At 31.5% G+C, this 237,249-nt stretch overlaps 12 protein-coding genes and 3 long non-coding RNA genes across 29 annotated transcripts in view; 7 read left to right on the forward strand and 8 right to left on the reverse strand.

The window, feature by feature from the left end:
* Nucleotides 1-1,090: 1,090 nt before the first annotated feature.
* On the reverse strand, nucleotides 1,091-19,047 carry LOC115887113 (endoribonuclease Dcr-1). Its single transcript, XM_030906438.1, has 11 exons — nucleotides 18,986-19,047; nucleotides 17,885-18,929; nucleotides 17,458-17,829; nucleotides 17,043-17,396; nucleotides 15,924-16,407; nucleotides 12,291-12,505; nucleotides 12,020-12,233; nucleotides 11,195-11,797; nucleotides 7,184-8,631; nucleotides 3,718-4,188; nucleotides 1,091-1,640 (listed from the first exon to the last, which is right to left on the reverse strand). The coding sequence occupies exons 2-11, from the start codon at nucleotides 18,794-18,796 to the stop codon at nucleotides 1,242-1,244; spliced, it is 5,472 nt and encodes a 1,823-aa protein (XP_030762298.1). The 5' UTR covers nucleotides 18,797-18,929; nucleotides 18,986-19,047; the 3' UTR covers nucleotides 1,091-1,241.
* Nucleotides 19,048-19,347: 300 nt separating this feature from the next.
* On the forward strand, nucleotides 19,348-37,607 carry LOC115887104 (furin-like protease 1). 2 transcript variants are annotated; one of them, XM_030906426.1, is made up of 11 exons: nucleotides 19,348-19,529; nucleotides 23,145-23,502; nucleotides 23,563-23,769; nucleotides 23,827-23,955; nucleotides 24,015-24,353; nucleotides 25,439-25,974; nucleotides 26,036-26,328; nucleotides 27,378-27,983; nucleotides 29,526-29,683; nucleotides 29,837-29,918; nucleotides 37,154-37,607. In XM_030906426.1, exons 2-11 carry the CDS (start codon nucleotides 23,338-23,340, stop codon nucleotides 37,579-37,581), a joined length of 2,943 nt encoding a protein of 980 aa, XP_030762286.1. In that variant the 5' UTR covers nucleotides 19,348-19,529; nucleotides 23,145-23,337; the 3' UTR covers nucleotides 37,582-37,607. The 2 variants fall into 2 exon arrangements, with proteins under 2 accessions (XP_030762286.1, XP_030762287.1); XM_030906427.1 differs by lacking the exon at nucleotides 27,378-27,983 and having other exon boundaries at nucleotides 19,367-19,529.
* A 4,384-nt stretch (nucleotides 37,608-41,991) lies between these two features.
* LOC115887129 (major facilitator superfamily domain-containing protein 12-like) lies at nucleotides 41,992-45,688 on the forward strand. Of its 3 annotated transcripts, none has more exons than XM_030906467.1 (3): nucleotides 41,992-42,216; nucleotides 43,470-43,839; nucleotides 44,095-45,688. In XM_030906467.1, the coding sequence occupies exons 2-3, from the start codon at nucleotides 43,690-43,692 to the stop codon at nucleotides 45,349-45,351; spliced, it is 1,407 nt and encodes a 468-aa protein (XP_030762327.1). In that variant the 5' UTR covers nucleotides 41,992-42,216; nucleotides 43,470-43,689; the 3' UTR covers nucleotides 45,352-45,688. The 3 variants fall into 3 exon arrangements, with proteins under 3 accessions (XP_030762327.1, XP_030762329.1, XP_030762328.1); XM_030906469.1 differs by lacking the exon at nucleotides 41,992-42,216 and adding an exon at nucleotides 42,458-42,590; XM_030906468.1 differs by lacking the exon at nucleotides 41,992-42,216 and adding an exon at nucleotides 42,823-42,917.
* Nucleotides 45,689-45,895: 207 nt separating this feature from the next.
* Nucleotides 45,896-59,855, reverse strand: LOC115887116 (rho guanine nucleotide exchange factor 17-like). Its single transcript, XM_030906443.1, has 13 exons — nucleotides 59,618-59,855; nucleotides 57,141-58,662; nucleotides 56,020-56,097; nucleotides 55,396-55,470; nucleotides 55,104-55,208; nucleotides 54,926-55,042; nucleotides 53,565-54,292; nucleotides 52,219-52,310; nucleotides 51,896-52,157; nucleotides 48,308-48,598; nucleotides 48,172-48,239; nucleotides 46,932-47,273; nucleotides 45,896-46,882 (listed from the first exon to the last, which is right to left on the reverse strand). The coding sequence occupies exons 1-13, from the start codon at nucleotides 59,716-59,718 to the stop codon at nucleotides 46,461-46,463; spliced, it is 4,203 nt and encodes a 1,400-aa protein (XP_030762303.1). The 5' UTR covers nucleotides 59,719-59,855; the 3' UTR covers nucleotides 45,896-46,460.
* A 1,133-nt stretch (nucleotides 59,856-60,988) lies between these two features.
* On the reverse strand, nucleotides 60,989-67,042 carry LOC115887121 (protein tipE). Of its 3 annotated transcripts, none has more exons than XR_004051011.1 (4): nucleotides 65,681-67,042; nucleotides 65,442-65,619; nucleotides 65,221-65,391; nucleotides 60,989-63,361 (listed from the first exon to the last, which is right to left on the reverse strand). XR_004051011.1 is itself a non-coding variant. In XM_030906451.1 (3 exons), exons 1-3 carry the CDS (start codon nucleotides 66,438-66,440, stop codon nucleotides 65,328-65,330), a joined length of 1,002 nt encoding a protein of 333 aa, XP_030762311.1. In that variant the 5' UTR covers nucleotides 66,441-67,042; the 3' UTR covers nucleotides 64,221-65,327. The 3 variants fall into 3 exon arrangements, 1 of the variants encoding a protein (XP_030762311.1); XR_004051010.1 differs by having other exon boundaries at nucleotides 60,989-63,417; XM_030906451.1 differs by lacking the exon at nucleotides 60,989-63,361 and having other exon boundaries at nucleotides 64,221-65,391.
* A 122-nt stretch (nucleotides 67,043-67,164) lies between these two features.
* LOC115887120 lies at nucleotides 67,165-68,900 on the forward strand. The gene is made up of 2 exons (XM_030906450.1): nucleotides 67,165-68,589; nucleotides 68,765-68,900. Exon 1 carries the CDS (start codon nucleotides 67,224-67,226, stop codon nucleotides 68,577-68,579), a length of 1,356 nt encoding a protein of 451 aa, XP_030762310.1. The 5' UTR covers nucleotides 67,165-67,223; the 3' UTR covers nucleotides 68,580-68,589; nucleotides 68,765-68,900.
* A 2,423-nt stretch (nucleotides 68,901-71,323) lies between these two features.
* LOC115887177 lies at nucleotides 71,324-73,219 on the forward strand. The gene is made up of 3 exons (XM_030906524.1): nucleotides 71,324-72,260; nucleotides 72,322-72,616; nucleotides 72,674-73,219. The coding sequence occupies exons 1-3, from the start codon at nucleotides 71,428-71,430 to the stop codon at nucleotides 72,959-72,961; spliced, it is 1,416 nt and encodes a 471-aa protein (XP_030762384.1). The 5' UTR covers nucleotides 71,324-71,427; the 3' UTR covers nucleotides 72,962-73,219.
* A 3,342-nt stretch (nucleotides 73,220-76,561) lies between these two features.
* Nucleotides 76,562-154,227, reverse strand: LOC115887111 (fibroblast growth factor 23-like). Of its 2 annotated transcripts, XM_030906437.1 has the most exons (5): nucleotides 153,742-153,854; nucleotides 87,375-87,642; nucleotides 84,541-84,644; nucleotides 81,591-82,199; nucleotides 76,562-77,647 (listed from the first exon to the last, which is right to left on the reverse strand). In XM_030906437.1, exons 2-5 carry the CDS (start codon nucleotides 87,418-87,420, stop codon nucleotides 77,462-77,464), a joined length of 945 nt encoding a protein of 314 aa, XP_030762297.1. In that variant the 5' UTR covers nucleotides 87,421-87,642; nucleotides 153,742-153,854; the 3' UTR covers nucleotides 76,562-77,461. The 2 variants fall into 2 exon arrangements, with proteins under 2 accessions (XP_030762297.1, XP_030762296.1); XM_030906436.1 differs by lacking the exon at nucleotides 87,375-87,642 and having other exon boundaries at nucleotides 153,742-154,227.
* Nucleotides 103,800-142,303, forward strand: LOC115887112. Its single transcript, XR_004051009.1, has 3 exons — nucleotides 103,800-103,920; nucleotides 104,463-104,534; nucleotides 142,251-142,303. It is a non-coding gene; the product is annotated as an uncharacterized LOC115887112 (long non-coding RNA).
* Nucleotides 154,228-174,958: 20,731 nt separating the features above from the next.
* On the forward strand, nucleotides 174,959-177,065 carry LOC115887110 (protein phosphatase 1H). Its single transcript, XM_030906435.1, has 6 exons — nucleotides 174,959-175,346; nucleotides 175,404-175,612; nucleotides 175,680-175,799; nucleotides 175,861-176,083; nucleotides 176,136-176,293; nucleotides 176,348-177,065. The coding sequence occupies exons 1-6, from the start codon at nucleotides 175,124-175,126 to the stop codon at nucleotides 176,834-176,836; spliced, it is 1,422 nt and encodes a 473-aa protein (XP_030762295.1). The 5' UTR covers nucleotides 174,959-175,123; the 3' UTR covers nucleotides 176,837-177,065.
* Nucleotides 177,066-177,543: 478 nt separating this feature from the next.
* LOC115887179 lies at nucleotides 177,544-178,388 on the forward strand. Its single transcript, XR_004051028.1, has 2 exons — nucleotides 177,544-177,676; nucleotides 178,323-178,388. It is a non-coding gene; the product is annotated as an uncharacterized LOC115887179 (long non-coding RNA).
* Nucleotides 178,389-179,764: 1,376 nt separating this feature from the next.
* On the reverse strand, nucleotides 179,765-186,843 carry LOC115887158. Of its 5 annotated transcripts, none has more exons than XR_004051022.1 (8): nucleotides 186,724-186,837; nucleotides 186,327-186,597; nucleotides 185,575-185,873; nucleotides 184,044-184,181; nucleotides 183,835-183,984; nucleotides 180,938-181,041; nucleotides 180,695-180,876; nucleotides 179,765-180,170 (listed from the first exon to the last, which is right to left on the reverse strand). It is a non-coding gene; the product is annotated as an uncharacterized LOC115887158 (long non-coding RNA). The 5 variants fall into 5 exon arrangements; XR_004051020.1 differs by having other exon boundaries at nucleotides 183,835-183,987; nucleotides 186,720-186,837; XR_004051023.1 differs by lacking the exon at nucleotides 186,724-186,837 and adding an exon at nucleotides 186,656-186,687.
* Nucleotides 186,844-187,515: 672 nt separating this feature from the next.
* Nucleotides 187,516-189,953, reverse strand: LOC115887152 (transcriptional adapter 3-B). Its single transcript, XM_030906497.1, has 8 exons — nucleotides 189,636-189,953; nucleotides 189,418-189,584; nucleotides 189,148-189,354; nucleotides 188,919-189,094; nucleotides 188,749-188,861; nucleotides 188,474-188,592; nucleotides 188,256-188,420; nucleotides 187,516-188,200 (listed from the first exon to the last, which is right to left on the reverse strand). The coding sequence occupies exons 1-8, from the start codon at nucleotides 189,814-189,816 to the stop codon at nucleotides 188,009-188,011; spliced, it is 1,320 nt and encodes a 439-aa protein (XP_030762357.1). The 5' UTR covers nucleotides 189,817-189,953; the 3' UTR covers nucleotides 187,516-188,008.
* Nucleotides 189,954-192,469: 2,516 nt separating this feature from the next.
* Nucleotides 192,470-211,669, reverse strand: LOC115887153 (potassium voltage-gated channel protein Shal). Its single transcript, XM_030906498.1, has 4 exons — nucleotides 210,235-211,669; nucleotides 193,652-193,814; nucleotides 193,033-193,245; nucleotides 192,470-192,974 (listed from the first exon to the last, which is right to left on the reverse strand). The coding sequence occupies exons 1-4, from the start codon at nucleotides 211,344-211,346 to the stop codon at nucleotides 192,750-192,752; spliced, it is 1,713 nt and encodes a 570-aa protein (XP_030762358.1). The 5' UTR covers nucleotides 211,347-211,669; the 3' UTR covers nucleotides 192,470-192,749.
* Nucleotides 211,670-213,887: 2,218 nt separating this feature from the next.
* Nucleotides 213,888-237,249, reverse strand: part of LOC115887128 (hepatocyte nuclear factor 6) — a 26,314-nt gene continuing 2,952 nt past the window's right edge. For 2 of the 5 annotated variants that reach the window (XM_030906463.1, XM_030906462.1), the window contains exons 2-5: nucleotides 225,494-227,324; nucleotides 221,108-221,131; nucleotides 219,683-219,813; nucleotides 213,888-217,740 (exon numbers count right to left, since the gene is read on the reverse strand). In XM_030906463.1, the coding sequence (XP_030762323.1) occupies nucleotides 217,495-217,740; nucleotides 219,683-219,813; nucleotides 221,108-221,131; nucleotides 225,494-226,802 (1,710 nt within the window). In that variant the 5' untranslated portion in view covers nucleotides 226,803-227,324 and the 3' untranslated portion in view covers nucleotides 213,888-217,494. The remainder of the gene's footprint in view (nucleotides 217,741-219,682; nucleotides 219,814-221,107; nucleotides 221,132-225,493; nucleotides 227,325-237,249) is intronic. The other 3 variants (XM_030906466.1, XM_030906465.1, XM_030906464.1) reach the window with 3 other exon arrangements.

Genomic DNA, 237,249 nt, shown 5'->3' on the forward strand with positions numbered 1-237,249 from the left:
ACCGTTAGTCCTGACACTGTTCGCAATAGATTAAGAGAGGTCAACTTAAGAAGCAGACGCCCCTGGAGAGCTCAACCCTTAACGAGAGGAAATCGAGAGGTACGATATTTCTGGGCTCAAGATCATGTTCAGTGGTCGAATGAACAATGGGCCAATGTTCTCTTCACGTATGAGTCACGCTTTGGAATTCATCCGGATTCGAGAAGGCTTAGGGTATGGAGAGAACCGGGAAATCTTATTCGGTTGTATCATGTTCAGGAAGTGCACCCTTATCAAGGTGGAACAGTTATGGTCTGCATGGGGAGGAGTCCAGTTAGGCCGAAAAACCGATCTCGTTTTTCTTGAAAGGTTTCTAACAAGAATCACATATCGTGATTTAATTCTTGAGCCTGTCGTGTTACCATATGCCAATGATTTTGGGAGAAACTTCATTCTCATGCATGACAATGCACGGCCTCATACAGCCAGAGTGGTAAGTGAGTTTATCAATGCTCATCAATTAAACATCTTACCCTGGCCGGCACAATCTCCTGACCTGAACCCCATCGAGCACGTATGGGACGCGGTCCAAAGAAGAATTTTGAGAATGGGTATGCCTCGTCAAACTCAGTGTGAATGCAGCGTGGCAGGCTGTACCTCAAGAAGAGATCGACAACCTGATCAGGAGCATGGAGAGACGATGTAGGGCTGTAATGAACAGTAGAGGAGGCCATATCCTTTATTAAGTAAAATGGTTTTATCTTTTTTTTAATTCACAGTTCAGAATAAAAAAAAAATGTGTGTATTTTTTTGAGTTCAATAAAAATCAAGGTAAATTTGAAAAATTCGGTAAATTTCGCATTTTTATTTCCAATACGTCCTGTAAACTATTTGTTTATTTTAATTTGATTATATCAGAAATGCAAATAATAAAATTACTGACGATGGCTGGATAAAATTGTAATATCCCTAGACTTTTCCGGTGTGTGTATTTGAAAAAAATGCCAGAGAAATCTATTTTTGATAAAAGTCGTAAATATTTACTTTTAGAAAGATAATGACAAAAAAAAGGAATTTATAATTAAGAAAATTTTATTAGACTAAAATACAAAAAAACATAACAAAAAAAGGCAATTCTTTTAAATTTCCTTTAACTAAAAACTAAATAAAAAAAAGTTAATTCTTAATGCCTCTTTCAGCATCAAAATTTTGACTAGGCTTGGAAAAGCGGCTCGAGAAAAAATTATCATCTTCTATAAGTTCTATCGGCCCAAAACGTTGTCATGTTCCGACCGTTTGATCAAACCCTTTTTCTTGAGGTGCTTCAAAGCGCATTTAGCTGCCGTACATTTGGCTATTCTATAGTTACGACCGATTCCCTTGAACAGGCCTTTTCCGAAGACCTCGACAGTGACACGAACTCTTCTACCATCGGCCAATTTTTCTGGACGGCCAAATTTCGCCGTTTCAGGCTCCAGTTCCAAAAGCTCGCGAATCGGCGACTTCGGCACTCGGTTCGAGAACTGTTCGATTTCGGTTTGCATCATTTTGTAATAGACTTTCCAGACACAGTCCAGAGACATACCGGAGTCCAAGAAAATCGCTCCTGCTACAGACTCGAAAACGTCTCCTAAAGCTTTGGGAACCTCAATATCCTCCACCTTAAAAAATATTACAAATTATAAAAAATATCTATACCTATGTGACACGGATTCATCTCTCCAAAAAATAGGTAGGTTAATCTAAAACGTTCGAAAAAGACTTGTAAATAGAGATCGAAGAAGTTAAAGAAATAAAGAAAATTCAACTTGATTTCCATCTCATGTCGAATTTTCTAAATACAATGAAATTAAGAAAAAATACTACTGTCTGAAAAAATCTAAATCAGCATAAATAACTTTTGATTGTAATTATAATACCATCTGATCGAAAAAAAATGCGACTAGTTATAATAGGCTTATAAATAACGATCGATAATATTCCCTATATAAGTATACATATAAAGTAACAGCAATCTTCACCTCCACATCACCCCTGACGTCGTTTTTTTATTGTAGGGTATTTACACCTTCAGTAATTTTATTTGTACCACGCCATCGAAAAAAAAATGCGTAAAAGTGACTTGGTCGAACTGCCAGTTCCTGTTATTTTAAGTTGTTTTGTTAAGGTGTATAGGTAAAATTATTTTTATAAACTGTTATTTTTTAGAAATTTAATGCTTATACTGTATTGTCAAATAATATATTTTCAATTATTAAATGATCAGCCAGTAATAATAATTCTTTCTTCAAAATAATTTTTATTCTAAAGACTAAAGATCGATTATAGACCGGTTTGACGAAGACGATTTATTTATATTTCTCTCAAATTTTTATAGTAGACAGAAAGCGCATGAGACAGCTACTGTTTCTTGTTCTTTCTGCTGCTTTGTGCCGTTTAAGGAATATCGTGAGCTGCTGGTCAGCGAAATTCTACGCTGAATGTCAGCGGCTGTGTTCCCTGAACGCGCCCAATCTAATAAAAATAAATGTATTGCTCATGTATCTGTAGATGTTAGTAATGTATGGCAGTCGCTTCTTTGATTTTAAAGAATATAACATAAATAAACCTCACATACGTAAAAATTAAAAATAATCATACAGAAAGTTTGAGATTTTTTTGGTTTTACCTTATTAAGTAATTGTTATCAGGTAGTAATTGTTAATTTTGAAGTTTTTGTCAAAAATAAGCTTTTTACGTCAAGCAGTTTAAACAAAATCGTGGTTAATAAATTACCCAACTTTTTGGAACACCCTGTATGATTTTTAAAAAATTTCAAAATATTTAAAAAAAAAATAAATTATGCGTGTCCAAGCGTTTTCCCGAAAGACTAACCGTTTTTTAAATAACAAATATTGTAATATTTGAGGGGCGTTTTCACCCTTCTGGAATTTGAGATTCGAGAAACCCCTCCTTATCGAACCTCTACACCCCACAGTCAATCGGTTTGCCAAAAATCAGCTTTAAACGTCAAGCAGTAAGTAGAATCGTGATTACTCAATGGTCATATTTTATGAAACACCCTATATAAATTTTTAAAGAATCTTAAAATATGTAAAACAACAAAATAAAATAAACGTGTTTAAGAGTTTTTCCGGAAAACTCACCGGTTTTTAAATAAAAAATATTCTAATATTTGAGGGGTGGTTTCACCCCCTTAGAATTCGAGTTTCGAAAAATCCCTTATTATCGAACCTCTACACCCTAAAGTCAATCCGTTTTCCAAAAATCAGCTTTTTACGTCAAGCGCTTTAAGCAGGATCGTGATTAATCAATGACCAGATTTTTCGAAACACCCTGTATACATTTTTAAAAAATCTTAAAATATGTAAAAAACAAGATAAAATATATGTGTTTAAGCGTTTTTTTCGGAAACTTGACCGTTTTTTAAATAAACAATATTGTAATATTTGAGGGGAGGTTTCACCCTCTTGGAACTGGAATTTCGAAAAATCCCTTCTTATTGAACCTCTACACCCTAGAATCAACCTGTATGCAAAATTGAGCTTCTTACGTTGAGTGGTTTGAGCAGGATCGTGATTAATCAGTGAGTCTGTCACTTAAGAATTTTATTGTATATTAGTATAGATTTTCTTGCAGTGGCGAAATACGCATATAGGATTTTTTGGAGAGATTCCAAATTATTATAAAAGCACTAAACAATTTAAAGAAATAAAGAAATAAAAACGATTTACTTACTTCTTCACATTCGGTTTCAACAATAAGATAAAGCTCGTCAACAATCGTATGTCCACTGTCCTCTTGAAGCCTAATAAACCGCTCGACGACTTCGTTCAAGCCTGGCGACAGGTGTTTGAAGTATTTGTGGAAGCCATGTCGCACGGCAAGTGAAGCAAAAATCGTGTTGTTCACCAGGGCTGACCTCAAGTCCGTAAGTGCTCCAGGCGAGTGCATTCTGGAATCCTCGTACAGGTGCCTGGTGATCAGATAATCCAAGACGGCGTCGCCTAAGAATTCCAGTCTCTGGTAGCAATCGGTCAGTTGGTTCGGACTGTAGGAAGCGTGGGTCATTGCCTGGAGCAAATAGGAGCGGTCTCGGAATTTGTAGCCGATATGGCGTTCGAACACGTCGTATCCGTCAAGCAGTCTGTCCAGTTCCTCTTCTGGATTCTGGACGTTCCTCAGTAATGGAGACTTAGGTATTTCCACCTGTAAAACCATCAATGTAACACTGTAAAGGTGCGTTTACACCGGCTGCGCAGCGCAAAACATTTTTTTAACATGTACTCTTGAAGTGTATTTTATTTAGCGCGCACAAAAGTATATGTTAAAAAAATGAATTGCACGGTGCGGCCGGTGTGAACGCACCTTAATACACAGTCCTTTGTCTTATCCATAGACATTATAGGCTTGGTGCATTTCAGTTGATTTCAACCTTTGAATAAGAAGACTAAGGAAGGAGCATATCAAAAATCTTAGGTACACCGCGATGGGCCTCAAATATGGCCGACTTAAATTCCGGTTTATCAGTGTCGTTCTAATTTTATTTAAAAAATGTAAAACTATGATGTAGGGTAGACGTGGGGTAGACTCAATAATTTGTTGTTTTATTTTACGTTGTGAATAAATGTTGGTAGTTATTAAAATTGTTATAAAATATATAATTCTAATAAAAATAGATAAGTTATAATAAGTATTTATTAACACAAACATCCGATACGCTACTGAAGCAGGTAAGTCAAATTAACGTATCTAAATTCTTTGACATCTAATCTTTGACAAGTAATAAATAAAAGCTAAAATGCAAAGAAAATATATAATTTATTAATTTAAGTGAATTTCCTAAATAATCGGTTTACTACACGTATGTATATTATATAGTCACTTACTAGCGAAAAGTTGTTTCACTCAATTTTTGCCGAGATCTACCGCACGCTAAACAACCAACTATTTTAGAGTCTTTTTCGATAAATCGCGATAGTGTCACTGTTAATTTATGTTCTGCCACAATTTCCATCTAGATTTACTACCTTTATACAACTATCAGTAGTAGAATAAATAATAAATAACATAAAATAAGCTCCGTAAAGACTGACAAATCCACAAAATTTCAAATCAAATTCAAATGTGTCAAATGAATCGTCAAACAGAACTGTCAAGGATCCCCACCCTAGAGAGCTTTTATGGTGGCTTTTCCGCCCACCATGCATGAATACATGGATAGCATTATGCTCCTTCCTTAGTCTTCTTATTCAAAGATTTCAACAAATTCCGACCGCAGCGTTATTGAGACTATAAAACACTGAGGTACGAGGTTTGTGTGATGTAACGCTGTTTCGGGTAGAAAAAAATAACTGAAAAAGAATTCGAACATGGTGTGACAATTTTAAATATTAATAAAATTGCCGAAAACTTTAAAAATGTTAACGTTTAACTTTTAAAAATGTTAACGGGCAAAGAAGAGCATAATTAGGACGTTGTTGGCTGCAATAACATTCAATAACTCACTTTCCCGGATATTCATCTCTCCCGAAAAAACATTTTAGAGCTTCATAGTTTCTCACACCAATTATAAATAAATAAATAAATAAATAAATGCCTTTATTGTCAAAAAATTTTTCAATTTGTGGACAAAGGTAAACTAACAAACAAAGTAAAAAAAACAAGGTACACAAACAAACAAACAAAAGATAATACAAAACATTATACAAATAATATTGTCAGTTTTATTGTTAAAATAAACATATATAAATGTTTACAATGTCAAAGAACAAAAAAAATTAAAATAATATTCAAAAATATTTAGCCAATTTATAGCAAAATATCAATGACCTCTAAATAAATTAATTTCGATGTCATTCGTAAATATAGCAATAGCAAACATTAGACCAGTGTTTTCAAGATCAAATTCGATTTTCAATTCAAATATAATTCATTTACGGCGTAGAAAGCCTTGTCTAGTAAATAAGAGTTCAATGATAAAAATGATGTTATGGATTTGATTTCAAATGGCAGGTGATTGTGCATTTTTTTCGAGTTGTATAATATTGAACTTTTAACTAACTCTGAGCGTGGGGTAGGTAGATAAAGATCTTGCTCCGCGTTCCTGAGTGGATAAGTGTGAGATGGCCTTTCTTGAGAAGCTGGTACATGTTTACGTATTAGGCAAACGGATTCAAATATAAATAAGGAAGGAAGAGTCAATATTTTTAATTCTCTAAAAAAGCCCCGGCAATGAGTTCTGCTGTTTAGTCCCAGTGAATATCGAACAGCTCTCTTCTGGAGCTTGAAAATGCGGTCAAATTGAGCCGCACAACGCGTACCCCAGAATGGAAGGGCATACCTGAGGTGCGACTGAAAAAGTGCATAATAAACAGTTCTAGCCACTCACAAGTTAAGCTCCTTAGAAACAGACCTTAATGCAAAACAGGCAGAGCTCAATTTTTTCGACAAAGCTTCGATATGTATGTCCCATTTCAGAGAATTGTCCACAACAAGCCCTAAGAATTTTACGGATTTTACGACGTCAATGGTGGTGTTGTCAAGTACAAAAGGCTGCAACGAGTTTTTATACGACAAAGCCTTTTTTGATCAAAGCCGACAATTTGATCAAAAGCAAAAATGAATTCAAGCAGTTCGACGAAACAAGTGAGTAAACAAAATGCTCGTTACATAATCAAAAAAATAAATAGACATATACTATGAGAGGATAAAATATAATTTGTGCAATATTAATGGTATACTTTTTTTAATCAACTAGTGATTAAATGTTTTATGAACATCTTCCAAAATTATAATTAAGTACCTTTAAAAAATTTCGTTATAGCCAAAATATCCCAATTATGCCCCACTAGCAAAACCGGTGATTAAAACTATGCTCGCTACCGTAGTTGAACTCATCTAAAAAGTTTTTTTAACTGGAATAATAAATTATAATACAAATTAGATCTTCTAAAGGTATCAAAAAATATTTACTTTTTTATTTTTATTTTTAGAATTTTCACAAATTATACTTCCTAACACTTTTAGAATAATCAAATAATATTTTTTTCGTATTCTCGCTATTTAAACCCTTGTATTTGTAAGTACTAGTTGTTTACGATATTCTCCGATGGTGGAATGCAACAAGCCTATAACATAAAAGACTTCTCGTCTTATATCACAGACTAATTTCGACAAAATCGACTAAAATTAAAAAACTTACCTCTCCATAACCATCTTCATTTTTCGGTAGAACTCTTATACCCAACCAAGCCATGAAAAGCAACGCACCTCTAGGCCCACATTCGATCAAATAGGCACCTATCAACGCTTCAACGCAATCGGCGATGCTTTTATCCGGGATGCTGTGCTGCGTTACCAGATTGTAAGGAATCAAAGTCGGTAGAGCGTAAACACCTCTTTCCTTCACCATGGAGCATATTTCGTCGATGGACATGTTCCTGGTCGCGGCCATATCGGCCACTGTCCAACAATTGGCCGGGAACTGGGCATCGATTAAGGCATCTTCCAGCTGTTTGGGAACGTAGAAACAAGGAGGCAGCCAATTGTCGTGTGGGTCGAATTTTGTTGCGATCATGTACTCGCCTAAGTTTTTCCTTTTGCCTAATCTGTACAGATTCAAATTGCTAACTTGCTTTGACCTCAAGTGGCTCAATTTCCCTTCGTGCACGTGCTCGTACTTCGAGTACAAATAATTGGTTATGGCGTATTTGAGGAAGGAATCGCCGATAGTTTCCAGCCTTTCCAAATTGATGCCGTCGTTAGCGTTGGACATGGTGAGGGCTTGAAGCAGCACGTTAGGGCTAGGTCCAGGATGGGTTTTTAAGTCTGGCTGCACGTCGAAACTGAAACTCAGCTCCTCACAACTGTCGTATTCGTTTATATGGAGCCCTTCAGGTATAATTGCTTCTCTATTCAAGCTAACGTTACCGATAAATAAGTTGTCTGTACTGAAATTTTCTACTAAAGGTTTTGCAAGTGGAGTATCCGAAATTTTATTTTCTAAGTCTTTTTGGAATTGTTCCTCGGGCTTAATGAGAATCCCGCTGGATATAATAAATTCCTTATTTTTCGCACTGGCTTCCTTAAAATGTTCTCTTAGGATCTGGGCCGGGTAGCTATTGTCATCAATCCTCCAGACGCTGACGTCTTCGACGAGGCAGATAGACTTGTCTTTGGGTAAGTCATCGTCGAGTGCTTCAGCCTGGTGGTCGCCTGTGAATTCGATTCGTAGGCCTCCCCATTCGTTGTCGGATTCTTCTGAATCTGCTTGAGAATTTTCATTGGAGATGTCGGAGAATTCGTCGTAATAATTCCTTCCTTGAAGCCAGCTTGTCGGAGAGGCGTACCTAAGTGCCGAGGAACCATCAAATTCTTCAGAAGCCATTTCGTTTGTCCAGATACCGATTTCCATCCACTTTTTGACAGTAGGGTCACTGTCAGAGTCCGACTCAGATTCTGTAAAATCCTCTAAACTATTTTCATCACCGTTTGGATTTATTTCAATAATTTTTAACTCTTCCAACTTTTCTTCTGCCTTTTCTTGCAAGATCCTTAATTTTTCTTCCTGCTTCTTTATTTCTTCTTCGCGAGATTTTCGCAGCACGTCGGATAAATTCCAACCGAAATTTAATGTTTGCCACTTGAAGTCTGAAACAGATATACAGGGTGTTTCTTAATAATATGCTAATATTTAAGGTGATTCTTGGAATAAGTCTAAAAAAAATTTCATATGAATATACAGGGTGAGTCTTAAATAAGTGCAAATATTTGCTTGGCTGGTAGATCTCGATAAAACAAACATATTTTCTCTTTACCGTTTTTCAAATAAGTTCAAAATAACAGAGTTATTTAAGTTTGAAAATTAAAAAAAATGATCTTTTTTGAAAAAAAATTGAGAGCCACTGGATTTTTTCTGTATTTGCATCCCTTTTAGTGCTGTAACCCTGTAATAAACTGACTTTAATTTTTTAAGCAAAAACCATGCGTGGGACGAAAAATGTTTAGAAATGAATGGGGAAAAGAAGTCTTTTTTCTTCAAAAATATTCAATGTAAAACCCGTATGGACGGCACTGGTTTAAATGAATATTTTGATGCATAGAAGACGTGTATCAAGTTTCATAAAGATATCTATAATAACATCAGAGTTATTATGAAAAAAAGTTTGTTTTAGAAAAATTTACCACCCTGTAATTAAGACTGTATCTCAGAAATTAAGATGTTTAGGAAATACATTCATATGAAGTTTTTCTCTTAGAATAGGTTCTAGAATCGCCCCCTTAAATATTAGCATATCATTCAGGAACACCCTGTATAATAATTATACAGGATGTTCCTGAATGACTGAAAAGAATATGAAAGCACTGTTCATTAAAATATTGTATCCTATGTTATAGGGCTTGTTTCTCTCTACAATTTCCTGTCTCACAATGTACCGTTTGTGACCAGTTTGGAAAAAATCCATCCACTTTCGAAAAAAATCAGTACATGTATATTATTTCGTATATTTTTCATTTTATTGATTTTATGGAAAGCACTGTTCATTAAAATGTTGTATCCTATGTTATAGGGCTTGTTCATATAATTATTATATGTACAAGGTCTTGTTTAAGTACGCAGCAAAACTTCAGTCTTTGAGTGATATAAAAAGTAAAAATAAACACGTAGGGTACAGGGATGTAATAAAGTGGATTTTATTTTTAATCTCTAAAATGAAAAGAGATACGAGAGAAACCCAAAAGGCAAAAAAGTTGTTTTTTAAGTTGCCTAATCTGAAAAAATTTTAAAAAAATTAAAAAATCAGTAGCCCACAATTTTTTAGCGGAAATATTGGCCAGGGTCAAAGAGTAGATAAGACAAGAGACGACAGTGAACAAAGAAGTCGAATTTCGCAAGAGAGACGCAGATATATTAAAATTTAAAGGTCCCATCTGGGTCCCATCAAGTCCCATTTTGTCTGTTGCCAAGTATATTTCTTTGAAAAATAAACAAGATTTTAACGTATTAACGTATGTTAATACGGAAATGTAAATTTTTAGTTTAGGTTGGTTTAGGTTCTTTTTTCGTAATTTACTGATAATATCAAAGAAACAGAATGACTAAGTTGATCGATTTCAAAGATAAACGATAAAATCTGACAACGGCGTATTTTATTTATTCTAATCTATGATTTTAGGACGCTAATCAGCTGTGCTAATCAGGCTTAAACATAAAGAAATCTGATTAGTTGTTTTCTTGCATTTTTGCCTTTTTAAAGTGTGTGTTTCAGAGTTTTTCGATATATTATCGTTTTGAGAGTTTTTAAGGTTTAATTTTAGTATCGTTTTTGTTGCGTACTAATTTGTAATTATTGTTAAATATGAATACTGAACAGGACACGAGTAGCAGGAAAAGACGAGATGGTGGCAATGTGTGTGCTTATAAAGACTGCAAAAATAGGTCTTATTCTTCGACAAACATAATATTTCACTCTTTTCCAAAGGATCCTGAAAAGTATTTTTATAGAAATATACTATATAATTATGTTATTAAACTAAATGTAATCCATAGACCGAAGACATGGTTAGAAGCTTGTAATATATTTTTACAAAAAAAATTGAGCAACTCTGTTTTTTTGTACATAAACTCCACATTGTGATATTGTAGAATGGAGGGGAGTTAAACACCGCGACCTTATAGATCTATTGTGTGTTCATGGTAATATTACACTTGTTCAAGTCCATATGTAAAAAAAAATACACGTAAATAAAACACTTCTTACAAATCGACTTGGTCACTTTATCTTGTTTACCAACGGTATACAAAATATTGCTTTTATTATCTTTATTCCCCGACAAATATGTTTCTAATTATAATTTATTTTATATAATATTTAGAAAACTCATTTTTTTTTCGTTTCTATTTATTTCTTTACCCATACAGTAACTGTTTATAAGCTATACAGGCAAGTTTTAATAATAGTCTATTTCAAATTTCCCGCGAAAAAGTTACGAAAATTTAAAGGGACAAGCGAGACGAGGTCACTCTCCCCACCACTCAAACATGAAAGGTACCGCGCGAACTGTCGTCTCTTGTCTTATCTACTCTTTGCCAGGGTTGCCTTTTTTCTAGGACGCCACTGGATTTAATAATTTTAATATAACCAGAATCAAATTAGCCTCTAATTGATAAATAATATTGAATGAAAATTGATAATATAAATAAATGTTATACCTTCATCTAAGTTTATCTTGCCCAAGTTTAAATCTACAGCTACAGTTCTGCGAATTTGATCAGCAAGAAGAAGCGCGTTGATCCTGTACAAAATACAAGGCAAAGCGACAGCTTTGCGCCATAAGGACGATGGAAATGGATGAATCGAGCACAATTCCGGAACCAGGATTTGTTTCTGTTCCAGATTCTCTCTCTTGGCACGTTTAGTCTCTTCGCTGCTCGTCGGCAAAGCAACGCCTTTCCTGTTAACATATCGCGGAGTCAAAAAATTTAGCCTAGCCGAAGTGTGGTCCACGTCCAAAAGACATTGTTGCAAATTCTGAATTTGTATGCCGTACTTCCTGAAATAATATTCTTCGAATGATTTGTATTCCGATCCTGGAAATGCCGAGGTGGGGTTCAAAAACGAACAAATTTCAGCCACGTAAAAATACTGCGGCTGGTCCTGGTTTCTGTACCAGGGCATCACAACAGCGTCCTTATATTCTTCTATATTGAACTTGTAATCTTTTCTTTCGTTGTCAGGAATGTGATGAGGGGTGAAGTGTAGATTTTCGTAAATTAGATCAATGAAGTTCCAATCCACTTCAACGGAGCTTTCAGCTAAAAGCGTATTAATTTTTAGAGTTTATCAAATACTTTATACAGGGTGTTTCAAAAAACATGTGCCGTCTCTCGTGGGGAGATTCTGCTTTGTTTCGTAACTACAGGGTGTTAAAATCTTAATATTTTTTCGATTTATTATAATTTTCTTCCAAGTGATTTAATTCTTCACGAGAGATGGCACATTTTTTTTAAACGTCCTGTATAAAAAACCAAGCTTACTGTCTATTGTTGGCACTATTAAATAGTTTTTGTTGGAGCACTCGGGATCGAATAGCATTAAATATTTTTGAAGTCTCAAAACACTGGTGAAAGTGTAGTTTACAAATTCTTGTATTTTGTGCGTTTGTGACTCATCAATAACAATGTCTTTGGAACACAGAACTAGTTCAATACTCACTTCGCCAGATCTAGTAAATATAGGAAAAGCACTTATCTAAAAAAATATATATTTAATATAAAATAAATTTCTTCAAAATAAATTTGAACATACTTTTGGAATTTCTTTGCTTGTTAATATTCCGAAACCTTGAACTGATTCTTCGGGAGGATATATTTTTCGGCCACGCGTGTTCTGTTCTTCAGGAAGAGGACAACTTAGTGTCATGACAATTTTATAAAAGTAGGATGGCTTTCCAATAACAGGGTGGCAATCTATTAAAGCGTCAGCGACCTTTTTATAATAATACTGCCTCCTCTTTGTGGTTCCTAAATAAGTAAATAATCCTTTTGGTTCAGAGATGCTATTAATATTTAAGTAAAGTCCCGTTTACAAGTAACGTTGTACGTCGGTCTTAAACGTTCAGTCAAAACAAGTATGTTTACACGGAAAAACAATACTTATACAGGGTATTCTAGAAATAAGTGCAGATATTTTAAGGGGTGGTAGAGCTGGTCAAAAGAAACATCTTTTCTCTTTACCATTTTTAAAACAAATTAAAAATAACCGAGTTTTGAAAATTTTAAAAAATAATGGCAACATTTTGAGAACCGCTGGCGAAACCCGGCTATTAAGGGTTTTTCAGCTTATTCGGCGCTCTGTGTTGCCAGACGAGTTGTGTCGTTCGTATACGGTTTATTTGTCCGATTTTGTCGATGTTCCGCATAGCGAATTCCGATAAACATGTTGGTATTTTCTTTTATGATGATGTGATGTCAGCATGAATTATTTTATTAAATTTAGTTCTAAACAAAGCTATTTTGCGGTATAACAATGATTTTCGTAAACCTATATATAAGAATAATTTTACCCAGTGTGGATTTCATTGACAGGATAAGTACAAACTAAATATTTAAAAGAATGTTTTTTTTTATTGAAACTACTTCGTAATATGGCAACGTTAAGGTTATTTTTTAAGTATATATTTAAAAAAATAAATATAAAAATGCGGTATGAGTAAAAATAATTAATGTGGTTTGTTTCTAGAATTGTTACTAATAGACACTGATATGATTAGAATTAATACTCGTAATTTGTTGTGTACAAATTTAAAATTACGGTGAATACAAATAATATGTTGGGTATGGATCATAGACTTAAAATAAAATATAGACTGAGCATCTCGTTTATAAATAGCTGGAACATGCGGTCAGACAATGTCTTGTTATTGTTGTGTTATTGTTTTAGGTTATAACGAGTGCGACACGAGCGATAGATAGGTTGTCTCTGTCGTAACGGTCGTTCCCTGACGACTCTGCCGAGAAACACAACACTGTCTTTCGTTTCTCAAGTACACCTGAACTCTCCGTATCATAGCCGGGTAATTTTTTTATTTTAATGAAGCTATAATTAAATTAAAATATATCGTATTTAAACTTTTTTATATTTCATTAAGATTTAGGACAGGTTTTTTAAATAAAAGTTTAGAAAAAACGTCTTAGAGTCCAAAAAATAATAAAATACACGTTATAGAAGAAATTTTATAATCGAAATTACGTAATTTTTGAAATTAATAATAAATTATTAATTTTAGTCAAACATTTACAACCCCTAATATTAATCAAAACAGGATCTATTCCACAGATATAATAGAATCGGCGACAGGGAGAGAAAAAAATAATATATGATTGTTGTAATTTTTTTTCTGGTTAAGTTATGTCTTATGTAAATTAGAGAAAACATAAATCCAATCCATTAAAGCAAGGAAGGTGATAGGAAGTGGATAAAATGAAAACTTCATTTATTTAACTCGGTACTGTCTTTACTATACCGGGTGCGTCCCAAAAGTGGCTCATCCCCATAATTTTTTTATATTTTCAAATAAAAAACTAAGATTTAGTATGTTAGTATATGACATAAATTAGGATTGATTGACGCATTCAATTGTTTTTGGTCACTTCCTGTTTCACCGGAAATGACTATAACTTTTAATTTTTAAACGGCACCCTCGGTATATTTCTACTTTTTTCGATAGAAAATGACACTCTGAATAGAATGACATATCATATGTCAACTTTTGATATTTTCGCATATGGTTTAATTGTAATTGTAACACGCGGTTCATAACGACAATTTGACTCGAAATACCAAGTGTGTGGTATCAATATATTCATAAAAAAATGCTTTTTCCAAATATGCTAATGAGTCACCCTTGTTCCATTTGAAAAAATTGACATATGTATGATTAAAAATACGATATGTACATCTTTTTTTACCGGCCTAGACAAGACACGAAACCTATTAGACGATCAAAACTATTTTTCCAAGGCTCCTTGATTAAAACTTAGTAGATTGAAAAAAACTGGATTGAAATTTAAAATAGGATTTGTTTTTAAGCGACAATGTCAAAAGTTGACATATGATATGTCATTCTATTCAGAGTGTCATTTTTTATCGAATAAAGTAGCAATATACCGAGGGTGCCTTTAAAAATCAAAAGATGTAATCATTTCGGTGAAACAGGAAGAGACCAAAAACAATTGAATACGTCAATAAATCCTAATTTATGTCATATACCTACTAACATACAAATCTGTTTTTTTTTATCTGAAAAAATAAAAGATAAGGGGATAGGGGTGAGCCACTTTTGAGGCGACCCGGTATATTAAAAAATATTGTTTCATAATGTAATATCATTTTAAAATTCTTGTATGTTATTTTAGATTCTGAAGATAATTTTAGAATAAACCGGAACATATTTTTAATAAAAAACATTATTAATTATTAACAGGGTTATAATTATGATTTTGTTACAATGTAAGTAAATAAATAATGTAATGTAAGAAAAAAAATTCAGATTTTACATTTTACTAAAATATTATCTAAATAAGTGCCTTTCTACAACAACGCCACTGACTCCCAATGGGTAAATTGAGAGTTGCCTACCGGTCGAAAGTCGTTTCAAGACTTAAATGGATTATTTAAGTCAAATTTCTTGCAAATTTGGCACTGGCGAACCATATTTTATAGTTCTTGAACAGAAAAAGTCAATAAAATAAACACTTAAGGACTACAAGCTAAGAAAATGCGTTAATACAGCCGGGGAGATAGCGGCAACAAAGCTTTACCGCACACGTGCGTCACGTACTACAAGGTAATAAATGAATGAATAGGCTCCCTCGCTTCTAATCGGTGTTGTCATATTGTCAAGAACTTATCCTTTTTAAACAGTATCCGACTTATAATTTAGTAGTATAAGGACTATTTAATACATCTATGGAATATTAAAACCTACTTTATTAAACTGTAGTATTAATATCTCAATATATGTGTATAACAAGAAAAAAAATATTGATAATATTAAAGACGTGACAACATAGGCTGGATGAGGAAGGCTCGGTCGACTGTACCCAGAAGTAAACATGTGTACAAAAAATATTGTTTGTCCGCGTTGAGATGTAAATAGTGTAGTCTATATTTTATTTTAAGTCTATGGTATGGATAATATAGAAGGTGGCAACACTGCAAGGTTTAGATACACCGTAGAGAAATCTCTGGTGAATAAACAAGTGGCACTAAAAAGTTTTTTAAAATTTCCCGAAAAATGTCAAGAAAAATATAAAATTTTCAGCAATTTTTCTTACGCAAAAAAGCCCTCATAGGCGTATTTCCGGGGGCCGAAATATACTATCAATTAAGATATCTGCACTTATTTCTGAAACACCCTATAGACGGTCCTTCTTTTACCTGGTCTAATTTCAGAATTCTCGTCATATTGCTCCTGTACATGTATGTTGGTCCAGTCTTCATCCACAGGCACAAAATTCTCTTTGCTTATTGGCTGTAACTGGTCATCAAGCTCCCCAACTTTATGTAAATATTGACATAAAAGAAAAGCTGCAGCGCGCCTAGACAATAACGCGTTTGGCATAGGCGGACTGCATATGGTTTGTTTAACTGGGCTGTTAATTGGTAACCGGATATAACAAACCCACCCATCTTCTAATAATTCTTCACGCCATATTGGGGTTAATTTGGTAAAACTATCACTAGGCAGTTTGGCGCAATATCGATTAATTAAAGCTATAGAGTTAAAAAGAGTTACATTCGGCGATCCTTCTTCTTTTATGGGCTGGTATGAACTACAAAACGAACAATAGCTGTCTGCTAGCAATTCCTCGGACTTCTCGGGCTCCAAACTCTGACATCTCTTTAAAAGAGTACTTTCAACCTAGAACATTTTAAATTAAACATACAAATAAACTCATTAGGGTGTCCGTTATTTACCAAGTTGATCATTTCTCTCACGACACCCCCTAAATTTTTATTTTATTGTCTAAAAACAATAGCAGACCATTGTAAACTAAATTACATAGGAATTTGCCACTTTTTGCAAATAATTTTTTTTTCTCTCGATCTTGTTTTCTAGCAGTCATGACAATCACATATTTTTGTACAGAATTGAACACACTACAAAAAAGGTCTCTTGCAATTTTTCGATAAACCTACTTCTTCAAAAGTTATTCACGGTCAAACTTAATCACTCGGTAAATTCCTAAATTCTTCAACTTTTTTGACAAAATTATAATTATTTTTGAAAAATTTAGTCTATTACTGTAAAAATATACAATTCTCATGGTGTTAAGATCTCTGTACAAGATATGTGATTGTCATGGCTGCTAGAAAACAAGATGGAGAGGAAAAAAATATTTGCAAAAAGTGGTAAATTCCCATTTGTGAATATTAAGGCTTTACAATGGTCTGTTATTTTTTTTAGACAACAAACTAAAAATTTAGAGGGCGTCGTGGGAGAAATGATCAATTTTGTAAATAACGGACACCCTAAAGTTCATGTACGACACTTACTTCGTTGTATTCTGACAGCTTATGCACAAACTCATCAACTTCGTTTTCATTAAGAAAAACGATGAAGTATGATTCAGGGGCGCGAGCACGAGCTTTGCTCTGAATGTAGCTATGGAATGTCGGTGGTAAATCAAACCTTATGACCAAATTGCACTTAGGAAGATCACAGCCTTGTTCTAATACTGACGTCGAAACTAAAATATTGCATTCGTGGCATCTAAATTTCCTTAACACTTCCTCTTGGGTTTTGTGTTCATGCTCAGCTTCCCTGGGTTCCTTTGAAATATCGGCAACTTTATCGACGAAAAATAAAGCGGATATCCACCAAAAATCAGGGTCAGCTTGAGATAAAGCCTACAAAAGAAATAATAGTGGTGAGTAGTTATGAAAACTAGAAATTGAACAAGATTCTTACACATAAAAGAGAGAACAGCGCTTTTGCTTTATATCTATTATTTACAAAAACTAGAGAACATAAAATATCGTCTATCTGATTCCTGTCGTTGAACTTTTTGGTCCTTTGTCCCTTGTTTCTCTTAAAAGTTCCAGTGGGAGGGGATTCATTTTCTACTGGACTCTCCTCTTCAATTTTCGGTCTGGGTCTTGCTGGTTTAAACTGCCTTAAAGTGTGTATAAATTTCAGTACTTTAGGACTCGAATGCTGGTTAATTTTTTCAATTTCATCGTCCAGCTCTTGAAATTCGTAATCACATGCAGCTCTCGTATGTACCAAAGTGGTGGAAACCATGCACAATAAAAGATAGTGGCGTTCATAAGGAGTTTTGACCTACAAAAAACAAAAATTAAATTTTAAAATACAAAATTAATAGTTTTATATTTACCTTTAATTTTTCAATTTTAGCTAGAATATAAATGGCTGCTTTATCAGCTCCGCAAGGCCCCAAGTCTTCTAAAATATCCAGATAATGATTTAAAAGTTCCAATGGTAATTTCTTGGGATTGGGAATGACCTTGATTTCTTCCAAAAACTCTTCTTTGTATATTTCGCTAGGGTCGTATCTGTGATCGGACAACCAAAGTTTGCAATTTTCTATTATACTTTTTAACGTGTCAGATAAAGACAGCGATATTCTAGGACACGATATTAAATACTCTTTGGGGTGACAGGAGAGAGAAATTAACGTAACAATTTCACTAGATGTATCTACACATGAATTTAACAATCCTTCAAGTCTGCGGAATTCACCTTCAAGTCTATCATATTGCAGATCTAAACCTAATATTCCTGTTGTTATAGCTACAATTCTTGGCTTAAGTTTATCATCTAAATCTCTGTATTTGTACATAATTTCTGAAATAATGAATTGCTGATTACCATATAAACAATTATCTATAAACAACAAATTGTATTGCTCTAATTGCAGCAAAATATTGTTGTTAAGACAAATTTCTGCTGTGGTAACTATTACATTACAGTCATTAAGCAAAGTAACAATATTATTCTCTGCATTATTTATGCTAACTACGTTTAAATCAGTCAGATATTTCACGTGAGACGCGAGAACAGGAACATTTTGAGGATTTAATATAAATAAGGCTTTTTTTGTTTGCGGCATCGAACGCATCTGCCAGGAAAACTCCTGAAGAAGCTTAACAGAGAGGAACGTTTTCGATGAACTAGTACTCGTGCATATTATAGTGTTCCTCTTTTTGGCTGATTCAAGCAATTCAACCTGATATTCCCTTGGAGTAAATGTATGCGTATATACATTTTCATTCAAATAACAAGCCATTTCAGTGTGCAATCCAAAACTTGATTTGAGGGTTAAGTTTCCAAACTGTTATATTTCACCATGTATATATATTAAACTCCTTAAAATATAATAAAAAATGCTTGTCTAAGTACATGTCCAGTCATCAACGGACCTGTAAAATTCAGAAAGAATAAAAAATAATTATACTACCGGTTCAAATGTACACACCGCCAAGGCATATTTTACAAATATAAACAAAAACCAAGAATTCAACAATGACAATGACAATCGACAATTCTGTCAGATAACTGTCAAAATAAAATATACCACAGAGATGCCATAGAGCATCCACAGAGGCTTAAATAATGTTAAATATGTAGGCAACTAGTAATACTTTTATAATTATCATAAACTTTACAGGCTTTTACAGATATGTTTTTTACATTAATTGATAAAGAAATATCCCATTCTTTTTTAATAGATTATGCAATTTTTAATATTATCTTAGGTAACGTAGATCTGTATTACTCGCTTTTATGGAGCTGTACGGGGAGGAGCTGCCATCCATATTGCCACAGAACAACTACGTTTTGACATGAACAATGAAACTTGACAACTTGAGGTTATTTCAACTTTTTCAGTTTGTGTTTTGTTGAGATGTTTGGTGTAACGTGGTTTATTTTTGCTCTCGGGACTTATCCATGTGATTGTTCGAAATTAATTGGTGCCTGTTTATAAATTGCCATATTAAAATGACTTTTGTGATAAACAAGTAAGTTCTAATTGAAATGGGATCGATTATCGACACAATAATCTATTGGAATTTGGCGAACCGAGTAGTGATGCTGTTCAGATTCTGTATACCTATACATATCTGACTGCTCCCACAAAAGTAAATTTAATATCCTATGTATTTAAATTCTGATTTATTTCATATCTAAATGTAATAATGAAAATTCTGTAAAATAAGGGAAAAATACCGTTAAGATTAACACATTTGCTCTAGTTAATTGTTTATTTTTTATATAAACAAATCACTTTATGACACCGTTAATTGTATTTAGTGTTAATTTCTTAAATAAACATCGATGTTATACAGTTAGTAACTCAAAAAACTGTAATAGTATATGTATAGATACTAACTAAAGTTTTGTTTAAAATTGGAAATACATTATCTAATAATAACAATAATAAAAGCAAAAAATCATATACGTTTGTCAGTGATTACATGTTCGTATTGTTTTGGTTTAGATTATTTAAACATCTATTAATTTGTATACATTTTGTTCTACTATTATTTTATCGGAATTATCAGTATTTCTTTATAACATACTGCGTTTTTTGATGTAACAGAATCTGTCTTAAATAACATTTATTACGTTGATAAACGAATTGCACACTGCAAATTATACATTCATTTGAACTTATATGTCGGTATATTTATTGCTACCTCTTAAATTGTTGATAAATTTAACCGAGTTAAGTATATTTGTTTTAGCCAATGTCAGTTTTGGTTTAATTTAAAAATAACTGGATATAATTCACTACATAAACCACTCTAGGATGTAGTGCTGTATTTTATGTAGAAGTGTTAAGTGTTGTTTTATTGTTACTATAGGCTCCAGCACTACTTTTTGTACATCTGCCTTTCTCTATGTGCCCCTCTTATTTTTTTTATTTTATCTAAGCGAATGTTATGGAAGGTCGTCTTTATTTTCTGACTTTTTATTGTTTTAAGAAATATTTTTTAAATTTCCAGTGATATTATACAGGGTGGTCCGAATTATATTCTGCAGATCAAAATAATTAAAATGTCCCAAAAATGCTTGGTTTCGGAGATACAGGGTGTAGAAGTTTCATTTTTATTTCGGTTTTTTCCAAATAATTTGTGAGCTAACGTCGATATGTGGATGAAAATTGGTGTCTGGGTGTTTTTTGCCATGAGAAATTTGATAACGATGTCAATAATATAACTCCTACTTGTAGGGGGCGCCACCTTATAAAAAATGAAACTTCTACACCCTGTATCTCTGAAACGAAGCATTTTAGGACGTATATTTATACGAACTTTTTTACTTATTTTTATTTGCAGAATATGTTTAATTCGGACCACGCTGTATTTAACGTTTCAAAAAAAAAATGTTTATCAATATAATCTCTGAAGATGTTTGTCTAGACAAATACTAATTAACGTTCACCTCCATTTTTACTGAATTTTCCATACTATGAAATTAGCATGAAAGTGGTCAATATTTGGATAAAAATTGGTCGAATTAAAATAATTATCAGTATAGCTATAATTCCGTCGTATGAAACCAATTACGTACGCGTAACAAACAGGTCTCATTTGAATATTGTTCAGTAATTGAAAGAAAAAAAATACATATGTATACCCCGTTAATAAATCAAAGAAAAAAACCACCGGGACCTATTTTGAATTAAGACAGTGAAATGGCGCCGCCTTTTACCAAGGCGCGTGTTAATTTTCATTTAAAAAAATATACGGCTATTTTCGAACCAAACTTTCATTTCAACTGAATTAGTGAAAAAATTCATTAATACTGACATGCTTTTTAACCTATATAAATCCAGTATGCAAGAGCCAATTGTGTAGGTGGTGTATTAAAGCATATTTTATATAATACATTATAAAATATAGCTTCTGCTAATGACTGAAAATTATAAATTTATTTAGTTATTAACTAATGACATATAATATTGATATTACAGGAGGTTAGTGACTCTTCACAGTTACGAACTAGTTCAAAAGATTTTAATTGTTAATTAAAGTTTACTACAGCGAATTCTTAATTACTTATAATTACGTATATTTAGCGTTAATTCTTCGACAATACATTTGGCTTTGCTGTTTATATAAACGTATCAAACAAATCCATATTTTCAGATACATGTATATACAGGGTGGTCCGAACTGTATTGCGGAAACTTCGGCAGCATATTCTGCAAATAAAAATAAATAAAAAAGTTCGTATAAATGTATGTCCTAAAATACTTCGTTTCGGAGATACAGGGTGTAAAAGTTTCATTTTTATTTCGATTTTTTCCAAATAATTTCTGAAGTAACGTCAATATTTGGATGAAAATTTGTGTCTGGGAGTTTTTTGACATGAGAAATTTGATTTTGATGTCAATATGACCCCTACTTGTAGAAGGCGCCACCTACATATGTTTAACCTGGTAAGTAGTAGCACAGAATATCTAGCTACGCGTAGCTAGATATTCTGTGGTAGTAGGTTAAAAGAGTAATAACTTTTCGTCCGCACCTGTATAAAAAATATACATTTACGATATTTTTTACATAAAAAAGGTGTCTTGTGAAAAATCGCTACGAGTTTCTCGAGATACATATTTGGAATCGAAATTATCAATACCTGTCATCAACTCCCTGTCAAAAAACTCCCAGATACCAATTTTCATCCAAATATCCGTTTCAGAAATTCAGATAAGTTCAGAAATTATTTGGAAAATCAGAATAAAAATGAAACTTTTACACCCTGTATCTCCGAAACGAAGTATTTTAGGACATACATTTATAATATTTTTTTTACTTATTTTTATCTGCAGATTATGCTGCTGAATAATATAATTCGGACTACCCTGTATATTTATAAATTATTGAATCTTTTGTAGTTTTTTTTATGTTCGTTGTAGGTAGTTACAAACAGAATTATTACATGTTCTCTGAATTTCGATAAAATTCTATTTAATTATATTTAACGTGTCCTATAATTTTTTATTAGCCTGATTTGTAATTACGATTATTTTTATAATTGTTTATTTATTTAGGGATATGTATCTACAGCATAGTATTTATAGATACTGATATGACTAGATTGTTGCTAACTCTATACGTTATAATTTTATATCTTAATTTGATAGAAATAAGTACTACTTGATGTCATTTGATTTTAAGATGACATTTTATCTATTTATCGTTGAATAAATAGTTGATCGGATATTTTCCATAAATTAATTGATTATTGAGATATTTAAAGGAGCGAATTGACCTTTATTTGCGTTAGCACTATTCTTTTTATTGGAGATGGAATTGCGCCACCTTTAAATGGAAAAAAGCGAATCAGCCTCCACTCCCAGCAGTTCAAAGAATTATTGACGTTTTATAAATAAATGTCGTAGATTGAATTGACGAAAATCATTGCTAATATTATATTGAAAATCCTGGAAACTAGGATGATTTTGTAGATTATGAAGTAACGCTGTTTCTATCATACATTTAAAAATAATCTTTGCTAATTCGGATGGTCTCATTGTTTATTAGTTTATAAGAATTGAAATATGTTGTATAATAGCAACATTACATTCGAATTTCTTTAACGATTTAAACTTACTTTGAGATGTTTTTCAGAGTGAAGAGAATTTTTATAAACTCAACACGAAATATTAGTTAGAACTAGTAAGACTTCAAATTCGTTTACTTTACATTGCAAGAGGACGGACATTTCACGAACAAGAATTATTGATATTTGGTGCAACGATATTATCAGGAAGCAAAGAAGACCCTTTTGCTTCAAGACAAGATTTTTTATTCCCGTCGTTAGATGACGATGACATTTTATTTGATTGTTTGTGTAGTTACTGTTGTTACTAGTAGTATCCATTACTCTTATGCGCATTATACACAACAATGGGCTGTGCACATACCTGGAGGGGCTGAAGTCGCCGATCAAGTGGCCAGCGATCACGGATTCGTCAACCACGGATTGGTAAGTTAAATCGTTTAAAGTTTGGAAGTTTTCCTAGATTTCTTGCGTCTTTTTTTGTAGATATTTGAGGATCACTACTTTTTATCTCACAGTGGAGTGAAGAAACGGTCGCTAGCTCCCAATCCAGAGAAAAAGGCTAGGTTGGCTGTCGATACTCGAGTGCAGTGGGCATCTCAACAAAAAGCCAAAAGAAGGGCGAAGAGGGATCTGAAATTTCATAATTTCCGTCAATTCCAAGATCCCAAATGGCAATACATGTGGTATTTGGTAAATAATGCATTTCCTTTAAGTAAACTCGATTATTTTGACTTTTTTACCGTTTAGAATCGAGGTGGCGGGTTGGATATGAACGTCATTCCCGTCTGGTTGGATGGTATTACAGGAAAAGGTTCAGTTGTGACTATCCTAGATGACGGTTTGGAGAAAGACCATCCAGACTTGATTAAAAATTATGTAAGCTGTTTCTTTTTTATTCCATTCCTCCCTAGATTAATAAGTTTATTTCCCTCCAGGACCCTATGGCATCCTACGACATAAATAGTCACGATTCCGATCCAAGTCCTCGCTACGACATGATTGATTCGAACAGGCACGGGACCCGATGCGCGGGGGAGGTCGCAGCGACCAGCAACAACAGCGTGTGCGCATTGGGCGTGGCTTACGGGGCTCAAGTCGGCGGTGTGCGCATGCTGGACGGGGACGTTACCGACGCAGTGGAGGCGCGCAGTTTGAGCTTGAATCCACAATATATCGACATTTACAGCGCATCGTGGGGCCCGGACGATGACGGTAAGACTGTGGATGGACCTGGAGAGTTGGCAACGAGAGCTTTTATCGAAGGGGTGACAAAGGTAGGTTATAATTACTTAATGTTAATGTTTGTTGTGTTGATACTACTACAGGGTCTGGCAATAGTTCGTCGGGCGTCTGTAGCTTCTAGAATAAAAACTTGAGAATTTTGTTTAAATGCAGACCTAAAGTATGTACTAGGATGTTTCACGAAAATATTTTAACTTCTATAGGGTGGCTCAAAAAAGTGTGCTTTGAGTAAGTATATTGTAAATAAAAATATGAGTAAATATATTTCTTTAGTTTTAGGGATATTAATAAATAAATAGAAAATATATATTTTTCAGCTTTTTTTTTTCTTAAACAAATTATTAAAAATACAAGAACCGGTCCTGAAATCAAAACTATATTAGGTATTTACTTTAGACAGTCTGTACTTACTTTGCTATAAATATGGTAATAGTAAATCATACAGGATGTTCAAAATTCTACGCCAAACTTATTAAAATATAAAATATTTTTTCTTCGTTTTTTTTTAAATGAAACTCCCTGTATATTATTGCATTTTTGGCTTGCTTTCAGATCACTTTACATAACCTTAAGATATGAGTAAATATACATATTTCTATAGTTTCAGAGATATTAATAAATAAATAGAGAAAATATATTATTTTCCAGCCTTTCTTAAAAAATATATTAAAAATACAAGAACCTGTCCTGAAATGAAAACTATATTAGTTACTTACTTTAGATGGCCTGTAATTACTTTATTATAAATATGGTAATTGTAAATCATACAGGATGTTCAAACTTCTATGCCAAACTTATTCAAATATAAAATATTTTTTTTTAGTTTTTTTTTAACGGAACACCCTGTATATTTTTTTCAATAGATGGAGAATTTAAAAATGTACTTTTTTTTGTATTTAGAGTATTTCAAAATTTTTAACGGTTTCGCAGATATTCGCGGTTTTATATTTCATATGGCATTTTCCACAGTAAATTTTTACCAAACCACCCAAAAATTTTTCTCTTGTATTTTACTGTTGAGATACTACAGACGCCCGACGCACTCTTGCCGGATCCTGTATAGCAGCTTGAAATTAATAGACATGGACTGGAACTACCTAGAAACTATTTTTTACAGGGTCGCAAAGGCAAAGGCTCAATATTTATCTGGGCCTCTGGAAACGGAGGCCGAGACCACGACAACTGCAACTGCGACGGCTACACCAACTCCATCTACAGTCTGTCTATATCAAGCGCAACAGAGCACGGCAACGTTCCCTGGTACAGCGAGGCCTGCAGCTCGACACTGGCCTCCACTTACAGCAGCGGAGCTGTCAGCGAACGCCAAGTGGTCACTACAGACCTACGTCACTCTTGCACGAGCAGCCACACCGGCACCAGCGCAAGCGCACCTCTAGCCGCTGGAATATGTGCGCTAGTTCTTGAAGCGAACCCAAACTTAACTTGGAGAGACATGCAACACATCGTGGTGAGAACTGCCAGGCCTCAGCATCTGATCGCAAACGATTGGCAGGTGAATGGTGTGGGCAGGAACGTCTCTCATAGTTTTGGCTATGGCTTAATGGATGCCTATGCCATGGTTAAGCTGGCGAAGAACTGGATCACAGTTCCCGAGCAGCGCAAGTGTGAAATAGGCGCTACAGATATTTCCAAGTTAGTTAATTTAGGCTGTTGGTTAAGATTTTCGTTTAACTAAAAAATCTATTATTTTTAGACCAATACCGGCGAAGGGTTTGGTAGCTTTGGAACTGCAAGTGAGTGAATGCGAAGGAGTTGAAATTTTGGAGCACGTTCAAGCCAAGTTGACCATCTTTGCTCAAAGGAGGGGGGATTTAAACATTGAACTGACGTCCCCCATGGGAACGCGAGTCACATTGTTGGCTCACCGTGACAACGACAATTCCAGGTCTGGATTCAGTTACTGGCCCTTTATGTCGGTCCATTCGTGGGGGGAAAGCCCTTTGGGTACTTGGAAACTGAAAATCCATAACAACGGAAGACTCATGGGTAAGTGTTTGTTTGCTATTAACATTGTTTCATTGTGATTCATTTCAAATAAAATTCAGACTAACAATGTAGTTCATTTATTGTAAATATTTGCTAGGAATTGCTCCATGTTTCATTTTTAGTAATTTTTTTCTTCAAATAATTTATGAACCGTAATATTATAAATATAAATAATAGCATCATGCAGATAACAGAAAAACGTCTGATTTTGTTTATATAGTTAATAAGAATGTATATTTGCGATAAATCTGAAAAGCAGCTGGTCAAGTATTATAATAATAAACAGTGTGTGAGAAAATTGTAATTGCACATACACGAAAGTATTATACAGGGTGTATAAAAGAATGCGATTCTTTTTAAATTTTATTCTGTATATTTTATGATTTTATTATTTTTAATGGAATATTTTATATACAGTGTGTTCCTTAGTGACCTGAATTACGACGACGTTTACGACATACATTCATAAATATTAGCTTGTCTTTAAGGAACACACTATACAGGGTGAGTCTTAAATAAGTGCGAATGTTTTCAGGGCTGGGAGATCTCGATAAAAGAAACATATTTTTTCTTTACCGATTTTCGAATAAATCAAAAATAACCGATAACCTTTCTGTTTTTTTTTTCTTGTGAATTTAATCCACTACCTGTGTTGCCAAATTATGAAGATATTATGATTTTTAAATAAAAATTAAAAAAAAAATCCAAAAAATTCTAAAATTTTCAAAATTTTTTCTTCGCGAAAAAAACCTCAAAGATGTGTTTCTGGGGTCGAAATATTCTACCCCTAAAAATATTTGCACTTATTTAAGGCTCACCCTGTATAGCGTATCGAAATGTGATTTTATCGCGTGTTACATTATTTATATTTCTGATCAGTGTATGTGAAGTGTATATGTGAAACTAATTTTGTGGTGCATTGGCTCTAACTTATAACAGAAAATTGATGTGTTTGAAATTGTTCATGTGTTTTGTTGATGTTGATTGTTGATTTGAACCTTAACCCTCTCTAATTTGATTTCAACTAACAATTCCCTATTGGTTTTCAGGAAGAGCTACTCTTCAGAACTGGTCATTAGTCTTGTACGGATCGAAACATTTCCTGTCTTTGCCTGATACTAACACTAACGACTCTAACATTTCCAAATCGACTAACAAGTTTAAACTTTTTCGGGGCTTCAAAAAGAATAAGTCAAAGCAAAAAATATTGCAGAAATTCAAAAACCAAAAACCGTATTCGTTTAGCACGAAAGGCCCCAAAACGAAAGTGAAGGTAGTGTTTCCTCACTCAAAAGAACCAGCTGCAAACGCTTTAAGCACTACCACGTTAAGTATAGCGCGAAATAAAAAATTATCAGCTTCTTCGACGATTACCAGTACGACCACTACGGATTTCTCGCAACCTTTTTACGCAATTTCGAATAACAAGGTCCGGATAGACGACAGCGTGGTAAAACACTACTTGTCGTTCGTGAAAAACGTTACAATTACATATCCCGTTATGATCCCTTCTACTGATGTCGTGGTTGATAAGAAAAACTACAAGAAAAGTCAAAAGTTAAAGGAGAAAAGTCGCGATATCAACTTCAATCATAATACGAAAATGTTCGCAATGAAAACGACGGAAAACCCAGCCAGCAATGAGTTAAAAAAGGGTAATTTGTCTGTATGGGTAGTTGTCTTATTTTTTGCTTTGCTTTGTAGTTGTTTCAGTTTCTAAGGGTACCAAGACGTCATTTCTTATTAAACCAATATAAATAAAATACAGAATCTTGGTACTCTTAGTTATTATGTCCAATTAATATTTTTACGGTAGACAGAACTTTATAGAGTTTTATTTTTATTGCCTGTAGATTTTTTTATTGCCTGTAATTTTTTTTATTTCCATGGTATATCTATTACTAGCTGTTCAATTGTTCTTCCTGGTTTTTTATAATCTTCTTAGTTAAAATCTACTAATTCTAGCAGGGTACTTTGTTACTACAGGTTTGTTGTTTTTTTGTATAGGGTGGTCGAAATTGGTCTGTTTTAACAGAGAAAACCTATTTCCTGACTAGATAGAGCAAAACCGACATAGATGTCATGGGTTCGATTTCTGAGACACGTTTAATGGCGTAAACCGCCTGTTGATATTTTCACTGCCATCTGAGATACGGGGTCTTTTTGAATTTTTTACCATTTGGAAAATTGCCCATAACTTTTGTATTTCGTGGAATAATAAAATTCTGTAAAAACGTTCTTAAGGCAATTTTTTAAGCACAATCCAGTGGCGTAGTCAGTTTTTTTCTATACATGCTCTTTTTGTCAGAAATAATAAAAAATATAATTTTTTAAATGGAAATCATAGTTGGCTATGAACTTAAAAAACTGCTGGCGTTTAACCCTTTCCAGCGATATAAAGTTATGTGTATTTATTTCTAAGAATGAGAGAAATATTAGATATTGTATCGATTTCAGTTGTAATTACTAATACTAATAATAATAGAATGTTAATTTACCTTTTCAAAAGTCTTTAATTGTGCAGATAAATAATAATATAGATTAAATTGTGATAAAAAAATAATTAAGCAAATAGGTCAACTCGAAATCAAAGCCCGCTTCGATATAAAGATAAAAACCCTCATATTTCTCTCATTCTTAGAAATAGATACCCATAACTTTATATCGTTGGAAAGGGTTAAACGCCAGCATTTTTTTAAGTTCATAGCCAACTACGATTTCCATTTAAAAAATTATATTTTTTATTATTTCTGACAAAAAGAGCAAGCATAGAAAAAAACTGACTACGCCACTGGATTGTGCTTAAAAAAGTACCTTAACAACGTTTTTACAGAATTTTATAATTCCGCGAAATAAAAAAGTTATGGGCAATTTTCAAAATGGTAAAAAATTCAAAAAGACCCCGTATCTCTGTTGGCAGTGAAAATATCAACAAGCGGTTTAGCCCATGACATCCATGTCGGTTTTGCTCTATCTAGTCAGGCTCTATCTAGTCAGGTTCTCTCTGTTAAAACAGACTAATTTCGACCACCCTGTACAACACAGAACAAAAAAGAAATTATATTTTTGTTCCTCAATAGAAGACATTTTCTGAAAAAAGTACAAGCAATTACAATGAATTTCTAGTTATAGATATACTGGTCTTTAACTGAGATGTTAGAAATAACAGAATCTAACTTAACGTATTACGTTTTTAGCTGATATTAGCGTTTGGAATTTGACGTTATATGGAACTAATACGCCTCCAGCTTACGACGAAAAATATCGAGGTGAATCGGCATTTCCCGAGACAAATGCAGAAGTGTGGGACAATTCGATAGAGCCATCTTCCAGCTGGACAATGAACAACGATCCGGTAAGTGAAATGGGCTTACCCCCCGTACGTAAAGGTATTTTGCGCGATATCATCACTAGTGGTCATCGACGCCCTACTAGTGCTGACGTCACGCGACATCCGATTTTTGAGGTGCAAGAATTTTTTTAACTAACCACATAATTGTATTCGTAGAACAAGAAGGACACGCTAGAAGTTGAAGGGACGGAAAACAGCACAGCCAGTTGCATAAGCTTCAGCCGCAGTTTTTGTTTAGGTTTGTTATGCTTTATTTTCATAACGTTTTTGGATTCATCTCTATATCATAGTTGTATCGATGTATTACTAATACTCATTACTTTACTAATTCTCATTTTGAAGTACTTATCATTATATACTCTGAGAAAACCGTTTGAGATTCACAAATTCGTATCCGATGAGATTCATGAACTAGAACAATATTCTGACAACAATTTTCACAGACGAAGAAGGCTTCTAGTGTCATTTTATTGTAAGCTACATGTAGCTATTGCTGCTATCAGAGCTCCTTGTAGGTATCTTCGTAAATCTGTAATTAAATTGATAAAATTATCATCACAGCCATTTCACACGTAAATATTTTTTTTTGTTTAATTGTTGTATATTATTTTAATTTATTTGTATATAGACATGCTGGTATGTAGAATTAAAAAAAGCGCACAAATGAACAGCCTCTTTCTTAGAGCTCTTCTTAGAAATCCAATGCGAGGCTGGAATTTTACCATAGATCGATTTTAAGTAATTTAACATTTGGCTTCCTGCTCAAATTAAACGATAGAAAAAGAATCTGTATTTGGCGAAATAAATCACTATAAGAAAGGGACTGTTTGCTAACTTAACACAAAGATTTTAATTTTTATTAAATGCTGTACCTGAACAAGGATAGTTGGTTACTTAATTTTTGTTACATGTTACTAAATTTTATTTTATATTAAAATAATATCATTTCTGTTATTTCTTCGATAGTATTATAACAAAACGAAAGGGAAATTATGAATGTTTCACTGCCATCGTTAACTTAAAATGTATCACTTTTTCTACTTAAAGAGGTGAGTGTTTTTTGAAGATTTTTTGATTTTCAATTACAGTCACCTAGACAGTAATATGCTTCGTATTAGCTTTAACAGCAATTTAGTTTCCTCAAAGAACACCAATCGACTAACATGCCGTCAAAAAAATTAAGCCTCATTTAAGCATACTTTTTAAATAACATTTTTTAAATTTCATACCAATCTATAAATTCTGAACAAGCTACTCAGATAAAAATATTTTCGTATCTGTTTGAACTCTCAGCTGACTCTTGTCAGATATTCTAAACACATACAGTGTGTTTTATAACTAAGTTAATAAAGTACCTGATATGATTTTATTTATTTTTCATATGCTTCAACTAATCTTTATAATATATTTTGAATATAAATACGTTTATTTTTGTAAATAAGAAGTGTTTTGTCGGTAAACTATTTTTATTTGAGCTTCTTACAATTTTTTTGTGTTATCAAAATACTTTAGTACAAATGAATTTTATATCAACAAAAATAAGCTTATCGCTATTATGTTTATAAAGTGACGACGAAATTTATGCAACCTTTGCATTACAACAAATATTAATTAAATAATTGGCGATATAAATACAGGGTTGTTCACCACATACGACACAGAGTATTGTAGCTAAACGATGAGATTTTTACAAATTGTAAGTTTGGGGTTCGTTGAAGGACTATTAGAGGTACAATTTAAAAATAATTTTACAAGATACAGAGTGTCCCAAATAAGTAAAAAATATCAAAGTTGTATTTTTTTAAATGGAACACCCTGTATATTATTACATTTTTAGTTTCTACGATTAAAATAAAGGTAAATTTGATTAAGGTTTATTATACTTAAACATTACCGTTTTTGAAATATTTTCAATTTTGTGAAATTGCAGTAAAAATTTTAAGGCTTCATTTCTCCAAGGGTATCACAGTTTTAATACTAAATATTTACTGAAGTTTATTTATTGATCAGTTATTGTGTTGCAATAATAAAAATAATACTACCTTATACAGAGTGTCTAAAAATTTATTTTAAATAATTATTAGCTTCAAACGGCAATAACTTCTTTATTTTAAATGGAATGCCCTGTATATTTTAGGAGAATCAGATGCACAATTAAATTGTCTATCAAATTGTATTATACCATTTTTTACCTATCCCTTCAAGTTTTCGTATAAAATGCATTTTCTTATAATTTAGACCTCATTTATCAATATATCAATGGAATATTGACATTTTAGATTGTTTTTAAAGCAACAAATGTACAAAATGTACAGACTAGTAATATTATCGTTTTTAGCAAAACGATAATATTACTAGCCCATTTGTATGCAAAAAGAAAACTATTTAAATCTTTATAAAAGAGTATACCATTAATTAAATATAACACCATTATTTGCGCCCATATACTAATTAATTACATACTTAATTGTGTTCGTTATTAAATTATTATAAATAAATGTGGATTTGAGTCAGAAATCAATATAATAATAAGTTATCAAATTAAAGTCTCTGTAGTTATAAATAAGCATTTATTAAAAAATGAAATATCATTTTTAAGGTGTTACTTTTTATCACACTGTCTAATGCCCATACAAAATTCAGTTTTTTAGTATTTGGAGCAATTATTATTAATCAAAGCAAACAGTCAGTTAATGTTGTTTGAATACTGGAATCATATTAACTGATCCTCTTTAACAAATATTTAAACAGTTTTTTTTTATTTTTTAATGAAATAAACGAATTATATCGACAATATTAATATTTGTACTCTTTAAAAATTTGGTACATCTTTAAAAATAATCTAAAATGTCAATAATCCATGGGTATATTGATAAATAAGTTCTAAATTACAAGAAAATGCATTTTCTACGGAAACTTAAAGAGATAGGTAAAAAATGGTATAATATAATTTGACAGACAATTAAATTGTGCATCTGATTCTCGTAAAATATACAGGGCATTCCATTTAAATTAAAGAAGTTATTGCCGTTTGAAGCTAATAATTATTTAAAATAAATTTTTAGACACTCTGTATAAGGTAGTATTATTTTTATTATTGTAACACAATAACTGATTAGTAAATAAACTTCAGTAAATATTTAGTGTTAAAAACTTTGATACCCTTGGAGAAATGAAGCCTTAAAATTTTTACTGCAATTTCACAAAATTGAAAATATTTCAAAAACGGTAAGGTTTAAGTATAATAAACCTTAATCAAATTTACCTTTATTTTAATCGTAGAAACTAAAAATGTAATAATATACAGGGTGTTCCATTTAAAAAAATACAACTTTGATATTTTTTATTTATTTGGGACATTTTGTATCTTGTAAAAATATTTTTAAATTGTATCTCTAATAGTCCTTCAACGAACCCCAAACTTACAATTTGTAAAAATCTAATCGTTTAGCTACAATACTCCGTGTCGTATGTGGTGAACAACCCTGTAAATATAAATAATTTAAAGTATTTGTTAATTGTTTTTAAAAATAGATACCTTGTTTAGGAATTTAAACGTTTATAGCACCTACAGTAAAACATAAATAAATATCTTCAAAATATAATTTTAATTTAGTGATTAGCTTTTCTAGTATTTGTAACTATATTTATATTTTATTTAAATTAAAAATATTATTTTTAAGGGGTGTAGGTAAATAAAGGTTTTGGTATAAGTTTAAGTAATTATTTAATTGGAAAACAAAATTCCATTGTATTTCTTTTCGGAGAATATCTTCAGTAAAACAACCTAGTAGAAAAAAAATAAGAAATTAATAAAAATAATAGAAATATCAAAATTAATCATCACCAACCTTATACAGGGTATTAATTTTTAATCGACCAATTAAATTTATTTTGTTTAGTTCTAGTAGTTTGGTGTTTTATTTGAGATATTTTTAGGAAAAAAAAACGCGTTATACAAACAGACAGTATTTTTAAAATTCCAAAAAATAGTTGTAATTTATTTCTGTAAGGTTGAAAAGGTGTCAAAATTTTACACAGTTACATAGGTACAAGTTAATAAGCACGTCAGTATTTATTTTTATGAACCTTTGATTTAGGCTTATTACGAATGCTTAGAATGAGGCGTTTGAATTTTTTTGACAAGCCCTGTTTGTTAGAAGCAAATAAGATAAATGTGCCAAATTTAGTGGATAGAGAGACTATCTGTAAGTAACGTTTTTATAGGTTACTGTGTAACGAGAGATAATACAAAAAAAAAATCATAATCGACTTAGGTAAATAATCGTTTTTAAGTGCAATTACTCGTGTACCAATAAATTCAGAGACGAATAACTACCATTTTACTGTGTAATTGTGGAATAAATCGATTTAAGGTGAAGTTAATAGATATTTACTGTGATTATTTATGAATGTATATATACTATTTAAAAGACTCGGTTTTATTTTATGTTAATATATTAAATTGTAGTTCCTGAACCTATGTTAACCATTACTTTTTAAGGATTTAAATCAATTTTTAGTGTTAAATTTACAAAGCTATGTAAATGTTTTAAATAATGGGGTGTGTGCTATGTATATGTATCCTGACATTGATATTTTTAATTTTTATTTGAACAAGTGCCACTGTTGTTTCTGCACAGATTATCTAACTCACAAATGTTCTAGTCATTTTTTTATTTACAAATTTCAATTTTTTTAAAAGACATACAAGACATCTCGCAATCGAGAGTTTCAACCATGGTCTCATGGTACTCATCAATATAAGCAGAAAAAGAGAATATTAGGCACTTTTATTGCCACCGAAACAAATCTAATAACTCTACATCTTTGAAAGTACAGGGTGGGTCAAATTCGACGCTTTTAAATGGAAACACCCTTTTCTAGAGGAGATAGACGAAAACTAATATCGGTGTCTGGAGCTCAATTTTTGTCAAAAACATGATGGTGAAAACCGCATATCGATATCTGTTACCGTTTCGGAGTTACGGGGTGTTTTTCAAAAATAAGCACTTTTAACAAATCGTTGTAACTTTTTGCTATGGAAAATTTTGTATTTTTATAAAAACATTTCCAAAGCACCTTTTTACGTAGAATTTATTGGTTTAAGTATAATTTTTCTAAAATTAATAATTTAAGAATTATCAACAGAAAATTTGATTTTTTATATAGGACACCCTGTATATTTTTAATTTATTAAAAAGAATGTAAAATTACGTTTCCAAAAATATAACATACTTGATATTTTGCTCGATTCCTCTTTGAGATATAGAGTATATAAAAATTCGCCCGCTTTAAATGAGTAGGCTTTGAACGGCACCGGCTGTAAACCGGCAAAAAAATCTAGCTGTGAGCATCAATTAAAACGAAAATAATATTTGCTATGAGAGATGCAGAATTTTATAACTATTTAAAATATATTTAACCAACATCAACACATTTAAACTATATCTAATAACAATAAAAATAAATAGCAAACCAAGACATAAGACTTTGCTACAGGTGTTCGACATATCGACCTGGATCTTCTTTTATAGACAGACGGGGCAGTTTTTGAACATTTCTCGCGGAATTCATTAACTCAGTAGGGGCGAAAGATACCCTCTCATAACTGCTAAGTATTTCTAATTCTTCTCTAGATTATATGGAAGAATAAGAAACCTTTATTTTTCCGCAAATATATCCATAGGATTAGATCCATGGGCACTAAGTCAGGCGGCCTCGACGGCCAACGGCTGGAATCTTGGTTAGCTATTCAATTATTCTTGAAATTGGATGCAAAAATTTGCTGATAACTTCAGCGTTCAGAGGCGGTGCGTCGTCTTGCTGGAAAAATATGTTTTCGAGTTCCATTAAGGGATATCATCAATAAGGGGTCCAAAGCCTACTAGTTAAAAGTGGCGAACTTTTAAAAATTCTGTATTTCGAAGGGGATTATAACAAAATATCAAGTGTGCTATATTTTTGGAAAGGTAATTTTAAATTCTTTTCAGTTAATTAAAAATATAGAGGGTGTCCCAAATAAAAAATCAATTTCTTTGTTGATAACTCTTAAATTATTAATTTAAAAAAAAATATACTTAAACCATTAAATTCTACGTAAAAAGGTGCTTAGGAAATGTTTGCATAGAAATACAAAATTTTCCATAGCAAAAAAGTTACAGCGATTTGTTAAAAATGCACATTTTTGAAAAACACCCCGTAACTCCGAAACGGTATCTCCTCGTATCTCCTATAGAAAAGGGTGTTTCCATATAAAAGCGTCGAATTTGACCCACCCTGTACAAATTTTTTCGATTATAAAAATTGATTCCTCCGTCAGTAAGTCTTCCTCAAGTCATTTTTCTCTTATATTTTATGAATACAATAGATACAGAAACGTTGAAACTCTTTTTAACACCCAAATCAAGAGCTTCTTATGCCATTGTTTGAATTATAACAGGCATAGGCGCCGTATTTTCAAATTATATTGGGGGTGGGATCTCGAAAAATAACGAAAACATTACGATATTATTTATTTCTTTTAAGTCTCGAACAGTTAATTTTATACAGGGGAGGAAGTCTTAGCCCTTCCGTAGTCGGCGCCTATGATTACAGGTATATTTTATTAGATTCATTAAGATACTGAAAAAAATCAAAATTAAAATATTAAGCATTATTATGTTGTTCTTATGTTAGTGATGTAAAGGAAATATAACCCTTCTCAAAAATAACCCGCTAAAAAAAGAATTGACATATTTCAAAGCATTATACAATGGCATTACTATACTGATTAGAAATTGGCATGTCATGAGTTGATCTGCAAAATATTGTGGGTTATATTTCTCAATATATAAAGCTGAAACTTTGGCTCAAAGTGTGAATGTGATAGTGTAATCATTTTCGGTCATAATATACAAATATATTGATTAAACTTGTGATATGTTTTACTGTAGGCATTCTTATCCCTCTCACCTTTCTTATTGAAAAAAATCTATGTCGTTTTTATTTTTATAGTGTTGAAAAATGAGTGTGTATACATTCTTAAGTGTATTGAGTCTAGTTGCTTTGGATAGATTGGACACTATAATTTGACCTATGAAAAGTGACTTAACACTTAATCAAGAAGGTAAGAACATTCTAACAAATCAGATCTTCACTTGGCATAGGTGGGAAGAAAATTAATGTTATTAGACAGTGCATAACTTGTACATATTGCTATAATTAATTATTCTGCTTCAACGCATTTAATAATATCAATAATGAGATAGTTATACACTAACAAACTCTAATTTCACTTCTTTTATCTCACACAATTTCAAGATTAATTTGTTTTAAATCAGTAAACACAATTATGAACACTTTGATGATCTTGACTTCCTGCTATGTCAATATGTCGCGATAAATTGTTGTCAGATTATTATTATTTTCATTTTATAATATCTGCACTATACTGGGTGTTCAGTACATTAATTGGGACGTTCTTATTTTTAGAATGTTTTCCAAATTTCGTACTCCATAATGGAACATGTTTAAAGCGTTGTCCTGAAGGGTTGTACGATAGTGCAAACGACTTGAATGTCAACAGCGAAAAAAATGCCTTACTGTCCAAAGGCAAGTGTGTCCCGTGCCACTATTCTTGTAGAGCGTGCTCTGGATCTCTAGACTATCAATGCACTGAATGCTATCCAGATGCTGAACTGTATAGTCCTTCCGTTTTGGAAAACTATTGCTACCCTATAAGTATGATGTCAGAAGTATTGTCTACCAAATGGTATTATAATATATTTTTATTCGTTATAGTTTGCCTTTCTTTAGTATTTGTATTTTTAATATATTTTTACGTGAAAAGGAAACCTAAGGGTTATATGCATATCCCCTCGGATATTCAGGAACCGATGAATATTGTTGATAATAGATAATTTACAGTATATAGAAAGGGTTAAACCATAGACTTAAAATAAAATATAGACTGAGCATCTCATTCATAAATAGCTGTAACATGCGGTCAGACAATGTCTTGTTATTGTTGTGTTATTGTTTTAGGTTATAACGAGTGCGACACGAGCGATAGATAGGTTGTCTCTGTCGTAACGGTCGTTCCCTGACGACTCTGCCGAGAAACACAACACTGTCTTTCGTTTCTCAAGTACACCTGAACTCTCCGTATCATAGCCGGGTAATTTTTTTATTTTAATGAAGCTATAATTAAATTAAAAATATATCGTATTTAAACTTTTTTTATATTTTATTAAGATTTAGGACAGGTTTTTTACCAACCAAAAGTGGCTCATCCCCATAATTTTTTTATATTTTCAAATAAAAAAACAAGATTTAGTATGTTAGTATATGACATAAATTAGGATTGATTGACGCATTCAATTGTTTTGGTCACTTCCTGTTTCACCGGAAATGACTATAACTTTTAATTTTTAAACGGCACCCTCGGTATATTTCTACTTTATTCGATAGAAAATGACACTCTGAATAGAATGACATATCATATGTCAACTTTTGACATTTTCGCATATGGTTTAATTGTAATTGTAACACGCGGTTCATAACGACAATTTGACTCGAAATACCAAGTGTGTGGTATCAATATATTCATAAAAAATGCTTTTTCCAAATATGCTAATGAGTCACCCTTGTTCCATTTGAAAAAATTGACATATGTATGATTAAACATACGATTTGTACATCTTTTAACCGGCCTAGACAAGACACGAAACCTATTAGACGATCAAAACTATTTTTCCAAGGCTCCTTGATTAAAACTTAGTGTTTTTAACAACACCATGGTACCCTGGATTGAAATTGAAAAGTTGACATATGATATGACATTCTATTCAGAGTGTCATTTTTTATCGAATAAAGTAGCAATATACCGAGGGTGCCTTTAAAAATCAAAAGATGTAATCATTTCGGTGAAACAGGAAGAGACCATAAACAATTGAATACGTCAATAAATCCTAATTTATGTCATATACCTACTAACATACAAATCTGTTTTTTTTATCTGAAAAAATAAAAAATTATAGGGGTGAGCCACTTTTGAGACGACCCGGTATATTAAAAAATATTGTTTCATAATGTAATATCATTTTAAAATTCTTGTATGTTATTTTAGATTCTGAAGATAATTTTAGAATAAACCGGAATATATTTTTAATAAAAACATTATTAATTATTAACAGGGTTATAATTATGATTTTGTTACAATGTAAGTAAGTAAATAATGTAAGAGAAAAAATTCAGATTTTACATTTTACTAAAATATTATCTAAATAAGCGCCTTTCTACAACAACGCCACTGACTCCCAATGGGTAAATTGAGAGTTGCCTACCGGTCAAAAGTCGTTTCAAGACTTAAATGGATTATTTAAGTCAAATTTCTTGCAAATTTGGCACTGGCGAACCATATTTTATAGTTCTTGAACAGAAAAAGTCAATAAAATAAACACTTAAGGACTACAAGCTAAGAAAATGCGTTAATACAGCCGGGGACATAGCGGCAACAAAGCGTTACCGCACACGTGCGACACGTATTACAAGGTAATAAATGAATGAATAGGCTCCCTCGCCTCTAATCGGTGTTGTCATGTTGTAAAGAACTTATCCTTTTTAAACAGTATCCGACTTATAATTTAGTAGTATAAGGACTATTTAATACATCTATGGAATATTAAAACCTACTTTATTAAACTGTAGTATTAATATCTCAATATATGTGTATAACAAGAAAAAAAAATATTGATAATATTAAAGACGTGACAACATAGGCTGGATGAGGAAGGCTCGGTCGACCGTACCCAGAAGTAAACATGTGTACAAAAAAGCTTGTTTGACCGCGTTGAGATGTAAATAGTGTAGTCTATATTTTATTTTAAGTCTATGGGTTAAACATATCCTTATGTTTTGTCCAACAAAAATAATTATGTTTTGTATTTAAATAGTATTCAACTGTGATTTAGTGACGAGAATTAATTCAGCCGTATTTTATATAAAAGTGATTATTATTATTGTTATTATTATACTATATTAGATAAGCCAATAAATGAATTAATATATTTTGGTGTTTTTTTTTATCCGACCATACCAACAGGTATGGTAGGCTGTTAAGATCGGCAAAAAAAAGTTTTTTTAAATTCACTCAAAATGAGTTATTTGGGTCATAAATGACCTAAATACAAAATACACACACCGGAAAAGTCTAGGGATATTACAATTTTATCCAGCCATCGTCAGTAATTTTATTATTTGCAGTTCTGATATAATTAAATTAAAAGAAGGCATCCATTTTTCTCAAAGAGACCTGGTTCAAATTAAAAAAGTAGAAAAAAGAGCCGAGACTTTGAGTCTTTTTTCTACTTTTTTAATAATCAAATTAAAATAAACAAATAGTTTACAGGACGTATTGGAAATAAAAATGCGAAATTTACCGATTCTTTCAAATTTACCTTGATTTATATTGAACTCAAAAAAATACACACATTTTTTTTTATTCTAAACTGTGAATTAAAAAAAAGATAAAACCATTTTACTTAATAAAGGATATGGCCTCCTCTACTGTTCATTACAGCCCTACATCGTCTCTCCATGCTTCTGATCAGGTTGTCGATCTCTTCTTGAGGTACAGCCTGCCACGCTGCATTCACGGCCCGAACCAGATCCCTACGAGTTTCACGAGGCATACCCATTCTCAAAATTCTTCTTTGGACAGCGTCCCATACGTGCTCGGGGGGGTTGAGGTCAGGAGATTGTGCCGGCCAGGGTAAGATGTTTAATTGATGAGCATTGATAAACTCACTTACCACTCTGGCTGTATGAGGCCGTGCATTCTCATGCATGAGAATGAAATTTCTCCCAAAATCATTGGCATATGGTAACACGACAGGCTCAAGAATTAAATCACGATATGTGATTCCTGTTAGAAACCTTTCAGAAACCTCCCCAGACCATAACTGTTCCACCTTGATAAGGGTGCACTTCCTGAACATGATCCAACCGAATAAGATTTCCCGGTTCTCTACATACCCTAAGCCTTCTCGAATCCGGATGGATTCCAAAGCGTGACTCATCCGTGAAGAGAACATTGGCCCATTGTTCATTCGACCACTGAACATGATCTTGAGCCCACAAATATCGTACCTCTCGATTTCCTCTCGTTAAGGGTTGAGCTCTCCAGGGGCGTTTGCTTCTTAAGTTGACCTGTCTTAATCTATTGCGAACAGTGTCAGGACTAACGGTTACATTATGTGTTTCCTGGAGAATTAAACTAAGCTCTGGTGCTGTAAGAGTCGGTCGGCGTCGAGCATTTAATTGTAAAAAATGATCTTGCTGAGGGGTAGCAATGCGATGTCGCCCTGTGTGCCTTTCACCAACATCACCACTTTCACGGTAGCGTGCACTTAATCGCGGTATTACACTTTGCGTTGTATTTAATGCTCTAGCTACGTCGATTTGGCGCATTCCAGCTTCGAGCATACCCATGACCATGGCATTTCGTCTCTGTTAAGATATCTACGCTCCATAATGTCGTTTAATACTAAACAGAGTTATTTGAATGAATTCTGGCCAGTTATCACAAAAACATAGCCAGTACAGGTTAAATTCGAACAACTGATGCTTGGTGCTTTTTTATACATTTGACAAAAAATGCACAAACACTTCTGCAAATATCCCAAATTTAGAAATAACTAGTGTGACTACTTCGTTTCAATCGAAGTAGAAAGAATCGGCCTACAAATATGTGGTTGTTTATTCAAAACATTTATTTTTAACTTTAATAAAATGATATCCCTAGATTTTTCCGGTGTGTGTATTTTCATGGTGTCTGTCTGTCTATCCGTCTGTAACACGATAACTGAAAAACCGCTAAACCGATTTTAACCAAATTTGGCACAAAAATACTGTGGCACCCGAGAATCTGGCCTTTAGTTTTTTGTTGGGGGGTGGGGGGTTGGCAAGGGGGTATGGGAGGGAGTTAAAATTTAAAAAAATCCTAACTCCAAAATTACAGTAGCTAGCGAAACGCGGTTTTCAATTTAAGATTAGGAATAATATTTGCAACAAAATTTGTAATAACATCAAAATCAGTCAAAGTCGCAGTTTTTGAGATAAAAAAAAATTGGAAAAATTTAATTTATTTTTAATTTTATGAAAAATCCCATAAGCGACTCGTTCGTAAGGTTAGATTTTTATTAAGGAAATAGGATAGGAAAATATTACACAAATCGTAAGTACAATTTAAATTTCTCTGAGATTTCCGTTTATTTATCTATATTTGTCACTTTGAGTAGCTTTTAACAAATCTGCATTTTGCATTATAGGTATCAGTTTTAGTCGCGTATCATATCAGCTTGGATCGTTTTCATAATTTCTAAAGAGGAGTTAAATCAAAAACTTATCAAATAATTGACATTTTTCTTGAAATTATCTGAAACATTTTTTAGATTTAATTTGTTTTTAATATTGGAACGTGCGACAGTGCTATCCTGTTGTTCAGTTAAATACAGTGGTTTTGTATAATTGTTGATATTTTTGCTAAATGTCAGGTAAATAATTGTTTATTATATTATTAAAAATATAAAGTATATAGAAAACTCGAAATATGTTTACAAAAGGTAACAACAATAAGTACGTGCTCCAACGCGTAATTTGGACGTAAATATTCTTTAAAAAGTAGAAAAACCAAAAGCGCTATTGTTCGAAATTATTAGAGATAATTAGGCGGCCAATGACTATCGAAGTCAGGAAAATACAATCGACTTTGTTTCAATTGATAAAAAAAAAACATTCTTTGATACGAGAAAAGTTACAACACACAATTGCAAAAAAATCAAACATAGTTCTCCACAATGTGGACAGATTTTCGTTTTTTTCCTGTGCGATACGTACAATAAGTTTTTTTTTCTGTGAAATTGCTAAGGTAAAAAAATATATTTTTTTGATTGTTCCTTAAGAGTATTTGCTCGTTTGATAAGATGTCAAGTTAACATACTTTTTTAGTAGAAAAAAATGAGTGAAATATATAAATATGACAAACTTTCATTAAATTACCTTTTATTCTTATTTAATCTTAAAAACAGTCGTGCTTAATTATTATATTTTTTTTTGTGAGAACCTCATAATTTGATAAGAATATGTACAAGTACTTTTTTTTATAAAATTCAAAAGTTTGCTTCAATATTTCGTGAGTTTAGTTTGATACAGATTTTGATCAGATCCCAAAATGATTTTTCTATTTAAATTACTGGTAAGAACGGATAAAAATTGGCTTTTCAATATGTAAAGTGACGAAAGATCAACTATCAAACAAAAATGTGTATTTTTGAATATTTTGAACATATATCCACAAACTTGATAAAGTTAAAGTTACCCTTCCATATATCATTACATTAATTAATTTTAAGTATACTTGTTAATAGTTTGGTAAATTAAAAGGATCTTATTGTATGATGACGAAGTAGGTCATTGAGTTTTGAGGATTTAAAATATTTACACATCGTCTCAATAACAAATCAGAATCAATTTTTTTATAGTTAGGATCCTGATTAATACTTGAGATAGTGTCGTAATTGGAAAAAAAGTGCTACATACTCATAGAAAGATAACGAGTGTAGTATTTGTTTTTGTTTGTTTCGCAAATTTGTTGGAAACTTCTCTATTAAGTCCGTGTCATTCTTGCGTAAAAATATCGAAATCATTAGTTTATTTCCACAAATATTATTAAAACCCATTTTTGTTTCATAGTAGATCTTGATTTTTTTTTTCAAACTTTGTAATGTTTTTTTTTGTATTCTTTTAGGATTATCGAAAAATTTCATATCAATGCGACCAGAAACTCTATACTTCTTAGTAACATTGGACGGTTTCAAACTTTGTTGTTCTCTTTGTTGTTGTTATCGATGTTAGAGGGAACTAAAATCTAAACTCGGATTAGCAAAGATACAATATTGCATTATCTAAATAACTATAATCAGTTGAGTGACCTATAGAAAAGTAAAAGAAAACACCAAACTCTCAAAATGAGTTCGAAGGAGAAACTCAACGAAATTGTTTTTACCGTTCGAAAGAAACTCCCTTTAAAGATTTATTTTGCTTATGGAATGGGCCATGTTTTAAATGATGTGTGTGCGGCCATATGGTTTAGCTATTTATTAGTTTATTTCCAATTGGTAAGACATTATAGGAAACATGGACGTGTGCCTTGGACAGATAAAGTCATCTAGAAAAGAATATAATGGACCTGGATACTCTCTGTCATCAAATAAAATCCAATTTCTAGAATCTGCCCACTAGACATATTTAAACTAAATGAATTTTGGATTTATTGTGCTTACACAACGTTTCGGTTAGAGAGAGAGAGAGAGAGCGACCATGTCCATTATGTTTTCTTAAACCGAAGCTAAAAGGCAGTTATATGTTTTCAGGTTCTAAAATTCAGTAACAATCAAGCTGGCGTACTACTTCTGATCGGGCAAGTAGCAGATGCTGTTGCCACTCCTTTCGTAGGTTACCATTCTGACAAAGACTACGATTGCTTCTTCTATCGTTTTGGAAAACGGAAAATCTGGTACTTCATTGGAACGATATGCGTCATAGTTACGTTCCCTTTTATATTTTCACCATGCGTTGGATGCCGAACTCAGACAGCCACAGTGGTACACATGGTATATTACTCGATTTTCATCATCATTTTCCAATTTGGCTGGGCTGCAGTCCAAATATCCCACATGGCACTAATTCCGGAAATAACTCCCAGAGAGAACCAGAGAACAAAACTGGCAGCTATACGAAACGGAGCTACAGTATTTGCAAGTATATTTGTATACTTGGTTGCTTGGGGAGTGCTGAGGGTTACTGAAGGCACCGAATCTACAATCAGTCCAGATGATATCGGGAAATTTAGAGTTATAGTCTGGTCAGTTATGTGCTTTGGCATCGTGTGCTCCATTATATTCTTCCTGAACATTAGAGAACTGAAAATCCAAAAGAACACTGCTCTTAGTGAAGAATCCATGAAAAAATCCAAAACAATGGACATATTTAAAAACGTTAATTTATATTTAGTCGGAGTTGTTTACATGTCGTCCAGACTTTTTCTTAATCTAACCCAGGTATTTTTAAGCTTGTACCTTGTAGAAACGCTTGGTATGGTGGCAAGTGCTTTGGCTCTAGTGCCGTTAGCTATGTACATTGCTAGCTTCATCGCTGCAATACCTGTTGGAATGATTACCAAACATGTTGGCAGGAAAGTCACTTATATATTAGGAGCTGTGCTGGGTATAGTAGGTTGCATTTGGATTCATTGGGGTTATGGAGATATCTACGTAACTTACTTGATATTTGTAGTGGTAGCATTGCTGGGATCTGGTACAGCGATTGTGATGATTTCAAGCTTGGATATAACCACTGATTTAATCGGGACCAAGACAAACAGCGGAGCTTTTATCTACGGAATTATGAGTTTTCTGGATAAGCTTACAAATGGAATTGCTATCGAGCTCATACAGTATTTTCACGGGAGTAAGACGAATATAAATTATTACAGAGATGTTATGACGTACGCTACTGGCGGTGCCGTTCTCTTAGGTTCAACCGCAGTTATAATAATTAAAAATAGAAAGAGCTATAAGGAGGAAAATCAGGAAGAAACAGATAGTCGTGTTATACATACAATCACTTAAAAGCATTGAATGAAATATAAAAAAATAAAAGTTGAGTTCTTTTTATATAAATGTGTTCATTAATTTAGATTGACTACCTCATTAAACAATATTATAATATTACATACAACTTGTAAAATCAGAGTAGTTTTTTGAGAAGTTTGGTGTCGACACTTTTTTATCTTTTTCATTATATAATTTTTTTTCTATTTTTCTTTGATTATGTATTTAGATGTTGTAGTCTTAGTATCTTTGAGAATCTTCTCTTTTATTTCTAAAGAAAATACCTTAAAATATATTTTTATTGTTAATCTTTTTTTGGGGTGCTGGATATAATAAAATATTATATATAAATGTTTATAGTTTTATTATTTATTTATTGAGTCTTTCTCCTTCTTACTAGGATCTTTCTCACCAACTACATCGTCTTGTATCTTCTAAAGGAAGAACGAGAATATAAGGGGGTAATAATAAAAAGACGGATTTATTACAAATTATTTATTTTTTAATTTTATATGGTGGTGATATATTAAATATCATTATTAAACATTTGTTTAAATATTAGTTTTTTTTTCTATATTATAAAATTAATTATAAATAAATAAACCCCGAGGAGAGATGATAGTGACTTCGTCTATCTCGAAGCTTAGTATGATATATCGATTCAACCCTGATTGATCTGATTTTTAGGCGCTTCTTTACATTGATACGGTGCGTTATTGACTATGTATTTATTGATAATAGTCCAAAGGCGCGACAAAAATCTGTTGCAGTGGCCTTTATATAAAATTAGTAGCTCCCCGAACACTTACATATAACAATTATGGTCAATATATAATGAATAACCCTGTACAAGCACATATTTTGCTCTCCCTCTATGAAGAGCAGTGATGAACTAATAAAGTAAAAAAAAATCAACAATATTTTTGATAACTTTAAGGAAAGCCTTGATATTTTTTGACTGATCGGCTTTGCCTAATATTAAATTGTTGACAGCTATCAGTTATGATATATAAATTACGTTAGACACGAAGAATCTATGAGATCAATACTTTTTGTCACGTTTTTTTCTAAATTAACGTTTCCTTCACGAAAATCGGTTGATAGAATCGGATGCTGCTGTTTATGAATCAAATGTTCCAAAGGATTAGATGATTGGTCGAGTCTTCCCGACCAGCCACTTCGGAGAGGTTCGAGGTCCTGAAATCCTCGTAACCGTCTCCACCGGATATCACTAAAAACTTGGTAGAATTTGCGGAAGTCAGCTCCGCCTGGGGTTTAACTTTGGCCGACTTTTTTGGCGTGCATTTCTTCGGCAGCGGGTGTGGTAGTTCGACAGAAGACAAGATCCTGACGTGACCTGTGTGCCCGTGTGACATCCCCGTCACTGGAGGAATACTGTTTAGTTTCCCTGTGGTCGGCGTGACGTGCGGTAAGGGCATGGTTAACAGCACTCCCGCCGATGTTCCGATCCACAAGAGATCCTTGCAGTGCACCAGGGCTGTTACCCTCAAACAAGCTGCCTTGTGTTGCCGAATTATATCATCACAACCTAGCAAGAACAAATTAAAAAATATTCTTTTTCTAAATTACCTACGTACTTGTTAGCATTTTCTGAACAGCTGAAGCCACGCTGGTTTCGAATACCATCTCAAAAGTGACAGCGTTGAAACACTTGACTATGGCGGAGTTCTGTAAAGATACCCACAGGGCGTTTCCGTTTACGAACATACAAGTGATGGGTGGGTTCTGGGGTACTCTGTTAGATTCTGTGCTGACCACCACGAAAGAATTTTCTTTCTCGTAGGTTTGAGGGTTTAGAAAGAATATCGTGTTCCCGCTGGCACACAGAATTCTCCCATTACAAATCACCATTTTTGAAACCGGGCAAGTACTGCTTCCTAGAACGATTTGTTTAGGGTTGTTCGTGCACCATCCACCTCCTACGAAGTAAGAGAGATCAGACAATTAAAGATGTACTTTAATTTTACGGAAAAAAATGAGAATAATATAGCTAGGAACTTATACAGGGTGTTTCCAAACTTCCTGTATACCGGGTGCGTCTCAAAAGTGGGTCACCCCTATAACTTTTTTATTTTTTCAGGTAAAAAAAAACGAGATTTGGTATATAAGATAAATTAGGATTTATTGACGTATTCAATTATTTTTGGTCACTTTCTGTTTCACCGGAAATGACTACAACTTTTGATTTTTAAATGACACGTCGTGTCGGTATGTTTTTACATTATTCGATAGAAAATAACACTCTGAATAGAATGACATATCATATGTCAATTTTTGACATTTTCGCATCTGGTTGATTTGAAATTGTAACATGTGGATTATAATGACAATTTGAATCGAAATACCAAGTGTGTGGTATCAAATTATTCGCAAAAAAATGCTTTTTCCAAATATGTTAATGAGCCACCCTTGTTCCATTTGAAAAAATTGATATATGATTAAAAATACGATTTGAGCATCTTTTAACCGGCCAGAACAAGAAACGAAAATCATTAGACGATCAAGTCTGTTTTTCCAAGGCTTCTTGATTAAAAATTAGTGTTTTTAACACCCTAGATTGAAATTTAAAATACGATTTTTTAATATATTAATATGTCATTCTATCCAGAATGTAATTTTCTATCAAATAAAGTAAGAATATACCGGGGGTGCCATTTAAAAATCAAAAGTTGTAGTCATTTCCGGTGAAACAGGAAGTGACCTAAAACAATTGAATACGTCAATCAATTCTAATTTATGTCATATACTAACATGCCAAATCTCGTTTATGCCACTTTTGAGACACACCCAGTATAGCTAGGATTTATCTATACTCACTGCCATCTCTTTCGTACATCAGAATAATACCATTTGCTTGAGAAGCGAATACTCTGTGATCAAGATACCTGCAAAACAATATACATAATATAAACATATAACAGCTACTGACACAATAACAAAAAAAGAAACTTACAATATACACAATACAGAGGAGCCCAGCTGAAGCTTGATTTTATTCTTTTTGATGCGAATATTATCGTTGGAGTTGTATATTAAAATGCAGCCATCTTCAGTGCCTAGCCACATGGTGGAGTGCTTGTCCGGTTCATCCGGGTAGAGGTTATTGTATTCGGAATCAGCGTGCTCCGTCCTTTTTTCTTCGTTGACCCTGGAATCCTCGTCGCTCGACGAACTACTGTCGAACTGGAGCGCCTTTTGCGGCTTCAATTTTTCTTTCTTTTTTCTGGATGAAAACAAAGACGTCCTGGAAGAGGATTGTTCTTTAAAATAGAAGCGGAGCAAGCTCACAAAAGTATTTTTTTTTATTTAAATCATTTTAATGACTTAATAAGTCATTTGATTTTAAGAGTCTATTACGCTGTTCTTTCGGGTTGCTCTCAGGGGTCGGGTAAAGCGGTTGTGTGGCCGAAGGAAATGTATATTAGCTTAGCCCGATCCTATCGTGTTAAGCCACATCCAAAATTCCAAACACACGTGTTTTGATTAAGGCTTGATTAAGGCTTGCAGAGCTTCAGCATTTGCCATAAAATAGGGCGCAATTTGTTACAAAACCATATAAATTATACAGGGTTGTTCACCACATACGACACGGAGTATTGTAGCTAAACGATGAGATTTTTACAAATTGTAAGTTTTGGGTTCGTTGAAGGACTATTAGAGCTACAATTTAAAAATAATTTTACAAGATACAGAGTGTCCCAAATAAGTAAAAAATATCAAAGGTTGTATTTTTTTAAATGGAACACCCTGTATATTATTGCATTTTTAGTTTCTACGATTAAAACAAAGGTAAATTTGATTAAGGTTTATTACACTTAAACCTTGCCGTTTTTGAAATATTTTCAATTTTGTGAAATTGCAGTATAAATTTTAACGCTTTATTTCTCCGAGGGTATCAAAGTTTTTAATACTAAATATTTACTGAAGTTTATTTATTGATTAATTATTGTGTTGCAATAATAAAAATTATACTACCTTATACAGAGTGTCTAAAATTTTATTTTAAATAATTGCTAGCTTTAAACGGCAATAACTTGTTTAATTTAAATGGAACGTCCTGTATATTTTAGGAGAATCAGGTGCATAATTTAATTGTCTATCAAATTGTATTATACCACTTTTTACCTATCTCTGCAAGATTTCGTATAAAATGCATTTTATTATAATTTAGACCTCATTTATCAATATACCCATGGAATATTGACATTTTAGATTGTTTTTATAGCAAAAAATGTACAAAATGTACAGGCTAGTAATATTATAGTTTTTAGCAAAATGATAATTTACTAGCCCATTTGTGTGCAAAAAGAAAACTATTTAAATCTTTATAAAAGAGTATACCATTAATTAAATATACCAACATTATTTCCGCCCAAATACTAATTAATTACATACTTAATTATGTTCGTTAATAAAATATTCTAAATAAATGTGGATTTGAATCAGAAATCAATATAATAATAAGTTATAAAAATGAATGTCTCTGTTGTTATAAATAAGCATTTATCAAAAAATGAAATATCATTTTTAAGGTGTTACTTTTTACAACACTGTCTAATAGACATAAAAATTCAAATTTTTAGTATTTGGAGCAATTGTTATTAATCAAGGCAAACAAACAATTAATGTAGTTTGAATACTGGAATTATATTAATTGGTTCTCTTTAACAAATATTTAAACAGTTTTTTTTATTTTTTAAGGAAATAAACAAACTATATCGACAATATTAGTATCTGTACTCTTTAAAAATTTGGTACATCTTTAAAAATTTGGTACATATTTAAAAATAATCTCAAATGTCAGTATTCCATGGGTATATTTATAAATGAACTTAAAATTACAAGAAAATGCATTTTCTACGGAAACTTGAAGCAATAGGTAAAAAGTGGTATAATACAATTTGATAGACAATTAAATGTGCGTCTGATTCTCATAAAATATACAGGGTGTTCCATTTAAATTAAACAAGTTATTGCCGTTTAAAGCTAGTAATTATTTAAAATAAAAATTTTAGACACTCTGTTAAGGTAGTATAATTTTTCTTATTGCAACACAATAACTGATCAATAAATAAACTTCAGTAAATATTTAGTATTAAAAACTTTGATACCCTTGGAGAAATAAAGCATTAAAATTTTGACTGCAATTTCACAAAATTGAAAATATTTCAAAAACGGTAAGGTTTAAGTGTAATAAACCTTAATCAAATTTACCATTATTTTAATGGTAGAAACTGAAAATGTAATAATATACAGGGTGTTCCATTTAAAAAAATACAACTTTGATATTTTTATTTATCTGGGACACTCTGTATCTTGTAAAAATATTTTTAAATTGTAGCTCTAATAATCCTTCAACGAACCCAAAACTTACAATTTGTAAAAATCTAATCGTTTAGCTACAATACTCCGTGTCGTATGTGGTGAACAACCCTGTATATTATATTTCACCAGTCTGCCTAAGGTCGTGTTAAGCCGCACCCAAAATTCCAAATACACTTTTAGAGCATAGCAATTTTCAGCAGTCGTGTAATTTTTTTTATTGATAAAAATTTTTACATACTGTCCACAAAGAAAATACAATAAGTTCTTGAAAAAAAACTACAATCTATTATTTCTAATAGATTTCGAGATATCGATTTTTGAATTCAGAGTTCTAATAGCGCGACCACTGTCGAACACCTACTCAATTCCACTTATTTTTACCAAACATGCAAGTGTTTCTAGCTTGCACTTAAAAAAATTCAAGCTATAGGGAAAATTACAACGACTCGTTAATAAATAAACAAATAAAGTATCACGAGACGTAATTAAATCGTGTAGCTGAACGTATGACGTACACCTCTCCCTAGAACTTGAAGTACTGACAGAGGTATTGATTGGGTCGATCGGTCAACTGCGACAAATCTGCTATATCCCCTTCCACGTCTCTTAGCGATGTGCACAGTTTCTCGGTTTATTTCATACGTTTGGCAACGTGTTTACTGTCCTCTCTTTGTTCAGTACATTATAAACGCATTGTACTCTTCGTACATACGGAAATCTCGACCCAAGACTAACCTTTGCTAGCCCTTAGTACTATATCCGTATTGTAGCACATTTTTAGACAACTTTTTAAGACTTTATTTTTAAGATTTTGATGGTTACAATACGGAAATAGATTGAAGTTTTCTGATTACAGCGATATATAATTTATATGGTTTTGTAACAAATTACAATTTAACAAGTATAGCTAGAAACGTGAGAAATATAAAATAACACGCGACCGGTGCTATCCCCAAGTCTCTTCCTATATTTGTACAACTGTACTCGCTATTTTATGGCAAATGCTGAAGCTCTGCAAACCTTAATCAAGCCTTAATCAAAGCACGTTTGTTTGGAATTTTGGGTGTGACTTAACACGACAGGATCGGGCCAAGCCTTAAGGAGATTTTTGAAATATAATATATATTTCCTTCGGCCACATACCCGCTTACCCGATCGTAAGTCTTTTTAAAACTGAGTTGTTGTAGCTCTGGAGGAAAAGTTGAAAAAGACTTACCGTTTTTCTAGTCCTGGTCCTGGCACGGAGGCGATACAAAGAATCCTGGTGTTGCAAACACCATTGCAAGATGTCACTGTCGGTTCTGGTTTTTCGTTTAGCGTTAGGACACAAACTTGTCCTACGTACCCATCGCTGTTGCATACCCAGATGTCCCGTCCATTTTCGCTGGTTGTCGGTGCTGCACAAGTAAACTGCAGTCCTGCTCGCGTTTTACGTACAGGCACTGTCGCAATTATCTCTGGAGTTGAACGTCTATCACCTGAAATTGAAGCATTTCTTCTCAGTTATAATAAAAAATCTAGAAATTTTTGAGTTCTTACCTAATTTCGTTTTACATTCGTTCAGCGTTTCTTCCCAGGATGCTCGAATTTCAGCAGTGGGGAACACAATTGACACAATCTCGTGACCATCTCTGAAAGTTAACATCTACTTGATACCATATAATACAGGATGGTCCGAACTGTATTCCGGGAACTTCGGCAGGATATTCTGCAGATAAAAATAGGTAAAAAAGTTCGTATAAATGTATGTCCTAAAATGCTTGGTTTCGGAGATACAGGGTGTAGAAGTTTTACTTTTATTTCGATTTTTTCCAAATAATTTCTGCACTAACGTTAATATTTGAATGAAAATTGGTGCCTGGAAGTTTTTTGATATGAGAAATTTGATTTTGATGTCAATATGACTGCTACATGTAGAGGGCGCCACTTACATATTTTTTAACTAGTTTGAAAAGTAATAACTTTTCTTCCGTACCTGTATAAAACTACTGAGTAAAAAAATATACATTTACGACGTTTTTTACGTAAAAAAGGTCTCTTGGTAAAAATTTCTACGAGTAATGGTTCTCGAGATATTTGGAATCGACATTAACAGGCATTTACAGCAGAAATTAATGTCATTGACGACAGGTAATCTGAAACTGAAATGATAATTTGAAAAAAAAAGAACTGAAATAATAAATTTGAAATGTTTTTGTGCCAAAAGTTCAACAGAAACTGTTTATCATCGTTTTTTTTTCGAAGAAAAATTTATGATTAATTTAAAAAATAAAATGTTAATTTAAAAAATAAAATGTTTATTTTTTGTCAATAATGACATGTATTGACTATATCCAGTCTAAATATCTTGAGAACGATTGCTCGTAGCCATTTTTACCAAGAGACATTTTTTACGTAAAAAATCACGGAAATTTATATTTTTTCACTCGGTAGTTTTATACAGGTACGGACGAAAAGTTATTATCCTTCAAACCACTTAAAAATTATGTAGGTGGCGCCCTCTACAAGCAGGAGTCATATTGACATCAAAATCAAATTTCTCATATCAAAAAATTCCCAGACACCAATTTTCATCTGAATATTGACAGAAATTATTTAGAAAATATCGAAATAAAAATGAAACTTCTACACCCTGTATCTTCGAAACTAAGCATTTTAATACATACTTGTATACGAACTTTTTGAGTTATTTTTATCTTCATAATATGCTATCGAAGTTTTCGGAATACAGTTCGGACCACTCTGTATACTTATACATTCTTAAAATAAACTTCAAGGGACACCAGAAAAGACTTTATAAAAACAACTAGACTTTTTGACTGGAGAATGTAATCTCCAGATTTAACCTTAGATATTAAAAACAAAAATATAACGTACGTACTTACTGTGTTATAACGCTGAGTTCTAGAGTGCAGAGCTGCAAGTCGCTGTTTTGCTGAATCTGCAAGTTTTTCGTTACGTTACTTAACATCTCTTTGACTACGTCGTCCAAATTGGAATGGTTACAATGCAGGCTGTGGCTGAGTTCGACGATCTGATTTAGCACGGCGATGTCTTCGTTTAAATTGTCCGCTTCGATCTGGGCTTGCTTCAGATTGTCGTCCTTCGACCCTATTATGTCCACGTCTTCCAGAGGAACTTGCATAATGAGTTTGTACTTGTTCCCGTCCAGGTTACTGGCACTGGTGCCGCTGTTAGGACCGACCTTTTTGTTGATCGTGCCACTGCGTCGTTTGATTCCAGTGATGAGTAACAAGTCGGTGAAAAGGAAGAGTGCTCGGTCTTTTTTAGGGCCTCCACCGTGGCTCATCACGATCATGTCGTACCGGACGTACTGCCGTTCGGGCGAAACCAGCTCCAATGCTCCCTCGATCACCCCTTCGATTTCTTTAAGTTGTTCGATGTCTAAAGTTTCTTTTTCGGTACAGTTGATCTTGAGAAGGTGTTCGTGTACTTCCTTCAAGGCCTTTACGAGGAGCTTGTAATCGGGATGGTCTTCTTCGGTGTATTTTATAAGCCTCTGGAGCAGCAGTTCGTATTTGGGGAATTTTTGGATGGGCTTTATAAGGAGGGAGTCCAGAGCTAGCTTTCTTAAGTTGTTTTTCGATGCCAACTGAAAAATGAATAGAGGGTAAAGCAGATTTTGTAGAGTTTTCAATAGCGTAGAGCTGCCATAGTAACGATTAAAAATATTTTTAGCAAATTTTACAGTTTTTCTGTAAATTTAGACTTCTTATGTAAATTTACTCTTTTTCTGTAAGTTCTAAATTTACACTTTTTCTGTAAATTTACACATTTCCTTTACAGTTTTTCTGCAAATTTAGTCGTTTTCTGTATATTCTCAATTTTTCTGTAAATTGTATGCGAAATATACTGTATAATCGAATAAAAACGGCGTCAGCAATGGCTATAAAATGAAGATCGCTGTCATTTTATATGTAAAATTATATGGGAAATGTGTCATCAATCGTCATTTCCAACCCAACTGGACGCTGTTTTTTTTTCGATCATACGGTACTACCCAGCAAGACGACGTCTCGGCATCGACCCAATTATTTACAGAAAATGTGTAAATTTACACAAAAAATGTTAATTTACAGAAAAAGTGTAAATTTACACAAAAATTGTAAATTTACAGAAAAAGTGTAAATTTACAGAAAAAGTGTAAATTTACAGAAAAATGTCAATTTTGCTGAAAATATTTTACAATGTCGCGATGGCAGCTCTACGTTTTCGTAATATTCACCTCTAAAAATTTAGCAAAATTAGGCCGTGATTCTTGCGCATTCTTTATGATGTCTCTAGAGCGCTTCCAATTATTTACATAATTTACGTAGTTTTCGATTATCTCAGAATTAGTAAGCTGCAAATGAACAAAAAGGATTAATTTTATTCTGAAGAAAATAAAACTAAAATCCACTCACCATTTCTAGAAATATATCACCGATGGTTGCTTGGCTGTCTAGCTGATCTAGTCTCGTCTTCAATTGAGTCAGAAAATTTTTATGATGATTTAGCAAAAATGGTATCTGAAAAATAACATCATTTTTTTATGGAGTCTATAGCAATTTTGGTACTGCCATATATGGAAAAGTAGTTCATTCATTCCATAAAACTTGTGCTTATTTATTAATTCAAATAGTGTGGTGTTCTGAATAAATATTTAAATTACAATAACAAAATTGGAGCATCCTCCTTAATTGTTTACGTATTTACCTGACAAAATATCTCGTCTACTAAGTTTTGGTCTATCAGGGTATTTTCAGTCTTCTTTAAAGGCTCCATATAATTCTAAAAAGAAAATTAATCACTTTTCTGAATAAATTTATAATTAAATTATAAGGTATAACTCTGAGCGATTAAAATGCATTTCAATAAATTAAGTTTATCTAGCAATCAATTCTATTAGCTTGACTTCTTGTAAATAATTTGCGTGCAGAGGTGCGTATGCAGTTATTTTTTTGACCTGGATATTTAAATACATTTCAATATATTTCGCGAAATGCGCTGAAACCTGAACAAAGAAATTTATTTGAAAAGTTTCAGGTCTAGTATCGATATTTTTAAATTTTGTCGATAGTGAAATAAAAGCTACAGGCTGCTTCTGATATTTGCGTCTATAGATAACAAAAGAATTTCCCTTATCTTTTTTTTCTGGATAGCCGAGTTTGCGCCATCTGTGAAGGAACGTTTGAGAAAAATCGATAGTGATTAGAGATGAGCTAAATTGAGGGCCTGGCCTTTTAATTTATTCAAGGATTTTTTGTTTGGAGTAATTTTCGGGTGTATTTATGATTTTTGTATTATCAACATATAGGATGTACAACAGTCGCTACTTACCATAATGATAATTTCTAAAGACTCTACGTAGATTTTTTCATTGTCATACAATTCGACGAGGACATGAGTTCTTGTATCCTGTGAAAATACGAGTTGTTTGTTAAATTTTAGTTAAAACTAGTAGGGAATAACTTATACATTTATTTTCGTAACACAGATTTATTAACAATTCCTAAAAATGAATGAAAATGTCTTTAAGAACCCTGAAAAGCCAACAATTGTTCATTCGCTGAAGATATACGAAGATGTGTGTGATTTTTCAGTACAAACGGCCTGTTTAAGCGAAAGCATGCTCTTGTTCTAACTAATCAAACAATTAACAGTATTTTTAAGACAAAAAAAGTATCATACAGTGACGGTTTTTGAGGTTAACTTTGAGTATATGTATTTAAAAGGAAGCGAAACAGAAGCGACAAAATAAAAAGAAGCTCAGACACAAAATAAATGAAAGACATGGATGAGGAACTAACCCTAAAAGACATTAGTTCCTAAACCTAATCGGACAAAAAAACACCAAAACACCAAACAGAATTTGCTCGAGTTACCAAGACCGAGAAGCTGGCATCGAAAAGAGCCAAATTCGACGAAGCACTGGTTACAGGCAGGGTGAGATTGCTCCGTGAACACATTATCGCCCAGGCAGATAATTACATTTCTTTTCGGCTAATATCAAGCACGTCCTTCTTTAGACCGTTCGCCGCTCGACAATCACACCTTGCTTTCAATAATCCGGAAGTTTGACTGACGATCCAGATTAGGGATGGCAGATCCAGGCTAGAGGGCTGGAGCCAGTATCGATATTTTTGCTCGACTATCGAATGTCGTCCTAGTTTTATTTTTATTTAGGGGTACCGATTAGGGTCCAGATTCACAATTATTATTGGAGATTTCTAAAATTAACACAGCGTTTGGGAAATTCAGTTCACAATATTCTTAAAGTAATAAATTGCAATATCTCAAAAGGACTCTCTCTGGAAAAGTAGATAAAAAGAATCAGACGAAGAATAAATAATACTGGAAAACAAAATCAATGAAACTGTCAAGGAAGAACCTGGAAATCTGATTCAACTGAATATTTTTGGTTAAAAAATGCTGGAAACATATTGTATATAGGAACTTACATTGTGTAATGACTGTTGTGTATTTTCCTTTACAACCAGTTGCTCAGAACTGCCACGGAGCAGTTTCTGCAATGGTTCCGTCGACGGCTCCAAATGCGTGAACCCTTCCAGTTTCGAAGGACTCGATGTGGTTCGTTGATGGATCGGTATCAGTTTTTCCTCCATTTTCTCGACAATCAAATTATCCGCACTGATTTTCCTTTTGTTCGGCGAAAGTTTCGCGCCACTTAGCTCACTTTCTCGCACAACGGCACCATTCTTCGGCAAGTCCTCCAGAAACTTCAAGTTGCTTATGTTTTTCTTCGATTCGGGCTTTTTCATTTCCGCTTCCAGCATTTGACCGTAAGGCCCTCTAAGTGGCCTCTTCGAATACCTCCTTGGGATCGAAAAAGTCGCGGAATCGTTCAAGTTCTCACCAGCCTCTGCGAAGGAAGTTTGATCGGAGTTGTGGTCGACATTGTCTGGCTCGCCCTCGGAGAGGGAATCGGAAAGGAATATGCTGTTGCTTCTTGATTCGGATACCTTGAGGGAGTCTTTGTTAGACCAGTCTAGAGATATGCTAGTCTCTTCCGGACTAGCTGGCTCCGAAAAGGACTCTTGGATTATTTTAGCGCCTTTGTCACAAACACAATCTACGTCGTCCGAATCATGTTTACATGAGACGTCATCCTCGTCGTTTGGGTAGTAGTCAGTGGGCCATTGGGATAAGTAAATTCCTTTCCTTTTCCTCAACTTGTCTTTCCTTCTTTCGTTTTTGTTGGCGCTGCTTTGGGAGCGGGCTAGCGTCTTCTCCGCGGTCACTTGGAGCTTGGGAACCTCCTTGGAATGTTGGCAGTTTTCTACCACGAACTCGTTCGCGTTTGTGTTGAGGTTTTTCGGGCGTGGGAGTGTGTTGGTACCGTGGAAGTTGAGGGAGTCCTGTGTTTTGCGGATGTACTTGTTATTGTCGGGACAATAGTCTACTTGGGAAAATGAAGCACTGCGTACTGGAGCGACGCGTGTAGCGACGCTTTCGGAGGCGGCGAAAGGAGGCGTCGCGCGAGTATGGCGTCGCGGCGGCGGCACCGGAGTGGCGCCGCGTTTCAGTCGTTCTGTCAGTTCCCGGAACTTGTCGCTCCCTCGTTTCTCGGCGCGGTTCCCGCCGAAGCGGAACCTTGGCAGCCGGTCCAGGGTGCTGGAGGGCGCCTCTTTGGCGGGGTCTTCAGGGGCTCGTGCGAGGGCGCAGCGCTTGTTTAGGAGGCAGGGACCCGGGTACGGCACATAGCCACGCAGTGAGACGAACGGCGACTGGTCTGACGTAGCGGCCACGGCGTCCTCCGTCTTGTTTGCGCAACTAATTATATCCAGACTATTAATAGACGTGGTGGTGACGGTGGACAGGAGAGAGATTGGAGATGGAGCGTTGCGATACAGGCCAGTGGACCAGCAGCAGTGGGAGCGGTACCGGGGACCGGCCCCCGGAGGCGGAGGGCTCACAGCCCTCACGCGGACTCCCGTACCCACCGACCCGATTGTCATCGACCTGCAATCACAAAATATTCAACTTATAGCAAATACGACTTACGAAGGATCTCTACTATTTTCAGTATAGTTTAAGGTTGATTCTCACTATACCTTCCTTTTCCATTCCATATCCGTTCCGTATTTTTTATTGTATTGACGCTATACGTAAGCTTCCGTTCCGTATCAGTTCCATACTTTTTATTGTACAACTTATATCACTGCGGAGATTTTAAAAATTTGTATATTGTGAAAAAGGCAATAGATTAATTAAGAGGTGAAAGAATAAATAAATATCAGCAAAATATTCACAGAACTTGTACAAATGTAAGAACTTCAACCCCATTTCCGATACGCTTTAGTCCGTCCGTCAAAAAAATGTATCGAAGGAAAGGATCGTTTACATGATATAATATTTTATGTAAACGGAAGTGAAACGGAAGGTAGCTGATACGGAAGGTATAGTGAGAATTAACCTTTAAGGCTTGGGTAGTAGATTTTTTGAAACAGAGTCTGAACGATTTTTAAATACTTGAATTCTTGATAAATGCGCCTATACGTCTAGTAACGTATATCTGGAACGTATAAGTGGGACATCCTGTATAAACCTATTGCAGTTCGATAATATTGTCCACTCATTAATCTCTTGTGTGCATATATTTATATAACTTAAAATGGTTTGTGTAAGTTTTATTATTATCACGCAATAATAAAATAATTGTTTAGATATTTGTGAGGTATTCTAGCAACTATATTTTTTTCTATTATGCAGTTCTTGCGAAATGGAAATTTGCTAAATGCATATATGTATCGGTGTTAAGTGTACTTGTTACACAATAAACGAATTCGCCATATATTATAAAATCTATACATATTTATTTTTTCTGTTACTGGATTTCTTGAAGGAGTACTTGATTATTTTTGATAAAAGCACCATAGGCAACCAAGGAAACTGGAATTGCAACCCTTTGACATACCTTTTGTAAGATTGTTCGAAATTGGCACAGGTCCGGTGTCTCGAAGGACTACCGCTCTCATCTCGTAACTGTCGGAGGCTCTCTTGACGGCTGGAGGCCATGCCCAGTACCCGTGGGACCCCCCTGGGGGTCAGCGGTCATCGTCACCACCTGTACGATGGACAGCTCGGCTCGGCAACAGCGTGAACAACTCTCGCGGTCACCACGACGAAGATTTCCAACGGCAGAACGCCTACTGAACGCCGTGGTACTGGGTACCACTGCGCTGTCCAACAGTTCTGCATCTTGGTTTGGTCAGTCGGAGGGGGGTACTTTTAACACGCTATACAGGGAGATTAGAAAACAGTGGTCCATTTGGAGGATGGTACTACCCCGTACTACCACTAATATGTTTTGATAAAATTTTACCTACATCTGGTACCGTAAGGACAAAATTGACTTTATTTCTTTATTCTGCGACTTCTAAATAACAGCAGTTTCATCAAAACCGCTCATTTTTGACTATTTTTTGCATCTTTTTATAGCACTCACAAAAATAGTAAACATAGTGATAAAATTATGAAAATTTCAGGATTTGTAAGAAATTTTATTTGCTTTTTGATTATATCAACATTTAAAGGGTTAAATACATTGGTTTTATTATAATATCCATTTTTTCAACCCTTGTTTTTGAACAATTCTTGATGATGGTTGTTTTGCTTACCAGTACCATAAAAAGCTATTTCTGATAAAAACATATTGAGCGCTTTTTCCAGTCGCTTGGTCGGTACTACTACTTGCTTTTACTTATTGTATTATGCGTTGCATATGTTTTTACCACGTTAAGTAGACTTAAATACTTTTTACGTTTTGTTAGAATGCTTTTTCTAACAAAAATTAAGGTTTTAATCATTGACCAAAATTGTCAATTTTCATGACTTTTTTGACTATTTTTTCTGATAAAAATAGCAATTATAGAGATAAAATTATGAAAATTTCAGGATTTGCAGGAAATTTTATGCACATTTAGAAAATATAAGCCTCCAATGCGCAATGGTTTAAATGCTTTATTATTTATTAAATCAAAATTACATTACCATAGAAACGCCTTTTGATTTTTAGGACTTCAACAATATTTTTATGTTTTTTTTTTATTTTCTGCAAAACTGTATGGAAATTTGGAAAAATATAAACGGGATTAACCATTTTAGAAGAAGCACAAATTAAAATGAAGAATGGATTTTTCTCAAAATGCCAATAATAAAAAAGTTATTGCTCTTGTAAAGACATACTGTATATGAATAAAAAATATATTAGGATAAAGGTGACCAATAAAACAACTATTTTTATTTTCTATATATATATGTATATATATTTACTCCTATATGAGCAGTGTAAGTATCACAAATTAGTTTTAAAAGATTGTGTGTTAACAATGACGAACAAAAATTAAAAGAACCATTTGTCAGTTCATTAGTTAAAGCTGTTGAAATTACTTAGGAGGTAGCAGATAACAATGTCATATTTTAACATTAAATATAAACAAAAATTTTTTTAACAATAATTTATAAGTTTACAAGCAATATTATTTTGGTAAGAAAATAAAAAAATGGATTTTATTAGTTTCTTTTAAAAATAACAAGATTGAGGACAATGAAAAGTAATTTGGTCCCTCCACTAAAAAACGAAATGGTATATATATTTTTTTATTTTTTTTTCGTAACAATAATATCAAACTAAACGGAAAATGCATTGTAAACTTACAATCTTTAATTCAAATATTGTAAACCACAGTTAAACTAGTTTATACATTTAATCATTACATTAATCTTTAATTTCTTAACAAAGATCAAGGGAATAGAATAATTATTGCTCTTGATTCTAGAACGAATAAGTTAAATCTAATTAAAATTATTCCAAAAGCAGAATTGTGCAATGCAAATTATCTATAGATTTAGAATTATTTCAGAGTATTACAAAAATATTAGCGAGTTTTCACAAATTTGCTTTTGGGGTTTATTTTTTATTTTTAATTTTATTGCGTAATCCCAACCCGATTTTTACTTGTACAGTGCATTCTAATATCTTTTGCCATAAAACTATAAGGCCTAAAAGTTTAATGGTAAGCTTGCTTTGGATATTAAACAATTAAATGAGTAAGGTATGGAAGAAGATTAATATGGTATTTTTGTAAAATATTAATAAATTATTTTAAGCTACCCTACTTCTATAGATTTATTTAAGCTTTCAAAATAATGAGTCAAAATAAAATGGGAGGTAATTATAAACTAGGCAGTATATTAGGTATGTATTGACTTCGAAATATACAGGGTGTTTCAACAAACGTGAGGAATCTCCCCACGAGAGACGGCACATGTTTTTTGAAACACCCTGGAGTTGTTTAAATTTTAGTTCAATTATTAATCCTTAATAAAATATTATCCAAATAAAACCTATTTTTTGTACGTTTTTGAGCTAGAATATTATACCAAGTAAAAGAACAAATAGTTTTATGCACTTGTAATCATCTGCATCTAAATACCTATACTCCGGCAGTCAAAATTTATATTTAAATATTTTGAGCACCAGTGTTGTGGAGGGCATACAATAATAAAGGCATACACACATTTTTGTACTTATTAATTAAACCATTGTGCGGGCATCAAGATAACTTCGATATCTCTAAAATTGGAGCTCAGCTATATATTACCTTCTTTTATCATAGATTTAATTTTACAGTATATTATTTTATTTTAGTTTATAGTTTTACTGTGGTCTATATAAATGTAAGAATATATTTACACTGTTATTTTTCGGGTCATCCATTAACTCAAATGCCTACACCTAATATAAATTTATGTTTCCTATGACCTGTTATACCTAACTAATATTAATTAACATATTCTGTTAATTTGTTTGGGAAATAGCACATCTAAGTTCCTTTATTAAAGTGACTAAGTTGTGAAAATTTTACGTGCTCAAACTTCCATGTACAAAACAGCTTTTGTAGTATACAATTTTGTATTTTATTTATAAGTGCCGTATAATCTAAAAAAAAATGATGTCAGAGTAGGTCTTGAACTTGCCATTTCAAAGCCCACTACGACGTTTTTTTTTATTTTATAGTATGTTTTTAATTATTTCCATTCATGTCATAGATAGAGATTTAGGCATAATAGATGTTTTTATGTACAGAATATCACAATATATTATAAGTTGTATTGTTAAATGGTTTTTAGTATTAATACGAATAGGAAGGAGATGGACCACATCATAAAAATGGTAGGTTTGTGTTAATGGATGGCTCTGAGCTGTTACCTCTTTAGCTTGTACCTTAATTCTAGAAAAAATATTACAAACGCTAACTTTTTTGACGAGTAGAAGGCAAAAGGTCAAACATCCAAATGTCATCCACCAATTGGTGAAATTTAACACGGATTCTATGCAAGAGTCCAAACTTAACATCGTCGTTAGCTTGGGTCTATCAGTTTTTGACTACTATGCTAACATATTTCTGACAGAACTATTTCTTCTTAGCTCTTTTCATATGAGCAAGTAGAAAAATATTTTTTTGTCAGATTATTTAGGAAAAATCATTTTCAAATCGACCCAAGGCTGTATAGTATTTGGATTGTTGCATATTACAACATAATTTTATTAGTAAACTTTCAACAGTATTTTTAATATTGCAACAATTATTTTAGAGACAATCTAGTATGTACATTATGTATTTGGTGTCCCTCTCGAAGAATTTCTCTTGAATGGCTAAATTTAGACAACACTTTAAGTTCATTGTTTAGATGAGGTGCAGCACGATTTTGCTATAATTTAAAATTCACTTAGTGGATCACAATGAGCGCTCAATTAAACGTTTTCAGAATTTGAGTATTAACAAATTTATTAAACTAGAAATTTAAAATAATAAAATTAGTCTTTAAATGCGTACTTTAGATATATCTGTGGTTAAAAGATCAGAACTGTTAAGTTACAATCAGTAAACATTACAGTCAGTAAAAATCATATAAGCTGATATTTTTGAAAGTGGTATAAGTCCAATTTAAAAAACAATGAGTTAATAGTAATTTCAGTAAGATATACAGGGTCAAGCAATAGTGCGTTGGGCATGTGTAGCTCCTAGAATAAAGAACTTGAAAATTTTGTTTAAATGCAAACCTAAAGTATGTACGAGGATATATTTCAGGAAAATATTTTTGCTTCTATAGGGTGGCTCAAAAAAGTGTGAGTGGATCGGGATGATTTTTTTTAAATGGAACACCCTGTATATTATAGCATTTTTGGTTTCCTTTCACATCACTTTACATGATCCAAACATATGAGTAAATATATTTCAATATTTTCACAGATAATAATAAATAAATAAAAAATATATATTTTTCAACCTTTCTTAAAAAAATAATAATACAAGAAGTGTCCTGAAATCAAAACCATATTAGGTATTTACTTTGAATGGTCAAAACTTACTTTGCTATAAATATGGAAATCGTAAATCATACAGGATGTTCAAAATTCTACGCCAAACTTTCTGAAATATAAAATTATTTTTCTTCGTTTTTTTTAAATGGAACACTTTGTATATTTTTTATATGATGGAGAATAAAAAAATGAACATTTTTTTATGTTTAGAGTATTTCAAAATTGTTAACGGTTTCGCAGATATTCGCGATTTTATTTTTTTTACCCAAAATTTTTCACACTTTGGACACACCATTTGGAGTTAAAAAGTCGTTTATTTTTTGTAAGAATTGTAATATTTATTATTTCATAATAAAATTTAAAAGGTATTTTTAAATTAATTCAAATGCAAAATCTTAAATATCTCGATACATGGAAAAATGGACTTATACCACTTTCAAAAATAACAGCTCATATGTAAGATAAATTTTAAATAAGTATAATGTGCTATTCTGACCATGTAACGTTAAAAATTAGTGTTCCAAACTGCTTTTTTATCACCAATCACCACTACTGCCAAAAGAAAGGCTCATATTAATATTTATCGTGTACCATCCCACGAATTTCAACAGCGATGTCTTAAGAATTTTTTTCTTGAAACCACAGATATCTTGTCTCGTACGAAATATACTGTTAATTCACAATAAAATAAGCTTTTTCTCTATTAAAATTTAAGAGATCATTGCAGAATTTTGAAATTTCGTTCTTAATTGAATTATAGAAAAATGTTTACTCTTGCCTTTTTATTCATAGCCAGAGCTAAACAAATATCAGACAAAATCGATAAATAAGGTAATTATCGAAATGGAAATGACATTTTAGCCTTTTAATAAAACAGTGACCCTGTTCTTGAAATAACAAGAGAATTGTATGGGGGAGAGCAAAGAATAAGCTTGAGAATTATATAGCATTGCCTTTGTCGTTTATTTCTTTATATCACAGATAAAATATATATACTCTGGAAAACAATTTATGAAACAAAAACTTCATAGAACCTATATATAATTTATTTCTCATTTAACTCTATTAATCTTTAGGATTTAGGAGATCTGAACATGCTATATGCGAAATACTTCTTGAATTCTTAATTGAAATTGCATGTTATCATGATGAGCTGGATACACTTAAAAAAGTTTAAAAAAAGTACTTACTTGTGATAGCAGAACGATTAAAATATATTTGAATCAGATGTACGTATTGTAAAAATTTGCTAAGCTAGTATAGCACAAGCCTTATTAAGTTCTGTCAAAACGTTGATTTAAATGTCCGCTACTGGACCACCAGTGGTCGAGATACTAGTAGTCATCGTTTTACCAATACTCCTAGAAAAAATAACAGTAAGTGTTAAATCGATCTTTGCCTCGTGCCTTACCCTCCAATGGAAACAGAAGTGATGACACCATCAACAAGACTATCTCTGCTAATGTCATCTACCATCGCTACTTTGAAATGGTGTCCAAAACTGGCCAGATCCTCCCTAAATGCCTCACTAGCAGGTGTAATTCCTCCACTGGCAAGCGGAGGAGGAGTTTGATTAGCGCAGCTTTCTCCTATCAACATAATATTTGATTGAGCGACTAAATCAATCTTTAAAACTAATATTATTTTTACCTTCGACATCAATGTCTTCAGCATTTTTTTCTAAAGGAGCAGCCTCTTCGTCATCCGTGTATATTTTGAAGTAAGCAATTGCTAAATATATGACGGAAATTATAAAAGACGGTATAGGAATACACATGGCGTACACCAAGTTCATGTAAACTTGCCACATATCCAGATCGCTGATGACTAGTCCCGGGTCTACTTTGCTGTAGAAGCAGGAGAAATTTGTTCCTATGTTTATGTATGCTTTTAACCATATGGAACAGTTTAACATAGGAGGGTAGCCACAACCTTTTACGTTTGGCATCAGTCTGGCTTCCCGGTAATACCATTCGGAATTGTTACCTTGCAGGCCTGTGCTTGTGTCATCATAATCATAATCGTCCAACAAGGCTTTATCCTTTTTGAAAGGAGACTCGGTATTTTTCATGGTTGTTGGAATGGTGCTATTCCAATAAGTGTTATTTAATAAAATTTTATAGGTAACAAAAATCTGTGTGCAATCGTAAATATCTTTAGTGCACCCTTCTCTACAAGAAGTCCAGCTACAGTTCGAAGCTCCAAGCAGTCTCTGCGTCTTAACGGTGACACAGTAAGCGGGTTCCTCATTGAATTCCATAAAAATAGTGGTGAAGGCCGGGTCAATGACGAAAGGCACGAGAAATAAGAAGGAAAACAGGCTGAAAATGCCCAGCAAGACGAAAAAGGCGGTGATGTAGAACAGTAACTTCTGCTGCCAGGTTTCCGTGATCACATTTTCATCCCCCATGGTCGTCGTATCACAATGATGGTCGATCCAGGAGCTACGAAGCCCAACATCTGCGAGCGACTAGCGCGAGCGGCCAAGCCAGCTCACACTCGCGTTCACACTCTCAGATCACCGCGGGTCTATGTTTTCTCCTTAATTTTCCACATTATTATTAAACGGGAAATGATAGGGTCTTATTTTTCACTTTTACATCCTACGTTTGAATTCGTTTTTTTCGATTTATCGTCCGTCAGTTAGCAGGGAGCAACGAAACTATTACGAACAACCAGAAGCGTTGTGAATATTTTAGGAGCACGTTATGTGGCGCCGATCGCCAACATGCTTCTCGCGGCCATAATGTTTTGAGCACTGCGGTCCGAATCCTGTTATTTTTTAGGTTATCGATCTTCAACTCCTGCTGACAGTTGTTAAAGCCATCATCACTCCATTTTTAACCGGAAAACCCCTGTACAAAAGTTCTTCAGATTCCATTTAGTTCAGCCAACACTTTTTATCGAGCAGAAAAAGAACGGTAAGCATTTTTTTCTTGCGTCAATTTTATTTCGGGCCACTTTAAGCATTCGTTAGGATATTTTGGAAGGTCCAGGTTGTGCCAGTGTACGCAAAAGCGCGGTGCTATCGATCAGCTTTCCGCAGTGGGTTATCGATTGGAACTGGATACACTGAGGGGAAAGCGCGCACCTTCCCGAGAGCCGACGCAAAGGGCTCTAGACACAACTGACAAATGATCCTTGCTGCAGAAATCTCACCCTCCGAATAATGACTCTTTAAAACCAGTTAACTATGCCGAAAAAGAAGCCCACTCCTGTCGAGGAGCTTCTTATTCCGCCCCAAGATCAACGTATCTGCGGGACGATATGTTTGTGTCAGATGACATTGGTTTTGAGCAGTGTCGCGATAGTGTATTTGACCGTAGCGATTTACGTGCCGTCTACGCGAGCCCTGCAGTCTGGCATATCGGAGCACCCGGTGATGTGCACCACCGTAAGGGCTGTCACGGTCGAGACCTGCGATTGGGGCTCATGTGGCGAGTGGTGTCTTAGCAAAACCTCCGGTTCCTGCATGCAGATCTACGTCAATTTGAGGCAGAACGGTTCCAATCTCCTTTTAGCTAACTGTACAAATATCGCTCAAAAATTTTGCTACGGCAAAGACCAAGAGGTGGCGAAGAAAAATCGTTGCATCGCGGACGAATGCAAAAATCTAACAGGAACCTTCAATTGTACAACAGGAAATTGCATTGATATCACCGACTCCTTTGAATGTGTTTATAGAGAAACCGACCCTCCTTTGAAGTGTTCCGGGCGTAGAGGTAAAATAACTTGCATTGATTTACATGGGTTATATAACTGCAATAGGGGAACGTGTGAGCGGATACGTTCCCCATATAACTGCGACAGGCAATGCGGAGACATTCCTACAAGAAACAAGAATGTAATCATGATGAGCGGCGACGAGGTGTATCTATCACAATGTCAAAGATGCATAGATCTCGATACAGGTAAAGAAGTTTGGAACGAATCAGAAGAGAACATTGTGATGGCCTCGTGCTTGAACGTTGTAAATACCAGCCGAGGTCTCGAAGCAACCGATTGCATCAACGGAACATTATTGGCTAATAACGTATTAGCCGACATGGCAAATTTCACGTATTTAAGCTACCTCAGCGTATTTAACACAGTTATTTTAGATAAAGACAGAAAAGTGGCACCTCCAGAAGTCGACTTGCTAATAGCCAACGACAGCAAGCTCCTGATCAACTTGGAAGGCTGCGTGAATACTTTGCGAGACGAATGCAAAGACTTCTTGAAATTTTATGGTAAAGACGGTACCGATCACAACGCCAGAGCAAGGTTTCCCTGTTTTTACTCGACGGAAAACCCAGAAGTCGTGGTAGCGCGCTTTGACCTGGCCACAACCACCAAGCAGTTCATCATTGCTTCGCTTTTACCGACTACTTTATTTATTGTTTCTTGTCTGACTCTGATATTTTGCCAGCGCACTGTGGTAGTTGGAGATGATGCAAAAATGCGTTTTCAGGGCTGCGTCAAGGCGGAAACGGACTCAGTGATAGAGAAAGCTGCGTCCAGCAACAATATAAACGATAGAGGTGGAGGAAATTCAATAATGGCGCTTTGAGATCAGCAACGTAAGTATCTTTGATGAAATGTTGAAATAACTTGGCTTAGAGCTCAAACGTACTGACGGCCAGGTCGTTGCGATCTGGCCGTTAGTGAGTTCGAGCTCTTAATGGTATTACAACCTGATCGTCAGTGTATTTGAGCCATGTGTGAGCCCTGAGAGTGATTTTTTTTCTTTTTTAGGCGTTCCCCTTTTGCTGGACCGAGACTGATGAAGTCGCTAGGTAGATTGCACCACCGTATTTCCATCTCGAAGGGGAAGGCGTCGATACTTTCGAATTGTTTCACTTGACTTCTGTTATTTTCATTGTTATCGACATCATGGCGAAAGCGAAATCCCTCACGCTTATCAGCATTGCAGAGACCGCTAAATTCTACACCTCTCTCTGTCTGGGAACCACCGCGTTCGTTTCCGTTTTTGCCTTTTTGTTCCTCATTCCTTTCGTCGTCGATCCAGCTATTACGAGTCTCATGGCAGACTTCGATCCCGAGCCGGTCATCTGTGTCGCCACCAGCCACGTCTACGCCGAGGGAATCTCTAATTGTTCGTGGGCTTCTTGCAGGGAGGGCTGTACGCGGGAAGCAACCAGGTGCCATCAGATCTACGTCAATTATTCCAAGATACCTTTCAGGGAGTACAAGAACAGGCAGATTGTGGAGTGGGATTTTGCCTACACGCATTTCTTGATCAACAGCGAGGGCTGCGGGTATCCGCCGTCTGTCAACTGCTCGCAATTTGCTAAACAGTACGGCTTTGGCTCGGCTGGTACGTATTTTCCTTGTTATTATAGTAGAGTCTACCCGGAGATGGTTGTGGCACGATACTCGTGGGATGACACGTTGCGTCATCTCGTACTTTCTTTAGCTATTCCCAATTTACTCTTCGCTGCGTCAGTGGGGATACTAAGCTATTGGTACTGTCCAGGATGTGGTAGGTCATGTCAAAAATACATGCATTACTTTCCTGACGAATAGACCTTAATATTCAATAAGTATTAGTTTGAAATTACTAACTTTGATAAAATTTATATGCTTCTATTGCTTTTGGCATTTAAGACAAAATAATTGCAAGATTGATATGTATCTATGTACGTATGTTACATATCTTTGTATTTCCAGTTTTGCTTGCTTGTTTGAAACACGCTCGTGCCTTTATACTCTTTTGCTTTATTTCAAGCTAATAATTACCATACACATTTACTTTTTCCATTGTCAACTTAAAATTTATGACGCATAATAAAAACCAAGCAATAAAAGTATTATTTGGGTCCTACGTGTAGCTCCTAGGGTTTTTACTTGCTTTTCAAATTAATAAATATTTAAATAAAAAATAAAAAAAGTCCAAATAAGATTTTGCTATTATTTTGTCGAACTTCTTGATATAATTGTTAATAAGAAGTTAAATAAAATTAAGAACTCGAGGTGTAACATTTTGTTTACTAAAGCATATCCTTTGTACAAAAATATGTGTAATAATTTTTCTTTGATCGATCGAATTTGTAAGCAATGATTTCCCTATTATACTGTTTGATATTGTAAAATAACATTTATTTTTCTTTATACTATCAATGTCACTGTAAAATATATTGTTTTAAAACAATACTATATGAGTAATATACATAATTGTATAGCTGTATCTTGTGGGCAAGCAAACTTTTTCTTGCAGTATTTTGTAACTTTTTAGCAATATAGGTTGTGAATCTTTAGGTTTAGATTTTGTTATTCTAATATCTCTATTTCAGTCAATTATGAACTAAATTTGAATTTAATATTTTCGGACGTGCAATATATCAGTTTGTTCGTTCTCCAAAACAACAAATAAAATATCTAGCAATAAAAAAATCTCAAGCCATTACTCAGTATCTGTTACAATGCAAAATATATATTAAAAGTGATCGCAGTTGTTTTTAGAAGATTTATGAGAATTTTATCAAGTTGTTTAATTGTTTATTTAATTCTTTACATACATCTATCTTTCATACATTCTTTAAAACCTTGAAGTTGCGGGATCCTAAACTATAGATAAACTATAAGTGTAAATAATGTTTATTGTTAAACTGTTTGAAAATTTTGCCGAAATATATTGCCTTTTTCTTTTATTGCGTTTTAATTCTCGACCATTCCAAAAATGCAGAAAGAAAATTACCCCCGTACGAGAATAAAAATACATTTATCTTTATATTAACCCTCTTCTACGCCACTGGATAAATACTACAATACAGCTATATTATTTAAATAATTTGAGCAGAAAGCAGGAAAAACTGAATTATAATTAATATAAGGTATAATTTATTAATATAAGGCAATAATCGCAATTACAATTTATTAATTATAAGGTATGATATTACAACTGTCCAAGACAGTTCCCCGATTGTCCTAAAAATAAATTCAATTTTCTTGGAAATTAATAAAGGAATTTTATAAATTCCCAATTATTGAAAATATTTTGGAAATAATGACATCTTTTTATCAAGAGCTGAAATATCTCCACTAATTTTTATCGATTGCCTTTGAAATACGCCCTAAATATGAATAATTTTAAGAAGAAAAAAGTGTTGACTGACAACTGATTAGTAATATAATAATTAAAATTATTTTAATTACAGATTAAGGTTTTTTTTTAAATCAATTTAAGATATCTTTATTAAATTAAGAATATTTATTTTTTATTGCGTTTGATCCAGATACAAAAGCCAGCGCCTGCGCTTGTGTCCATTTCCCAATGATTTTTCAGACATCCTTCAGAGTAAATATAAGAGCCGACGTAAAGAGAATGTAAGTTTTGATTTTTTCCCTTGCGAAGACATTATAGTTTAGTTTTATTACGTTTATAATTTCTTAAAACAATGGGTAGGAGAAATAGATGCAAACCTCGTATGATACCCCAACAAGACAAGCGCATATGCGGCTGTATTTGTTTTTGCCAGCTAGTAGTGGTTCTCAGTTGTGTCTCATTAATTTACCTCACTGTAGCTATTTATATTCCGTCATACAGAGCATTCAACAGTGGATTTGAAGAAGTACCCGTCATGTGCCAAACGATAAATACCAGCATGAATAACAACTGCAGTTGGGCATCTTGCGGCGAGTGGTGCTTAACTAGAACGTCGGGTTTCTGCCCACAAATTCACTCCACGACCAGACAGAACGGAAGTAGCGTGACTTTCTTGAACTGCACCACATTCGCTACTTCAACTTGTCCGCCCATCAGCAAAAACGCCCTGAAGAAATACAACTGCAACAACGGGTCAGAATGCGCCGTGCTAAAAGGCATTTTCAACTGCTCCCTTGGCCACTGTTCCAATCTTTCTCAAATCTACGATTTCAAAAACTGTCACTACAAAGCAGACGGTTTTACCGTCGACAGTGACAAAGACAATGCCAAACTGAGCGGATATTTCGAGTGCAAGGGTTCAAAATGCACCAAAATCAAAAAGCCTTTTACTTGTGATCGTATTTGTAAGCAAAATATTACGACTGACAGAAGGAATCTTTTTATATCCGTCGAGGACAGTTTTCATCAAGCATTTTGCGGTCTTGGAGTCACTGACATGAAAGCAAATGGAAATAAAGACGGGTTTAAAATTGAACCCACTCAATTTTGGGTCAAACAGCCAGGAGAAGTCATGTTAGTTTCCTGCCATGTTGTTCAGTTCAGCGAGAAAAATTCAAGTATATTGTAATGAACCCCAATATATCAAATATTGTAAGATTTTTAAATTAACGTATTCTGATTTTAGTGCGACTGATTGTATCAACGGGACGATATACAACGAAGATATTATCCCTAAGCCTTACGCAACTTTTAGAGAATTCTGGAATTTGACAGGGAAGCACAGTCATGTGGTGGATCCAAAAAACGAATTTTTACCTTCTCAATCTTCTTTAACCATATACAATCATTCTAGGTTGTATATAAACTTAGATGGCTGTGTGAACACTTTAAAAGGTGAATGTTATAACTTCCTCCTCACTCATGGAAGAGACGGAAAAAATCAGACAGCAGCCAGTCGTTTCCCATGCTTTTACAACAAGGTATATTGCTTTTGTTAAGTTTTTATAGGATGAAAAATCATTTTTTACTTATTTTAGAATAACTCCTTTATGGTTATAACAAGGTACGATCTGAAAAGGACTTGGAGAGAACTTATAATCGCCGTAAGCATTCCATCCATTTTGTTTGTAGTCTCTTTTATAACTCTTTGCGGTATAATGCAATCAGTAAGAGTTGACGACGATACTAAGATGAGATGCAAATACTGTTTTGGAAGTTCCTTTAACAGTAAAGCTGATTTAACAGAAATGATCAGCAGATACGAGGTTTTCTCTCCTGAATCTGATGAGCCGAATTTTCGCTCTTCTAGTCCAGAAATTAGCTAACAAGATTACTAGCTAAGGGTTTTAGTTAGCTTAAAATGAGTTAACTAACAAAAAACCGTGTGACGAAAATAAGCGACGTTAAATTGGTTCAAACAGGGGTCTAGAAGTAAATCATTTCAACGGGCTCTGTGACGTTGTTTTTTTTCGATCTTATGGATATGAATTATTGATATATTGCTGCTTCTGTTATAAATTATAAAATTGAATGAAGGCAAGCTAGATTGATTAATTAAAAAAATGTCAAAACTGGAATACAAAATTGCCAAAGGAAAAAAAATATTTTTTTGTGAAAAAAACGTTTAAAATTTTATCTTTTTCGATAAAAATATTTTCAACTAAGATTTAAAATTATATATTTATTCAAATCGTTTTTTTTATATAAAAAATGCACAACTCAATGAAAATATAGACTGAGAATATCCACATCTAAATCTAACTTGCATTTTTTTGCTGGCTGCATGTTCATAACCAGTGCCTAAAGAACTTATTTATATAAAAAAATAAGTGAACTTATACTCACCTTATTAACTATATGTATTATACTCTAAAACAAGTAATAATATTTTTGAACATTTTAAAAAATGTTATTGGAATAGTAGCTAATAAAAAGATATCTTATGAAACAATAATGTTTAGAAAGATTCAGAGTCGGATTTAGCCCGACTATTTTTTTTAAATGCTCTTATTTTTCTGATTTTTAAATCTAATACATTAGGACAGATGCATGAACTGTTTTTATGCTTCCTCGATGTATATTTTTTTGTGTAATCTCACGGTTTGAGGTACTCCATGTGAACTTCTGTGCTATTTTATTTGTTGAATTCGGCTCTGAATAGACTTAATACATGTATAGGTTGCTTTAAAGTGTTCGATGTTCGGCAAAATAAAAATGATATACTGAAAGGTTCGGAATCTGCAGGTGTACAATCACCTGATATATGTGTACTTATTTATATATATATGCTTTATTTGATGTGCCTTTTGAAACACTAACGAACCACGTGTCATAAACTATAATATATTGCAAGAATAACCTAACTTATGAAACATTGATTGACTCAAGCCTTATATATTCATTCAGGTATGATCAGGGACACGAGAAAACCGAATTTCAGTGACTTCCTTATTCGAAATTTATACAGGGTTGTTCACCACATACGACACGGAGTATTGTAGCTAAACGATGAGATTTTTACAAATTGTAAGTTTTGGGTTCGATGAAGGACTATTAGAGGTACAATTTAAAAATAATTTTACAAAATACAGAGTGTCCCAAATAAGTAAAAAATATCAAAGTTGTATTTTTTTAAATGGAACACCCTGTATATTATTACATTTTTAGTTTCTACGATTAAAATAAAGGTAAATTTGATTAAGATTTATTATACTTAAACCTTACCGTTTTTGAAATATTATAAATTTTAAGGCTTCATTTCTCCAAGGGTATCAAAGTTTTTAATACTAAATATTGACTGAAGTTTATTTACTGATCAGTTATTGTGTTGCAATAATAAAAATAATACTACCTTATACAGAGTGTCTAAAAATTTATTTTAAATAATTATTAGCTTCAAACGGCAATAACTTGTTTAATTTAAATGGAACACCCTGTATATTTTACGAGAATCAGATGCACAATTTAATTGTCTATCCAATTATATTATACCATTTTTTACCTATTTAAGTTTCCGTAGAAAATGCATTTTATTGTAATTTAGAACTTATTTATCAGTATACCCATGGACTATTGACATTTTAGATTATTTTTAAAGATGTACCAAATTTTTAAAGAGTACAGGTACTAATATTGTCGATATAATTCGTTTATTTCATTAAAAAATAAAAAAAAACTGTTTAAATATTTGTTAAAGAGGACCAATTAATATGATTCCAGTTTTCAAACTACATTAACTGACTGTTTGCATTGATTAATAATAATTGCTCCAAATACTAAAAAACTGAATTTTGTATGGGCATTAGACTGTGTGATAAAAAGTAACACCTTAAAAATTATATTTCATTTTTTAATAAATGCTTATTTATGTGAACTTTAATTTGATAACTTATTATTATATTGATTTCTGACTCAAATCCACATTTATTTATAATAATTTATTAACATACACAATTAAGTATGTATTTAATTAGTATATGGGCGGAAATAATGGTGTTATATTTTTTAATTAATGGTATACTCTTTTATAAAGATTTAAATAGTTTTCTTTTTGCATACAAATGGGCTAGTAATATTATCGTTTTGCTAAAAACGATAATATTACTAGTCTGTACATTTTGTACATTTGTTGCTTTAAAAACAATCTAAAATGTCAATATTCCATGGATATATTGATAAACGAGGTCTAAATTATAAAAAATGCATTTTCTACGAAAACTTGACGGATAGGTAAAAAATGGTATAATACAATTTGATAGACAATTTAATTGTGCATCTGATTCTCCTAAAATATACAGGGCATTCCATTTAAATTAAAGAAGTTATTGCCGTTTGAAGCTAATAATTATTTAAAATAAATATTTAGACACTCTGTATAAGGTAGTAATATTTTATTATTGCAACACAATGATCGATCAATAAATAAACTTCATTAAATATTTAGTATTAAAAACATTGATACCCTTGGAGAAATGAAGCTTTAAAATTTTTACTGCAATTTCACAAAATTGAAAATATTTCAAAAACGGTAAGGTTTAAGTATAATAAACCTTAATCAAATTTACCTTTATTTTAATCGTAGAAACTAAAAATGTAATAATATACAGGGTGTTCCATTTAAAAAAATACAACTTTGATATTTTTTGTTTATTTGGGACACTCTGTATCTTGTAAAAATATTTTTAAATTGTAGCTCTAATAGTCCTTCAACGAACCCCAAACTTACAATTTGTAAAAATCTCATCGTTTAGCTACAATACTCTGTGTCGTATGTGGTGAACAACCCTGTATATACCGATCAAATTCATTTTAGATTCCATTTCACACAGTTAAAAAATTAGAACATGATTAGATCACTTGAAAATGTATTTTTTGAGATGTTAATATAGTATTTTTATTCCTATATACCTGAATTGAACTATTAAATTTGTAAGAATTGATGTAATAGTCTGTAAAATATTTTAAGATGCTCATTTTATGTAATAATATAGTTTAATAACATTATTCACAATATAATTTCAGGTTAGAAAAAATATGTTGATTTGTATTTAACTGGGACCAAAATATTAACGAAAATAATCAAGTCTATAAACAATTAAAATACAGCTCTTTTAAGAAATGTAATACCAAAAGAATATTGAAACAAAATTATTGTGAATAGTGTTAGAATAATTTATTTTTTTAACAAAAATTTAAATTTTCTATTATTTAGATCTATATGAGCTCATTAGTTGTAATTGATAATTATACATGGGTTTTGGAATTTTAAATATATTAATAATTTGATTTTACTCTTATTATATATTTTTAAGATTTTTTTTTAGTATTTTAATTGTAAAATTTGAAATATACAAATTAAAGGACTTTAAGCGTATTAAAAAAATGTTTTTTTTCTTCTAAGAATAAGGGGGTAAATGAAACATCAATAATTTCTTTATACAGTTTATTGCTTGGCTTTTTACATTAATCTAGTTTTAAAATAATACTGACTGATAGTGGTAAATATGGCTTCCAACATGTCTTTGTATAGATTTTTTTTAATATTATCTCTACGAAACATCTCAAAGTTGTATCGCAATAATCTATTACAGTTGCCTCTATTTCTGCAAAACCTTAAACAGTTAACCATGTCTTAATTTTCTTTTAAAATTTTTATTTGCGTACATCTATTGTTCTCCTATTCAAGTATCTACACAAAATACAAAAAAAGATCTGGATCTAAGCGTATAATATATGATAAAACCAAAAAAGTCACAGCAATCTACTTTAGGGCATTGACAGATACAGGGATCAATCGCTTTCTAATGAGATTCATCAATGCCAATCCAAATTAAAAAAAAAATATTAATAATAAACCAAAAGCTAAGATTCGCAGCCATCAGGAACTTCTCGAATCATTCTTAACATATTTTGTTTTTTCAAAAAATAAGTAAGAAACAGAGAAACTCTAAATTTATATCTTTTATTAGTGATTTATTTTTATTTGGTTTTTAAGATGATATGTCAATAAAAAAAGTAATTCCAGGCTGGAAATCTTAGCTTTTGAGATTTTATTAAAAGAGCATATTCATTTATGAAACTAAGAAAGGGTTCCTAAATATATCGTGAGGTATTTTTACGTAAAACTATATATATACAAGGTAAGTCGTTTCACAGTAAACATTCGAAGCAAAATAAAAAAAAATATCTTATAAATATGCATGTTGCTTGGAATGTTTACTTGCGACAATAATAAATAGTAAAAATAAATAAAAAGATGAAGGATGCACAAATGTGTGTGTTGCTAGTATTCAGTCAGGTGTTTCATTTGATATTTTCACGTTTATTTAAACAGATTGTTTCTCATTTGCTAACAAACTATTAGACGTAGCTGTAGGTAGCTGATCTTCCCAATCGTGATGAGTAGACGACTCTATAGGGTAATCTTCCTCGTTAAAAATATCATCTGGAGATGTCGTCGACGTCATAGGAGTCATCGTTGTCGTTGTAGTGGTCTCCTGAACTACATCAACCTAGTTTTCGTACAATATTTGGTCAGTTTGAGTTCAGGTAGGAATTAGCTACTAACAAACATTTGCAAGCGTGTTATTATATACTCCAGACTAATCAAAAATACACTTGTCAAAAATACAGCTATCAAAATTTCGAAAAAGCTAGAAGAAAAACCATGCAAAAATATAATAAACTAGAGAACAAAGAACTGAAGTACAGTATTATTTTGGACATTCTTTGGTATCTAAACATGGGCGCCGGAAGAATGAAATTTAGGGGGGGGGGGCAAGGTAAAAATGAATAAAAAATTGACATTTTTGGTAATTATTGGGAAAACTGGAAATCGTCCGATTTTCACCAAAATTGGTACCTATACACCCTATTTTGAAGTCGTAGATTACGAATCTGAACTTTTTTCTTGGCGGTCTCTTACCGTTTTTCAGAAAAACGGAAAATAATTTCAATATCGAATTTTTCTTAATTTCTCATATTTTTAAGGTTTTCTAGCACATATTTTATTAGGTATTCCATAATCAATAATGTTTTTCCTATATTCTGTTACTGTTTTAACCAATTCTATGCATAATAGAGGAAAATTTGCTAAAATAAATTTGTAAACAATCTGAAAATGTTAGATTATAGCTTTTTTCGGGTTCTTGTTATTACCGATTCTGAACCGTCCAAGAACTCTGCAGCGCATGCGCAAATGAAATAATGTCTTCATATTTCCTTCTGCGCATACGCATCACAGTTCTAGGACGGTTATGTGTTTCTGGCATTTAAAGCAACGTTGCCAATGCTAAACCTAAATTTAGCGTGTTTTTTCGCTCATTCTGGAATTACGAAAGGCGGTCGCCAGAAGAACGGCTCCTTTCCATAACTGCTATTTTACCAACGAGATCTGACTATTTCGAAAGAGTTTTGATTGCATTGGTTACAACTTCCATGCAGAGGGTGTTAATCTTTTGTTATTATTTATTAGATTAACTAAAAAAGATTAACCCCTCCGCAAAGAAGTTAAACCAATGCAATCAAAACTCTTCCGCGTAATTTTGTGGATATAGGTGTATATTTAACTATTGTCGATCTCATAATAGGTAATTTATTTAAAAACTCCTAATCACCCGAAAAAATAGAAGATATGGCAACGTTGTAAATTTTAAAAATTTCTAGATTAGGTCTAGAATATATTTGTCTCTCTTATTACATAGGAGAGAGAAAGAAGGATATATCAAATGTGAAACTTCCATCTGGTCTCAATTTTCTTTGCTATTTTGTTAAGAAAAGTTTTTCAGTAAAATGTTGGACACTTTTCTATCCCCAATCAAGTGTGGCTTTTAGATAAACTATAATATAATGAAAATATAGTGAAATTATTACTTTATAGGGCCGAAATAAAAAAAATTCAATGTTGAAATAATTTTCCGTTTTTCTGAAAAACGGTAAGAGACCGCCAAGAAAAAAATAGATTCGTAATCTACGACCTCAAAATAGTGTGTATACCAATTTTGGTGAAAATCGGACGATTTCCAGTTTTCCCAATAATTACCACATTTTTTATTATTTTACAGGTAACACCTAACAATTTCATAATAATGATTATTTTTTTTATAGATGGATGTAAGAAGATAGCTTTTATTTTTATTGTTTCAGTGATCCAGGGGGGGGGCAAATGCCCCCTCTTGCCCCCCCTGTCCGACGCCCATGTATCTAAATCTATTGTAAAAAGTCTTCCTAGAATTATAAAATCTTTTTTCTCCAGAATATAGAACAAGGTTTAATATAGCTTCTAACTAGAGATGAGCAAAACTGCGATTGCGATTTTAGTATTTAAATATTGTACTAGGCATTATATTCAAAGTATCATTTTCTATCGAATAAATTAAAAAAAATTGGAGGGTGCCATTTAAAAATCAAAAGTTATAGTCATTTCCGGTGAAACAGGAAGTGATCGAAACCAATTGAATACTATAATTTCGTTTAATTTATGTCATATGCTTACATATCAAATCTCGTTTTTTTAACAGAAAAAATAAAAAAGTTATAGAAGCGAACCACTCTTGAAAAACACCCGGTATATTATGATCTTGGCCATAGAAAATAAAAATAGGTACCTTCTCTATAAATAAATAAAATCAGAGAAAAAAAGCAATCGCAGTTTAGTATAAAATGCTTCAATGAACCACAAAAATACATTCGCAACAAAATCGCAACTCCTAAAAAGTTAAACTCGCAGATAGAAGGTTATCACGGTTCTAGTTTACAAAATCACAAATCGCAACTATAGTAATAAAGTAATATTGGTTTCCTAAATTGAAATTTGGATTTTAAAATTTCTGCCATTGAACTGCATTTTGCGATTTGTTGCTCATCTCTACTTATTTACTTTAACTTACAACCACTTTAAAATACGCAGCAAAAAGCTAGAACCAAAATGATCAAAGCAGTCTATTAAAAAATCTAACTAAAACTACAAAATCATAAATTCAGTTAGTGTAGTCTGTGTTGAAGCAGTCAGTTCTGCCTAGTTTTGTTAATAAAATTAAACTTAATATCCGTAATGTGTTTATCACAAAAAATTCTAAGAATGCCTTTGTAAAACTGTAAGAGAACATACCTATTTGCCAGTAATATATTTTAATCTTGAGCTGTGTTAATTGAAGTCGAAAAAATACGAAATTTATGTCAGTGAAAGTTAATTAAAATGATACAATATTATTGGCCAATAGTTTGTTACTTATAAACTAAGTGGTGTTCAAAAATTAACTAATGTCATGAAGTATATAGGGGGGTGGGGGGTTGGGGGGGTTAACGATTAAATTGACTAGTATAAATTTTCTAATTTCTACAAAATTCTAACGAAATTCACTTTAATTGGATGGATAGACCTTCGTGTTGTGGCATTTCATATTTTAAATATCACAGCTAAAGTTAAGTTTGCCAAAGTTAAAAATAAAAAACAGCTATTTTAACATTGAGTGTATGAGTTGAGATTGTATTGAGTAACAGGTTAATACACATCTACTCGATTTCGGTTCCAAGGCCTTGTTGATTATAAACAATAACATTTTTGGAATATTTTAATAATTTACTTTTCCAAAAAAATCCACTCCAAAAAAATATTGCAAAAGGAATCCAAAAAAAATGATAGAAAAAATGGTTATTGATTAATCCAGGCCAGAAGGAAATAGAGACTTTTAGCTTTAGAGTTTTTTTTATAAAAGTAGTAAAAGGATTTCGTTAGAGTTTCAATAAAATTGTTAATACGAATTTAGGAATTTTTCCTAGATCATATTAAGTAACTCTGGTTTAGTTGCCATAGGATTTTTAATATAAATATGTAATATAGAAATTTGGGATAAAGTTGTTTAATAAAAAAAAACAGTTAACTTTTCAAGGGGTATATTGAGAGAGAGAGAGACAGTGACCATCGAGAACAGAAAAGGCCTAGAGATTTACGTGTGAGGTCATGATTGTGGGCGATAGACTATACAGGGTGTCCCAGAAATAAGTGCGAGTATTTTAAGGGCTTTTAGATTTCGATAAAAGATACATATTTTCTCTTTATCGTTTTTCAAATAAGTCCAAAATAACGGAGTTATTTTACTTTGAACATTTTTAAAAAAATTATTTTTTGCTAAAATTTTGAGAACCCCTGGATCTTTTCTGGATTTTCTTTCTTGTAAATTTAATCTAATACCTATGTGCCATATTATCAAGAAATTATGATTTTTAACTAAAAACTAAAAAAATTTCCAAAAATTTTTTTTTTCGCGAAAAAAACCTACTTGCACTTATTTCTGGGACACCCTGTATAACCTCTTTCGAGGAGAAATATTGTGCGAAATGTTAATTAATATGATCTAGGGTTTTATTAAACTGCAAACATCATAGAAAAAAAAAACTACTGAATAGAGCCATTCCATAAAAAAAACATTCCGAAAGAATTCAACTATTGACAACCTGATCCAGTCTTTTCCTCTGCTTATTATTAAGGGTTTTCTTCTTCTTCTTCTTCTTTTTATTCTTATTTTTCTTATCACCTAGTAACGACTTCGCATTAAGATTGTTTTTCGCTCTCAGTTTGTTAGCAAGTGTTGTTAAGTTTCTTTGGCACTCCGTATTGTCTGTTGTCGCGTTCGAACTGTTCACACTTAAGCTAGTCACTGTAGTGTTCGCAACTTCACACTTTTGTCCCGAGTTGTCGCCCTTCTTGGGCTCGTTGTCGTTGTCGTCGTCAAGTTTTCGTTTTTTTTTCTTTTTTTTCTTCTTCTTCCGACACCGAGGAGGGTCTGTGGGCTGTTGGTGGCGCGGCGCACTGGGCGGACACTTCTGGTGGTTGTGGTGACGAATCGGATGGTCGTGCATCACGGGTCGCGTCAACACGCGCGTGTAAGAGTCTAGTTTGCCGAGCTGCTGGCGAGCCTTGACCATCACTTTTCGGGGCTGGCCGCGTCGATTCAGGGCGAGGTAGAATGTCCGCCGATCGTTTGAGTATTTGTTCGACCAGTACTTGTTGTAGTTCGTCCTTTCCATGGTCTCGTTAAAGATACATTCATCTTTAAAATCAAGCTGAAAGTATACAAACACTTAAGAACTTATACAATATCAACATACGTACCGGGTGAGTCTCAAAAGTGGCTCACCCCCTATAACTTTTTTATTTTTTCAGATAAACAAACGAGATTTGGTATGTTAGTATATGACATAAATTAGGATTGACTGACGGGTTCAATTGTTTTCGGTCACTTCCTGTTTCACCGGCAATGACTACAAATTTTGATTTTTAAATGGCACCCTCGGTATTTTTTTACTTTATTTGATAGAAAATGACATATCATATGTCAACTTTTGACTTTTTCGCTTAATAAAAAATTCTATTTTAAATTTCAATCTAGAGTGCCATGGCTATGTTAAAAACACTAATTTTTAATCAAGAAGCCTTAGAAAAATATATTTGATCGTCTAATGTTTTTAGTGTTTTATCCTGGCTGGTTAAAAGATGCCCAAATCGCGTATATTTACTCATATCTCAATTTTTTCAAATTAAACGAGAGTGGCTCAGTAGAATATTTGGGAAAAGCATTTTTTTACGAATAATTTGATACCACACACTTGGTATTTCGACTCAAATTGTCTTTATGAACCACATGTTACAATTTCAAATAAACCATATTCGAAAACGTCAAAAGTTGACATATGATATGTTATTCTATTCAAAGTGTCATTTTCTATCGAATAAAGTAGAAAAATACCGAGGGTGCCATTTAAAATTAAAATCTGTAGTCATTTCCGGTGAAACAGGAAGTGACCGAAAACAATTGAATACGTCAATCAATCTTAATTTATGCCATATACTAACATACCAAATCTCGTTTTTTTATCTGACAAAATAAAAAAGTTATAGGGGTGAGCCATTTTTGAGACACACCCGGTATACAGCCTTAATTTAATATAGCTTCTAACTACTAATTTTAGTGAAGCTATGCTTATTAACTAATTAAAAGGCGTAGAATAGGGAAATATAGCCCTTTTTAGCCTTACGAGTACGGCACTATATAGGGTGATTCACGGAGATGGCACATTAGACGTTTATGGAGAAACGGTGATCATGTTTTGTCAATTTTACCCATGTTTTATTTTTTATCTCGAAAACTATTAGAGATTGGTATAGGTTATTATAATAGAAAAAAAAATCAGATATGAAAGTAGTCGAAAAAATGCAATCATATACCAGGTGTTCCATGTAAAAAAACAAAGATGCTATCACTTTTATTATGAAGCTGCAGCCCTGTAACGCGGAAAATAATTTAGACAGATACAACCAATCCAAATTTAAAAAAAAACCGTAGGCTAACTTTTAAAGATTATCAAAAATGATTCAAAACCAAGGGTTGAAAACATCAACTTTCTAATAAAACCTCAGCATTGCCACTTTTAACGCTTTGTATATTTTTAATCTACATAAAATTTCAAATCCTGAAATTTTCATAGTTTTAACACTATGTTTACCTACTATATTTCTGAGCAACTTGAGAATTTGAAAAAATATCATTTGTTCTAGCATTAAAAATACATTTTTGAGTAATATAAATCCTTTTTCAAAAAGTCGTTTTTTTCCAAAATTATTACAAGACTTTTCACACTTAATTTAATTTAAAAACTATACTTTAATTGGACATATGTCGTCCGGATCATCTAAAGTTGATGGATGGCTCTTATTAATACTATTTGAATAAATTTACACTTTAAAAAAATGATCCACAATGACCGAAGCCTGTAGATGTTAAAACCGGTGTAATTATTTTTTTCAAGTAAACTGGCCGTTGAAACGCAAGGGGACATATTCATTTTTAGCATAATTGGTCAGTTGGCTACCGCTTTGGAACTGGTTTATTCTTTTTTCAATTAATCTGCTGTTACGTAAAATATCAATACGAAAATATTGTTCTCTAGTTCTTCAAATTTAGTTTTGGAAAACTAGGGATGTTATTTATTTCTGTATTTCTTTCAGGTTTGGATATTTTTAAACTACAAAAGCGTTACTCTTTGCTAACGATTTGGGACAAATAATTTTAGAAATTCTTCAAGTGCTATTAAAAGCCAATTTGTAGTATTTTAAGAATAATTTTGGTAGACACTAGGAATTGTGAAGGAATATATTAATAACCGTATATAAATAAACAATATTTGACAGAGACGGGTGATCTCCTTTAAAATTAACTCGAGTCACCAAGCTCGTACATTATTTAAAGCATGCTTTGAGCTTGTTGCTCATAACAGCAAATTTTAATTTATAATTTAATCTCCTTTTCTGATATAGTAGTTTTTAAGTTTTTGCAATGTGCCAAATCAACAATAATATACATTGCAGGTTTGTTATAAATATGTATTTGGAAAAATATTCACTTACCGAGCCATACAGTAAACCACACTCATCCATACACAAATACTGGCATGTAAAAACACCTTGGATTCGCAACTGTCCTATACCGATAGTAGTCCTTTGCATTATTGCTGAAACAAATAAAAAAGAGCTATAAATATACCGAATGTTAATTAGAGAAATTTTTTTATACTACTAAAAATATATACTTATAGCCATCGTCAGAAATTGTTCAAAAACAACGGTTGAAAAAATCGACTTTTTGATAAAACCAGAGCATTTAAGCCTACGAAGATTGATATATTCTAAAACTACACAAAATTTCCTACAAATCCTGAAATTTTCATAATTTAATAACTATGTTTACTGGTTTTTTTCTTTAATCTAATGGCCAATTTTTCGACATTTTTACTCATGAAATTTCGCGATTTTCTTCATGTCGCCGATTTTGTTAAAACTCCTATTATTCACTAATTAATTGGTGTAGATTGGGAATATATAGGCCATTAGGTCTTACGAGTACAGTATTAGATGTAGAGGATGTTTTAACCATCATCAAAAATAGCTCAAAAACAAGGGTTCAGAAAATTAATTTTATCACTAAACCAAAGTAACTAAGCCTTCTAACTTGTAAATATTCTGAAACTACATAAAATTTCCTACAAATGCTGAGATTTTCATAATTTTATGACCATGTTTACTATGTTTCTAAGATCTTTGAAAATAGCTAAAAATATAGCTAATAAAAAAACTATGAAATTTCGTGACTTCCTTCGTGTCGCCGATTTTGTTAAAACTGCTGCTACTTACTAATTAAAAAGTGTAGATTAAGAAAATATGGACTATTGTAGTCTTACGAGAACAGTAATGGATATAGAGGACGTTAAAACCTCATCAAAAATAGCTGAAAAACAAGGGTTCAGAAAATTAATTTTATCACTAAACCAAAGTAACTAAGCCTTCTAACTTGTAAATATTCTGAAACTACATAAAATTTCCTACAAATGCTGAGATTTTCATAATTTTATGACCATGTTTACTATGTTTCTAAGATCTTTGAAAATAGCTAAAAATATAGCTAATAAAAAAACTATGAAATTTCGCGACTTCCTTCATGTCGCCGATTTTGTTAAAACTGCTGCTACTTACTAATTAAAAAGTGTAGATTAAGAAAATATGGACTATTGTAGTCTTACGAGAACAGTAATGGATATAGAGGACGTTAAAACCTCATCAAAAATAGCTCAAAAACAAGGGTTCAGAAAATTAATTTTATCGCAAAACCAAGTTACCTAAGCTTTCTAACTTGTAGATATTCTGAAACTACATAAAATTTTCTACAAATGCTGAGAGTATCATAATTTTATGACTATGTTTCTTTGAAAATGGCTAAAAAATAGCCAATGAAAAAACTCATAAAATTTCGCGATTTTCTTCATGTCGCTGATTTTGTTAAAACTGCTGTTATTTACTAATCGACTGGTGTAGATTAAGAATATATAAGCTATTATGATCTTTCGAGTACAGTATTAGATGTAGAGGGTGTAAACCATCATCAAAAACAGCTCAAAAACAAGGGTTCAGAAAATTAATTTTATGACAAAACCAAGGTAGGTACCTAAGTCTTTTAATTTGTAGATATTCTGAAACTAAATAAAATTTCCTACAAATTCTGAGATTTTAATAATTTTATGACTATATTTACTATGTTTCAAGGACCTTTTAAAAATGGCCAATTTTTCTACATTTTTCATACATATACTCATGAAAATTCGCGATTTTGGTCAAGTTACAGAAGTTAGTTAAACTACGCTTATTAACTAATTAAAGGCCAACTTTTAATCATCATGAAAAATTGTTCATGATGAAAAATTGTTCAAAAACAAGGGTTGAAAAAAATGGACTTTCTAATAAAACCAAAGCATGTAGGCCTATAAAGGTTGATATATTCTAAGAAAACATAAAATTATCTATAAATTCCCGAATTATCCTAATTTTATATCTGTATCAACTATTTTTCTGAGAGGTCTAAAACCTGCGTAAAAAATGTTAATTCCTATGGTTAATTCCAATTTTTTTCATAATTTTTCTCTATAGGATTCTCACATATTTTTCACATTATTTAAAATTGCTACCTAATTTGTAATAACAAAAATCCATTAGTATTATTATTTTGCTTTGGGTAACAAGGTTTAAATATATCTTCTTATGTTCAAGCTCAGTCGAAATATTTTCCAGCTATATTCCTAGTGGTTATCTTCCTAAAAGGCATCTTATTCTTTTGATAGATTCACATAGATGGCGCAAGCATGCTATTTTAGATTCTACAATTATTTTTCGAACTTCATATGGTAAAATAGATCTTATTATTTGAACTTAAAACAAAATATTAAATAATAATATCTGTTATAAAATAACTGTTACGAATTTTGTTTTAATAAAAAAATCTTCAAAATTCATTAATTTTAATCATTTGAGGAAATAAAAAAATAAATTATTTGATGCTTTTAAGTATGTAAATACCTTTATTCAATTCAAATAGGATTATTACAATAAACAATAACAATTTAATTTTAGTAGAATGGGACCTGAAATAAAATAATTCATTCACAATTGTTTCACACTAAAAAATATTAATCGGTTTATTTACTGTTAATAAAACACGAAGTTATATAAAATTATAAAATCTGTTTTAGGAAAATTGAGAAGGGAAAATACAATGAGATTAATACAATTTTTTATGTAGCTAAGAATTGCATTATATTGTTTTAATTATATAGAAGTTTTGAAACATAAATTTGTTGTTTTTACCGGTACAAGGCAAGGCGCGAAATATTGTTTAGGAGAAAAGCCTCATTTACCTGTTGTAACAGTAGTAAATATGCCATCTGCATCACTAATGACCATAAATACAAATAACTAATAGCCTTTGTAGATGAAAATAGCTGAGCCTGCTTGAGGAATCTTTTGAATTTTTATGTGCTTTCCATCGTCCCTATGTAGTTCGAGAGGATGCAAAGTTCCATAAAGCGATCAGCAATATTTTTCCATTGTTCTTTGTTTGATAAAGGTATTGTATCTCCTCTGGGTTAAGTTAGTTATGAAAGTGACTGGAATGTAGCCAGATATCTGAAAATAGAGATAGATGTATATTAGTAGTGATTTTTGGTACTTGATCTTGAATTTTAGGCCATTAATTTTAAAGCAGAAGTGTGTAATTGATAGTTAAAAGCTTACTGTTGTATTGCAAAGGTTTTTTTAGTTGTTGCAGCCAAAGAAAAATGGAAAAACTTCAGATCGGTTTACAGTCACAAAGATTAAAACGCCTTATGGTTGATCTTCAGAAAGAATACATTTATTTGCGTTATTTAAGCAACAATTTGTTGCTAAAATAAGATAATGAAACATATCCACTAGCATACAAATACATGACAAAAAGCCCAGAAAGCTCATTAAATTTATCACTGATAGTATGTAGAAATTAAGATATAAAACAGAAGATCCATTGAAGACATGTATCGGAAAACGAAATATGGCTTATATTTCATTTCTGGCAATGCCCTTTCCATTCCAGATTATAAATCCTCTATTTTCTTTTACTCACAATACTTACGGCTTTATTGTTTAACCTGCTGACCATAATGATTGATAATACCAGTTCTTTCTTAACAAGGAAAATATATATACAAAATTATATTGAATTATTTACTTACAACATCATAGTACAATCTAATCAAGCAATTCATAAAATTAAGTATTAAATAACTTAATAATTTTGCAACTGTATTTTCATTCATTAAATATTGAACATGTAGATTTATTCATTTTTTTCTTGTTCATGAGCCACGTTTAACAGAAAAATCATAGAAAAAACTTGTTATAGAGTGTTTCTTATAGGATTTAAAAATATATTTACTCACTAGATAACAGAATAATCTTATAAGATCTATATAATTACATATTACATTAATTAAAATCTTGTTAATGGTCAAGGAAAAATAATAAATTAAAATTTATATTTTTGCGTGTATGTGTTAATTTACGCAATAAAAAAATGCTTGCCCTGCATCATTAAAAGTTCATAAATATATATATTTAACCGACTAAAGTGCTAAGATCATGTGCATTAGATTACAATTTATGTGACGATTTATTTGGCAACATCGTTTTGCAAATTGATAATCCATTAGATAAATTAGAAACAATAGATTATGTTGAGGATTTAGTGGGTTCAATAGTAACATTAATTTAAACTAGACTCCTAAATAGCATTGAATTATTGTTATTTGACACAAGCGGTGATCATACGAAGCTTTGACGTTTTGAGAGGGTTAAAGAAAATATTTTCGGGCTATTTAAGGGCTAGATTTCCCTAAAAGCGTTAAACCTGAAGATATTTAACTTTCCTGGCGGCAAGAGATTTATTAGGCATGTTTTCTATTACGCCCAGGACCGCAAAACGTTTAATAGTTGCCTTGTAACATTTAAATCTTTTGAGAGTGAAATAATTTATGTTTCAAGTCTATATTAAGCACGGTTTTATTTACTTCCGACGACACACTACAGAAGTGGGACTAGACAAAAATAAAATACCCTATCGTGATTTGGATCACGGGAAATATTCATTTTGTTCAGTAGTACCCAGAGCTGCAACAAGTCAGCGTAAGTCATTTCTAAAATCAAAATTATTTAAGTGTTAAGTCAATTTCAATATAAAGTTCAAATGACTTAAGTTTTAAGTCTTTGACTTAAGTCATTTTCTTTGAAGTCAAGTCATTTTTGTAAAGACTTAATTCAATATAACGTTATTTAAGTCTTTTTTGACTTAAGTTTTTTCTTCACTTAAGTCTTTTTTAATTAATTTTCTGGTTTGGAAAAAAAAAATAAAAACATCAACAACCTAAATAAAATTAAATTTCGTGGTACTTTGTACAGGTTGTCCCATTTTTGTGTGTTTTACAGGGTTTCTAGTTTATGAGCAGCGGTACAAAGATACGGTTTTCACAGTTGCTACATTTTTATGAAACTAATGATGGTAAACACATATTGATGCCACTCTTAAAAATTTACGATAAAAATATATGAAAAAAAACGACTTAAATTATTTCTTAGAAGACTTATTAAATCTCATAAAAGACTATCTTTTAAAATATTTAAATCTTTTGTAAAATGACTGAAGTCATTAAAAAAAGATTTAAATATTTTTAAATAGATTAAATCTTTTCGAAAAAGACTTAAATCTTTTTTTAATGACTTAAATATTTTTCTATTTCGGAATAAAGAATTAAATCACAAGTCATTTTGAAAATGACTTAAATTTTATGTCTTAAGTCAGCTTTCGAAATGTGACTTAAAATCAAACGAATCATGATGGTGCTTAAATTCAAATCTATAACCTAACGACGCTATAACAATAAAATTTTAATATGTTTTTGAAAAATCCCGTGGCTTACTGATCATAAATAGGCGGTATTTTATTTATTTTAGCAATCATAGAAGTTACAGTGTCTATGAGGCGCGAAAGATTGTGAAAGGTAAAAACACAATAGGTAATATTTACCGATAATTTTACAGCATGCACTATAAAAATATACACATACTGTTAACAATGCATAATATATTCTTGCATGGGCACTAAAGAAACTACAGAGAAATAGAGCAATTTAAACGCAGGGAAAATACTTTAGAAAAAATGTTTTTTTTCTCAGACATCTGTAGAGGTTAGCAATGTATGGCTATCGCTTAAAAACACATAAAAATAATCATATACAAAAAGTTTGAGGCTTTTTGGTTTTAAAAATTCAGGGTTTTTACCCAGCGTGCAAGGATTTATTTATAGACGACTATAACGTTTAAATTTGAACGCACTGTAGATGGAAGTAGGAACTCATTCCACTTAACGAAAAAATGTTTTTCATTAAGGCCAGCTTGTCGTACCTCTGGGTAATTACGACACCATCCAATAAGAATAATACCGTAATAGATAATTGTAGGCAATTTAAATAAAACGTTTTTCTATTTTAATCTAGCAGCTTCTGGCGTGAGAGCCCGCCACACACGAACAACGCTTTTGTCTACATTACAATTTTCAAGCATGCCTTGATACACTTTTTGAGTTATTTTGAATTCTGCCATGACTATAGCAATTTAAGTTGGTACAACACGAATAACGCATTTATTATAACTGACAACCTCCAAAAAATCTAAAAAAGAATTTTCTTTAATGAGTTCTAGTATTTAGTTTCATATTTTTAGTGTTCTAGGTTAATTTAGAACACTATAGAATAATAAATTAGTTTTTTTTTCAAAATTTTTCGGTAGTACACTTTTTTTAAGACTTTCTTTTATACGTGTGGTGCATCAGTGTTGGAAACATAGGAAATCCCATGCGAATCTTGAACTGTCAAAATATTGGCTCCCCTATCTATTGATTTTACAGCAAAGTCGTACATAGGTTTGGTTTGGAAAGATCTGTGTATGCTGAATACACATGTAAATTTTGAATAATTTTGGAAATGCCGCTTCAAAATTTGCAGAGGATTTCCTATTTCCAACGCCGATACATCACCCGGTATATTCTCTTCTTGATATACAGGGTGTACCAGAAATAAGTGCAGGTATTTTAAGGGGTGGTAGATCTCGATAAAAGAAACATATTTTCTCTTTATCGTTTTTCAAATAAGTCCAAAATAACGGAGTTATTTTACTTTGAAAATTTCACACCTCTACTTTTCAACCAATAACATGCTTTAATGTTGACTAGTTACCATGGCAACTGAAAAAATTTCCGGAAATTTTTTCGAGGCGCCACGAAACTTTAGTGGAAATTTTTTGACAGTTGAAAAGGTAAACATAAGATCTACAATCATAATGTGAATGAACTACAATGTCTATATATTGAAATATTCCCCATTTGAGTTTTAGCATTTGATGTAACTAAGGTTGGTAATATTTTTATTTAAGGAAATATGTTAGAATATACCTACATATGAATTTCTTCGAAATTGCCATGTTCTAAAAAAAATATAGTTCTGCCGCCTTTATTTAACTAAAGCTGGTATTTTTCTATTTAACGAAATATGATGGATATACACTTGATTTTGATTTTCGGGTGTTATCTGGTTTTATATTTTCAATTTCTTCTTTAATGACTTGTTGGTTTACTTTTTCCAAATCGCGACATTTCGCTATACACTTCTTACTCTACGTACAGACGTTTTAAAACTAGTAATAGCTTAATGACAGAATCGCAAACAAAAATGACAAAACACATAATATGTCAAAAACATCAATACCTTGGTCAACTTAACAAATTGAAATTATTTTAAAATGTCATGTTGGATTAATATTTTTTTTTCAAATTTAGGTGTGAAATTTTCTTACCGAATACCAAGCAAGCTTAAATTATTCCTGGAAATTTTCTTTCGGGCACGAATATTTTAGGAAAATTATCCCTCGTCTTCGACTCGGGATAATTTTCAAAATATTCGTGCCCTCAAAAAAATTTCTGAAAATAATTTAAGCTCTTGTGATATTATAAGTGAAAATTTAAGAAAAAATGATTTTTTGCTAAAATTTTGAGAACCACTGGATCTTTTCTGGATTTTCTTTCTTGTAAATTTAACCTAATACCTATGTTGCCATATTATCAAGAAATTATTTTTTTTAACTAAAAACTAAAAAAATATTACAAAATTTTTTTAAAAAAATTCCGAATTTTCAAAAAAAAATGTTCACGAAAAAAACCTCATAATATGCGTGTTGTATATATTGTCGTATGTTACTCTAGTATTGTAAACCCCATAGGGACATCTTGTATATATAGTCGAATAGTCAAATAAAATGTACAGTTACTTTAGAACACCAAAAAAATAATATTTAAAAAGAAAATTTCAGGTCGTATGTGTTATATCCAAGAATTTCGTCTGTGTACACCAATAAAATTATAGGAAGATATTTCAGATAGATTAAACGAATATAAAATTAAATAATAAGTGTAATGGGCTATAAACATTTTGTTTAGCTAATCGTAAAGTTGTATAGCCTATTGTACATGCTTATTTTAATACTAAAATTTAACTTTCTTCTCTCGAAAAGCCAAAAAAATCAAATTTGCTATTTTTACATATCTGTATGTTTCTTTAGGGCTCTCAAATAGAATTGCAAATACGTATCATCCTTTCAGCGACGGCTTTTCAAAGAATTTCGCGCCATTCGAGGGGCATTTTCGAATCCTAAACAAAAGAAGAAAATCGATACTATTCATTGTATAACTTAGAAATGTCAGTTTCCTCTTTGACTTGCCGATAAAGCAGTCTTGAGTCCCAACACAATTCACTGAATCCGACATTATTCGGCGTAATACAAAAAATGTTTTCTTTCTTCTATTTTTGGTGACAAAATACATATTATTAAGAAATCGCCCCCTTTTACAGTAAAGGAAAAGCTACATAAATATTATTTGGTCCTAGCCTAAGGCCATATGTCGTAAATCTCTTTAATCAAGTCTAATAAACTAAGATTTAGTTTTACAATGAGGAATGTCAGATAAGAAATGGAAAAAGTGTATAAATTAAATTAAGGCAGAAAGTAGGGCAGAACCTTCTCCAATGCTTAATTTATTGAATAAAAAAATATAACTTACTTAGATTTAATTTTGTCAACAAAGTATCAAATCATTTAATTGTGTTATTACATTTGAAATGATGGAACGCGCTAATACGTGAGTGATCTATATGCTAACTAGTTCCGTAGCTTTAATGCCGAACATGCACTCAAATCTCATTATACATGCAAAAGACATTCAGGTTCATATCAAGGTATGCATGATGTTGATCTAGATTTTTTAATTTTGTGAAAAGCTCAGCTTTATATCATCGAGCACAAAAGAGAGGTCAAGGTATGGTAATAGAGAAAATAATTGTCCTTTTGTGAGATTCTTCGGTATTAGACTAAAATTTTCTCTTAAATATTTCTTTCTTGATACAATCGATACTAATATTAATATTAAGAGCTGAAATTCTACCAAATTTTTTTTCATCATCGTGAACGATCTTTTCTCAGTAACGAAAATAAAAAAAAATACAGTAACTAACTAATAACAGTAGATTACAGTTGAGGGTTGGAACCTTTGGTGATACACAGCAAAATAAAATACTAAATCACCACAATACACCAAAACACTTTTACTTTTACACTGGACGCGCGTTTCGCTAACCATGTTAGCATCATCAGCAGATGATTATAAACTAATGGTTATATATATATATAGCTAATAAATGGTTATCAAGGGAGTTCGAAAATTTACCTGATCATGAACCTTCTTTCTCAGTTAAAAATAATATTGAATTCATTAACAAAATTAAAGATATAACATTGCATGAAGGTGAAATTTTGGTCTCCTTTGATGTATCTTCGTTGTTCCCAAGTGTTCCACATACTTTAGACTACTTGAAGGAATTACTGAACGCAAATGGTCTTGACAACAAAACTGTGATTGAATATATTGAGCTTACATCGTTATGTATGAAGCAAAATTGTTTTCAATTTAATAACAACTTTTTTGAACAGCGGGAAGGTACAGCAATGGGTAATCCATTGTCTCCATTTTTGGCTAATTTATTCATGGGCAGGTTTGAAGTGGAGGCTAGGAATCAGTTTGAGTATTTTCCAAGAGTATGGTTTATGTATGTGTATGATATTTTGCTGTTTTTGACACACATTCAGACACCATAGACAATTTTCTTTCTAAGTTAAATAATAGTTTTCCTTCCATTAAATTTATGCATGAAATTGAGAACAACGACAAATTACCATTTCTAGATGTATTAGTTATTAGAAATACTAATAATTGCCTGGAATTTGATATCTATAGGAAAAATACGACCACACGCAGATATATTCCTAATGAATCACATCATAGTGTTGAACATAAAATGGCTAGTTTAAATTTCTTAGTTTCCCACTTTCCAACGAAAGATATGAAATAGAAAGAGATTCTATTAGGAATGTAGCTGAGTGTAATGGATATTCTTCTTCCCTAGTTGATAAATTAATTAGAAAACGTAGGTATAGGTTAATGATTTCTGAAAATTCGACTTTTCAAGTGGAGAAAGATACGTCTAAATATTTTTCGATGCCGTTTGATAGAGAGTTATCCCGTGGTCTAAAAGGAATTTTTTAGAATGTCAATTATAAACTTGTGTATAGTGCTAATAATAAATTACAACAATTATTAGGTAATCCAAAGGATAAAACACCTCCACTGGAAAGGTCGGGTATTTATGAAATTTCTTGTAAAGATTGTAAACAGAAATATGTTGGGCAAACTAGAAGATCAATATTAACTAGATTTAAAGAATATTTAGCTCAGATAAGATATGGTAGACCGGATAAATCTTGCGTTGCCGAACATATTGTTGATAAAGACCATTGTATAGATCTTAATAATTTAAAATTAATTAAACAAGTCTCAAATTACAGGCAATTAGATGCATATGAAAGCATCAGAATTAATAAATGTAAAGATAGTATGAACAGAGACAACGGTCCAATACCTTCAAGTTCTTTGTTCCTACTACTCTAGTGGCGGAAATCTAATTGTTACGCTCAGTGGGCTCTGACTCGGTTGGCTAGATTTTGCCACGCCCACTCGGTACCCACTGGGCGAGTATATTATAAACGCTCAACTTGTAGATTGTACTTTTGTTTATAATCATCTACTGATGATGCTAACATGGTTAGCGAAACGCGCGTCCAGTGTAAAAGTAAAAGTGTTTTGGTGTATTGTGGTGATTTAGTGTTTTTATTTTGCTAATAACAGTACCTTGTATAGTCTTTAATGCTTATTTTAAATAAGTGTTAAGTCTTCTTTGGAATTCTTTGGTATTATCTAAGATTTTCTTTTAAATATTCGCCTCTTGATACCCTACATTCCTTATACCTTGGTTACACTAAACAAACTGCCTTGAGATCTTAATATACTCGTCCATTCGCATGTTAATTAAATTACCAACTGCCTGTGTAGTTCTTCATTCGCTCAGTCCAATGATGATTTTTTGATGTAAATCAGCATCTCACCTGCTAATCCGTAAGGCGTATGGATGTGACACATCTTACCATTTATCAGGTGAGATGGGACTCACTAACCGATAATTTATGCCATATATTTTCAAACGGGCATTTTACACTTCTTTTTTGTCATGTTTTCAGCCCGCATTACTTTTGAAAATTTGTGTCACTTGGTCATATATGTAATCGTTTCATTTACGTTTGTTTTAATTATTATTTTTATCTGTCTTAATCAACTTAAGAGTTCATCACGATATTTTTTAACCGTTTGAAGATGTTGAGTCAGGACTCGCTCTCATTGTTGAGTTAATAAATTAAATAAAAATAAACCGGAAGATTAAATATGGCTCGTTAAATGCCAGACACTTCATACTATTTCTTTTGATGTAAAGTTTAGGTCCAAACAAATACCACTTCCGAAAATAATCTACACGCTAACACGTATGGAACGTCAATCGGAATGTGTACCCTTGGAGAAACATGACTTTATATTTATTAAAGCTGACATACAGAGCCTGTCTTCTTTGACATTGAAAATGTAGTTTCCTCTTTGTTGAACAATATTATTTATTATTATTGAGTTTTTGGATATAAAAATATAGAAAATTTTAAATTTTAAATCATTATGATCGAGTTTGTTATGATCCCAGAGTACCCAAACCTTTAACTGTTTATATATTTTGAAAGTAAATAAAATTTGCTACAAATCCTGAATTTTTCATAATTTTTTGACCACGCTTACTATTTTTCTAAGAGCTTCAAAAATATATAAAATTTAATCATTATGAAAAATCGTTCAGAAACACTGTCTCGAAAAATCGAGTTTCCCATGAACCCAGAGTACCCAACTCTTTAACTGTTTATATATTTTGAAAGCAAATAAAATTTGCTACACATACTGAGTTTTTGATAATTTTTTGACCACGTCTACTATTTTTCTAAGAGCTTCAAATATATGTAAAATTTAATCATTATGAAAAATCGTTCAGCAACACTATTTCGAAAAATCGAGTTTATCATGAACTCAGAGTACCCAACCCTTTAACTGTTTATATACTTTGAAAGTAAATAAAATTTGCTATAAATACTGAATTTTTCATAATTTTTGACCACGTCAACTATTTTTCTAAGAGCTTCAAAAATATGTAATATTTAATCATTATGAAAAATCGTTCAGAAACACTGTTTCGAAAAATCGAGTTTACCATGAACTCAGAGTACCCAAGTACTTAACTGTTTATATACTCTAAAAGTACATAAAATTTACTACAAATTGTGAAATTTTCATAATTTTTTACTACGCGGACTAATTTTCTAAGAGCTTCAAAAATATGTAAAACTTTATATCATTATAAAAAATCGTTCAGAAACACTGTTTCGAAAAATCAAGTTTACCATGAACTCAGAGTACCCAACTCTTTAACTGTTTATATATTTTAAAAGTAAATAAAATTTGCTACAAATACTGAATTTTTCATAATTTTTTGACCACGTCTACTATTCTTCTCAGAGCTTCAAAAATGACTAAAATTTAATCATTATAAAAAATCGTTCAGAAACACTCTTTCGAAAATTCGAGTTTTCCATGATCTGACAGTACCCAATCATTTAACTGTTTATATATTCTAAAAGTACATAAAATTTCCTGTAAATGCTGAAATTTTTAGAATTCTAGGACTAAGTCTAAAAATACCAGTTGGGAAAAAATATCTTTTGAAATTAGTTAGAATACTTTATAACATCTATTGATAATTTTTTTCAAATAAATGTAGCACCAATTAAGTGGATGCAACGTTTAAGAGGCTATAATGTACCACTCCTTTTTCTAAAATTTCAGTCTGTGTAGCAGAGGTGCCATTAGAAATAATTCAGCCTGTCCATCCTAATAAAAAGTGTCTTTTAACAGACCCAGTATAAAAAATCAATTCCCCACAACCTGTCTTAAAATCGTATACCGTTTCTAGCTCTTTGTATATAACACAAATAATGTATTATAAACATATTTTTAATTTACAATTGCATCTTCAATTGTCTTCTTAGCACAACATTATTATCATCAAAAGAATATATTAAAACCGAATTATAACGAGAAAAATTTCCTGGACTGGGTCCTTTTGAACTAGATGGCATGTGTCCATCAGCAGTTTACCATTAGCTGAAGAAGTATGATTCTTCGGTTGGGGGGTATAAATTCATTATTAAATAACATTGGTATCATCAAAAGGATATATTAAAACCGAATTATAACGAGAAAACTTTCCTGGACTGGGTCCTTTTAAACTGGATGGCATGTGTCCATCAGCAGTTTACCATTAGCTGAAGAAGTATGATTCTTCGGTTGTGGGTATAAATTCATTATTAAATAACATTATTATCATCAAAAGAATATATTAAAACCGAATTATAACGAGAAAAATTTCCTGGACTGGGTCCTTTTGAACTGGATGGCATGTGTCCATCAGCAGTTTACCATTAGCTGAAGAAGTATGATTCTTCGGTTGTGGGGTATAAATTCATTATTAAATAACATTATTATCATCAAAAGAATATATTAAAACCGAATTATAACGAGAAAACTTTCCTGGACTGGGTCCTTTTAAACTGGATGGCATGTGTCCATCAGCAATTTACCATTACCTGAAGAAGTATGATTCTTCAGTTGTGGGGTATAATTTCATTATTAAATAACATTATTATCATCAAAAGAATATATTAAAACCGAATTATAACGAGAAAACTTTCCTGGACTGGGTCTTTTTGAACTGGATGGCATGTGTCCATCAGCAGTTTACCATCAGCTGAAGAAGTATGATTCTTCGGTTGTGGGGTATAAATTCATTATTAAATAACATTATTATCATCAAAAGAATATATTAAAACCGAATTATAACGAGAAAATTTTCCTGGCCTGGCTCCTTTTGAACTAGATGGCATGTGTCCATCAGCAGTTTACCATTAGCTGAAGAAGTATGATTCTTCGGTTGGGGGGTATAAATTCATTATTAAATAACATTAGTATCATCAAAAGGATATATTAAAACCGAATTATAACGAGAAAACTTTCCTGGACTGGGTCCTTTTAAACTGGATGGCATGTGTCCATCAGCAGTTTACCATTACCTGAAGAAGTATGATTCTTCGGTTGTGGGGTATAAATTCATTATTAAATAACATTATTATAATCAAAAGAATATATTAAAACCGAATGATAACGAGAAAACTTTCCTGGACTGGGTCTTTTTGAACTGGATGGCATGTGTCCATCAGCAGTTTACCATTAGCTGAAGAAGTATGATTCTTCGGTTGGGGGGTATAAATTCATTATTAAATAACATTAGTATCATCAAAAGGATATATTAAAACCGAATTTTAACGAGAAAACTTTCCTGGACTGGGTCCTTTTAAACTGGATGGCATGTGTCCATCAGCAGTTTACCATTAGCTGAAGAAGTATGATTCTTCAGTTGTGGGGTATAAATTCATTATTAAATAACATTATTATCATCAAAAGAATATATTAAAACCGAATTATAACGAGAAAAACTTTCCTGGACTGGGCCCTTCGAACTGGATGGCATGTGTCCATCAGCAGTTTACCATTAGCTGAAGAAGTATGATTCTTCGGTTGTGGGGTATAAATTCATTATTAAATAACATTATTATCATCAAAAGAATATATTAAAACCGAATTATAACGAGAAAATTTTCCTGGACTGGGTCCTTTTGAACTGGATGGCATGTGTCCATCAGCAGTTTACCATTAGCTGAAGAAGTATGATTCTTCGGTTGTGGGGTATAAATTCATTATTAAATAACATTATTATCATCAAAAGAATATATTAAAACCGAATTATAACGAGAAAACTTTCCCGGACTGGGTCCTTTGGAACTGGATGGCATGTGTCCATCAGCAGTTTAGCATTAGCTAAAGAAGTATGATTCTTGAGTTGGGGGGGTATAAATTCGTTATTAAATAACATTATTATCTTCAAAAGAATATATTAAAACCAAATTATAACGAGAAAACTTTCCTGGACTGGGTCCTTTTAAACTGGGTGGCATGTGTAAATCAGCAGTTTACCATTAGCTGAAGAAGTATGATTCTTGAGTTGGGGGTATAAATTCATTATTAAATAACATTATTATCATCAAAAGAATATATTAAAACCGAATTATAACGAGAAAACTTTCCTGGACTGGGTCTTTTTGAACTGGATGGCATGTGTCCATCAGCAGTTTACCATCAGCTGAAGAAGTATGATTCTTCGGTTGTGGGGTATAAATTCATTATTAAATAACATTATTATCATCAAAAGAATATATTAAAACCGAATTATAACGAGAAAAATTTCCTGGCCTGGCTCCTTTTGAACTGGATGGCATGTGTCCATCAGCAGTTTACCATTAGCTGAAGAAGTATGATTCTTCGGTTGTGGGGTATAAATTCATTATTAAATAACATTATTATCATCAAAATAATATATTAAAACCGAATTATAACGAGAAAACTTTCCTGGACTGGGTCCTTTTGAACTGGATGGCATGTGTCCATCAGCAGTTTACCATTAGCTGAAGAAGTATGATTCTTCGGTTGTGGGGTATAAATTCATTATTAAATAACATTATTATCATCAAAAGAATATATTAAAACCGAATTATAACGAGAAAAATTTCCTGGACTGGGTCCTTTTGATTTGGATGGCATGTGTCCCTCAGCAGTTTACCATTAGCTGAAGAAGTATGATTCTTCTGTTGTGGGGTATAAATTCATTATTAAATAACATTATTATCATCAAAAGAATATACTAAAACCGAATTATAACGAGAAAAATTTCCTGGACTGGGTCCTTTTGAACTGGATGGCATGTGTCCATCAGCAGTTTACCATTAGCTGAAGAAGTATGATTCTTCGGTTGTGGCTAGTATTCTTAGTAGTATCGTCCTTTAGTAATTATAAGATTTGCCATTTTTGGTTACGCAAGTTCCTCTTATTAATCAATAATTTATTCAGGGATTGGAACGAAAATAATTTATTTAAAAGTAGGTAAATAAAATGTTTGAGGTTCGAGAAACAAGAGGAATGATTCGGATTATGAAACGAACCTAAATCTGTTTAAATCGCTGGACAATATAATTTATGCTAGCTCATCTAATATATATTATATTAGTTTTATTAAGGCTACCTCTGGCTCAAAGACAAAAGTGAGCCGCTGTTAATTTAAATTTTAAATTCGAAGATGCTCCTTCTTTATGTAAATCCTACAAATTCTCTAGGATATATAAAAACCGAAAAAAGAATACCTACTTGAATGTCAGCGAAAGCATGCATTCGTCATCAAGAGCGGTATGGTCGGAAAATTGACAAGAAGTGACTGCTTAATAAAGTTTGTACTTATTAAATAATTGAGGCTAACTTTCTGCTAATGGATGGCGGACATACAATTCATTTGTCATGTTTCGCCACAATTACTATTTGTTTCCACTGTATTCATTGGCCTTAATTTTTGTCACTTAAGTAGATAATATCATAAATCAAAGGATAAACGTAGTTTGATAATAGTTAACGTTTTATGATATTTCTTTGAGTTTAAACCGCGATCTTTTTTTTTAATTGAAACAGTCATATTTTAACAACTCTGTAATAACGTAATATCTGGTCTTTAATTGTTCTTAATAAGCGTTAGACAGAAAATTTAAAAATCTTTTTATAAACCACTTATTACTAATAACTTTTATAAATTTTAAATCCAGTACTATATTTTCTTGTTAAAACATATATCTTTACCTTTCCATGAGACATACCAGTCCATCAATACATAAGTTAAGGACCGTTCTTTATTTTCCTTGTGCCCTCAATAATTTTTTTCAGCCTTATTTTCTTTAAGTTAACTGATCTATCATATTTTTTTCCATACTATATCATTAAAATCGACGATTTGGGTAAAACTGCTATTATTTACTAATTAAAATGTATAGAATAAGAAAATATATGGCATTGTGGGCTTACGAGTAAAATATTAGATGTAGGAGAAGTTTTAACGATCATAAAAAATTGCCTAAAAATAGGGGTTGAAAAAATCGACTTTCTAGTAGAACCAAAACATTTAATCCATCGGAGGCTTATATTTCCTAAAAGTGCATAAAATTTCCTACAAATCCTGAAATTTTTATAATTTTATCTCTATGATTACTATTTTTCTGAGCGTCTTGAAAATGGGTAAAAAATAACCAAAAATGGACAATTTTCAATTTTTCAAGTCGTGAAAAATATCGATTTTCGTCAAGCGACCGATTTTGGTAAAACTGTTGTTATTTACTATCTAAAAGGCATAGAATAAGAAAATATAGGTCATTGTTGGCTTACGGGTATGGTATTAGATATAGGAGTAATTTTAACTATAATAAAATATTGCTTAAAAACAAGGGTTGAAAAAATCGACTCCTTAATCAAATCAAAACGTTTAAGTTACTGGAGGCTTATATTTCTTAAAAGTGCATAAAATTTCCTACAAATACTGAAATTTTCATAATTTTATCTCTATAGTTACTATTTTTCTCAGCCCCTTTAAAAAATGGCCAAAAATTAGCATATTTTCGCCTTTTGTCATGAAAATTGACGATTTTGGTCAAGTCACGGATTTTGATAAAACGTCAGTTTTTGACTAATCAAAAGGTGTAGAATACGAAAAAGTAGGTTTTTTTGGTTTTGTGGATACTGTACTAGCTCTAGGCAAATTTTTATCCATCGTTAAAAATCGTTCAAGAGCAAGGGTTGAAAAAAACTTTTTTTTCAGAAAAACAAAGCACTTAATACTTTTAGTGGTTACATATTCTAAATCTATATGAAATTTTGTACGAATAGTGAGATTTTCATAATTTTATGACTACTGGTACTATTTTTCTGAGGGTTCTGAAAACTAGCAAAAAATATTCAAAAATTTTTGGCTAAAACTGCTGTCCTTAACTAATTAGAAGGTATATGGAATAAGCTAGCTAGTAGAGTAGAGTTATTTATGCTCTTCTTAAAATATGTCGTAAGTTTAATTAGAAGTTCCATAAATATGGAGGCAAATATCTCATATGGACTTGTTGGATTTCTATTCAGCACCATAACAATATCTCAGATATATTTCAAATTGCTTTTACACCTGCTAGGTTAAAGTCGCACCCTTGTAACTCATATTGCCAATGGACAAACTGGCATAGTTAACGTCTGCACAGCCTTGAGAGTTGCAATTTGCAAGTATTTATATTCAGCACAATTTATGTTATAGCTATGGATACTCGCATTTGTACCATTCCTTGCTAATTTAAGAACGTCCATAGTTCGTGTCGGGCCATCATCGTCTTTTTTTTGTCGCTAATAACAATTTGAAATACGACAATTCGTAATTGGGGATAAATAAATGCACAAGTGATGCACACCGGAGGATGACTTACAGTCTTTAGCTATAGCAATTTAGCAATTTAAATACAGTTGTTGACATTTTGAGGCAGACTAATTATTTGATTGGCGGCCAAGCGTATGCGGAACTTAAGTTTTTTTTCATTACCGAAATCAGCAGCTTAAAAATCTATAGACCTAAATACTATAGGCAAGTCGATTTAGACCTATTTGGGTCAATCGGTCACATTATGTGTAATACCTATTAAAAAAATGAAATATTTAATTACACTCATTGTGTATGGGGTCTCCTTTCTACAACATTGAAGGTACATTATTATTTACATTTTATTCTGTCATAACTAATTAATAGAGATACGACGAAAACACAATTTTAGGCTTTTTTCAGCTGTTATGAAAAATTTAGAATTTGCAGGAAATTAATTGTAAATTCAGAATATATAATCCTTTAGAAAGGCTCAAATAAATTGTTTTCCTCGGAAAATCGAATTTTTGAACCCTTCTTTTTGAGCTGAAACCCTTTTTGAGCTGAAACTTCGCCTTTTTGAGCTGAAACCTTTTTGAGCTGAAACTTCGCCTATGTAATACTTATACTCGTAAAGCTGCAAATTATCATTATTTCGTAATTTTGTAGTTTAATAAACAATTCTGTACAATAAAACATTAAAAGCAGAATTAATTTTAATAAAGTTTAATGTGAATCGTGCTTAATCGTTTAGAAATAGTCTATATAGGACTTTAGCGCATCAACATTTTTACTTTGTTCTGTGGTACCGATGTCCGTATGACAGATATGAAAAAATGGCTTGCGGTTTATTCAAGTTTTGTGAATTTTCCAATAATTTTATTTTTTTTTCCTAGGAAAGAGTGATAATGAAGTGGATTTTCTGGTTGTGTGTTGCAGAAGATTGTTTTCTGAATCTCATAAGCATGTAAGTACATTTATACATATTTATTTTTTGATTTTATCTGAAGGTAAAAGATCTAACAACTTTTTCTTTATGAAAGCCGTTTTTCAATGCTCTATGAAAAATAGTGAACATAATTGTAAAATTTTGAAGATAGCAGAATTTGTAGGAAATTTTTATGTATTTTTAGAATATATAGGTATTTAGTTGCTTAGATGCTTTGGTTTCGGTGAGAAAATTAATTTTTTGAACCCTTGTTTTTAAGTCATTTTTGACGATGGTTAAACGTCTCCAACATCCTTTAATGTTCTCATAAGACCATAATGGCCTATATTTTCTTATTTTAAGACTTTTAATTAGTAAATAACAGCAGTTTCAACAAAATTGGTGAGATGTTGAAAATCGCCAGTTTTATTGATCATATATAAAAACAATAATTATATATGCATAGAGATCTACAGTTTTGTTTTGATCTGTGGTACCGGTATCGGGATGACGGATATGGGAAAATGGCTTCCAGTTTATTCAATTTTTGTACATTTTCCATTAATTTTTTTTTTTTCTAGGAAAAAGTGATAGTGAAGTGCATTTCTTGGTTGTGTTTTGCAGAAGATTGTTTTCTGAATCTCTTTAAGCCTGTAAGTACATTTATACATATTTATTTTTTGATATTATCTTAAGTAAAAGGTCTAATAACTTTTTCTTTATGAATGCAGTGTTTCAATATTCTATGAAAAATACTGAACATAGTTGTAAAATTTTCAAGAAACCAGCATTGGTAGGAAATTTTATGCGCTTTTAGAATATATAGGGGTTTCGTGGCTTAGATGCTTTGGTTTCGCGAGAAAATTAATTTTTTGAACTCTTGTTTTCAAGTCATTTTTGACCATGATTACGTCTCCAACATCCTACTGTTCTCATAAAACCATAATGGTATTTTCTTATTTTACGACTTTTAATTTGTAAGTAACGATTATTTATTATATATGTAATATATATGGATTATAGGTATATATTAGTAAGAATATATGTATAGAGAAAAGTAGGTGACAGAAAAAAATAGTAAACATAGTCGTAAAATTATGAAAATTTCAGGATTTGTGGGAAATTTTATGTACATTTGGAATATGCAACTGTCAAAAAACTTGAGCGCTTTGGTTTCTTGAGAAAATGGATTTTTCCAATCCTTGTATTTAAACGATTTTTGGTGATGGTTATAATCTTGCCTACAGCCTACAGCTAGCACTGTATTCGAGTGAAGACCCCAAAAGCCTATATTTTCGTATTAATTAGTTAAAAACAGAGTTTTATCGAAATCCGTGGCCAAAATCGTCAATTTCCATGACTAAAATGTATGGAAAAAGGCCGAAAAGCTTTCTAATCCCAATTTTTTAAAGGACTTTAGATTTAGATATTTTACTGTGTGGTAGAAGACATACCTGATAGCGTAAGAATTCTAAAGCTCACCGTTCATATATATTTAAAGCTAATACAATAATCTTCAAAGGAACATCTGAATAAAGAATATATATATGACATTACCGACAGCCTAAAGAATAACCGGTAATATATTCTTCTTCTTCAAAATCGTTTTAATTGTTACGTAGAGAAAAAGTTCTATATATTATCTTTCAGAGATGACAAGATATAATAGTACCGCGTTTGGTGGTTTTAAATACCGAATCCTTATAACATTATTATCTTAGATAGATGTCATATTTATGGTTATATACATGCAGCGATTTCAAGAGGAGTTTAACTCTAAATCTGGGGAGGGGGGAGGCATTATTGCCTGTTTTTTACACTTTGTTAGATATTCTAGAAAAATTGTAGATGCAGTTCTAAAATTATGAAAATAACGAAATTTTATGTAGATTTTGAATGTGTAAACCCAGCTTGATACGACTCTGGTCTTACTATTAAGAAAAAAGCGAATTTATCTTAAAAAAGCCGTTATAACATATAAGTTACACGATATAATATTATATAGGTCGCGTATGTTCAGCCATGCTTGACAATTCAGTCTCATCCGTTGATTTATCAAGCCCCAGGAAAAATAAATGCTTTTACTTGTAAAATTTGTAAAATTGGCGTTGCCCAATTGATAGAAAATTATTGTTCATATTAAATTAAATGGTTAGCATGTCTCCGTGATGAATTAACTAGCTTAGCTGTTCGGGATGTTGAATTAAAATGCTTGTTTATGTAATCGAGTGGTTGGGAAACAATGAACGCCAAACTATCAGTGCGTGGCCGCAATAAAAATAAAAATAGTTTTATTTCTTTCACCTTCAACCTGGAAACGGGAGTAGTAAATTAAGCACTTTTCTCCAAATAGTTATAAAAAACCGTATATCTCGTAAACTAGCTTAAGTACTGGGATTTATTTTTGAAGTACCAAACGAGATTATTTATTTATCTTTATTTAATTACGAGTAAAACATTAGTTCTGGCTCAATTTTTCGAGTTAGTTAATTATTTAAGAGGATACCATATGTAACGAGTGTTATTAGTGGTGTCTCACTCATCTTTTAATAGACCAGTGGCATTTTTGCCAAAAAAAAACACACACAATAGCAGACGTTGACCTTGCTATTGCGTATTTCTATGTTTTGATGTTTATAAGGATAAGCTAGTGTTAAATAAGTTGATAAAATTAACGAACTCAACTAATTAAAATCAGGCATATACTTTCTTAGAAGCAGTGAAAAAAAAAATCGGTATCTCCTAATTTAAAATTGCTTTCCGTCTTATAAATTAAAAAAATATGAATAACTTATATTTTTAAAAAGTATAATAATAATAAACTTCTAAGTTGTTCTACGTCATAGCTACGCGATTGCAAGTTCAATGTTTGGTATTATACGTTTTTTTCCTGGCAGTAAGACAAAAGTTTTATTAAAAGATCTTTAACGACTTGTTTAAACCCAAAATCACTGTTACTTCCTTAAAATTATTTGTCAACCGTCTTTTAATACTGTGAATCTATGCAACAGTCTTTTTTGGAATTAAAGATAAAATATTAACGATTAATACCTTACGAAATATGAAAATCACGTTTTTAAATAGATATTATGCAAATAAGAATAGAGAAACACTATTAAAAATAATATTTTCCTTTTTAAGTAAAGTCTCCCATTAAAAATATTCTTAGGAGCTTGGTGAATATATCACGTAGATAATGTAATTATTAAGCATTAATGAAAAATCATATTATTATGGATGGGCATTGCGGACTTAATTGTATAATTTATAGCCTGTTGAATATTGAATAAAATATATATTTTTCCTATATCTAAGATTAATTAATAAAATATTCCTGCTGAGTTCAGGGTTCGAGTAATAGTTCGCTGATTTGAATAATAAAAATTTCAAACAGCTTGAAAAAGAACACGTACCTCTTGATCTTTTTTTGTGATGAAATGCTTTTAATTATGATAATTTAATATCGAAAAAGACCAAGACCGATTTTTACCATAACATATTGATAAGAAGCATAAATATTTCTCACGCTTTCTAATAACTGGTTCCCTTCTTTATCGATCCAGATATATATGTCACTTTAAAACATTTTTGATCCATCTTGGTTTAAATTTAAAGCCCCACATTACCTAACCCAGTCGTGTAATTATTATAAACATATAAGTATTTAAGATAAAATCCGTGTTCTCATTAAGAATTATCGCTGAATCAATCATTCGTGATTGTGATAATGTATCACGTTGCTTTCCAAAGGCAAGAAGACTAAGAAATTATAGAAAAATTAAAAGATAATGTGAAAATAAACACTAAAGTATTACAGTACAACCAGTAACTTGTTTATATATCCTTCTTCTCTTTATTAAAATATATATCATTTTGCCAGTCAGTCAAAAATACCTGCATAATTGACTCTTTCAATTTAATTGCTATAATTAGACATAAATAAGTTGTCCGAGACGTTAGTTCTGCTATCTGGGCGGAATTTCTAAATTATTGACAAAAATCTGCAATTTAAATAAAAAAGAATGGGTAATTTTGCATAAAACGTAGAATTGGGGCTCAGTGGTTAACTTTGCCGACTTTGCAAAAAAACAATAATATCGTATGTAATTTACATTAGATGATTTCGACTGAAGATCTCCAATGGTCACTAATCAAAGTTATTTTCTTGAATAGCCTTGAATGAACGAATGAGGAAGTTAAATAAGAATAAAACTCAAACAATATTCTTCTAGGTTAACGCATTAATATTATATTGGAACATTGTACAAGCTTGTCGAGTGCAAGATTGGCACTCTAAGTCAATATTTGTAAATTATTAATGTATCTAGATTAGGACAATACAGGCTTGAGATACAGGAAACTTTTCAATTTCAATTTCAATTTCAAGCTGAAAATGCGAACTGCGTTTAAGAAAAGCCATTTTATATTTTCAGAAAGAAATTGCTAGAGTAAAAGTTAAATACGCTCTTCAAGTGGCTTGTTATTAAAGATGAAAGTGCCGATAATATGATGGATGATAATATTTACAGTGCACAGAGAAATATTATTTTTTTCCGAATTTATCAGTGCTGTATATCGTGATGTCTATATTTAATCTTCATTTTTTGGCTGTTTATACAAAATGTTTTCCTTTGCAATTTTTTTCTAGCTAACAAGGCTTTTATTATTTCATCACGAAACGATTCACATGTTTTTTTTTTCTCTCCAAAAAAATCCTGTATGGGTATTTCGCCACTGCACTGCAAGAAAAATCTACAAAATCAAATAATTATTTTTTGTAAACACTTCTGCGTTAAACCTAAACGGACACTACTTGTCAGAAGTTATGTTTACAGTAATACAAATTTGCCTAACAAAGAAAAAAATGCTTAACGTTTCGGAAAGTATATCTCTTTCCGTCGTCGGAAGTAAAAAAAATACAAAGAATAAAGAAAAAAAACTATTTAAAATATTTAAATTCAAACTATTATTAGAACACTTTTTAGTTTTTTAAAGCAGATACGTCTACAAGAAACCGTTGACGTTCTGTTAAAATGACATTATATTAAGTTAAACTTCAAAATTAACACAATTACTACCTGATAACAATTACTTAGTAAGGTAAAACCAAAAAGCCCAAACTTTCTGTATGGTTATTTTTAAATTTTACGTATGTTATGTTTATTTATGTTATGTTCTTTAAAATTCTTAAAATGTTCTAAAAAAGCGATTGCCATACATTACTAACATCTACGGATACATGAGCAATACATTTATTTTTATTAGATTGAATTAAAAAAGCCTCTTCTATTTTTCTTTTAGGGGCTATCACTTCTTTCATTATAATCTTAGATTTGTGAAAATCTCCCTTTCTTAAATAATCTTTATGTTCTTTAATTCTAACATTTAAGGGTCTTGATGTTTTTTTTTTAGAATTTAGAATGAGTGGGAGGGGGGTTAATCACTTCGACCTTACAGATCCATTGTGTCCCCCTTTCTTGAATCATAACTCATCATACAGTCCCAGGGCTTTGACAAAAGCCAGTATCTGGGACGGTTTTATAGAGGGTAGTTCTCCATCTCCAATATCAGTCATACCAAAATTCATGGCACGAATGGTTGTCGTCTCGGCGCACTCAGTGATGAGGTGTACTGGTGTTTCCCCATCTTCCCCACAGAATCTGCATTCGCCGTTTCTTCTTAGTTTCAATCTACTGAGGTGTTCATTGAGGAGACAGTGTCCTGTTAAAAACCCCGTGACAATCCGAAGATTGTTCTTACTCAGACCCAGGAAGATCTGTGATTTTTCTTGATCATAAGCCCTCAGAAACTTCTTCGAGTGTCTTAGACCATTGCAAGATTTCCATTCCAGGTTGCGGATGGAATCTTCCAAGTTCTTGAGTTCCGCCTTGATGTTTCACCAATGTAAAATTTATCACATTCACAGGGTATTTGGTATATTACATTTTTTGTTTGTTGTTCTGTATTCATTGGTTTAGTATGTGATAAAATGGATCTAAGTGTATTTTGTGTTTTGAAAGATGTTCGTATGTTATATTGTTTTCCTATCCTTCTTACTTTTTCCGAAACGCCTCGTATGTATGAAATTGTAAGTTGTATATATTGTGTATTGTTATCATTGTGTCTATACCAAATATGGTGGATAGTCGTTTTTTATTAATGTATTTTTTATGTGGTTTATATCTCTGTTTAGTGAAATGTCTGTACAGTACGTCTGTCCGTTCTATAGCTACGGGGTATCCGTGAGAGGGGAAACGATATTCTCTCGATGTTTCTCGTAAAAAATTAGACGACGGGTCTCATCAATTAAAATTCGACAAATTTGCAAGTAGCCAATAAAATGAGTGGGCGGAGCGATTTGCGGTGACGTACTCGTTAAGTCGACGTATAAAATATATTGTTGTTTATTTAAATGTTTTTTGTCCGCATTCCTTTCATAGACACAGATCCAGCAGACGTACTGTACATATAACACCTTTTTTTTATTTTATTTTGTAGATTTTTCTTGCAGTGCAGTGGCGAAATACCCATAAAGGATTTTTTTGGAGAGAAATGAATCCGCCACATAGGTATCTATAGACATTTTTTATGTTTTTTTTTTGTTTAATCAGTAAAGGAATACATTCTCCCACTGTGGAAGAAGGAACTATAGTGTTTTGTTTTGTTTGGTTTGGTTTTCTTTAATATTATAATCTTCTCTGAGAAATGGAATGGAACTAAGAATTTTACCAATTCTTAGTTCTGAAATATTTTTTGAAGACCAAGGTCAATGGGATGCGTGGCTAGATAGAAGACTAGCTTCTCCTGGTCTCAACCTCAAGGAAGATCTCCATGTATGATGAGTTATAGACTGTATGATAAGTTGTAACTCCAGAAATTGGGACACAATATATCTTTAAGGTCGCGGTGATGACCCCATTCCTCTCACATTCTACATTCTTCACCTCACTGAAAATTCATGATTCTGGTTTGTATAATCCACAAATAACTAACTCTAAATGTTACTAGTGAAATAAATGTCCCTTTACAACTGGGACAGTACATAAATAAAAATAATTTATTATATGAACTGTCATCGCGATTGTTTCTGTATAACTGATTTAGTAACGGAACTATATACTATTAACTCCAATTTTATTTTCACATATATTCGGCTATTTGTTTCTATTATGTTTTCACTTGATTTCAAAATTTAAATAATCGACGCTTGCATAAAGCTAACAATTTTATTCCCCGCTTTAATAGAATCTCGGCACAACATAAAAACATCGAATATTTAATTCTGTACGTGGTTAACCTAATTTCCTAAGTTATTACCGAAAAAATAGCAATATCCTTTGCTTTGAAGGAAACTAAACAATAATATTATGATAATTTAAATACAATGTGTACAAGAAGGAAATTTCAAAAATTAATAAACAATAAGTTTCAATGGATGTATTTACTAAAGCAGCATTGGAGCTCAGGATTTTTTCCTTATTCATCGTCATCATCATCATTTTCAGCTTATTCAACTATTTCCAATTATGGTGTAGTCTCTGTCACATACTCTCTTTATACTTGGGCCCATTGTTGTCTATTGTTGGCTATGCGGGCCCAAGTTATCCCTGCTAATATCATGGTCCCATCTCTGGTTCGGTCTTTTTCTAGGTGTCTTAATTTCTTGTGGGTACCATGCTGTAATTTTTATTGTCTATCTGTTTTCCGTCCTTCTTGCCAAGTGTCCTGCCTATTGCTATTTGAGGGATTTACATCTATTACCTGGGTCTTTTGTCCTATCCACTCTATTCTTTTAGGGTCCTTTTTGGTTATTCCTAGCATATTTCCTTCCATTCAACGTTTAGGCCAGGGCAGTTAGGTGAAATAATGGCCTTTAGGAGAAGTTTTTGCAATCAAGCTAATTTTTTCACAGATGATAGTACCCATTAATAGTACTCTGTAAAAAAAGTTACACCTTCTAGGAGGCTTGCTTTTTCCGCCATGTTGAATTAAAGATGGCCGACACAATATTTTTTTTAAATACTGTAACTTTCTTATTTTTTAACCGATTTACCTCAAACAAACTTCATATTAAGGAGGAAGAGAAGCTATTTTTATAACAAAGTTTGTCAAAAAGTCGTATACAGGGCGAGAAAAAAAATTAAAACCGATTTTTTAATTTTAGGGAATTTTTTAAAATACATTATAATGCAAAAAAAAAGATAAAAATGGTATTAATATTCATATTTAACGCACTTTACACGTTTCAGGTGAAAAAAATACAAATATTGAAAAATTCAAAAATCGTTTTTTTTGCAAACGACAATTGAAACCTGTTATTCAAAATATCTAAAAAACTATTCGTTTTAGATGGGTTCGTTTACAGTTTAAATGGGGCAATTGTAGGGCTCCACAAGTTTTATCCATACAGGGGTCAACCATCATTTTACAATTTATCATTTTCGAGATTTTTAGGATTTTTAGATTTTGCAAATTTTTGACTTTGATCGATTTCTATAACACACAGGTTAATGAGCACCACCTATGCTCTATCCAACAATGTATAACTATTACAGACAAATGTGAAGGATATGGGAGATATTTAAAAAAAAGGGCAAAAAAGGAAAATTTCCAAAAAAAATTTGAGGCCAAAATTGAACTTTGAGAACACAAGGTTTGGGATCTAATTTTGATTTGGCATATCTTCCTCCCACAAAAGACTCCAGTAATCAACACGTTTTTAGAGTATATTTACAGGTACAAAGCTGGAGAGGAAACGAGTTAGATCCACTTGAGTGGGGGTGGTTTGCCAGTGGCAATGAGCTTTTCACAGTGACTTACACCAAACCTCAAGGGCCCGAACACCTAATGGCATTTTTTTTGCAAATGCAAAGGTCTTTGCACAGCAACCTGTGTTTGTGCTTCTTATAATCGGAAATGCAGCATTTCGCGTAAAAAATGCGTAAAAACAATCAAGCCTGTCTAAATGCATCCAGAGTCGATTATGAAGAAATGGAAATAGATGATGGTGACGTGTAAATACAAATGTGAAAAAGTTATTATGTATTTGTAGTTAAAAGTTATAGTTCAGTGTTTATTATTATCTATTATTAAGAATAACAATGTCAAAGTCGATCGTGTCTGCTGTGCTGGGCTCATCAGGGTGGACTCTCAATACGTCCAACTCTTCATCTTCAGCCGCCAGAGGGATATCTACAGGCAAGTCCAACCCCTCTTCATCGGATTCGTCGAGTGACACTTCAGTGACGTTGTCACAGGATTTCCCATTGCAGTATGCACAAATCATTGAACATTTTAATCCTGCTTTTCTGCATCCTCAGGCATTTGTGGCTTTACCACAGTTGTTGTTTACCACTAAGGATTTTGGAGCTGGATCTTTCAACGTTGTGCCAACGCGTGGAATAATGCCTGTTTTTGTTTTCTTCCAACCCCATTCTTCGGCATCTTTGGTACAACCAGACCAATGCTGAACCTGGTGGTAAGTTCGCAATGAATGCTGTCCAGCACGACAATTAATTATTCATAAATTAATGAGCGAATTAATGATACGCCACTGTTTCATGACAAAATTGAAGAAACTAAACTAAAACTAGTTTTAGTGAACACTAATCGACATTTGATTTCGGAAAATCGACTATACATAATATATCATATTTTACGCAAAATTGTAAAATTTCCAGGGATTTTGTGGCTAAACGGTTGACTTTAGCGAAAACCTGCAAAGTTTCAAAACTTCCGGATTTTTTTCCAAGCAGGCTCCTTTTTTGATCCCCAGTGACTGAACTAATGATTGAGTTTCTTCCATAAGCACTCCATGCTAACTTAACTCTTCTGTTGATTTTTGGTAGTAGAGATCCTTACTTATATTCTACTACTATTCCCAGTGTTGTTTTATTTATTAGAATGTCTTTTCTTTCGTTTTTGTCTTCATTTTTTCCTTAATAATTAGTAATAAATAATTAACGCAGTAGCGTCACCTATAATGGTAAGTGAAAGCTGCTACTAAATTAATTCAAGCTCCCAAATATTACCCAACCTCGATATAAAGATGTTCAAACTCACTGAAGATTGATCTAATCTTTATTATTAACATATCAAATAGCAGTGCTATAAACGCCTGTGATTTTTGTCACACTTTACTTTATGCTTCTTGTTTATCTAAATACTTGATAAAATAGTTATTACCAATTACAAATAAATTAATTTTATTATCTGTACAGGCTACATTTTCGTTTTACGATCAATCAAAAAGTAGTAAATTTCTAAATCTCTCTCCATAGTTTCCTGAAAAGAACAAAAAAACCGACGAGATACTAGAGAAATACATCACGTACTGTAGGCATTTTCAAAATCTTTTAAAATATTGAAATTAAGGCGCCTAATATATAAGTGGCAATAAAAATGGATTTGCTTGAAATGAAACCGATAAGTACCAAGATCAAGAGCTTATAAATCTTTTATTGAAGTTTAAATTTAACAATTAATTAATAATAATTAGGTATGACTGAAGAACCTATTGTTATAAAAAAAATCAAGGCTAATTTATTTATAGCATAATAGTATGTAAACGTGTAAAATATTTCGAAAAATATGGAATGAGAAATTAGGCAATATTTTTCCTGTTAATGCAGACAATTTTTATTTGTTATGTCTATCAGGTCCAGGACAGACAGTGCAGAAAAATGCATTTGCAATAAATTCTTCCTTAAAAATATCCAAAAACAAAAGCTTTTCAACACGTATTTACGCATTCGCCATGTTGCATAACTGTTTCGTAAACAGTTTTCGAAAAAAAAACATCAACGTGCATGTTAAAATTTGAAGAAATGTAAAAGTGAGGAGAATAAATAGATTTCAAGTAATTCCAACCCGTTTACCTTGCATTTCTTGGCAATAGTATAGAATAAAAATAAAGAAATTGTTATTTTTTATTTACTGAAACTGTTAAAAAGTATTTTTCCTCAAAATATTTTAAGCAAGAGTCTGCTAGGGTAAAACTTCCAGGTATTTATAGTGATAACTACACTGCAGGTACTCAAGAAAACCTAATAAAAATGAAAAATAGTGTAGTGGATTTGGTGCAAGGTAAAAAATTGAAGCTTTTAGCACACTTACTCAAAGTGAAACGAACGTAAGGCGTACGGAAGAAAATTCGCTTGAAATAAATTCATGTAAGCAAACGTTGCTCGTCTTTCATCACTTCTCTCGCGCAAACTAAGCGTCTTAGTTAATTGTTTGTAGGTTCTCTGACGGTGGCAAATTCAGTTTACCTCTCCTAACTATGCCAGAGGATATATTAGACAGTCGGCAGAAGATTTTCCAGTTTTACATCGTGTTTTCTTGATTAAAACAAGAAACTTGCCATTCAGACTTTTAACGTAAAAAAATATCTTAAAATTGCCAATTTTTCGACTTTTTTCCATAGACATAGTCATGAAATTTGAGGATTTTGACAAAACTTCAGTTATTAACTAAATAAAAGGTGTAGAATAAGAAAATATAGACCATTGTAGTCTTGCAGGAGAGTTACTTTCATCAAAAATAGCTGTCAAACAAGGGCCCAAAAAATTAAATCTCTTGCAAAACCAAGATATCTGAGCCTTTCAAGGTGTATATATTCTGAATCTACATGAAATTTCTTACAAATGCTGAAATTTTCATAATTTTTTTACTACGATTACTAAGGAATTCTAAGGCTTTTGAAAATGAGTAAAAAATAGCCAAAAATTGGGCGTTTTTTTGACTTTTTCCATACATGATGTCACCGATTTTGTTAAAACCATTGTTATTTACTAACTAAAAGGTGTAGAATAAGAAAATATAGGCCATTGTAGTCTTACGAGAACAGTAATGGACGTAGGGGACGTTTTAACCTTCATCAAAAATAACTGAAAAACGAGGACCCAAAAAACTAATTTTCCCACAAAGCCCAAGGTACCTAAGCCTTTACTGGTGTATATATTCTGAATCTACATAAAATTTCCTACATATGCTGAAATTTTCATTATTTTATGAGTAGGATTAGTATCTTTCTAAGGCCTTTGAAAATGTGTAAAAATAGCCAAAAATTGGACGTTTTTCCATGAAAAATTTCCGTCATGAAAATTGGCGATTTTGTTAAAACCACTGTCATTTACTAACTAATGGGTGTAGAATAAGAAAATATAGGCCATTGTAGTCTCACGAGAACAGTAATGGACGTAGGGGGACGTTTTAACCTTCATCAAAAAATAACTGAAAATCGAGGACCCAAAAACTAATTTTCTCACAAAGCCCAAGGTACCTAAGCCTTTACTGGTGTATATATTCTGAATCTACATAAAATTTCCTACATGTGCTGAAATTTTCATTATTTTATGAGTAGGATTAGTATCTTTCTAAGGCCTTTGAAAATGTGTAAAAAATAGCCAAAAATTGGACGTTTTTTTTCCATGAAAAAATTTCCGTCATGAAAGTTGGCGATTTTGTTAAAACCGCTGTCATTTACTAACTAACAGGTGTAGAATAAGAAAATATAGGCCATTGTAGTCTTACGAGAACAGTAATGGACGTAGGGGACGTTTTAACCTTCATCAAAAATAACTGAAAAACTAGAGCCCAAAAAACTAATTTTCTCACAAATCTAAGGCGTTTAAGCCTACGAAGATTAATATATTCTGAATCTACATAAAATTTCCTACAAATGCTGAAATTTTCATAATTTTACGACTATGTTTACTATTTTTCTAAGGCCTCTGAGAACTACAAGTTTCTCTAGTATATATAACACTTGGATCAGCTTAAAAATAAAATAAAAATCAACTTCTTCATTAAGGTTGACATATTGATAGCTCCAGAATTGGAACAATATTTCGGGAAAGCGTATTAGACTAATATAGACGAGCTTAAAAATAAAAATTCGGCTCCTCCATTGACATTTAGATAGAGCTAGGCATAGGTTAACAATGCGTTAAATCCGCTTGAAAGAGAGGGTTAGATAAGCGGTCCAAAACTAACTCTATAAATAGCCGCGACTCATTTATGCAGCAGCTTTTAAAATTAGCAGTGAACGGAAAGTCGCGTGGAAATTCGTCTGTGTTGTGTCTGAGCGGAAAAACGCCAATTAACTTCCTCAATACTCACAAATCTTTTATCTCCTCAGGGGACCCGCTTTGATGCACACTTATTTCCTTATTCAAACATAAATCCTACTATACGCTCGACAAAAAGAATTTGCCTTTTAGTTTGTTTATACCAATGTAACTATATCAATAAGAGGGGGCTCAGTGATTTTCCAACCACGGTGATGTTTCTAGGCTAAAGCTCCTCGCACACACGAGGATTTACCGTACGGTATGTTGGCGTAAACTTTTATTTAAAAGACGCAGAACACGAAAATGTAGGTTATTATTTTTTATTAAGCATTATATAACAAGGTCTAGAAAAATGCACTTTTTCAAAAATCCAAAGTACCCAAACTATTTAGTGCTTGCATATCCTAAATCTGCATAAAATTTCCTGCAAGTACTAAGATTTTCATAATTTTGTGATTATTTCTACTATTTTTAAAAAATAGCGAAAAATTACCACTTTTTCTGTACTACTAGTCATGAAAATTGATGATTTTGGTCAAGTTTTGGATTCTGATATAACTTCAGTTATTAACTAACTAAATGGTGTAGAACAGGACAATATAGGTCTCTTTGGTTACCATCTCCTGTTACGTCTTCTTTTTTTTTGCTTCTGTTGCAACAGTTTAGCGCAACTTAAAACAATCATACCAGTGGCAATCCCAGCACTTAATATATTATCCATATCTGCTCAAGCCAAGAGTACATACGACACTTAGTTAATTTCACAAATGTACGCCAGGTTTGCGTCCAACGTTTGAACGAACGTTCGAAGCATCGTGTAGGAGACACATTTGCCAATTGTAATATTGTCGAAAACTGTGTCAAATGTTTGTTCGAACCTTCGTTCGAACGTTGGACGCATCGTGTAGGACCGTCTTAAGGTGATAATAGTATAGGTCTCTTTGGTCTTGCTACACTTACTAGCTGTACGCAGATTTTTATTCATCATCAAAAATCGTTCAGAAACAAAGGTTGGAAAAATCAGTCCTTTCAGAAAAACAAAGCACTTATGCTTTTAAGTGGTTGCATATTCTAAATGTACATAAAATTTCCTACAAATATTGAGATTTTCATAATTTTGTGATTATTTCTACTATTCTTAAAAAATAGCTAAATATTACGAATTTTTCGACTTTTTTCTATACATATAGTCATGAAAACTGATGATTTTTGGTCAAGTTACGGATTCTGATATAACTTCAGTTATTAACTAATTAAAAGGTGTGGAATATGACATTATAGTTATCTTTGGTCTTATGATTAATGTAGATACTAGCTCTAGGCAAATTTTTATCCATCGTCAAAATTGTTCAGAAACAAGGGTTGAAAAAATCATTTTCTTCAGAAAAACAAAGCCACTTGTGCTTGTTAACGCTTACAAATTCTAAATGTACATAAAATTTCCTACATATATTGAGATTTTCATAATTTGGTGACCACTGCTACTATTTTTGCGAAGCTCTGAAAATATGTAATTAAAAAATAGCTAAAAATTGCCATTTTTTTTTCTCGTCTAAGTTGTTCCTGTTTGGAATTTCCTTGGATTTATAAGGTTTAATCTTCAATCTTGAATGATAAATGGGATTTAAGCAGCTACATAAAAAGGCTATACGTGGGGGTGCAGGATTATATCCAGTTCTCCACCAAATCTACTGCAGGATCTAAATAGTTATTTTTATAGTTAAATTTATTTATGATATTTTTTATATATTTTTTATTTTTTAGGTGTTTGTTTCATTATATTAAATTTAGTATTCCTAGAAATGCAATTAGATATGGTTATAAATAATAACACCATCGTATTGTCGGAAATAATAGTTCACATGATACGGCTTTTATATTATTTGGCAACCGTCTAGATCATATGCATTCTCACCTAACCAAGACCACAGTAAAACTATATCACGCTTGTACGTCTATATTTAAAATAATTTCAAGGTATTATTTATATTGATTGATACATTTAATAAATAAACAACTCAAATAATAAAAAAAGGACATGTTACGTTCGTATTTTTTAAGGAAGGTAATAATAATTATTATTTGTTATTATAATAACATTATATTTAAATAATTTGATCGAGAAAGACAGGACAGAACGATTTTTTTTCAATTCTAAGTTCTTCAGAAATGTTTCGTCTTAACAGAAATTCTATAGAAAAATATATATTGTATACGCTATGGACTGAAGAATTTTTCGAAGCACGCACTCTGTATATACATTAAAAAAAATATTATAGTGATAATTGTAGTAATTATCATTACTATTATCTTTATTACATACGAGTAGCGGGTTTTTATCAACATTTTTAATTTAATTGAATTAAATGGAATATTCTATTTAGTAAAACGTTAATATTAGCTTCGGAATTTTGAAAAGAACATATCGTCGGCTTTATGACGAAAAGGCGTATCTTGATTTTTGGCGCTTTTGAGATATCAGCGTCATGCCCAATAGGTCATATTTTAACATAGCGAATTTGCGCATCTCAATATTGTATCTTTTTCATTTTATATTCGTTTAAAAATTTGCCCCATCTCGAGACGTATGTTGAGATAGGGCTCTTTGTTATATCAATTGTTATACCAATTGTTATACTACAAGAAAGATGTAATTTGAGATAGGTCCTTTTGTTTTAATTTGAGATAGGTCCTTTTAGCGAACCAAAAACTTGTCCGAAAATACAATAATTTTCATCTCATTATCATTGTCATCTCATTATCATCATCATCCAGCATAAAAACGTAGAATGGAAGTCGAATTTGTTATCATTGAACAGGGAAAACAGAAACTGTTACTCCACAGTTATTTGTATCAAAAAAAAAACGAACGAAGAAACATGTTTTGTTATTGTTTAGTTTGGTTTTTATTATATGGACCGTGAGTTTAAATGCCCTGTATTAATGCCCTCCATTAACTAAAAAATTACTAAAAATATATTAGTTAAAAAAAATGCATTTTTGTATAAAAAACAATATTATTAAAATAAGCTAGATAAGAGTATTTTAATTGATTATTGTCTTTGCTTCTGGCATGAAAATTGTCTTTGTTTTCAGTTGATCTAATCCAACGCGAATAAAAGTATTTAAAAATATTTGTTTCCGATTTTTTGGCGATTTTCAGATTTTTTCTTGTATGTATGTATTGTATTTTCTTGTAAGTATTCCATAATGTGAATATTGTATCATTTTTTTTCTTATTAAGAACACTTTACCGTCATTTTTAAATTTATTTTACATGGGCGTATGTATACTATTCGTTCGGAAATAAATTAATTATTATTATAACAAAAAGGCCTATCTCTATTAAACAACTAAAAAAAATTATTTATTAGAATTTACGCACAATTTATCTTCAGAGCGTTTCCTCAATGTCTCCGTTTAAGTGTTAATACAAAAACACTATTAAAAAAACAAAGACTTTACATTTATTGGCCAAATAAAGTAAGTGATTTACTTGAAACTGCTCTCCTGAAAAGTAGCAAAAATCGAGATACGCCTTTTCGTCATAAAGCCGAAGATATATTATATATTTTTTTGTACTTTTAAAAATGTACGTAATAAATAAAATTATGGTGATATATCTAAGATCGTTAGCAAAAATTTATATCGGTACAAGTCCAGTTTGGCGTTCCATTACGTATTTCACAGTGACCACTAAATTGGCGAGTCAAAGTCAACCAGACTGAGAAATTAGCCAACGGCAGTTACCAGGGCCAGTTGAGTCAAACGAGACCTGTCATCGAGCACATCTGTACCCGCCCATCCTCCGTTTTAATTTTTCGATTTTAAATTGAATGTTAATTAATAGCCAACCTTTTACTATTTCATAGAACCAAAAAGCAATAACCGAAAATTAACACAGTATAATAATTGAATCCGCATTTAAATTAACTTTATTTTTTAAATTACAGACGAAAGGGCATTTTCATCTGTAATTTCTTCTCTGTGGCTGCTCTTTGATGTGTGCATTATTGTTTATAATATAATAAGGCGTATCTCGAGTTTTGGTGATTTTGAGATATCAACGTCATGGCATGCCCAATGGGTCATATTTTAACATAGCGAATTTGCGCATCTCAATATTGTATCTTTTTCATTTTATATTCGTTTAAAAATTTGCCCCATCTCAGATACTACAATTCTTCGTTATGACGAAAAGACGTATGTTGAGATAGGGCTCTTTGTTATATCAATTATTGTTATACCAATTGTTATACTACAAGAAAGATGGAATTTGAGATAGGTCCTTTTGTTTTAAGTTATGAAAATGCACGGGAGAGAAAATCACACCATTCTACCTAATTATTTTCTGACGGTTGCTTGGGACAAAATAAAACTTCTATCATGGCAGCAGCTCTCTTTTACAGTGTGATTTTGAGTCTGTTTTTTGCCAAAAACCATTGTTAGAACGAGCTAGACTCTGCACATAGCTGTATCGGGTATGCAAAAGATTGTCCGAAAATGAATGGGCGAATAAAAGGAAAACTTTGACCGAAAGCAAAACAACGAAATGCAAATTGCCCTAATGGAAAATTTCCCGAAATCATAATTTCTCTAAGAACATTTTAGCGAACCAAAAACTTGCCCGAAAAATACAATAATTTTCATCTCATTATCATTGTCAGGCCATTGACATTGTCATCCCTACCAATTTTTGGAAACTTTTATTTATTTTGCCTATCATCATCCAGCATAAACACGTAGAATGGAAGTCGAATTTGTTATCATTGAACAGGGAAAACAGAAACTGTTACTCCACAGTTATTTGTATAAAAAAAAAACGAATGAAGAAACATGTTTTGTTATTGTTTAGTTTGGTTTTTATTATATGGACCGTGAGTTTAAATGCCCTCAATTAACTAAAAAATTACTAAAAATATATTAGTTAAAAAAATGCATTTTTGTATAAAAAACAATATTATTAAAATAAGCTAGATAAGAGTATTTTAATTGATTATTGTCTTTGCTTCTGGCATGAAAATTGTCTTTGTTTTCAGTTGATCTAATCCAACGCGAATAAAAGTATTTAAAAATATTTGTTTCCGATTTTTTGGCGATTTTCAGATTTTTTCTTGTATGTATGTATTGTATTTTCTTGTAAGTATTCCATAATGTGAATATTGTTATCATTTTTTTTCTTATTAAGAACACTTTACCGTCATTTTTAAATTTCTTTTACATGGGCGTATGTATACTATTCGTTCGGAAATAAATATATTATTATTATAACAAAAAGGCCTATCTGTATTAAACAACTAAAAATAAATTATTTATTAGAATTTACGCTCAATTTATCTTCAGAACGTTTCCTCAATGTCTCCGTTTAAGTGTTAATACAAAAACACTATTAAAAAATAAAGACTTTACATTTATTGGCCAAATAAAGTAAGTGATTTTCTTTAAATTGCTCTCCTGAAAAGTAGCAAAAATCGAGATACGCCTTTTCGTCATAAAGCCGACGATATTTTGAAATTTTTTAAAAAATCATACAGGGTGTTCCAAAAAGTTGGGTAATTGATTAACCACGATTCTGCTTAAACTGCTTGACGTAAAAAGCTTATTTTTGGTAAACGGATTTTTCGAAAGTCAAATTCCAACGAGATGAAACTACAGAGTATCTAAATACATATGTGAGGAAGACTATACTATAATTGGAAATGGCTGAATAAGCTGAAAATCATTATGATGATAATTGTTCAAGTTATTTAAGTTATTTTACTGATGATAAATCATTTGAGGTGTAAAAAACCCATTAAAAATTGGTGTATGTAAACAAAACTATTGGGGAGAAGAATCTAGACTGGCAATTTACTCCTTCTTATTTAATTATACAACGGTTTGACGGTGTGCCACAACTTAAATAGATTTTATAGGTTATAAAACCTGTTAAATATTTTGCGGTCCGTTTAAAGTAGCGTTTAACGATATTTCTAATTCACGCGAACATGCACATAACGCTTTTAGAATTGTCTATTACCTATTTATTGTTATTTTATAAATATAACTCCCATTTTATCTAAATATATATCACATCTCACCCATTCTCCGCTTTTACATAGTCCAACGAACATTTCTGTTTTTTTTTTCTTGATTTTTAAAATTAAGAAAAAAAAAATAAATGAGCCAATTAGGCGTTTTACATGAAACCTTTCTGAAAGTAGTTAAAAAAAGTATAGTGCCTATATAATGGTAAATAACTTCGCGTGTCTATATAGCCTGATTGTGGAGGGAACTCCTGAAATACAATTCTCATGCGAGATTGACGTTGACTTAATAGAACTTTGCTATAAATATAGCAGGGAGAGAGAAATATAGACCTCGTTGCCAATAATATTAATCCAGTCAATTGATTAAATAATTAATTAATTAAATAAAATAAAAAATATAAATTTATATAAAAAAAAATATTATTAAAAAATATTATAAATAATTTATATAAAATTTTTATTATTTTAGCAAATTATTATCAAAAAATATGACGTTAATGAAAATTAATTATAATTATCTATCAAAGAATGAAATCGAAATTATATTACCATAGAAACGCCTTTAATTTTTGAGAAAAAATTCAACTACATTTTCATGTTTTTTTTTAATTTTCTCTAAAACGGTATGGAAATTTCGAAAAGTTTAAATGGGATTAACCATTTTAGAACAAGCAAAATTGTTTATGAAGAATGTATTTTTCTCAAAATGTCAATAATAAAAAAGTTTTTCCTCTTGTAAAGATAATCCGGAGACATACTGTATACTTGGGCTATACTCGAGCGTACACTTTATTACAGGTAAAGGTACACATACAAGTATAGAATACCTATTAGTGGTTCTATCCTAGGAGTATACCATACCATATAAATATTAAACCTCTTTATTAGTGTTCTATACTTTAACGTATATCTATTACGTACTTGGTGGTAGTCTGTTCTTGTAGTAAATGAAATAATAAAAAGTACGTAACAAATAGAAAAATTGTTACGGTAAAAAATTCCGTAATAAATTACGTTTACAAGGAATCCATCCCTGTTCCTGGCATATGTCGTTAAAAAACATTGGAATTCCCTACCGGCATGACGGTTTGGCAACACAGTCTGTATCTCTCTCTGTACTCTGTCATGGACCACGTGAAATCGCCACTTAATCGAGAGGAGTAAGTTACACAACGGTTAGTTTGCCGAAAATGACATGGGCGTGCCTAAATATTTTTCCCAATTAAATGCAGAATTGGATTGGCGTATTTTTAGAACGCCGGCGTTATTTTTATCGACGGAATCTCAAATTAGAAGTACCTCAAGCTTTTACAATAAAAAAAAAAACAAATTTTGTCTAGGATTGCTAGGTATCAACCTAATATTTTTAGTATTATTAGGTAAAAACTTAAAGATGCAAAATTAAAAAAATATATGCCTTTTGGGAGTTCTAAAAATTTTCTCTAAAAAATCAAAGCATATAAACTTTGTACGTTTGAATTATTCTAAATATTCATAAAATTTTCATAATTCTATAAGTAGGTTTACTATTTTTTTAAGGGATTAGAAAACGGCTAAAATAAAACCAAAAATATTGCCACTTAAAAGCACTAAGATAAAAAAAAATAATTATAATTTACCTATAATTTCAAGGATGGATATACTGAGCGTTTTAGTCACACACACACACACATTATTTTATACATTTTCACGCACTGCAAAATATTTTTAGTAGAAATTGCAAAGGCGTAATTATCATTCATAACCCTTAGGTACGTCACTGCGTTACGTAGGCTATAGTGTGTGTAAAATCCAAACGGATACGCGAGTAACCGCACGTATGCTTTTGCAAATTTTTAACTTTGCTTTTATTTCATTAATTGGATCATGAATAAACAAAATAATAGACTTATTATTTACAACGATCAAACAAACTTTTACTCGGTAATCGACACTAGATCGTCGATTCGGCTGACATTGAGAATTAACTAACGCACGTCATACTGTAGCAGTCTGAAAAGCGGCACTGTTATGTTACACAGGTAGTTTTTTGGGGCCATCATGGGGCCATCCCATTTATAGAGAACAGGCTCACATACCAGGGCCGGGGTGTCCAAAAATAAATCATAATTGAGAAAATTTTCGAAAAATTACAAACCCACATTGCAAAAACCATTTTCTACTATTAATTTATAACTTTTTTTTTCTCTTACGAATCGAAATATTATTTTATATATTAATTACGAATAATAAAAATAGAGTTACTGGCAAAGAACCATCATCAAAAGTAGTTCAGAAACGAGGGTTGAAAAAATCCAATTTCTCAAGATTTCAAATCACTTGCGGCTGTTAACGCTTACATATTCTAATTTTACATAAAGTTTTCTATAATCCCTGAACATTTCATAGTTTTCGGACTATGTCTACTTTTTTTTTCTGAGAGCTCTGGAAACGAATAAAAAATAGCTAAAAATGAGCAATTTTTCGATTTTTAGACATATAGTCATGAAAATTGGCGATTTTGGCCAAGTCACTGATTTCGATATAATTCAAAAATAGATGTAGAATACGAAAATGTAGGCCTTTTTGGACTGACAGTATCGTACGAACTGTAGGCAAGATTTAAACCCTCATAAAAAATCATACAGAAGCAAGGGTTGGAAAAATCTTAGTTTTTTTTAAACACAGTACCTAAACTTTTCAGCATTTACATTATCGAAATCTACATAAAATTTTCTACAAATCCTGAGAGTTTTACGATTTTCGGACTATGTCTACTATTTTTCTGAGAGCCTAACTATGAAACTATGAACCCTTCCCGGACACAAACGGTACATTGTGAGACAGGAAATTGTAGAGAGAAACAAATTCTATAACATAGGATGCACCATTTTAATGAACAGTGCTTTCCATAAAATCAATAAAATGAAAAATATACAAAATAATATACATGTACTGATTTCTTTCGAAAATCGACAACTATGAAACTATGAACCCTTCCCGGACACAAACGGTACATTGTGAGACAGGAAATTGTAGAGAGAAACCAGCCCTATAACATAGGATACAACATTTTAATGAACAGTTCTTTCCATAAAATCAATAAAATGAAAAATATACGAAATAATATACATGTACTGATTTCTTTCGAATATCGACAACTATGAAACTATGAACCCTTGCCGGACACAAACGGTACATTGTGAGACAGGAAATTCTAGAGAGAAACAAGCCCTATAACATAGGATACAACATTTTAATGAACAGTGCTTTCCATAAAATCAATAAAATGAAAAATATGCGAAATAATATACATGTTCTGATTTCTTTCGAAAATCGACAACTATGAAACTATGAACCCTTCCCGGACACAAACGGTACATTGTGAGACAGGAAATTCTAGAGAGAAACAAGCCCTATAACATAGGATACAACATTTTAATGAACAGTGCTTTCCATAAAATCAATAAAATGAAAAATATACGAAATAATATACATGTACTGATTTCTTTCGAAAATCGACAACTATGAAACTATGATCCCTTCCCGGACACAAACGGTATATTGTGAGACAGGAAATTGTAGAGAGAAACAAGCCCTATAACATAGGATACAACATTTTAATAAACCATAAAATCAATAAAATGAAAAATATACCAAATAATATACATGTACTGATTTCTTTCGAAATCTACAGAAAATTTTCTACAAACCCTGAAAATTACAGTTGAGGGTTGGACCCTGAAAGTTTCACGATTTTCGGACCATGTCTTCTATTTTTCCGAAAGCTCTGAAGAAACATAAAATATTGCCACAAATTTGTTCACTCACGAAAATTATGATCAATGCAGAATCTTTTTAATAAAATATTGTTTTCCCACTATATTCCTTTTTAGATATAAAATTTCAAGGAACAGTATTTGTGTCATATTAACAATAGATGTATTTATGCCCGCGTTTAAAAATAAATACCAAAAAATTTGCCTTTGCCAAAAAATATAATCGTTGCTATCAGACATAAATTTTTTGCAAACGATTTACTATCACAAACTTTACGTCAATATTTTAAAATTCGTTATCCGGTATGGGTCAAAGTACTTTCGAAAAAAGTCATACATCAAACACACTTTATATTTACAAATAGACATACAGTCTATACGCCAAAAATTGTGTTTCTAAGACATTTTAGGGATATTTTCGGATTTGAAATCACAGGTTTGTCTATTTTTGGAGTACTCATTAGCTTGCTTGATTCAAACAGAACAGAAATAAATGTTGATGTTCTAAAAAGGTGTTAAACTAATGGTTATTGTTCATAGTTATTTAGACAACTAGAAATAATATATAATATGACTTATGAAAGACTTTCACCGCAGAATAGAAAATTTTAAATATAAGTTCCTTATTAGTGGTTTGGTTAGGATCAAAATATTTTAAATCTTTCAAAACGTGGTATATCAACGGAGTGGCTTGTGTATATCAACTTTGTACGGACTATAACACAATAATTTGCATCTGAATGGGAAAAATTATCATTTTAAATCAAATAACACTATAAATGGATCGTTTTAATAGCTGCTACATTTCACCCAATCACTCATTTATTTATAATTTAACTAGACTTACTTATGATGAAATTCTTTAACACGAAAGCATCTTTTAATATTCTTCTAACGTTGGCCCCGACGACACTTGTTAAAATAGGGTATTTTATCAACTAAATTAAAAAACAAATATAAAAATAAAAGCGTGTGAAGATAACAGCCTCTTCTAAAAAGCATATTTTTATTTAATTTCTTTTATTTGTTAAATGTATGTTTAGAGAAAGTACATATTTTATTTAACTCTTGATAACAAGGTGTTAAACAAATGTAAGTCTAGAGGCTGTATGTGTAACTAGGGGTGATTAATTTACTTTTTTTAATCTATTTTTCATATCATCTACATCTGAAGACATGGAGGGCGCTATGTTCTTCATATAAGTTGCGTAAATTGCCTTAATATGTCGTACTAAAATTTGTCAGCAGCATATCAATAAAGATAAAGTTAATGGGATAAAAATTTTAGTTTTGGTTACTGTCTGTTATCATTATGACATATCTTATAATTTACGTTATTTACAATCACCGATCCTATACGCACACGACAATAATATGATAAAATAATTGAATTAGTACTGATTTAAGTTCATATGTCAAATAATAATTTTCCCAGCCGCTTCCTGTTACAGTATTGTTAAAATAAAAGCAAATATTCAATGAAGCCAGGCTCCTAATACGTTCTAAATTGATAAAATAGTGTACCAGATCTAAGTCAGTTTAAACAATTACAATTATAATTAGAAAAATTGTGGCCACCCGTACACAGACACAATTAATTACTTTCTATAACAATATAATTTAATAGTTTCATATCTCAAAAGATTTTTATCATTTAATCGTTTATTGAATCATATTGTTCGTGAATTCTGATACTCTATTTTTTGAAACCATGTTTTATTTATATGTCGTAGTCTCATAGTGTATTTCGTCTTTTCATGAAGATCCTAGTCAGTTAGTAACTAAACTAACTAACCTAAACGGCGCTTCATGAAGTGACTAGGATCTTCATAAAAAGATGAAATAGACTATGAGACCACGATATATATGTGTTAAAGTTAAAGAAAAACCTTCAGACAAAGTTTCTGAATAATTTGAAATACTATTAATTAATTACATAAAAAATTAAGTACGAAAAAAAACAATAGCGTAATAGATATCAGGTCGTTTACCTTATTTTTGTGTGTGCAATTACTTTTAAAATACGTTTAGCGAATTTTACGGAAATTTATATCATTTGATAACAATAAAGTTGATTCTTCTGTGCAAAGATAAATATTAAATAATATTCACAAGAATAAAATTGTGTTTGAGAAAATTATCACTGGATTCTAGACCCCCAAGAGATCAAATGGTATGTTAAAAAATATTCGTATTAGTATTTTGTGTTCAATTTTAACGTAATTTCAAGGACGGTTGTGCTCTATCTGCTGTGTGTATTTAAGTTGGCTATCATCAGTCAATTCACAGAGAAAAGTGGTACTTCATTATAACCTCTTGAAAACTTAACACCTCTACTTACAAAGCGTCAACGTATTTAACAAGGTTATTATGTTTTCCGTGATTACAATGGGCTTTTGCAATTGAGGTACACTGTCGGCATTCATTATCATTCATTTTGATACCCTTAATTTTTGCTCCTTTTCAATTTCGCCAAACCCACCGGTATATACTTTACCAATCTCTTTTTGTGGTTGTTTCTTTTTTTGTTGTCGTTTTCGAATAATATAGACGTTTCTATAGGAAGCCTCTCGTTCCTTTTTACCTACACGTTGCTACGTTTAAAAGTCGCATATTATTTGACGTGCGCTTTTTGTATCCATCATTTACTTTGACATTTTGTGACAAGTAAGTGTCCCATGCTTATAAGTCAGAGACGTATCTTTGCCGACATGAATGCAGCTTGAAAAGTATTTTGGATATAACGTAACAACAATTGACAGTTTAAATATAACAAAACGTTAGTATTACAATGTTCTCAGTGAGTATTTTCTTGAATTCTTTTTATAGATAACTTTCAGTGAGCAAAATTTTGACCATCGTCAAAAATAGTTCAAAATTAAGGGTTGTAAAAATCAGTTTTCTCAAAAACAGATAACTCAAGTAGGAATACCCCATCTACTATTTTCTGAGAGCTTCCAATTAATATCCCTTGCGAAAATAAGTTTTTAACAGAGAAGAACTCTAAATCTACATATAGCAGTCACGTCTGTTTACTTAAGGAAAAGTGGATTATTATATGCTTGCTCTACCAGCGAAATAATTTATGCAAAATATAGAACTGTGTTCTATTATCTCATTTACGTAATAGCAACACTCGGGTAATTATAATATACATCCTGACAAGAATGTAGTGAAATGAAATGGCAGATGGAAAATAGAAACACTCGAAATAGATGCTGGTATTCCAAAGATGGATGACAGCTCAATTTTTAAGTTTATAACGATATTTAGGTACATCGTATAGCCCTTATACACTCGCCGGCATGGAAAACGGGCACCTTAAAATTTTGATGGTTTTTTTTCTCTACAATTTCCTGTCGCACAATGTACCGTTTGTGTCCGGGAAGGGTTCATAGTTTCATAGTTGTCGATTTTCGAAAGAAATCAGTACATGTATATTTTTTCGTATATTTTTCATTTTATTGATTTTATGGAAAGCACTGTTCATTAAAATGTTGTATCCTATGTTATAGGGCTTGTTTCTCTCTACAATTTCCTGTCTCACAGTGTACCGTTTGTGTCCGGGAAGGGTTCATAGTTTCATAGTTGTCGATTTTTGAAAGAGATTTTGTGTCCGGGAAGGGTTCATAGTTTCATAGTTGTCGATTTTCGAAAGAAATCAGTACATGTATATTATTTCGTATATTTTTCATTTTATTGATTTTATGGAAAGCACTGTTCATTAAAATGTTGTATCCTATGTTATAGGGCTTGTTTCTCTCTACAATTCCCTGTCTCACAATGTACCGTTTGTGTCCGGGAAGGGTTCATAGTTTCATAGTTGTCGATTTTCGAAAGAAATCAGTACATGTATATTATTTCGTATATTTTCATTTTATTGATTTTATGGAAAGCACTGTTCATTAAAATGTTGTATCCTATGTTATAGGGCTTGTTTCTCTCTACAATTTCCCTGTCTCACAATGTATCGTTTGTGTCCGGGAAGGGTTCATAGTTTCATAGTTGTCGATTTTCGAAAGAAATCAGTACATGTATATTATTTCGTATATTTTTCATTTTATTGATTTTATGGAAAGCACTGTTCATTAAAATGTTGTATCCTATGTTATAGGGCTTGTTTCTCTTCTACAATTCCCTGTCTCACAATGTACCGTTTGTGTCCGGGAAGGTTCATAGTTTCATAGTTGTCGATTTTTCGAAAGAAATCAGTACATGTATATTATTTCGTATATTTTTCATTTTATTGATTTTATGGAAAGCACTGTTCATTAAAATGTTGTATCCTATGTTATAGGGCTTGTTTCTCTCTACAATTTCCTGTCTCACAATGTATCGTTTGTGTCCGGGAAGGGTTCATAGTTTCATAGTTGTCGATTTTCGAAAGAAATCAGTACATGTATATTATTTCGTATATTTTTCATTTTATTGATTTTATGGAAAGCACTGTTCATTAAAATGTTGTATCCTATGTTATAGGGCTTGTTTCTCTCTACAATTCCCTGTCTCACAATGTACCGTTTGTGTCCGGGAAGGGTTCATAGTTTCATAGTTGTCGATTTTCGAAAGAAATCAGTACATGTATATTATTTCGTATATTTTTCATTTTATTGATTTTATGGAAAGCACTGTTCATTAAAATGTTGTATCCTATGTTATAGGGCTTGTTTCTCTCTACAATTTCCTGTCTCACAATGTATCGTTTGTGTCCGGGAAGGGTTCATAGTTTCATAGTTGTCGATTTTCGAAAGAAATCAGTACATGTATATTATTTCGTATATTTTTCATTTTATTGATTTTATGGAAAGCACTGTTCATTAAAATGTTGTATCCTATGTTATAGGGCTTGTTTCTCTCTACAATTCCCTGTCTCACAATGTACCGTTTGTGTCCGGGAAGGGTTCATAGTTTCATAGTTGTCGATTTTCGAAAGAAATCAGTACATGTATATTATTTCGTATATTTTTCATTTTATTGATTTTATGGAAAGTACTGTTCATTAAAATGTTGTATCCTATGTTATAGGGCTTGTTTCTCTCTACAATTTCCTGTCTCAGAATGTACCGTTTGTGTCCGGGAAGGGTTCATAGTTTCATAGTTGTCGATTTTCGAAAGAAATCAGTACATGTATATTATTTCGTATATTTTCATTTTATTGATTTTATGGAAAGCACTGTTCATTAAAATGTTGTATCCTATGTTATAGGGCTTGTTTCTCTCTACAATTTCCTGTCTCACAATGTACCGTTTGTGTCCGGGGACAAATTTTGATGTGTGGGTGTTTTTTGATATTAGAAATTTGATTTTGATGTCAATATGACTCCTATTTGTAGGGGGCGCAAAAAATATACATTTACGACGTTTCTTACGTAAAAAAGGTCTTTTGGTAAAAATCGCTACGACTATTAATCTCGAGGTATTTGGAATCGAAATTATCAGTACCTGTCATCATTGATTATAAATAATTAAACATATTAACAAAATAGTAATCAGACTGAAATCATAAATTTGAAATGTTTTAGTGCCAAAAGTTCAATAGTAACTGTTTTGTCATCATTTTTTCAAAAAAAATTATGATTAATTTAAAAAAATAAAAAGTTCCCAAATTCTTAATTTCAGTCAAATAACTATCTACTCAATATGTTTATTTTTTGTCAATAATGACATGTATTGACTATTTCCATTCTAAATGTCTTGAAAATCACGGAAATGAATATGTTTCACTCAGTAGTTTTATACAGGTATGGACAAAAGTTATTATTCTTCAAAACTGGCGCCCTCTACAAGTAGGAGTCATATTGACATCAAAATCAAATTTCTCTTGTCAAAAAACTCCCACAGACACCAATTTTCATCTAAATCTTGACGTTATTTCAGAAATTATTTGGAAAAAATCGAAATAAAAATGAAACTTCTACACCCGGTATCTCCAAAACTAAGCATTTTAGGACATACATTTATACGAAGTTTTTTACTTATTTTTATCTGCAGAATATGCTGGCGAAGTTTCCGGAATACAGTTCGGACCACCCTGTATATTGTGTTCTAATGGACCGGTTTTGATGACCTTTTAAGCAATTTGTAGCTAAATTATTTGACTTTTTAGTACTTCCTTCTAAATTAAAAATGAAAGTTTCCATTCCAAACCAAACACTAACTTTATGAAAAAAGGTTAGTGTCTTCTTCAAAACCGAATATCTCCAACAAAAATAATGCAATTGAGATGAACCAAAAAACAAACTATCGAGAAAGGATGTATCTAGATGACAAAATGGTTTTTAAATTCCCTGCTGTGTTAACATATTCCACAGGGTGTATTTATTTAATAATTAACTTATACCCTCCAATCCAAGACTCATACTTCTTCAGCTAATGGTAATCTGCCGATGGACATATGCCATCCAAGTCGAAAGGACCCAGTCGAGGAAACTTTTCTCGTTATAATTCGGTTTTAATATATTCTTTTGATGATAATAATGTTATTTAATAATGAATTTATACCTTCCAATCCAATAATCATACTTCTTCAGCTAATGGTAAACTGCCGATGGACATATGCCATCCAAGTCAAAAGGACCCAGCCGAGGAAACTTTTCTCGTTATAATTCGGTTTTAATATATTCTTTTGATGATAATAATGTTATTTATTAATTAATTTATACCTTCCAATCCAATAATCATACTTCTTCAGCTAATGGTAAACTTCCGATGGACATATGCCATCCAAGTCAAAAGGACCCAGTCGAGGAAACTTTTCTCGTTATAATTCGGTTTTAATATATTCTTTTGATGATAATAATGAATTTATACCTTCCAATCCAATAATCATACTTCTTTAGCTAATGGTAAACTGCTGATGGACATATGCCATCCAGGTCAAAAGGACCCAGTCCAGGACAGTTTTCTCGTTTAATACAGATAACACAATAACTTTCACCAAAATATCAACATTTTGTTTTTCCTTGTATAATTGACAGATGGGAACTTTCATTTTAAATTTAGAAAGATAAAAACGTACTAAAAAGACAAATAATTTACCTACAAATTGCTTAAAAAATCATCAAAATCGGCTGACTAGAACAAAAAAATCAAAATATATTAAACTTTAACATACCTGAAAATTTTAAGGTGCCCGTTGTTCGTGTCGGCGAGTGTATAACATTTTTGTAAATACAATTTTCTCTTGAAGTAGAAAAAGTACCTTTTGCAATAGATAATTTCGATATCAGCCGGTGTCTGCTAGTTGTATAAACAAAGATATGCGGACGAAGTATCATTTTTAATTTGGATAGTGCCTCATTCAAATTGAGTTTAATCAGTTTAAACAACACATGGGTGCCGACAACATAAATAAACCATGCGTGACTGATGGCGTTAGAGAAAAACCGTATACTGTCAACTAACTCAACAATTGGGCACTCTGTTTACAACCTACTGTTTTTACTCACTTAATAGATAATTTTGTTTTCTAAATTTAGGATGGATTTATTTACTTTTTATCATTATAATGCATAAGTATATCGCGCTCTGTCTATTGCCTGTTTATTTTCCGAACACAACTTCAAACAAAATAAAGGTGCGAGATTTTAGAGAACAAATTTATACGGAAATTCCGATAAACTAAGATACTTATTTTTTTGTTTTAATTAAGAATAATTTAGATTTAAAAAATATAGCACTTACGAGTAATTCAATTGAAAGCTTTTCATGTTGGTTCCTTTATGAGGAGGCTAGGTCTAACTTTCACTGTAATACCTAGTTGAATTTATTAGTTTTATGCACTCAATGATACATACCGTTGCTGAATTTTATGTGGCATACCTTTTTCAAAACAAGTTAATCAGCTATATACCCGTATTAATGTGTTATTGATATATTATGTGTATACAGGGTTGTTCACCACATACGACACGGAGTATTGTAGCTAAACGATGAGATTTTTACAAATTGTAAGTTTTGGGTTCGATGAAGGACTATTAGAGGTACAATTTAAAAATAATTTTACAAGATACAGAGTGTCCCAAATAAGTAAAAAATATCAAAGTTGTATTTTTCTAAATGGAACACCCTGTATATTATTACATTTTTAGTTTCTACGATTAAAATAAGGTAAATTTGATTAAGGTTTATTATACTTACTTAAACCTACCGTTTTTGAAATATTTTCAATTTTGTGAAATTGCTGTAAAAATTTTAAGGCTTCATTTCTCCAAGGGTATCAAAGTTTTTAAAACTAAATATTTACTGAAGTTTATTTACTGATCAGTTATTGTGTTGCAATTATAAAAATAATACTACCTTATACAGAGTGTCTAAAAATTTATTTTAAATAATTATTAGCTTCAAACGGCAATAACTTGTTTTATTTAAATGGAACACCCTGTATATTTTACGAGAATCAGATGCACAATTTAATTGTCTATCAAATTATATTATACCATTTTTTACCTATCTCTTTAAGTTTCTGTGGAAAATACATTTTCTTGTAATTTAGAACTTATTTATCAATATACCCATGGACTATTGACATTTTAGATTATTTTTAAAGATGTACCACATTTTTAAAGAGTACAGATACTAATATTGTCGATATAATTTGTTTATTTTATTAAAAAATAAAAAAAAACTGTTTAAATATTTGTTAAAGAGGACCAATTAATATGATTTCAGTATTCAAACTACATTAACTGACTGTTTGCGTTGATTAATAATAATTGCTCCAAATACTAAAAAACTGAATTTTGTATGGGCATTAGACAGTGTGATAAAAAGTAACACCTTAAAAAGAAATTTCATTTTTCATAAATACTTATTTATAACAACAGAGACTTTAATTTGATAACTTATTATTATATTGATTTCTGACTCAAATCCACATTTATTTATAATAATTTATTAACGAACACAATTAAGTATGTAATTAATTAGTATATGGGCGGAAATAATGGTGTTATATTTAATTAATGGTATACTCTTTGATAAAGATTTAAATAGTTTTCTTTTTGCATACAAATGGGCTAGTAATATTATCGTTTTGCTAAAAACGATAATATTACTAGTCTGTACATTTTGTACATTTGCTGCTTTAAAAACAATCTAAAATGTCAATATTCCATGGATATATTGATAAATGAAGTCTAAATTATAAGAAAATGCATTTTCTACGAAAACTTGAAGGGATAGATAAAAAATGGCATAATACAATTTGATAGACAATTTAATTGTGCATCTGATTCTCCTAAAATATACAGGGCATTCCGTTTAAATTAAAGAAGTTATGCCGTTTGAAGCTAATAATTATTTAAAATAAATTTTTAGACACTCTGTATAAGGTAGTATTATTTTTATTATTGCAACACAATAACTGATCAATAAATAAACTTCATTAAATATTTAGTATTAAAACCATTGATACCCTTGGAGAAATGAAGCTTTAAAATTTTTACTGCAATTTCACAAAATTGAAAATATTTCAAAAACGGTAAGGTATAATAAACCTTAATCAAATTTACCTTTATTTTAATTGTAGAAACTAAAAATGTAATAATATACAGGGTGTTCCATTTAAAAAAATACAACTTTGATATTTTTTATTTATTTGGGACACTCTGTATCTTGTAAAAATATTTTTAAATTGTACCTCTAATAGTCCTTCAACGAACCCCAAACTTACAATTTGTAAAAATCTCATCGTTTAGCTACAATACTCCGTGTCGTATGTGGTGAACAACCCTGTATACCCGTATTAATGTGTTATTGATATATTATGTGTATATACAGGGTACCCCAGAACTAAGTGCAAGTTAAATAACTCGGTGATTGTCAACTTACTTTAAAACTGGTAAAGAGAAAATATGTTTCTTTTGACCAGATTTACCACCCCTTTAAATACTTGCACTTATTTCTGGGAGACCCTGTATAGTGTTCTAAAGTCGTAAGAAAAAAGCTTGAATGCATTAGTTACTCTGGCAAGTGCAGCTGAAGGTGCCAAAGATTAAAATAATTGCACCCTCCACTTGATTGCTAGCCAAGTCAGACTTTCCATGAGGCGCTAACAACACGGGATAGGTGACGAAATTAAATCTAATTAAATTACACGGTTAATTACTCTGCTAAATTAAACTAACGCTAAAATACGTAACCGTAAATAATGTTCGTGTTGTAAGTTATTATTATATTTGATTCGCGAACAAAATTCGTTTCAAAAAATTCTTAAAAAATAAGTGCATGATTATTAGGGTGTCCGTCTTTTACAAAGTTGATCATTCTCTCACGACGCCCTCTAAATTTTTAGTTTATTGTCTAAAAAAAAACAGACCATTGTAAACCCTTAATATTCACAATAAACCTTGCCCCAAAGACGATTTATTTCCCATTTAAATTACATGGAAATTTGCCACTTTTTGCAAATAATTTTTTTTCTCTTGATCTTGTTGTCTAGCAGCCATGAAAATTACATATTTAATTTTTCAAAAATAATCATAATTTTGTCAAAAAAGTTGAAGAATTTAGAAATTTACTGAGTGGTTAACTTTAACCGTGAATAACTTTTGAAGGAGTAGGTTTATCGAAAAAGTGTAATAGACCTTTTTTGTACAGCGTTCAATTCTGTACAAGATAGCTAAAAATTATTTGAAAAAAGTGGCAAATTTCCATGTAATTTAAATGGGAAATAAATCATCTTTGGGGCAAGATTTATTGTGAATATTAATGCTTTACAATGGTCTGTTATTTTTTTAGACAATAAACTAAAAATTTAGAGGGCGGCGTGAGAGAAATGATCAACTTTGTAGATAACGGACACCCTAATGATTATATACAGAAATTTATGATGTATTTCATGCCTACGAAAAAAAAAATGAAATCGAATTGTCAATTGCTTTGAAAGCTGCCAGTCCCGTACAAGAATTAATCAGTATCTTATCTACCTTCGTCCATAAAGGTACCTACGTTTTGATTGCGTAACAAGTATTGGGAGGAGGTCAGAAAAGTCGTTTAGATAAATATATGTCAGTTTCGTTTGCATCCTGTATGTCTATTAATATTCCTTATTTGATTCTCGAAAAGCACCTCTTCCATTTTTATTATACCTTCGGACTTCTTCATTTCGGATTTAATTATTAGATAAAGCCACGATAATTACTACTTACAGTGGCTTCCACGAAATTATTTAAATAAATTAGGCCCGCTATAGTTTGCAGAGATATATAATGTCTTACTGCCTCGCCAATTTTACATTTCCAATGATAAACCTTTATATATTTTTTTTTATAAAATAATAAAAATTTCCAATTGGCAAACATGCATTTGAATATTTATTATTTATATCGGTAGATTGAAAAAGAAATAATAACAAAGAAAAATATTTAAGGATATGTCCCAAGAATATAAATGATTCTAATTTTGTCTGTGCATAAGTGATTTAATGATGATTCCAAAAAAAATTGTTGTGGTTTTATGCTAAAAAGTATCAAGAAAATAACAAAATTTTAAATATTACATGCATTGAATGGGTAAAGAGTGTTGTCGATTAAACATATTATATATTTTTTGGGTGGAGTAAATGAGCTGTTATTTTTGAAAGTGGTTTAAGTCCAATTTTTAAAAAAATAAGTTAATTGTATAAATTTCAGTAAGATATAGACACATTCTTTCCATATTTATAATCATTCATTCAATGGAGTACACGATTTTTTTATAAAAATTATAAAATGTTACCACAATTTTTTTTTTTTTGAAAGTGGAATAAGTTCATTCCTAATAATTATAATTAAAATAATTTTCTTGTTGCCATTATTATTCTCAAGACTATTATAATGCAATAAAGGCTTGCCGAAAAAAATAGCTTCATTTTGTGTGAAATGAAAAGAGGAGACTTTGATGAAACTCATTTTTTTATAAAATTAGTATGGAAGAAAATTCTCCATTTAATACAATTTTTTTATTTGGTTTTGAACCAAAAAATCTCAGCAAAATTAATGAGTAATAATAAATATGACCATTATGTAATCACGATTCTGCTTAAACTGCTTGACGTTTAAAGCTGATTTTTGGCAAATGGATTGACTGTGGGGGGAGGTTGTAGAATTCCAAGAGGGTGAAAACGCCCCTCAAATATTACAATATTTGTTATTTAAAAAACGGTTAGTCTTTCGGGAAAACGTTTGGACACGCATAATTTATTTTGTTTTTTTACATATTTTGAAATTTTTAAAAAAGTCGTACAGGGTGTTCCAAAAAGTTGGGTAATTCTGTTTAAACTGCTTGACGTAAAAAGCTTATTTTTGGCAAACGGATTTTTCGAAAGTCAAATTCCAACGAGATGAAACTAGCTCTCAAATATTACCAAGTTATATAATAATATCGCCATATTGTTTTTTCTCATGCTGACATAAATGTGAGAAAATGTTATCCAGTTTGTATGTTAATGGAAATTCTTGCTTTGCTTTATCATCACCATTACAAATGATTAATTCGACGCGAACGAAGTCGCGGAACACGTTAGTATATTTTTGAAAGTGGTTTAAATCCGTCTAGATTTAAAAAAATCGTTTATTTTTTGTAACAATTGTAACATCACTCAAATATATTAAGGCTTACGAATATTTTTAAATCAATTCAAATGCAAAACATTAAATATCTCGATCCGTGGAAAAATGGACTTATAACATTTTCAAAAATAACAGCTCAAATGTTAATTGGTAAATCACTAGGTACTCGCCACCGTGCACAAATGATCAATTGGAGGTCCCAGATAACATATCCATCCAACCGATTCATTCATAACGAATAAGCCTGTTTCTCAAGTAATAACTCATAATTCATCGTTAGAAAGATAACTGCATCGTCGTCATTTCTTAAATGATTTATTTTTATTGTACTATGTAGATTAGGATTTAATTAATTTAATGCACTGACCAAAAGTGACACGCATATTTCTATTCAAATATATTTGGAGCGGAAATATAATGGTCGCGGCTAGAAAATAATAAATTAAAAAGTCACAAGTCAATTTAGGAACGGTAATGACCAGTCTCGTCTATGTTAATTGTGCTCGAGTTTTTAGCGTTAATATGTTTATTAAAACTAAAAGAGCTACATATTATATAAATAGCTTTTGTTTAAAATAGGTGACTAACCATCAAATATCTGTATCGCCAGAGCTGCAGGCTCACAGAAAACTCAAGTCTTTTTTTGATTTAAATCATTTTAATGACTTTAGTCATTTTTCGAAAGCTGACTTAAGACTTAAAATTTAAGTCTTTTTATAAAAGACTTAAGTTGTTAAAATGATTTAAGTCTTTCTATAAAAGGCTTAAGTCAGATTTTTTTATATTTTTATGATACATTTTTAACAGCAGCATTCCTTTTTAAGGCGGTAGCAAAGCAGCAGATTAAAAAAACAATGCTCAATACCACTAGTAAATAAAATGTTAGTTTTTCCGAACTGGTTTTGATTATTTGTCGTGTTACGCGTGCGTAGTGACTCGAGAGTTGTCTTTATTTTTTGAAGAGTACCTTAAAATCCCATGCCACCTTATGCCATCTAATATTTTATGTATATTATGCTATCGATATATTACATAGTGATCAAAACACATCACCACCAAATGGATACAAATAAAGTAGTACCACAGATTATACAGATTATAAACTTATCGTCAAAAGCATTGTTTTTCGTGGTTCCAACTTTCGGAGTTGCCCACTAGTTAGGTTACTAGTTTGCGCACAAGCACGCCCACTAATGGCCTCTAAAATTGTACACAGCGCCTGACCGGCTCAGTTATTCGCTGTTCAAACGGGAGTTTATTTCTGCGCACAAGAAAATTTACTCGTTTGCTCATCGTCATAAAAAACAATTTTCGTACCACGAATTAGGGACAAGATTTTTATCTGTATACTTATAGGATACCTAATCTGTGGTAGTACTTTAAAAGTACTACAAAACTGGTTAAATTTTAGAAAAAAACATATTTTTGTGTTTGTAGTTGTTCTGAAAATTAACCGTTTTATTTTATGTGGTTTTAGTATCATCTGTATCTGCTATGGTTAATCTATACTAATATACAAAATCCTTAAGTGACTGACATACTGATTAATCACGATCCTGCTCAAACCACTCAACGTAAGAAGCTCAATTTTGGCATACAGGTTGATTCTAGGGTGTAGAGGTTCGATAAGAAGGGATTTTTCGAAATTCCGGTTCTAAGAGGGTGAAACCACCCCTCAAAGATTACAATATTTTTTATTTAAAAAACGGTCAAGTCTCCGAAAAAACGCTTAAACACGTATATTTAATTTTATTTTTTTACATATTTTAAGATTTTTTAAAAATGTATACAGGGTGTTTCGAAAAATCTGGTCATTGATTAATCACGATCCTGCTTAAAGCGCTTGACGTAAAAAGCTGATTTTTGGAAAACAGATTGACTTTAGGGTATAGAGGTTCGATAAAAAAGGATTTTTCGAAACTCGAATTCTAAGGGGGTAAAACTGTCCCTCAAATATTTAAAAAAAAATATTTAAAAACCGGTGAGTTTTTCGGAAAAACTCTTAAACACGTATATTTTATTTTGTTGTTTTACATATTTTAAGATTTTTTATAAATTTATACAGGTTGTTTCATAAAATATGACCATTGAGTAATCACGATTCTGCTTAGACTGCTTGACGTTTAAAGCTGATTTTTGGCAAACGGATTGACTGTGGGGTGTAGAGGTTCGATAAGGAGGGGTTTCTCGAATCTCAAATTCCAAGAGGGTGAAAACGCCCCTCAAATATTAAAATATTTGTTATTTAAAAAACGGTTAGTCTTTCGGGAAAACGCTTGGACAAGCATGATTATTTTGTAATTTTTTAAAAAATCATACAGGGTGTTCCAAAAGTTGGGTAATTTCTTAACCACGATTCTGCTTAAAAAAAAAATATTGTTTTTTCTCATGCTGACATAAATGTGAGAAAATTTTATCCAGTTTGTATGTTAATGGAAATTCTTGCTTTCCTTTATCATCACCATTACAAATGATTAATTCGACGCGAACGAAGTCGCTGGTATACGCTAGTTAATAATATGATACTTAGTAAGAAAATCTCTAATTGATAATACAAGAAAATTAATATTAACATTTAAAAAAGGTGCTTAAATTGAATTCTGGTTGTCTTGGCTGGAGAGTAATTATATTGATTCAAGTCATTTTACTGACCTAACTTGCAGAACATCACGATTTAAGTCAAAAATATAGACTTAAGTCATAAAAACGACTTAAATAATGTTATATTGATTTAAGTCTTTACAAAAATGACTTGACTTGAAATAAAATGACTTAAGTCAAAAACTTAAGACTTAAATCGTTTGAACTTTATGTTGAATTTGACTGAAGACTTAAATCATTTTGATTTCAAGACTAAAGTCTTTTTAAAACTGATTTGTTGCATCTCTGTGTATCGCTAGAATAAAAACAGCTCCATTATTATTGTCTGGCTCAAATCCTCTTTCTTTTTGTTTGTAGAACTTATTGCCAAACGAATTGAATTGGAGATGGATTCTTACGAAAATTACAGGGTAGGTACTGTAAGATGTTTAGGTTTAGACGCGGTCAGTAGGTTTGATTCTGCGGTCTTTTTTTAAAAATAAATCGATCAGTTACAGAAAGAACTAACAAAAAATCTTCCGCTTATGATTAATATATCGAAAACGTTCAAATTAAAGCTAATGGAAAATATTAGAGGTCCATTGTAAAAAGTAATTAGCATATTTTAAGACACACTAATTGCCGCATTTTTATTACATTTCTATTACTACTTAGCGTTTACGGCTTTGACGTACAAACATCTATAAAAAAATGAACAATGCAGCGTCAGATTAAATCAAGAAAAAATGAAATAAAACAATCGAAAGATCAATAAAAATAAATCTATATCAAATTCTTTCTCACTATATGTCCTAGGCCGTATTGTCTCGTTCCACCTATGTGGTCCCGTAAAACGACAAGTCATAAAATAATGTTTTGTTATTATCTTCAGTTATGCTCTGTGGGGCCAACAAGCGATTATGCGGCATTTACATGGCTAGAAGTAATCATTTGACTTTTGATTTTCCTTGGCACGTACACCGACCGATCATATGATTATCCAATTAAGGCTGATTCCAATTAAAAAATTTTAAATTTAATTCTCCTCTACCTTGTCGGTGGCTTCACTCCGAGAAACGTTATTACAGCATATCCGAATTATTATTATCGCTTATCTTTATCTAAACGTCTGCGAAAGCTTGTTAATACAATAATTATTTTTTTATCTCCTCTGATAGGCCCAGTGTTCTAATTTCTTCACGATACACTTTAATGGCTCATTCTGTTACTTTTTCATCAGTTTTTTTAATGTATTTCAACAGCCAAAAACACGGAGTATTTACTGTGAAAATATGGTTTACGGTGATGAAAAAAAAAATTCTGGTAAAATTTGATTCTTCGTGATTTTCTACTTCCCAATTAAATAACAAGGGGGATTTTTTTTGGGAATTTTATTGCGTGGTAACAAATCAGCGTATTGTAAAAATTAGTACATATTCTTGTAGGAAATTGAACGGTCTTCAAAAAAGGTCTGATATGATTTTTCATTTAATCGACTCGTTTGAAAGTTATTGAAGGTTAAATTTCAACTTCAAATCTATACTAAAATATATAAAATCCTTTAGTGACTGACATACTGATTAATCACGATCCTGCTCAAACCACTCAACGTAAGAAGCTCAATTTTGGCATATAGGTTGATTCTAGGGTGTAGAGGTTCGATAAGAAGGGATTTTTCGAAATTCCAGTTCCAAGAGGGTGAAACCTCCCCTCAAATATTACAATATTTTTTATTTAAAAAACCGGTGAGTTTTTCGGAAAAACTCTTAAACACGTATATTTTATTTTGTTGTTTTACATATTTTAAGATTTTTTATAAATTTATACAGGGTGTTTCATAAAATATGACCATTGAGTAATCACGATTCTGCTTAAACTGCTTGACGTTTAAAGCTGATTTTTGGCAAACGGATTGACTGGGGTGTAGAGGTTCGATAAGGAGGGGTTTCTCGAATCTCAAATTCCAAGAGGGTGAAAACGCCACTCAAATATTACTTGTGACCTCTTAATATTAATATTAAGAGCTCAAACTTTACCATAATTTTTTCTTTCATGATCGTGAACGATATTTTCACAGTAACTAAAAACAAAAAAAAAATATTTTTTTTTGTACACCCTAATATACAGTTAAATTATTTTTATCACCTATTAAGATAGATATATCTGAATTGTGTAACGCATAGTATTTTCCATTATACACATTGCAGAACTGATAAAAGGTATCTAAAAGCTTATACGATTTTGATTTTTAAACAATAGAATCATTGTTAAATTGGACATAAAAATGTTATAGGCAGATGTAAGAACTTCTAGTTTTGTAAACAGTTTGTTTTTTTAGTATCAGTTAAGAAATATACATTTATAATGTATTGTAAAAACAAAATTAATAAGAGATAAAGTAAAAAGTGTTAATTAAAAAGAATTTGGTCATTTGAGGACGATAATTCAAAAATAATTAAAGTAAAACACCAATCATTCTGTATTAAGCAACATCTAGTTGTCAAATTCCCAAAATTTTCCTCGATTTATTCCACTTTTTCGTTCCTTTGATTATTATATAAATAGCTGGTCTTTTGATAAACAAAAATTAGTACTATTTTAGAAATTATCTAGAAAAATATCACTGGAATAGATTTATTACACTCTTGGCACTTTGGACAGCTACGTTAACAGTTATATGAAGTGTTAAATATGTCGCAGACATCATTATATTAAATGGTGCTGCCGAGGAAAGTTTATAACTCTGAAAATTTTTATACCTTTGTTTTATTATGATAAATACATAGAAATATTCAAAAGAAGTTAAAAAATATGGGAGAAATTTACATGTCTCTGTTGATCTTGATATATATTTTTTTGGTTATGGGAGCATAGTGGTTCTTAAGGAAAGGTAAAAGTATGTTCGTCCGGTTTATGCTGCACTGCATGGTCATTGGAGAAATATAAAAGTTTTTGTTGATCGAAAATTAGCAACGATTCAAAGGTCCATTGCCCTCGATGTCAATTCGGAATTTATTCTTGATCTGAAATTGATTTGTATCAAGTTATATCAGCTTATTCCCTTTTTTATTTATTATATACAGGGTGTCCCAGGCTGGGCGAGCAAAGTTTCTAGAGATCTAGATCGGAGATTTTTTGCACATCATTATTTCGCAATAAGATCTATCAGTTAAAAATATTTTCAATATGGCGGTACTTCCGGAAATGCCATTTTAAATGCGTACCCCCATTTTTTATTATAAATTTAAATTCTCTATAAAATTTGGAAACCCACTTTTTTATTTCACCTGTGGAAAGGTTTTTTAATTTGACGTTTAGGCTATACAATTTCTTTTGACAGGCAGTTCTTTTCCTCCAAAAATTTTAAATATTTTTTTTCACAAAAACGGTTTTTACAGAAATTTTACAAAGAATTTAAGTATGTAATAAAAAATGGGGATCTCCATTTAAAATAAAAAAGTTGCTGTTCCGATATTTCCGGAAGTGCCGTCATATTGAAAATATTTTTAATTGATAGATCTCAATGATGTGCAAAAAATCTCCGATGTAGATCTCGTGGTTCTATAGAAACTTCTAATGCACGCTCAGCCTGGGATACCCTGTATATAAAAAATATATATCTTCTTATCTGATCCCCGACATGACAATGCAAGTATTTTTTTGTTTTATTTTTCCCTTTGTATATATTAACCTGTTAATTGATATCAGGTAAAGTTTTATCCGTGCAGAAGTTAATTTAAAGGAGCTCTTTCATATTCTTAAGCACATCAGTTCAAGACGGTTCACACCTCTGACAGCCGCGTTGTTTACTAATGTCGCTTCAGAGTTAAAGAACATATTTATTAAAGGAATAATATTAAAACAGTTTTTGTTTTTATTTTTGCCGACTAACAAAATACATATTAATGAGCCGCGACTGGAAAAATATATTTTTTAAGGTCATTTTTGGGTTAGGGTTTTTTTTAAATGTTTTTGGAGCCATTAAAGGAGTGACTTTGATGAATTCAAATGCTGACAAGCCACTAATGTTATACTCATTCAGAGCTACAATCAGTCAGTTTAAAAAAAACTTATATCTTAAGTCATTTCTAAAATAAAAATGATTAAAAGTCTATTACGCTGTACTTTCGGGTCGGGTAAAAGGGGTGATTCAGGGTCATGACTTAAATCATTAAGTCACATCATTTTAAATGATGTGACTTAAGTTTTCTGAGAGTTGCAGCTCTGTACTCATTTGACAAAAAAATGCCATTTCCTCTAAATTTTCTTAAGGTTGTATTTTGCTTGTTTCAGATATTCCTTCTTTGCCAATGGTAGAATTAATTCATCAAGGTAAGTTATTAACTACTTTTATTTACTGTTGCGATTTTTCTTCATAACATCTCCTTTAAAATAATAATGAAACGAAAGAGAAAAAGAAAGTAATCCACCAACCGCTTTGGGATCTTATTAAATTTCATATATCTCAGCTCCCTGATTTATTGGCGTAAGATATTTTACGTACCATTCGATTAAAGTCTCAAAGGAATATCAATTACAACGACTATCCATTTCACAGCAGGTTAGTCTTTAGCGCCCCTTATTCAACTAAATAAGATATAAGGTTTGATGGGACCACCCTAAATTTACCCCATCGTTAGGCCTTTGTTTAGAGCCTAGGCTGTTCCTTCGATATATCACTGAATATTTCCATGTCTGAGCGTCTCAAGTAAATTAAAGGCACCCGACGCGGGCCGGGCATGATGAGTACGGTACAATATTTCTCCATAATCGACATTAACAGAACCCCAAGTCAATTAATAATATATCTATGTGTTATTTGAATTTCTAAACAAACTTCAACGCAGCGTGAATCGAATATGCCTAGTTCAGGCTCTATAAATGGTTAAAATACAGCTGTATTTTTTTTCTGTTGATATGCTCTTATATACAGGGTGGTCCGAATTGTATTCTGGAAACTTCAGCAGCATATTCTGCAGATAAAAATAAGTAAAAAAGTTCGTATAAATAAATGTCCTAAAAGGCTTTGATTCGGAGATACAGGATGTAGAAGTTTCATTTTTATTCCGATTTTGTCCAAATAATTTCTGAAGTGACATCAATATTTGGATGAAAATTGGTATCTGGGTGTTTTTTGACATGAGAAATTTGATTTTGATGTCAATATGTCTCGTTGTAAAACAGTGATGTGCTAAAAATCTCTGATCTAGATATTGTGGTTCTCTAGAAACTTCTAATGCACGCTCAACCTGGGACACCCTGTATAATCTCTAGAAATTATTACCAATGTTTCTTTTAGTTAAGTACATTCAGAGCATTTCACACATTCAAGAATTTTCTGTCATTAAAGGGTCATTTTATTTTAATGAAAAACTAATTAATTTTGTAATTGTTTTATCTATATATTACAGAAAATAATTATAAGGCTAATAGATTTTAAATTTGTTATTTTTTGTCGCGACAGTATGAATTTAAATGGCATCGCATTTTTCGATGGGTCCAAATAGTTCCCTGACACATTTTTATCACTGAATATAATTAAAACTAGTGACTAATCTAATCTATTTCGAAAATTTTCTAGTAACACTACATCAAAAGTAGTTTTTAATTGTTTTATCAATTGTAATTCGAGCCTTAATAGTGTTTTCTTTAAAACTGACCTCGCCTTGTGAGGTCCCTGCTTTTTCCTTTTCCGTATTCATGCCGCTTGTGATAGCAGAAAATATCAACAGGTACAAGTTCCACTTTCGTGATTTTTCCTTAATTTCGCGTTAAATACACCAAAGACGTATTTAGCCGAAACGATAATAATTTATATTTATATCAATCCGTACGCGTGTATGTAGCCAAGGAAATTCAGAAGCCGGAGCTATTGTGATTGCGATAGTCAAAATAAATCGTTCCTGTTGATTTTGGATTGTTGCTGTTAATTGGCGATGCGAAAATGATTCACAGAGTTGAATAACACCGAGGAAATTTCATTTACATCATGATATAGACCTATATTTTATCTAATATACATTTTCATTCATAGATATATTTATAAAATAATTTAAGTCTTTTTATGATTTAAATCATTTTAATGACTTAAGTCATTTGATTTTAAGTCATTTTTCGAAAGCTGACTTAAGATTTAAAATTTAAGTATTTTTCAAAATGATTTGTCTTTAGAAAAGTCTTAATTTAAGTCATTAAATAAGGCTTAAATATTTTAAAAAATTTAGGTCTTTTTAGAAAAGACTTAAGTCATTAAAATGATTTAAGTCTTTTCATAAAAGACTTAAGTCAGATTTTTATATATTTTTACTAGCGTGTACCAGCGACTTCGTTCGCGTCGAATTAATCATTTGTAATGGTGATGATAAAGCAAAGCAAGAATTTCCATTAACATACAAACTGGATAAAATTTTCTCACATTTATGTCAGCATGAGAAAAAACAATATGGCGATATTATTATATAGCTTGGTAATATTTGAGGGGTAGTTTCATCTCGTTGGTATTTGACTTTCGAAAAATCCGTTTGCCAAAAATAAGCTTTTTACGTCAAGCAGTTTAAGCAGAATCGTGGTTAATTAATTACCCAACTTTTTGGAACACCCTGTATGATTTTTTAAAAAATTTCAAAACATGTAAAAAAGTAAAATAAATTATGCGTGTCCAAGCGTTTTCCCGACTAGACTAACCGTTTTTTAATTAACAAATATTGTAATATTTGAGGGGCGTTTTCACCCTCTTGGAATTTGAGATTCGAGAAACCCCTCCTTATCGAACCTCTACACCCCACAGTCAATCCGTTTACCAAAAATCAGCTTTAAACGTCAAGTAGTTTAATCAGAATCGTGACTACTCAATGGTCATATTTTATGAAACACCCTGTATAAATTTATAAAAAATCTTAAAATATGAAAAACAACAAAATAAAATATACGTGTTTAAGAGTTTTCCGAAAAACTCAACGGTTTTTAAATAAAAAATGTTCTTATATTTGAGGGGTGGTTTCACCCCCTTAGAATTCGAATTTCGAAAAATCCCTTCTTATCGAACCTCAACCATCGAACCAGTCAATCCATTTTCCAAAAATCAGCTTTTTACGTCAAGCGCTTTAAGCAGGATCGTGATTAATCAATGACCAGATTTTTTCGAAACACCCTGTGTACATTTTTAAAAAATCTTAAAATATGTAAAAAAACAAAATAAAATATACGTGTTTAAGCGTTTTTTCGGAAACTTGACCGTTTTTTAAATAAAAAATATTGTAATATTTGAGGGGTGGTTTCACCCTCTTGGAACTGGAATTTCGAAAAATCCCATTTGCCAAAAAATGCCAAAATTGAGCTTCTTACGTTGAGTGGTTTGAGCAAGATCGTGATTAATCAGTATGTCAGACTAAGTCTATATTTTTGACTTAAATCATGATAATCTGCAAGTTAAGTCAGTAAAATGACTTAAATCGGTATTATTAATTACCCTCAAGACTTGAAAATTTAAATCTTAAGAGTACCAGTAGTACTTTACCAGTAGTTCATTTATTTAAGATAAAATTATTAAAAATTGTGAACTAATTCTGATAAAAACGATGGCCCTTTTAAGCCAAGTGTTTGGTATTTAATCATACCCTCCTTTCGAGTAGGCAGCCAGTCTAGGCACCTGTATTAGCTTGAAAGGGCAGTAGAGCACATCAAACGCACCAAACTGATTAATGATGTTTTAAGTCAAGTCTTTTTAAAACGTCAGGGTGGACATGTTCACAATTAATCTAAGACATTTTATGAAACAGATTTAGGTGGTTTAACACAAACAGTCCATTTAAACTGGAGAAGAATAAGACTGAAGATAAATGAACGACTGCTCCTAACTACCACAGCCCGATGTAAACTGTTATCTATTTCTAAACTACATTAAAAAAAATCGTGAAAACCTCCTTCCAGCCGAATAAAATCAACGAGTTTATTAAGATTTCCCAATTTCTATGTCGTTCATTCAACTGCTTTAATATTTTAATTTATTTGCGTGCGGTAACAGCCTTGGTGGTAACCCTGATAGAACTTGTACCCAAGCGGTAATTTTTGCATCCTTTTGATATTAGAGGAGACGTGATAAATCTCACATCACATTAAAAATAAATAAAAACCACATTCGGGATCTTCAAATATTCCTTAATAAATAAACCCTAATCATAGCTGTTTTATAATGTTCAATCTACATTATTCAAGCTTTCAGAAATGAAAAGAAAGTAAACATTATTTCATTCAACCTAATAATTCAGCGCGATTCAGACGGTAGGCTATATTTTTGTTCTAACTAGAGACTAGAGTCAGGTTCGTCAGCGTAAGAACTATAAATAAAAAAAAACATAAAATACTATAAAATATGTCGGCCGCATAATGTAAATAGGACGTTTAAATAAAAGAAATATGTAGAACTAACAGTTACTGACATCAAACGAAAAAAAACTCATCATGTTCATCGAGTGGATTAGTCTTAACAGATCGCCAGATACAAACTTTGAAGAAATAATACGGTTAGGTACATATACAGGGTATCTTACAAAAACCAAGCCTTCATTAATCAGGTATAGGCTTGTTCTGAGTACTATTTTAGTAGCTAAACACGGTTTAAACTTGATTAAAGGAAATCTATTGTAGTTTTAACGTGGATTATGTTACATCCTATTACAGTATATCGTAAGTGACCCTGTATAAAGCTAAGCCGATTGCTGTCGAACAAGAAAAATGCATTTAAGTGTTCACGTTCGTTGTCTTTATATAAGTATCTGCACATGTGATAGCTTAAACAGAAGCTAATTATGAATTGGTCACTACTTTAACTCGATTCCGATTTTAATGAATTTATCTCGAACGTCGGCTTTGTATCTACCGGTATTAGCGTTTGCCCTAATTGGAGCTAATCAAATTAAATCAATACTTAAGTAACTTTAATATAAGAAACACCGAACATATTAGCTTTGAAAAAAGATATATAATTTTTGGATAAATTGGATAAAAAATTAAGCAGCGAGTAAAGAGGAAATAGAGGCCATCATTTAACACATTATATCAAGATTGTTGTGCATGTAACTCTAGATGAATGATGGAAAGTGTTGTTACCTCTCCTACGTATTGAAATTCGATCAGCTAAACAATTTGTTAGTTTTCATTACAGTATTTCAATAACATTTTTAGATTCATCTAATATATTATTTCTTTCCTTGGGTCATAATTCGTGATAGTTTAGATTAAATTATCTTTGAGATATTGGCTGGTCACTATATTTCTGGACCTACTATACCGCATTCTATGTTAAGCCTATAGAGACATGCCAAAGATACTACTCCACTATCCGCGTAGCTATGTGCTTATTTTAGCACCTGAGTCCATAGTGACGTCATTCTGTGTATATGCTAAACAATTATTTACTGCTTTACATTTGAGAAGAGCCGAAACAAAAAATCCTAAGCCCTTTTAGCTCATTTTTTATAAATATATATAGGCTTTATAAAAAAATAGATTATCTGTTACGTAAATGGACTGGATGGAACAAATTTTATAAAATTAAATTTTTCGTAGATCAGAAAAAAATATATAAAAATTATAATAATTTAGAATAAAATGATTTCATACTGTATCTATATTCTCTTACTGATAAAAAATACTTATTCTGTTTGAAAATGTAATGATGATGAAATAGTTGTAGGTGTGAAGATTTAAGTATCATAATTTATGGTAACATGTTTACAGAAAATTACGTTAATAGATGTAATTAAATAATAGTAGAAAGAGAGCTTGTATTTGTACTTTTTTCTAGAGGTTAAGTCAACAATTTATGTAATATACTTAATAATTAAGTAAAATTTGAGTTTTCACTCAAAATTGATGATTTTAATATGATGATGTAAAGATAATGTAAATATCATATTACGTAAAGTGTTGAGGAAATAATAATATAAAATATTTGTCTTTATCAGCTTTAACAGCTATGATAAAATATGGTTGTGTATACTTGAGGCAATATCTGGACAGTTCAAAATTTGAATGCGATTTCCGATGTTTCCAACCCGGTATATATTTTCAATAAGATTCGGTTAAGAACCATTGAACTATTTCAAAAAACGAATACTACTATAATACCCGGAATTACGTGAAGAATTTAATTATTATTTTTAATAGTTTGTTAGTTATTAATAACTGGTAGTGCTAAAAATGTTAAAGTGGTTACAGATGTTTGCAAGACGGCCGATACTAATTTTTAATTATTTAGATGTCTGAATAACAATATAAAACATACGATTGGATATTTGATTTTAGTTATATGCTAAATAGAAATAGCTAAGTACTATTCTCAAATATTTGAACGGCAAAAACTTTCATTCTATTGTATATTGTACGTAAAATTGAATTGTTTGGGTATATATTTTCTATTCTTGGCTGGTTGACATTTCCTGATAGATTGATTTGAAACGTATTGAAGTGATTTTGTAATTTGGACAGTGGTTTTAATAGAAAAAGTTAAATAATATATTGTCAGTAAAATATTATTGGTGTGTCTAATTGATTCATCTATGATTAAGTTAGTTGATAATTCATGATCGATTTATTCATTACATACTGAAACAATTAAATTGGAGCTTTAAATTACTTTTCTCTTGGTACTGTTCAGTCTCTCGATATTCGGAAAAAATTGGAGAAAAGGCAGTAAAACTGGTAAATATTCAAATTTGTTATTAAAGAGTTATTGAAACTCATCAAAAAATTGATAATAGTTAAGAATCCTAGTATTTTTTGAAAATTAATATATTATAATGGAACTTTAAGTAAACTTTTCTCTGTGGTTGTGTTTACTATTCACTCGTTACTTAAGACGTCGGTATAGACAGTGGCGGATACAGGGGGGGGGGGGGCATGGGGCCCGGGCCCCCCCTAAAATCTGTAAATTGGGTTAAATATTAGGCTTTTGAGTTAAAAATGGCGCCCTAAAAGGCATATTTGGCATTATTTTTTATTTGCCCCCCCCTAAAATAAATTTCTGTATCCGCCCCTGGGTATAGATAGAGAGAAAAGCTGGATAAAAGGCGGTCAAATTGGTGAAGACTCAATATAATTCCTGATTTCTTATTAACGACTTAATGATATGGGTTGAAAAATTGATAACAGTTATAGTCTTGGTATTTTTTGAAAATTGGTGCATAGAATGGAGCTTTAAATTACTTTTCTCTGTTGTATTGTTTACTCTTCACTCGTTACCAAGACGCCGGTATAGATATTGGGAAAAACGAGGACTCAATATAATATAATTCCCGATTTCTTATTAAAGAGTTATGCAACTGATTCAAAAATGGTTAATAGTTAAAGTCCTTGTAATTTTTGGAAAATGGGAGCATAGAATGGAACTTTAAATTACTTTTCTCTGTGGTACTGTTTACTCTTCACTTGCTACTAAGACGCCGGTATAGATATTGGGAAAAGCTGGAGAGAAGACAGTAAAATTGATGAAGACTCAATGTACTTGCTGATTTCTTATTAACGAGTTATTGCAACTAGTTCAAAAATGGTTAATAGTCAAATTCCTTGTAATTTTTAGAAAATTGGAACTTTAAATCCATCATGGTACTGCTTACTTCTCATTCATTAGTAAGATGCAAATACTTGGAAAAAATTGGGCAAAATTCAGCATCGATTTATTGAAACTGGTCCCAAATCGATAATAGTTAAAAGTCCATTGGCATTTTTTTGAAAACTCGAGATATATAATGGAACACTTAACAACAGCCTTCTTTGGTACTGATCACTGTTCACTAAAATGAGACGCCGCGCCGGTATAGATACGAGAAAGAAAATAGCGGAGAAGGCAGTAAAAGTGGTAAAGACTCACTGTAATTGCTAATTTCATCGGTGGTTCCGTTGACGGTACCATCCGGAAGGATCTGCAGGTGGCGGTTTTTGATGAACATTTGGACCTGCCTGGCGGTGCCCGTCACGTGTGACAGGTTGGCGCTCCGCTCACTGCGGGCGGCCGGGTCCTCCTCGGGGGCGGCTGCTGGGGGTGAGTCTTGATCGTCGGCGTCCGGCCGGGGGCGGGGGGCGGCGCTCACGGAACCAACGTAAGCGGCGGCTAGCAGTAGGCCCAGGAATAGCGCCTTCACCATGACTGGGACATAGTGTCGTCGGCACCGTCACTGTCGCTCACTATCGCGGTCCATGACGAGCGCCCGAGCGCGGCTCGGCGGTTGAATGGCGGCGTGTCTCGCTGTGGCAAACGCTGGCAACGCACTGCAGCGGCGACATGGACACCGCGACCGCGAGATACGCGCGGACTACCCATCCGATCCGAGCCTCAGGAGGAGGAAGGGTCACCAGGCACCACCAGCAGCACCGGCTCTGATAACAGGGGTCCCCAGAAGCCTTCACTGCCGCACACCTACCCCCAGCGCGCCATTCCTCACGCATCTCAACCAGCCCTCCTCACTTATCACTGTGTTGCAACAACTCAATTCTCATACAGGACTGTCATTCTTTTTTTTATTTAAAATTGGTTAATTTTTCAACATTTGCAACTTAATATACCCAGAAATAAGTATAAGTATTTTAAATTTTTTTTTTGAAAATTTGGAATTTTTTGAAAAAAAATTGAAATTTTTTTAGTTTTAAGTTAAAAAACATAATTTCTTGCTAATATGGCAACATAGGTAGTAGATTAAATTTACATGAAAGAAAGTCCAGAAAAGATCCAGTGGTTCTCAAAATTTAAGCAAAAAGGCATTTTTTGTTTAAATTTTTAAAGGAAAATAATTACATGAAAAACGGTAAAGAGAAAAAATATTTCTTTTGACCAGATCTATTACCTCTTAAAATACTTGCACTTATTTCTGGGACACCCTGTATAATAATCAAGACACCCATTTTTATAAATCTAATACAAGTTGAGTCTCTCTCTTAGATAAGTGCAAATATTATCAGGGTTGGTAGATCTCCATAAAACAATCATATTTTCTCTTCACCGTTTTTCAAATAAATCCAAAATAACGGAGTTATTTTACTTTGAAAATTTTCAAAAAAAAAATTATTTAATTTTTCTTGTAAATTTAATCTACTACCTATGTTGCCATATTATTAACAACTTAAGATTTTTTTAGATAAAAACTAAAAAAATTTCCAAAAAATGTTTCTAAAAAATCCAAATTTTCAAAAAAAATTTTCGCGAAAAAAAAACTCATAATCGTGTTTCTGGGGTCGAAATATACTACCTCTAAAAATATTTGCACTTATTTAAGACTCACCCTGTAGTAGGATTAATAAAAGTAGTCTAAATTGTTTTTTGTACTGAACTTAGAACATACTATAGGTGACTACGTGCAAAAAACACGTATATGACACTGAAGGTTCAATATAATTATTCATTGCAATTTTTTTCAAAAAGTTACATTATTTTACATTCAGATGCAAAAAAAACAACGAAAAAATGTTTGGCATAGTTTAAAATGTTATATTTTTTTTTTTAATTTTTAGCTTGAAAAAAAAATCGTGAAAATTGAACTTAAATTAAAAAAAATATAACACTTGACGAAAAAATTCTCCGTTGCGATTTTTTATCTAAGTATACACCATTTTAACGCGAAAATCTCAAACTTCTTTTTAAATTAGAACTTATCTTATGAACTTTGCTGAAGAAGTATAAATCTCTTCCACACCCGGGCAAAAGTTTAGAGAATTATTTCCCGTCAATTGTAAATTTTGCCAGGCCATCGCTATTTTACAACTCTCAGTAAGTTGGTTAGCAGTTCGTTTCAAAAGTTTTGTAACTTTCTAACTCTCTAAGTGAAAAATATTTCATTTAATAGTTGCAATCATTTCGACGTTTATCAAGATTAAACAGCAAATCAGGTTAATAAGCGTGTAACTATATAATAGCGATTATTTTATGCTTATTTACAGTCAATGTCTTTCATAGAAAATTGCGCGTTTGTGGGAAAAATATTCCACTGGGTGTAGTAATAAAATTAGGATTTAGTTTTTGTTTTTATACCTGCACCTCACCTGGAGACAGAAAATAAAAATCTGTTCTCGTTTTTACGGATTAAAGTTACTATTTCGTATTTGCCACAAAACCACAATTTACTCAAACCCAGCTGGCTCAATGTTTTACATTACTTTTTTATTAATTTGTACTGTTTATGAATGTTATATAAATTATAAACTTGAACATGTATATTTTTAGTTATACAGGGTGAGTCTGAAATAAGTGGAAATATTTTCAGGGATAAAAGAAACATATTTTCTCTTTACCGTTTTTCAAATAAATCCAAAATATCCGAGTTATTTTACTTTGAAAATTTCCAAAAAAAAGGATTTTTTGCTAAAATTTTAAGAATCAGCACTGGAACTTTTCTGGATTTTCTTTCTTGCAAATTTAATCTACTACCTACCTATGTGGCCATATTATCAAGAAATTATGTTTTTTAACTAAAAAAATTCCCCAAAAATGTTTTCAAAAAATTCCAAGTTTTTATTTTTTTTTCTCAAAAAAACCCTCATAATCGCGTTTCTGGGGTAGAAATATACTACCCCTAAAATATTTGCACTTATTTAAGACTTTACTCTGTAGCTCTAGGCAAATTTTTATCCATCGTGAAAAATCGTTCAGAAACAAGGGTTGCAAAAACCATTTTTTCAGAAAAACAAAGCACTTATGCTTTTTAATGGATACATATTCTAAATCAACATAATATTTTCTACAAATACTGAGATTTTTTTAATTTTGTGAGTACTGCTACTATTTTTTCTAAGAGCTCTGAAAACGAGTAAAAAATAGCTAAAAACGACAACGTGATTCCTACCATGCACTTTAACCAATACTCTACGTGATGAAAGTACTATTAAACTTAGTTTTTCCCAGTGTAAATTTTCCTCTCGCGTACTATTGCGGTCTTTTTCTTCTTAATAATTTAAATGTTTATTAATAATCCTATAAAGGTGATGTGTTTTATCACCGACCATTTGCAATAACAAACTCAAATGTTGATTCAAGTGAGATTATAATTAGCCCTGTTGAAAATAATATCCTGCGAAGAAAAATGTATGCATTCTTTTATTTTTTAACTAATTTTAATCCATTATACATGTATAGCAATAGGATGGATACCGGGTGCGTCTCAAAAGTGGCTCACCCTATAACTCTTTTATTTTTTCAGATAAAAAAAACGAGATTTGGTATATTAGTATATGACATAAATTAGGATTGATTGACGTATTCAATTGTTTTTGATCACTTCCTGTTTCAACGGAAATGACTACAACTTTTGATTTTCAAATTGTACCCCGGTATATTTTTACTTTATTCGATGGAAAATGACACTCTGAATAGAATGAAATTTCATATGACAAAGTTTGACATTTTTGCTTAAAAACAAATCGTATTTTAAATTTCAATCTAGAGTGCCATGGCTGTGTTAAAAATACTAATTTTTAATCAAGAAGCCTTGGAAAAATAGATACATATCTCATTTTTTTCAAATGGAACAAGAGTGGCTCATTAGCATATATGGAAAAAGTATTTTATGAATAACTAGCGTGTACCAGCGACTTCGTTCGCGTCGAATTAATCATTTGTAATGGTGATCATAAAGCAAAGCAAATTTCCATTAACATACAAACTGGATTAAATTTTCTCACATTTATGTCAGCATGAGAAAAAATAATATGGCGATATTATTATATAACTTGGTAATATTTGAGGGGTAGTTTCATCTCGTTGGAATTTGACTTTCGAAAAATCCGTTTGCCAAAAATAAGCTTTTTACATCAAGCAGTTTAAGCAGAATCGTGGTTAAGAAATTACCCAACTTTTTGGAACACCCTGTATGATTTTTTAAAAAAATTCAAAATATGTAAAAAAAACAAATAAATTATGCTTGTCCAAGCGTTTTCCCGAAAGACCAACCGTTTTTTTAAATAACAAATATTGTAATATTTGAGGGGCGTTTTTACCCTCTTGGAATTTGAGATTCGAGAAACCCCTCCTTATCGAACCTCTACACCCCACAGTCAATACATTTGACAAAAATCAGTTTTAAACGTCAAGCAGTTTAAGCAGAATCGTGATTACTCAATGGTCATATTTTATGAAACACCCTGTATTAATTTATAAAAAATCTTAAAATATGTAAAACAACAAAATAAAATATACGTGTTTAAGAGTTTTTCCGAAAAACTCACCGGTTTTTAAATAAAAAATATTTTAATATTTGAGGGATAGTTTCACCCCCTTAGAATTCGGGTTTCGAAAAATCCCTTCTTATCGAACCTCTACACCCTAAAGTCAATCTGTTTTCCAAAAATGAGCTTTTTACGTCAAGCGCTTTAAGCAGGATCGTGATTAATCAATGACCAGATTTTTCGAAACACCCTGTATACGTTTTTAAAAAATCTTAAAATATGTAAAAAAACAAAACAAAATACACGTGTTTAAGCGTTTTTTCGGAAACTTGACCGTTTTTTAAATAAAAAGTTGACATATATGTCATTCTATTCAAAGTGTCATTTTCTCTGGAATAAATTAAAAAAATACCGAGGTTGTCGTTTAAAAATCAAAAGCTGTAGTCATTTCCGGTGAAATAAGAAGTGACCAAAAACAATTGAGTACGTCAATCAATCCTAATAATTTATGTTATATACTAACATACCAAATCTCGTTCCGTTATATGAAAAAATAGAAAAGTTATAGATATGAGCCATTTTTGAGACGGACCCGGTATATATGCAGTATAGCGTATTTTAGTATCTACATATATAAAATGCAATGTTTATCTGTGTACTGAAGTAACGACTTGCTCTAGAAAGTTGCTTTTTTTACTGAAAGATAGCTAATTGGCTCTTCTAAAAACTGTCGTCGCCGGATTTTTTGTTTCTCATTTAATTAAAAAAAAATAAAAAGTATTTTTTTCTGATGTCGTGGTGGATGCGCCAGGCTTCAACTAGTAATTAAATAACAATCTCACAAAAAGAAGATTACTAAATTATATACTTCTGTACAGTCCTTAGTTATAATAAAGCATACTATACACCGATATCCTAATAATATATCAATGCATTTAGCATTGTGCATTTGTGCGACTAGCAGATCGTTTTCTATTCATAGTAGCCATGCAAAACTGGCACAGATCGTGACAAAAACAAATTTGAACAGAGCTTTTCCAGACGCGTTTGTCCGCTTTATACTTTCGGCTTGCTTTTTCTTGTAGCCCGTTAGGTTGCCCACTTATCATTTCATAAACACGGCCTCTATCGAAATAATTAAAGTAATTAATAAGGAAATATATAATCTTTGTCCCATTTAAATTTGAATCTATTTGTGTAAGAAAAAAATTCCGTAGAGAACAATAGATAACACTTTCTATTTTTTTACGACGCAGCTAAACCTATCTCTTCCAGCAGTGTTGATGCACGTCCACATAAATTTAGAGTGCCTCAACAAACACTTCATTGTTTCATATTTTAAGAGATTATTGTTCTGGGTTTATTATTTTTTGATTCGGTGGGTGCCAGGAAGACTGTAAACTTTTTTAAAATAACAGGAAAAGGAAAAATTGCGCAACTTTTCAAACTGACGCAAATATTAATGTGGGGGTACGAATAATTGGCATTATGTATGTCAAAAGCAGAATCGATATGTTACGTTATCGGCTTCATATTTTTATTACACGTATTATTGTGGTTTTTATTGTAACTGATTTGGATTCTCATTAATAATTCCAGAAGCAGATGCCATAGAAAAGATGATTTGAATTGATAGGGAATTCTAATCTACGTGTAACAATTATTATGATTCACAGTGAGCTATATTCTTTTTGCAATAAAATTTAAAGACAAAATTTGAATTTAATAACTGAATCATAATATTTTCCATTTTTTTACAAAACGTAATTGGTGCAATACGTGACAAAAACAATGTCAACCATACTAGTCATAAATGTATTTCCTTCATATTTTCTTTGAATACAGTTTCTTGTAGCCAGTTCGTAATTCTCTAAAAAGAAAGGACACATTGAATGTATTAAAGTAATTAGTCTCTCAGAATGATATTTTCAAATACTCCCATTTTACTTTTATACGTATTTTTCTCACAAGCGATCCACGAACTGATTAATCATTCCACAAGGGGGCAGGTATCGCAAAGGCTGGAATTGTTAATCGTAAGGCAATTTTATTTACGCGAATATTATGCAGTTTCACGCGAAAAATAACTGCAAATGCAGTTCAGCACGCACTATATTTTAATTTAGGCTTCCTAGCCCAATGGTGATAAAGAGTTACAAATTTTAAGTTCTCTAAATCAATTAATCTTACGTATTAAGATACATATTGAAATATCTGGGAGAGGGGGCATTTTTCCATGTGTAATAGAGGTATTTAAGATTTTACATTGGAATTAGTTTAAACATATTCTTAAACTTTAATCTATTCGAGCGATACACCTTCTAAATTTTATTATGAAATAATAACTATTAGGTACAATTCTTACAAAAAATAAACGATTTTTTATTTTTCTTTTATTTTTTTTTCTTTTGCAGCACCGTATGATCGAAAAAAAAACGGCGTCCAGTTGGATTGGAAATGAACATCGATGACAATGATCATTGTATTTATGGTCAATAGGTGGTATATAAGGTAATAAACTTATTATACCGGGTGCGTCTCAAAAGTGGCTCATCCCTGTAACTTTTTTATTCTTTTCAGTTAAAAAAACGAGATTTGGTATGTTAGTATATGACACAAATTAGGATTGATTGACGTATTCAATTGTTTTCGGTCACTTCCTGTTTCATCGGAAATGACTACAACTTAATAAATAACAATACACTAGTAATACACTGACATATCATATGTCAACTTTTGACATTTTCGCATATGGTTTATTTGAAATTATAACTTGCGGTTCGTTACGAAAATTTGACTCGAAATACCAAGTGTGTGGTATCAAATTATTCGTAAAAAATGCTTTTTCCAAATATGCTAATGAGCCACCCTCGTTCCGTTTGAAAAAATTGAGATATGATTAAAAATTCGATTTGACCATTTTCTAACTGGCCAGGACAAGACACTAAAAGCATTACACGATCAAATCAATTTTTTCAAGGCTCCTTGATTAAGGATTAGTGTTTTTAACATAGCCATGGCACTCTAGATTGAATTTTAAAATACGATTTTTTATTAAGCGAGAATGTCAAAAGTTGACATATGATGTGTCATTCTATTCAAAATGTCATTTTCTATCGAATAAAGCAAAAAAATACCGAGGGTGCCATTTAAAAATCAAAAGTTGTAGTCATTTCCGGTGAAACAGGAAGTGACCAAAAACAATTGGATACGTCAATCAATCCTAATTTATGTCAAATACTAACATTCCAAATCTCGTTTTTTTATCTGAAAAAACAAGAGTTATAGGGGTGAGCCACTTTTGAGACGCACCCGGTAGTTATATTTGCTTATTAATTTTGCTGAGGTTTTTTAGTGTTCTTTTTTGCAAATAAAAAAATGTTTTAAATGGAGCATTTTTTCCATACTAATTTTATAAAAAAATTTGACGTTCATTTCTTTTAAACTTTATCCAAATTATTTTAACAATTTCTCCGTCCGTTATTTTTAGTCTTCTTTTTTCATTTCATACAAAATGAAGTTATTTTAACTCATTTTTGATTTTATATTTTTTTATTAATTTTTATTTTTTTTATATTTATTATTTTTTAGTTTTTGCATTATAAGAGTCTTGAGAAGCCTACACTGAAGTATCAATAATCAATAGTAATTGCAACAAGAAAATTATTTTAATTATTATTATTAGGAATCCACTTTCAAAAAAAAAATTTTTGTGATAACATTTTATAGTCAAAATTCTTTCTAAAAAAATCGTACTCCATTGAATGTATGATTATAAATATGGAAAAAATGTGTCCATATCTTACTGAAATTACCATTAATTCATTTTTTATTAAAATTGGAGTTATACCACTTTCAAAAATAACAGCTCATTTCTTAAGAAAATCAAAATAAAAACAGATGACTGGTATTTGTTGAAAAATAAATAATAAAAATATAAGAGCTTTAAGTTTTCTGTGACTCGAACCATTCAAGATGAAGATATTTGTCGTCGCTGAAGAAGGAATTCTTATTTTCGATCAATTTGTTACTTCTGTTTATTCAGGCATAGGTTGACTGCGTGTAAGAAAAAAAGGAAAGGACATGTGTATCTCGATTGTCTATAGACCTGTATCTCGACAACTTCTGATGTATCACGAGTGTAGTTCTACAAAAGTTTTATGTATGTGTATTGTATCTCTTGTAAGTTAGCGTGGACACGTTACAATGTCTATATAAAGTTATAATACAATGTCTCGCATCTATCGGCTAGACAATCCCAATATATTGTTAGTTGGTTTTATGTCCATCTCTGAACCTAGCTTTATTCGAACCAGTTAAATGTACTTACCATGTTTTTCCTTTTTAATGGATTAACACTATCTCCATATAGTATTAAGTAGAACTTAAAAAGGCTTTAAAATATTATGGGATCTTTAACATATTTTTTTATATATATTATATTTATATTTTGATTTTTTAAAGGTATATTTTTCTGCCAAGTTACAATAGTATTTCGAAAAACAGTAAACTTAATAGTTATAGTAATAAAGTGATATAAGTACAGAAAATTTACTACAAATGCTAACATTTTCATGATTTTATGACAACGCAAGTATTTTTTTTCAGAGCTACAAAAATTTTAAATCATTATGAAAACTTGTTCCAAGACTAACCAAGCATTTAACTGTTTATATATTCTAAAAGTGCATAAAATTTACTACAAATTCTGAAATTTTCATAATTCTTTACCACGCCTACTATTTTTCTAAGAACTTTAAAAATATGTAAAATTTTAAATCATTATGAAAAATCGCTCAGAAACATTGTTTCGAAAAATCGAGTTTACCATGAACTCAGAGTACCTAAACATTTAACTGTTTATATATTCTAAAAGTACATAAAATTTACTACAAATTATGAAATTTTCATAATTTTTTAACACGCGTACTATTTTTCTAAGAGCTTTAAAAATATGTAAAATTTTAAATCATTATGTAAAATCGATCAGAAACATTGTTTCGAAAAATCGAGTTTACCATGAACTCAGAGTACCTAAACATTTAACTGTTTGTATATTCTAAAAGTACATAAAATTTACTACAAATTCTGAAATTTTCATAATTCTTTACCACGCCTACTATTTTTCTAAGAACTTTAAAAATATGTAAAATTTTAAATCATTATGAAAAATCGCTCAGAAACATTGTTTCGAAAAATCGAGTTTACCATGAACTCGGAGTACCTAAACATTTAACTGTTTATATATTCTAAAAGTACATAAAATTTACTACAAATTCTGAAATTTTCATAATTTTTTACCACGCCTACTATTTTTCGAAGAGCTTTAAAAATATGTAAAATTTTAAATCATGAAAAATCGTTCAGAAACACTGTTTCGAAAAATCGAGTTTCCTATGAACTCAGCTTACCAAAGCCATTTAACTGTTTATATATTCTAAAAGTGCATAAAATTTACTACAAATTTTGAAATTTTCATAGTTCTTTATCACGCCTACTATTTTTCTAAGAGCTTCAAAAATATGTAAAATTTCAAATTATTATGAAAAATCAGTTTTTGGCAATTCAATCAAAACTCCAAACATTTAACTTCTTATATATTCTAAAAAGATACCCAAAGCTTTAACTAATTATGTATATGTATTTCCTGACTATCTTCACAGATGAATCGAAACTCAAAATAAAACATTCAATTATATAATTAAGAATTCTTGTGAAAGGGGAATTATTTAAGTAATTATGTCTTCAAAAATTTCTTTTCATGACTGCTTGACAGCACCATATTTCTTGACAAGTTAATTTGTCACCAGCCAAAAAAGTTCCTCAGTTTAAAATCAAACTTCCAAAAGCATCAGAAGCAGAGTTGAGATTGAAATGCATGTAATACACCCTGTAAATTTAGAAACTATATTTTGTAGTCGATTTATTCTGGCTCTATCAAGATCAAACTAATTTTCGGCGAATATCAAATGAATTCCATCTTGTTTTGTCCTTATTATAATTTATAATATTTATATTTATTATAAATTTATATTGTTTATACTCTAACAAATCAGTAATTGCATAATTGATATATAGTATGCATTAAAATTTCTAAATTATTCAATGATTAGTATGCCTGTACGCCTGATGTAGATAAACTGTTTTAATCCAATAAAATATGAATATTTTAGCTTTGCACTTATTCATATGCACAGAGTATATTGAATAAAAAAAGAAATCCTCTTCTTGAATTGTCTGGTCTGTTTCTCTAGACTTTATCAAAGCTTGATTATATTTTATGACTTAATATATTTATAATAAAATAAATCAGGTTAATCAAACATGCATAGACAAGGCAAATGCATTTTTTAAACAAGTTTAAGCTAAAAACGCCATGTAAATAGCTTTCATTTACACATTTGATGGAAAAATTATATAAAATTCTCAAAATGCTCAAGCATTTAAAATGGTTGGATTGGCACCAAAAAACAACAAGAATTTGACCGTGATAATTAGAAATACTGGATAGATGTAGGTAAACATGTTCTGATATTATAGGTATTATTTTATTAATTAATACAATGTCGAATTCATACATATATGTCATTGACACTTTAGGAATGTATTTTTACTAGGTGAAACACAAAAAGGGAACAGGTGACAGAATATTGCGTGGTAGATAGAAACGCATAAAAGGCACGTTTATTCAATGTGTAAATTATGAGCTGTATTATGGTCTCAATAATTCCCATGGTCGTCAGATACATTACTTACTACAGTTCTTAATGCCGGCCCACATGAGACCCGGCATAATGCTGAATAAAAGATGACATCTTAGGTTGTCTATTCATGATAGAGTTCCTAAGAATAACTTAGCTTTTTTACTATTCAAAACCCACTTGCCATATCATACTTTTTGTGTAAAATGTGTAAAGTTTTGAATCATTAAAAAAATCGTTCAGAAACACTGTTTCGAAAAATCGAGTTTACCGTGAACTCAGAGTATCCAAGCATTTAACTGCTTGTATATTCTAAAAGTGCATAAAATTTACTACAAATTCTGTAAATTTCATAATTCTTTACTACACCTACTATTTTTCTAACAGCTTCAAAAATATGTAAAATTTTAAATCATTCTGAAAAATCTAAAAGTGCATAAAATTTACTACATATCTTGAAATTTTCATAATTCTTTACCACGCCTACTATTTTTCTAATAGCTTCAAAAATATATAAAATTTTTGAATCGTTCAGAAACACTGTTTCGAAAAATCAAGTTTACCGTGAACTCAGAGTATCCAAGTATTTAACTGTTTATATATTCTAAAAGCACATCGAATTTACTACAAATTCTGAAACTTTCATAATTCTTTACCACGCCTACTATTTTTTTAAGAGCTTCAGAAATATGTAAAATTTTAAATCATTATGAAAAATCGTTCAGAAACACTGTTTCGAAAAATCGAGTTTACCGTGAATTCCGAGTACCCAACCATTTAACTGTTTATATACTCTAAAAGTGCATAAAATTTACTACATATTTTGAAACTTTCATAATTCTTTACCACGCCTACTATTTTTCTAATAGCTTCAAAAATATATAAAATTTTTGAATCGTTCAGAAACACTGTTTCGAAAAATCAAGTTTATTCTAAAAGTGCGTAAAATTTACTACAAATTCTGAAATTGTCATAATTTTTTACCACGCCTACTAATTTATTTAAGAGCTTCAAAAATATGCAAAATTTTAAATCATTATGAAAAATCGTTCAGTAACACTGTTTCGAAAAATCGAGTTTAGCGTGAACTCAGAGTACCCAAGCATTTAACTGTTTATATATTCTAAAAGCACATAAAATTTACTACAAATTCTGAAATTTTCAGAATTTTTTACCACGCCTACTATTTTCCTAAGAGCTTCAAAAATATGTAAAATTTCAAATCATTATGACAAATCGTTCAGAAACACTGTTTCGAAAAATCAAGTTTACCATGAACTCTAGAGTACCCAAGCATTTAATTGTTTATATATTCTAAAAGCACATAAAATTTACTACAAATTCTGAAATTTTCATAATTCTTTACCACGCCTACTGTTTTTCTAAGAGCTTCAAAAATATGTAAAATTTTAAATCGTTCAGAAACACTGTTTCGAAAAATCGAGTTTACCATGAACTCAGAGTACCCAAGCATTTAACTGTTTATATATTCTAAAAGTGCATAAAATTTACTACAAATTCTGAAATCAAAAAATTTTCAATTTCATTTCATAAAGAGCTTCGTAAATGTGTAAAATGTTAAGCTGTTATGAAAAATCGTCTGTAAATAAATTCGATGGACAGTGTGATTAATTGGTAAAAATATTATAAGGTTATCAGAGTAAGGCAAAATGGCGTTAGGCAAAATACTGATTAATGTAACACTTCCCTCGGATATGGAATCAAAATTAATAGACTTAAATTTGTGATAATGCAAACTGTCGCCTGTTGGCCAGATAAGCTTATAAAAAAAACGCAAAAATTATCGTTTAATGTTAGAGTCAAGGGACATTCTCATGATTTATTTTCCATATCATAAAATCGCTCTCAGATTTAATTACTTACCAGCCATCATAATATGTTCAGATTTAAGGTTTTTACTGTAAACGTTGAATAAAAAATATGCTTGTTATAAACCAACTATATAGCTTCTGGTCGTAAATATCAATAAACATAAACAGTTTTATAGTCATAACTATTTGGGATGTTATATTTTTATTATTGTCCCTACAGTCAGAAGTTTATAATTAAATAAATTATGTTTTGTTTTGTATTCTTTGCTAACTCGGGATTGTTTATGTTTTTATAAATTCATTTATAGGTAATTCTCCAACGAAACAAAATTATAAAACTAATATTCAAGAGTTTATCATATTTTACACGCCACTCAGAAAGCGATAGTAAAAGTAAAATAATCATATTTCAGTCGGCAAGAATTGTAACTTGTATTTTCAAAATGTTAAGAGCAAGATGAGATATTATTTCGCTTCTTTAATCTATGTTAATAAATCGCACTGACATTATACAGGGTGATTCACTACCATGGCACGTTAGACGTTTATGAAGAACCGGTGATGGGATTTTTTTTTTAAAAACTTGCATTTTTTCATAAAGGCACCTGCTCCGTCTGTCTAAATTATTTTCAGCATTACAGTTTGCCTTTCATACTAAAGGTTATATCATCTTTATTATAATATAGTGTTCCATTTAAAATAAGAAATATGCTAACAGTTGTAACGCTGAAAATATTTCAGATGGATGGGGCAGACGCCTTTATGTATTTTCTTTATGGGAATAACCCTGGATAGTAAACTTCTCTGGAACAGGCATATTAAGAACATTACCAGCAAAGCCAGAAAGACTTTCATGATGTGCAGAAGACTGGCGGGAAATAGGTGAGGCTGCTCCCCTAACATTTTGCTCTGGATGTATACCATGATAGTAAGACCCATGATTACTTATGGAGCAGTTGCTTGGTATACAAAACTAGAGCAACGTACAGCAAGGCAAAACCTGTGCAAAGTACAGAGACTGGCATGTATCTGCATCACAGGTGCCATGAGAACATGTCCAACAGCAGCAATGGAGGTCATTCTAGGGACCGGTGATGGGATTTTTTTTTAAAAACTTGCATTTTTTCATAAAGGCACCTGCTCCGTCTGTCTAAATTATTTTCAGCATTACAGTTTGCCTTTCATACTAAAGGTTATAGCATCTTTATTATAATATAGTGTTCCATTTAAAATAAGAAATATGTTAACAGTTGTAACGCTGAAAATATTTCAGATGGATGGGGCAGATGCCTTTATGTATTTCCTTTATGGGAATAACCCTGGATAGTAAACTTCTCTGGAACAGGCATATTAAGAACATTACCAGCAAAGCCACAAAGACTTTCATGATGTGCAGAAGACTGGCGGGAAATAGGTGAGGCTGCTCCCCTAACATTTTGCTCTGGATGTATACCATGATAGTAAGACCCATGATTACTTATGGAGCAGTTGCTTGGTATACAAAACTAGAGCAACCTACAGCAAGGCAAAACCTGTGCAAAGTACAGAGACTGGCATGTATCTGCATCACAGGTGCCATGAGAACATGTCCAACAGCAGCAATGGAGGTCATTCTAGACCTAACACCACTGCATATTGTGGTCGGTAGTTATGTCAATGCGACTACTATGATTAATGATTATTGACGGAAACAGTACTGGGAGAATTTCCAGGTCAGGGGCATGGAACACCCTCAAAAAGAAAATTTCACTTCAAAAAACTCCCAGTGGATGACATACCAAGAATTTACAACTTTGAGAAACACCTCACTGTATGATATTGAGTAATAAAAAGGATTGGAAGAAAAAAAACGCTTACTCAGCATATAAAAGACCATACCATAACGTGGTAACCTTCCAAAACCAAAGCAGGGACAGGGATAGGAGTATTTGGGCCGAAAACTAACTACTCCGAACCAATGGGCACCTACCCCAGTATCCTTCAGGCAGAAATTTACGCTAGCGAAAGATGCGTACAATTTATCTTAGATAGGAACTATCGAAAACAGGAAATTGCCATCCTATCCGATAGTCAAGCAGCACTAAACGCGATCAACTCAGTAACCATCAATTCGAAGTTGGTCAAAGAATGCCTAGAGAAGTTCAACAAATTAGGCAAAGAAAATACAGTCCTTCTACTCTGGGTGCCTGCTCACCAAGGGATAGAAGGCAATGAAAAAGCAAATGATCTAGCTAGGAAAGGATTCCTTTCCCACTCCACTAACTGAACCAGAACCGTTCTGTTTTCCAAACGGGAACCAACTGAAAGCAGAACTGAAGAATCTGGAAGACTCCATCCGTAACTTGGAATGGGTGTCCTCCAACGGTCTAAGACACTCGAAAAAGTTCCTCAGAACTTACGACCGAGAAAAATCAAAGGTTTTCCTTGATTTAAGTAAAAACAATCTTCGGATTGTCACGGGGTTTCTAACAGGATACTGTCTCCTCAACGAACACCTCCGTAGTCTGAAGCTGAGAAACAACGGCGAATGCAGATTCTGTGGGGAAAATGGGGAAACACCAGAACACCTTATCACTGAGTGCGCCGAGATGACGACCATTCGTGCCATGAACGAATGTTGCTTTGCCTTTTGTTAAAGCCCTGAGACTGAGACTGTATGATGAGTTATAATTTGTTATAACTCAAGAAAGAGGAACACACAATAGATCTATAAGGTCGCGGTGATTAACTCCCCTCCTAAACATTCTACATTCTACATGCCTTAATGTAAAAAGCCAAATTTTCAAAAATATTCTATTTTATTCTAATAATTATCACCGATTCTCCACAAACGTCTAACGTACTATCGCCGTGAATCATCCTATATACCTTAGACTGCAAAACTACTTAGTCTACCCACATTTAGAAAATTATAAATTATATATTTAACTCTACCCAGCATTACAGTACTTTACCTTAATAAGATTCATTTATCGCACAGCCTGTAAATAAAATATATAGCACCCCCCTATGCAGAAGCATCATTTATTATTTTAATATGATGGCAAGCTGCTTAAAGATGTATGTAAGGAAATTAATAATATTGGCATGTCGGAAGGGATTTAAACATAAATATAGGTATGAAATGTCGCGATAGGGCTGATAAATATAATATAAAGGAGTCCAATCGAATTACAATGTTGCCTTTGGACACTGGTCGTATCTATCATTTCAAACGGTCATTAGGCAGACAGCAATTTCACTAAATACCGGGATAATTCGACGTAAATCATACACTGATTGTTTTTGCGGTCATTTATCACCGTACACTATTTTCCATAAGTAATTCAAATTTATTCTTACTAGACTAGATGATACTGTGTCCATTTTGCCTCATTAGTTAAATGCATCTCGGATTCTCTAATCCATTATTCTCAATTTGCATCTTTTTTAGGAATAATTTGTCATAAAGATTTATATCAGAAAGTGCATTGACCAATGAGTTTATACCGGCATTCCTGCCTTAAAAGATTTCGTTTAAGACTGACCGCTTAAGATTTATTTTCAGTAATAAAAATTTATTTTATATTTGCCACACATTTAACTTTTTTAATAAATTTTAATTGCTGACAGAAATTATGCTGGATAAGGATAGATAGGTCTATTATTTAATGCATTAGAATCCGCTAGAATTTAATAAATCTATTTCTTCAAACATTAATAAAATTTCAAAAACACTGTTTCGAAAAATCGAGTTTCCCATGAACTCAGATTACCAAAGCATTTAACTGTTTATATAATCTAAAAGAGCATAAAATTTACTACTAATTCTGAAATTTTCATAATTCTTTACCACGCCTACTATTTTTCTAAGAGCTTCAAAATTATGTAAAATTTTAAACATTATAAAAAATCTTTCAGAAAAACTGTTTCGAAAAAATCGAGTTTACCATGAACTCAGAGTACCCAAGCATTTAACTGCTTACATATTCTAAAAGTTCATAAAATTTCTTACAAATTCTGAAATTTTCTTAATTCTTTACCACGCCTACTATTTTTCGAAGAGCTTCAAAAATATGTAAAATTTTAAATCATTGTGAAAAATTGTTCAGAAACACTGTTTCGAAAAATCGAGTTTAACATGAACTGAGAATACCCAAGCATTTAACTGCTTACATATTCTAAAAGTTCATAAAATTTCTTACAAATTCTAAAATCTTCTTAATTCTTTACCACGCCTACTATTTTTCAAAGAGCTACAAAAATATGTAAAATTTTAAATCATTGTGAAAAATCATTCAGAAACACTATTGTGAAAAATCGAGTTTACCATGAACTCAGAGTACTCAAGCATTTAACTGCTTGTATATTCTAAAAGTGCATAAAATTTACTACAAATTCTGTAAATTTCATAATTCTTTACTACACCTACTATTTTTCTAACAGCTTCAAAAATATCTAAAATTTTAAATCATTCTGAAAAAACGTTCAGAAACACTGTTTCGAAAAATAGAGTTTAACATGAACTCAGAGTACCCAAGCATTTAACTGCTTACATATTCTAAAAGTTCATAAAATTTCTTACAAATTCTGAAATTTTCTTAATTCTTTACCACGCCTACTATTTTTCAAAGAGCTTCAAAAATATGTAAAATTTTAAATCATTGTGAAAAATCATTCGGAAACACTATTGTGAAAAATCGAGTTTACCATGAACTCAGAGTACTCAAGCATTTAACTGCTTGTATATTCTAAAAGTGCATAAAATCTACTACAAATTCTGAAATTTTCATAATTCTTTACCACTCCTACTAGTTTTCTAAGAGCTTCAAAAATATGTAAAATTTTAAATTACACACATTAAAGCAGCTTATTGTAAGTTTACATATTCTAAAAGTACATATTAGTTCTTACAAATACTGAAATCTACAGAATTTTATAACACTCTCTACTATTTTTCCAAGAGCTTTGAATCATTATTTTTTTCGGTAAGATTCTTTAGGTCAAAAGCTGGAATATTAGACACATATAAAAAAATATTGTCCTTTAAACTGTGGCATTATTTTCTTTTTTAAACATCCGGTTTAGGGTTAAAAAAAGGTTCTTTAAAATACCACCGTATTCTTCAAGCTTATCTGCCGAGACCCGTCTCAGTTTTTCAATGAATGCTAGATTTCTTCTCGAGATTGTAAGTTTCACCCCGAAGTGTTAAATAGGGCAGCAGCTATTACCTAATCTTGTTTCGAATTGTTTTCTCAGATTAACATACTAATCGGTTCTTAACGAGTCAATTCAGACTGATTTACTAAATATAATTAGGTAGTCTATTTCTGTATTTTGATAGTTTGGAGACTCGAGTCAATTAATCACTTGATATACAGTTATTAAAGTCAATATAAAAACTTTTGAAAATTCGTTTTAATTTTAAAGAATATTTTTCTCAATTCTGCTTATTAGGTACTCTCTCATTAGGATAAAAATTACCCCGTATATTATAAAATTCACCCTGCCAACTCATAGTCTATGCAAATTAGAAATACTACCTAGGGATGTTGAGACGTAGGTATGTACCTAAATTTCCTGTGTTTTGACTGCAATTTAAGGGGTGGATCTTTGTAAGTGATGCCTAGGGGCACTTAATCTAAATTTTTAATGAAGAAAGGGAACTACATGTATACTATATTTAATTTTTATAATACAAATTTTTACTAGACATTTATAATAAACTGTTGAGAAATACTGTTTTGAAAAATCGAGTTTGTTATGAACTCAGAGCACCCAAGCCATTTAACTGTTTATATATTCTAAAAGTACATAAAATTTACTACAAATTCTGAAATTTTCATAATTTTTTACCACGCCTACTAATTTATTTAAGAGCTTCAAAAATATGTAAAATTTTAAATCATTATGAAAAATCGTTCAGAAACACTGTTTCGAAAAATCGAGTTTACCATGAACTCAGAGTACCCAAGCATTTAACTGCTTACATATTCTAAAAGTTCATAAAATTTCTTACAAATTCTGAAATTTTCATAATTCTTTACCACGCCTACTATTTTTCTAAGAGCTTCAAAAATATGTAAAATTTTAAATCATTGTGAAAAATCGTTCAGAAACACTGTTTCGAAAAATCGAGTTTACCATGAACTCAGAGTATCCAAGAATTTAACTGTTTATATATTCTAAAAGTGCGTAAAATTTACTACAAATACTAATATTTTCATAATTTTATGAGTACGCCTACTATTTTTTCTAGAACTTCGAATATACGTGAACTTTTAATTCATCATAAACTATCACTTTTAGTGTCAAGTTTCAAAAAATCATTTTTCCGTGAAATTAACCCTTTATATATTTTAAAAGGACATACAATTTGCTACTATTTTTTAAACTGCTGAGAATTATTGAAAAATTCATTACAAAATCGCAGAATTTTCACTACAAAAGCTGTCCAGAATTTTTGAACTTACCATGTAGAAAGTTTTGTCCGTCGCTGCCATCGGAACATTTCCAATGCGCATTTTTAACCAAAAAATAAGTTAACTGTCAAACAAGAAATCTAAGAACTGACCTATTTAAATACAATAAAGAGATTTGTATCTGTAGGATGTCTAGAAATTCCGCACTTATCAAACAATACCCTGCGAGTTTTTTAGACGTTTTTAAAGTATAAGATTCGGAAAAATTATTCTGCCAAGACTTACCACAGCTTTAGTATTCTGCTACTGAAGATAGACGCAAAGAAAAATATTTTTTAATTTATTAACAAGCATAGAATTAATTAATGGCCTATAATAATATTTTAGAATTAAAATTGTATGCTTTCTAGCCCTTTTTTATCTTAAAAAGGGGTGCCAAAGTCGAGGTGTTCAGATAAGATCTTGTTACCTAAAAACGTTAGGGTTCTTTATGTAAAGGACAAGTTTTTTGGACACTTTAATTTTGGAAAAAATAGCTTGGTTATTAAGTAACACGATACTTTCTAAAAATTATCGTGAAATTTAGACCTTTAGGTAAGACTTATCTTAGGTAAATGAAAACTAATAACTACTTTATAGATTGGTGTTTCTTTTCTATTTTAGAAGGTGTTTTTCACACTGGATATCATCAGGGATGCTGACTGGATTAAGATTAATTAATTTGAATAATACCAGGTTTAGACAGGATTATACAGGTATTTTATTGTGAATGAATATAATAAAATATGAATAGATTTCACTATTCAGTTTATTTGAATAGTCAAAGAATGTCAACGTTAAAATAATAATTTCTTTATCTTTAATAATATTTTTTTCCAGGTCCTTTTTATTTTACCCTATATCTAAAATAAACGCCATTCTGCTTCGATTTATTGGAAGCGATTAAATTCAATCACTATAAACCCTTTCCTGTTCGACTGGACACACCCATTATTTTCAGGTGGTTTTAATGAATTTAGACAAGTACAGTGAGGGTAGAATCGTAAAAATAAACTACCCAAAAACATTTAGATCCCATGTCTGAGGTTTTTCAATATAACGACTACATAAAAAGGCGCCAAAACACACTTATTAAATCACTGCCAAGCAGGGGCGGATCCAGGATTCGGGAAAGGGGGGCTAGACTCAAAATTTTACTCAAAGTACATACACCAGAGTCGTTTGTGACAAAAATAAATAAATAATTATTAAAAATAATTAACTTATAAGTATAATTAATTAACTTAGACCGAGCCAAAGTGCCAGAGGGGATATCCCCTAGCACCTGACCAGGAGCTTCCCCACCAACGACAAAGTCTTGCATCTCCTAGAGGAAGTATCTGGCAGATAATTTTATTTATATATTTTTTGCATATTTACTAATAAAGTTAAATCAAAAATAATTAGAAGAAAATATATTTACGTTTGAACAGACCAATGACTTCACATGTACGCCTTATGTAATGTATTAGTATTATTTTATTTGATAAGTTTTGCTGGTAATTAATTATTATTTGTAAACGACCATTATAATTTCAATCCAAATATTTTGGACACCGATGAACTCAACGCCAGTCGGTCAATAGTTGACCTTTATTATTAAAAAAAATCTTTTAACATCGAGAACATGGTGATAAATTAAAATTTATGGGCTTCAAGTATATGTTATACTCTAAGCTTTTATAAACCATAAAAATTCTAGAATACTTTAAAAACAAATTATTATTTTTAGATACTTAACATATTAATGATTCTCTGTATTATTTTCTGTATATATTTTATATTTATCATATTAAGAGAACATTCTGTATGATTGTTTAATTCTGTTATTTTTAATTTCCCCTAATATAATAAACTAAAAATTAAAGTATTTAAAAATTTGCCATGCAATGTGATTTACTGGTTGCTTAACTTTTTATGTTTTTTCATTGTTGCAGATTTCTGTAATTCACCGGATAATAGATATATTCTGTGGTAAACACTATTAAATGTGTTCTGTGGTTGACAGTTGACACATGTTCAATGTTTTGACAATGGTTGTCGATATCATATGTATTTGTTGATATTCAAAAATTTCCTTAGTTTTCATTCGTAATATGCTAGAACCGAAGAGATAAAAAACAGAAGTAATGTTTAACCGATTTAAAAGTGCAGTCATAGGCGTTGTTAGCGGCTTAGAGGCAAATGGGCCGGCCATCGAAGGAACACAATACAACAAAGTAACGTTGGCTCCGAAATTTCCTTATGGAAGGCCCCACTTTTTAAGCCTAGGCGACGACGAAGTTCAAATGAGCGCCGACCATAAGTTAAGACCTATTATACATCCCAGTAAACCACTGCCATATGATACAGGTAAATATCATGTTGGAAGTTTCCATTGTATTATATTTATGTTCATGTAATCAACAGGATATGCTGAATGTGTAAACGCAGGAAAGTCACGGTGGAACGAAGATCAAGCTGTATATAGACAAGGAGTGTTGAGTAAAACAATTCAGAATGAGGCTGGAACCTTTAATAAATATGCTGTTCCTTACACATATTATGGCATATTTGATGGCCATGCAGGAGTAGGAGCAGCTTTATGTGCCGCACACCAATTGCATCACATTATACATGTAAGTTTTTTGCTATCAAATTTAAATTTCTTTCAGTACTTACCTTAACTTTTTTGGTTATATCTAGGAAAAATTAGTTGATGCACAAGATGATATATGGGTAGATTTTAATGAAAAAAATTCACCAACCACCAAACCTAGGGACCTGTTAATTATTGGCGCTTTAGAATCGGCTTTTAGTGAAATGGTAAGTTAGATTAATTAATTTTTCAAATATATAATATCTGATTAAACTCGTTCGTTTTTAGGATCAGCTGCTGTTAGAGGACAAGAATAAATACCAGGCTGCTGGGGGATGCACCGCACTCGTTGCTCTGTTTATTCTAGGAAAACTGTATGTAGCAAATGCAGGAGATTCACGTGCAATAATCTGTAAAGGCGACACATTTTTACCAATGTCAATGGACTTTACTCCAGAAAATGAGAGAGATAGGATCAGAAGATTAGCTCAAGAACAACCTTTGTTATTAGGTAAGTTAGCTCCCAAAATATTTGGTACATTTAGTAACTATTTTGTTAATAGGAAAAGAATACACTTCAAAAGAATATTTGGCACAACCAAAGTCTGGAGATTTAGGGAAGACAGTCATGTTTAGGGATGCATATATGAAAGGCTGGGCGTATAAAACACTGCAGCCGGATGATCTGAAAATATCTGTGATTACTGGGCAAGGAAAAAGAGTAAATATTTATATATAAGATTTTTGGTAGAAATTAAACTATTTTATTTTATAGAGTAGGGTAATGGGTACCATTGGTGTAACAAGAGGGTTTGGTGATCACGACCTTACTGCCGTTTATCAAAAGATGCCTATAAAACCATTCCTTTCTTCCCATCCAGAAGTACAAGTTTATAAAATCGCATCGACCGACGACAAGGAAGTTCTCATCATGGGGACAGACGGGCTGTGGGACGTCGTCGATGGCTACAAAGCTGCCGAGATTATAGATAAATCTCTAAACGCCTTTGAAGACAAGAAATATGTCAGTGCTGCCACTTGCTTGGTAGGTTACGCGCGGGGTTCCCTCACGAATTTCTGGCAATTAAAAAGTGGCAAGCCGGCTTCTTGCGACGATATATCAGTATTTGTTATACCTTTGTTACCTTATAAGCTAGAATACCAAGAATTAGTAAGTAGGAGCGTCGTAAATGAAAGTAATTCAGCCAGTACTACTACAAATAATGAGATAGTATGCGAGAATGAAAATTTTTTATCTTGTTAAATAAATACTGAAAACCTCAGGTACAAAAATAATAACTTTTCCATTGTATTATTTTAGTTCCTCTATGCACACAGTTTAAATTTAACTGTTTATTGGCTGTATCAAGTGTGTTGATATAAACCAGGCATTTAAATCGTCTTCAGAATAAACAAATATATAATTTCATATATTTACTTTATATTTGTAAAAAAATAATGTTTCATTGCATTTATGTAATATTTAATATAGTGTATAAGTGTTTTTATTGCTTCCTTTATAATTTTACAGCAAAATAAACTTTTTGAAAAAAATCTTGCTACAATATATCAGTATTTGTGTTATACCCTTGTTTATAAAAATTCATATACAAGGGTTATACCTTTGTTACCTTATAAGCTACAATACCAAGAATTATAGACACGATTATAGAGAATTGAACTTTCTATTAGTATCTCTAGTAGTTTTGGAAAAAATGTTATTTTTTAATTAATTAATATCTCTAAAACTAATAACATATCCGAATCCTTTTGTGACCGTTCAATAAACAACTAAATTCCCTATATATGCGCGAATCTTTAATGTAATCTCATTATCTTTATTTTTCTCTAGCAAAATATGAGCAGATGTTTTACTGGTTACATATACATCAAGTCTGTAAAGGTTAAATTTATGAAAAAAATAATATCTCTAAAATTGATTAAGTTATCTAAGTGCAGTTTTCACCATTCGATAGAGAATTAAATTCTATTTGCAACATTTCAGACATATCTTAAAGTAAGGCTAAGTACGCCAAAAGTCCCTGAATTTACTCTCAGAGAATGGTCAAAACGAGAATTCATTAATACGCGTGCAGTATTAAAGGTAGGATCAATAAAGACAACTCGATTTTAAAGCCTTTTGATCATATGTAGGGTAATAAAGTGGGTATTATAGGAAGAATATTAAAGCCACCTCAGTTATATGACATTTCGATCATATCTACAGTGGGGAGATAATATTAAATCCAACTCAAATATAAAACATTTTAATCATATTTACCTTTAAAGCCAGCTTAATTATAACTCGTTGTGATCATACGTCCAATGCTAGAGGGATAATAAATAAAGCCATCTCAATTAGGAAGTGTTTTAATCATACGGTATTAGGGGTAGGATAATTAAAACTGGCTCGATTATAAAAGGTTTTAATCCTAGGTGGGGTATTAGAGGGAGAAAAAATAAAGTCAGCTCACTTATAAAATATTTTGATCATATTAGGGTAATTGAGAGGGGAAAATGCCAGCTCGTTAATAAAACATTTTAATCATATGTACGGTATTAGAATGTAGAATATGATTAAAGCCAATTCGACTATAAGATCTTTTAATCATATATGTAGAGTATTGATATATTTCATCTTCTGGTCTGTTTAAAATATAGTTGCTCTAAAAAGACTACGCACTTTTTTAACAAAACCCTTTAAATATGCCTGTGTATGATCTATTTTATATTTTTATTCTTTGTTTCAGATTGCTCCACAGTTCCACAGCCCACTTGAGCAGCGAACCAACCATAGGCCTATTCCGATCTCCGAAGAATATTCGATTGATATGTTAATACTACTGCACGTTGTATTTGTAAAACTTAAATATATACCCACTACGATTAACTTATTGTCATGAATAAATTTATTATATACAAATATATTTTATTTTCCAACCTATATAAAAAAATATTAAGTTTAAATAATTAAAACACTTTGCAAAGCCTGAAATACATAAACGATATAGTCTTTCGAAAATCAAAGTGAATTCAGTTGTCCCCATAAAACACACTAAAATGGGACACCCTGTACACAATATTTAATTTAAAATGGTATAAAGTGATGCCAACCAATCCAACAAATTTACAATCAAAAATAATTCTGACCTTCTTGACAAAATGGTGAAGGTTTTTTTTAAAAATAATTTAAAAAAAAATTAAAATTATATAAAATGATGCAACCAAATTTACAGCAAAAAATAATTTTCATCTTCTTGACAAAATGGTGAAGGTTTTTTTTAAATGAATTTAAAAAAAAACAAATAAATAAAATAATAAATTAATTAAAATACATGACCAACGAGCTCGAGGAGTTAGATTTTTTTTGAAAAACGTAAATATCTCAAAAACTAAGAAAAAAATACCTACATTTTTTTCGGCCATTCGATAGAGAATTAAAAGCTCTATCTCTATGCAAAATTGCAGCTCTATCGGAGATACTTTAATTTTTAGGGCAAATTTAGCAAAGGGGTTAGCCTTACATTTTCTAGAGCCGAAAAATTAAAGTATCTCCGATAGAGCTGCAATTTTGCATAGAGATAGAGCTTTTAATTCTCTATCGAATGGCCGGAAAAAATGTAGGTTTTTTATTCTTAGAAAAAAATTTATTAAGGGTTAAAGTTTGCCAACGAGGTCAAATCGCTAGAGATAGCACATTTTGCTGAATAAAAATTCGCAGCATCAATTTGCTCAATTTCTACCACTGATTTATTAGTACGGGCACCACTTCAGACGATTTTAAAATAAATTTAGTTTACTATATGTACATTTTTAGTGGTCTTGAAATATTTAAATCCAAACAGATGTTACAATTAAAAGACAAAAAATTATTATCAAACATAGTATTGTTTTATATATAAATTACTCAATTTGGTTTACTATACAGAGTGGTCTTGAAATATTTAAAATCAAAAATGTGTTGCCATTAAAAGAGAAAAAAATATTTTTCATAAACATGTTATTGTTTTATATATAGATTACTTAATAATTTGGAATTAAAATATTAATATTAAGGAAGGGTAATCTGGGGATTAATGAAACAATAAATAATCGAAAGGTAAATATTTATTTAAATTAAATGATACAGATGTAATAGCATATAACAATATATTGTATTAAATACCGTATGATCGAAAAAAAAAACGGTGTCCAGTTGGCTCGGTAATGACAATTGATGACATTTCCCATATAAATTGACAGCAATCTTCATTTCATAGCCATAGTTGACGCCGTTTTTTCTCGATCATAGGGTACGTAATTAAAAAGGCTTTCAATCTCTACTAGAGAATATACAGTTTGTGATGTTTCTGAACAAACTAACATAAGTGATGTCTGCTAGCCAGCTGAACGTTCGAGGATCTTGAAGAGATATTATTATATACACTCAAGACCACTATATAGATAAGTACAAACAAACACATCAGTCTTTAATATTTATTGCATTATTCAGGCAAAAAATCAAAATCTTCAGAACATTTTTTATGGATATCCTTCAGCAAGTATGCCCTTAGTTTACCGTAATAGTCCCGTATACTGGAAGATCCAATTGATTAAAGCTGTAAAAGAAATAAAACTTATTAGAAAACATCTAAATTTAATAAGCAGTTTCGTGTATTACTGGTTGCATGCCTAATGCTCTATTTAAGATTTCTAATTCTTGATCTGCACTCTAATCTTTTTAATACAACATAGGTACAGAAAATGGTAATGCATACTTTAAAAATAATTCTGTCAACATACAGGGTGAGTCAAAAATAGTCTCAAACTAAAGTTGTATATTTTTAAAAGGAATGCTATATTTTTTATTAGCTTAGTGGATATACCATTAAATTTCCATTCTAAAAATACCATATTGTATTCTATACCGAGTGATTTTTGAAATACGACCATTTTTAGAATAAATTTTCTGCACATTTGTGAGTCACACTAAACATTATAGTATTTTTGGACTACAGATTAAATGGCATATCCATCATATAAAAGACCAACAATCTCAAACCCCCACTTGGCAAAAGATTTTTTAATGACTTGTGAATAGAGATATAAGCAGATCTTGAATTATTTAGTGGAAAAAAATTACCAAGTATGCGCGGAAGGTAAACGATCGGTAGAACAGTCATCTCTATGAATTTGAAATTTTGAATGCAGTTCATCCATGTAGGAGCACCAAATCCATGTAGGAACACTTTGTAAGATCCAGTGACATGCTGTAAGACTTTGTCACGGTCAGCCTGATCAAATGTCTTCAAAGCCCACCAGAACCTTTGAATTTGTAAAAAACAGAATGTAAGATTTCCACAGAAGAAAAACATTTCTTTTTTACCTGTAGAGAGTCGCATTATTTTTGTGCCTTCTATTTGATGATTTTCTGTTTGATTTAAAAATATTCAAACATTCTTCATCATCCTTCGTATTGTCGCATCAAAGCTGAAAAAGAAAGGAAACTTATTAAAAAATATCCAAATTTATAAAATAGTTTCGTGTATTTCTGGTTGCATAAAATCATTACAAAAAATCTTCATATAAGGTTTCTGATTTGAGATTTGCACTAATTTAATTGTTAAAATATACAGACAATGCTAATGCATATTAAAAAAAAGAAAGTTCAGAAATTTTCATAATTTTAGTGTTGTGTTTAATATTTTTTTGAGTGCATTGAAAATCCCTTTGTTAAACCAGTTAAATTTTGCAAGGGTTCAAAAAATGTATATTTATTCGTTAAAGAATGTAAGCCTTTAACTGCTTACATATTTTAAATCTACGTTAAATTTCCTACAATTTCCGAAGTTTTCATAATTTTATCGCTACGTTTACTATTTTTCTGAGTGCCTTGAAATTCGCTTCATTGAAGCGGTTAAATTATGCAAGGGTCCAAAAAAATTGATTTATTCATAAAAGAAAAAAATGTAAGCTTTTAACTGCTTATATATTTTAAATCTACGTTAAATTTCCTACAATTCTCGAAGTTTTCATAATTTTATAGCTATGTTTACTATTTTTCTTAGCGCCTTGAAATTCGCTTCATTGAAGCGGTTAAATTATGCAAGGGTCCAAAAAATTGATTTATTCATAAAAGAAAAAAATTTAAGCCTTTAACTGCTTATATATTTTAAATCTACGTTAAATTTCCTACAATTCCCGAAATTTTCATAATTTTATAGCTATGTTTACTATTTTTCTTGGCGCCTTGAAAGTCGCTTCATTGAAGCGGTTAAATTATGCAAGGGTCCAAAAAAAATGATTTATTCATAAAAGAAAAAAATATAAGCCTTTAACTGCTTATATATTTTATATCTACGTTAAATTTCCTACAATTCCCGAAGTTTTTATAATTTTATCGCATTGATTACTATTTTTCTTAGCGCCTTGAAAGTCGCTTCACTAGAGCGGTTAAATTATGCAAGGGTCCAAAAAAAATAATTTATTCATAAAAGAAAAAAATGTAAGCCTTTAACTGCTTATATATTTTAAATCTACGTTAAATTTCCTACAATTCCCGAAGTTTTTATAATTTTATCGCTATGTTTACTATTTTTCTTAGTGCCTTGAAAGTCGCTTCATTGAAGCGGTTAAATTATGCAAGGGTCCAAAAAAATTGATTTATTCATAAAAGAAAAAAATGTAAGCCTTTAACTGCTTATATATTTTAAATCTACGTTAAATTTCCTACAATTCCCGAAGTTTTCATAATTTTATCGCTACGTTTATTATTTTTCTGAGTGCCTTGAAAGTCGCTTCGTTGAATCGGTTAAATTTTGCAAGGGTCCAAAAAAATTGATTTATTCAAAAAGAAAAAAATGTAAGCCTTTAACAGCTTACATATTTTAAATCTACGTTAAATTTCCTACAATTCCCGAAGTTTTCATAATTTTATCGCTACGTTTACTATTTTTCTGAGTGCCTTGAAAGTCGCTTCGTTGAATCGGTTAAATTTTGCAAGGGTCCAAAAAAATTGATTTATTTATAAAAGAAAAAAATGTAAACCTTTAATGGTTTATATATTTTAAATCTACGTTAAATTTTCTACAATTCCCGAGGTTTTCATAATTTTATCGCTACGTTTACAATTTTTCTGAGTGCCTTGAAACTTTCAAGAAAGTTGCTTTGTTGAATCGGTTAAATTTTGCAAGAGCCCAAAAAAATTGATTTATTCATAAAAGAAAAAAATGTAAGCCTTTAATGGTTTATATATTTTAAATCTACGTTAAATTTCCTACAATTCCCGAACTTTTCATAATTTTATCGCTACGTTTACTATTTTTCTGAGTGCCTTGAAAGTCGCTTCGTTGAATCGGTTAAATTTTGCAAGGGTCCAAAAAAATTAATTTACTTATAAAAGAAAAAAATGTAAACCTTTAATGGTATATATATTTTAAATCTACGTTAAATTTCCTACAATTCCCGAGGTTTTCATAATTTTATCGCTACGTTTACAATTTTTCTGAGTGCCTTGAAACTTTCAAGAAAGTTGCTTTGTTGAATCGGTTAAATTTTGCAAGGGCCCAAAAAAATTGATTTATTCATAAAAGAAAAAAATGTAAGGTTTATATATTTTAAATCTACGTTAAATTTCCTACAATTCCCGAAGTTATCATAATTTTATCGCTACGTTTACGATTTTTCTGAGTGCCTTGAAAGTCGCTTCGTTGAAGCGGTTAAATTTTAAGGGTCCAAAAAAAATGATTTATTCATAAAAGAAAAAAATGTAAGCCTTTAATTGTTTATATATATATTAATATTCTTTGTCATTTTTTAATATTTTTCCGATAACTTAATTAATTTTAATTAAACTTAGAGATTTATTTCATAAATCTAAACCTTTGAGCCTTGATGTATGCAACCAGAAAAACGTGTTTTAATAAAGAATTTACTCAAGAAAAATAAAGTTACAGTTTACAATAAAAATTTGCACAAAGATAAAGACTTTAATTCTCTATTGAATGATCAAAAAGCCACTCCGGTATCTTAACTATTTTTGATATTAATTATTTAAAAAAACATTATTTTCCCAAACTACTAGAGATATCGAGCAACTGATTGAGGCATTCAAAAGAAAATTCAATTCTCTATAATTCTTAGTATTCTAGCTTATAAGCACAGAATATCTAGCGTAGCTAGATATTCTGTGTTATAAGGTAACAAAGATATAACAAATAACGATATATCGTCGCAAGAGACCGGCTTGTTACTCTTTAGTTGCCAGGAATTCGTGGGACTTACCAAGCAAGTGGCAGTACTGACGCATTTCTTGACTTCAAAAAGAATTAAGAATTTATCTATAATCTCGGCAGTTTTATATCCGTCCACGACCTTCCACAGCTCGTCTGTTACCTCTGGCAGCCTCTTATTATACCGATGGCACCTATTACCCTGCTTTATAAAATAATAGTTTAAGTTCTACGAAAGATCTAATATATTAATATATTTACCCTCTTTCTTTGCCCAGTAAACACAGATATTTTCAGATCATCTGGCTGCAGTCTTTTATACACCTTTCATTTATACATCCCAAAATATGAATCTCTTTCCTAAATCTTCAGCTTTTTGTTGTGCCAGATATTCTTTTCCTATATAACACACATTAAAAAAAGTTAGCTAATATATCAACATTGTTTCAAAACAAGGGTTGGAAAAATACAAGTTTTTAACATAATCAAAGGCCTTAAAAAATTTCAGCTTAATATATTTTAAATCTACATAACATTTCCTACAAATACTGTAATTTGCAAAATTTTAACTTGATTTTTACTATTTTTCTAAGATCTCTGAAAATATGTCAAAAATGACGAACATAATAAATCCTTTCAAAGCAGGGGTTGAAAAAATCAAGTTTTTAACAAAATCAAAGGCCTTAAAAATTTTCAACTTAATATATTTTAAATCTACATAAAATTTCCTACAAATACTGTAATTTTCAAAATTTTAACTTCACTTTTACTGTTTTTCTAAGATCTCTGAATATATGTCAAAAATCGCCAGTGTCATAAATTATTTTAAAACAAGGATTTGAAAAATAAGTTTTCAACAAAATTAAAACGTTTAAAAAATTTCAGTTTAATATATTTAAAATCTACATAAAATTTCCTACAAATACTGTAATTTTCAAAATTTTATCTTCACTTTTACTATTTTTTTAAGATCTCTGAAAATATGTCAAAAATGGCCATCGTCATAAATTATTTTAAAACAAGGATTTGAAAAATCAGGTTTTCAACAAAATCAAAGTCCTTAAAAAATTTCAGCTTAATATATTTAAAATCTACATAAAATTTCCTACAAATAATGTAATTTATCAAAATTATACCTTCACTGTTACTATTTTTCTAAGATCTCTGAAAATATGTCAAAAATGGCCATTGGCATAAATCATTTCAAAACAAGGGACAAGGGTTTGAAAAATCAAGTTTTTAACAAAATTAAAGCCATTAAAAATTTTCACCTTAATATATTTTAAATCTACATAAAATTTCCTGCAAATACTGTAATTTTCATAATTTTGCCTTCACTTTTACTAATGTTCTAAGATCTCTGAAGATACATATGTCAAAAATAGTCATCATCATAAATTATTTCAAAACAAAGGTTTGAAAAATGAAGTTTTTTCCGAAATCAAAGCGCTTAAAAATTTTCAGCTTAATATATTTTGAATCTACATAAAATTTGCTACAAATACTGGAATTTTCAAAATTTTACCTTCACTTTTACTATTTTTCTAAGATCTCTGAAAATATGTCAAAAATGGCCATTCACATAAATCATTTCAAAACAAGGGACAAGGGTTTGAAAAATCAAGTTTTTAACAAAATTAAAGCCCTTAAAAATTTTCACCTTAATATATTTTAAATCTACATGAAATTTCCTGCAAATACTGCATTTTTCAGAATTTTACATTCACTTTTACTATTTTTATAAGATCTGTGAAAATATGTCAAAAATGGCCATCATCAGAGAGATAATTACCAAATATCAAAGCTTGTTCTTGAGCTAATCTTCTGATCCTCTCTCTTTTTTCTGGAGTAAAGTTCATTGGCATTGGTAAAAATGTACCTTACAGATTTGCATTGCTTGATATTGCACAAGTGAATGTTCTGCATTTGCTATGTAATACCATCAAATGCCCTTTCCGATTTTTTCTCTAGGTTTATCCTCTCTTGCATTTATTCCGATCCTCAATTTCATATTCCTATTAGAAGCCATTTCAATTTCCTGGTCCATAAATTCCTTCTGTAATTTGTATATTTCATTGAACAATTGATTGCCTAGGAAGAAAAAAAATTGTCTCAAAAAAATATATAGAAAATTTTATGTTCATGTTTCATAAGATCTCTGTGATTCATTATTTCGATACATACAATTATTTTATAATTACTTTTTGATTTTTTTTTACATATAATAATAATTACAAGAACATCAAAAATCGTTCTGAAACAAGGATTCTACATTTGAGCCTTCTATTTTTACAAAAAATTTAAATAAATCTTCATGGTAGTTTTTCAACATACAATCTAAACCCATGGGATGTAAATTTCATAATTTTCTCCATTTGTTTCGTTGCATTGTACAATAACCATATAAGGTCCAGAATCCTTATAATATTAATGATTTTTTGGGAGGACCTGCTAGCCCACCCGAGCAGATGTTGGTAGGGAAATGGCAAAGCAAATTATAAAAGGAAGCAATCAAATAGAGGCTAATAAATGTCTTAGACTTACCCTGAGCTTTCTGCACCACTAGTATTCACAGTTCTTAACTATTTATGACTAATAAACCATTTAATTTCAACTTAAATTGAAGAACACACTGAAATTGCAACCTCAGTCTCTGGTACCAAAATCAGAATCGCTTTAGTATTATAAGGGTATTATATTGATGTTCACAGGCAGTACATTGGCAAAATATTGGTATTTTCTTAGGTAATACTTTCTCAGGTAATAAAGCGATGGTTTTTAGAGGTCCAGGGTGAATTTGAACCACACATCAGGCCTAGAACAATAAAAAGTTATAAGTTCACAGAAAACCCGGCGAAAATGACAACAAATACCGAGTAAAAATTATATTAAATGGAAAATCAAAAGGCTCTTTAAGTAATAATTATCAAAACATACCTACAAGCTACAAACCTTAATTTTTTGTATTCAGTATATTTCTATTTCCATACTATTTTCTGCTATTTTTTGTTTTTTTTAAACTCTCAGCTCCTGATAACACAAATTCACCTCCTATGACGCCATATTGAAGTTCATTGAAAACAATCAAGTACAATACTGCATTAATAACACAAGTATTTATGAATTCTATGTACTTGGATTAACTTGTCCAATTAAGGAAACGGTTAAAAGCACAATAATCATAAAAAACGTAAAGCAATTAATTTATTTTTTAATTTCTATTTTTAAATTCATATTAAAGATTCTTAATTGACAGCTGTTGCTAGTCTGTGATTGGCGGAAACGGTCCTGTCGTAGATTCAAAATTTTTACCTCCTCGCTCGTTATGTTCTCCTGATACCAGGAGCCCGTCAAACCACACCGAACCAACGATTTATATTCACCGCGTTCTCCGTTCTTCAAGAAAATGGCGAATGCGCCTGGAAAATTAATAAAATTATTTTTTTAATAATAATTATAATAAAATTCATTTTTTAGTTTTCTAATTATTTTATTTCTTTTAAATGCTAATAGGTATATATATATAGGTATATTTTTTTTATACCTTTTTTGGTTTAAAAATTATAGCCATTGTAATACATATATAAACAAATGATACGTTTATAAATTATCGTTTCTATCGAATTCTTATCACAATTACCAATAAAGAAACCTTAATTGTATATAACTTTATTATATTTTGATACAAATTTAATGATAAAGTGTTCAAATGTATTATTATAAATAACTATTTAAACATTTGAATATTTATTACAATTTCATTTTACTAACTTCAACTACATATTTCTGCTTATATAATTTGATATATTCCCCTAAATCTAATAACAGTTATGATATTATATTATGAAAACAAACGTTGAAAATATATTTACATTAAATATAGGTATACATAATCAATGGGTGGAGTTTTGTGTAAAGTTTAATAAAGTAAAAATAATAAAGGTGCTTTTTGTATCTTGGTTACAGCGAAAAAATTAATAACGTAGTCATTATAAAATATATCATTTTAACTACTTTTTCTCCTGAACAATACTGTAAATATGAAATAAAAGATATACTGCGTAAAAAGTATAAATATAAAAATAAAGGGGAGATAAAATAAAAATAAAGAGTTCAGTACTACTAAATTTACAAATCTTTTTTGAATCTTTCAATATAATTAGGTTCCTAAATGTATCTCTCTATGGTGATACACTTTCAGAACCCAATTATATTGAATTTAACCATCAGTAAAGCATCGCCATGTCTCTACTACTGTTAATCTCTCGGTTTAACACATGCTGTTGCCTTAACAACGCATTGGCTTTTCTTTCGAATTCATTTACAGAGCTTTGGGAGAAGATCTTGTCGTAGTGTTTACCCTCTTCTTGCAGAGCCTTCTTCCTCGTAACCATTATGTTATTATATAAATCTAACACCTAAAATATACATTACTTTATAAAATATAAGTTTATTAAGGCGGTAAATAGCTACTTCTTTGTCAATTTTGTCAAGATCGTCTTTAAGCTGATTACAGTGAACATCATTCATAACAGCAGCTTTCATTTTGTTTAATTCTTCTGTGTTATATTCATTTACAGCAATTAGTTCCTTTTCACATGCTTGAATTTCTGTTAGAATTTCATCTTCAGGCGAATCCTGCAAAAATAATTGAAACAGTCTGAATATATAAATTTTTGATTCCCTCCTACCTTGCTGATTTCATCTTCTCGCAATATCCCATGTTCAATTAAATTCTTTAATAACCGTTTTTCCAGACAAGCTCCCACTTTTTGAACATTATTATGCTTTAACTTTGATAAATCCAGTTCTGCAAGAAGGGAATGTAATATAGGTATGCGCAGGGTTGGGTAACGAGGCGTAGAATTAATTTTCTACGTGTAGAAAATACAGTAGAAAATGTAAAATTTTCTACATACCCAACCCTGGTTATGCACATGCATAAGCAGAAATGAGGTCTTTTTACCTTTTAATTTGTCAAGTCTGTTACCATTTTCTGTACTTTTTTTAAACACGTTCAGTGCTGGGTTTTCACACGCTAATTTTTGACAAAACTGCTTGCCAAATGATTCCACAAGACTAAAAATTAATATTTTATCTCTCTAATGCTATTTGAACAACTAATAAAAAAAATACCTGAATAAATCATTTTTCTTAAAATCAATGCTTGCCGTCTTTTTTGAAGGAAACTTCCCAGAGTTTTGCTCATCAATAATAGTTTCTTCTGACCAAGAAGTAGCATAATGTTCACCAATTTCAGGTATTTTCCTATCAATTTCCTTGGAAAGCTCTTGTATTAAAGTATCTAAAAACTATGTTGAACGTTTCTAAAATATTAGACCTCAAGCATATTAGGTATACTTACTGCTATATCATCTTTATTAATAGGTGCACAATAGGGCTCAAGAGATGCCCAAAATTTGTCGGAGTTGTAGCTTTTTGGAGTTGAAATCTTTGGTATTTCCTGATAAACAGTTTCATTGTAAAACCTTGAAGGGTCCTTTTTCAAGACATGTCCACCATCACTACGATCTGTCCCTTTAATATCTGTACGTTTCCTTTTCAGCGATGTCTGAATAAAATTAAATGAAGTTCATTAGGTTAATATACAAAAGAATAAGTTGAAGTATCAAACCTTGTGACGGCCTTTTTTAGCATTATTTGGTTCTTTCTGATTTGTTCTCGTATATTCCCCTAGAAAGAATTTTGTACGTGAAGCGTTGATACACATTAGTTTCTCCAAATCTTGTTGTAATAGATCCAAATCATCCATAGCTATTGTTCTGTCTCCTCGGCACAAAACTAGAATAATTTCTGATAGCAACTATCAAATACTATTATTTATTAGCTTACGTGAGGTGTATTTTGGTAGCGATCTTGCATTCTCGACTTGTTTTATGATGGGCACATTTGAAAAATCTTTAATATCAGCAACTGCCTCTGGTTTGTCTGTGGGGGACAAAAGTATATCCCTTACATTGTTATTGAACTTTCCACCTTTTGATGAATACGATGACCGTTTATAAGTGCTCATTTTGGATTATATAGAGCCCAAAATAGCAACAATATTAAATGTTTATAAAAGCACTATGATATTTCATGATTTTTTAGTTGATATTTAGCCATAGATAAAGTACACAGATAAAGTATTTGGCTGAAAAGCTGAAAAGACGCAGACCGTATGCGCAGAAGGAAATATGAAGACATTATTTCATTTGCGCATGCGCTGCAGAGTTCTTGGACGGTTCAGAATCGGTAATAACAAGAACTCGAAAAAAGCTATAATCTAACATTTTCAGATTGTTTACAAATTTATTTTAGCAAATTTTCCTCTATTACGCATAGAATTGGTTAAAAAAGTAACAGAAAATAGCAAAAACATTATTGATTATTGAATACCTAACAAAATATGTGCTAGAAAACCTTAAAAATATGAGAAATTAAGAAAAATTCGATATTGAAATTATTTTCCGTTTTTCTGAAAAACGGTAAGAGACCGCCAAGAAAAACGGAAAGATTCAGATACGTAATCTACGACTTCAAAATAGGGTGTATACCAATTTTGGTGAAAATCGGACGATTTCCAGTTTTCCCAATAATTACCAAAAATGTCAATTTTTTATTCATTTTTACCTTGCCCCCCCCTAAATTTCATTCTTCCGGCGCCCATGGCTAGTAGATTAAATTTATAAGAAAGGAAATCCAGTGGTTCTCAAAGTTTTGTTCGAAAATCATTTTTTTAAATTTTTAAAGTAAAATATCTGGGTTATTTTGGATTTTATTTGAAAACCGGTAAAGAGAAAATATGTTTCTTTTATCGATCTACCAGCCCTAAAAATATTTGCACTTCTCTAAGACTCACCCTGTATATAGCTGACATAATTTTTTTGCTGAATTATAAAATAAAAATGACATTAATCTGAAACCTGTCCTGATTTAACGAGTGCCACCAGAGAACGATTATAAACTATTCGGATACTCAGTAATCTTAAAGGAATAAAATAATTTAATTCTGATTTTTCAGCAGAAGTTTAAATTAATTTTATATAATTTATAATACTTTGTACCAGAGAGCAAAATATTTTAAATAAAATACAATTATGGTTAAGTAATAATAATTGAACTTGTTGCATAATGCCTGAGCTGGAATAATTTGTGCTTAAATATTGCTTTAAAAATATTTCTGGTTTGGGCTTAAGAAAATAATCCCTTTCGGTATGTTTATAATAAATATTGATTTTAAATTAATTATTAATTTAGTATTTTTTTTAAAAAGAACGACAACTTTTATATAAAACAGAGCCTAGAAATATATTATGTTTTTTTTTGAGATTTCTGTTGTTTTCTTTTTCTTTGGACATGTTTCAATCATATTTGATTCTACTGGGAAATCATTGAGATGGATTTCAGGATATTCTCAAGAAATATTTTAAATAAAAAATACAGGTGTGCGTATGAAAATATGGCATCTTTTAATTTAAAAATCATATTCAGAAAAATATTTCATAATCAAAATTTTACGTAAATTTGAGTAAAGAAAAAAGACTCAGTCATTACTGAAAGCTAAGTTTACTGACTAAGTGAATTATGAGAAACATAATTTAGAGTATTTTTCAAGCCAACGTGTTTGCTGAGTTAATTCATACAACCCTTTCATTCAAAATGAAAATCTCCATCAGTCAAAAGAAATATACAGATAACAGTTTATCCATATTTACAAATAGCTTACTAAAAATATGGTCTAAGTCAATTCTATCTATAACCACCTTCAAATTATGAGCTATTCGAAAGCTTTATTAAATTCTTTCTATTATTAATTCAACAATTTTTAATGTATGTCTGTTGACAAGCAAAGAAATTAGTAAACTTTGGTAATATCCATTGTGCTAAGCAGCTCCTTATTAGGCTTCTTATGACGATGATATTTTTGTTTAATACAGATATTTTGACATATAGATCGAACATTTAGATTTTATTAGATATAAAAGTTCCAGTTAATTTTAGTCAGCGGACACAAAGAAACACTTATTTTGGGTAGTTTTAGACATTATAATATATCTATACCACAGATTATCTTTGATAAGTTCTGTGCTTATATTTTATACATTATTATCTATACAGGGCGTTGAAAAATATCTTCAGTTTCGAGAATGTGTACGAGCGGATATTAACAAGAGTAATAATTTTCACTGTTTGTTTCCGACCGAGATATACTAACTACTTCCTATGTGTAATGTGTGAGAGAACTATATTACAACGTAGAATTTCTACACAATTTATACAGTAGGTAGCAAAAGTATCAACGAGAACAAAGTTTTAGGACACTAATGTTAGTAGGAATTATTACGCTAACATTTTCTTTTATGTATATATTTATATATAATATATTTGGAAGAATATGAACCACCATGTCGATGATGAGCCTTTAAAACAGTACAGGGTGTCCCATTTTAGTTGAAATCACGCGGTATCTCCGTTATTAGTAAAGATAGGAGGATACGGTTTGCACAAACCTGTCCCACTTTTTTGTCAAACAGAAGATGCTGTCAACAAAATTTTTATAGCCCTCTTTGTTTCTGAGCTACAGGGTCTTCAAGCTATCTTTGAACTATCTTCAAAAATATTCTTTTCGTAGAAAAACAGACTACACCACTGTATTCTACGTAAAAAGTTTTTAACAAACAATATTCAGTTTTCATCTTCTCGATACCTTTCACAATAACGAAGATACGGGGGCTATCCCAAATTGCAAAATTTTCACAAAGAGAAACGAAGAGAGCTATAAAAATTTTGTTAACAGCGCCTTCCGTTTAACAAAAAAATGGACAGGTTTGTGCAAACCGCATCCTATCTTTACTAATAACGGAGATACCGTATGGTTTCAACTAAAGTGGGACACCCTGTACAGCTTTATGTTGCTTAGAATATGTCAAAGGTATTTAAAGGCAAGTAAAGTTGGTGATATGTCTAGAAAGACGCTTCTACAAGGTAGGTTCCGTCCATACCGCTACCGGTTTGATTGGCTTGGGCTGTCGAAGCCGCTGGCATGTACTTCCCGCACGTTTGTTGATACCTTCTTGGACAACACCTGCCGCAACATGACTGGAGGAGTCCAATGGACACCGCAGAGTGAGCTGGACTGGCCAGAGGTGATGGCGACCCTGGCCTCTTCGGATGTCCATTGTAAGGTACCTGAAATTTCGGTTTGATCCTCTAGGATGATTATATTGACCTCATTTCGAATACATACCTCGAGCTCGACAAATTCTCGGTCTGTAGTCTTTTCCAGGCAGCGCAGTAAATGATGGTGCTGCAATTCGAAGATGTCTTCTTCCCTGTAGCTGTCATCTAGCTCGATACCAGACTCTTGAGCTGCCAAACGCGCTTCAGCTGCTTTCTTTTTACTAACAAAAGCTGCTCCTGAAGAAGCTTTGGCTATGCGAATACGCGCTAGTCGTGCTTTCTGTAAGAAGAACCCGATTTTTAATGGTAATTGGACATGAATACATGCAAGAAGAATAAAAGATTTTTAATAGAAAAAATATCGACGTGTGTGTTGGAACACTTAACAAACAACAGATCCTAGAATAGTTAAAAATATCTCAGACCGTTCTGAATGAACAAGTTACGTATTTGTTTTCTATTGTGTTCTAAATTATAGACAAAAGTGAGCGGTGTTTTGTTTATCCAGAAGGCCTTGGCTATGTGGATCCGAGCCAAAACACAAGTAGATCGATTGTTTTGAGCTTAGAATGGAGCAGTGATAAAATTAGCAGACGAAAAGCAATAAACAATTGTAAAAGTTTTATTGGATAGCTTTTTTTGGCAATTTTTTATGGCTGGAAGTTTAGTCTACCGAATACACTTACCCTTTGTGCTTTTCGTTTATCTGCCCGTTGATTTTGGTGGTATATTCTACTGAAGTTTGACACGATGACAGGTACAGGCAGGGCTATGACAAGTACCCCGCTAAGCGAACACACCCCTCCAACTATCTTTCCCGCTATAGTGGCTGGTACCATGTCACCATAACTGTAATAGAAATTTGTTATTTTGATCATAATTAGTCATTTTATATAGAACTAGCGTGTACCAGCGACTTCGTTCGCGTCGAATTAATCATTTGTAATGGTGATGATAAAGCAAAGCAAGAATTTCCATTAACATACAAATCAAATCACGATTAAAAAATATTCAAAGTAAAAAGAGTCACATATCTAATTTTTCTATCATTGGTAATACACAATAAAACGTAAAAACTATATTTTTATCTGTGGCAGCACTGTTTCTGTCAATCAGCTGATCAATAAATGTGAGATCGATTTATCACCTATTTTGTATGGCGCGAAAACTTTATAAATAAAATATTTATTTTTAAAGTAATACATAAGCCGGTACATATAAATTGTTATATTATATGTATTGTTAATTATTGTTAAACCTACTTAAATATGTAATAATTTACTGTTTCTAATCACCTTGTTGGAAATAGAATAGATAAAAACCTTAACATAATGTGTGTTTCTATTCTCCCGAATAGCAGGTGAATAGAAACACAAATGTTATTTTTATTTAACATTTATGTCAGCATGAGAAAAACAATATGACGATATTATTATATAACTTGGTAATATTTGAGGGTAGTTTCATCTCGTTGGAATTTGACTTTCGAAAACCGGTTTGCCAAAAATAAGCTTTTACGTCAAGCAGTTTAATTCAGAATCATGGTTAAGAAATTACCCAACATTTTGGAACACCCTGTATGATTTTTTAAAACATTTCAAAATATGTAAAAAAACAAAATAAATTATGCTTGTCCAAGCGTTTTCCCAATAGACTAACCGTTTTTTAAATAACAAATATTGTAATATTTGAGGGACGTTTTTACCCTCTTGGAATTTGAGATTCGAGAAACCCCTCCTTATTGAACCTCTACACACCACAGTCAATCGGTTTGCCAAAAATCAGCTTTAAACGTCAAGTAGTTTAAGCAGAATCGTGATTACTCAATGGCCGTATTTTTGAAACACCCTATATAAATTTATAAAAAAATCTTAAAATATGTAAAACAACAAAATAAAAACATACGTGTTTAAGAGTTTTTCCGAAAACTCACAGGTTTTAAATAAAAAATATTTTAATATTTGAGGGGTAGTTTCACCCCTTAGAATTCGAGTTTAGAAAATCCCTTCTTATCTACACCTCTACACCCTAAAGTCAATCTGTTCTCCAAAAATCAGCTTTTTTACGTCAAGCGCTTTAAGCAGGATCGTGATTAATCAATGACCAGATTTTTTGAAACACCATGTATACATTTTTAAAAATCTTGAAATATGTAAAAAACATAATAAAATATACGTGTTTAAGCGTTTTTTCGGAAACTTGACCGTTTTTTAAATAAAAAATATTGTAATATTTGAGGGGTGGTTTCACCCTCTTAGAACTGGAATTTCGAAAAATCCCTTCTTATCGAACCTCTACACCCTAGAATCAACCTGTATGCCAAAATTGAGCTTCTTACGTTGTGTGGTTTGAGCAGGATCGTGATTAATCAGTATGTCAGTCACTTAAGGATTTTATATATTAGGATAGATTTATTGGAGTCCTTGAAAAACTTTTATAAACCACTAATATACCTTTATTAACCTCTACAGCTTTTAAACAACTATTATAAAACTAATAGATAAGCTGTACAGTTCAAGACTCAGTTGTAAAGTTCAACTTAGCTTTTACAGCTTTTTCACACCTTTTAGATAAAATATAAAGCTGCTTTTCTGTTTAAACTTAACAATATTAAACGTTTCGTTAAGCTAAATTAATTAATTATCTTTTAGGAGCGTAAAAGGATCGCGTCTAATTAATAATTTACACTAGGCATAGCCGAAAACATTTTGTGAACTTAAATCTTTAATAAACCATCGGTATTTTACATTTTCATTTCCATTCACAACATTTTCCGTGGCGAAATAATAGAAATAAACCGTCTTGTTGGAATTGTTTCGTGAATAATACAAGAGAACAACTTAAGACAAATTATAAAGTTATTTGTCTTCAGAAATCTAATACGGGGAGAACTAAAATCCCTAAATCTTCATAGCGTAGTTTAATATTTAAATCTACGAGATTAGGGAGTCTTATATCCTGAGAAGATAAAGCAAGATGGTCTATGTATTACTTAATTCTTGTAAGAAGCTTTGGAATTTATTATATTTTTATTAGATTAGAGAAAATCCCTTTTATTTTACTTTGAACATTTTTTTTCACAATTTTCCGACATATGATAAGCATTTTCTATAAATATAAGATAACTTTTTTTAGATCCTCAAGTGACTAGACTATCTGGACTACAGGGTGGACCATATTGATTTTGTCTAAGAATTTATGTAGGATTTTATCCGAAGAATTCATTGATTACCTGTAATAAAATATGACTATTGTTGTTACGTTATATTATATTAATAGCCTGTTCTTGAGTCTATTAATATATTTATATTTCTCATAAATCCATTCAATACAGTAGTTCAATGAAATTTATAGGTGTGCTTTACGGTTTATCTTGCTTCATTTTTATATGAGTTCAAGTATAAGGCTAAAATACATTGTTAGTTGCTGATAGATTTAGAGGATCTTGTGGTATTTCCAATTATTTTAAAACCCGTGTTTAAATTATTGATGATGATAGACTACTTATCAACATTTTTGTCCAAAAAGTAAATTTAACGCTTTTCGCGTTGTGCTTGTGTGTTATATTTAATTTCGTTTAAGGTTGTTTCCTTAACAAGAAGTCTGGAAAGGTTCTAATAATAGCCTTTTGAGCAAACAAGTGTTATGAATATGCAAATATAAATTTAAATAAGTCACTGAATTTGTGCTCAAACGATGTGACTTTCGGTGACAGTTTTTGGTTGACAAAATAATTTATACCATGTTTTTCCCAGTTATTATTATACTCTGTATTACCATATCTACAAGATGTTTCCGAAGTGAAGTGAATTATACAGGGTGAGTCTTAAATAAGTACAAATATTTTCAGGGCTGGTAGATCTCGATAAAAGAAACAAATTTTCTCTTTACCGTTTTTCAAATATGTCCAAAATAATTTTACTTAAATTTGATGATCTTATTGATCAAAATAACTGTTTAAAATAAGCGATACAAAACTTGTATCATTTATTTCAAAACGAAATATATCTTGTAGTTAGCAATAGCCGTATATAATTTTGAGTTACAGCTGTCTGTCAAGTCTGAACCGAGAACTGGAAAATATTGGCAAGATATAATTAAAATATCATTTAGCACATCATAATCAGTATTTTTCTATCTTAAATGAAGGTCAAATTCGTGTAGATATTCTGGCAGTTTGAGGGAATATTTTAGAGTTTTTTTTAGATTACAAAGAAAGAAAATGTTTAAAGTTTCACTTGCGTCAATAAAATTAAATTTTATTGCCTTCTTCGAAATCAAATAAACCTCTGTTTGTAATTTTTCGTTCAAGGTGATGCGGTGTATCGTTTTCAAAAATAAATTTGACATGCATCATTATTCTAGATTGTACTAGTAAAAATAGTAAATTTGTTAAAAAAAAACTTTTATTGGAGAATTCGTGCTCTTTTTGCAGTTTTACACAGTTTTCTATCGGTGAAACTATAGTGTGTAACTCGATATTCGATTTCCTGTTTCATTGGTAGCTCAACATCGGTTTTTATTGCTCTATTCAGAATAAGAGTCAAGCGTTATTGCGTGTGGTTTTACCATTATTTGTTTCAGTTTGGAGCATCATAAGTTTTAAACTTGCTAAAAACACTGTATCTGTAATCTGTATCTGTAATATAAAAATATATCTCGTATTTTCGCTCTTTAGTGATCTAATGAGTTTTTTAGTGATCTAATGATTTAATGATCTCACTAGTGAAATAAAAAAAGTGGGTTTCCATTTGAAAAAAAAATATTTGTGATAATTTCTTTATCGCTCAATTCCATGACAGCTGCGGCCATTTTTATATAATATGACATTCGAACAATTTAATTTTTGAAATAGATAGCCATATGTCTTTTCTTTTTGTCACAGTGGCTGTGGTAATCACTAAATTTGAAGTTTAGGCAATACATATTTTTTTGACAGGCAGTTTTTTTCGTCCAAAAATTTTAAATATTTTTTCTCAAAAACGGTTAATGTTAGGTATAGAGCGTTTAATATCAAAATTCATAAAATTTTACAGAGGATTTAACTATGTAGTAAAAAATATATTTTTCATTTTATTGATTTTATGGAAAGCACTGTTCATTAAAATGTTGTATCCTATCTTATAGGGCTTATTGTTTCTCTCTACAATTTCCTGTCTCACAATGTACCGTCTGTGTCCGAGAAGGGTTCATAGTTTCATAGTTGTCGATTTTCGAAAGAAATCAGTACATGTATATTATTTCGCATATTTTTCATTTTAGTGATTTTATGGAAAGCACTGTTCATTAAAATGTTGTATCCTATGTTATAGGGCTTGTTTCTCTCTACAATTTCCTGTCTCACAATGTACCGCTTGTGTCGGGGAAGGGATCATAGTTTCATAGTTGTCGATTTTCGAAAGAAGTCAGTACATGTGTATTATTTGGTATATTTTTCATTTTATTGATTTTATGGAAAGCACTTTTCATTAAAATGTTGTATCCTATGTTATAGGGCTTGTTTCTCTCTACAATTTTCTATCTCACAATGTACCGTTTGTGTCCGGGAAGGGTTCATAGTTTCATAGTTGTCGATTTTCGAAAGAAATCAGTACAAGTATATTATTTCGTATATTTTTCATTTTATTGATTTTATGGAAAGCACTGTTCATTAAAATGTTGTATCCTATGTTATAGGGCTTGTTTCTCTCTACAATTTCCTGTCTCACAATGTACTGTTTGTGTCCGGGAAGGGTTCATAGTTTCATAGTTGTCGATTTTCGAAAGAAATCAGTACATGTGTATTATTTCATATATTTTCATTTTATTAATTTTATGGAAAGTTCATTAAAATGTTGTATCCCTATATATTATGAAACGTTTATCCTTTACAATTTCCTGTCTCACAATGTACCGTTTGTGTCCGGGACAGGTTGTGCGGATTTCATAGTTGTCGATTTTCCAGAAAGAAATCAGTACATGTATAGTATTTCGTATATTTTTTCATTTTATTGTGATATTATGGAAAGCACTGTTCATTAAAATGTCGTATCCTATGTTATAGGGCTTGTTTCTCTCTACAATTTCCTGTCTCACAATGTACCGCTTGTGTCGGGGAAGGGATCATAGTTTCATAGTTGTCGATTTTCGAAAGAAATCAGTACATGTATATTATTTCGCTTATTTTTCATTTTATTGATTTTATGGAACGCGCTGTTCATTAAAATGTTGTATCATATGTTATAGGGCTCGTTTCTCTCTAAAATTTCCTGTCTCACAATGTACCGTTTGTGTTCGGGATGGGTTCATAGCTTCATAGTTGTCGATTTTCGAGAGAAATCAGTACATGTATATTATTTCGCTTATTTTTCATTTTATTGGTTTTATGGAACGCGCTGTTCATTAAAATGTTGTATCCTATGTTATAGGGCTCGTTTCTCTCTAAAATTTCCTGTCTCACAATGTACCGCTTGTGTCGGGGAAGGGATCATAGTTTCATAGTTGTCGATTTTCGCGAGTGGGTGCCCCCATTAAAATAAGAAAATTGGTGTCAACTTCCGGTATTTCCGGAAGTGCCGCCACATTGAAAATATTTTTAATCGAAAGCTCACGTTGCAAAACAAGTTCTCTAGAAACATTTCATTTAATGCACACTCAGCTTGGGACACCCTGTACATATTTTGTGCATGGAGTAAAAATTATTACACTGTATATTTTGGTCTAAAATGTAGAAATAAAATAACAGTTATTTTATGAGTAATGAAAATCCAAATTTACGTTTACATGCTGGCTTTTATATAGGTTTTAAAACGAGTCGAGTAATCAAACTTTTATTGGATAAAATTGCGCTGAAAATTCAGCTAAATCATAGCTTTTAGCCAAGGCAAAGCGACTATTGAGAATAGAAATACAACCGTACTGAATATTTTATCGATGTACCGTAAAATGGGGTGAATAGAAACATAGGGGTGAATAGAAACAAAATTTCTGAAAAAAATCAAATCACGATTAAAAATATTCAAATTAAAAAGAGTCGACATATCTAATTTTTCTATCATTGGTAATACACAATAAAATGTAAAAACTATATTTTTATCTGTGGCAGGACTGTTTCTGTCAATCAGCTGATCAATAAATGTGAGATCGATTTATCACCTATTTTGTATGACGCGAAAACTTTATAAATAAAATATTTATTTTTAAAGTAATACATAAGCCGGTACATATAAATTGTTATATTATATGTATTGTTAATTATTGTTAAACCTACTTAAATATGTAATAATTTACTGTTTCTAATCACCTTGTTGGAAATAGAATAGATAAAAACCTTAACATAATGTGTGTTTCTATTCTCCCGAATAGCAGGTGAATAGAACACAAAAGTTATTTTTATTTAATATTTATATGCATATTTTTCAAAAATCAAATTATATGTATACGCAAAGAACAAACAAAGACCCATGTTTTAAAATATTCGGGAACATAATACCACATTTTTATCAACCGGTATATCGCTAATAGCCTACGAAACTGTTTCTATTCACCCCATTTTACGGTACCTTAATTATAGAGGAAAGTGTACTTTAAAATTCGATAAAAATCTATAGACACGCCTTCAGGAATGTTGTAAAACATTTTCTTTTGTAACATTCGAAAAACGACATATTTGACAAAAATACGTGAGAAGAACTATAGTTTATAGTGTGCAATGACGTGAGTAGATGTAATATCTCGAACGAGCAAAGTTTTCACCTATTTATCTAATAAACTTGTAATGGTATTTTTGAATCATGCGAACAACTGGAATTTATTTTTGGAGGACTATTTATGCCGGTCGTATTATAACTGATATCAGTTTAAAAATAGACAGGCCTGAAATAATTAGCTGTTTAATTATTATTTGGCCTTCTTTTATTTCGCAGATTGCATGTTATGCGCTTACTTTTTTTTATAGCCACTGTCTCAGTTTCCTCCAATCTATTTTTGAACTAGATTTTGTTTTTTCTTGTGAAGTAGTTTATTTTGGAGTCAATCATTAAAGCTTCACGGTTTAACGCCAGATTTTTCTTCTAAATATTAATAGGAGTTTAATTTGGATGTTGAAAATATTTTAAAAGCAATCGGGGTATCATGCATCGACAATATTTATTTATAAATTTACGTTTTATTTGCAAAACCACTTCTAAGTTATTTTAAGATCAAGTCCATTATGTAATTTTCTGCTTATTAGTTTTAGTGGATTTGTAGAGTACTACTGTCGTAAGCCACTGACTCAAAAAATTTAGTAATTTTTATCGAAATTGTTGAAATTAATTTTTTGGGCCCTTGCTTTTGATGAAGGTTTAAAACATCTTCTACATATGTACGTTACTGTCACTGTGTTGATATGTATATAGATATAGTAAAAAGTTGTAGAAAATGCTCATTTTTGGCTAATTTTTACTCATTTTCAAAGATCTTATAAATAGAATGAACATAATTACAAAGCTGTTAGTTTAAATGAAAGAAAAATAGCCAAGAAGATTAAAAATGTTGTAAAATTACTTGACTGGAACTTTACTATAATCGATCGTCCAACTTGACTAATTTGAACAATAACTAAAGAAAAAGCAAGTCAATTTATCTTTAATATCTAGAAAGCACTATACCTATATATACTTAATCGAAAAATACGAGCATTAGTTTTTTTACACTATTACTCTTATTGTATCATTTTCTCGTTTCACTGCTACAAAAATCTATTTTTATAATATCAATGTGACACCAAAATAAGAACAATACCTAAATTATTAATCCATATTTTATTATATTAATGAGAAAAATTTATGCGACTCTAGTGCTCTATGGTTATTATCTATTTATTAATAAATATTTGTTTTTTTTCTCCATGTTTTGGTCTCGTATATTTATATGCTTTTATTTAATAATTTTTTAGCTTAATAAATAAACTTACGTACGATATTAAGCAATAAAGCATTGAAAATGCAAATTTTTAGTGAAGTAAGTTCCAATGCGAACCGTGCTTAATAAATTAAAAATAGTGTATATACAGCTTTAGCCCCGCTTCTACATTTTTGATCTATGGTGTCGATATCAGAATGACAGTTGTGTAACAATGGCTTCCTATTTATTCAATTTTCGTTGAATTTCCAGTAATTTACGATTTTTTTCTTGGAAAAAGTGATAGTGAAGTATTTTTCCTGTATGTATTTTGCAGAGGAACCTTTTGTGAATCTCTTAAGCTTGTAAGTACGTTAGTATAATTTTTATTTAGATATTTTTATGTCGAGTAAAATCGTTGGAGCATTTAATAATTTTTAAGAAGTTTTCAGTTGCTTAGAAACATAGTAAACATAGTAATAAAATTATGAATATTTCAGGATTTTTAGGAAATGTTATGTACTTTTAGAGTATATAAACTATTAATAACTTAAATGCTTTGATTTTGTGAGAAAATTGATTTTTCGAACCCTTGTTTCTGAACAATTTTTGATGATGTTATAAATTCGCTTACATCTAGAACCGCATTCGTAAGGCCAAAAATGAACATATTTTTTTATTCTACTACCCTTTTTTATTAAGATGTCCAAAATCGCCAATTTTATAACTATATGTATTGAAAAACCGTGAAAATCCAGCAGTATGAATTTTTCAAGTTGCTTATAATCATAGAAAAGAGTGATAAAACTAGGACAGTAACGGGATTTGTAGGAAATTCGATGTAGATTCAGAATCTATACACCTTTGAAGGCTTAGATAGAATTGTTTTGTAAAAAAAAAAATATTTTTTTCGACCCTTGTTTTGAAGTATTTTTGATGATGGTTAAAACATCTCCTACATCCATTACTGGTCTCGTAAAACTATACAGTGGTCTATATTTTCTTATTTTACACCGTTTAGTTAGTAAATAACAGCAGTTTAAAGAAAAGTTTTTGCTGATGATGCTAACATAGATAGCGAAACGCGCATCCAGTGCAAAAGTAAAGTGTTTTGGTGTATTGTGGTAAAATTAGTGTTTTATTTTGAATGAAAAGCAGGTCAATTTTTCCTTAATATCTAAAAAATACTATATACTTAATCGAAAAATACCGACATTAGTGTTTTTTACATTATTACAATAATTCTTCTATTATTCGTTCGTTACACTGCTACAAAAGTCTATTTTTATCACTGCGGCACCAAGAACAATAACTAAATTATTAATCCATATTTTTATTATATTAATGAGAAAAATTCATGCGACTCTAACATAATGCTCTATTGTTATTATGTGTTTAGGGAAAATCACAAGAGTGCCACAATCACTCTACTAATGCCTACAATTACGCCAGCAGTACAAATAGAGTTCGGTTTTATGTACACACAAAAAACACAAAACTAAATAAACGTTTGAAAAACGCGGTATATGGGATAATTAATCACGATTTTCTGTCAATATTGACAAACGAGGACAATTCTCATGGATTGTATGTGTCATCCAGACAGATCACTCAATTAGTTCGTTAAATTAATTATACCCAAAGACTTTTCTATATACCGGGTGCGTCTCGAAAGTGGCTCACCCCTATAACTTTTTTATTTTTCCAGATAAAAAAACGAGGTTTGGTATGTTAGTATATGACATAAATTAGGATTGATTGACATATTCAATTCTTTTCGGTCACTTCCTGTTTCACCGGAAATGCCTACAACTTTTGATTTTTAAATTGCACCCTCAGTATTTTTTTACTTTATTCGATAGAAAATGACATTCTGGATAGAATGACATATGATGCGGCTGTGTTAAAAACACTAATTTTTAATCAAGAAGCCTTGGAAACATATATTTGATCGTCTAATGTTTTTAGTGTCTTGTACTGGCCGGTTAAAAGATGCCCAAATCGTATTTTTAACCATATCTCAATTTTTTCAAATGGAACGAGGGTGGCTCATTAGCATATTTGGAAAAAGCATTTTTTTCCGAATTATTTGGTACCACACACTTTGTATTTCGAGTCAAATTGTCGTTATGAGCCCATGTTACAATTTCAAATAAACCATATGAGAAACTGACAAAAGTTGACATATGATATGTCACTCTATTCAGAGTGTCGTTTTCTGTCGAATAAAGTAGAAATATACGGAGGGTGTCATTTAAAAATCAAAAGTTGTAGTGATTTACAGGAAGTGACCGAAAACAATTGAGTACGTCAATCAATCCTAATTTATGTATATATAATAACATACCAAACCTCGTTTTTTTATCTGAAAAAATAAAAAAGTTATAGGGGTGAACCACTTTTGAGACACACCCGGTCTTTTTTTGTATGTACATATGTTTAATTAATTTTAATTCAAAACAGTGCTCTTCAGTTTTCATTTGCTTGATTTCAATAGATTCTATGAGCCATTTACTCGGTGGCACAATTTCAAGACAGGCTTTGTTAATTTAATGCATATAATGCATATGTACGAAGATGTCAGATGCATTCAATAGCAGCGTCTAGTAGCTTCAAGCATTTTCACCCTTAAAATAAAACTGTTACCATTGTAAATACCAATCTCAGAGATTGCTCATTGACCCGAAAGACTGAAAAAAACTGCACGATGTCGTAAAATTACTCCACCGAGTAATAATTTAAGAAGCTGGGCGGTAAAGAGACAGACGGTCTCCGTTTTTCTCATTAAAAATTAATTTCCTGCACGTAGCCAATATTTTAGCAGGAAAATAGAAAATAATTCAATTCTTCCAGGTTTATTTCTCGCTTACTTTTTACAAATTAAACCTGGAATTAAACTGGATTTTCATTATTTTAGGTTTCCTGTTGCTATTATTAAATTAAACTGTCAATGACACTGTCAACTTCAACTCGAATACGCCTGCGGCTTTTAGAAACAAAACTTATTGATATGAAACTAACATGTTTACGTATAGAAAATAAAATTATGTAGATTTTGCATCCTTTAAATCAAACAGAAAATTTTGCTTTACCTTTTGGCCTAATCCAAATATTTGGAGTGTTCGGTGTTTACCTAAAAAATGAGCCATATTTCTTCAAATGCTCACTTTACCTAAATATTAGTTTTACTGCAATTTTTAGCGATTTTTAGTCTATTTTTAATATCATGAAAGGGTTCCCGACAGCTTATCCACTTTTCACTGCTCTATACGTAGGCTTGTCTAATGTATTTTTTAATACCAAGATATTTATAAAAAAATATTATCCAGTATATTTAAAGCTTGACTCATACAGGGTGGTCCGAACTGTATTCCGGAAATTTCGGCAGCATATTCTGCAGATAAAAATACGTAAAAAAGTTCGTATAAATGTATGTCCTAAAATGCTTAGTTTCGGAAATACAGGGTGTAGAAGTTTAATTTTTATTTCGATTTTTCCAAATAATTTCTTAAGTAACGTTAATATTTGGATGAAATTTGGTGACTGGGAGTTTTTTGACATGAGAAATTTGATTTTGATATATACTCCTACTTGTAGAGGGCGCTACCTATATTTTTTAATTGATTTCAAGATTAATTACTTTTCGTCCGTACCTGTATAAAACTACTGAGTAGAAAATATACATTTACGACATTTTTTACGTAAAAAAGGTCTCTTGGTAAAAATCGCTACGAGTAATGGTTTTCGAGATATTTGGAATTGAAATTATCAATACATGTCGTCATTGAAATTAAACAGGTTGACTAAATAGCTATCAGACAAATTATAAATTTGACATGTTTCGGTGCCAAAAGTTCGGCAGAAACAGTTTTATCATTTTCTCGAAGAAAAATTTATGATTAATTTAAAAAATATGTTTCCAAATTTATCATTTCAGTCAAATCTACTACGATTTCCATTCTAAATATCTTGAGAACGGTTGCTCGTAGCGATTTTTACAAAGAGATATTTTTTACGTAAAAAATCACGAAAATGCATATTTTTTCGCTCAGTAGTTTTATACAGGTACGGACGAAAAGTTATTACTCTTCAAAACAGTTAAAACATATGTAGGTGGCGCCACCTAGAAATAAGAGTTATATTGACATCGAAATCAAATTTCCCATATCAGAAAACCCCTAGGCACCAATTTTCATCCAAATATTGACGTTACTTCAGAAATTATTTGGAAAAAATCGAAATAAAAACGAAATTTCTACACCCTGTATCTCCGAAACTATAAACAAAAATCTATTTTTATAATATCAATGTGACACCAAAATAAGAACAATACCTAAATTATTAATCCATATTTTATTATATTAATGAGAAAAATTCATGCGACTCTAGTGCTCTATGGTTATTATCTATTTATTAATAAATATTTGTTTTTTTTTCTCCATTTTTTGGTCTTGTATATTTTATATGCTTTTATTTAATAATTTTTTAGCTTAATAAATAAACTTACGTACGATATTAAGCCATAAAGCATTGAAAATGCAAATTTTTAGTGAAATAAGTTCCAATGCGAACCGTGCTTAATAAATTAAAAATAGTGTATATATAGCTTTAGCCCCGCTTCTACATTTTTGATCTATGGTGTCGATATCAGAATGACAGTTGTGTAACAATGGCTTCCTATTTATTCAATTTTCGTTGAATTTCCAGTAATTTACGATTTTTTTCTTGGAAAAAGTGATAGTGAAGTATTTTTCCTGTATGTATTTTGCAGAGGAACCTTTTGTGAATCTCTTAAGCTTGTAAGTACGTTAGTATAATTTTTATTTAGATATTTTTATGTCGAGTAAAATCGTTGGAAACTAAGCATTTTAGGACATACATTTATACGAACTTTTTTACTTATCTTTATCTGCAGAATATGCTGCCGAAGTTTCCGGAATACAGTTTGAACCACCCCGTATTTTTTAATTCAGTATAAAGTATAGTTTCAGTGCTTTAAGGCTGTTTTTATTATTTTTGTTATACGATAAATTTAAGAACCTTTAATATCTGAATCTATCAAAATATCCTGAAATTTCATAAAATTTTATATATTACCTCCTGTAAATTTCAGTTGCCTCTGACCTATAATAAAGAAACTTTATATGTTTGTCTAGCTTTGAAAGGTTACTATAATATCGGAAATATGTACTGTCTTTAAAAAAATCGAAAAACAAAATAAAAGTTACCTTATTTGGCGTCATTCATTATTCATTTAGATAAAACAAAACAATAGTACTAATGATATTATTAGCAGGAAAAAAACAAACGAAACTTGTAGTTTCACAGGAATCTGAACACATATTTTTTTGAGAACGCATCTATCGTGTTGCGGGAACTTGAGCCAAATATTTGTTTAGTTCGGATCAGCTTGTTTCAGATTTGTGGTGATCTGTGTTGATAAACATTCCGACAACTGGCGTACGTAACTAAACAATTAGATATATTCTAGTGGATATGTTTAAAACACTTTTTAGTCATTGGGATATATAAAATCGTCACCTTTTTAATGGATAAATTCTTTAAAAATACTTTCAAAAAAGCTGTTTTTATTTAAGGCAAAAGCAAGTCAAAATTTTGAATGATATAATTATCTAAATTTTAGTCATAAAAACGTTTTTTTTTTATTGAAAAATGAATTAAGAAAGCCTCAAGATATTAATAATTTAGAGCTTAAATGAGACAAAAATGGGTGTTTTATTTTTGGGAGCATAAATTTCAAGATCGTAAAAAGTGTTTTAAAAATTAAGCATTTCATTATTTTGAATTGTTGATTGTCTTTAAATAAATCGTAACAATAGACGTAAAATTATGAAAGATTCGGCTGTTATAGTAAATTTTATAGAGATTTCGAAAATGTAAGCATTAAAAAGCTTAAATGCTTTGGTTTTGTGTTAAAATAGATTTTTTGAGTTCTTGTTTCTTAACCATATTTTATGATGGTTAATAATTGACCTACATTTGTGAGAAAATGGCCTATATTTTCTTACGCCTTTTAGTTAGTAAATAATAGCAGTTTTAACAAAATCGATATATGGAAAAAAGTCGAAAAAAAAACTATATTTTTTACTCATTTTCAAAGCTCTTAGAATCATAGTAAACATAGTTTTAAAATTATGAAAATATCATTATTTGTAGGAAATTTTATGTAGATGCAAAATATATACACCTTTAATGACGTAGATATTTTGGTTTTGTGAGAAAATTATTTTTTTGGACCCTTGTTTTGAGCTATTTTTGATGATGGTTAAAACGTCTCCTACATCCATTACTGGTCTCGTAAGACTACAGTGGCCTATATTTTCTTATTCTACGCTTTTTAATTAGTAAATAACACCAGTTTTATCAAAATCGGTGACATGAAGAAAATGTATGAGAAAAAGTCGAAAAATTGGCGATTTTTGGCCTTTTGTTAATCCATTTTCAGAGTTCGTGAAATCATAGTAAACATAGACAGAAAATTCTGAAAATTCATGAATTAAGAGGAAATTTTATGTAGAATTAGAAAATGTAAGCGTTAAGAGGCTTAAGTGCTTCCATTTTGTGAGAAAATTGATTTTTGGAACCGTAGTTTCTGAACGATTTTTGTTGGTAGATTTTTAATATAATATAATATTAAACTAAATTTGAAGATAACTGCATTCCTTTTGAAACACTCTTTAATTAGTTCTTTAATGAGAAATATTAATTGATCGAGTCAAATTACTAGAGTTGCCATCTTTGATAAAGGATGTAATTATAAGTGTAATTATCCTTAAGGAAAATTACAGTTGAACTTTTAATAATAGAATTGCTTGCTAATTGAAACGTTTCGGGCATTAAAAATTCAATAAAAAGGTACAATTTTGCAAAGTGGCAATTCGTAATTTGCCTCGTTATATTTTCCTGCCTTCGGGGATCATTTTTTTTTTCATCCTAAAAGGCCAGTTTTTTTTCAATTCTACTCTGGTAGCTCGACCTTTGCTTATTTTCTGCTCGGCGTAAAAACTTTTTGATAATTCACATCTGCCTTTAACAAGCTTACACGAAAAAGGGACCTAGATTGGGTAGCCCTTTATCCCTTTGTGGGCTGCTGGAAATGTTTAAATTGGGCTTTCGTATATTCTGTCTCGTTTAATATTTAAATGAGGACTTAATAAATGGCTCGTATCGATTTCGCATCTAAAGAGGTATAAAAAAGCATGAAATATTATGCCCCATTTCTAATTTATACGGTTTATTTTTAAATGGTTTTATATCCTTCGTTTTGTGTCACATTATCAAACGTTTTACTGCATGTTTTACAGGCAAGAGGCAACAAAGCAATGAGATTTTTGAATCTGGAGTGCGGTAGACAGATAACATCACGTATCGGGCTTTTCAGTCACAGAAAAGCTCATGAAAGAAAACGCCTTGCGTGACCCATCTTCTGATGCGTGTCAAATACTCGTCAGCGAGTAATGGCGGTAAGTAAAACAAACAATAATATTTGTAAATGCGCTTTTTTTGAAACGGTGTTTTCAGAAATCTTACAAAAAAGTTGATATCGAAATCAATTTCTGAAAATTTCAAAGTTTGTAGGACATTTTATGTAGATTTAGGAAATGGGGACATAACAACCCCCGTTTAGAAAATATTCTCACATTTTTTGCTTGAGGCTTTCTATGACAGCTCTTTTCAGTTTCGGTTAATCCAAAAAAATTTCTCAAAGCAAAAAGTAAAGTCTTCGTTGTAAATTAAATTGTTATATGTCGTGTTTTCAAGGCATTACTTCACGTTCTCATAAATTATACAATAGAGAACTTGCCCTAACATTATCATGGTAGTGACAGTGTAATGAATAGCTTAAAGCTAAACGCCAGTAATCAATTAGGAACTTGGATAGATATGTTAAAAAATACTACATTTATCTTTTAAATATTTAATAATCTTTTCTACTTTTCTGTTTCTTTTTTTTCTGAGGAGCTCTTTGGTATCGTTCGCCTCAAAAAAGTTCTTTAAACGTATCTTTTGCTACTACAGGGATGATTTTTTTTTGACAGCGTTATTCCACCTCAATTACCACAAAGGTATGTCCTAGGCAAAATTGTTTCGGTTTTTGTTTGAAAGTATCATGTGCGATTACAAAGGTTAATATTAAACCTGTAGGCTTAATGTTAATAAAATATGTTTGTAAACCTTTATGTTGAGAAGTTTTCTTTTGATTTAAAAGGTCATCAGACAATATCCTTTGTGTTTTCACTTCCACCATTATTTTTCTGCTTGCCGCTGGGCAAGATTGTTTTGCTAATTATAAATTAAATATCTTTTAACTGTTGTGACATGAAATATTATAAACAAAATCTTATATTACTTAATTTAAAACAAATAATGATGTGGAGTGACTTACCCTAACGTTGTCATTGTGACGATGGTGTACCAGAAGGCTGCTGGGATAGATGTGAACGTCTTGCCCTCATTCTTTTCAGCGTAGAACATGACTGTGGCAAAAATGATGATAGCCATCGCTAGAGAAAATACGAGGAAACCCAGCTCGGAAGCGCACGATTTAAGCGTATAGCCCAAGATCCGAAGACCCTGCGAGTGACGTGAGAATTTGAAGATTCGGAATACCCTGAACACCCTCAACGTGACGAAAGCTCCAGACACATCGTCGTTGTCAGTGATACCCAGGCCTATATAGTACGGTAAAATGGCAACGACATCGATGATGCTCATGACCGAACGAACAAACTTGTATCGGTTAGGAGCAGCGAACATCCGAAGCAGATATTCGGCCGTGAAGATCATAACGCAGGCCGTGTCGAGGCAGAAGAAGACGATCTTGTAGCGCTCGCCACAAGGCAGAGAACCTGCACCTCCAGGTCGGCTACCACATGGCACCGTCTCGACCACGTTGGCCATAACAGAAACGGCAATGAAGAAGCCGGTCACGTAGTAGAATACGAGAGCGGCAGTGGACGTGTGAGGGTTCTCGAAAGCCCGCCACATCTTCTGCCGGATGTTGGTGAGCTGTTGCAAGTGCTGGTCGCCGTTCTCCGAAAGCTTGTCGTCCATCAGTCTTTCCGCGTTTTCGCGCTTCCGATCGCGGTAGTCCTCGTAACAACAGTCACCGATGACATCCGGCAAGATGCCGAAGAACGCGAGTTCCTCATCGTAGCTGGTGAGGCATTCGTGTTTGGGGTAGTGCAGCTTGCCGGTGCGGTAGTAGTTGAGGATGTGGCGGAAGATGTCAGGGTCGCGGTCGAAGAAGTACTCCTTGACGTCCTCGTCGTAGAAGAACTCGCGCTCGTTGGAACCGAGCAGCGTGTCCGGGTACTTCTCTAGCGTGTTCCTCCAGGTCTCGAAGCGCCGTCCCGACACGTTGATGAGCAGCTTCTCGTCGTCGGTCTTGCGGCGGTCCTTGGGCACGGGTGGCGGAGGCAGCGGGTGCGTGGCGATGGGCACCCAGCCGATGGCCGCCGCCCGCGCGAAGGGCAGCCAAGCGGCGACCGAGGCCATGCTGTGCGGCGGAATGTTCGCTGGTGCTGGACCGTTCCGAAAGTGGGTCCTCTAGACGCGCATGGCCCCCCAGGGGAGCGCCACCACCAGGTGACGTGCGTGTGTTCGCGAGCGGTCACGCAGTTGGCCAGCGGGCTGGCGATCTCGGCTCGGGCTCGCACATTTTCACTCTCAACAGTAGCGAGATGACAGATTGGGGGCTGGCAGGAGGACGCGGGGGCTCATGCTGCCGTCGGCGCTTATTTCGATAAACTGTTCGTTGTGGTCAGTGCGGAGCTACAGCCGCCGCGTCTAGGCCGGCCTACGATCGACGCAGACGCCGACGCTCTGCCGTCGCGACGCAAGCGGTCGTCGCTATCGATCAGGAAGCGATATCTATTCGGTGGGTCGGCGCGGCGCATTTTTCCCTAGGTCCCTTTCAAACCGCGCTTTTGCCACGCTCGCAGATGCAAATTTCAATATTTAACTTGGCCAATTGGCCTCATTTACTACTCACCATTATCAAACGCTCCAATCTCCGCTTGTATGCTTAGTCTCGCGGGATTCTCAGAAATTAAGCCGATGATATTCTCAAGGGGTCGCAACAAAATTCACATTTTTAAAGTTTATTTTTCAAATACATACATACTGGACGCAATTTAGAGTTTTGAATAGTTTAGTTTTATAATCAAAACTTTGTTTCATTTTTATTTTATTTTTATTTTAATAACATTGCCATCAATATAGATGCAAATTTCAATATTTAACTTTTAATATCCATTTAGATCAGATTATATTAAATTTTTGAGGTGGTTAACGGCCTGTTCCACTGCGACCTTTTTAGTTGTTTTTGGCCCTCTTCTGATATCTAGGTTACATTTTCCAGTCGTCTCCTTCTCAAAGATCTCTTTGTCAATGACCCCCTCCTATTCTAGAGATTTTTTGCCTACGCACTGTTTTGTGACCTTTCTTGGACCTATGAATGGCATTGGTTTGGCACCCTTGTGATCCTCGTGGCCAGTATAATTATCCATCTAATATAAGACGAGTATATGACTTCATTTTCTTCAACCTCTTTACATTCTTCTACTTTTTCATCTAATTCTTATCTTACTCGCTTCATTCCTCTGTCATTTTTTCTTCTTCATCTTATTCTTCTACTGTAACTTATTTTTAGTTTCTTATTTTAGCTATATGATTTTGTGAATCTTGATAGAGTCTTATATTAGAAATCTAATCATAATTTTACTGGTATTCTATACTTTCGCGTTTATTAAAAATAAGTAATTAGAGTAAAGGTCAAGTTGAAAAAGATTGATGACTCTTATCAATGAAGATAGACAACCTAAATTACAATTTTTAAGAAAAATATTTATAAATAACAGAATGTTTGGATATTTTAATGTTTTATATGAATTTTTATCATGATGCCTAATTCCTAAAAAACTTCGTTTTGTACTGGCCTTTCTTGTGCGAAAAATCCAAAACAATATATTGGTGAAAGAAATATTTAGCACCCTCTCTTACAACGTTAAAATACGTTATAATTTCATTTTAGCAGTGTACTGTACGCCATTTAAAAATAATCTATAAATATGGATTTTATTATAGGTTTTTCTTCTAAAAATAGTACGATCTATTTAAAACCAGATGGCAGTAAGTATCTCAGGAATTCTAGCAAAATTTTAAATTGTGGACTCATGTATTAGTACTATTTTGTGGTATTTTATTACTAGAAATAAAAGCCTTATAAATATTTGTTAATAAAATGATTTGAAAAAGGAGAAATAAAATCCATTATATTTTTAATTATATCTTTAATCAACCTATAGTACTACATAATATGTGTAGATTTATGGTGTCATTCTACACTGGAAAAAGGATATGGTATTGCCATTTTTACACGATTTCTATTGCACTAAAATTATATAGACTAATGATCAATTTATGAGTTGTAAAAACCATTGGTAAAATAAAGACTATTGTCATGTTTTTGTCAACAAAAATGTGCTCGTGCAAGAAAATCATATAAAGCGCAGTGGAAACCGATATTTTTCCAAAATTTTGGAAATTTTAGGGTATTCTATCGCCAATAGAAATTCGCGAAATATGTCACTTGATGACATATTTCGCGAACAATTCTAAATCGTCACATAGCTGCTAATGTCGGTCAATAGCTAGCTATTGAGTATTCTATGTTGTTGTTTTAATAAATACACAATGAAAAACAAAATGGACTAGAAAAACTAAGAGGTTTTACGAAACAACCACCTTAAAACATAATTATTCCACAGCTTATGTACAAAACTTATCCTAGATTAAAAATCAGTATAAAACACAACGAAATTTATAATGAAACATAAATCTAAACTAAATTTTAATTGATTTGTACAATAATTCGAAAATTAAAGAAATAACTGAAACAGCTTGCTAAAAAGAATAGTATTTTATATTTTTATAAAGATCGAACACCACAACTGTATAAGCTGTCGGGTACACCAAAAAAAATATATATTTTTTTTCTTTTTAATTACCGTGAAAATATCGTTCACGATTATGAAAAAAAATCTGGTAATGTTTGAGCTCTTAATATTTATCAATTTAACTTTTTATTAATTCTTCTTTATCCATTTTTTTGTGATAAAATATAAAAAAATTGTGGAGGTTAACCTTTAATAACTCTCAAACGAGTCGATTAAATTAAAAATCATATTATACCCTTTGAAAAAGTGTTTCCTGTGTTAACGATACTTTCTCGGTAATTAAAAAAAAAGTACATTTTTTTGGTGCACCCTAATAAGCTGTTTTTAAGTTTTTCTTTAACAAAATCGAACATATATATATATATATATATAACCCGTTTCGTAAAACCTACAAAAAAATAGGGGCCTTATATAGGAGTTTTGGTGTTATTATATGGAATGTATATGTAAGTTAGAAAATCTTTTCATTTTCTTGTTGAATTTCTTCTTTGAAAACACTAAAATTTTGAAAATTCTCTGACTAAAAATGTGCTTCTAAATTATTTCAAAGATCCTGTATCAAAAGCTAAACATTTCATTTCAATTTAAGTCTCAAATTTTGGTATTTAATCAATGTTTTTCATGCACTATGCTGCATAGGGAATGTGATTTCGACTTTATCGTATATAAGACTCCTTCAAAAAACAATTTACAGTTACAATGTTGACTAGAATCTATACACAATTAACAATGTTTTAAGGCATTTTCGTGAACATAGATGTTTTCGATCACGACGACACAAGTTATCATCTAAAAATATAAATCTAAAGGGGGGACGTAGCTTCTAGATAGGGTAAGGGGGGCCTAAAGTATTCGTAATCAAAACTAAAAGCTTAGACGATCTACCTCGAAAAATAATAACAGTTCCATAGCAAAAGTGTTCCCAACAATACTAGGTATTATATAAATCTTGATGCCGAGTATATGTACACATTTATTTTAACAGTTCTAATATATAATATACTATCACTTGCGCATATTTTAACACAAAATTCCAAACCAAAATTTATGAATTTATCGTTTAGTTGCTACAAAATATTCACAATATCGGGTCACTTTATCAATTTACAGGAAGTATGCAATAAAAAACTAATTTGGAAGATTTACTTTAGATCCATGATACCAAATTTTTTATGTCCTCCAATTCTTATTATTTTTTCATACAAATATTAAAAAAAACAGTTTATATCACAGAATTTTCATTACGATTTTTAATTTTCACTTTAGTTATTAGAAGTGTGATATTTACTTGTAAACCTTCCAACCATAATCTCTTTCTTTAATATATATGTATAGATTTTGGGTTCTTTATGCTATAATATCTTTTACATAGATACATACAAACCATTTACAAAACATTATTATCTTACAAATTTGGTTCAAGAAGAAATTTTGCTTTTTCAGGACACTACAATGAAAATGAAATTATATCCTCACATCTTTGTTTATTTACACACAAATTCAAGTAGCATCACAAATCGGTATTAATATTTAATATAATTGTCTGTAAAAATTAGTTTCAATAAATTTTTGATTTAGTTTTTGCAAAAATGACCCCTCCTAGAATTTTTTCGTATTAAATATTTTTTTTTTGTTAATTTGTGACTGCTACAAAGCAGATACTTGTTTCAAAATGTTTGTCTTATAAAAAGATGAACATTTAAACGAAATAGATTTATATTTTGTACATTATTTATCAATCTGCTTCAATAACAGATGGCTTTATTTGTGCTAAAATATATTTTTTCAGATTTTTTTACCAAAATATAGTAGTATTGATAATATACATCTTTTTTTGTGAAATAATCTTTTAATTGATTCGTATTTGACCTGTGGTTAAGCTTACTGAATAGAAATCATCACAGATCGAACTAAAATAGTCAACTCTTCAAAAAACGATCTTCAACACAATATATGCGAAGCAGCTGTATGGATTGATTCAACCACTTCGTATAGAAAGAGGAAATTATCATCTACCCTAATTAATAAATATAATAAATTATTTATACATTGAGATATGACAGAAACAACAAAATCTACCAGATATTTACAATAAATACATATTCATTGATAAACATTTGATATAGTTATACATAATACCCAAATAAAATGAGGTACATGTTCATAAACAGCTAAATAAAAAGTAGACTTAGGTTTGATACAGCCAAAATAAAGGAATGTTTTTGGTAATATTGGTTTAATTAGTATTAGGTTTTTGCTTTTCTTAATAAAAACTTTTTGAAGATATTTGTACTGTTGGTGATTTTGAATGCCAGTTCAAATTACATACAAAAAGAATATATTCAACTCAAAAACCCCTTCTTTTACTCCTAAAACAACCGAGCTAAACTAAAGACATTTTTAATAATGCGTGAAAACTAAAAAAATATATAAATTTTAAATTAAAATATATCGAAAAAATAAATAAATGTATCACAGGATTGTAAAATTCGTATGATGCAAAAAATGTTGTTTTATGAGTAAGAGATCACATAGGAATACTAGAATAACATGTATAAGACTAAGTTCTGGATAATACATTGTCTGGACTAGGAATGAAAACTTATGATTAACGTGAAAAGTAGAAAAGCTAATACTTATTCTAAACGATTTTTATAAGACGATGTTTATATAGAGAAATTCAACTTGACTGACATTTGAAAATGCAAAAAGGTTTTTTTTATATCAATTGATGAACAAGAAAAAAAACGCGTCATAGTGGCCTTTGAGATGACAATCCATGATCATTTTATAAGCTTATAAAATGTATTTTCATAATATCGAAAGAATATTATAAAATGTATTTTTAGTTTAAAAATATAAAGACTAAATAAGAAGTGATTAAAAATTCAAATTGTCAATCAAGTGAAAATTGTTTTTTTAAACAAAATTATTTCATCAAATAAGACATTTGCAACTTTTTTGACGTGATATATACTTTTAATAAAATTTTAAAATATATTATTGGAACCGCAATTTTCGGGATATGGAATGATATTGTTAGTTTATAATTATTATTATCAATTTTAGCATAATATGCACTGTCAGACATTTATTTTTCTACATAACCCCCCATGTATTTATTTATTTTTTGGTAATATTAATTTTGTAGATGTGGAATGATAAACATTAAAAAATATTGTATAAATATGAAATAACACAGACATGGAATGTTAGTAATATATTATCACTTAAAAATTAAATCTAGAAAAAATATATTGGTATAAATAATTATACCAAAAATATGTGGAATAAGTTTTAACAAATATTACAAAAAAAAGAGTCCACTAATAAATATGTTAAAGAAGTTAGAAACTATCTTTTTATTATAAAAATCATATTGCTTATAAGTTATTTTGATATATATATTTTTTTTTCAAAAATGTTTTCAAATGTGTTTGTGTATTGCAAATGTCTTTTATTTGATATTACGTCAATTACTAACCGAAACCTAAAATAGTGCGATGAAAGATTGTCTTAACGATTGGAGGTCTGCGAAATCATTAAAATGCTACTGAAAGTCTTTTAAGAAAGTATCGGGGTAGGTCAAATACAGTGAATCTACGAATCTATAGTTCTTTTGAGTTTGGCGCTTCACCAAAACTTCAGTGTCACAGCAGCAAGAGATGGCGGTCTCGGAACGCATGTCACAAGACGTCATCATTGTCGTCTACGTCATTGTCAAGGTCTCCATCCTGGTCCAAGTCGTCTTGGTCCATGCCTGGAGACATCTGCTGGTGCATCATGCCTTGACCGGACTTGGGATCTTCGTCTTTCCACTTGTCCATCGATCTTCTTCGAGCGTTCATGAAGAAGTTGCCAACGGTGGTAGGTTCCAGACCCAGCTGTCTTGCAATGGTCACTTGCATCTCTTTTGAAGGTCGTTTGGTCTCCTGCAACATATATAAACCATTAAATTTAGGACTAAAAGACGAAATCGTGTTTTTTGTAACTCCAAATAAATATTGTTGGCCTCTGCTCAATATGATAAAAAAACGGCGTCAGCGATTGTTATAAAATGAAAATCGCTGTCATGTTATGTGTAAAATTATATGGGCAATGTCATCGATGTTCATTTCCAAGCGAACTGGATGCCATTTTTTTTTCGGTCATGCGGTATTATATACTATTTATTATATGATTATTAAATCGGAATTAAAATGTGGCTCTAAAAATATTATATTTATATTTAGAAGACTTTAATAAATAGTATATACCGGGTGCGTCTCAAAAGTGGCTCACGCCTATAACTTTTTTATTTTTTTAGATAAAAAAAATGAGATTTGGTTTGGTAAGGTTAGGTATTCAGTTGTTTTTGGTCATTTCATCTTTCAGCGGAAATGACAACAAATTTTGATTTTTAAATGGCACCCTCGGTATTTTTTTACTTTATTCTATAGAAAATGACATATATGTCAAATTTTCACATTCTCGCTTAATAAAAAATCGTATTTTAAAATTCATTCTAGAGTGGCATGGCTATGTTAAAAACACTAATTCTTTATCAAGGAGCCTTGGAAAAATAGATTTGATCGTCTAATGTTTTTAGTGTCTTGTCCTGGCCAGTTAGAATTTGATCAAATCGTATTTTTAATCATATCTCATATTTTTCAAATGGAACGAGGGTGGCTCATTAGCATATTTGGAAAAAGCATTTTTTTACGAATAATTTGATACCACACACTTGGTATTTCGAGTCAAATTTTTGTTACCGCAATTTATAATTTCAAATAAATCATATGCGGAAATGTCAAAAGTTGACAAATGATATGTCATTCTATTCAGAGTGTTATTTTCTACCGAATAAATTAAAAAAAATACCGAGGGTGCCTTTTAAAAATGAAAAGTTGTAAAACGGTGAAACAGGAAGTGACCGAAAACAATTGAATACGTCAATCAATCTTAATTTATGTCATATACTAACATACCAAATCTCGTTTTTTTAATTGAAAAAATAAAAAAGTTATAGGGGTGAGCCACTTTTGAGACGCACCCGGTATAAATTGGATTGATAATTTAATATTATTTGTAAAAAAAGCAAATGAAGGAACTGTATATTTCTTTTTCTGGTCCCTTAAGAAATTATCCGGCCAAATTATCGCCAGTAGTGCCAGTTACGATTCTTGTTTTTATGAAACGTAAATTGTGCATGTGGTTCGTTCAAATGAACGAATCGTAGGAGTCGATTAAGTATGAGAAATTGAATCGTGTGAATCGTAATGCCCATCACTAATGGGCACCTTTAGTTTCTGTAACTACCGGACTAAATCTAAGTCTGCTTGTAAGTTTGTTTTATTTATGACTTCCGGAGTGGAGTTGTGCATCTTTTTCGCGCCACAACTCCAAATCAATATTCTAAGTCGGGAACTTGCCGCTAGGGGGAGCGCGAGTGTTTTTTCTTTCGTATTTCGCAACCAGCGTAATTTCATCTGGTGAATTTCCGTAACCCCGATTACGTCAACATGTTTTTGGTCGGTGCGCATTTCATCGGATAAGATAAATAACCCTTTATTTCCCTCAAAACTCTGTTATTATCAAGCTTCTCAATTCGTTCTCAAAATTACCCCAATTATTTTAGTCTTCTTTTATTGTCATGAATTCCACATGCATTCTCGTCGTGTAGTTTCATAGAAATTATTTTCAAAATCCAAATTAGTTATTAAATTTTGATGAATTAGAGACAAATATTAAAAATAAATAAAATACAGCACTTAAGCACATAATAGGTAAATCTTACCTATTCTGTGCGGACGTCTTAAATGAAGTATATGTTTTAAACCGTTTTTTTTTCTTGGTTTAGGTAAAGATGAAAAAATATTGGTGAATTATTCTTACCTTAAAAATAGCCTGCAGAGTACGCCTCTGGAGGTCTGTAAAAACAAGACGAGGTTTCTTGGGCGTAGGTATTTGTTCCGAATTGTTCGAAGGGTCCTCTTTCCGTTTGCAACCTGGCAATTCATTAAAATCTTTTTGATTATTCTTTTTAGATGTTCTCTGGCCAATTTTTCTGGTTAGTTTGTTCAATTTATTTACAAGAACACTCACATCTTTCAATTTCTTAATTTTAACCATTTTGTTTTAAAGGGCTACCCTATATATTATGGTATTCTAGGAAACACCTTAAAATTTTCATGTGTCTATTTTTATAAAGTTCAATATAATATTTAGTTCTATGATCGTAGGCCGATTTTGGTGATTTTTTAGTCTAATTTTCTAAATTAGACTAAAAATTAAAAATTAATAATTAATTAATTTTCTAAATTTCTTAATGTGATAGGTGATCCGAATTGGATTCGGGAGACTTCCTCAACATATTCTGCAGATAAAAATAAGTAAAACAGTTCATATAAGGTTATGTCCTAAAATGCTTTGTTTCGGAGATACAGGGTGGAGAAGTTTCGTGTTTATCTCGGTTTTTTCCTAATAATTTCTGAAATAACGTCGATATTTGGATGAAAGTTGGTGTCTGTGTATTTTGTGATATGAGAAATTTGATTTCGATGTCATTATGACTTCTGTTTGAAGGGGGCGCCACCTACACGTTTTTTAACTGATTTGAAGCGTATATTATACTTTTTTGTCCGTACTTGTATAAAACTACTGAGTGTAATACATTTCCGTAATTTTCTACGTCTCTTGGTAAAAATCGTTACGAACAACCTTTTTCGAGATATTTGGAATGGAAATACATGTTATTATTGACAAAAAATGTTGACTAGATTTTTTATTTTTTTAAGCTAATCATGAATAAAAATACGATTTATACAAAAACTTTTCAAATTTATTATTTCAGACTGCTAACTATCCAGTCAACATGTATAATTTTTGTCAATTATGACATGTATTGAGTATTTCGATTCCAAATATCTTGAGAACCATTACTCGTAGCGAGTTTTTAATGAAAATATGTAGGTGGCGCCCCCTAATGGTAGGAGTTATACTGACATCGAAATTGAATTTCTCATATCAAAAAATACCCAAACACCAATTTCCATCCAAATATCGGGGTTAGCTAAGAAATTATTTGAAAAAAATCGAAATAAAAATGAAACTTCTACACCCTGTATCTCCGAAACGAAGCATTTTAGGACATAAATTTACACGAACTTTTTTACTTATTTTTATCTGCAGAATAAACTGCCGAAGCTTCCCGAACAAAATTCGGACCACTCTGTAGAGTATAGAGTTTTTAAGTATAGGATATTCGAAAGATATGAATGTTCTTAATATTTTTATGAAAAATACTGTAATTTTACTTACTGCCTCGTTGGGGGATCTGCGCAGCTGCAACAAAACAATTTACGTTATTCGAAATAATCAAAAATTTATAGAAAATACAATATCCTGGTATAAGAATTTAATAATGCATGTTCATAAACGGGACTAATTTTTGCTGACGCTACCAATCAATTTGTCTTCGAATATAAATAATTCAAGCAGATATTATACTCCGATGAATTTATTTAATTAAAACCGGCGAAGTTTGTAACCTTGGACGGAAAATCGATATAACTGACGTGGTGGTCTAGTCAAATTTTCTCAAGCATTTGGAAAATGCAAGAGTTCCCGCAAAGTTCGTTAACATCGATAATCATTTAACATACATAAACATACATGCGTGTGTGTTTTTTTCTGTAACTTTGTGTGGACAAAGAAAAAAAAAACGTTTTGTTTGAGTCAAAAAAATAATTGTTCATGCATACAGAAGCTATTATTTGAAGCATTGTCAGAAATTTGGCGCTAAAAAATACAGTTTTAATGTCATAAGCGTATCTTATCATGCAAGAGATGCCTGTGAAACATTTAGAGACATTTAGACTCACAAGCATGACGCAGAAGGGGGTTTTCTTCTCTTGCTGTTGACTGCTCTCACGTTTACATTGCGGATCTGGCAGTCTGCAATGAAACAAGAGAGAAGTCAACAACATCAAATCATGATAATATACAGAACAGTTCAAAATACACATAATATAAGAAATAGGGTTTCGCAACTTCGTCTTTTGATGAGTTCTGTATTAATTATTTCAATATTCTTTAAATTTTCGTATTTTACAAAACTCACCAAACGTTTTTTCAAAGGGCACAACTTTTAAAAAGGAAATATAAAAAATAGCATCTTATCACTTACCTCTGTACCGAATTTTTATTATGATCCTTACATATTCATGCTCTATAGTGCACTGATAAAATTATTACTAATAAAGACAAAAAATATGTAAGGAAAATGTTAAACATGATATTGATAAAGGCAATTTATAATTCCATATAGGTATACAGGGTTGTTCAAAATTGAACATACCACACGGAGCTAAACGATGAGATTTTTACAAATTGTAAGTTTTGGGTTTGATGAAGGACTATTAGAGGTACAATTTAAAAATAATTTTACAAGATACAGAGTGTCCCAAATAAGTAAAAAATATCAAAGTTGTATTTTTTTAAATGGAACACCCTGTATATTATTACATTTTTAGTTTCTACGATTAAAATAAAGGTAAATTTGATTAAGATTTATTATACTTACCGTTTTTGAAATATTTTCAATTTTGTGAAATTGCAGTAAAAATTTTAAGGCTTCATTTCTCCAAGGGTATCAAAATTTTTGATACTAAATATTTACTGAAGTTTATTTAGTGATCAGTTATTGTGTAGTAATAATAAAAATAATACTACCTTATACAGAGTGTCTAAAAATTTATTTTAAATAATTATTAGCTTCAAACGGCAATAACTTGTTTAATTTAAATGGAACACCCTGTATATTTTACTAGAATCAGATGCACAATTTAATTGTCTATCAAATTATATTAAACCATTTTTTACCTATCTCTTTAAGTTTCCGTAGAAAATGCATTTTCTTGTAATTTAGAACTTATTTATCAATATACCCATGGACTATTGACATTTTAGGTCATTTTTAAAGATGTACCAAATTTTTAAAGAGTACAGATACTAATATTGTCGATATAATTCGTTTATTTCATTAAAAAATAAAAAAAAAACTGTTTAAATATTTGTTAAAGAGGACCAATTAATATGATGCCGTATTCAAACTACATTAACTGACTGTTTGCGTTGATTAATAATAATTGCTCCAAATACTAAAAAACTGAATTTTGTATGGGCATTAGACAGTGTGATAAAAAGTAACACCTTAAAAATGATATTTCATTTTTTAATAAATGCTTATTTATAACAACAAAGACTTTAATTTGATAACTTATTATTATATTGATTTCTGACTCAAATCCACATTTATTTATAATAATTTATTAACGAACACAATTAAGTATGTAATTAATTAGTATATGGGCGGAAATAATGTGTTATATTTAATTAATGGTATACTATTTAAATCTTTTATAAAGATTTAAATAGTTTTCTTTTTGCATACAAATGGTTAGTAATATTATCGTTTTGCTAAAAACGATAATATTACTAGTCTGTACATTTTATACATTTGTTGCTTTAAAAACAATCTAAAATGTCAATATTCCATGGATATATTGATAAATGAGGTCTAAATTATAAGAAAATGCATTTTCTACGAAAACTTGAAGGGATAGGTAAAAATGGTATAATACAATTTGATAGACAATTTAATTGTGCATCTGATTCTCCTAAAATATACAGGGCATTCCATTTAAATTAAAGAAGTTATTGCCCTTTTGAAGCTAATAATTATTTAAAATAAATTTTTAGACACTCTGTATAAGGTAGTATTATTTTTATTATTGCAACACAATAACTGATCAATAAATAAACTTCATTAAATATTTAGTATTAAAAACATTGATACCCTTGGAGAAATGAAGCTTTAAAATTTTTACTGCAATTTCACAAAATTGAAAATATTTCAAAAACGGTAAGGTTTAAGTATAATAAACCTTAATCAAATTTCACCTTTATTTTAATCGTAGAAACTAAAATGTAATAATATACAGGGTGTTCCATTTAAAAAAATACAACTTTGATATTTTTTATTTATTTGGGACACTCTGTATCTTGTAAAAATATTTTTAAATTGTAGCTCTAATAGTCCTTCAACGAACCCCAAACTTACAATTTGTAAAAATCTCATCGTTTAGCTACAATACTCCGTGTCGTATGTGGTGAACAACCCTGTATATAAATACCAAACCAATAAATCTATAAATAGAAACAAAAAAAAAATAATGAAATAAACAAAATTGTAAATTTATCATAAATATTTAAATAAAAATAAATAAGGGTAATAAAACATAATAAATTGATATTACTACCCCAATATAACTGGATATACAAAAAGATAATTAAGTAACTATAAGAAAAAAAAAAGACAAACAAATAGATAACAAATGAAGTGGAATGATATAAGAAGTTATTATTAAAGGTTAAATTGAAAATCAATAGAATTTTTAGGAAAGTCCGTCTGTCTTAGAAAAAGAATTGTCACTTATCTGGGTCAATTTTTTGAGTGATGAGAATTTTTATTGCACTGACTTTGTAGGATTAGTTGAATTGTTGTTTGAAAGCTTTTAATTAAAATTAAATAATTTGTTGAATTGATTTATAGGTTTCTTTAACAGTTCCTTTCAGTAAGATAACTTGTGTTTCTTGAAACAGTTTACATAAATATAATATAATAAGAATAAATATAAATTATAGGTCTAGGAATATTGGTAAACATCATTACTAAGGGTGTATATGCTTTTTCGTCATAAGGAAAGCTTGTTTTCTATGACACGAGCTTACATTTCAGAGCCTGTCTATTGGTGTGAAGGTGAATCATCAGACAGCTATCGATTTTTCCATGCTTTCAGTTTTCCGTGCTTTCAGCACATATAAACGCAACGTTGCCGCTTTTTTGATAGGAAAATTCGACATATGACAAGATATTTTGTTTCGTTATTTATATTGCCTTCAAAAAAAATCGGTACAAGTTTAACTAAGCGTACAATTTACTACTTCTACTTGAAAAATATGTAATTGTTAAACGCGCCTTGCTTTTGTATAAACCGGTTTATTTTGAATTAGAAAAGGGGTCCTGAATTTTTCTATATCCCCTGTATAAAACAAGCTTTCTTTCTTGTATTATTTGCGTCTTTGAAATATGGCTCGGAAAACATTTTAAAACCTGAATGCTTCATAGGGGTATTAAAAAATGATCAAAGTTGTGCGCTGTGGTTGGAAAGCTCTTATTCTGGAAAATGCTTTGATTATAATCGAACTTTTGAACGCAGTGTGTAAAAAATCTGTTGATAAAATCATTCATACGAAGAATAAAAGTGATTAAGCTTTATGAACGAGCTCTGTGAAAAAAATGCGGCACTATCAATGTCATTAAATGATAAAACATGTTGTTTTGTAATTATGTGTATGTTGTTATAAAAGAGCATTTTGCTTTGAATGTTTTATGGTGGAACTGTTGGTTCAGGTCTCACCTGCACTGAGTACCCGCACGGTTGTAGTAATAGACGCGACCCTTTATTTACTTAATTGATAGTTCCAACATGTAACGAAAAAGCGTGGAATTTTGATAAGCAAAAGAATATAGTTTTTATTTTAGATTCTTTATATTTCGTAGTATGCGGGCCATTTAATACATCCGCTTTACGAAACAAATTCATTTGACTTGTGGATGTAAACAGACATGTGTGTACTAACCTGCTAATCGCAGAGCGGACATTCTCTGGAATTCTGGTTCCTGTAACCATTTCCACATCCTTCTGAAGGTTTCTCGGCCTGACTTGAGTTTTGACCAAGGTTTTGGATTCCTCAGGAGGTCCGAAAGAGTCCCCTGGGACCGACACAATACTCTCTGGGCGAAGATGGCTTGGGGAATGCTGTACCTCTTCAACTCAGCACTTATCTTTTGGGCCAACTCTTTGGTGTTGATTTCTTCTACGTCTGTAGGAATAGCAGACACTGTAAGAGAGCCAGAACTGCCATTTTTGATTTGTAAACTACCATGCTGACTTTGCTGTTGCTGGCTTTGTTGGTGTTGGTTACCTGGAGGTGTTTGCTGCAGCGTAACCACGGGTGGCGAAGGCGAACAATCGCGTTGGGGAGGTGCAATTTGCACGAGCGTTGGGGGATGGTTTTGCAGTCCCAGTCCGTTGAGCGTGGTCTGTCCACTAAAACTAGTCACTAGCGTGCCTTCAGGCGAGTTCAGGGATCCCGAGCCTGGGGGGCTCAGCTGAGGGCTGTGCAAAGTTCGGCTCACTATTTCACCTTGTCGGGCACCGTACGGCGAGTCGTAGCCCTGCGGAGAGAGGCTCTTCTGCGGCGAGGGCAGCCCGTTTTGGCTATAGGCGCTCTGGGGACTGATGGGACTCGCCTGCTGCTGCAGACCCATGCTAGGCGATGAGTAGTTGTGCGGCGGGGTCATCTCGATGTTGTTCATGGTGTAGGGCGCGCTGGCATTGAGCCCGATGCCAATACCCTGGATGCTGTTGTTCTGCATGACTGCGAAAGAGCCGGTAACGTTGCTGGCATGGCCGTAGGCGAACTTGTCGGACACGGTGGAGATGGGCGGCAGCGGTTGCAGCGGAGTGAGCGTGGCGTACGAGGAGCTGGGACTGTAGCCTGCCGGGGACATCCTGCCGTTGACGGTGGTGAGCGTCTGGTAGGTTGGCTCGGGATTGAGCCCGCGGTAGTCATTGGTGTCGATCATCACCGAGCTGGGCGACAGCTTGGGGCTGAGCAACTCGGACTCCCGGGACTCTTCCTGTGGCTGCACGATGACGGACAGAGGGCCATCGGCGTCCTCCTGTTTGACAACACGGCGCTCGACCACGGCGCGTGACAGCACCCTCATCGTGGTCACGACTCGCGTCTCCATGCCTCCGGTGAGGACGGCGTGCGTGTGCGCCGCGGCGCCTGCCGCCGAATCGACCGCCTGCTCGCCGAGCGTCTGCTGCTGCCCGATCAGGCCTTCCATGGTGCCATGCTCGCTAGGGGGGCAGCTCACCATGCGGGGGACCGCGGCTCATGCCCTGCGCGACGGGGGCGCCCTACGAGTCCTGGGACTGCGCTGACGACCGGCCCGTGGCCATTGCAGCCGCCGAAACGATTCCGAACCCGCACTCGCACTCGCACTCCACACTTGCTTCGATCAGGCGGTGGTGAATTCGATCAGCGTGAGCGTTCTCCGATTGCAGCTCGGTAGCCGGTCGATACTGGATTGAATGGGGGAGCGGGCGACGCCAGGTGGTTTGTGCGCGCGTCCCTCCCGACCCTCGGCCTCGTGCTGCGCCCGCGGGCTTCCGCGCCGTCGTTTCCTCCCCCGGCTTCCCGCCACGATGCCCTGCTTTCAGCCCTCGAAGGGTCGCACCGACGTGCTGGCCTGGCCTGGCTCTCCTTCCCTTTGTCTGCTTCACGTTCACAACAAACCCCGTTTCTCCGTCTTCTGTCGCTTCGTCCCTCTCGCACTCAAATTTGCCTCCTTTTTGCGTCTCGACCGTTACTTACCAAACATAATCGCCTATACTTCTTCCTGGGAACAAACAAAAAATATTATTTATCATAAATACCGTATTTTAATTACTTTTTTTAAGTACTATACCCAACAACCCCCTTAACCTGACACTCTTTATTTTTTTTTGAAATTATTACGAAATTAATTAACTCTTAGGGATTTCGCTAATGCTATTATCTATATTAATTAACTTAATTAAAAATAACTTTTTGTATTTTTTGTAGCATATTTTAAAATTAGTTAATTTGCTAATTTTCAGAGATGCCCGCTAATGCAATTATTTATATTAAATTTAATTAAAAATGAATTACCTAAAACTTTATGAAGAATTACAGTACTTTTTACGTGTTCTGGATTAGATTAAATTAAAATTAAATTAGAAACACTGCTATACACTACTTCATGTAAACTGAAACGTTTTTACATTTTAATATTTTCATATAAGTTCATCCATATAAAAATATTTCAACTGTCTATTTGATTTCTTTTTACTAGTCTATGTGGAAGCCTTATATCTGATAACCCATTTAGGGTAAAACATTGCCTTCCTTTAAACATGACTAGTCACACGTACATATTATTTGTAAAAATAGAGGGCTTAATTTTGTTTTCGTTTATAGACCAAGCTTATTTTTGTACGTGCTTTAATATTTTTCTGCTGTACATTAAAAAACTTGCACGAAAGTATTTAAAATCTCCCTACCAAAATATTAATATATTTAATGTATAAATTTAGTTCACTATTTAATACAATATATTATAAGAACAAAATAATATTAGTTAAACAATATATAAATATAGGAAGTCTCATTGTTTTTCAGCTTGATTATATACATATATCTGTGTACACCGATAAGGCTTAATGTTAAAAACAAATAAGCTCGTGTGTTATCAACATATGTTCCCCTTAAATAACTCTCTGCACCTGGTTTTGTTGAAAACCCTCACAGAAGGGTAAATGACTTACTAAAAATTGCGTCACTACAAACAGAAAGCTTTCACGTTAAGCGCTAATTCCTATTTAGATTTTGTTCATTTTCATTTTAATTCTTGCTGTAAAATATTTCGTTTTTAGAAAGTATATATACTGCCCTCTGCATTTTCCAGTTGTAGTTAGTTAAAACATTGATTTTCCACGAGTTCAGCTCCATCTGTTGCCATTTTCCTCCAATTCGTTCGGGAAATCCATACTCTCAAAGCAGATTTTCCTTAAAGCTAATCGAAATATGGCTAAATCAAAGCTCAGTAATTACTGTAAGCTCAAAAAGAGAACTTTTTTAACATTGAATCGTGTTATTGAATATTATTTGAATTTTCTGCCAATCTCAATTACTAGAATATCAATATGATGGCGTTCGTTGTAGTAAACTCTAAAAATAATATTGAATACATTTACATATTTGCATATTTTTCGACCAGGTGTTAATATATGTTTATTTAATAAAATCAATTTTTATTTTTAATTGAACATTTATTTTAAATTATTTTAATGTATTACAACTTTTCTCTTTGAATTTTATAATTGCTAGACCTATTTTAAAGGCGTTTAAAAAGTTTGAAACCCTATATTACAGTAAGGGCTAGTGAAGTTTCACACAAAAATAATAAATGAATATATTAAGGCTTTAGAATTATATTTTATAGTTTGGTAAATTATATTTTAGTAATTTTATTGGGTATATATAGTCAGTAGATAAAGTAGAATCGGCTGTGTGATCAATAAAATTCAAAAGTATCGACCACCAGGTAGAGACAGTTCAATAATAAGCAAGAAAAAGGGATATACCTTCTTGGTAAATTCGTGTTTCTTTACAAGGGATTGTAAAAACAGGGACTAACCATAGGGTATCTATTTATCTTGAATAGTATTGGAGAAATATGGTTTCTTCTGAAATCAATAACGGTTTTAATATACAGGGTGATTTTTGTAGAACCCAAATACATATATTCATTTACTTAAGCCTCATTCAGAACCTGGCAATTAGTGGTTTCATTTAGCGTAGAAGTTTGTTCCTTTAACTTCAATGTAAGCATTCAGAACGTCCAAATTAGTGGTAGACATTTTTAATTAGTAGACAAAGTTATCAAACTTTTAACTTTTCCACTAATTATACTTCAAAATTTGCGAGAAATGTCATTTTGGACTTTGAATATCTTCCATCATGAGAAATTGTAGTTAGAAATCAAAAGTTGATTGTTTTATAAGCTAAATATTGGGCTTTCTCTATGGATACAGTTGACTACCGATCCAAGGTGTTGCTAGGATATGTTTTTTAAACTTTGTGAATGATCGTAAATTAAAAAGTATAAAGTGTAATTGAAACCACTAATTACGAGGTTCTCAATAAAGCTTTAGATAATATTAAATTACTGATGAAGTATTATAACCTTTAGTTTATGAATTGTAAAAACTCATTATCAACCTGATTTAATTCAAGTAAGTTATTTTTATTGGACTTTTCAAAACATATACTTATATTTTATATTAATATGAAAATCAGTGGCCAGGAAACTTCTTGGTATTTTCACTTCAGTAATTTTCTATCTAAACGTTATTTGGCTTTTTGTCTGTGCAAATAAAACAGGAAAAAAATTGGAAACATGCCGATGCGTTATGTCAATCGGAAGTTAATCGAGGAAATGGATATTTTCTTTTAATTCCCCTGGGATGAAACACAAATAATAAATGCCTGCTCATCGGTGGAACTTTTTTTATAGAAATATTGAATTTTTGCTGACTTTGTATCTATGGAAACCACACGCAGATAGGGATAGTCTTAGTTTTTCTTATAAAAATATGTCTCTTTGATTTTTTTTACCAGTGAAAATACGTAAATTATTAACATTTCAATATTTTCTTTGCTTGACGACTGTGATGCCATAAAAGTTCTAACAAGCGTCAGTTAGAATTACCCTCTCTTTCTTTTGTGTCTCATATTTAAATAGGGGTCCTATAAACACCTTACTTTTCTGAAACCCATTTTACAGCTTTAGTGTTTGCCAGGTAGTAAACTCATTCCAATATTCTCAATAGAAATATCACAAAGTGGTAAAGGTACTGATCACTGTTACATTATATTTATGTTTAATTGCTGTTATGTTGATATTGTTAAAATAAATATATTTTTTTTATGTTGGCTAAATGGTTAGATTGTTAAATCGATATTCAATTTCTGAGGGTGCATTTTAGAAATCACACGAGTGTGTCTAATTTAAATATGGGAAATGAATATGAACTTTTGATTAAAGCAGTAGTAAAAGCGACTCCAGGTGGTCTAAAATCACCCTTCCCATACACCTGGAACATATCGCTCCGTTTAATACAGGGAATTATGCGGAAATGTTCAGTTTATATTAACTATTCTCAATTAAAAAATAAGGCTATTAGATTTAACGCGTTTCCGTATACAGGGTTGTTCACCACATACGACACGGAGTATTGTAGCTAAACGATTAGATTTTTACAAATTGTAAGTTTTGGATTCGTTGAAGGTCTATTAGAGCTACAATTTAAAAATATTTTTACAAGATACAGTGTGTCCCAAATAAGTAAAAAATATTATAGTTGTATTTTTTTAAATGGAACACCCTGTATATTATTCTATTTTTGGATTCTACGATTGAAATAAAGGTAAATTTGATTAAGGTTTATCACACTTAAACCTTACCGTTTTTGAAATATTTTCAATTTTATGAAATTATAGTAAAAATTTTAAGGCTTTATTTCTCCCAGGGTATCAAAGTTTTTAATACTAAATATTTACTGAAGATTATTTATTGATCAGATATTGTGTTGCAATAATAAAAATTTTACTACCTTATACAGAGTGTCCAAAAATTTATATTATATAATTACTAGCTTTAAACGGCAATAACTTGTTTAATTTAAATGGAACACCCTATATATTTTACGTGAATCAGATGTACAATGTAATTGTCTATGAAATTGTATTATACCATTTTTCACCCATCTCTTGAAGTTTTCGTAGAAAATGCATTTTCTTATAATTTTGACCTCATTTATCACTATACCCATGGAATATTGACATTTCAGATTTTTTTATAGCACCATAATATGTACAAAATATACAGGTGGTAAATATTGCAAGCCCATTTGCATACAAAAAAACTATTTAAATCTTTGTAAAAGAGTATACGAATTAAATATATCACCATTATTTCCTATAAAAAAACACCAAAAGTTAGTTACATACTTGTAAATTGTTTTAATTAATAAATTATTCTAAATAAATGTAGATTTGGCTCAGAAATCAATATAATAATAAGTTGTGAAAATGAATGTCTCTGTTTTTATAAATAAGCATTCGTCAATAAATGAAATAAAATTTATAAGCTGTTACTTTTTACCACACTGTCTAATATACACATAAAATTCAGTTTTTTAGTATTTGGAACAGTTATTACTTTAACGTAAACAGTCAATTTAATGTAGTTTGAATACTGGGATCATATTAATTGGTCCTCTTTAACAAAAAATATTTAAACAGTTTTATTTTTATTTTTTAATTAACTAAGCGAACTATATCGACAATATTAGTATCTGTACCCTTTGAAAATTTGTCACATCGTTAAAAATAAGCTAAAATGTCAATATTCCATGGGTATACTGATAAATGAGGCCTAAATTATAAGAAAATGCATTTTCTATGAAAACTTGAAGAGATGGGTAAAAAATGGAACAATACAATTTGATAGACAACTACATTGTGCATCTGATTCACGTAAAATATATAGGGTGTTCCATTTAAATTAAACAAGTTATTGCCGTTTAAAGCTAGTAATTATTTAATATAAATTTTTGGACACTCTGTATAAGGTAGTAAAATTTTTATTATTGCAACACAATATCTGATCAATAAATAATCTTCAGTAAATATTTAGTATTAAAAACTTTGATACCCTTGGAGAAATTTTTTTACTGCAATTTCATAAAATTGAAAATATTTCAAAAACGGTAAGGTTTAAGTGTGATAAACCTTAATCAAATTTACCTTTATTTCAACCGTAGAATCTAAAAATAGAATAATATACAAGGTGTTCTATTTAAAAAAATACAACTATAATATTTTTTACTTATTTGGGACACTCTGTATCTTGTATAAATATTTTTAAATTGTAGCTCTAATACACCTTCAACGAACCCAAAACTTACAATTTGTAAAAATCTAATCGTTTAGCTACAATATTCCGTGTCGTATGTGGTGAACAACCCTGTATACATAATATGTATTTGAGGAATTTTTCAATAAAGATGTCAGTGAATTAGTTTGCTAAATCTGATACATGTACGCACATCCTTCTCTCGTTTATTTAACGTATTTGGGGAACTCTATTCTACCCCATTAAAATTAAATGGAAGATAGTGTGGTTGGAAATGGCGTTATAGCACACGAGAGAATTGTCAGATTCTTGGAAGAGTAATAAACGTTGATAAGACGTGCATATAAAAGTTCTATCTTTTCATATCTCAATTAATTGGAGTCCTAAAATTATTCTTTATAGTTTTTGCCAATAATAATTTATAATTCTTACTTAACTACCAAATATACCGTATGATCGAATAAAAACGGCGTCAGCGATGGCTATGAAATGAAGATCGCTGTCATTTTATATGGGAAATGTCATCGATCGACATTTCCAAGCCAACGGGACGCCGTTTTTATTCGATCATACGGTATAACTTATACAGGGTTCGGAAATAGTGCGTCGGACATCTGTTGTAGCTCCTGTAACAAAAAAAAACTGAGGGTAATATACAGGGTGTTCCATTAAAAAAAAAATATCTCGATCCTCTCACACTTTTTTGAGCCACCCTGCAGAAGTTAAAATATTTTCCTGAAATACATCTTAGGACATATTTTAGGTTTGCAATTTCTAAGTTTATTAGTATAGGAGCTACACTATTGCCGGAGCCTGTATAAAAATCCAGCTGAAATGTTTAACCGGTATAACTATTTCTTTACTAAAAAAGAGTTCAGTTTCACCAAATGAACAGATTTAGCTTTCTACATCAAAAGGTATGAAGAGCAAATACATGGAGAAGCATGCAATTAAGCGATGCAATCAAAATATTTATAATGTACACAGAGAATCCTGAGCTTATTTTTCAGGCATCGATTTTGGCATGTTTACAGCCGAATGTTTCAGATTAATTTATGCTCAAAGGAGGCGAAAATTATTCTGAAGTAATTTCAGAGAGGCTAATTATTGAATAAATTAACACACAGTTGATTAAAAAAGCAACAACCGTGGACGAATAAGTTATAATTGTTTTTCTGGAAATTTATCTCAGATAGAAAACTGTATTTTGTATTTATAGCCCATCCTTAATTTTTCATTTTTGAATTGAAAAGCACACAATTTTGTTAATTTGAATAGGAAACTGTAATAATTTATTATACACTCAGACAAAACAGAAAAAAAAGGTTATCCAAGATGGTTGAAAATAGCAAATGCATTGTCTCTTTGAAAACCGAATATTATTAATGCTATGTATTCAGTTTGAATTGCTATGTTTTCCTGAGGATGGAATTCTATTGAAACACAGTTTGCTTATTGAATGCCGTTGTGAAAATGGATATATTGTCAGTAAGATAGGCTTCGAGCTCGCAGGTCGATATTCTGTGTTATATATCGTATCGGTGCCCAATCAAATTTAAATGACATGTCAACGAGAAAGGTATTCAATGGGCATAATTAGAAGTTCGTGATTGTGTTTGACCGCTGAAAATGAAACTCTGAATTCCTGAAAAAAATACAATGGATATTATTCAGTCGTTGCCAAAAATGTACCAGTTAAAAAACTGTTTTGTCAAACTATAAAATAATTCTTTATTATTATACATTTAGATGTGAAAAAAATCTACTATATACCTGAAATTATTATTTTTTTGTGAATAGACTAAAGATCAAACATTTTTTGTCTTTGTAATTCCACTGTGCCAGTTTTAATTTAGATGAAAGGTTCATTTTTAATATGCGAAATCCTTATGGAATAATAACGTTACAAAATACAACAACAAAGGGATTTATGTATTTTTTTGCTTGTTCCTAATATTCTCTTTACACATAATAATATCGTATATTATTGGTTAGCACAGGTATTTTATAAATATAACCAAAAAATTGGTCAAGTGCTAGTCGGACTCCATTCATCTATACTAATATATAAAATCCTTAAATGACTGACATACTGATTAATCACGATCCTGCTCAAACCACTCAACGTAAGAAGCTCAATTTTGGCATACAGGTTGATTCTAGTATGTAGAGGTTCGATAAGAAGGGTTTTTTCGAAATTCCAGTTCCAAGAGGGTGAAACCACCCCTCAAATATTACAATATTTTTTATTTAAAAAACGATCAAGTTTCCGAAAAAACGGCTAAACACGTATATTTTATTTTGTTTTTTTTACATATTTTAGTATTTTTTTAAAATGTATACAGGGTGTTTCGAAAAATCTGGTCATTGATTAATCACGATCCTGCTTAAAGCGCTTGACGTAAAAAGCTGATTTTTGGAAAACAGATTGACTTTAGGGTGTAGAGGTTCGATAAGAAGGGATTTTTCGAAACTCGAATTCTAAGGGGGTGAAACTATTCATCAAATATTAAAATATTTTTTATTTAAAAACCGTGAGTTTTTCGGAAAAACTCTTAAACACGTGTATTTTATTTTGTTGTTATACATATTTTAAGATTTTTTATTTTCTGCAAATTGTAAGGTTAACAATTATTATTAATAATGTCATTTATATTTGAATTGCTCAGATCAGTTGAGATGAGTGAATTCGGCGCACACACGCTGTTGTCAGGTTGAGCAGTACTTCCTTTAGGTTCTGATGTTTGTATTTTCTGATAATTATTGATTGCATAATCGACATCCTTTCCGTAATATTGTGTATGCATCGTCACTGGCATAAGGTTTGGTATGTTTGTGTTTGAATGGTTATTGGAATTTACTTTTAATTCTAAGTAATGCTTATTTTGGCAATGATTCTAAATTCCCAGAATATTAAATTGCAACTTTGCAGTATAAGTCAAATTTCTTCGAGCGGAACTCTATCTGATCGATGTAGGTTTCCCATTTTTCCTTCAGCTTCAAAGCAGGTGTTTTAGTCAGTGTAATTTGTTGGAATTTTCCTGTTTTACCCGTTTGTTGGGGATAATCACTGACTAGAACTATAAGGGATACTTTTGCTGTTTGAGTTGTACCTTACCTTTTAAAAGTATCTCTGAGCCGTTTTATACGGGATTTTAATCTGCTCGTGGCTGGCAAGTTTTTTTTGATCGCCATTTCGTCTAGTGTGATTTGTACTATTCAAATTATTTCTTAACAGGGAAAGGCTTTTGTTTTATTTCTTTGTCATCGTCGATTTTCTTGGGAAGAGGAACATAAAACCACCACCTGTTCCAGTAATTTCTGCTTTCTGAATCCAGCAATTTGGACATCCACCTATTAGGAAAAATAACTACATTTTTTGTGAAGCCCAGCAAGGTAACTTTTTATGACATTTTCTATATTTCTACAGTTGCAACGTGTTTTGATTTTTAATTAATTATAGCTGTATGTTCCTTTTGTTTCAAACTATCCCTTCTAGGTAACTTTCTTTTTATTTCGTAAACCTAATACCGCTCTCGGTTTTAGGGCTTTTTGGACTAGGATTTTTTTACACCAGGATTTTTTAAGACCAGGATTGTTCCCACCAGACTTTTAAGACCAGGATTTTTCCACCAGGATTTTTCTGGCTTGCTTTTTCTGGCAGACTTTTTGCAGTACGTTTCTCTGGAAGTGATTTCCCTCTACAGCACTCAGCTTGGCAAATACGTCGCTGGATCAGATCGGAAGCAGAGACAAGTAAACGTTACTGAAAATGTTATCTTCCCCTATTTGTTTTTTTTTTCCCTTTTCTTACTTACCTTTTTTTTTATCTTATATTGATTCAAGGTTCAAGAGTTCAAGGTACATACGGTTCGGTTTTCAATTTTTAATTAAATTTAGTATATATAACGTCATCAAATTTGGTTCATTTTTTTTTATTTAATATCATTATACAATACTCTATTAATTTATCTTAGGACAGCGAAGTCTTAGTAATAGGGTTCCCGTTTTACCCTTTGGGTACGGAACCCTAAAAACGGTGTCACAGTAGCAACCGTTATAAGAATATTATAGAGGGTGAATCTTAAATAAGTGCAAAATATTTTCCGGGATCGATTTTATCTTCACTGTTTTTCAAAATAAATAAAAAATAACCGAGTTATTTTACTTTAAAATTTTCAAAAAAATGATATTTTGCTAAAATTTTGAGAAGCACTGGATTTTTTTTCTGTATTTTCTTTCTTGTAAATTTAATCTACTAACTATATGACCATATTATCACTAAAAACCCTCATAATGGTTTTTCTGGGGTCGAAATATACTATCCCTAAAAATATTTGCACTTATTTAACACTCACCCTGTATATAATTTTGAGTTTTAATATCTGTTACGTTTATAAAAATAATATTTGATTTACAGGTTAAAAGATGACACCATGAACAAAGTGAAGAGAAAGGGACAAAGTAAAAGGGTAAGTAAATAATACTTTATAAATATTATCTCGAAATTTTAGCAAGTGTCTTAGCATTTCGTGAATGCTTGACTACTAGTATCACTCTAGAACACTACAATCGTATGAAACAGCCTTCGCAATAGAATGGCAGTTCCTCGACATCTGAGACGTAATTTTAATTTTCAAATGTAATTTCTGAAACTGTATTCTGCAAATATCAGGTCACGAAGCTCCCTCAATTATCCAAAGGCTTGTCTCCAAACATTTTAAAGGAGATGTGCGAGTTTGTGCCGGAGGCTTGCGAATCTCTGGAGTAATTCAAGGACGGTCTCAATACCGCTGGATAAGCTTGTGTTTTATTTCGATTG

This window comes from Sitophilus oryzae, unplaced genomic scaffold (assembly GCF_002938485.1).
Source record: "Sitophilus oryzae breed Bouriz unplaced genomic scaffold, Soryzae_2.0 scaffold_552_pilon_pilon, whole genome shotgun sequence".
Lineage (NCBI taxonomy): Eukaryota > Metazoa > Arthropoda > Insecta > Coleoptera > Curculionidae > Sitophilus > Sitophilus oryzae.

Coding starts and splice junctions, on each gene's coding strand:
- LOC115887113 (XM_030906438.1), bottom strand. CDS start 18,796: ATGGCTTGTTATTTGAATGAAAATGTATATACGCATACATTTACTCCA. Junction 17,830..17,884: donor CTAAAATTGAAAAATTAAAG/GTAAATATAAAA, acceptor TGTTTTTTGTAG/GTCAAAACTCCTTATGAACG. Junction 1,641..3,717: donor TTGAAACCGAATGTGAAGAA/GTAAGTAAATCG, acceptor ATATTTTTTAAG/GTGGAGGATATTGAGGTTCC.
- LOC115887104 (XM_030906426.1), top strand. CDS start 23,338: ATGACGATGACATTTTATTTGATTGTTTGTGTAGTTACTGTTGTTACT. Junction 26,329..27,377: donor TAACAACGGAAGACTCATGG/GTAAGTGTTTGT, acceptor ATTGGTTTTCAG/GAAGAGCTACTCTTCAGAAC. Junction 29,684..29,836: donor GGACAATGAACAACGATCCG/GTAAGTGAAATG, acceptor TTGTATTCGTAG/AACAAGAAGGACACGCTAGA.
- LOC115887129 (XM_030906467.1), top strand. CDS start 43,690: ATGAGTTCGAAGGAGAAACTCAACGAAATTGTTTTTACCGTTCGAAAG. Junction 43,840..44,094: donor TATTAGTTTATTTCCAATTG/GTAAGACATTAT, acceptor ATATGTTTTCAG/GTTCTAAAATTCAGTAACAA.
- LOC115887116 (XM_030906443.1), bottom strand. CDS start 59,718: ATGGCCTCCAGCCGTCAAGAGAGCCTCCGACAGTTACGAGATGAGAGC. Junction 56,098..57,140: donor CACAACAGTCATTACACAAT/GTAAGTTCCTAT, acceptor GTATTTTCACAG/GATACAAGAACTCATGTCCT. Junction 54,293..54,925: donor ATTTTGCTAAATTTTTAGAG/GTGAATATTACG, acceptor TTCATTTTTCAG/TTGGCATCGAAAAACAACTT.
- LOC115887121 (XM_030906451.1), bottom strand. CDS start 66,440: ATGGGGGATGAAAATGTGATCACGGAAACCTGGCAGCAGAAGTTACTG. Junction 65,620..65,680: donor TGAAGACATTGATGTCGAAG/GTAAAAATAATA, acceptor TTATGTTGATAG/GAGAAAGCTGCGCTAATCAA. Junction 65,392..65,441: donor ACTTCTGTTTCCATTGGAGG/GTAAGGCACGAG, acceptor TATTTTTTCTAG/GAGTATTGGTAAAACGATGA.
- LOC115887120 (XM_030906450.1), top strand. CDS start 67,224: ATGCCGAAAAAGAAGCCCACTCCTGTCGAGGAGCTTCTTATTCCGCCC.
- LOC115887177 (XM_030906524.1), top strand. CDS start 71,428: ATGGGTAGGAGAAATAGATGCAAACCTCGTATGATACCCCAACAAGAC. Junction 72,261..72,321: donor GAGAAAAATTCAAGTATATT/GTAATGAACCCC, acceptor TTCTGATTTTAG/TGCGACTGATTGTATCAACG. Junction 72,617..72,673: donor TCCCATGCTTTTACAACAAG/GTATATTGCTTT, acceptor TACTTATTTTAG/AATAACTCCTTTATGGTTAT.
- LOC115887111 (XM_030906436.1), bottom strand. CDS start 154,015: ATGGTGAAGGCGCTATTCCTGGGCCTACTGCTAGCCGCCGCTTACGTT. Junction 84,645..153,741: donor CGATGAAATTAGCAATTACA/GTGAGTCTTTAC, acceptor TATTTGTTTCAG/CAATAATGCAAAGGACTACT. Junction 82,200..84,540: donor GTGGTTTACTGTATGGCTCG/GTAAGTGAATAT, acceptor GTATACTTTCAG/CTTGATTTTAAAGATGAATG.
- LOC115887110 (XM_030906435.1), top strand. CDS start 175,124: ATGTTTAACCGATTTAAAAGTGCAGTCATAGGCGTTGTTAGCGGCTTA. Junction 176,084..176,135: donor AGAACAACCTTTGTTATTAG/GTAAGTTAGCTC, acceptor TTTTGTTAATAG/GAAAAGAATACACTTCAAAA. Junction 176,294..176,347: donor TTACTGGGCAAGGAAAAAGA/GTAAATATTTAT, acceptor TTTATTTTATAG/AGTAGGGTAATGGGTACCAT.
- LOC115887152 (XM_030906497.1), bottom strand. CDS start 189,816: ATGAGCACTTATAAACGGTCATCGTATTCATCAAAAGGTGGAAAGTTC. Junction 188,862..188,918: donor AAGAAAAATGATTTATTCAG/GTATTTTTTTTA, acceptor ATTAATTTTTAG/TCTTGTGGAATCATTTGGCA. Junction 188,201..188,255: donor TTGACAAAATTGACAAAGAA/GTAGCTATTTAC, acceptor TGTATATTTTAG/GTGTTAGATTTATATAATAA.
- LOC115887153 (XM_030906498.1), bottom strand. CDS start 211,346: ATGGCCTCGGTCGCCGCTTGGCTGCCCTTCGCGCGGGCGGCGGCCATC. Junction 193,815..210,234: donor GTCACAATGACAACGTTAGG/GTAAGTCACTCC, acceptor TTTCTATTACAG/TTATGGTGACATGGTACCAG. Junction 192,975..193,032: donor GAGAATTTGTCGAGCTCGAG/GTATGTATTCGA, acceptor CCGAAATTTCAG/GTACCTTACAATGGACATCC.